At 37.8% G+C, this 288,358-nt stretch overlaps 2 protein-coding genes, 1 long non-coding RNA gene and 1 pseudogene across 11 annotated transcripts; 3 read left to right on the top strand and 1 right to left on the bottom strand.

The window, feature by feature from the left end:
• Window positions 1–99,170: 99,170 nt before the first annotated feature.
• Acvr2a (activin A receptor type 2A) lies at window positions 99,171–200,110 on the top strand. 4 transcript variants are annotated; one of them, XM_045147003.1, is made up of 13 exons: window positions 99,171–99,396; window positions 99,779–99,912; window positions 161,028–161,235; window positions 165,686–165,795; window positions 165,982–166,136; window positions 179,048–179,071; window positions 183,136–183,279; window positions 185,764–185,907; window positions 187,341–187,486; window positions 189,245–189,359; window positions 191,491–191,629; window positions 195,247–195,377; window positions 196,452–197,314. In XM_045147003.1, exons 2-13 carry the CDS (start codon window positions 99,858–99,860, stop codon window positions 196,644–196,646), a joined length of 1,566 nt encoding a protein of 521 aa, XP_045002938.1. In that variant the 5' UTR covers window positions 99,171–99,396; window positions 99,779–99,857; the 3' UTR covers window positions 196,647–197,314. The 4 variants fall into 4 exon arrangements, 3 of the variants coding, with proteins under 3 accessions (XP_045002938.1, XP_045002937.1, XP_004651878.1); XR_006636767.1 differs by lacking the exon at window positions 99,171–99,396 and adding an exon at window positions 199,389–200,110 and having other exon boundaries at window positions 99,411–99,912; window positions 196,452–197,049; XM_045147002.1 differs by lacking the exon at window positions 99,171–99,396 and having other exon boundaries at window positions 99,411–99,912.
• Window positions 200,111–203,895: 3,785 nt separating this feature from the next.
• Orc4 (origin recognition complex subunit 4) lies at window positions 203,896–263,656 on the bottom strand. Of its 6 annotated transcripts, XM_004651824.2 has the most exons (14): window positions 263,539–263,656; window positions 232,431–232,504; window positions 229,821–229,894; window positions 229,104–229,194; window positions 225,388–225,460; window positions 224,601–224,686; window positions 221,550–221,598; window positions 215,617–215,768; window positions 213,947–214,120; window positions 209,210–209,296; window positions 207,048–207,156; window positions 206,041–206,136; window positions 205,892–205,959; window positions 203,896–204,357 (listed from the first exon to the last, which is right to left on the bottom strand). In XM_004651824.2, exons 1-14 carry the CDS (start codon window positions 263,576–263,578, stop codon window positions 204,169–204,171), a joined length of 1,362 nt encoding a protein of 453 aa, XP_004651881.2. In that variant the 5' UTR covers window positions 263,579–263,656; the 3' UTR covers window positions 203,896–204,168. The 6 variants fall into 6 exon arrangements, with proteins under 6 accessions (XP_004651881.2, XP_045004004.1, XP_045004007.1 ...); XM_045148069.1 differs by having other exon boundaries at window positions 205,892–206,136; XM_045148072.1 differs by lacking the exon at window positions 206,041–206,136.
• Window positions 233,097–236,489, top strand: LOC101607608 (annotated as a pseudogene).
• A 344-nt stretch (window positions 263,657–264,000) lies between the features above and the next one.
• On the top strand, window positions 264,001–268,038 carry LOC123460183. The gene is made up of 2 exons (XR_006636837.1): window positions 264,001–264,551; window positions 267,856–268,038. It is a non-coding gene; the product is annotated as an uncharacterized LOC123460183 (long non-coding RNA).
• Window positions 268,039–288,358: the final 20,320 nt, after the last annotated feature.

Raw genomic sequence — 288,358 nt, 5'->3', positions numbered from 1 at the left:
AGTACCATGTTCAGGCCATTTGGACCCATTGTCCAGCTTATACTGCGGCCAGGCAGAATTGCAGAGAAAGACAAGATGTTGTCCAATAGTCATAGAGGCTTTAAGTCCTTAAGGAGACAGGGAAAGAGCAAAACAAGGGTGAGAGAAAGGAACCAGGGTTTAAGGTGAGTTTACACAAAACACCAATATGACACCCTGGCCCGTAAAGGTGAATGGGGCCTGCACCTCCCATGTAGGCAGAGGTTGTACATGTTGCAACTGTTGTCTTTTTAGCCTGTTAGTGGGCAAGGTGGGCTACTGTGCTCCTGATGGCAAAAGCAGCTGGCAGTGAAAAATAAGACCTCAAGAGGAAGAGGGAGGAGGAGAGTGTTCTGAGATGGTGCAACCAAACCAAAAGTTGACCCTTAGGGTACAATAGGTCAGAGAGCAAGAGACCTGAGGTGTTAAGAGTCCATCTTTCTTGAGACCTTGAGTTTGGGGCCCAAAAGTAGCCTAGAAGTGCAGCCTGACATGGAGACATGGCTTCCATGAAGAGTGATTAAACCCCAGAGCAGGCCAACCAGAGAGGGACACTTACTGAGAAGGAGGAAGGAGATGAGGAAGGGAAAAAGAGCAAATTGTGGTGGGTGTGAAAGCCAATATCAGGCAGAGTTGTTCCTAAGCCATCAGAGGGTCAAATGGCAGCTCAGTGGTCTGGTAAGGGGAAAGAAAATCTGGCCACCTAACAGGGCTGGAAGCCTCCTATCTGAGTCACAAGCACTAGATATAAAGGTCAGGGATGACCAACACCACACAAAACACTCTGAAGCAAAAATCAAAACTTTTATTCAGGAAAAACATGAGCTGCCAGGACTGAATCTCAAGAGCAGAGCACAGCCAACCTGAGATTCCAGATAGAGCACTTTATAGGGCTTCTTCAGTTGGGGGAAGGTGAAGAAGGGAAAAGAACTCCTTTGTTCTTTACATTAGCCATTTCAAATAGCTAGGATATGAGACCAGAACAGTGAAGAGGTGACTGTTAGGCAAAGAAGAGATAATGGCTGGGCAGTTTCTTGAGGAATGTGTATAACCTACTTCCTTACATCTCTGTCACCCTTCTGCTGACCTTGGTGACTATTTTGGGAGCCTGTCCTGACCTAACAAATATCATCTACACTATTATCACTGCTGTTGCTGGCAGCTCATGGTCTTTTTGAGAACAGAATTCTACCATTTTCCTCTTTATAATATCTTACACAGCAACCCTATGCAGGAAAAGTTCAACAAAATTTCAAAATGTAGGCAAAGGAGCTTTCTCCACTCTCCTTTTGAGTCAAAATTCCTTGGGTATCTAACAATACCAGAACTCACAGTATAGACAATCTAATATACTTAGTCCTACAATAGATTTTGAAACCAACTTCCTTAGTAAAGTTAAAAACAAAAAACCTGTAGTTGCTATAGAAAACAACCTCAAAACATCCATATAATTTTATTTCACATTCATAGATAAGTCTAAGCACATTGGATTGTCACGGGCTTGAAATGGAGATAAATAATTCCAAACACCTAAATTCACTCAGAATTAAATGTTTTGTATTTTTACCTATATAAATGACTTTTTCCAGTACCACTATGCTAGCACAGTGTCTTATCTTGTATAAGAATTCTGAACAGGGCTGGAGAGAAGGCTCAGCTCTTAAAAGTGCTTGCTTGAAAAGCCTGATGGCCCTGGTTCTATTCCCCAGTACCCACATAAGCCAAATGTAGAAAGTGGCACATGAAATTTTAGTTCATTTGTACTGGCAAGAGGCCCTGGCATGTCCATTCTCCCCCAACCCCTCTCTCTCTCCCTCTTTCTCTCTTACTCTCAATCAAATAAATAAACTAAATAAAATTTTTAAAAAGGAATTCAGAATATATTCATCAAATTGCACAAGTTAGGCTAGGATATAAAAGCCTTTATCCATAAATCTTGACTAAATTAGTTAACATTGTAAGAAAATTTCTAAAATCCAAACCATATTGAAAAGGTCTAATTTCTGGCATTTCTTTATTTGAAAAAATGCTCAAAAAAAAAAAGGAAACTTGCTCAACTAGCCTCATTTGCATATGACCAAGAGTAATCAGTATTCTTTTATAGAGAATGCTTAACTTTTCCTTAGTGAATACTCAATAAAGAGAGGTTTGGCTATAATAGTACTTAGTGAGGAGTCCTTTATGTTTACAGGCACCAAGCTAAGTGCTTTGAATGTATGGCTCATTTAAATGTTGGCTCAACAGGGCTGGAGAGATGGCTTAGCGGTTAAGCGCTTGCCTGTGAAGCCTAAGGACCCTGGTTCAAGGCTCGGTTCCCCAGGACCCACGTTGGCCAGATGCAAAAGGAGGCGCACACATCTGGAATTCGTTTGCAGTGGCTGGAAGCCCTGGCGTGCCCATTCTCTCTCTCTCTCTCTCTCTCTCTCTCTCTCTCTCTCTCTCTCTCTCTCTCTCTCCCTGCCTCTTTCTTTGTCCGTTGTTCTCAAATAAATAAAAATGAACAAAAAAAATATTTAAAAATAAATAAATAAATAAATGTTGGCTCAACAAACCCAATAGGAGAAGTCCTATTATTATAAAACAAGAATCTCTTATCTGGCTGTGCATAGTGGCACATGCCTGTAATCTCAGTTCTTGGGCACTCTGGAGATAGAGGCAGGAGCATTAGAAATTTAAAGTCATCCATAGTTACCCAGTGAAGTTGAAGCTACCCTGAGCTATATGAGACACTATCAAAAAGAAAAGAAAAGTGGAGGAAAGGAAGGAAGTAGAGAAGTAGAGGAGAGGGTGGAAGGAAAGGGAGAGGGGAAAAGAAGACAAAAGAGGATAGGAAGGAGAAAAAAGATTCCTTCATTGAAATGCTTGGGAACAAAAATGTTACATTTTCTTTCTTCGGATTTTGAAATATTTGCATATGCATAATGAGATATCTTGCAGATACTGTACTCAATATTAATCGTGAAATTCATCTTGTTGCATATACTCCTCACATACATAGCCTGAAGGCAACTTTATTACTTTTTAAGTACACCTAAATTTTGTCCAATGTCATCCCATGAGACCAAGTTTAACATTGTACTAGAACTCAAGAAATTTAGATTATTAAGAATTTGTATTAGCCGGGCATGGTGGTGCACGCCTTTAACCCCAGCACTCAGGAGGCAGAGGTAGGAGGATTGCAGTGAGTTCAAGGCCACCCTGAGACTACAGAGTTAATTCCAGGTCAGCCTGGGCTAGAGTGAGACCCTACCTCAAAAATAAAATAAAAAAAAACAATAAAAAAAAAGAATTTGTATTATGGATTTTCAGGATACAGATACTCAGCCTGTATTACCTTTTATAAGTGAAAGAACTGAGTCATGGAGGGGTTTAAACTTTCCCAGGGACTCATTGCTGGGGAATACACGGACAGGACACTAACTTCAGTTCAGAGCCCATGTTTTTAACCAGCTCCACTGTCTATGTGATAGGGTATAAAGTGGAAGGAAAATAACTTATTTTGGGTTTCTAATTACCGTCTTGGTTTTTACAAAATGCATAAGAAAATGTAGAAAGCTACATGGGTACGTTGTCATTAGAAACAATATAGACTCAATTATCTTTTTCTTTTTACTTTAAGAAAGCTACAGCTTTAGTATAGCCTGAATTGACAGCTTCTGAGGTATGAATTAGCTTGGGAGCTGCTTCCTTTGATGCCAAAAAGGCATTTGATTTGATGTGGCAAATAATACAATCCAGTTTTCAGGGTAACTTTTGAGCTGAACTCAAGATTTTCTTTTAAAAAAAAAAAAATCTGTAATCTTCAGTTACTAATGGCTGATTTCCAGATTCTATTTTGAAAGTGATAATTAGGTCTGGAAATTTTTTGCTAACTTTGTTATGTAAATCACACCTTTTGGGGGGATTGGACAAAATTACACAATAGCAATAGAAAGTTATTTTAGCCTATATGGTTTTGCTCATCTATTCAGCCAGATGAGATAACATGTTTAGCTTTTTTGCCACATTCAATGATTTCTGAAGCATTTGAAAATTAATCTCTAATTTAAGAATAATATCTCAGTTTAGTTATTCCAACTCAAGGTATAATCTAGAGTTCCTTAAGCTTTGAGTCTACATCGTTTGTATCATTAGAGTTATATTAGAAACTTGAAATCTAGAATCTTAATTGCTTTTCTCTTCAAATCTTATTCCCTACCTCACTCCACTTAAAACAACTGTTCTCTGGAGAGAATACAGATAAATCACTTGTTCATGTTGTTTTTTTTTTGTTCTAATTCCTATTTCTATACCTTTTTAAAACTGTGACACTAAATTATACAACTCCAGAAGATTTTTGTTATTCAAGACAAACCCAAATATAAAACTTGTAAACTACATTGCACAATGAATATTGAGAGGGCTTGTTGGGGCCAGATAAAAGTAAAAACTAAAAATCTAATCCTATCAGCTCTCTTGCTACAGTGTTGCTTAGAGTGGAAGACAGATGACAATGGTCCTGCCATATAGCACTGAGTCTTCTATTCTGGCTTCTTGAGAAGTAGTGTCTGGTCTTGATAGGAAAGTCCAATTCCAATGACAGACTCAAGACATCTGCAGAACTAAATATATCTCTAAATACAGCACAGATTGAAAAACAGACTAGATCTGGTTTCAAAACACTATGCTGTTAACCCTTTTCAAGCTATGGAACTCCTTGAAAAGATAACCCTCATAGTTAAAGAGAAAGAATTGTCATGGAAGACCATTTGGATCCAAACACTTGCTTATTTCTCAAAAAGTGACATTCCCATAGTGACTCTATCTTTCCAGAAAGTACTATTTAATATCTAGTGGCCTGCCTATTGCTGAATTTAGGGACAAAAGCAAAATGAATGTCATTTTCCTATTTATATGTTGAGGTCTGAATAGAGAGGCAGATTCATCATAGAATTTTTAGGGAGTCACAATCCTTTCTGCTATCTGTTTGTTCATTTATTAGGAGCTACTCCATTGCTGTCTTTCATTCTTGATCCAGGGCAGAAACATAAAGTCTAAGACCAAGAGAGTGGTGTTCTTAATGGTTCTTTTTTCACTTGGTATACCACTTGACAGAATGGGCAGTTGGCTTACACACCCAGTTGGATACAAATGTCTTTGTCATCTGCCTCACTGTGTCTTTTTGCTTAAATCATTTGCCAAAATGCTTTTGTCTCTTGTATGTTGAGAGGGAAGTTTCTCTGAGCACATATGTTCTTTATTGCTGGATGTGACATTAATCATAAGTGCAATTTAAGCTTTATATACATTTTTAACAACTTACCTACTTTGAGAAAGTCATTGTTTATTCATATTCTTCTCAATGGTAAATATCCCACATAAGTGACATTTTCTTTATCAAAATACAGGACCTGATGTATGTAGCTTTTTGAATAAATTAAATTAAAAATTAAATAAAGCCAGGCATGGTGGTGCATGCCTTTAATCCCAGCACTCGGGAGGCAGAGGTAGGAGGATCGCCATGAGTTCAAGGCCACTCTGAGACTCCATAGTGAATTCCAGGTCAGCCTGAGCTAGAGTGAGACCCTATCTCAAAAAACAAACAAACAAAAAATGCATTCAGTCCAATTTAGAAAGTCTCCATAGTCTTTAACAGTTCCATTTCTTGGGAAATGTAGGCAAACTCTTACCTGTGAGCTCCTATAAAATAAAAAATCAAGACACATACTTCCAACAAAGTAAATATTCCCAATCTGAAAAGGAAAAAATGAGGTACAGCAAGGAATGATCAAATCAAAGCAAAACTAAAACGAAGCAGGGCAAAGTCCAAATCTTCTTTCAGGGTTTCTTAAAAAAAATGCATTCTTCCTATTTTAAGCTTCAGTGGATTGGGTTTTGCCTTTACAGTATCCTTCCTATTGTCTCTGTGTAGAGAAACTGGCTTATCTTTCTTTAATGGTGGTAATCTACAATAACTACAACTGAAGGGGCTGCAGTCTCTGGACCATGGAATTTAAACTTGCTTACATTTCTTTGTGTGCCAAGCTTTATAGCTTTTATATCTTTCTACTCTTCATTTGTCTCATTATAGATAGTTTTGAGGGGGAAGTTCATCATGGCAGGGAAAGCATGGCAGGAACAGGAAGCCAGAATCACATTATCACATTATCACATCAGCAAGAAGGAATCATAGAGGACAGAGATAGAGAGAGAGAGAGAGAGAGAGAGAGAGAGAGAGACAGGGAGAGGCATACTCATAGAATCCTTTTAACTTGTAATTGAATTCATGGTTGGGTATCCCACAGATGTAGAGGGCAGATATTAAATATGTGCTCTAAGTAATACTGTTATGAGAAGGAAATTTGAATTATCGTTGTTAAATTAGGAATTTAAAAAAATTTATTTATTTAATTTTTATTTATTTTTATTTATTTATTTATTTAATTTTTTTTGGTTTTTTGAGGTAGGGTCTCACTCTAGCCCAGGCTGACCTGGAATTCACTATGGAGTCTCAGGGTGGCCTTGAACTCACGGCGATCCTCCTACCTCTGCCTCTCAAGTGCTGGGATTAAAGGCATGCGCCACCATGCCCGGCTGCATTTTTTTTTTTCATATTATGAAGTAGCCATGAAATTATAGGGACAAGGGGTGGGAAGTTATGGATTAAAAGTACTATGTCTATGTTTGGGCTGCAAGGTCACTGAGAAATCTTCTCAGAGCAGAGCTGAAAACTTCTTCCCTATAGACCAGCTGACAGAAAGCTGGAAAAAGCTACACTGAAAGGAGGTCTATGGGAGAAGGAGAAGTCATCAGTGCAGATAAACAACAGTGGACACTAAGAGGCTTAAGTTTGGTGAGCCAGGCCAAATGAGCCAGTGGGTACAATAGTGACATGTCTGTTATGGGGAAACAAACTACTCTCTAATTGGACCAGAGGCCCACTCCATGGGAGGGAATGCATGCCTGACACCGAAAACCTATGACTGGGGAGGTCATGAGCCCTTCAGGTGTAACACCTGATGGGATTTGGCTAAGTGAATATACTATACTCACCAAACTGCCCAGTTAGCACTTCTCTTAATGTTCATACCCATCCATTAGTCTTTTAGTTAGAGAAACTTATCTTTTCAGATGGTGGAAACCTCTAGGAAGACTTAAAAGTTACCATAGTGCTGAGAAAAAGTGACAGAGGAGTGCTCAACACTGAAACAAAAAGGTGTGAACCTTGTAAAATGTAGGCAAACTCTTACCTGTGAGCTCCTATAAAATAAAAAATCAAAATTCAAATCTCAGGGTCCATTGCTGAAGAGGTGGAGGGAAGAAGGTAAGAGCCAAAGGAAGTATAGGACTCCTTACAATGACTCTTTCAGACACAAAATGGTCTGTATATCCTTGAAGTCACAGTGCCTGGCACTACCTATACAAAACCCTCATAATAGGAGGAAAAGACAATGACAACAAAATAACGGAGGGGAGTAGATACGATGGAAAGTGGAGTTGCAAAAGGAAAAGTGAGGTAGGGAGAGAGTTATCATGGTTTATTGTCTATAATTATGGCAGTCATCAATAATTTTTTTAAGTACTATGTTTGAATATCAAGTTGACAAAAAACAGCCTTGTTATGGTTAATCTCTGCTTGTAACTTGGAAGGATGGCAGGATTTAAATCACCATGGAAATAAATCTCTGATTGCATCTGTGAGGGATTTTCTAGATTAGATGAGTTGAGGGAGGAGGTATGTAGCACCGCTGAGTCCTTGAACTATAAGGTGAAAAGCTGAGTTGTTCTTGTTTGTTTTTTGTTTGTTTGTTTGTTTTTGGCTTCTCAAGATAGGGTCTCACTCTAGCTCAGGCTGACCTGGAATTCACTATGTAGCCTCAAGATAGCCTCGAACTCACTCTGATACTCCTACCTCTGCCTCCCAAGTGCTGGAATTAAAGGCGTATGCCACCACGCCCAGGGAAAGTTGAGTATTTTGTATTCAGTTCCTTCTCTATTTAACTGATGATGTGACAATATAATGCTGACTTTCTACTCCTGCCATGCATTCCATACCATGATGGACTTCCCCTCAAAACTGTAAGCTGGGACAGGAGAGATGGCTTAGTAGTTAAGGTGCTTGCCTGAAAAACCAAAGGACTCAGGTTTGATTCCTCAGGACCCATGTAAGCCATGTGCACATGGTGGCTCATGCATCTGGCATTTGTTTGCAGTGGCTAGAGACCCTGGCATGTCCATTGTCTCTCTTTTATCTGCCTCTTTCTCTCATAAACAAATAAAATACATTAAATATAGAACTGTAAGCTGAAAATTAACCATTTCCTTCCTTAAAAAAACAAAAACCTCTGGGCTTGGAGATATGGCTTAGTAGTTAAGGAGCTTGTTTGCAAAGCCTGAGGGCCCATGTTTGACTCTCCAGGTCCTACGTAAGTCAGACACACAAGGTGACAAAAGTGTGCAAGGTCGCAAACATGCACTATGTGGTATACATATATGGAGTTCAATTACAGTAGTTGGAGACCCTAGCATGTCAGTGCTCTGTCTCTCTCTCTGTCTCTCTCTCTCTCTCTGTTCCTCCCTCCCACCCTCCCTTACAAGTGTGCTCCCATTCTTGTTCTCTTGCATAAAAAAGAAAGGCTAGCTGGGCATGGTGGTGCATGCCTTTAATCCCAGCACTCAGGAGGCAGAGGTAGGAGGATCAATCACTGTGAGTTTGAGGACACCCTGAAGTTACATAGTGAATTCTAGGTCAGCCTGGGCTAGAGTGAGACCCTACCTCAACTCCTCCCCCAAAAAAAGTCTAGTATGTTGGGCTTGTCTCAAAAATAAGAACTCTGGAAGAAAAATGCATGTATGTTGATAATGTATAGGCTTTTGTTGTCATTATTCTCTAAACAATGTAACATAACTATTCGTATAGCACTTACATTGTATTAGTACTATAAGTAATCTGGAGATAATTTAAAGCATTCATGAAAATGTTCATAAGCAATATATATAAGTGACATTTCATTTTATATGAGCTGCATGACTTGACCGTACACAGACTTTGGAATCTGCACAATATCTGGAGCCAATTTTCTATAGATATGAGAGATTACTTTATTGTGTCTGATTATTTTTAGTCTCAACTTGTCAATCAGCTAGTCTGTTGCATGTCAGAAATGGAAAATCTAGGCTGGGAAGATGGCTTAGCAGTTAAGTCACTTGCCTGCAAAGCCTAAGGACACATGCTTGACTCCCTAGATCCCATGGAAGCCAGATGCACAAAGTTGAGGCAAGTGCAATGTTTCACATACCCACTAGGTGGTTCAAGGGTCTGAAGTTCAATTGAGTGGCTGAGGCCCTGGTGCGCCAATTCTCTCCCTCTCTTTCTGTCTTTCTCTAGCTTGCTCTCTCAAAAATTAAAAAAAAAAAGAAAGGAAGAAAGGAAGGAAGGAAGGAAGGAAGGAAAGAAAGAAAAAGAACTGGAAAATCTATGCAGATCCTGACTCAGTAGACTTGAAGCCTATATAAGAATCCCTATTGTTTTTAAATTGCATTGTTTTCTTATTCTTATTCCTATTGCACTGTCAGTGTGAAATACACCAAGAGAGCTACAATATCTATGTGAGTGGAGAATACATAGGTCAGTACTTGAGAATGTTCATTAGCAACTTGTAGGAAAAAAGGAGATGTTAAAGTTGGGGTAGCCATGCAGAAAAGACTAAGTGTGCAGGTAGGAGGTATACTGGTAGGGGCTAAAGTGATTGATTGAGCTAATAAATGAGGATCATTAAATGCTAAGTTTTAAAAAATGTGGATTTAGGATTGGAGAGATGGTTTAGCAGTTAAGGCATTTGCCTGCAAAGCCAAAAGACCCAGGTTCAATTCCCCAGGAGCAATGTAATCCAGATGCACATGGTGGCACATGCATCTGGTGTTCATTTGCAGTGGCTGGAGGCCCTGGCATGCCCATTCTCCCCCCCTCCCCCCCCATGCCATCTCTCTCTCTCTCTCTCTCTCTCTCTTTCAAATAATAATAATAAATAAAAATAAAATACTTTTAAAATGTGGATTTATTTTGTAGATAATAAAATGCTACTATAATTTCTTAGATAGAGAGTGTCATGCCCAGCTACAAGGTGGCACATGTATCTGGAGTTCATTTGCAACAGCTGGAGGCCCTGGCCTTCCCAGCCTCGCTCTCTCTCTCTCTCTCTCTCTTTCAAATAAATAAATAAAAATTAAAGTAGTAAAAAAATATAACTCTGAAAAGATAGAATTGATCATAAAAATACTAGAATCAAATGAAACTAGTAATGGACTAGAGATTAGGTTTTGATTTATGAAAGACAGGGGAAAGGATTAGATTTGGGACAAGAAAGGATTGTCAGGGACATTATGAAAACAAAGGGTCAGATGGCAGAGGAGGCTGACAATGTCTCTCAAATGTCAAGCTGCATTAAAGGAAAGTTTGTGATCCCATTATCCAAAGATGGAGGCATCACTTTTGAGGGGAAAATGACAACTGTAGTAATGTATTTCTTACTTATACAGCAAATTAAACTTAATTATTGAATTATACATAGTAGTTTGGTCGAAATTTGGTTCTGGATTTCAAAAGAAAGGCCCAAACTGGAAAGGTATGTCTAGGGTTTAATTGGAGGTACCAATTAAAATGGTACACATGGACAATTCTCAGGAAATTAGAATATAAAGTGGAAGACTGATGCCAATTGTAACCTTAAATATGAGAGTGGGCATCTTCTGCCACTCCATTGAGGAAGACATGAGAAAGACTAAACAGAGGCAAAATAAAAAGAGCATCTACTGGTGTGTTTCTTGCTTATGTCACAGTTCAGTGAGGGTTGGTGGGGCAGAGAGAGCAAAGGATAAAAGTCAATGAAAGGCTTGATTTTCCTCCATGCTCATTTAGCAGCCTGTCTCCACTTTTCAACAGAACCTTTTGGAATCACCCAACCACATCATGGGAAAAGAGAAGCTATGGAAGATTTACAAGACATTTTAAAAGTGAGGCACAGAGAAGGTAGGCACCACTCACTATCAGCTGGTGCCCAGTTGGAAGAGAATGCAGATTTGTTAAGCACATGATACTGTTTTGGTATCTGTGCAGGCCACAAAAGAACAAAAGCAATATGACAATATTTGAAGATAAAATCTTCACAGAGGTTAATTTAATTGCAGAACCTTCAAGGTGAGCTTTATGCCTGTTGTCTCTATAAATGTAGGAATTTGGGGCTACAGATATGCACAGAATGGAAGAAGACACAGAGAGAAGTTACCTGCAATATGAGAGACTATGGAACACTTCTTCCCACACAACCCTCCTTAGGAAACAACACTGTGGTCCTCTGACTTGTAGTTCCAGAACTGTGTGACAATAGTTTCTTGTTTAATCCATTTAGTGTGGTGTACTTTGTTATAGCCATCCTAGCAATGCTCTTCTCTGATCACAGCTTCCTTTTGCATATGTCATCCAGCCAGACAAAGAGGAATGGGAGAATGGAGAATCTTCCAGACTTCAGATGCAATGCAAAGGATTTTAGAGGTATTGTATGTCTACTCTACAATGATAACTAGAACTCAGCCATGAATTTTCTCCTACCTGCAGGCAAAGTAAGGAAATGCTTAGCTGTCTACAAGGAATAAAGAGGAAATAGGCTTGGTATCCAATGAAATTGCCTATGCTCCAACCATCTCACATAAGTTGGGTGGCCTAAAATTATAACAGAAATGACTCTCTACTCAGACCAGAAATAAGTGTTATTTCAGCAGAGTTGGCAAGGAAGCAAAAGAAAAAGATCCTTCCCTCATTTATTTATAACTGTACTGTCTATACACATTTTTTTTTTCTGGTCATCACTCAATTCATTTGATCATAAACACAGCTCATTTAAGTTTCTATTGCACAAATATTTTCTGAATTCTGTTACAGACTCCATTTTTATGTGCCCTCCTACCCTACCCATCCAGTTCACATGTTGAAACTTCCAGTGGGATAGTATTAGGAACTAGAGCCTTTTAGAGATAGCTAAGGCTATGTGTACTTCTGAGGATGGGGTCCTTAGAATGAAACTAGAGCCATTGTAAGAAAAAAAAAATGATATCAGTGACTCTTCCTCTACTTGGCACACATAGCAAGAGGTACCCTGGTAAGGCAGGCAGAAGGCCATCAGATTTCCATTCCTGTGAGAAATGAATGGCTAGATTCTAAGCCATCTAGCCTATGGTATTTTGTTACAGCATCCTGAACTGACCACTACTGCATTATACATGCTAAGCACAAAGAAGAATCTCCCCTTAAGAATTTCCCTGTCAACTAGATGTATGGGTGAATAGGAAAGTGTATAGTTGCCTGTCATAGGCTATTACTATCCTTGTTTATATAAACAAATAGAGTTAGAGGTAGATTAACTAATATCAGCCATAAAGCTATAGCATCAGTAATATAAAAAATACAGGGCTGGAGAGATGACTTAGTGGTTAAGGTGCTTTCCTACCTAAGAACCCAGATTCATTTCTCCAGTACCCATATGAAGCCAGATACACAGGTGGTGCATGTATCTGGAGTTCGTTTGCAGTGGGTGGAGTCTCTGGCATGCCCCTTCTCTTTCTCTCTGCCTCTCTCTCTCTCTCCCTCTCTCAAATAAATAAGTAAAATATTAAAAAGATATGAGTCTCTACCATAACCATACCTGGCTGGTGTATGGCAAATACTCATCACCTAGCTCATCCACCTTCACCTTTACATCTGCAGCAGCATTCATAGGTCAAAGAGTCATTGCTGATACTAAAATTGCTAGGGAAAGTGAATTGTGGGAAGTATTATGATCTTCCATACCTCTGACTATACATGTATCTCCATAGCAAGTTTAGCTGAGTATCCAGGCCCTTCCCCATGAACCACCCAACTTCTGTACTCATCTTCCATCCTATGGGGGGGTGGGGGGAAAAAACCACTGTCTTTGCTTTGGCTTTTGTTTCTTTTTGGAGGGTCAAATTCTCTCCTCTCTGTTTATTATTTAAATCTCACTCCCTTATGTCCTGCTCAAAGAATTTCCCCTAATTAAATGTCCTAGCCTGACTTTACCCTCAATTACCCAAACTCACTTTTATCATCTCATCTTTGGTTATTATGCTAAGTTTATATAACTTTTTCTTTACCCAGACTTAGAGTAAGATGTATTTTCATATTTCTAAACTTCTGTGATTTCATAATTTACTTTACAGTAAGTTTTCATGAATTACCTATCCATTTGCTTCTTTCAAATCCATAAGCTAATAGGTCTTTTCATTTACTGTGATGTCTACATACAGCCTTCCCTGGTAAAATAGATAATCTTGTAGCCTTTCAAATCTTAATTTTCTCTGTATGTGTTTCCTTTTTGATTTAAAGTGAACTCTCTACCGTCTTCCTATAACTGCTAGGGTATTCAAGGTTACCTTAATCTGGCAGGTCTACTAGGTCAGCTATAGAACCACAGACACTTTTGTTGCTTTTCTTTCCTAACACATTGTAACCAGATGCCCAAACCTGATAAACAAATGTACAGTGGTTATAGATGCTGAATACAGCAGCAGCTTATGACTGCAACTTAAAGACATTTGTACTGTGAGGTAACACTGGGTGTGAAAATCTCTAGATATTCCCCAAATGATGAATCTGTATGTACACGGGGAAAAGTGTGGTGCAGTATCCAATCAAATATCATCAATGAAAGAACAAGGCTGTCCTCAAAATTGATTTAAATAATGAAAGTGAGTAATTTATGAAATATTTTACTGTTGAGGGTCTGGTATTCATACCATAGTTATTGCCAGGTGTAATATTACATAGAAGTGGGACAGCAGCTAAGTCTAAGTTTATTCTTTAAAAGGAACCATTTTCCTACTTGCAAACATTCAATCAGAGAGTTATAACAAATGATTAAAAGTCTTTCTGCTTAATAGTAAATTAGTCTAGGGGGAAAAATAGTGACGGCATTAAAAATAGAAACTGCCTGTCTTCTGTGCAAATAGCTAGCTTACAGGGCCACAGATGTGGTGGAACACATACTCCAGAAGCTCTTGCCAGGCTCTAACAACTCCAGAGTGAGAGTTGGGAATAGACCACTTGCATTTTTAGAATATAATCCTCATATACTTAGAGACTTTGTCTTCTTGAATGGCTAATACACTCTTGCACAATACCATGTGCATTTTTGATACTCAAAAGTCCTTCACTTCTAGTATCAGACACTTGTCCATCTTTGTTCATGAGCCCTGAGAACAAAAGAGAAATTTTTACCTGCATTCCAATGTTCTTATACCTTTTAAGGCCCAGCAGCTGAGAAGTCTTCTCTCCATCATAAAACATTTTATTATGCCAATTATGGGAAACCCAATCACTCAAATAATTCATAGTGAGATGGAACACAGCACCTGGAGAGCTATGGGGAGTAATCATAAAACTAGCCATGGATGTGAGCACAATGAAATAAACGCTTTCTAATGCCAGTGATTCCTGATTCCTGAAAATCACGGAAATTAATCATTCTTTACTCCCTTTTAACAAAAAGCCTAGATATAAATGCATTTAAGTAGATGAGTTAAACTGAACATCATAAGCACTGATTTGGGTTATGAATGAGATCAGTTCAAAGACAGAAGAAAAAGACAAAACCTAGCAGTATTCTCTCTCTGGATCTAATGGATAGATATATGGTAGAAGATAGATAATGACAGATAGATAGACAGACAGACAGACAGACAGATAGATAGATAGATAGATAGATTATTTGATATTAGCTTTATAAATAAAAATAATTTCAGTATGTTAATTATAAAACATCAAGATTAAAGAAACCGAATTAATCATTCTTTCACTTCCTTCTTCATGCTCAGGCATCTATAGATCTTTCTTTTTTTTTTTTTTTTTTTGGTTTTTCGAGGTAGGGTCTCACTCTGATCCAGGCTGACCTGGAATTAACTCTGTCATCTCAGGGTGGCCTTGAACTCATGGCAATCCTCCTACCTCTGCCTCCCGAGTGCTGGGATTAAAGGCGTGCGCCACCACGCCCGGCTATAGATCTTTCAAACACACATCAAAGGATAAATTTTAATTATGAAACATTGGTGGCATACTAAGTATCTATGAAGTTTCACAGCTATACTTCCCCCTATTACACAAAAGGGAGAAAATTACTATATTGGTTTGATTATCCTTTGTTTTCTATTTCAACAACTTTACCACCAACTGAATTAATGTTTGTGAAGCATACAAATAGACAAAACCCTATAGAGTGAAAAGTCTGCTTAATATCTTTTTTGCTGTCATAAAATCTTTATAACATACTGCTATCTGATAAAAAAGGAAACTTTAAATCTTATTCTAAATAACAAGCAAATATTTCTAAAAGGAAGAACTAGTTTCAATGCATTGTAAAATAATTTCTCATATACATCTTTGATAATACTTTTATCTCTTCATCATCAATTTCTCATCTGCTCTATATCTAAGCTCCCTTGCTTCAAATATGTAAAAGAACTATACAAAGCAACAAAGAATCATACCTTTATGTTTCAGAGAGAAGAATGAAGTTCTACAGCTCCATCTCTGAATAGGTGGTTAAGCAACCTTCTTTCTCTGTGCTCATCTTTGTCCTGGAATGTGTGCCCACAAATGGAGGTAGTACACAGAGGTAGGGATTTGTCATAGTTCCCAGCACCCCCAGTCATGTTTGAGTCAATAGACTCTCATTGTGACCCAAAACATGTGTAATGGCAGGAGAAAGGAGAAAATACAAAGAAGGGACTTCTCCAAACCTGGCCATTTGAGTTCTTAAAGATGCTATGCATTGAGCAGCAACAATTCTTTGATCTGATTATAGATCTGTATTTAAATGAAAACATTAAACTCTAAAGAGTAATGTTCCAAATGGCAAACCTGTAGCCTCAGACAGAGCACAAATTCCCATTTCTTTTTAAAATGTCTTAAGTTCTTGTAAATAAAAATACTATAAACCAAATACTATAAACTTTTATATATGTTATAAAAGAATGCTTTAAACTGGGTTCCGTTGTGTTACATAAATAAAGCATGAAGAGCTGAGCTTGGTGGTGCACGTCTTTAATCCGGGCATTCAGGAGGCAGAGGTAGGAGGATCGCTGTGAGTTCAAGGCCATCCTGAGACTACATAGTGAATTTCAGATCAGCCTGAGATAGAATGATACCCTACCTCAAAAAATAAATAAATAAAAATAAACAAATAAAGTGTGAAATTTATAAATTCATGTGAGTATAATGATGTAACTAAATCTCAGAAAACTCACACATTAACAAATTGATGCTGGGGTAGATACATTCCCAAAGATTGAGATTAATAATGCATCTATATAAAGTTGCCAGTAGTCTTGACAAAGAAAAAAAGTATTGCAACGTCTATAAAAAGCAAATGAAGAGGGGGCTAGGGAGATGGCTTAGCAGTTAAAGAGTTTGCCTGCAAAGCCAAATGACCTTAGTTCAATTCCCCAGGATCCACATAAACTAGATGCACAAGGTGGAGCATGCATCTGGAGTTCATTCGCAGTGCCTGGAGGCCCTGGAGTGCCCATTCTCTCTCTCTCTCTCTCTCTCTCTCTCTCTCTCCCTCTATCTCTCTCTCTCTCTGTCTCTGTCTCTTTCTCTGTCTCTCTTCCTCCCTCCCTCCCTCTCTCTGTCTCTCTCTCTCTCTCTTTCTCTGTCTCTCTCTTCCCCCCTCCCTCTCTCTCTCTGTCTCTCTCTTCCTCCCTCCCTTCCTCTCTCTGTCTCTCTCTCTCTCTTTCTCTGTCTCTCTCTCTTCATCCCTCCCTCCCTCTCTCTGTCTCTCTCTCTCTTTCTCTGTCTCTCTCTTCCTCCCTCCCTCTCTCGCTCTGTCTCTCTCTCTTCCTCCCTCCCTCTCTCTGTCTCTCTTTCTCTGTCTCTCTCTCTTCCTCCCTCTTCCTCCCTCTCTCTCTCTTCCTCCCTCCCTCCCTCTCTGTCTCTCTCTTCCTCCCTCTCTCTCTCTCTCTCTCACTCTCTCTCCTTCCCTCCCTCTTTCTTTCTTGCTCTCTCAAATAAATGAATAAATAAAATTTCTAAAAATACAAATGGAGACAAGTGCCAGTCATTCATATGTGGAATCTTGACATCTTGAATTTGAATTATCTCACTTTTCTCTTTCTAGATTGAGTCCAGAAAATCCTCTCTTGTTTTCCTATTTTTATTTTTCTACATTCATTCCCAAATTCTTTCTACTTTTTTTTTTTTTTTTTTTTTTGGTTTCTCAAGGTAGGGTCTCTCACACTAGTCCAGGCTGATCTTGGAATTCACTATGTAGTCTCAGGCTAGCCTTGAACTCACTGTGATACTCCTACCTCTGCCTCCCAAGTGCTGGGATTAAAGGCATATGCCACCACACAGGGCTCCCAAATTCTTTCTACTTTTAAAGTTGTATTCTGTTGTGCATAGGCCATTTGTGATGGTTTGGGTCTACAATGTTCCCCACAGGTTCCCCTACAGGCTCTATGGACAGCTGAAGGGCTTTGGGACAGTGAGTATATCATGAGTGCTCTGGCATCACCAGGGGACAGATCAACTGATCTGTTTGTAATTTGGTGGATTGTTGGACACTAATAAAAACTTACAAGGTGGGACCTAGTTGAAAAGAGTGTGTTCTTGGGGACATGATCTTAGGGACTGTGTCTTGTTCCCAGCCCTGACTCTCTTTTGGCTTGCTCACTACCATAAACACCACAAATTAACCAGCCTTCTCTACCACACATTCTAACCACCATGATATTCTGCTTCACCTTGGGCCCAAAGCAATGAAATAAGCCAACTATGGATAGATACCTTAAAAACTTAAGGCCAACATAAATCTATCCTTGAAGTTGCTTTTCTCAAGTATTGTGTTGCAGCAATGGAAAACTGACTAGCACTTGACCACAAATCCTTTCTGAACAATAGTTCAAACATATCCATTCACATCTTTATTCAACATCTCAAAAAGTACATGCTGCTTTATTCAGAGGTTTCATGTCCAAAGCTCACCTCCTGGGAAAATCGCCTGTGGCAGCTGCGCTCTTAGCTACACCTTGTAGGTGGTTGTGGTGGGTTGCCCTGCCATAGCTTTGTGTGTTTTGGATGCTTACTTCCCATCTGGTAGCAACTTTGGAGGTAGAGCTTTGTTGGAGGAGGTATGTTGCAGGGGGCAGACCTTAAGGTGATATAGCCCAGCTCTTGCTGAAGTTAGCTTACCCTGATTGCTACCTCCCAGCTTCTACAAAAAGGTATGACAACCAGCCCTCCTCTGCCATGCCATGATGAAACTTCCTTTCAATACTGTGAACCAAAATAAATTCTTTTTATTCCCTATAAGCTCCAGTGTTTTGTAATGAGAATATCTTGGCAGAGAAGAGTTGATGGGGTGAGGGGAGAAGTAAGTATATGTGGGTGTAAGCGTTAAATATCATCATGTGAAAAATTGGATTTGATTAAACCTACCTTAGCCCTGTCCCTTCTTTTAGACATACCCTGCCCCCAATACTATTAAACCCCTAAGTGACAAGACTGTACTTAAAGTCATTATTTCTTGCTTTCGTCTGCATTCTGGATTGCCTTAACCAATCTTATACATGCAATAGCTAATATTCATTAAATGCTATTTGCCAGTCACCGTGCTGTCTACTTCCCATGTGTCATGGCATTTGGTCACTCCAGCAACAGTATGAAATAGGTATAATTTTATCCCCATTTTACAGATGATAATGTTAACTTGCAAATGTACAAAGTCACACTTGTAAGTAGCAGGACGAGCACATTCTTGAGCACTAAGTCCCCCTTCTTCCCACTGCGCATGCCACAGAAGCTTAATCAATTTTGTCCATTTACTTGCTTTTCAATCTTTCATGTAAGAATGAGTGGTTTTTAGCAAAAAAAAACAATAATAGTAATAAGGCCATAAAAATAGACAAAAGCAGTTGACATACCAATGGTTCCAGTAAAAGGGCAGCTATTGCTGATAACTCAGAAGCTTTATCTTTTTTTCATATAGTCAGACAAGTGATGCCATCTCCTGAGCCAGGCTGCTTTGGACACTTCCCCAGCCTAAAAGATAGCTATAACTTCTCACCTGCCTCCCTGTCTAAATTCTATCCCCATTCTGACTCATGTCTACACATTACAAATTGATGGTCAGGCATGGTGGCACATGCCTTTAAGCCCAGCACTCAGGAGACAGAGGTAGGAGGATCACCTTGAGTTCAAGGCCATCTTGAGACTGCCCAGAAAAATCCCAGGTCAGCCTGGGCTACAGAGAGATCCTGCAAACATACAAAAAAAAAAAAAAAAAAAAAAGAAAGAAAGAAAGAAATGATGAAATGATGATATCAAGGGCTCAAGCGTAGATTAGGCCAATGTAGTTTAATAAAATGATTTGTCTTCTTTGTCTCAGGACTAAAGCTCACTGAGAGAGGGACTTTATGTTATATAGTCTATGTATATGGGGTTTTATTTGCTTACTGTGTTGCCTTTCAAAATCTAGGTTCTCATTTAGTTAATGGAAGACTTGTTATTTTTGACTACCCTTTAGTCCAAGAGTTGGGCCATCCTGATTAGCAGAATATTCTGAAAAGAGAGTAATGTAGATATATGAGAAATTGGGCATATAAATATTTGTACTTTTTCCTCTGATTCTGAACTGTAAGAAATGTGCTCATCCATATAAATAATAGAAAGCCACACTACCTGACTCAATCCCATAGAGACGACTTCTGCAACATAGTAAGATCAAGGGTAGTAGTGGCTGAAAATTGTTCATCTGTTGCAGTATGTACTGAAGTCCCAGGTGCTTTCTGCTCTTCTCACTCTACTCAGTGCATTAACTTTTCCTCTGTGTGATTGTCATCGTAAGTTTGAACAATGGCTCTGTGCAACCCCTCCACACCAGGAGAGGAAGAAAGGGAAAGAGGACCTGCAGCCATTTCTTTTATGAGGAGAGGAATACTTCACCAGAAGCTCCAAGTTACACCTCACACAAGCTTTTACTTACATAATTCAGTAAGTATTTGTCAAACTGTCAGCCATCCAAAAAGAAAGCTGGAGAAGAAAAATAGCTTTCCCAGGCTCTTTAGTGAAAAGAGACAAGGGTGAAGGAAATTAGCAATAGCTATAAGTTAGCCAACCGACAGTGCTTACCATAGGTTCTTCTGATCTTTGGCCCAGATGAGAGCACATTTCTATGGAACTACAGATGTGTGTTCTTTCCACCATCTCTTACCTGTTGATATATCAAAACTAGTTCCAAGGAAAGAATATGAAACTTATGCTGAGTTCTAAGTACGAATGAAACTCTAGTATCTCCATTAGTATCTCTTACCACTATTTGCATATTTAGTAGGACCATTCTTTGTTTTGCTTGACTGACCACTCCTTCGCAAATGGATTATGATAACCAAATGTCTCTCCTCAGATTTAGCAAGAAAAAGGCATACAGCTCACAAATAAAATGTTTGTTTGTTTGTTTGTTTTAAAAAAGCAAGATATTGTGTAACAAACAGAGTTTGGAAAGAATGTCAGAAAGTTTGGTGGTTCTGCAAGATCTTAGAACACCTGAGAAGTTAATGCCATCCAAAAAGGAGAAAAAAGAAAACCCTAAATAACTTTCCTTCAATGTCTGCTTTTAACTTTTAAGAAAGAAGAGATCATCCTTATATGACTGACATAACTTCACTCTACAATATATCAAAGACCACAAATGGAATTGGAACAGGATCAGTAAAGGTTTGTAATTCTATTTTGGAGAATGACCAAAGCAACACACACACACACACACACGTGCATGCTTTAAGATTTGTGAAACCATATTTTATCGCAACTCCATCCAACGTAGAGTTCATTCATTTACTGTACACAATTTTGGTTTTCTTTGCCAAGTGGAATTTACTTGTGTCTAGGAACTACAGAGTTAAACTTGGTGTTCTCTAGGGGTGCAGCTCTGATTAGCTCTCTGTTCATTCACATGTTCTGTTACTGAGGGGCTGTCAGGTGATGGAAAGAAGATTGCCTAGCTTGCAGTCAGTGCTGTGAGTAGAGATCATTTATCAGCTTGTCATCCTTGTACCTGCAAGCACATGAGGAGTGTGGTGTCACCAAGCAATGAGCATAGCATAATTATAAATATATTGTCCTCCAAAGAGCTCAAAGCCCACATTACCTTACAGGAATATTTATTTCCATGACTGCATTAAGTGGATAGGGGTTAAGTATGCTTATCTTCATGTCAGGGACAATGAAAATAAGAAGCACTGGTTTTAGGTGGCTTAGTCAAAGTCATATCATTTATCACTGGGTTAACTGAGCTGAGCCATCCAGTGAGAGTGTTTTGTTCTTATCTCTTAAAAGAATAAAATCTAATGACAGTTTTCCACAAAGTTGAAGAGCAAAAATTATAATAAAATACAATTCCTTTGTACAACATGCTTGATGTGTTCTTTCAGACTTGATCCTTTGTTATTAACAAAGAAGATTTAGCACTTATAAAACTCTTTTAATCCACAAAGCACTTCTCTCATGTTAACTAATTAAATCTCACAAGTACCCTGGGAATAAGAAAGAAAGTTATTATATTAAAAATTATATGCTTTCTGTAACATGTACATTAAATACTTTATTTTGAGTTCCTCAGAATATTTGTGACACAGATGAAAATTTCATTTTCACTAATTAGTTGTCTTCTTTACATAGTACAGTAGAAAGTGATAATGAATGTATTGATTAGATATTCTGAGTTTTTTCATTTCAATGAAATAATATAGGCTAGAGATTCTTAATCCCAATTTAGTATGACATATCATGATTTGAAGAGCATAAAAAACAGAATCATTAATTGTATTGCATTCAATCAGCCATTGAAAGAGGGTAAAGAATCATACACAATAATAAAAATGACTATCATTTATCAAGTTTACCCCATGTCAGACACAATTCTAAGTGGTTTACATTTAGTAGCTCATTTAATTCTGCACAATCCCTATAATAAAGCACATATTCCAATTTCACACATGAGGAAATGTGGGGAAAGAGGCTAAGTGTCTTAAGTGTGATTAGATACATGGTAGTTTAGGCTTCTAGGCACCAAAGTTCATGTTCTCAAACCCATAATATGCTGTTAAATTAAGCTCATGGACAGTTGCTAGGATACATCCTGTCCAGGTACCTCATAAGTCTTAAACATATTAACTGTTAATATAAAAAATGAGCTTATGTTCTGGCACCATTTCAGATATGAAAAAAACTGGTAGATTTCATACTTTCAAAATTATTTTAATGCTTGATAATTAGTTTAAATGCACATATATTAAAAGTATTCTGTAACACTAACCACTGTTAAATTTTTGAATTTTTAATTTGTCAATTTGCCTGTTAATAACTTCTAAAACAACTGTTAAACCTAATACTGAGTGGGGAAAATGCTACATGTAAAAAAAATTTTCATAGATATGTAAAACTAAAGTATGTGTGTGTATATATATTATGAGTTATATAACATAAGTTAAGAACAAGTAGAATTAAACTTTCATATCAGTAAGAAACCAATTCTAACTAACCTTGGTCAACATATATTGTTTCACATATTATGATAAGCACACAAACAATAATTATTAAACTTCTGCTATGAAGCTTTGACAAGAAATTTAAAAATATGTTTTAAAAATTAGTCTAACATCTTATCTGTACTTGACTATCTTATAATAAACATCTTTATAGAAACAGAAATATTCATTTATGATCATCTAATATACCAAGATATATAATTTAACATGCAGTTTGAATCAAAGTATAGTATTGTGGTGGTTTGAATAAGAGGTGCCCTCTACCCAGGGCCTGGGGGTATAGTTCAGTGGTAGAGTGAATAAGATATCCCCTATAAAGTCATGAGTTTTAAATGCTTAGTTCCCAGCTGGTGGAAATTTGGGAGGGGAAGCCTTGCTGGGAGAGGTATGTTGTTGGAGGCTAGCTTTGGGATATTATAGCTACTTCCCCTTGCCAGAGATTGGCTTACTCTCTTGCTGCTATTCCCTACCTGCTGTGGCAGAGGTGATGTTCAGCCTTTGCTCATGTCATGCTTTCCTGCGCCATCATGAAGCTTCCCTTCCAGACTGTCAGCCAAAATAAAAACTTTCCTCCCCTAAGCTGCTTTTGGCTAGGTGCTTTGTCCCAGCAACAAGAAGGTAAGTATGACAAACATACTGTTTTTTATGAATTATGTTTATACTAATATATAGTAATTTTATTTATACTAAAATATAATTTTGAAAATTAGATTTATATTAAAGTGACCTTGAATATTTCTTTCAATAAAATGAAATAAAGAAACCTAAATGAGATAGGTTATTTCTATCTTTGATGTAATGGCAGTGACACTTTATGTTACCAATATTTTAAGTCATCTTGGAGAAAGCTACAGAACTCTCACCTCCTTCTTGAATCAACCCAAAACAAATTCCCCAAGCTCTTTTCTACTTATTTCCTCTTCCTTCTCTTACTACAATGTTTTCCTCCACCCAAGCTCCCCCAAAGGTAAGAGGCATACATAGCCAAAGATATAAAGTGTCTGAAATTTAAGAAAATATTCTTTGTATTATATAGTTAGTGGAAAGACATTTATTAGTCTCTTTTGTTACACATATACAACAACCCATTAATACTTTCATCACTTTTGCTGTATCCCTTGGATGTTACTCTCATGGCAGTTTGCACAAAATAATTAGGCATAGAGTTTACAAATCAACCATGCCAATGATAAATGAAAAGTTCTTATTGCCTTAATGTCAGCCTGTTTAGCCCTTAACATTGAGTAATTTCCTTTGCGTTGTCACAAAGGCAAATAACCATTTTAGAAGTGTGTGTCAAGATAACATGATTCTATACATAAAGGACCCTAAAGACTCTACTAGAAAACTGTTAGAGCTGATCAAAACCTACAACCATGTAGCAGGATACAAAATAAATACACAGAAATCAGTAGCATTCATATATGCTAACGACAAACACACAGAGGATGAAATCAGAATCACTCCCATTCACAATTGCATCAAAATAAATAAATAAATAAATAAATAAATAAATAAATAAATAAATAAATAAAGTACCTTGGAATAAACCTAACCAAGGAAGTAAAGAATCTCTACAATGAGAACTTTAAAACACTCAAGTGAGAAATTGAGGAAGACACTAGAAAGTGGAGAAACATCCCTTGTTCCTGGATTGGAAGAATCAATATTGTGAAAATGGCAATCTTACCTAAAGCAATCTACACATTTAATGCAATCCCTATCAAAATTCCAAAAGCATTCTTCATGGAAATAGAAAAAACAATCCAAAAATTCATTTGGAATCACAAAAAACCTCGAATATCTAAAATAATACTGAGCAACAAAAATAAGGCTGGTGGTATCACCATACCTGATTTTAACCTATACTACAGAGCCATAGTAACAAAAACAGCATGGTACTGGCACAAAAACAGACATGTGGATCAGTGGAACAGAATAGAGGACCCAGATGTAAGCCCAAGTAGCTACACCCACCTGATATTCAATAAAAATGCCAAAAATACTCATTGGAGAAAAGACAGCCTCTCCAGCAAATGGTGTTGGGAAAGCTGGATATATATCTGCAGAAGGATGAAAATAGATTCTTCTCTCTCGCCATGCACAAGCATTAAGTCCAAATGGAATAAAGACCTTAACATCAGACCTGAAACTCTGAAACTGCTAGAAGAAAAAGTAGGGGAAACCCTTCAACATATTGGTCTTGGCAAAGACTTTCTGAATACAACCCCAATTGCTCAGGCAATAAAACCACAGATTAATCACTGGGACCTCATGAAATTACAAAGATTTTGCACTGCAAAGGACACAGTGAAAAAAGCAAAGAGGCAACTTACAGAATGGGAAAAAATCTTCACCAGCTATACATCTGATAGAGGACTAATATCTAGGATATACAAAGAACTCAAAAAGTTAAATAATAAGGAATCAAACAAGCCAATCAAAAAATGGGCTATGGAGCTAAATAGAGAATTCTCAAAGGAAGAAATATGAATGGCATATAAGCATCTAAAAAAATGTTCTACGTCACTAGTCATCAGGGAAATGCAGATTAAAACTACATTGAGATTCCATCTCACTCCTGTCAGATTGGCCACCATCATGAAAACAAATGATCATAAATGTTGGCAGGGATGTGGAAAAAGAGGAACCCTTCTACACTGCTGGTGGGAATGCAATCTGGTCCAGCCATTGTGGAAATCAGTGTGGAGGTTCCTAAAACAGCTAAAGATTGATCTACCATATGACCCAGCACTCCTAGGCATATATCCGAAGGACTCATCTCATTTCTTTAGAAGTACATGCTCAACCATGTTTATTGCTGCTCAATTTATAATAGCTGGGAAATGGAACCAGCCTAGATGTCCCTCAACTGATGAGTGGATAATGAAGATGTGTCACATTTATACAATGGAGTTCTACTCAGCGGTAAAGAAAAATGAAGTTATGAAATTTGCAGAAAAATGAATGGACCTGGAAAGGATTATACTAAGTGAGGTAACCCAGGCCCAGAAAGCCAAGCGCCACATGTTCTCTCTCATATGTGGATCCTAGCTACAGATGACTGGGCTTCTGCATGAGAATGAAAATACTTAGTAGCAGAGGCCAGTAAGTTAAAAAGGAGACATACTGGGCTGGAGAGATGGCTTGGCGGTTAAGCGCTTGCCTATGAAGCCTAAGGACCCAGGTTCGAGGCTCGGTTCCCCAGGTCCCAGGTTAGCCAGATGCACAAGGGGGCGCACGCGTCTGGAGTTCGTTTACAGAGGCTGGAAGCCCTGGCGCGCCCATTCTCTCTCTCTCTCCCTCTATGTGTCTTTCTCTCTGTGTCTGTTGCTCTCAAATAAATAAATAAAAATTAAAAAAAAATTTTAAAAAGGAGACATATAGGGAAGAGAAAGGAAGGAAGGAGGGTACTTAATAGGTTGATATTGTATATATGTAAGTACAACGATTGAGATGGGGAGGTAATATGATGGGGAATGGAATTTCAAAGGGGAAAATGTGGGGGGGAGGGAGGAAATTACCATGGGATATTTTTTTATAATCATGGAAAATGCTAATAAAAATTTAAAAAAATAAAGAAAATAAAAAATAAAAAAAGATAAGAACATACAATTTAGTAATGGTGAAGATATTGCACAAAAAAATAATTGAGACATTTTACACATAACTTCAAAAGTAGAAAGGTTTTCTTTTACTTTCACTTTGTTTCTTAAGTACAACTTTGGGAAATAGAAACTTTGTTCCTAAAACACAGACTATATAAGGCCAGTGGCGATAATGCTACTTACAAGCACTTATAAATCTTAGCAAAAATTCTCTAATTCATATTATTGAACCCAACCATCAAACAAATCTTCCAATTTAGGAGTCAATCATTTTGATAAGAGCACCAAATTTGGTGATGTTAAAAGAAAGTTACAATAAAAAAGGGAAATGTGACAAAACAGCAGGGCACACTATATTCTAACTTGTCTCACTGGGGAATTAATGTGCTGGGATGTTTGATCACAATGTAGTTTTTAAGTGAAATGATTGTGCAACAAATGAGCATAAAATAAATGTCACTAGGTTTGTGAAGTTTCGTGCCTAAAAAGGACAATGCATTATTTTTATAGTTTCATGGTAGGAAGGAATATGTTTAATAATGTATAATGTTTTGTTTTAAAAGCACTATTTCCTATTTGTGTTTATAGAGTTGTAGTATGGAATTATATATAGGTTATATATGTAAGCATATAGAATGTATATATGTGTACAGAATATATATGTGTATATATAATTTACTTGTCCAGCTTTTCTCTTCTTTGATCTTGCCACAATTTTCCTTAAAAAGGTCTTTGAACGTAGGGGATCCTCTCCTGCTACACAACCCATCAAAAAGAAGTAAAGTGGTAAAGTAATGGGTAACTACCTGAATATGCTACAGGGGTACAAGACTTTTATTTATCCCTCCCACAAAAATTCTTATCATCTTATTGACCTAGCCTAGCCATATAAGTAAGGCTGTGGCATGTAGGTACATTGGTCATTATGTTGCAGAAACAAAAACTGCCACTCAAAAGGCATTAAGCAATGAAAGAAACTTATCAGGTTTTAGAAAGCTAGATTTTACTGCTTCATTGGTTTTTACCAATTAGCCAACCTATTTCTGTTTCCCACATTTTACCTTTCCTATGCTGATTTTATTCTCCAGGTCCACCTAATGGCAGCATATGCAGGCTAGGCATCCCATCCAAGAAAAATAAAAATTCCATAAGCCAAAAATAAATTTTTGATTGAGGGCCCCCCTTGATCCAGGTAGGATGGCAAGCCTCTAAAACAATCACAGAGCCATGGGAATGGGATATTGATGAAAAATCAAGGCCCAGTCCAGGGCTCAAGACAGAATCAATCTTACCAGCCAATCTACTTAAGAATGGAGTGAGATAGGATAAATTAAAGCAAAATAAAATCATAAAATATTTCTCTATGCCATATTTTTCCACTTCAATTGGCTCAACCAGAATTTTGTTGAGCTACAATTTTCACAAAAGATGAGAAATGTGGAAATTTGTAGATGATTTATTAAGTTAACAGAGACAACTAAGTCTTTAGAGTCCTTAACCTAAGGAAGGTAATCTGAAACTGATCCAATGGGCTTCATGGGAATAATTTTAAGAAATATTATGGTCTGTCTTATTTCTCTCTTCCATAAGGATAAAGATATTTGTCTAGAGTCTTCTCCCTGCAATGAGATGTTCTTGCTATTGGGCCCTGTTCCATTACAGAACTAAGCTAGAATATGCCACTGCTGTGGTTTAGAGTGGCAAGATTAGACTGGCCTCTTGCCTAAGCATCTTGTCACTCATAAGCACAACAACCACAAGGGCCAACTTCCACTGACTGCTTACTATGAGCCAGACAGTGTGCTAAGAACTTTACATGTGTGCTTTCATTTAAGAACTCCACAGGGTGGTAGTTATTATTATCCTTGTCTTATTAATGAAGAAATGAAATTGAGTTTCTTCTCTCTCGGGTCAGAGCCTGTGAGTAGTGCAGGGGTCTTTCCCTATGTCCTGATGGAAAGCAGCACAGTATCCCTCTACAGAGCCAGCTACATAGCTTTTAGATGGATTACACATCCTTTTCATTAAAGCAGAGAATCATTTTTTTTTATTTATTTATTTATTTGAGAGCGACAGACACAGAGAGAAAGACAGATAGAGGAAGAGAGAGAGAATGGCGCGCCAGGGCTTCCAGCCTCTGCAAACGAACTCCAGACGCGTGTGCCCCCTTGTGCATCTGGCTAACGTGGGACCTGGGGAACCGAGCCTTGAACCGGGGTCCTTAGGCTTCACAGGCAAGCGCTTAACCGCTAAGCCATCTCTCCAGCCCCAGAGAATCATTTTTATTAAGGACATATTCATCAACTTTTTAAGAATATCTACTATGTTTTACATTCTTTGAATGTCCAATTCAAAGAACATAAGACATACCCAGAACTATGACCATACTTCAAAGTACTGTGTTAGTCAATGGATTGATCTGGCTAAAAATATTTTTAAACTACTACTCAAATATATGATCTCACCAATTTATAATACACATAAGACCTAGTTGAGTCTTAAAGTTTTACATGCTATGTGGCTATCAATTCTATCTTTACTATTAAGCCCTGAATCAGTTAGCTATGCTCCATAGCAATCCACCCAAGTAGTCAAATCAGAGAAAGATTAAGTATTGATTTGTTTTGTCGAATGTCTATAGACTAGAGAGTTTCCTCATTTCAGATTGAAGTTGGCCTGTCCTGCCTCACTGTTGAAGGGACAGCTGCTTCTTAATACTTTCATTTTGATGTAAGCAGAAGAGCAATAGAGAAAAGTCCTGCTGTGGATGCAAATGCCATGTTCCCTCACATCCTCTTACCCGCCATTCCATTGACCAAAGCAAGTCACATCATTAAAATCAACATCAGTGTCCCCAGTAGAGATTTTGAAGGAGGAGAGATACAGATTAGCTATAGTATAAATAAGAACTTATCACATATCTCCAAATAGAGTATGAGGAAAGATAGTAATGCCTATAAAGCATATATCAATTTACTCAGCAATTTTGGAACTATTATAGGGTAGGTTTAGTGTAAGGATTGTTGTGCTACATGTCATCCTGAGATGACAGCAATAAAAAAAGCCTAGTGGAAAAACCAGTGTTATTTCCTTGTGAATCCCAATAGAAATCCCATTAGGAGCTGGAGAAGGTGGTGTATGCCTTCAGTCCCAGCACTCGGGAGGCTGAAGTAGAAGGATCACTATGAGTTCAAGGCCAGCCTAATAATACATAGTGAATTCCAGGTCTGCCTGGAATAGAGTGAGACCATACCTTGAAAAGCAAACAAACAAAAAAAATCCCATTAGGATATATACTATTCCTTATTTTTCAGCTGAAGAAACTTAGGCATCAAGAGATTTAATAACTTAGTCAAAGCTACCCAGATAACAAGTAGCAAAGGTAGAAAGAAGCAGAATAGCAAAACCATTAGCTTGAGAATAGAGTCAAAATCCTTTCAACTTTAACAATTTTGTTTCTTAATAGTAGATTAGCTTCCATATAGCTTCAAAAATTCATAATGAGCCAGGCGTGGTGGCGCACGCCTTTAATCCCAGCACTTGGGAGGTAGAAGCAGGAGGATCGCCGTGAGTTCAAGGCCACCCTGAGACTACAGAGTTTATTCCAGGTCAGCCTGGACCAGAGTGAGACCCTACCTCGAAAAACCAAAAAAAAAATCATAATGAAAAATAGACTAAGCCAGACATGGTGACCCATGCCTGTAAATCTCAGGAGGTTGAGACAGGAGGACCTTGAGTTCAAAGCCAACCTGAGCTTTATAGTGAGTTCTCTGCTAGGTGGAACAAGACCTTATCTAAAAAAATAAAAATTCAAAAAAAACCTAGATAAGTAAAATTCATTATTATACAGGTTTACTCTTTTTCCAGTCATGGGTGTCTATTGACTCCATATCTAGTGTCAAGCCTAAGGTTTAGCATTTAGGAGGAGAAAAGGGATACAAAGTAGGGAAAAACAAAGACAAACTGGAAACTATCATGAAGCCTCAAAATGTCAACTAATCACTCACAATTTTCAGAGTCAACTCATCAATTTGTGGAGTGAGCCAATACCACAGAGTGATAAGTGCCACTCGCCCATGATTCTCAGAATCTGGAACAGTCACAAATAGAAGCCAAGAAGCCATGGACCCAGCACCTGCCTATGCCAATAGCAGACTTGGCATAATGTGCAAACTGTGAGCATAGTTGCTCCACTGTCCTGAACAAAGAATTCTCATGACCAAACCTAACATGGAATTCTATAGGAAGATAATTCTTGAAAATTATCTTGACATGATATAAAGTCATCATATGTTAGAATTCTTAATGAAAATTAATTATAAGTTAATTTCTGATTTTAAATAAGGAATCCTGAAATCAAGTTTTCACTAGAACTTTCAAATGCTATAGAGTGGAAAATATTAGAATGTATCAGAGGACTCATGTCCAGGAACTCCATCCCCTGTTCCTCTTCAGTGTCACATTTGGGGCTTACCCAAAGGAAGTATGGCAGAGCATGAACAGTTTTCATTTATTCAATACTGATATTTCATATCTAGGGAATTTTGAGATCACTTTTTCTCTGTATAATGTCACTTCAGTGTATACTGTTTCAGTTACAATGGATAGAAATCTAACATAATCTGCATAAGCAGAAAAGAGGGAATCTATTAATTCATACACCTAGAAATTCAAGAATGATCCTGCTTCAAACACAGCTCCTTTTGTATATCAGTTTGGGATAGCAAATGTATAATTAGGATAAACTCATCATCTCTTAACTCAGCTAATCTCTTCAGCTCTGTGTCATATTTTCCCACTGCAAATGGACTCTCTCCACATATAAGAAAACTTAAGTACCAAGGACAAAAATTCCTAAGTATCTCTTGGAATACACAGTAACCATAATAAACCCTTTAAACACACACACACACACATAAACAAACACACACACACACACACAGAAGTCCTTGGCAAGGGACTATAAGTTAACATGTTTATGTCATATTCCCACAGTCTGAATCAAAATAACAGGTAGAAAGATATACCATGGGGCTCAAGAGATGGCTTAGTAGTTAAGGTGTTTGCCTGCAAAGCCAAAGGGCCCTTCAATTCTCCAGGAGCCACATAAGCCAGATGCACAAGGTGGTGTATGCATCTGGAGTTTGTTTGCAGTTGCTGGAGGCCCTAGCACACCCATCCCCCCTCAAATAATTAAATAAATAAAATATTTTTATAAAAAGATAAACCATGATTGGATAGGCTTGGGTGGTCTGTTCACTCCTATAGACAAAGACTGGAAGTTTAGAAGGATTTAAATTTCACCAAAACCTTTGACAAGGGAGAGGAGCAACACTCCAAAGATCATAGACATTCTGATTAGATTGAAATGACTGGTGTCTAATGATGGATACCTTAAAAATCACAGCATTATAAAGCTTCCTTTGAGTGAGAAAGGATGTGGAAGCTTATGTGACTATTTTTTCCCTTTTGTCTAGAAAGCATGAAAGGGACAAAAAGAAGCACCTTTATTAGTTTTCTGATAACAGATGGAGTGTAGAGGGAAAACTAGCACATATTGGCAATAGAAACAAATGCAATTTTCTATAGATAGCACTGTCCTGCTACTGTCCCAGTTTAAAACACATTCATAAAACATTGTCACCAGATGAACTTTCAAGCCAGCTTTAGGTTTGAGGAAAATAAAATAATTCTAATGTCTGGTAGATAATTTAGAATGATTTGCTTCTGCTTGGGATTTTTTTTTTTTACTTATAATCATATATGCAACTGTTATTCACTGGTCATTTCCAGTTTGCGTTTTTATACCACTCCTAGAAGACATGCATGCAAGCATGCAGAGGCTTCCAAATAGTGAAGCATATTTGCTAATTATAATGGATTTTTACTTTCAGGTAAATTGATAAAAGATAATTTTTACAGCATGGCTAAAATTATTTTTCTTAATGGCCTTGTTCTAAGACAGATGTGAATCTGAAGTAATAACAATAACCATTTTCAACTGGTTCATGTTTAAAAGTACTAAAGACTTTATTTTATTTTACTCTCTTTAGCAGATCTAGTAGGTATCATGCACCAGTGATAGCAAAAGGAATCACAGACAACATTGCCTTGGACAGCTCACTGAAACAAGAAAATTTAAGAGCATAGGAACTATTATGATAACACTTAGCAACTCTGGATTTTTCCTAGCAATGTCATAGAAAGTCTTTTAGATAAAATTCTTGATGGAGACAGGAATTTTCTAATCAGAAACTTAGAAAAGAATATTCCAGGAAGAAAGATCAACATCCAATATTACAGAACTTTTTGAAATAACTTGACCACTGGCAGGACCAGGGCAGTAGACAGGAATTCTCAAGAAACCAACAACAGTGACAACAGAATAGAATGGAACTTATGTGTCATGCCAAAGGTTTTGGAAAGAGAACTATGGAAAACAGTTTATGGCACATGGGAAAGAAACTAGTGTGGTGAGATTGAAGAGAAGGTCGGCAAGGGGTCTACAGGAAGAAGTGGAAATCTATAGTCTTCTAGAAGTTAGGATGGAAATTAAGTATGGAAATGAAGGGAGGAGCTGAGAAGAGAAGAATCAAAATACCTCTCGTGTGTAGGAGACTAGTTGGATAGAGTTGCATGAGAGATATTGGGAAAGGAAAGAAGAAACAGACAAGATAGTAGGACAGGGATGCATTTGAAGAGAGAAGAGCTTTGACTGCCTATGTTACTAGGTGTTAATTTGGTGTTCTATCACAAATAGCTACATAAAATAAATAATTAGTTTTACCTGTAGTACATTATTCCTTGATTTTTTTGTTCATTTTTATTTATTTATTTGAAAGTGACAGAGAGAGAGGGAGAGAAAGAGCCAGATAGAGAGGGAATGGGTGTTCCAGGGCTTCCAGCCACTGCAAACGAACTCCAGACATGTGTGCCCCCTTGTGCGTCTGGCTAACTTGGGTCCTGGGGAAACGAGCCTCAAACTGGGGTCCTTAGGCTTCACAGGCAAGCACTTAACCGCTAAGCCATCTCTCCATCCCTCCTTGATATATTTTGATTAATATCACTTATAAGTATATTCACTGAATTAGTATATATGTTATTAAGTAGCAATATGGAGAAAACCATCTATTACTAATACTATATCACCAATATATATCCCCCATACTATATGCAGAGGATAATATTTTGAGTCGCAGCAATCTACCTCATGTTATATTCTATGTTCAACCTTTATGAGTAGTGTATTCAGTACAGATGTTTTTGGGAACAACTACTATCAATAAGGTATATGACTGAAAATATTTGGTGACATGTGTCTAATCTCAACTAATAGTTTCACAATTAAAGCTAAGAACTGATATTCCCTAGTGACCATTTTTCATGTAGAAGTATTTTTATCTATAGACATATAACAAATAAATGTTTTTAGGAACAGAGGATATGGCTCCACAGTTAAACACATTGCTTGCAAAGTTGCTGGCTTGGGTTTGTATCTCTAGTACCTATGTAAAGCCAGACACAAAAAGTGGTACAAAGCATCTGACATTCATTTTCAGTGGCAAGAAACTCTTGCACACCCATACATGCTTGTGTACACACACACACGCAAATAAATATTTTTATGAGTTATGGATATAGTGTGTATACAGCCATGATGGTACCATCAGCAGCCTTCTCCCTGTCATTACCCTATAAGGCTTATGGGTGTTGCATTGTGGAGGTGGCCTTCAGTTATGCGGGAAAGGCAATATCTGTGCATAATGACCCAACTTATGGCTCTGAGATAATTTAAAGGTATAGGCCCTCTTGTAGCCCACTATTGGTGGGAGCTTGATATTGGAGAGCAGGCTCATTTTTGGATATGTTCTGACTTGTTTCCTCCTTCCAGGTATGGGTTCCATTCCACTAAGTGGATCAGTTAGCCAAATCAAGAGCAGTTGGTAACTCACCATGGCTGTGTGCCACTATTGCACCTGTGTGAGCATCACATCAGGTTGACTGCTGCTGAGTAGTAGACCACAAGTTGCTTAGACAGATGTTGGCCATTTTCTCCCAGCCGCTCATGTAACACCTTCTGGCACTACACAGGCTAACTGTCTGGGGATTGACTCTCTTCCAGTTTCTAGCCAGGTCACTCCATGTTCCATACCAACAGCATATGATGTCTTCAGCAGTAGGTTCTTACCATTAATCTTTGGTGGGCCATCAACTTCTTTTGGGAAACCATGTAAGTTTCTCTGATCAAGAGCTCATTGTGGATGTTACCCACATGCTAGTAATAGGAGTTACAGGTTAGTGCCAAGGGATAAGAAGGAAAAAAAAAATATAGGTAATATAGAAGAGACAGAGAGAAGAGAGAGAGAAACAGGAGAAGATTGAGGATAGTCTTTATTATACCCTCCCTAGGCCCCTGGGAGTCAGGTATTCTCTCTAAGTACCTGATGAAGGTTCAACGTTTTAGTATGTCTTTCAGAATGTAAGATTTTATTGTACCATTTACATTTGGGTCCATTTTTGCCCCCCTCCCCTCCTTCCCGATTGTCCCTATTGTCCAGACCTCAAGATGTTTATTAGGTATGTCAGCATCACAGGCAGATTCAGGTTAGGATCTACAGATGAGTGAGACCATGTGACAATTATCTTTCTGTGATTGGGTGAGTTCACTGAGAATGATCTGTTCCAAGTTTGATCATTTTTCTTTGAATTTCATTTTGTCATTTTTCCTTACTGCTATGTAGAATTCCATTGTATAGATATACCACATCTTAGTTATCCATTCATCTAATGATGGACATCTGGGTTGATTCCAGCTCTTAGCTACTATGAATAAAGCAGCTATAAACATGGTCAAGCAAATATCTCTGAGCTGAGGTTTGGAGCTTTTAGGGTAAATGCCCAGTAAGGGAATAACTGGGTCTGTTGGTACCTCTATAGTCATCCTTTTTAGGAGTCTCCATATTGTTCTCCATAGTGGTTGTACCAGCTTACATTCCCACCAACAGTGAATGAGGGTCCCTATTTCTCTACAACCTTGCTAGCATTTGTTGTCATTAGATTTTCTTTAATGTTTGCTATCCTTACTGGAGTAAGGTGGAATCTCATAGTTGTTTTAATTTTTATTTCCATGATGATTAGGGATGTTGAACAGAGGAAGAAATACAAATGGCAAACACACAGTTAAGAAAATGTTCAAACCTCACTAGATGGAAAGAAAGCATTTAACAAAATCCAATATCCCTTCATGATGAAAGTCCTACAGAGACTGGGAATAGAAGGAACATATCTCAGTTTAATAAAGGCTATTTATGACAAGCCTACAGCCAACACATTACTAAAGGGGAAAAACTGGAAGATTTCCCACTAAAATCAGGAGCAAGACAAGGCTGTCCATCCCCACTTTTATTTAATATAGTACTGAAAGTCTTAGCCATAGCAATAAGGCAAGAGACACACATAAAATGGATACAAATTGGAAAGGAAGAGATCAAGTTATCATTATTTGCTGATGACATGCTTCTATACATAAAGGATCCTAAAGACTCTACCAGCAAACTGTTAGAGCTGATAAACACCTATAGCCATATAGCAGGATACAAAATAAATACACAGAAATCAGTAGCCTTCCTATATGCTAACAACAAACATATAGAGGATGAAATCAGAGAATCACTCCCATTCACAATTGCGCCAATAAAAAAAAAAGTACCTTGAAATAAACCTAACCAAGGAAGTGAAGGATCTCTACAATGAAAACTTTAAAACTCTCAAGCAAGAAATTGCAGAAGACACTAGGAAATGGAAAAACATCCCTTGTTCCTGGATTGGAAGAATCAATATTGTGAAAATGGCAATCTTACCAAAAGCAATCTACATATTTAGTGCAACCTCCATAAAAATTCCAATGGCGGGCTGGAGAGATGGCTTAGCGGTTAAGCGCTTGTCTGTGAAGCCTAAGGACCCCGGTTCAAGGCTTGGTTCCCCAGGTCCCACGTTAGCCAGATGCACAAGGGGGCGCACGCGTCTGGAGTTCGTTTGCAGAGGCTGGAAGCCCTGGCGCGCCCATTCTCTCTCTCTCCCTCTATCTGTCTTTCTCTCTCTGTCACTCTCAAATAAATAAATAAAAAATGAACAAAAAATATTAAAAAAAAAAAAAAAAATTCCAATGGCATTCTTCATGGAAACAGAAAAAAGAATCAAAAAATTCATTTGGAATCACAAAAAATCTCGAATATCTAAATCAATACTGAACAACAAAAATAAGGCTGGTGGTATCACCATACCTGATTTAACCTATACTACAGAGCCATAGTAAGAAAAGCAGCATGGTACTGGCACAAAAGCAGACATGTAGATAAATGGAACAGAATAGAGGACCAGATGTAAGTCAGGGTAGCCATAGCCACCTGATATTAAAAAACTTAAAACATGGGTAGTCATGAGCCCTAGGGGTGTAATGTCTGCTGATGTCTGGCTAAATGTATATACTATCTTATCAAACTTCCCAATAAGTACTTCTCTTACTTGTCATACCCTTATATTAATGCTACTCTCACTTTTGGTAGAAAATCTTCTTTTTTCAGATGGCAGTGACCTTGGGATGACTCAGAAGGCATCATGGTGCTGGAAAGAAGTGACCAGAGTACTCAGTACTACAATATCTCTATCACACCTTCCAAGGCTCAGGGTCTGTTGTGAAAGAGGTGGTGGAAAGAATGTAAGAGCCAAAGGAAGGGCTCCTTACAACGTGCTCCCCCCAGATACAAAACGTCCTGGATACCTGTGATCTCACAGTGCCCGACACTACCTACACAAGACGATCATAATAGAAGGAAAAGATCATGACATCAAATTAAAAGAGAGACTGATTGAGAATGGGAGAATGGAGTTTAAAAAGGGAAAGTAAGGGGAGGGAGGGTATTACCATGGGATATCTTTTATAATCATGGGAGTTGTTAATAAAAAAAAACTATGAATGTCAATGACAAAAAATAAAAATATTTTTATGAGAAAAAGAAAATGGGGCTGGAGATATGGCTTAGCGGTTAAGCGCTTGCCTGTGAAGACTAAGGACCCCGGTTCGAGGCTCGGTTCCCCAGGTCAAACGTTAGCCAGATGCACAAGGGGTGCACGCATCTGGAGTTCGTTTGCAGAGGCTGGAAGCCCTGGCTCGCCCATTCTCTCTCTCCCCCTCTATCTGTCTTTCTCTCTGTGTCTGTCACTCTCAAATAAATAAATAAATAAATGAACAAAAAATATTAAAAAAAAAAAAAGAAAATGTTCAACATCCCTAATCATCAGGGAAATGCAAGTAAATATTTTAAAGTCATTTTAAATATGTTAAACTTGAGGGCTAAAGATGCTGTTCCGTTAGGATTAAAGTGTTATTCACCAGAAACAATAATATCTTCTAGTAGTTAAATATGTCTAACATGTTTCAGTAATGTTACAAGAAACTTGCTTACTACCACAACTTTCCCTGTGAGCTTAGATAAAACATTAAGATGTATTATGAGAGAAAAGTGAGTTTTCTCTCTATAAACTGGGGGAGGAGGACATGAGTGTCTAGTCTTATTCTACACTAAGTCTTTTTCATTTTCTTTTCTTAATGCATTCAGAAGTTGTTAGAGTTTTTATATAAAGATATGATTGATTGTTACAGTGACAGTAATTGCATTTTAGTAAAAGTAACCATTATAGCAATTTTCTTCAGGAAAGAGAAAGCTAACTAACTAAAGTAGGTAGTTACTTCCTCACACATTAACTTTGAACATTTTAAACATGAAAATACTTGATAAGGAAAGTAGAGATTGAAGAACATAAAATGGTGTACAATATTTGTAAAAACCACTTTCATTAGGTGGCTCACAATTTTATGTGGCTGTTAATCACAAATTAAGTGAAGCAAAATAAAGGGAAAAGGTAAAATCTTACACCAGAGAATCAATTAAACAAAATCCTCAGTTGAAGCCTTTTAATAAGTCACAGATATATTTTCATTTCTAAACTACAGAAGGTAATGACTCTTTAAAATCAAGAAGATTTATGCATATCATGTCCTTAGAAGATTGAAGCAAATAAATATATGAAGATATTACTATTGCTAAGGAAAAAGGAAAAATACAATTATACCTGTGCATAGACAGAATAATGTTGCATATAGTAACAACTTATACATGTTAAATCACAGAAGAAATAGCATTAGCATTTAATTTCATGTATTCCACTGCATACCTGAATGCTAATTAGAAGCTAGAATAGGAAATGTGTGGTACTATATGTATTGATATAATCTTAGGACAGTATTCTTCAGACACTAGAAATTTAACATGAATTGCATACTGGGAAAACCTAGTTCATCATTTTTACAGTTTTTTCTAAAATTATTTTCCTTATTATTGAAAGAACATACTAATTTAAATATTGCTCAAAAGTAATTGAAATGTTAGCTAAATCTGGAAATTTTTAATTTTCTTGACAATTTCATACATTATTATGATCCTATTCACCCTCATTAACCTCTCTTATCCCCCTCCCACTCCTGCCAAACCCCCTTCTTTTTCCTAACTAGTCCCCTTCTAATTTTTTGTCTTTCTTTTGTGACCTGATGAGTTTAATTAGGGTTGTTTGCCTAAGCATAGATTGGAGGAGAGGTTATTTACTGGAGCATAAGCAATTTACCAGTGGCTGCACCAGTGAAGAAAATGACTCCTCCTCCCTCAACAATTATTAACTGACAATAGATTCATAGGAAAGAGTAGGATCACCTGATCCACATCCCCATCCATAATGGAGTGTTGATAGGCTCAATCTTGTGCAGGCCTTGGACAGGTAACATAACTGCTCTGTGTTCATGAGTACAAAAGCCATGTCATATCCAGAGAACAGCACTCCTCTCCATCTTGCCACTTCCTCTTATGCAGTGATTCCTGGATCTTGGATAGGGTGATTCAGAACTTCTCTTTAGGGCTGAGCACTCAGCAGTCAGTTGTTCTCAACATTTTAAAGAGTTATGAATCTCTTCACTAACCACTGCCCATTGCAAAGCAAACCTTTAAACCAAGGCTGAGAGCAGGCCTATCCTATGAGTACAAATAGAAATATTTAAAAGGCAACTTGACAACATGTGCATTTACCAAAACAAGAGTAGTAGGTTCCTTCCTGGGGCCAGGGACCTCCCCACCATGGGCTTTTGACCAGGTTTACAGAACTATGCATGAATTCTCTTCTGTGAAGTGAGTCTCAAATCCAATCAGAAAGCAGTTGGTTACCTCCTTTAAACCATCTTATCATTGTTGCACCAGTGGGTATGGCTTGCCTCATGGCTGCTATTGTAGCATGGAAGATTCTCAGCTGGGTAAAACCACTGATGACCTTTCTTCCCCAGCAGCCTGTATAGCACCTTCTAGTATTAAAAACACTAGCAGCAGAGAGGAAACACCTAGCTGAGTTCCAGGTTGATTCCTCAGTGTCCTGCAACCAAAGTATGTGGTTTCTTCAACAATCAAATCTTGTCATCTAGTTCTGGTGGGCAACCAAGAACAATGGGTATAGCTTGTATTGTTTTGTAAGGCCTCTGGGGTCTCCCTGGCCAACAACTCATAGGGAGGTAATGTGCACCTGGCACTGGGAGTTTAGTTTATTAACCTATAGCTTCTAGGAGCAGCATTATCCACCCATGGAAGGTATCTCCATTCAAACGTTTTTTAAAATAATTACATTTTGGGGCTGGAGAGATGGCTTAGTGGTTAAGCGCTTGCCTGTGAAGCCTAAGGACCCCAGCTCAAGGCTCGGTTCCCCAGGTCCCATGTTAGCCAGATGCACAAGGGGGCGCACACGTCTGGAGTTCGTTTAGCAAAGGCTGGAAGCCCTGGCGCGCCTGTTCTCTCTCTCTCCCTCTATCTGTCTTTCTCTCTGTGTCTGTTGCTCTCAAATAAATAAATTAATTAATTAAAAAAATTTTTAAAATTACATTTTTAGTTAAGGTGATTCAGGTGTCCCCCAATAAGGTGTTATGAATGCTAGGTTCCCAGCAGATGCAGATTTGGGAATTAACACCTCCTGGAGGTAGTGTATAATTGGGGGCAAGGTTATGCGTATTATACCCAATTTCCCCTTGCCAGTGTTTGGCACACTGTCCTACTGCTGTTGTCTACCTGATGTTGGCAAGGAGGTGATATCCACCCTCTGAACATCATTTTCCCTTGCCATCAAGAAGCTTCCCCTCAAGTCCATAAGCCAAAATAAACCTTTCTTTTTTCCCACATGCTGCTCTTGGTAGGTGTTTTCTGCCAGCAATGCAAAAATGACTACAAAGGTCAGCATAGTAGATTTCTATACAGCCTTTAGTTTTAATTACTGGTGCTTCCCCATTCCTTCTTTCCCCCATCTCCTCGCTCTCTCCATGTGGACACCTTGTATACCTTCCTCTACTTTCATATCACATGCTTTTTACTGTCCTTCCCCTTAAGGTCTCCTCCATCACACACACACACACACACACACACACACACACACACACACACACACATATACACACACACACACACACACACACCCTTAAACCCACCCTGGTTCCCTCATGGTTCCTGTCTTGCTTCCTGGTCTCTATAGACACTTGCTCCAACTTAAAGACAAAACTCTAAAAGTTCAATCAGCATATGAGAGAAAACATATGGTATTTGTCTTTCTGGGTCTGGGTTTCCTCACTCATAGAATTACTTTTTAAAATATTTTGGGTAGCGATGTTTATAGTCAGTAACCACTATGAGAAGTAGAAAACAGAAACTTTAACTCCAATATGCAAATATAAAAGCAGTCCTTCAAATTAACCTAAATCAATTGAGCCAACTCAATTTTTCAGTGTGAATGGAGCACACAGAAAATATTGGCACATTGTCTTTGCCTCTCCTTAACCTTGTTTTTGAAATTGCCCGTACATTCAAAAAACTATTTCGTAGGCTGAGAGACAGGGAAAATAGTTTAACTTCATGATCTGCCTCTGAGCACCTCTATTCTTCTCACTCCACCTCCATTCTTTGCTAGCCTCTGTATTTAAATTGGCCTTGTAATACCATTTGATTTACTTTTGGAGTTATTCTTATAGAAGAGAATTCCATTTATAAACCACATTTTTATTTACTTCCTTCCTTTATTTTTCTACAGTTCCCCCATAAATTATAAATCCTCTCTCATTTGTTTGCCCCATTCTTCTCATCCATTGTATCTGCAATGCAAGGTAGGTGTCATTGTTTCTGCTGAGAACTGCAGATGTGTGCACATGTGTGCAGCTACATGAATCCCAGCTTTTATTTTGTATTGCAAGCATTTAGCATAAAACTCACCCATAGTAATCTTGCAGCAGAATCTCATTTTCTCAAAACCTAGTTGGTGTCCCATATTAGAAGATAAAGATAATTACAAAATAATTTTACTAAAACACATAAAAATGTTTCAAAGAAAAGGATCTAAAACATATCTTCTAAGAAAATCACAGAGATGGAAACCATTAGGATGCCTCGAGTTATAAACAAACAAAAAGCCAACTCAAACTGGTATAAACAATGAAGATAAAATATGGTATAGAAGACAGGAGGGATACTACCATAAGTAATCAGAGTTCTAGGACCATTTGGCTATAACTATCTAAGTTCTATTTTTGATTGCTGGCTTTGCCCTTCAACTACTTTGTTTTCAGGTGGTAATGTCTCAACTAGCAACAACAGATCCTTCCTTGTTCTTTCTTATCCATAGTTCCCATAACCCAGCGAAAGAATACAATTCCAGAGCTTCATTTTCTTTACACTGGTTGGGGTTACTCCTGTGTGACTTTTTAGTATTTATTTAAGAGAGAGAGAGAGAGAAGGAGATGGACAGAGAAAGAGTAAGGATGGGCCATGACCTCCTACCACTATAAAGGAACTCAAAACATAACATAGTGTAGCTGGGAAATGTAGTTTTTATCTGAACAGCCATATGCCCAGTTAATTGGAAGAAGTTCTATTACTAAAGAAAGAAGGAAAGAGTCAGTATGTGGCATGGGACAACTAACAGTCCTTAAAAAAATCAACATATGCTGGCAAGAAAGTAATGGGGTTTTTTGCAAAATGGTTTCATAGTCAGAGGCAGACAATGTTCAAGGCAATTTTATAAAATTTTATTTTCTATATAATTGGCCTAAGTTACATAGGCAAATTTCTTGCTAGATATCTATAAAGGCTCTGGAATCAGGAGGGTGGTTGCTACTTAAGTCAGCAGGAAACTTTAATAGCATGTAGAAAAGAAAATGCAAAGGCTGAGAAGATGACTCAGCAAGTAAAAGTACTTGCTGCACAGGTATGAGGGCCTGAAAGGATCTGATTTACCTTGAGATTGATTCCCTGCTACCTATGTAAACAGCTGGGCATGGCCATACACATTTGTAAACTAAACTGTGGGGCTATAGAGACTAGAGAATCACTAGGGATTCCTGGTCATCTGACTGAAAATGGCAGTTCTTGGTTCAATGTGAGCTATCTCAAGGAAATGTGTAAATGGCGGGGGGTGAGAGGAAGATTCCCAATGTCTTCTCTGGCCTCCATGTACATGGTGATATTTTTAGCTATAGAAAATTGGGACTGAAGTATTGGCTTAGTGGTTAAGTCATTTGCCTGTGAAGCTAAAGAACCCAGGTTCGATTCCCCAGGACCCACATAAGCCAGAAGCACAAGGTGGTGCATGCATCTGGAGTGCATTGACAGTGACTGAAGTCACAGTTAAAACTCTTTAACAAAAACAAAGAGAGAGTGTTAAAAGCAGCAAGGGAGAAGCAATTCACAACATACAAAGTCAATCCCATTAGAATAATATCAGATTTCTCTGTGGAAACCCTGACATCCAGAAGGGCTTGCAATGGAACACTTCAAACCTGAAAAACTATGTCTTCCAACCCAAGCTACTTTACCCAGCAAAAGTATCCCTCATGGCAGATGGTGAAAGAAAAACTTTCCATGAAAAAAAGTCAATTCTATGATTATATGAACACAAAGCCAAACCTACAGAGAATACTTGAGCGAATATTCCGCACAACCAATCTCAAGCACCAACAAGAAAATCACAATAACCAAAATAAACCAGGCTCAAAACAGTACATAACACAAGAAAGCACCAAAACCCATAAAACACCTCATTGTGGCAGGGATTAAGTCAAGCCTCATAGTAATAACCTTAAATTTTAATGTTCTTAATTCACCAATCAAAAGACACAGGTTATCATAATGGATCAAAAAACTGGACCCTTCTATCTACTGTCTTCAAGAAACCCACCTCACCGCTAAAGATAGACACCTCCTCAGGGTAAAAGGTTGGAAAACGATATTCCAAGCAAATGGAAATAAAAAACAAGCAGGTGTTGCTATATTAGTATCTGATAAAATAGACTTCAAATCAAAAGTAATCAAAAAGGCCAAAGAAGGCCACTTCTTCCTCTTCAAGGGAATGATCCCACATGAGGACATCACAATCATAAATATATATGTACCAACACAAGGGCACCACAGTTGAATTTTTTAAAGAAAGAAAGAAACACCAACACCATCACAGTTGGAGACTTCAGTACTTTGCAATCAATAAACACATCATCCAAGCAGAAAACCAATAGGGAAATAATAGAGCTCAACAACATCATAGATTAACTAGACCTAACAGATACCTACAGAATTTTCTATACCTACTCTATAGAATATACATTCTTCTCAGCAGTGCACAGAGCCATCTCCAAAATTGACCATATATTAGGCCATAAAGCATGCCTTCATAAAGTCAGGAAAATTGAAGTAATTTCCTATATTATGTCAGATCACAATGCCTTAAAGCTAAAAATTAACAAGAGACATATCAAGAACTCCACCAGCTCCTGGAGACTAAACAACACACTTTTACAAAATGAATGGGTTGTAGAAGAAATCAAAAAAGAAATTGTGAAATTCCCAGAATAGACTGATAATGAAAACACAACCTGCCAAAAGAGACTCAATGAAGGCAGTCATAAGAGGAAAATTCATAGCCCTAAATGCCTTCATTACAAAGACAGAGATCACAAATCAATAACCTGACTGCATACCTAAGGGCACTTGAAAAACAAGAAGAATCCAACCCAAAGAGCTCCAGATGGAAAGAAATAATCAAGATTAGAACAGAAATTAATGAATTGGAAACTAAGAAAATTTTTTAAATTGATGAAACAAAGAGCTGCTTCTTTGAAAAAATAAATAAGATTGACAAAACCCTGGCCAAACTGCTCAAGCAAAAAAAAAGAAAAAAGAAAAAAAAAAAGGAAAGTCTAAATTAACAAAACCAGAAATGAAAAAGGAGAGATCACAACAGACATCAATGAAATTGGAAGAATCATCAGGACATACTTCCAAAACCTCTACTCAACAAAATTAAATAATCTGGAAGAAATGGATGAATTTCTAGATGCATGCCACCTACCAATACTAAACTTAGACCAGATTAATCTCCCAAACAAACCTATCACATCCACAGAGATTGAAAAGGTAATCAAAAACTTCCCCCAAAAGAAAAGTCCAGGACCAGATGGCCTCTCAGCTGAATTCTATTAAACCTTCATAGAAGAACTGAAACCAGTTTTTCTAAAACAGTTCTGCATAATTGGAGACCGGGGAATCCTCCTCAACTCCTTTTATGAAGCTAGCATCACCCTAATGCCAAAACCAAATAGAGATGCAACAAGGAAAGAAAATTATAGCCTTATATCCCTAATAAACTTAGATGCAAAGAATCCTGAACAAAATCCTTGTAAACTGAATTCAGCAACACATCAAAAGTATTATCCACCTTGACCAAGCAGGTTTCATCCCAGGGATACAGGGAAGGTTTAACATATGGAAATCAGTCAATGTAATGCACCACATAAATAAACTAAACCATGAGAATCACCTGATTATCTCAACTGATGCAGAGAAGGCCTTTGACAAAATACACCACTTCATGATCAAAACACTGCAAAGAATAGGCATGGAGGGTTTATATCTCAACATAATAAAGGCTCTAAATAAAGCTCCTAATGCCCAAATAATATTTAATGGGCAAAAACTCAGAGTTCCCCCTGTGATCAGGAACAAAACAGGGGTGACCATTCTCACCACTGTTGTTCAACATAGTACTAAAAGTACTAGCCCAAGCAACAAGATAGGAGAAAGAAATAAAAGGGATTCAAATTGGAAAGAAGAAGTCAAGTTATCCCTATTTGCAGATGACATGATCCTATATATAAGTGACCTGAAAGTCTCCATCCCCAAACTTCTAAAGGTGATAAATTTCTTCATCAAAGTGGCAGCATTAAAAATCAATGCACAAAAATCAGTAGCTTTTCTATATGCAAAGGATAAATATACAGAAAAAGAAATCAGTGACACTGTCCCATTTTCAACACCAATAAAACATTTCAATACCCTGGAATAACACTAGCAAAGGATGTGAAAGAATTATATAGTGAAACTATCTTTCCCAACTCCTAGCAATTCTACAAAAAGCAATATACAGATTTAACACAATACCAATAAAATTACCAGTATCGTTCTTCACAGAGATTGAAAAAAATTATCTCAAAATTCATATGGAATGGCAGAAGGCCTCGGATATCCAAATGTGTCCTCAGCAACAGAAACACCTCTGGTGGTATCGCCATACCTGATCTAAAGCTATATTACAAAGCCATAGTGGCAAAGGCAGCATGCTACTGGAATAAAAACAGAAACATAGACCAATGAAATACAGTTGAAGACCCAGACCTTAGGGCAAGCAACTACAACTCCTTGATCTTTGACAAAGGTGCCAATAATGTCGACTGGAGAAAAGACAGCATCTTTAACAAATAGTGTTGGATAAAGTGGATCACCATAGTAGAAAAATGAATATAGACCCATGCATTTTTCCATACACAAGAATCAAGTCCAAATGGATTAAAGATCTCAATATAAGACCTGAAACTCTTCTACTACTGGAAGAAAAAATAGAAGGCAGTCTCCACAATATAGGATTGGAGAAAGACCTGAACAAATCCCCAGTAGCCAAGGAAATTAAACAAGCACTCAACCAATGGGATCTCATGAAGCTAAAAAGCTTTTGCACAGCCAAACATACCATAAGCAGAGCTCATAGATTACCACTGAATGAGAGAAAATCTTTTCTATACCACTGACAGAGGCCTAATAACTAGAATCTACAAAGAACTCAAAAATAAATAAATAAATAAATAATAAAAAAATCAAACAACCCACTCTAAAAGTGGAGCAGAGAACTAAATAGGGAGTTCTCAGAGGAAGAATTACAAATGGCTAACACATACTTAAAATGTTCAACATCCCTAACCATTAGGGAAATGCAAACTAAAACAACTATGAGATTCTACCTTACCCCAGTAAGGATAGCAAACATTAAAAAATCAAGTGAAAACAAATGTTGGCAAGGCTCTGGAGAAGTAGGAACACTCATTCACTGTTGGTGGGAATGTCAGCTGGTACAACCACTTGGGAAATCAATTTGGAGACTCCTGAAAATGATGAATATAGAGTTACCAAGAGACCCTGTTATTCCCTTGCTGGGCATTTACCCTAAAAGCTCCATATCTCAATTCAGAAATATTCACTCAACCATGTTTATAGCTGATCAATTCCTGATCAATACCTAAAAACTGGAATCAACCCACATGCCCACCATTGGATGAATGGATAACCAAGATGTGCTATATCTACATGATGGAATTCCACTCAGCAGTAAGAAAAAAATAACACATTAAAATTTGTAGAAAAATGGTTGAACTTGGAACAGATCATTCTAAGTGAACTCACACAATCACAGAAAGAAAAGTATCACATGATCTCTCTCATCTGCAGTTCCTAACCTGGATCAGCCCAAGTTCCTGACATAAATGAATAGCATCTTGAGGCTTGGACGGTAGAGAGGGTAGGGCTTCCATGAAGGTAAAGGGTTGGGAGGGGACACAAAACTGAACCCAAATTGAACTGGTACCATAGAATCCTATATCCTGGAAGTCAGACTAAATGGTGAAGCCCTCAAGAGGACCTTAGAGGAAGCACCTGCATCAAAGGGCCTTGGAGAGAGTGAGACAAAAACCTAACCTCAAATTTTTCCTATTTCTCTTACTTTTCTGGCTTTTGGTTTTTTCTTTTCCCTTGGTGCTGGCCTGTAATTCCCTGTACCAGGATGTGGTCTATATCCACAATGAGCTGTTGATTAGAGAGACCTACTAGATCCCCCAAAACAAACAAGATAGACTTCTGTCAGAGCACTTGATTACCCACCAAAGGTTAATGGTAAAACTCTACTTCTGAAGACACCAAACACTATTGGCATGGACCATGGAGAGACCTGGTTGGAATCCAGAGGAGAGCCAGTCCCCAGACAACTATCCCATCTAGTGCTAGAAGGTGCTACATGAACTACCAGTGGAAAGTGGCCAACCTCTGTCCAAGCAACTCAAAGTCTAAGCGACTCAAAAGCAAACAATTTGATGTGATGCTCACAGAAGTGCAATAGTGACACACAACCATAGTGGGTAACCAACTGCTCTTGGATTGGCTAACAGATCCACGCAGTGGAAAGCAAACCATATCTAGAACTGGGAAACAAGTCAGAATCATATCCAGATAATGACTCTGCTTTCCATTGTCAAGGTCCCACTAACCTTGGACTATAAGAGTGTATAAACCCTTTTAATTTTCTCAGGAGGCAGAGGTAGGAGGATCACCGTGAGTTCGAGGCCACCCTGAGACTCCATAGTGAATTCCAGGTCAGCCTGGGCTAGAGTGAGACCTTACCTCGAAAAACCAAAAAAAAAAAAAAAAAACAGAAAAATAACATTCACTATGACCAACTTGACTTCATTCCAGAGATGTGGGGATAATTCAACATAAATAAATTCACTCATGTAATGTATTACAGCTCCTTATCCAGCATCTGGGACTTGTGGTGGAAACATCCAGGCTCTTAAGGCCTTGGGTAGCCCTGCTGACTGTGAATACATAGCTTCCCTATTGGGCTGGCTCCACTCTGAGCCTATAGCTTTCCTCAATAGATATCCCATGGTCCTGGTATCTCCAACATTCTGGACTCCCTGTCACAACTTTGACTTCATCTTCACAGATTCAAGAAATGACCTCTCAGGACTTACTTCCAGGGAATTCAACCCTACCTCACATTTCCCATTCTCAGTTGCCCTCTTAAACTGTGTATAAAGTTGTCATTGCCCCCTCAGTCTTTAATCTTTCATGCCTCCAAACCAATACCATGTGCATGATGCTACCAGCCTCTGCTGCCAGCTTGAAATGAAGTCAAAACCCCTTGGGCAAAGTGTATAATGGTGTCTGTGTCCCTTTGTGTGATGGTGTATATTATTAACTTGACTGATCTGGAATCACCTAAAGGAATTATCTAGATTAGGTTACTCTCTGGATATACATGTAAGGAGTTATCTTGTTGGGGTTAATTGAAGTGAGAAGACATACCTTAACTGTGAATGTCACAATTTAATGGGTCAGGTTCTGTAATTGTATAAAAACAAGATAGCTGAGCATTAGCAATCATTGCTGTCTGATTCCTCACTGTGGGCTGAATGTGAACAGCTCTGTTTCAAGGACCTGCAACCATGTTTTCCTTGCCATCATAGACTATAACCTCAAAGTGTACAGTGAACTAAACTCTTTTACCTTGAAACCGACTTATATTAGATATTTTGTCCCAGAAAAAGAAGATGATAATATACTTTTTTACCAAGCCTTTGAAAACACTGTCCTAAACAGTTGTTTTTGAGCAGGAAACCCCATTGTGACTTTCTCTGTTCTGTCTCTCTCCTTTCAAAAGAATTTACATTCTCACAAGTTAGAGCCTTCAGTGGGTGGAATCTTGACTTCAGGGCACATTTCTATTGGCCAGTGAAGAGCACAATGTTTCTCTTTAACAAATATAGCTGTTTTCACAGCACACTCCTTATAGAAATCTTTCAACTTTCTTACATTCCTTTCCTTGCTAAACTTGTCAAACATGTTTCCTGTCTTTCTGCTTCATTTATTGTACTATGCTACTGTCAATCTGATTAAGAACAGTCAGCAATAGTCATGCCACATCCTGAATACTGTCTTGTCTTAAAATTTCCTCCACCAAACAAATTCATCCATTACCTTTAATTTCAACTGCACTCAAGTTCTCAGGACATAGGTAGAATCCAGTCAGATTCTTTGTCAGACTATAATGTGAATGACTCCTAACCCAGTTCCCTACAAAGTTATTACCCTCTGAAACTTCATGAGCTAAGGCCTCTACTATCCACATTTTTCTCCACATTCTTGTCTTGCAAGTCCCACCAGAATGGCCCATTGTTTTGTTAACAGTATTCAAGGGCTTTTCTAGACAAAGTTCCAAACTCTTCCACATTCCTTCCATAAGTCAGTTCCAAAGCACTAAGGACCACATGTTCAGGTTTATCACTGAAATGGCCTTACTTCGAGGTACCAATATTTTGTATTAATTACCTTTCTCATTGCTGTGACAAATGGCCTGAAAACGCAACTTAAGCAAGAAGGGTTTATTTCAATGTACATTTCAAAGTTACAATCCATAATGGGAAAAATATAGTGCCATATCCATGTAAAGCTCAAGGAAATTTAATTTTAGTTATATAATATGGTTAAAAAGTCTAAACTGGGCTGGAGAGATGGCTTAGTGGTTAAACACTTGTCTGTGAAGACTGAGGACCCCGGTTGGAGGCTCCATTCTCCAGGACCCATGTTAGCCAGATGCACAAGGGGGCCCATGCGTCTAGAGCTCATTTGCACTGGCTGGAGGCCCTGGCGCGCCCATTCTTCCTCTGTCTCTCTCCCTCCCTCCCTCTCTCTCTCGGTCTCTCTCTCTTTCCCTCTCTGCCTATTTCTCTGTCAGTCACTTTCAAATAAATAATAACAGGAAAAAATTTTTTAAGTCAAAACTGTCAGGTGTGGTGGCACACACCTTTAATCTCAGGACTTGGGAGGCAGAGGAAGGAGGATCACCATGAGTTGGAGGTCACCCTGAGACTACATAGTGAATTACAGGTCAGCCTGGGCTAGAGTGAGACCCTACCTCAAAAAGCCAAAAAAAAAAAAAAAAAAAAAAGTTTAAACTGAGTATTCAAGTTTATAATCTCAGAACCTGTGATATCTTATCTTGGTTCTTAGATGGGCAGTAACTCAGGAGCTAGGGTCCCAGAAGCTCAATGGCCACACAAAGCTCTCACTGAATCATTGACCCAGATAATTGTCTTAAGAATTTTGACAGATGAAATCCACAGGTCACAGGGTAAGGTTTAGGACAATTTTATTATAGGGAGAGTTCAAAGTGTAGGGGAAGAAGAGTTTAGAGTTAAAAAGGGTGGAGAGGTGGAACTTGGTGGCACACACCTTTAATCCCAGCACTCAGGATGCAGAGGTAGGATAACTGTGAGTTTGAGGTCATCCTGAGACTACAAGGTGAGTTCCAGGTCAGCCTGGACTAGAGTGAGGCCTTACCTAGAAAAACAAAACAAAACAAAATAAAGGGTGGGGGTAAGGAAGAAAAAGCAGAGCTCCTCCCTAGCTGGGCCAGAGCAGAGTTGCTGGGAAACCCACCTAGAGCCTCAGGTTGGGGTTGTTTATAGAACTGGTTAGTCCAGACCCAATTGCAGGTTTCTAAGTTGGGCATCAGGTTTTCTGAGCAAAAGCATCTACCCAGGGATCTTCATCCTCCAGGAGGGCTGTAACTTTTGGGAAGGGAGTGGTGATCTCTCCTAGGAAAAGAGAACTCCTCTAAAGAAGGAGAGATAAGAGGCCAGACATCTAGCAAAGTGGACCCAGACTCTCTTCCTACAGACTCAAAGACATTCCTTGCTTCTACTATGCTGGGCTACATCAATAAAATTCTGTTTCAAAACAATGAAAAGCGGAAACAAAAGAATCCAATGTCTCATTAGTCTTATAGTAGGATTGTGTTACATAGCTTAAATTAACATCTTTGTGTTGACAGTGGACATGGCAAAACCTCCCTATTAAAGTTTTTAAGCCCTCTTCACCCAACAATGATGTCCTTTGTGGCTCTTAAAGGAATGGTGTCTCCTCTGTTTAGCTTGGCCTATTATTTGATTTTCATTGACTTTGCAGACAAGCCTGTTTCTTTGTTTGACATGTTAACTATAAACTGTAACCACTTTCAGACTGCCATCTAACTTTTTTTTACATAAAATAACCTATTTCAGATTTGACTAGAGGTTGTAATATTTCCTTGCAAATGTTCGAGTTTTGAGTAATATAGTATGTTCTTTTAGCAAAGTTGTTCAATTGTCCTTTGCTAGGAGACATATATTTCTGGATACTGAATTTCTGTCAGTATTTTTCCTATATTCAGTTTTCTACCACGAATTAGATGCAAACAACTGGTCTTCTTTCCATGCTTTCTAGTATATTAGCACATTTCTGTATGAGTTTCTGGCAGCTGAAACTCTCCTCCAACTCTTAATTCTGAGCTAGCCATGATCACATGGAACCTTTTCCTTTAAGGCACATCATAATTGTGCCATGTCTCTAACTGATAGAAAAAAAAAAATAGATACATCATATATTGAGCTGTTGTGTCAACTCACATAAAATAGAGAAGCCAAAATGGTGAATAGGCAAATTTGTACCTGGTGATTCTACCATGCTGATGTTGCTCTAGCAAATTTGACTTCATTGCCATGTTTTAGGTATGAATGAATTTCTATATTTTACCTCTCTTCTACAAAATTCTCTTAAGAAAGCAAATGCTTTAAAGGGCTGGAAAGATGGCTTACCGGTTAAGGTGCTTGCCTGCAAAGCCAAAGGACCTTGGTTCAACTCCCCAGGACCCACATAAGACAGATGCACAAGGGGGCGCACACGTCTAGAGTTCATTTGCACAGGCTGAAGGTCCTGGCTCGCCCATTCTCTCTCTCTTTCTCTTTCTCTTCCTCTCTCTCTGTCTCTCTTTCTGCCTCTTTCCCTCACTCAAATAAATAAATAAAAATATTTTAAAATGCTTTTAAAATCAATCTTTAAATAAATTTTAGTTTGCTCTGAGACATTACTTCCAAAAAAGAAGCAATTGAACAAGATCAAAGAGTTGGAATCTTAAGGGACTTATTCTCTATATGCTGTTGAAAAGATACTGGAGTACCTTCATGATTGGGACATTTCTGTTGGCTCAAAATGAGAATTATTTATATAAAGTTTCCTTTAAAATCTCTGTTTATGGACTAGACCATAGGGGATGTTAGAAAGGGTGTTGTCTTTTTTTTTTTTTTTTTTTTTTTTTTTGAGAGCGACAGACAAAGAGAGAAAGACAGATAGAGGGAGAGAGAGAGAATGGGCGCGCCAGGGCTTCCAGCCTCTGCAAACGAACTCCAGACGCGTGTGCCACCTTGTGCATCTGGCTAACATGGGACCTGGGGAACCAAGCCTTGAACCGGGGTCCTTAGGCTTCACAGGCAAGCGCTTAACTGCTAAGCCATCTCTCCAGCCCAATGTGTTGTCTTTTTTTTATAGGCATTCTTGTTTGCCAACATACTTAAAGTTTCAATATTAAAAGGTCATTCATGTAATCTCTTCTTTTATTAATGTGGTTTTCATTAGTTTCAGGTACCTACTTGCAAATGTTACCCAAGAACATTTCCTTGGGTCTCAGTTGCACTGACTTTTGCCCTGTTTTTTTGTACTTTTCTGACTATTTTAAGAAACATAGTGGTTTTCAAATAGAGTATAAAGGAAAGACATGGAGAACAGAAGTAGAACCCTACCCTGGCTTCTTTATATGGCCAGCATAAGGGCAAAGCCAAAAAAATCTTTAAGTCTGAGTTTTTGTTGTTGTTGTTGTTGTTGTTGTTGTTGTTGTTGTTGTTGTTTTAAGAGACGTTAGTGAAAAGCGTATTGATAATTTTATTCCTATGTCTCCTGAATTGATTTTTTTCTTATATTTTCCTTTTCCTTTCCAACTTGATGATATTTGACTTTAGAGTCAAGGATGTTTTTGTGATCTTTGACCAGTTATAGACTAGTGATAACCTTCTTGCTGGGGTAAATGCCCACATGGGTGGTTCTGTTCTGCCATTATCCTCTTCCTGTTGTATCCATCCAATGTGGATGACATCTTTTTTTTTAATAAACAATGACTAGTTTTCAAGCTTTCTGGCCTTTGTAGTGTTATCACGTGATTTATTCTTTTTAAAAATATTTTATTTGGGCTAGAGAGATGGCTTAGTGGTTAAGCACTTGCCTGCGAAGCCTGAGGACCCTGGTTCAAGGCTCGATTCTCCAGGACCCACATTAGCCAGATGCACAGGGGGTGCCACATCTGGAGTTCAGTTTGCAGTACCTGGAGGCCCTGGCACGCCCATTCTCTCTCTATATCTGCCTCTTTCTCTCTCTCTCTCTCTCTGTCGCTCTCAAATAAGAGTTTTTAAATATTTTATTTATTTATTTATCTATCTATCTATTTATTTGAGAGAGAGAGAGAGAAAGGGAGAGAGAGAATGGCACGCCAGGGCCTATAGCCACTGCAAACAAACTCTAGATATATGCACCACCTTGTGCATCTGGCTTATATGGGTACTGAGGAATCAAGCCTGGGTCCTTAGGCTTCATAGAAAAGCACCTTAACCACCAAGCCATCTCTCCAGCTCCACGTGATTTGTTACAAGCATACCTTGAATGGGCAAGGATTGAATAAAACATTTCTGGACTCAGCTCTGTATAAGCAAGATATCATCTCCTCATGAATGTGGAGAGGTACACTTGAAATGCCTTATGTTGTTCTTATCATGGTGAGAAGCCACAATGAAGATGGCTTTCATTTTGGTCTTTACTACTTCAGAAATGATTATGACAGGGCAGACAAGGTGGGATTCTCAGAGAGGTTCCTTTAACCATAGTCTCTTGGTCTACATTAGTGTGTAGCTCTGCCATTCTAGCCTGCACTCAGATTTTGCCTGGCTTTCTCAGTGTTTGTTCTAAAAGCCAAGATTCTTAAATCTCATATATTTGGATTCTTACTATGGCATTTAGCTGTAGGACTATTTTAAACAAATGCTTCATTTCCTCTTTTGTATTGTTGCTGGTGGTGATTTTTACTTACATTTCAAAAGGCATTTTGTTTTTGTTTTTCATTTTTTGAGGTAGGGTCTTACTCTAGCCATGGAATTCACTATATAGTTTCAGGGTGGCCTCTAACTCTCAGAGATCCTCCTACCACTGCCTCCCAAGTGCTGGGGTTAAAGGTGTTGTTCACCACGCCCAGCTCCAAGAGGCATGTTTTAATCGAGGTAGAAGGAAAATGAACTCTGAAGTCAGACATGTCAGAATTTGAGCCCATATTCTCCATGTACATCTTAAATTACTTATATAAGACTTCATCCATAAAGTTATAAAGCTGGGCATAGTAGAACATGCCTTTAATCCCAGCACTTGGGAGGCAAAGGTAGGAGGATCACCATGAGTTCAAGGCCACCTTGAGTCTACATAGTGAATTTCAGGTCAGCCTGGACTAGAGTGAGACCCTACTTAAAAAAAAAAAAAAAAAAAAAAACAGGGGCTAGAGAAATGGCTTTGTGGTAAAAGTGCTTTCTTCCTAAGCCTAAGGACCCAAGTTTGATTCCCCAGTACCCACATAAGCCAGATGCACAAGGTGGTGTATGCATAATGGAGTTCATTTGCAGTAGCTGTAGGCCCTGGCACACTGATTCTCATTCTCTTTCATTCTCTATCTGCCTCTCTCTCTCTCTCTCTCTAATAAGTAAATAAATAAAATATTTTTTAAAATAAGTTAAATAATAAGACCAACCACATCAGACCTAATATAAAAATTACTTAAGATCATGTTTGTAAAGTGCTAGCCCAAGCCCAGTGCATTGTTGACACTCCTTATATATCAGGTTTTTTTATTTATTTGAGGTATTTAAGTGCCTATTGATTTTGGCAAAAGAACTTATATTTTAACAGTTTTCTTCTAAAATATATTTTGATTCATTCATCAAATATTTCTTATATGCCTTCTTTATACCAGACATGACTTTAAAGACCTGGGAATAAGTAGTGAATATGTGAGCATATTCAACAAATATTGAAGATGAATGTATATTCCTAGAGAAAAGAAATGATGAAAAAATGTGAACTATCTAATGTCAAATGATGATAATGCTAAGGGAACAAGATGTACCAGGAACAGGTGATGCTTGAGTAGAGACTTAAAGTAGGTGAGACAGTGAGTGATTTGTAAGCCTGGGGGAGGAAGAAACAACAAATAGATTATCCTAAAGCAAAGAGGCTCCTTTGTCTGGAGCTGTAGCCAGACAACCAGTAGAGGCCAAGTCATGTGGAATGTTGGAGGCAATGTAAGACCTTTGGGTGTTACTCTCAGTGAAAGTGGCATCAAGTTGATGAAAGGACTGACATGATCTGACTATGGTGTTTTAACACAATGATCTGGCCAATCTGTGAAGAAAGGATATTTTGGAGGACCAGGGATCAGTGAGGAACTTAAGCAGTGATTCATAGAAGTGATGATAGGGGCCTGAGTAGAGTGGTTGGTAGCAAAGGCAGTGGTAAAAAGCAGATAGGATAATGATTGGCTTCTGCATATCAGGCTAAAGAGTTTGTGTAGGGTGTGGAATCAAAAGTAAGAGGCAAGTAAAGGACATTCCAGAACTGGGTGTGTTGACTCACTCTTTTAATCCCAGCATTTAGGATGCTGAGGTAGGAGAATCACTATGAGTTCGAAGCCAGCCTGGATGACAGAGTGAATTCCAGGTTGGCCTCAGCTCGAATGAGACCTGGCCTCAAAAATCAAAAGATTTAAAAAAAGAAAGACTCAAGAATTTTTTCCCTAAGGAACTTGAGTTTCTGGTAACTGAAAGAGGAAGACTAGAACATTAACATATTTGGAGTGGGAGTGAGGGGGAGATCAGAAGTTTGGATTTAGAAATGCTACGTTTGAGATTAAAATGCCCATTAGACATAGAAGTGGAAATACTCATTAGATTTTTAAACCATGAAAGAGGATGAGGACTACCAAGAGAAAAGGACTTAATAGGCAGGAGACCAAACCCTGGGGCCCAATATCATTCAGAAGAGCTGGAGACGAGGAAGAACTAGCTGCCTTACAGATACATTGTTTTCAGTGAAAGTGTGGTTTGGGGAATACATTTCCAGGGAATTTATTTGTATACCTACCACACTTTCCAATCAAGCCCTAAGACCATAAGGTATTTGTTTCCCTGAAATAAGTACTACATAACTACTCAGTTTAGAATCTTAAAGCTCTAGAAACATTCAGGGAATTATTACAGAAAGTAGATGAGGGGAAAAGTCATCCCTGTACTGGAGACACTAAAAGCCCTAGCAACAGCCTACGGCAAGCAGCAGTAAATTTAGAAATGGCTTATAAATGCATCAACAGTAAGAAAGTGGGGTACTGGACTGGGCTGGGAAGTGATGGTCAGTGTTTTTAGTATGTTGAGCCATGTGGCTTGTTTAGAAATGACTTATGAAAAAGATGAGCATCAATTCAAGTTTGTGAGGAAGAGAACATGGATGAGTGGAAGGGAAGAATTTCAAAATTGAGAATGGCCTATTAGCCACTGAACAAGTAAGACTAGTTTCTGGGTGAGTGACTCATTTCTTTCTTACAATATCACTCAGAATCTCTGCAGGAAACAGATGGCTCACTCAACAGAGGCAATTGAGGAGAATTGATGAAGGAATTATGTGTGAAGGTGTAGTAGCTAGGGTAAAACCACTGATACTGTCCTGTTGGCGATTCTCATTAATAGAATCCAGCAAGCAGCCATAGGACAAGCCAGCCTCCTGGTGCACAGAGTAGATAGAAAGCCAAGAGAAAGAGAAAGAAACAGAGTTTTTTTTTCAGTCTCTAATGTCCAGAAGCAAAACAAAACCACCTAATTAAGTTCTAAAAATAAAATCAAAAAATTGAGCCAGGTGTGGTGGTGCACACCTTTAATCCCAGCACTTGAGAAGCAGAGGTAGGAGGATCACTGAGAGTTCAAGGCCACCCTGAGAGTATATAGTTAATTCCAGGTCAGCCTGGGCCAGAGTGAGACCCTACCTTGAAAAATCAAAAAATTACAAAACTTTTATTACTACTAAGAACTTTTTAAATTATTTTATTACATATATTAAATGTATGTAGTGAGTTTCATTATGAGATTTTCATACATATATATAATGTATTTTGAACATTTTCATCTGCTATTTACCTTCTTAGGTCCCCTCTTACTCCTGCTAATTCCCTTACTCTTCTTCTTCCCAACTAGTTCCCCTTCTACTCATATGTCTTCTTAATGAGTTACATAAGGGTTGCTTACAGGAGCATAGGAAAGGGATTGTCCACAGGCACATATATACCTTACCAGTGGCTATACCACTGCCAAAAATGTCAATCCTGCTGGGCATGGTGGAGGGCATTTTTAATCCCAGCACTTGGGAGGCCAAGGTAAGAGGATTGTCCTGAGTTTGAGTCCATACTGTGACTACGGAGTAAATTCCAAGTCAGCCTGGACTAGAACAAGACCCTACCTCCTTGAAAAAAAAAAAAAAAAAGTCATTCCCTCTTCCATCAGCCATTAACTGAATGCATTTCATCAGGGAAGCGCAAGTTTTCTAAGCTCATCCTCACTCCAAGACAGGATATACATGGACCAATTCTTGTGCATATCTTATGCAGCTAATCACAGCTACTGTGAGTTCAAGAAAGGTCATGTCATGCCAGGAAGTTAGCATTTCACATCACTCCCTCTCTTCCTCTGGCTCTTGCATTCTTTCTACCTTCTTCTGGAATGTTTCCTGAGCTTAGGAAGGGCCTAGATACATGCTTTATTTATTGCTGAGTATAATCATCATTTATTCACATCACTTTGACCAGTCATGATTCTCTACAGAGATGGCTGCCCACTGCCAAAAGAAGCTTCTCTGACCAAAGCTGACAGCAGAACTAATCTATTAATTACATAAATGTAGGTATTAAGAAGGCAGTTTGGGGCTGGAGAGATGGCTTAGCAGTTAAGCGCTTGCCTGTGAAGCCTAAGGACCCCGGTTCGAGGCTCGGTTCCCCAGGTCCCACGTTAGCCAGATGCACAAGGGGGCGCACGCGTCTGGAGTTTGTTTGCAGAGGCTGGAAGCCCTGGCGCGCCCATTCTCTCTCTCTCTCTTCCTCTATCTGTCTTTCTCCCTGTGTCTGTCGCTCTCAAATAAATAAATAAATAATGAACAAAAAAAAAATATTTAAAAAAAAAAAAAAAGAAGGCAGTTTGATGGGCATAATGGATCCATTTAGCAAAACTTAGGGCTATGATCTACCCAGCCACCGACTTTTTTTTTTTAAACTGGGTTTACAGATCCAGAAATGGAATCCCTCCTGTGAAGCAGAGCTCAAATAAAATCAGGAAGTGGTTGGTTACCCCAAAACAGACTTACCACAGTTATACCTTTGGCCACATCTTGCTTGATCTGTCAGTAGAGTTGTATTGTTGCATGTAGACTCACAGTTGATTAAGAGTGTTGGTGCCACTTCTCCAACATTGGCTTTCATAGTACTTTCCTACACTATGAGGACACCAGTAGGAAGTTGGTTTCTCTATGCACTGCAGCCAGAGCATATAAAGTCTTCAGTAGTAGAATGTCACCATGTACTTACAGTTGGCAACCAACAACAGTGGCAATTGTCTGCATTGAGTGAGGAGAAGGGCGCTTAGGGGACCTCTCTGACCAAACTACAACTTGGGTTGCAGCTAACCCTGGCAGAGGTAATTTTGTTTAATTACTTATGGCTCCTGGGATAAGCTTTATCTAGCCACACAGGGTAGCATCATTCAATACATACATACATACATACACACACACACACACACACACACACACACACACACTAGTTTTTTTTCAAGGTTGGGTCTTACTTTAGCCCAAGCTACCCTAGAATTAATCTCAGGGTAACCCTAAACTCACAGCAATCCTCCTACCTCAGCCTCCCAAGTGCTTTGATTAAAGGTGTGAACCACCATGCCCCTGGCTCAAACAATCTTTAATTTTACTTTTAATTAGTTTAAAAAAATACCATATTTCCTTGTTTAGTATTTATTTGCAAGCAGAAAGAGAGAGAGAATGAGTACACTAGGGCCTCTTGCCACTGCGAACACACTCTAGATGCATGTGCCATTTTGTGCATGGGTACTGGGGAATCAAATCCAGGCCTCAGGCTTTGCAAGCAAGTGACTAACTATTCAGCCATATCTCTGCCCCCAAAATGTCAGATTTCTTTTTGGCTTTGTCATACTGTTGCAGTCAGGTTTACATTGTTTGCAGAAATCACCCAACCAAGAGCAGCTCATGGGAAAAAAAAGGTTTATTTTGGCTCACAGACTCTAGGGGAAACTCCATGATGGCAGGGGAAAATGATGGCATGAGCAGCAGTGAAGCTCACCTCCTGGCCAACATCAGATAGACAACATCAACAGGAGAATGCACCAAACACTGGCAAGGGGAAACTGGCTATAATATGCATAAGCTTGTCCCTAACAATACACTGCCTCCAGGAAGCTTTAATTTCCAAATCTCCATCAGCTGGCAACCTAGCATTCAGAACACCTAAGCTTATAGGGGACACCTGAATCAAAGCACTACATATACATGGTTAGTTTTTGTTGACTCTTCATCCCACTCCCTTCTTTTCCCCATATCATTCACCTCCCCAGTGAAACCTTTATATATCCAGTATTCTTCATATTACTTCCATATTACATGTGATCTACACCCCTCCACTCATACTCTTAAAGCTTCTTCTTTTTCTTGGCCCTTTTACTAGTTTCCTTGTCTCTACATTCACTCACTCAGACATGGGTGTGTATTTATAAAAATTAGAAGCTAGGATATACACTGTTTTGTGCTTGGGAAGGGCACATGCATGCCAGGACACACATGTGGAGGTAAGAGGACACATTTGAGAGTGGGTCCTCACCTTTCTTGAGGCAAGGTCTCTTTGTTGTTCAATGCTGTGTTCACTAGGCTAGCTGGGCCACAAGTTTCCATCTCTACTACCCTTCTTACCATTGTCACACTGGGATTATAGATTATAGATTATAATAGATTATAGAATCGGGCTTTTTATGTGGGTTCTGGGGATCTGAACATAGGTACTCACACTTACATGGCAAAGGCTTTATCCAATAAACCATCTGCCCAACCCCTCTTTCTAAGCCCTAGATATGATTTGATATGTTTTCAAGTACCATCCATCTTACTGAAAATTCATAATTATATTTTACACTTTATTTTATGACTGAATAAAATTCCATTGTGTATATGTACCACACCCTCATTATCCATTCTTCAGGTGATGGACATTTAGGATGATTCCATTATCCTGTCATTGTGGATAGAGCAGCAGTAAACATGATATGTAAATATCTCTGTGATAGGATATATTCCTTTGAGTATATGCCCAGTAGTGCTACACCTATGTCACATGGTAGTTTTATTTTTAGTTGAGAACCTCCACCATGACTTAATGTCCATAAGCCCATATAAATACAAGGGGTAAAAGACTATGACATAAAAAGTGATATGCTTGAGTGTTAAATTGAAAAGGGGTAGACTTGTAATGGTTAATCTTAATTCTAAACGCAACAGTATCTAGCACCACCATGGAAATAAATCTCTAGGCATGTCTGTAAGGGATATTCTAGATTTTGGTTGAGGTCAGAGGACACACTCTGACTGTGAGGGGCACTATTCCATCAACTGGAGTCCTGGACTACATTAAAAGAAGAAAGAAAACTGAGTACAAGCATTAATACCTCTATGCTTTCTGAGTGAAGATGCAATGCTCCTGCCTCCACACCTTCCATTCCATAATGGACTGGATTGTATCCCTTTAAGCTATAAGTAGAAATAACCTTTTTCTCCTTAAGTTGTTTTTGTCACATCAATTAAAAACAATAACTAATACAGTATGTATATGATTCAAGTTATAATAATCTTGATGAATTGTTCATTTAATCAGTGTGAAGTGAGCCTTTTCATCTTCTCTGATGGGTTTTGATTTAAAATTATTTCATTAGATATTATAATAATGATGTCTGCATGCTTCCTAATTTTATTTTCTTGGAACACCTTTTTTCTTTTAGTCGAAGGCAGTGTCTCTTTGATGGTGAGGTGTTTCTTGGAGGCAGTGAACAAATGCATCCTATTTTTCAATCCAGTCTGCTAGTGTGTATCTTTTGCTTGAGGAACTAAGATAATTAATATTCAATTATTACTCAAAGGTGTATATTAAATCCTGTCATTTTGTTGATTTCATAGTAGTTTCTATTTTACTACTCCTAACTTGTCTAACTACTATTATAGCATCATTTTCTCCCTGTAGCCTGCTGAATTTATCATTCTCCTTAGCCCAAAGATTTCCATCTTTTATATTCTGCAGAGCAGACTTAGTGGTCATAAACTTTTAGCCTGCTTTTATCATGGATCTCTTTTCTTTCTCCATCAATTATTACAAATAGTGTTGCTGGACATTATAGTCTGTGTTGGCAACTGTAGTCTTTCAGGACTTGAAATACAATGTTTCAAACCTTTCTGGTTTTTAAAGTTTCTATTAATGGCTCTCTGATTGGCTAAGAGATCTACTCAGTGAAAAGGAACACATAGCTGAAACTGGGAACCAAGTCAGAATCCTATGGAGACTAAGATTATATATTCCTATGAGAAACTTCCCCACTTCTTTGCCTCAAAGAAAAATCTCTCTAAATTAACAATACTTATCCCCTTTAACCTATTCTGATCTCATTCTCCATTGAAGAACCTTTTTTTTTTTTCCAGAAAGCAGCGAGAAACTAGGACAACCATAATCTATCAATAAGATGAACCATCCCTCACATAGCAGCTAGGGTCCAGGTGAAACCACAGAAGAACTGGCAAGATGAGCAAGCATGCTGCTTCCACACATTGAACCTAACAGCCTGTACCCAGGGTGATGGAGGCAGATGCTGAGGATACTCAAAATGTACCAAGGTAGAAATCCTGATGCTTCTGAGAGGTCAGCACTAAAGTAGACTTAAAGCACCCACCAAGGCTCGGGGAATTTTGTAGAAGAGGATAAAGAAAGAATGTAAGAGCCACAGGGTGGACGGGAATATCCAGAGACATTGCCACTCCCCTCCCCCCAACCCCACCCAATAAACTGACTGAAGGTCTCACAACTCATAACCTACAACTCCATGGTGAATACCAGCAGTCCTACTAATTAGAGCCCTCAGTGGAATGGAGGCAAGGAGGAGGAAATGATGGAACCAACATATGATCCATTCATATAAAGTTTCTTCTTTTTAAAAACAAAGGCTTGTCAGCCGGGGCACAGATTTTTGGACAGGAAAAAAAAAAAAAAACAGTTTTTCTGGTATCTGAAGTTCAGGAAAGAGGCTGACAAAGGGGTATGGGGATCAGAGTCATTTCCCTGTTGTCAACAGCATGGTCTGAGGACAGATGGTTTCTCCTTGACTTAACTCCCTGGTTCTGGATGCACTGATCTTCGGAGGAAGTGTCTGCACACAGCGCCTTCCATGTTCAAAACAAGGAATTACTGCAATTTCCCTGAAGATGCGCTAGCAACTTGTCCACACACACACACACACACACACACACACACACACACACACGTTATTTATATTTATTGTTCCCATAAGTTATGCACAATAAGAATACTGAAACAAGAGGTGTACTTTGGTTGCTCTTGTAATTAAAAAAAATAACACATTAAAAAAAAAAAAAGGCTTGAAAAGATGGTTTAGTTGTTAAGGTGCTTGCCTGTGAAGCCTAAGAGCCAAAGTTACAATCCCAAGTGCCCATGTATGCCAGATGCAAAAGGTGGTGTATGTATCTTGAGTTCATTACAGTGGCTAGGGGCCCTTTACATATCCATTTTCTCTCTATCTGCCTCTCTCTCTCTCTAATAATAAAATAATTTTTTCTAATTAGAAAAAAAAGTCAGGAGATAGTCTGATGGACTTGCCTTTATATGTGACTTGATGTTTCTTGTAACTTTCAATACACTGTATTATGTATGTGTACTATTTTAACTATAGTTTGATGTGAGTACTTTCTCTTATGTTCCTTTCTATTTGGTATTCTCTAGAATTGGAAGTTTTTCTGCTGTGAATATAGTTAAAATCTTTTCTGTGCCTTTGGCATAGAGTTTTTCTCCTTTTCTATGCCTATAATTCATACATGTGAGTCAGGCACGGGGGTGCATACCTTTCATCCCAGCACTTGGGAGGCAAAGGTAGGAGGATCATCATGAGTTCAAGGCCACCCTGAGACTACATAGTGAATTCCAGGTGAGCCTGAGCTAGAGTGAGACCCTGTCTTGAAACTGCTCCCCACCCCCCCACAAAGAAATTCATATACTTGGTCTTTTCATAGTATCCAAAATAAATTATATGTTCTATTCATAAATTTTTAAAAATTGTCATTGTCCTTAACTGAATGCTCCAGTTCCTTTATCTTGTCTTCAAGCCCTGATATTTTGCCTTTCTTATGATGATACTTCCCACTGAACTTACAAGAATTCCTTTGTGTTGAAGCCTTGCATTGTATTCATAACTTGCTATTTCACACCTCCTTTTGAGACTAAAATCAACTTATGAAGAGACAGGGCTTATAGTTTGAGAAGTTCCAGTCCATGATGTTTGGCCATGTTGCTCTGGGGACCATGGTGAGGCAGCATGTCATGGAGAGAATGTGAGATGGAGCAAAACTGCTCATATCATAGCTAGGAAGGGAAAAAGAAAAGGAAGGCATGGGGCCTCACTACCCCTGTGAGGGCTCACTGTCAATGACCTGAATGTCTCCCACTGAAGATCTTCAGTTCTATAAGGATCATCTCCTCCCAACAGTGTCACCCTGAGGACCAAGGCTATACCATGTGGACACAAGGCCAAAACCCTAAAACTGTTCTTATGGCATTGTGCACTAATTGAATCATCCCCAAAAGCAAAGTGGTGGACCAATCTGAAGCTGATGTTACCATAGGTGAAGTGACCTAGACTTTACATGTTAGTCCTCTGGCATCTGTGAATTCTTCACCATAAATAGATATCTCCAGACCTTAACCTGACTAGATTAAAACTGATCTAATAGCTGGCCAGAGATTTCATAAAAGTAGGAAAACTATGACAACTGTCATATGAAGAAAGAAAAGTAAAATAATCATCTAGAATTTCGGTCATCCATTGTTTCAAAAAAGAATTTAGAACACACTTTGTTTTTCAACTTGCTTTTGTGGCAAAGATAATATGATAATAATACTCTTGGGATTAAAAGAATCATTTTTCTTTATCTCTTTACTTTTCTTCCTAGTGTTTTAGATTGGTTTTCAGCCTAGATTTAGAATAAAAAGTAAACTGATCTTGGGGGATAATAATTCTTGAAAAAGCAACTTAAATACAACATAGTAACCAAAAGTACATCTTTTAAAACTAAACATAATTAGATTGTAACTATAGATGCTGGATGATAGATACCTGGACGCTCAATGTAGCACTCCTCTCTCTGCATTTGTGTGTAACATTTTCATAATAAAAATAAATAACATACATTCTCAGCTTCTTTTGCTGTAAGGCATATTATTAGGTACCTTCTGTGGGACTCTTGCTCTCATGCTGTGAAATAGATCTTAGGCCAGGTGTGGAGGTGCACACCTTTAATCCCAACACTGGGAAGGCAGAGGTGGGAGGATTTCCATGAGCTCCAAGCCAGCATGAGACTACAGAGTGAGTTCCAAGTCAGCCTGGGCTAGAGTGAGACCCTACCTTGAAAAATAAAAATAAAACAATCCTAATTCGAATTTAGAAATTAAACTATAATTGTTTTTATAAATACAATGGGGAAAGAAGAGACATAATAGCAAAGTGGTGCTTATCTCTGAATGCTAGAAGCTAGGGTGACTTAAGTAGTCTGTTGATACCTATACTTTTTTTCTTTCTTTTTTTTTTTTTTTTTTTTTTTTTTTGGTTTTTCGAGGTAGGGTCTCACTCTAGCCCCAGGCTGACCTGGAATTCACTATGGAGTCTCAGGGTGGCCTCGAACTCATGACAATCCTCCCACCTCTGCCTCCCAAGTGCTGGGATTAAAGGCATGCACCACCACACCCGGCATGATACCTATACTTTTTTTTTTAAATTTTTTTTTTTTATTTATTTATTTGAGAGTGACAGACACAGAAAGAAAGAGGGAGAGAGAGAGAATGGGCGCGCCAGGGCTTCCAGCCTCTGCAAATGAACTCCAGACGCGTGCGCTCCCTTGTGCATCTGGCTAACGTGGGACCTGGGGAACCGAGCCTCGAACTGGAGTCCTTAGGCTTCACCGGCAAGCGCTTAACCGCTAAGCCATCTCTCCAGCCCCGATACCTTTACTTTTTAAGAGGGGAAGTGGTAACATGGTATGGAGATATTCAAGGTTACTGTGAAAAAATAATGTTTTAGAGGAACTCAGGATACAGATAGCAAAAAACATGAGAAAAGAAGAGAAAGCACAAATTCAGAAAGGGTTGGTCATAAAAGTCTGGTCTCAGTAGACCTCTGCATATTTTGACATCCCAAATAAGGGAAAAAGGCTCATCATAGGGGACCTATAAGTTCAGTGCCAATGAATCAGGACAACCTGAACACTCCGATGACAATAAGAAGTATAGTTTTACCCTGAAGCTTAACAGACAGAAAAGATCCCTGTATCTTTAAAGTTTTCTTTTAAAAAAATAATTAGGCTTATCTGTCTTTGACTAAAGCATGGATATAGGATGAACTACAGAAATGCTATGATTTCAGGAGGAAGGCGTGGGTCCCCACCTGAGACAGCACAGAAGAGAGGGTGTCCAGCTGCCAGCCTATCCTGAGCTAATGAAGCCATATTCAATAGTCACTCATCTCTTCTATCTATAATTTGATCCTCAGATTGCCTAAGAGGACAGAGACATTAGTTGTGAGAATGACTAAATTGTATGTTCTGTGCATATAATGGGAAAAGTGTGCTCCACAGAGATAAAAGGATATCAAGTGATGGAGAAGTATTTGGAAGAGAGATTTAGTACCTCCCAGCCTTTGAATATTTATTTAAATAATTGAAAAGGTAAGTTTTTGCTTAAGATAAAGGACAGGAGAAATCCAGCCAAACTTACTCTCTATTTGGGCTCTGAAAGTCATGTTCCAGCAACCATTTGGAACTTAATTGCAAAATCATAAATAAAATTTCCAAGCCCTTTATTCCCTTTATAAATAGCACATTCTCACTTGTGTGCTATTCTTTATTTGCCTGAGAACCAAAGTAAGGCCTTGTCATAGTTAGCCACAAATGCATGACAACTTTGTACATTCGGATGTATTTATTATTCTCACCTGTGATTTCAGAATTTATGTTGAGATTGTACTTGTGCTAGCCAAAATAAAAATTATCTGCCACATCTATTAAGAAAGCATGGTTGTATTCAAACTCTTCATAAATCTGATGTCTGTTTTGTTTGTTTTCTGAGGTAGGGTCTTGCTCTAGCCCAGGCTGACCTGGAATTCACTATGTAGTCTGAGGCTGGTCTCAAACTCACAGAGATCCTCCTAACTCTGCCTCCTGAGTGCTGGGATTAAAGGTGTGCACCACCACATCTGACACAGAGACAGAGAGAACAGGACTGCCAGGGCCTCCAGCCGCTGCCAATGAACTCCAGATGTATGCACTACCTTATGCATCTCTCTGGTTCTATATGAGTACTGGGGAATCAGATTTGGGTAGTTAAACTTTGCAAACAGGCACCTTAACTGCTTATCCATCTCTCCAGCACAAATCTAGTGACTTTTAATGGGAAACACACCTGGAATCTCAGTTCTTGGAAGGTGAAGGCAGGAGGATCATGAGTTTGAGTTCAACTGGGGATACATAGGAACATAGGTAAGGCTACCCTGTCTTAAAAAGAACGTATAAATATATAAGAATAGTTTCAAGTACTCATGATATGTTATAACCAAGAAAGCAATCATCAGATATTTTCATTTCACAATATATACCTCATCTTGATCATAATCCTCTCCCATTGTCATCTTCTAACACCCACCATATGTACCTTTCACTGAAGTACTTCTTGTTCCCCACTAGCCCTCTTCTGCTTTGCTGTCTTTTTTTTTTTATTCCTTATGTGTGTGACCCATTACGTACAATTAGGTTTGCCTATATGAAGATGGATAGATTATCTACCAGAGCATATGCAACTCACCAGTGGCTACATCACTGAAGGAAATATCTCCCACTCCCCCACGAACCATCAACGGCCAAAAACTCCTCAGGGGGGAGAACTTTAATAATTAAGTAAATACTATGACTCATTTTGTGGATAGTAGTCAACCCCTTCCTTTTGTCACCTCCATCACTATCCAATGGGCCCATGAATGAAGTGGCCATGGTGGCAGGGATGAAGGTTATACATGATTTCAAAAACATGAACTCCACTTACTAAGGCCTGATCTGGCTCTGGCTACTGCTTAGTCCTAAATCTGACTATAGCAGACACAATACTGAGCCCTCAATATGGCACCATGCTCTAGATGACCAGCCAACAACTTGGTAGCATTGGGCCAATTCTATAATGGAAATGCAGTGCTTATTCCTTACTTGAAAATATACTTATCCTGGGTATGAGTAGGCCTTTTTTGTACATAATGCTTCTGTCAAAACTACCGTCTGTGGACTTTTAGCATGCCTTATCCTTTATTATGTCTTTTACACTTCATTGCTTCTGACAAAGGAATCCATTTCAGTTAAAGAAGTGGGTAAGCAAGCTCATGTTTCACTGGTCTGCATGTTCCTCACGATCCCAAATCATCAGGCTTGATAGAGTGGTGGAATGTCTTTTAAAAGATATAATTACAAAAAAAAAAAAAGATACACTTATAATATATGAAGCAGTAGCCTAGAGGGCTATACCAGGGTTCTCTAAAATGCTATATATACTTTAAATCAGCATCCAATATTTTTATACATTGTATAAATCATACAATGTATATATTTTATACCAGATGTATTAGGTACTGTGGTAATCAGGTACATGCTGCTGGGATGAATCTCCAGACCAGACCCAGTTAATGGGAGGAATGGGATATATTTCCGGCTTACAGACCCAAGGGAAGTTCCACTATGGTGAGAAAAGCTGGCTCCCCTTACCAAATCCATGCAGAGAGAAAAACCAGCACCAGCACTACAAGCAAGCAGCTCTTGGAACCCCATGCAGAGCTTAAGCATTCTGCATACCTTTAGGCTAGAATTCCATCCCTAGTGACCCCACACCCAGCAGGAGTCTACATGCTACTGCAAACTCAATTTTAATAACACTTGAGTCTATTAGGGGACATATATTCAAACTATCACAGGTACCTTTCTCATTACAACAAAATATCTGACAAAAATCAGCTTAAAGGAGGAAGAGTTTTTGTTGAGCATATAGTTTGAGATGACAGTACATCATAGGAAGGAGAATGATGCAATAGGAGCTTGTGGCAGCTGGCCATACTCAGTCCATAGTGAGAAAGCAGAGCAGTGCAATTAATGTTGGTGCTCAGCTAGTATTCTTCTCTTTATATAGTCCAAGAGCTCCTAGCCCTTGCAGTAGTCAGTCTATAGTTGGGTGGGTTCTCCCACCTCAATTAATCTAGTCTAGAAATCCTTCCTAGACATGCCGGGAGATTAGTTTCCATTGTGATTCTAATTCCTGTCAAATTGATAATATTAAATCAAGCACGGTTGCAGTCAGGCTCGCATTGCTGGCAGAAATCATCCAACCAAGAGCATTTTATGGAAAAAAAAGATGTTTATTTTGGCTTACAGACTCAAGGCAGAAGCTCTATGATTGCAGGGAAAATAAGGACAAGCAGAGGGTGGTCATCACCCCTTGGTCAGCATAAGGTGGGCCATAGCAACAGGAGAGTGTGCCAAACACTGGCTTGGGGGAAAATGGCTATAACACCCATAAGCCCGCCACCAACACTACACTGCGTCCAGGAGGCATTAATTCCCAAATCTCTATCAGCTGGGAATCTAGCATTCAGCACACCTAAATTTATGAGAGACACCTGAATCAAACCACCACATTGCACCCCCTGGTCCCCATAAACTGATAACCATCCATGATGTAAAATGCAATGCATTCAGTCCAACTTTAAAAATCCTTAATTTTTTTTATCAATCTCAATGACGTTCATACATCCCCATAATCCAAGGTCTTTTAACTGAGCCATAATACCAGAAAATAACCTCTAAAAAACCCATAATGGCACAGAATAAACATTCACACTGCAAAAGATGACATTGGGCTTAGCAAAGAAATTCAATCAATACAAGATTTAAAATAACCAGGGCAAACATCAACCTCTGTAGCTTCAAGTCCAACAACTATAGGCAGTGACAAATCTCCAAGTTCAATAATTCTAACCAGCAATAAGTCTCTGGCATTCCAATTCCACCCTTCTAGCTAGGCTACTCACAATCCTGGAAAACTTCATACAGGGCTGGTAGCTTTCCTTAGCAGTCATCTCATGGTCCCTGCATCTCCACTGGGTCTCCACTGCAATCCACAGTTCATCCTCATGGCCCCATGGGGTCTCCATGCAGGCAACCAGCAAACATGCTTAACACTGCCCATGGCCATTTCCAAAACACAAGACCATACTGCAAACTCAGTTACCCTCTCTTTCTTGCATTTCTCATACTCTACAGAACCAAGTAGGGTGCCAATTTGTTAATCCAGGGGGGAATAAAGCAGACTTTGAAGAACAGGACACTCCTTGAGCACTTAAGCCCCTTCTAACGAGTCTACATTCTTCCTGTTGCCCCATTGCAGGTCAGCTGTTCCAATCTCAAAGTTTGTTATCTTTCAGACAATTTACAGGTGAATGGGCAACAATTTAGGCCCGAAGATTTCACTTTTTTGGTGCTATATCCTTCTGGTCACACCAGTTTATTTCTATGCAAAGCAACCCTGAACAACTTCTCAGGACACAGGCATAACATCAAGCTTTTCACACAAATTGCCCAGTCCCAGCAAAGCTCTTTCTCATGATCATAAGCCAAACCTCGCGGTCCATAGTTCTTACTGCATTCAGGTCTTTTAAAATTTTTTGTTTTTGCTCATTTTTAATTCATTTATTTGAGAGCGACAGAGCGAGAGAAAGAGGCAGAGAATGAGAGAGAGAGAATGGGCGCTCCAGGGCCTCCAGCCACTGCAAATGAACTCCAGACATGTGTGCCCCTTGTGCATCTGGCTAACATGGGTCCTGGGGAATTGAGCCTCGAACCAGGGTCCTTAGGCTTCACAGGCAGGTGCTTTACCACTAAGCCATCTCTCCAGCCATCAGGTCTTTTAACTCTGACCAGAATAGTCTATCAAGTGATACTTACAGCACTGCAAGTCTTCTCTTAGGCCAAGATTTCAAATCCTTTCACATTCCTATTGAAAATCAGCTCCAAAAGACCAAAGCCACACAGTCAGGTGTCTAGCAGCAACCCAACTTCTTGATACCACTTTACTGTTGCAGTCAGGTTTGCATTGCTGGCAGAAATTGCCCAACTAAGAGCAGCTTGCGGGGGGGGGGGGGGAGGAAAAAAAAAAAGAAAACCACAAAGTTTATTTTGGCTTATAGGCTCAAGGGGGAAGCCCCACGATGGCAGGGAAAATGAGGACATGAGCAGAGGGTGGACATCACCCCCAGGCCAACATAAGGTGGACCATAGCAACAGGAGAGTGTGCCAAACACTGGCATGCGGAAACAGGCTATAACACCCATAAGCCCGCCCCAACAATACACTCCCTCCAGGGAGTGTTAATTCCCAAATCTCCATCAGCTGGTAATCTAGCATTCAGAACACCTAAGCTTATGGGGGACACCTGAATCAAACCACAACCATCATACAGTAGGATTCATGGGTCCACAAACCAAGGGGTAGAAATGGAAAAGTTATCACTTACCATCTCCTGTCCCCCAGTAACTCAGTAGCAAAACTTTTACTTACTATGCCCATAAACTTACATCGTTCTGGCCTGGAAGTTTTGATTCTAGAATGGGAGTGGGAAGTACTTCTTCCAGGAAGCACATAAACATGCCATTGGCCTTCTTGGGTTTGGATGGCTTTCAGTCAAAAGGCCAAGATCCTTTAGGATGCCTGTTGATGTTACTATATCCTTTGATTAATATAAATGGGAAACTACAGAAACCCAAAATATGATTTAGAACCTTCAGGAGTAAAAGCTTGGGTCACCTCTCCACGTAAAGAACCAAACCCTGCTGAGGTACTTCCTGAGGGGGAAGAAGCATAGAATGGGAAGAAGAAGAAGCTAGTTACAAATACCAGCTAAGATCACATGATAAGTTATAGAAATGAATATTATAATGTCCATAGGTGTTTTCATCTTATATGTTCAGCAGACATTTGTGTTCCCTTTCTTCTTCTTTCCTATGTAATATAATGTCAGTTGGCATAATATCAATGCTTAAGTGCTGGTAAAGCTATATTATTATATTTATGTGATAGGTTTCTATGTGAGTAGTCATTCCCTCAAGGGACTTTATCATCTTACATTTAGGAGGTAACAATAGTGATTTTCATTTTTATGTGGGAGAGTTACACCATGTTAGGCAAAAACATGTTGGGTCATGATATGCAGAGACATTTATCATACCAATAACTGTGGGTTAACTCCACAATGCACGACCCATATACCTCAGCAAGGAGGGGCCAATGGGGAGGGGGTAGGTCACAGACGAGCCTAATAATGGTACCAAACTGCCTGCATTTGCTGAATACAAAACTAATTAAAAAAATAAAAAGCAAAAAAAAAATTATGACATCTCTTTTGTTTGGAAGTTAAGAATGACATAAAGTGAGGTGGTAGAGGCCTAATTGACAAGGGGTAAACTTCTGATTATGAATTTCTATTTTCAGCTTGATTTAATGAGCAATTGAATAAATAAGTAAGAAATATGCCTCTTAGGAAGTCTGGGAAGGTGTTTCCAGGAAGAATTCTAGAATAATCAGCACCTTCCAGGGGTAGCCTACATATCAAGAGGTCCAAGGAAAAGCAGTCTCTTTTCCAGGCTACCTTTACTCATTGCTAATAAGTGCATCTACCTTGTTACTGCCATCCTTCACTGACATTGGAACCCAGCTTATTTGGTGACCTTCTAGTATGGACTGAAGACTAGCAGCTCTCTATGAACTGTCCAGGCCTTTAGCATCCAGCCTCATGGACTGAGTAACACTGGGTTCTCAGGCTCTCCAGCATGCAGACAGCCATGGCTGGACTACTCAGTTCATACCTTGTAAGACAATGCAATAAATTCCCTTTGTACTATATATTATTTCTATCAGTTATATCCCAATAAAATATGATTTTTTTAAATTCCATATTTTCCACTGAAAACTCAACATTAAGTCTCATGCTTACACATTTGAACATAATGTGTATTTTTCCATTATCTTTATGACTACTCCATAAATACTTGAACATAATTATCTGCGTATAGTTTTTGCTAAATTTAGGTACATGTAGTGTGTAAAGCTTTTTGAATTCATGACTTGCTTTATTTCATCAGCTTTGTAAAATTTGTTACCAGGGCTTTTTCAAAAATTACCTTTATTCAATTCATGTGCTCCTATCCTTCCAGGACTTCAATTGTTATTTGTTGTTGTTGTTGTTTTGTTTTTTTATTATTTTTTTAAATTTGATTTATTAGTTTTCTTTTCATCAAATACAGGCAGTTTGGTACCATTGTTTCGGCTCATCTATGATCTACCCCCTCCCATTAGGCCCTCCTTGTTGATGTAAATGGGTCGTGCACTGTGAGGTTAGTCCCCAGTTATTGGTATGCTAAATGTCTCTGCAAATCATGACCCAACATGTGACTCTGACATTCTTTCCGCCCCCTCTTCCGCAAAATTTCCCTGAGCCATGTTGGGTTCATTTTTGGTCTGCTTCAGTGCTGAGGTGTTGGGGGCATCTGAGGCTCTGGCTCTCTGATTTGGTAGGAGTTGATTTTTCTCTGCGTTGGTCTCCTTCCCCTTTGTGCTGGTATCCGGTTCACAGGAAAACATCACCCTTGCTTGTTTCACCAATTGTCCTTAGTCTCAGTTGGGCCCCTTTTGAGGTATGTTGGGGCAGCTCTCTCCATAGGATCTGCATCTATCTGAAAAAGAGAAGCAGATTCTCCAATGGAGAGTAAGTTAGCACCAAGAAAATTGAAACACTTACTTTTTTGATAGACAGATTGATAGGTGTAGGCCCTCTTATTCCCCATGATTGATGATAGCTTAATATTGTAGCGTGGGCTTGTGTTTGGGTATGGTTGTGACTTGTTTCCCAGCTCCAGCTATAGGTCTAGTACCACTGAGGGGATCAGTTAGCCAAATCAAGAGTAGGTGGTTCCTCACCATGGCTGTGTGCCACTATTGCACTTGTGTGGGCATCACGTCAGGTTATTTGTTGCTACTTAGATTAGACAATGAGTTCCTTGGACAGATATTGGTCGTTTCCCCCAGTTGCCCATGTAGCGCCTTCTGGCACTAGACACGCTGACTGTCTGGGGACTGACTCTCTCCTGGCTTCCAGCCATGCCCTTCGATTTTCCATATCAGCTGCATATGGAGTCTTCAGCAATAAGGTTTTACCACTGGCCTTTGGTGGGTCATCAAGTACTCTGACAGAAGTCTGTCATTGTTTTGTGAAACCTTGTAGGTTTTTTTTAAACTTTGTTCTAATTTTAATTTTTTACTCTTTATTCTGCTTTCTGTGTATCCATCTTTATTATTCATTATGTTAAAATCTCAATACTTTTTATGATCTCTCTTAATTCACTATCCTTTTGTTTATTGTACCTAACTTATTAAAAATGTATCTTTTAATTCATTTTGGTTCTTATAATTTTGCATTTTCATTTTTCTTATTTCTAAATGCTTGGCAATTTTTTCGAATTTTAGACAATATGAAAATTGTGAAGGCTGCATGAAACTCTTTCTCTAGAGATGGTTTAACTTACCCCAGCAGTCACACAGCTGAACTTGTCATCTGCCCCAGTCAGTGCTGGATTTCAGAGTTTTCAATGACCATCAAGGTCCAATTTGTTCAGATCTTAAAGTTTAATCTTTGTTTTGTGTTTTTGTTTTTCTTTTTAATTTTTTCAAGATAGAGTCTCGCTCTAGCCCAGGCTGACCTGGAATTCACACTGCAGTCTCAGGGTGGCCTTGAACTCACAGCCTCCCAAGTGCTGGAATTAAAGGCGTGCTCCACCACACCCAGCTCTTTGTTTTTTAATTCCAGCCTTTGAGGGCTCTTACCTGAAATCTTGAGGTGTTCACTTAGGCTCTCCCTCTTTGGTGGTCCCCCAATCACCAACTCCGTCTCCCAGGTTATCCAACAGTACCAAAATTTTGGCTCAGTCATTTAAATACTAAATTATTACTTTGCACTTAATTTTGTCTGCATTTTGCCCCCACACAACTAAGAAGTCAGTTCATGCCTTAAGTGGAAAGTGCACAGAATTTTGGACTCACCTCTCTGTGCTTTCCTCAGCTCCTAAATTTTAGTTCCTCAAGTAATCACATTAGAAGCTTCAAACCCCAAGATCCATCTATCTCCTTAATTTAGTGAAACAAGCCTAGGATGTCTCTTTTTTTCTTCTCTATCACACATGAACCAGCGCATACCAAAGTTAGATACATTAAACTTCTGCCACCTCTAAGGTCTTTGTCCCTTCAGTAGCAGATTCTTTAGTTCCTTCCTAATGGCTTCAAACAGGTGCTGCCTATACTATGTTCAAATGGCTGTTCTTCACAGGAGAGTCAATGTAACATAAGCTATTCTCTTATAGCTAGAAACGGAAACAGCACCATTTACTTTTTATTTCACCTCTACTTTCCACACAATCTTCTCATTCAAGGTATTAAAAGTACAGAGTAAAAAAAAAAAAAAAAATGTACCTAGATGACTTGAAATAAGCTAGGCAAAGCTGACCAATCACTTTTTTCAAAAATTAAGCAATATTTGTACCATTTATAGTTGTGTATGATTAGCATAGAATACAAAGGGTAAATGGATTCTTGGTTTAACTAGGTATTTATCTTATATAGCAAGTTTGCAATCCTGTGATTTTACATCTAAAGTTACTATTGAAAAACAGAATTAAAACAACCTCTTGGCTTTAGAAGTAGGACAGTCATTATCTTTTTGTACCATGTATACTTTTGAAATTTATAACATTTACTTCTTTATTAATAAGAAACAGTTTAATGACTCTGTGTGTAAATTTTACTCTCTTCCTTTCCTCCTCTATCTCTCTCTCTGAAAAAAGTAGGTCTCTTCCTATGTTGCATGGGTCTTCTGGATGGGACATGCTCTATTTAAAGCTCTGTTTCCTGCTTAGAGGGGCAATTAGCACACTTACTACTTGAGAAACAGCATGGCTCATTGGACTAAGCTTTGAGTCAGTAGTTTGGAGTTATAATCCTTCTTCTTCTACTGATTCAATTTGCGCCCCTGGGCAAGCCACTTAACCTTTGTATATGTTCACTGGAAAACTGAGAGAAAATGATCACTTACTTGCAAGAGTAGCTAGTAATAACTGATTTTCAATATAAAGAAACGCACAGTATATTTTGACTAGTTAGAATTACTATAAACACTCCTACAATTCAGTCTCCCTAGAACCTCAGTACTGCTTTAATTAAAATTCTTCTGATTTAAGTTAAAATGAAATACAATAAAGTGCAGTTAAGTGTTGTTATTTTTTAATTTGCATGCTTAAACAGGTGGTGGAATCCAGTGTAGTTAAGCCTGAGAAAATAAAAATTAAATAAAAAATGGAGATGAAAATAATCTTTCTTCCTACTACAGGCTTTTTTAAAACTGTAAAAAATAACGTATTAAAATACACACACACACACACACACACACACACACACACAACACATATATGCAAATCCTTTTCTAATACCAAAGCATAAGAGTTTTCATTTACACACAATAGTAAATTCATATTTGTTCCTTTCATGTTCTTGTTCATAATTCTTTAGAAATGAGATTTAAATAAAATAATTATTCCTATAATTTTATTTATTGCAGCACAGTATGTCCGCTCTGTACCACAAAAGAAGCAACTATTCAGATAGTTCCTTTGTCTGATACTTTGTCTTTCTTTGCATTTAAAATCTATTAAGATTAAAAATTTTTACCTGTAGAAAAATATAAAATTCATGTATATCTGCAAAAGTTGTCATTATAATGAAGACTTAAAATGATGTTTTAAAATATTTAATAAGTCAGCCTGTGATGGTTTATATTGAATGTGAACATGAAAACATCTAGACTCACCTGTGAAAGACTATGTAGATTAGGGCAGCTCCTGAGCATGCCTGTGAAGAATTCTCTTGATTCAGTTATGTGTCGTGAGAAGCCCACCTTAACTGTGGGTAGCACAATTCCATGGGCTAACATCCTGCACTGTATAAAAGGAAAGAGCCAGCTAATATCAGCATTTGTTTCTCTCTGTTTCTTCACTGTGTGCTGAATGTGACCAGCTGGACTTGAAGCTCCTACCACCATCATGCTTTCCCTGCATGATGGACTGTAGCCTGTAACTATAAACTTAAATAACCCTTCTGCCCTTAAACTGATCCTTGCCAAGTATTTTGTCCCAGACATGAGAAGGTAACTGATAAAGAAAATTGGTACTGAAGAGTAAATGGGCCAGTGCTGTGATAAACCTGACCATGAGGTTTATAGGCCTTTGAAACTGGATTTTGGAAGGAATGTGGAAAAGTTTGGAACTTTGGTCTAAAGATGCCCCTGAATACAGTAAGTAGAACTTAATGCTCACTTTGGGTGGATGCTTTGAAGATAAGAATGCTGAGAGAAATGCAGACAGTGGAGGTCTAACTCATGATGTATCAAATGGGAACAAAACCTATCAGGAACTGAGCTAGAGGCAAACCATGTTATATGCAGTCAAAGAAACTGGCTATATTCTACCTATAATCTAAGAACTTGAACACTGCTGAACCTTGGCATAATGGACTAATTTGTTTGTCAGAGAAAACCTCAACATATTCAATTCAGAGCTGAGAAAGCTGGTGTACCTGTTAAAGAGATCAGCATCATTGAAGTGAAACCTTCTGAGCAACACTTGGTCAATAGGGAAAGAATCTTAAGAGCAAAACCCCACCCATCAAAGGCTCTGTATTATGGGATTCCAAATTCACTTGAGGAAGAAAGCCTGAACTGGGGTGTTTCCTGCTTAGACACAAGCACACAGGGAAATGTTTTACCAAAGGCAGCCTGTAAGTCATCCTGATATCTCTATAGCTGTGGTTCAAGAGGTTCAGGTTTTACCCCAAGCTGGCCAACAGAACTTGGCAGTATCATCCACATGGTAATGATTTGAAGACATGAAAGATGCAAGATTATAGGGGTATTTCACCATGATTCCAGAGAGCTGTTGAGGCTGAACAATGTGTGGCAGGGTTAAAGGGTCTGTAAGGAGACCCTAGCAGGGCATTGCATAACATTATGAGGCTGGAAATGCCAGAACTATAGAATGTCTGACAAGGAAAGCTGCATATATGGAATGGAACTGTCCCAAGATGGGCACAGCTGAAGTGATGGTGCTACCAAAGCCCTTTGGAGCCCAGATGCTCCCATTAAAAGTCCCAGATGCTAGACAGGGAGCTGAAAGATTTGGTGCTTCCCTGATGGTTTTTGTTCTTGCTTTGGTCTGATTATTCCTTGACATGGACCCATTCTTTTGTTTTGGAGGGATGGTTTACTTTGTGCTTATGCATGTTGGAAGTATATAACTAATTTTTTTGGGTTGTTAGAGGAGCCCAAAGTTAAGAGCTTACCTGAGACTCTGAAAAGACTCTGAATTTACACTGTTAACAGTTTTGTAACTGCTGAAAGACTGTGAGGACTTCTTGAAGTTAGACTGAATCTATTTATTTTTATTTTTATTTATTTATTTTGCACTATGAGATGGCTGTAAATGTGTAGAGACAAGGGATAGAAACTTGAAAGGGAGACATTAGTGACCAGCTGAGCAGTTCCAGTATACCTCAAGACTCCCTGCCTCTTCCCATCCCCCAACCAGCAGAACCAGGAGCCTCCAGAGAACTATTCAGCCCCCTGAAGCAGAACATCCAGCACAGTTGATCAGAACACCATGGATTGAGGTGGGCAGTCAACATTGGTGAGATTGGAAGCCACCCCAAAAGGCAATGAGTCTGACTGACAAAAAAGCAAGTACATAGGCCTGCACTGGAAGTGCTAATCTCTCTATGTCAGGGAAGGTTATGGGTTACATATTCATGGTTGCATTTACCATTCTCAATTGAGCTGTATTTGGGGGTTGGTTATTTTTGTCTTTGATGCTTTCAGATTTGTGGGGGGGGGGCTTTGTCTTCTTCTTCTGCCATTATTGGGGGCAGTGTCTGATTCAGACCCAGGCTGACATGGAACCCATTTCAGAACAGAAATCCCAACCTTCCAGCTGATAGAATTAAGGGTTTAGAGCAACACACACCCTTAGAGATTTTGGCTTTATCAGGTTATCTGCTTGTTTCAATCCCTACATTTGCATACTCTGGGCTAGATTTTATTGGATGTGTATATATTGCTCAGTTGAATTTTAGAATTTTGCCAGCAAATTGCTCCACCCAGCCTACTAGAATGCTTGAATAGCAGATGAACTCAACACCTAGGATTACTTCTGCAGTTGGATTGGAGTGCAAGAGCTACACATTGCACCTTAAACTCCTACTCTGAAGGTACATAATGTTGGATTTCCAAGTCTAAGAGCACTGCAGATAATAAGAAAACCCAAGTATCAAATCAACTCAGGATGTATAAATTGCTACTTTAGGGCTGGAGAGATGGTTTAGCGGTTAAACACTTGCCTGTGAAACCTAAGGACCCCAGTTCAAGGCTCAACTCCCCAGGACCCACATTAGCCAGATGCATAAGGGGGCGCACGCATCTGGAGTTCATCTGCAGTGGCTGGAGGCCCTGGTGTGCCCATTCTCTCTCTCTCTCTCTCTCTCTCTCTCTCTCCGTGCCTCTTTCTCTGTCTGCCACTCTCAAATAAATAAATAAAAATAATAAACAAAATTTTTTAATTGCTACTTTATAATACAAGAAACACAAAGAATCAAGACAATACAATCCCACCAAAAATTATAAACCCATCATAAATGACCCCCAATGAGACTGCTTTAGAAATGAAATACCTGACAAAGTTTTTCCTAAAAAATGATTTCATCAATACTCAAAGAAATCAAAGGAATTAAAGAAGAAAAACCCCTGAAGAAATTCCAAGAGAACCAAGAAAACCAGCCTAATGAAATAAGGAGGTCATTACAAGACATGAGTAAGGAAATAAAAATACTGAGTAAAAACCAGGCAGAAATACTAGCACTGAAAAACACAGTAAGTCAAATAAAAAACTCTGTGGAAAGTCTCACCAGTAGACTGGGTAAAGGATAGAACAGAATATCTAAACTAGAAGACCAAGTGGCAGATATAATAGAGCCCAACAAAGAAAAAGACAAGATAGGCTGGGCGAGGTGGCACACGCCTTTAATCCCAGCACTTGGCGGGAGAGGTAGGAGGATCGCTGTGAGTTCAAGGCCACCCTGAGACTCCATAGTGAATTCCAGGTCAGCCTGGGCTAGAGGGAGACCCTACCTCGAAAAATAAAAAAAAGAAAAAAAAAAAAGAAAAGAAAAAGACAAGCTAATAGAAAGGTATTAAAGGGAATTTCAAGATATTTGCAATACCATGAAAATATTAAAAATAAGAATTCGTATTATATTATAGTTAGTATTGTAGTATGCTACTATAGTAGAAGGAGAAGAATTTCAATCCAATGGCAAAGTAGGCATTTTCAACAAAATCATAGAAGAAAAATTTCTTCAAATTGGGAAGGAAATGCCAATGCAGATATAGGAAGCTTCTAGAACATCAAACAGACGAAACCTGGAAAGAACCTCTCCTCATCATGTTATAATTAAACTACAAAACATACAAACCAAAGAAAATATATTGAAAGCAGTTAGAGGGGAAAAAGCAAGTCACCTATAAAGGCAAGCCCATCAAATAACTGCAGACTACTCAACACAAACTTCAAAAGCCAGAGGGCTTGGAATTCTGAAAGATAGCAATTGTCAAACAAAATTACTTTATCCTGTAAAGCTATCTATCCAAATTGAAGGAGAAACTAGGATATTCTGCAACATAAACAGGCTAGAGGAACTTATGACAACTAAGCAAGCTCTACAGAAAATACTTGTAGGAATCCTTCATGGTGAAGAGAAAGCAAGCATACACATGAGAAAACAGGAAAAAATAAACCATACTCAAATAACAGTTAAAACAAACAAGTAAAGGGAAAACAGGAAGCACTACAAAACAAGAAGAATGGCAAGAATAAACACATACCTTTCAATAATAACTCTTAGTATCAATGGCCTCAATGCCCCAACCAAGAGACACAGGCTTGCAGACTGAATTAAAAGGCAGGATCCTGCTGTTTATTGCCTCCAGGAAACTCATCTCTCAATAAAAGATAGATACTGTCTTAGGGTGAAAGGATGGAAAATGGCATTTAAAGCAAATAGGCATAGCAAAAATTAGGGGTTGCTATCCTAATATCTGTCAGGATAACTTCAAACAAACATTAATGAGGAAAGATAAAGAACATCACTTTATACTGATTAAAGGAACACTCCAACAGGAGCACATTATAATCCTAAACTGTGGTGGTTTGAATGGATGGCCCCCAATATATTCAGTTTTTTATTGTTTGTAGTTTGTATCTGCAGTCACATGGCTGGAGGCAGTGTCACTGGGTGGATCTTAAGGTGTGGTGGTGGCTTTCAGATTTCAATCTAAAGATATGTGAAGTGTGCCTAGCTGGAGTTCCTGAAGTGTGCTGTGTGGCTTTTGACCTTTAGGCTTGTACTTCTCTCTCTCTGCTTGGTCCTGTGAAGGCAGGCCAGCTTCTTCTGCCATTTATGGAACTTCCCCTGGATCTGTAGGCTTCAATAAATATCCCTTCCTCCATAATTGTGCCTGGTCTGGAAGTTCATCTCAGTAAACCTGAAGCTGTCTGCTGCATAAGTGTATATTCACCTAACACGAGGGCTCCCAATTTCATCAAACAAACACTATTAGACTTAAGGTCACAATAACCCCAAACACAATTGTAGTGAGTGACTTAAATACCAAACTCTCATCAATTGTCAGGTCATTCTGGCAAAAAAATAAACAGAAAAACATCTAGATTAAATGATGTCATGGAACAAATGGACCTAACAGATATCTACTGAACATTCCATCAAAATTCTGCAGAATATGCATTTTTATCATCAGTACATGGAACACTCTCCAAAATAGATCAAATATTAGGACATAAAGCAAATCTTAACAAATATAGGAAAATGGAAACAATCCCTTGTACTCCATCTGACCACAGTGGGATTAAACTATAAATCTGCAAGAAAAAGGACAGAGCATACAGAAATTCATGGAGACTAAACAGTGCAAAATTGAATGATGAATGAGTCATTGAAGAAATAAAAAAGGTAATCAATAGATTCATAGAATCAAATGATCTAAGCAGTTACAAAAAGCCTCCCAACTAAAAAAAGTCCAGGATCAAATGGATTCACTGGTGAATCTTACCAGACTTTCATCAAAGAACTAGCACCACTGGTTCATAAACCTTTCCATAAAATAGAAAAGAAAGGAATACTACCAAACTCCTTCTATAAATGCAGAATCATCCTGATACCAAATCCAGACAAAGATAGAACAAAAAAAGAAAGAAAAGAAAATAACAGACCCATTTCCCTCATGAACATACATGCAAAAATTCTGAACAAAATATTGGCAACCAGAATACAAGAATATATCTATCAGAAAGATTATTCACACCAGCTAAGTTGGCTTTATCCCAGGGATGCAGGGATGGTTCAACATATGCAAATCGATAAATGTAATACACTGTATAAGTGGTCTGTAGGACAAAAATCACATGATCACCTCAATAGATGCAGAAAAGGCATTTGATAAAATCCAACATCCCTTCATGGCAAAAGTCCTACAGAAACTGGAAATAGAAGGAACATATCATAACATTTAAAAGCTATTTATGACAAACCTACAGCCAATATAATACTAAATGGGAAAAACTTTTCCACTAAATTCAGGAACAAGACAAAAGTATCCTCTTCCCCATTTTTATTTAATATAATACTAGAAGTCTTAGCTATACCAATAAGTCAAGAGACACTCATAAAAGGGATACAAATTGGAAAGGAAGATATCAAATTGTCAATATTTGCAGATGATATGATTCTATACATAAAGGACCCTAAAGACTCTACCAGCAAACTGTTAGAGCTGATGAACACTTTAAGCAATGTAGCAGGATACAAAACAAACACACAGAAATAAGTAGCTTTCATATATATTAACAACAAACATGAAACATGAGGAGAATGAAACTAGGAAATGCCTCTCATTCATAATTGCCTCAAAAAAAAAGTACCTTGGAATAAATTTAACCAAGGAATTAAAGGACATCTACAAGGAGAACTTTAAAACACTCAAGCGAGAAATTGCAGAAAACACTAGGAAATGGAAAGACATCCCATGTTCTTTGGTTGGAAGAATAAATACTGTGAAAACATCAATCTTACCAAAAGTAATCTACACATTTAATGTGATCCCTATTAAAATTCCAATGGCATTCTTCACAGAAATAGAAAAAAACAATCCTAAAATTCATTTGGAAGCACAAAAAAAACTTGAGTATCCAAAACAATTTTGAGCAACAAAATAAGGCTGGTAGTATCACCATACCTGATTTTAAGCTATATTAAAAGCCATAGCAACAAAAACAGAATGGTACTGGCACAATGACAGACACATAGATTAATGGAACAGATTAGAAGACCCAGATGTTAATCCAGGCAGCTACAGCCATCTGAGTTTTGACAAAAATGCTCAAAATGCTCATTGGAGAAAAGACAACCTCTTCAACAAGTGGTACTGGGAAAACCGGGTATCTGTAGGTAGAAGGATGAAATAGATCCTTGTCTTTCTCAATGCACAATAATCAAGTCCAAATGGGTCAAGGACCTTAATATCAGACCTGAAACTCTGAAACTGAAAATGTAGAGGAAACCTTTCAACATATTGGCATAGACAATGACTTTCTGAATATAACCCCAATTATTCAGGAAATAAAACCACTAACCAACCACTGGGATCTCATGAAATTACACAGCTTTGTACAGCAAAGGACACTGTGAATAGCACAAAGAGACAACCTACAGAATGGGAGAAAATCTTTGCCAGCTATATATCTGACAGAAAATTAATATCCAGAATATACAAAGATCTCAAAAACAGAACAATAAGAAATCAAATAACCCAATTAAAAATGGACTATGGCACTAAATAGAGAGATCTCAAAATAAGAAATACAGATGACATATAAACATCTAAAAAAGTGTTCTACATCCTTAGCCATCAGGGCAATGCAACTTAAAACTGCTTTGAGATTCCCTCTCACTCCTGTCAGAATGGCCATCATTAAGAAAACAAATGACAATAAACGTTGGCAAGGATACAGAAAAGGGGGAGCCCTTCTACACTGATGGTAGGAATGTAGTCTGGTACAGCCATTGTGGAAATCAGTGTGGTGGTTCTTGAGACAGCTAAAAATAGGTTTACCATATGATCCAGCAATAGCTCTCCTAAGCATATATCCTAATGACTCTTCTCATTTCCTTACAGATGCTTACAGAACCATGTTTGTTGCTGCTCTATTCACAATAGCTAGGAAATGGAACAGCCTAAATGTCCCTTCATAGATGAATGGATAATAAAGATGTGGTACAATTACACAATGGAGTTCTATTCAGTGGTAAAGAAAAATGAAATTATAAAATTTGCAGGGAAATGGATACATCTGGAAAGGATTATACTAAGTGAGGTAACCCAGGCCCAGAAAGCCAAACATCTCAGGTTCTCTCTTATATGTAGATCCTAGCTACAAATATTTAGACTTGTGTGTGAGCTAGAACCAAAAATTGTTAGAAGATAGCAGTAAGGTAGGAAAAGGCTATAATGGAGAAAGAGAGGGAAGAACTTAAGGGAATGGTATTGCATATATGTAAGTAGATGAACAGATTATAGAGAATGGAATGGCCTAAGCCAGGCCTGGGGAAGAGGCTGCATAAAAGAAGTGGGGGGGGGAAGGTCAATCAAAATTCAAGTTATTCTGAATAAGACATATGAAAGTCTAGGTTTTGGATAATGACACATCCAGAAGCCATAGATTGTTGCTAGAAAATTTTAAGTGCCAGGAATGGGATACCTTCCCATGCGTTGTTGGACAGGGAGGTCCCTGTTGCCTCCAAAACTTTACAGGCTATTGCTAAGACCCTTGGTTTCCCATGAGAAACACATGATAAGACCCTATTGCTGAAGACTTCACATGCCTGGATGGCAAGGTCACTGAGAAATCAAGCTGGGGCTGAGTTGAAAACCTCCTTCCCGTAGAGCAGTTGACTGAAAGCTGGAAAAAGCTGCAATACATGTAGCACTATGGGAGACAAAATTCATCAGTGGTGAAAACAGTGGACACTGGAAGCCTCATGTTTGGCCAGACATGCCAAATAACCAAATGGGTGCAATAGTGGCAAGTCATCTTTGGGAGAAACTAATGGCTCTCTAATTGGACTGGAGGCCTGCTCTATGGGAGGTAATACATGCCTGGTACTGAAAATGTAATCAAAAGCTTATGGCAGAGGAAGTCATGAACCTTAGGGGTATAAAGTCTGCTCTTGTCTGGCTAAATGCATATATTATGCTCACCAAACTGCCCTGTAAGCACTACACTTAATGTTCATATTCATATATTAATGCTATTCTCTATTTTGGTTAGAGAAGCTTCACTTTTCCAATGACAGTAACCACTGGGATGACCCAAAAGGCAACATAGTAGTGAGAAGAAGTGATGGAGGAGTGTCCAGCACTGAAACATCTCTATCACACTCTCCAAGGTTTAGGGTCCATTGTGGATGAGGTGGCAGAAAGAATGTAAGAGCCAAAAGAAGGATACCATTCCTTATAATGGAATAGCCCAGACAGAAATTGTCCTTGGTATCCATGACCTCGCAGTGCCTACCAATACCTTCACAAGACCCTCATGATGGGAGCAAAAGACAATGACATCAAAATAAAAGACTAATGGAGAGAGGGAGGAGATATGATGGAGAGTGGAGATGTGAAGGGGAAAGTGGGGGTGGGAAGGGAATTATCATGGTTTATTATCTATAAGTATAGAAGTTGTCAATAAAAATTTATACATAAAAAAATTATTTTTGGCTGAAGAGATGGGTTAGTAGTTAAGGCACTTACCTGCAATGCCTAACAACCAGAGTTCAATTTCCCAGTACCCCTATAAATCCAGATGCACAAAATGGTTCATGCATATGGAGTTAGTTTGCAGTGGCTACAGATTCTGGTGCATCCATTCCCCCTCCTCTCTCTCCTTGAAAATAAACAAATAAAATATTTTTAAAAATATAAGTTATCTTGTTAAGAGACAACCAAGGAATGCTTCAGTCTAAGCACCTTCTAGTAACATCCTTCTATAACTGAAGTCTTAACATTTTACTCAGTCCAAATTTTGTCACCATTGTCATCCTTTTAAGTGACTGATCTACTCCTGGATGCTTTGAATTACCAGTATTTTTTACTTCCTTAGTACCCATGGCTATTTTCTTCCCTGTCACTACAATGGTAATTCCTCAGCCAAATCATTACCAGGTAACTGCAAACCTTTGTTCATTCTTATTCTTTGTTGTTTACTTGCTTTGTTATCTGCCAAGAAAGCAATGAAACATGGCTGCTATCACTCTTTCTACAACAGCTTTCTGGACTTTTCTTCCTATCAAAATCAAATTTTCTTATTTTCCAGTGACTCTCACATGATCCCCATAACTTCCTGATTCTTCTTTGTCAAAAATCACTTACTTAAGACCTAAAATGAGCCTAACATGGCTCAGGGAAATTCTCAGAAAAGGGAAGAGGGGGCGGAAAGCCCCTTTGTTAGAGCCACAAGTTGGGACATTAGGCACAGAGACATTGCCTCTTCTTCATAACTGATGGAGGCCCCCACAATGCATGACCCACAATCCCCATGGGGATAACCAGCATCCCCAATGAGGAGGGTCCCTTCGGAAGGGGGGAAAGGGATGAGGGTAAGGATGGTACCAATATGTGCTATTTACATACCAAGTATGTTCATAACTAATAAAAAAAGTCACTTAACACATGCAACACTAAGAACTCAATCATCTGCCTGTCAACACCTGTGTGTTAAAGGAAATAGCACACAGCTGATTAGAACAGTGAGGAAACACAGTAGCTGTGAGCTGTGGCCTCGAATACACACCCAACCTTGACAATTCTACAGCAGTCCCTCTTTCTTTAATCTCAAGACTATTTCACATCTTTTTATGGATCTTTAGTCACTTGAAGTGGAAGACCTTGGTACCTATTTTGAAGAGATGTGGAGTACTCAGCTGGAATTACCATATCCTCTGAAATCCAGTGCTACAAACTCTGATGCTTCTCATTGCCCTTCTTCCTTTCTTCTACCTTTGTACAGAAAGAGGAGAAAAACAAGAAGGATGAAGACAAAGATGAAGAGTAAATATTTCTCACAAAGTTCAGTCTACCCCTCTCATGTTCTTAAGCTTCTCCTTCCTCACCTTAACAAGCATTCTGCCCATCCACCTTTTTTTTTCTTTTTTCTCCTAATTTTCATTTGTACCACTATGACACCATTCCTTTCAGTTTGTATATATAATTTATCACCTCTCATCTGAAAACATCATCTCTCATCTGAAAACAGAAACAAAATAACTCTCTTCCCCCACCTCTCTTTTTCAGTCAGGGTCTTGCTATGTAGTCCAGACTGACCTCCAATTTGAGAGCTTCCTGCATCAGCCTTCTTAGGGCTGGGATTGCTGGTGTGTGTCACCATTCTTGGAGTTATTAAAATTCTCTCTTGATTGGGCATTTCCCATGAGTCACTGCCTTACCTGATTTTTATAGCCAAACACTTCGAAAGATGTAATATTTATGATGCTTTGAATTTTCATTTGCCATTAGCACTTCAGACCTTTCAGCTGGGCTTCTGCTGAAACTACTGTTAAGGATATTCACTCCAAGATGCAACATCCAATGGCATCTTATGATATTTTTTTCTTTAATTCATTATTGGTCTCTGTATAATTCAGCAATATTATTTCCTTTTATAAAAAATAATTTATTTTTTATTAACAACTTCCATGATTGTAAACAACATCCCATGGTAATTCCCTTCCTCCTCCCACTTTCCCTTTTGAAACTCTACTCTCCATAATATCCCCACCCCCTCTCAATCAGTTTCTCTTTTATTTTGATGTCATCATCTTTTCCTCCTATTATGATGGTCTTGTGTAGGTTGTGTCAGACACTGTGGGGCCATGGATACCCAGGCCATTTTTTGTTTGGAGGAGCCCATTGTAAGGAGTCCTACCTTTCCTTTGGCTCTTACATTCTTTCTGCCAGCTCTTTCTTAATGGAACATGAGCCTTGGAAGGTGTGATAGAGATATTGCAGTGCTGAGCACTCCTCTGTCACTTCCTCCTAGCACCATGATGAGTTCTGAGTTATTCCAAGGTGACTGCCATCTGAAAAGAGAAGGTTCTCTACCAAAAATGGGACTAGCATTAATATATTGGTATGAGCATCAAGAGAAGTCCTTACTGGGCAGTTTAATGAGTATAGTATATACATTTAGCCATACAGCAGCAGATGCTACACCCATAACTCATAACTACCCCTGTTGTAGGATTTTAGTATCAGGGATGTATTCCCTCCCATGGAGCTGGCCTCCAGTCGAATTAGAGAGCAGTTGGTTTCCACCATGACAGACATGCCACTACTACACCTATTGGCTCATTTGGCCTGGCTGGCCAAATATAAGGCTTGCAATGTCCACTGTTGAGTATCTTCACTGGTGATTTCTCTCTCTCCCATTGAACTGCATGCAGAATGGTTTCTTCCAGCTTTCTGTCAGCTGGTCTACATGGAGGAGGTTATCAGCTCAATTCTATCAGGATTTTTCAGTGGCCTTACAGCCCAAGTATGTGGAGTCTTGAGCAATAGGGTCTTACCATCTATTTCTGGTGGGAAACCAAAGGCCTTGACAATGGCCTGTAATATTTTGGGGGTATCAGGGACCTCCCTGGCTAACAACTCACTGGAAGTCATCCCATCCCTGGCACTGAAAGTTTTCTAGTAAGAATCGATGGCTCCTGAGTGTTTCATTGTCCAAAAAAGTAGGTTTCCATATGATTTATTCATATCTTCTTAAATTTTGATTACCCCTTCTTCCTCTTTTCCTTTATTCAATCTCTTCCCCTGACCTCACTTAGGCCTTTTCACCCCCATTAATCTATTCTCCTACTTACATATATACAAACCCATTCTATTAAGTACCCCCTCCCTTCCTTTCTATTTCCTTTATATCTCCTTTCAAGCTTACTGGCCTCTGCTACTGAGATTATTTTTCCTACTTACACAGAAGTCCAATAATCTATAACTAGGATCCTCATATAAGAGTGAACATGTGACATTTGGTTTTCTAGGCCTGGGTTACCTCACTTAGTATCATTCTTTCCAGATCCATCCATTTTCCTGCAAATTTTATAACTTCATTTTTCCTTACCACTGAGTAGAATGCCATTGTGTAAATGTGCTATCTCTTCATTATCCACAAACCAGTTGAGGGACATCTAGGCTGCCTCCATTTCCATTGAGCAAGTATCTCTAAGTTAGTGAGATGAGTCCTTAGGATATATGCCTAGGAGTGCTATAGCTGGGTCATATTGTAGATCTATTTTTATTTGTCTTAGGAACCTCCACACTAATTTCTACAATGGCTGGACCAGTTTGCATTTCCACAAACAGTCTAGAAGGGTTCTTACCTTTTTTCTAAAAAAATGTCCATATGTGAAATGTCCTTCTCTTGGAGTCTGTTTGATCTTTCTGGACACCACTTCTTTATCCCCTTTCCTGACTCTTAAATTTTTAAAAAATATTTTATTTATTAGAGACAGAGAGAGAGAGAGAGAGAGGGGGGGGGGGAGGGAGAATGGGTGTGCCAGGGCCTCTAGCTACTGCAAACAAACTCTAGACTCATGAGCCAGTGTGTGCATGTGGCTTATGTGGGACCTGGAGAATCAAACCTGGGTCCTTAGGCTTCGCAGGCAAGTGCCTTAACTGCTAAGCCATCTCTCTACCCTTAAAAAAGTAGCTTAAAAATATTTTTATTAGACCTTAACATCAGACCTGAAACTCTGAAACTGCTAGAGGAAAAAGTAGGGGAAACCCTTCAACATATTGGTCTTGGCAAAGACTTTCTAAATACAACCCCAATTGCTCAGGCAATAAAACCACAGATTAATCACTGGGACCTCATGAAATTACAAAGATTTTGCACTGCAAAGGACACAGTGAAAAAAGCAAAGAGGCAACCTACAGAATGGGAAAAATATCTTCACCAGCTATATATCTGATAGAGGATTAATATCTAGGATATACAAAGAACTCAAAAAGTTAAATAATAAGGAATCAAACAAGGCAATCAAAAAATGGGCTATGGAGCTAAATAGAGAATTCTCAAAGGAAGAAATACGAATGGCATATAAGCATCTAAAAAAATGTTCTACGTCACTAGTCATCAGGGAAATGCAGATTAAAACTACATTGAGATTCCATCTCACTCCTGTCAGATTGGCCACCATCATGAAAACAAATGATCATAAATGTTGGCGGGGATGTGGAAAAAAAGGAACCCTTTTGCACTGCTGGTGGGAATGCAATCTGGTCCAGCCATTGTGGAAAACAGTGTGGAGGTTCCTAAAACAGCTAGAGATTGATCTACCATATGACCCAGCTATAGCACTCCTAGGCATATATCCAAAGGACTCATCTCATTTCCTTAGAAGTACATGCTCAACCATGTTTATTGCTGCTCAATTTATAATAGCTGGGAAATGGAAGCAGCCTAGATGTCCCTCAACAGATGAGTGGATAATGAAGATGTGGCACATTTATACAATGGAGTTCTACTCAGCGGTAAAGAAAAATGAAGTTATGAAATTTGCAGAAAAATGGATGGACCTGGAAAGGATTATACTAAGTGAGGTAACCCAGGCCCAGAAAGCCAAGCGCCACATGTTTTCTCCCATATGTGGATCCTAGCTACAGATGATTGGGCTTCTGCGTGACAATGAAAATACTCAGTAGCAGAGGCCAGTAAGTTAAAAAGGAGACATAAAGGGTAGAGAAAGGAAGGGAGGAGGATACTTAATAGGTTGATATTGTATATATGTAATTACAATGATTGTAATGGGGAGGTAATATGATGGAGAATGGAATTTTAAATGGGAAAGTGTGGGGGTGGGGAGGGAGGGAATTACCATGGGATATATTTTATAATCATGGAAAATGTTAATAAAAAATTTTAAAAATATATATTTTTATTTATTAGCAAGCAGAGAGGGAGAGGGAAAAAAGATATGGATAGAAAGAATGGGTACACTTAGGGTCTCAAGCCACTGCAGATGAACTCCACATACATGTGACACTTTGTGCATCTGGGTTTACATGGGTACTGGGAAATTGAACCCAGAGCATTAGGCCTTGCAGGCAAGCACCTTAACCAGTGAGACATCACTCCAACCTCCCTTTCCATGCTTTAAAAATATTTTATTTATTTATTTGAGAGAGAGAGAGAGAGAGAATATAGTATGCCTGGGCCTCTAGTCATTGCAAATGAACTCCAACTGTGCATTTGGATTTATGTTGGGGAATCAAGGCCTTGTAGGCAAGTGTCTTAACTGCTAATCCATCTCTCCAGTCCCCCTTTCCTGGCTTTTAGTTTTCTACTTGACTGACAAATTTCTTTCCTCTTCACTCCCTACTTAGAAACTCTCATTCATTTCATGTCTTTAATACCACTCATTTGCTGACACCCTCCAAGTTTATATCTTAGCATTGTATGTTCTTACAAACTATACTCATGTACTCCTTGCTTACCTTACCTGTCCATTCAAGAGTCTAAAAGGCAGACTAAAAAAATAACGTTTTCCTATTCTTTTAATCCCTGTGATAAAACATGCCTCTCCTGCTAACTCTTCTGTACCTCAGTAATGATATTACCACCACTTAATTACTCCAGAAAAAAATAGGAGGTATCTACTCTGTTAGTCAATCGTGTTGGTTTCACTTCCAAAAATATCTTAAACCTGCTTACTTCTTTCCATATTAGTTCATAGTGCTATCGACTATTGCTGACTTACTGCAATACTCTTCTAATTAGTGATTATTGTCTTTTTAAATCATTTTTCAAAACTTTTTATTGACAACCTCCTTGCATATTGATAATACTATGATCCCGCTAACATCCCCTTTCTTCTTCCCAAATTCCCCCTCCATTGAATCCCTTTCTCTTTCCAAGAAGTCTCTCTTCTATTTAGATGTCACCATTTTTCCCCCTCCTCTTATGCAGGACTTGTGTAGGTAGCATTAGCCACTATGAAGTTATGAGTACCATAGATACTTTGTGCCTGGAAGACAGTATTGAGATAAGCACTTTACCCTCTTAGCCATTTCCTTAGCCCTCTGTAAAATAGTATTGCAAAGCACTCCTCCCCTTCCTTTGGCTTTTAAGTTCTTTCCACCACCTCTTAAGCAATGGCTCCTGAGCCTTAGCGTATGTGATAGAGATGGCCCACTTAGTGCTGAGTACTCACTGTCTTGTCTTCTCACCACTTTGATGAGTTTTGAATCTCCATAGCAGTCACCACCATCAGAAAAGAAAAGTTTCTCTAACCAAAAGTGAGAGTAGCATTAATGTATGATCACAAACATAGGTATTTAGTTGGTAGTTTGGTGGGCACAATATATCCATTTAACCAGAAAATAGCAGTAGTTCCCTGCCTCCTAGGGTTTATGTGCCTTTGTTGATCTCTTGCAGACTTTTTCTCCACATAACTGACAGTGATCTCATATAAATGAGACTATCTAACTCAAATTCCTAAAACCTTTCAATTTCCCAGTGTGGTGGTTCATATCTGTAATCCTAGCTCTTGAAAGGCTGAGGCAGAAGGGTTACCATGAGTTTAAGGCTAACCTCCCCCTTTTAAATGTTTGTGTGTGTGTGTGTGTGTGTGTGTGTGTGTGTGTGTTTATTTGTATTGAGTTTAAGGCCAACCTAGTATACAGAGTGAAAGCCTATAGTAAAACAAAACCAAATCAAGCCCTCCAATGGCTTTATGTTTCAGCTCGAATAAAATCTAAGGCCTTACTTTAGTCTATAACATCGTGTATTGTCTGGGTCCTGACTTTCTCTCTCTTTACTCATACCACTCTCTCAACTTGCCATGAACACCTTTGTTCACATTTCAAACACACCCTAGGCTTTGTACATATCATTCCTTCTTCACTAGCTTCTTTCTGGTCTTACAGGATGTATCACTCTAAGTAGTTTTCAGTGTTGTATTCTATTCCACCACTAGTGTTTGTTTTTTTCTGAGCATTCTCTTTGGTTTTTATAACCAATTTTTCTCATTTGGCAATTGCTTGTTTACGAGCTGTTTTTGTGTGTTCTTCATAATCCTACATGCTGGACAAGGGTAGAGGCTACATTTTTCATTTTATTCATCAATTGTGCATCCAATGCCTAGTACTAATCCTATATCTAATAATTAGCTGATGAGTAAGTGAATATATTACAGGTACAAGTGGACAGTTATATAAAAATGACTGACCCTATGTAGCCTCACTTTATGGAAAACTCCAGAACTGGAATAACAAAGGTTTATGTAAGATTTTTATCTTTTGTTAAAAAGCATCTAAGCAGGGTATTAAAGGAAGGACTGGGTATGTAAGCCTATTACCAAGTCTTATGCCTCTAAAATGTTTTTTGTGGTAGATTACAATATTGTAAAATGCAGCACAATTGGATTAGTAAAAACACACAAAAATAACAAACATGAACTCAATTATTTTACTATAGTTTCAACAGGCTTGGCATTGTTTTGTCAACTTTCTACAAACTTTTCTAAACAGTTCTTGTCACTGTCCCTTCTTGTCTCATTGGAGAGTTTGGGATCCGCATTGTTTGAGAAGTGCACTTTGAGTAGGGGGAGTATTAATTACATCACCCTTCCATTTGGGATTGACTCTTATCTCAAAGCTTACATTATTATTTGTTGTGACGAATCAATCAACCTTCTAAAGGGTATTCAGCATCCTCTTCCATGGGCACCAAAAGTAAGTGGCACTATCTTTACCACTTATTGTACAAATGAACACCTTATCCACTTCTTAACTCCATCCCCATATATGTATCTTGCTGTTGATGGGAAAGGGCAATAGTGCTGCTCCTCAAAGACATGGGCAGTAGGGGCCCTGCCAATTTTCCATTCTTAGTTATCACTGTGGTTATAAGTTGAGAAGGGCTTGAGGCAGTTGTCATAAATATTTAGGAGGATGAGGAAAAAGTATTTTCTTACGTTTGCTATCTTTTTATCTCCTTCTTGATTTTTTTCCTTGACCCATTCACCAATTAGTAGTGTATTGTTTATTTTCCATGCTTTTGTGTATGCTCTGTAGCTTTACTTGCTATTGATTTGTAGTTTAATCCCATTTGATCAGATAGAGTGCAAGGAATTATTTCAATTTTCCCGTATTTGTTAAGATTTGCTTTGTGTCCTAATAGATGGTCTATTTTAGAGAATGTTCCATGTGCTGCTGAAGAGAATGTGTATTCTGCAGCATTTGGATGAAATGTTCTGTAGATATCTGTTAGGTCCATTTGTTCTATGACATCATTTAATCCAGATGCATCTGCTTATTTTTTTGCCAGGATGACCTGTCAATTGATGAAAGTGGGGTGTTGAAGTCACCCACTACAACTGTGTTTGGTGTTATCTGTGACCTTAGTTCTAATAGTGTTTGTTTGATGACATTGGGAGCCCCCATGTTAGGTGTATATATATTTACGATTGTAATGTCCTCCTGTTGGAGTGTTCTTTTAATCAATAGAAGTGACCTTCCCTATCTTTCCTCACTAATGTTGGTCTGAAGTCTATCCTGTCAGATATTAGGATAGGAAACCCTAATTTTTTCCTATGCCTGTTTACTTTAAATACCATTTTCCATCCTTTCACTGTAAGACACTGTCTATCTTTTATTGAGCTGAGTTTCCTAGAAGCAACAAACAGCAGGATCCTGCCTTTTAATCCAGTCTGCAAGCCTGTGTTTCTTGGTTGGGACATTGAAGCCACTGACATTGTTATTATTGAAAGGTGTGTATTTATTTTTGCCCTTTTTCTTTTCTTTTTTTAAAAAATTTTTCAAGGTAGTGTCTCACTCTAGCTCAGGCTGACCTGGAATTCACTATGTAGTCTCAGGGTAGCCTTGAACTCATGGTGATCCTCTTCCTCTGACTCCTGAGTGCTGGGATTAAAGGCGTGTGCTAACACACCTGGCTTATTTTTGCCATTTTTGTTGTTTTGTAGTTCTTCTGGTTTCACCTTTGCTGTCTTGTATTAACTAATATTTTGAGTATGGTTTGTTTTTTTTTTCCAGGTTCCTTATGTGTGCACCTTTTTTTCTCTTCAACATAAAGGATCCTTTCAAGTAATTTCTGTAGAGCTGGCTTGGTCTTCGTATATTCCTTTAGCCTCCTTTTGTTGTAAGTTTACTATTTTTGTTTCCCACACAGTGACTAGGTTTTGAGGGGGAAAGAAGTGAAGTCAAATGTTTCTTCTGGGCCATTACAGAGAAAGGAACTGGTTGTCTCTAGTGGGGCTAGTATATCTTCTCCCCCTTTTAAAAGTGTGTGTGGGTATGTTTAGGTGTATGTATGTATGGAGATCTGGGGATAATTCTCAGGGTTTGTCTTCTCCTTCCACCTTCTTGTTTTGCTGCTACATGTGTCAGTGTAGCTGCGCCAAGGCTTCCACAATCTCCTGACTTCACGTTCCATTCCTATGGATGCACCACTTTGTGTCCTGCTCTATGTAAGTGCTGGGGAATTAACTCCTGCTGGCAGGCTTGCAAGTAAGACACCTTTAACCACTGAGCTGTCGCTCTGGCTTCTAGTATAGCCTTTTATCAAAGTGCTGGATATTTCCACCACAGCTACTTTAGCCTAACTCTTCTTCCTTTATTAATCTAAAATACTGTCTTGATGTGTTGTCTCTCCTTCATTTCCACATCCATGTTCGACTTAGTATGTGTCTTGTTGGCTCTTGTATTACAGTGGCATGCTGGCCAAAGGGAGGAATGAACAGCAGCAACATCATTTAGACATAGGGAGTTTTCTCCTCACCTTGGCCATGTGAGAGGAAGGATACTCACTGAGTATGTGTTGATCATGACTTGCCTACCCTTGGCTTACCAATTTATCAAGTTTATTTTCTGTGCATTGCACCTTAGATCTAGGTACATAAACTTGTTGGTGGTCCATGCCTTTAATATTAACACTGGGGAGGCTGAGGTAGGGCAACTACGAGTCAAAAATCTGTCAGAAAGAAAGAAAAGCCATTACTTGTGTGTACTTCAGTAATACCCATGTTATCTGGACATAGGTACAATTTTTTTTATAATAGTTAGAAAGCAGCAGATGTACTTCCAAATCTTCCACTGACAGAGAACTTAGCATTCTATGCAACACAAAGATTTTTCAGTTATTTTCCTAAAGATGAAGATATTTGACATGTCTTGCTTCTGTACGACTATAGGTGTGCCCATAGGTAACTGAATTTCTCCAAATATGAAATACCATCTGTTGCAGTCAGGTTTGCATTGCTGGCAGAAATCACCCGATTAAGAGCAGCTTGTGGTGGTGGGGGAGAGATTTATTTTGGCTTACAGGCTCAAGGAAAAGCTCCATGATGGCAGGGGAAAACGATGGCATGAGCAAAGTGTAGACATCACCTACTGGCCAACATCAGGTGGAAAACAACAACAGGAGTGTGCGCCGAACACTGGCAAAGGGAAACTGGCTATAATATCCATAAGCCTGCCCCCAACAATACACTGCCTCCAGGAGGTAATTCTCACACTCCCATCAGCTAGGAACCTAGCATTCAGGACACCTAAGTTTATAGGAGAGTCAAACCACCACACCATCCAATCTCAGAAGCAAGTTCTAGTGTAGGTCATGCCTACCCCTTCAGAGTTGAATATCTAAATTTAGTCATGTGAGTTTCTCACACAAAGTGGAATCACCTTCCATTGTGGAAGCAGTGCTGTATCAGTTGTATTTGCTTCTCAACCCAACAAACATAACTGAATCTCCATTGAGCAGGCTTCTCCAGATTCCTCCATCTGAAAATAAGTTGCTGTTCAAATTCCTTGGAGGGACTCTAGACTTGAAACTCTCCCATTGGAATGGCTACAACTTGGGATGGAGCCATGTTAGTTAAAAGGAGTTATTTGGTAATGGTGAATATTCTGTCAAGCTTTCATCTTATTTCCTATTTGTTCCCAAATTCAGGTTGTACAGCTAGCACTAGCTGGATCTGTGGACAAGTATTGATTCTAAAGCCTGGTTTGGGAACACCTGTAATCCCAGCTACTTTAAAGGAGAGGGAATGAAAGCCTGAAGCCAGCCTGGGCTATGTAGATCGTATCTCAAAAGTGATTCTACAAAATAGGTAAGAAAGGTCATCTGATTATCTGCAGCAACTTTTATCTTCTAAGCTTTGGAACTCCAGTGAAGAGTTAGTCATGCAACCATTCCTAATTTAAATTATTTAATTTTTTAAAACTTGCAAATTTAGGACAGAATGGATAGCTACTATTACTGGGATGCTAGTAAGTTCTCCTATGGATCATATTGTTAGAAAGACCAGTTAAGAATGACTTCCTATTCTTTCATATTGGCAAATTTCAGGGGTGAGATAAGGCATATATGTTCAAGTTTCACTTCTATTACTTGTTATTCCAGTTATTCCACTGGCTCTGGTTTCACCATACAAGAAATATTGAAATGATGCAGTGATAAGACAGTGGGGCCTGATCCATCAAATTTCCAGATGAAATGAAGGTGTTCTAAACTAAAATACCCACTTTCGTCTCACAATTGTTAGTGGCTACTCTTAATTCAACCAGGGAAGAATTTTATACATGTTTTTCCGTCTAGCTCAAAAAGTGTGGAGAACTACAAGATTATTAAGACATTTTGGAAGACCAACTTGGGACTTTGTTGCACAATATTAGTCAAATTTTGAGTCCAACTTGAGGAAATCTTGGAGAGAGTTTAAAGAGCCACCATGATTATTATTAACCCTGACAAGTTATAGAAATGGGCAGATAATTACAGGATGAACTTAATAGAAACAGACTAAGTTAGAGTAAGAGGGGGAAAAAAAAAACACAAACACAAGTGAGAAGGCTGGGCTTTGTGGAAAAATGTAGAAATCAAGAAATCCTAAGCATGCATTAGCCACGCCATACAGTTGCCTTATTTTTCTTTAAGAAACAAACAAAAATATATGGAGAGTACACATAAGGGCAAGGTAAGCCTTTACACATGTATTTATTTATGAAGCACTTTTATATTGTAGATACTTCTGGGTGCTGAGATAAAATAGGGGGAAAGCCAAGATCTCTAAAATTGTGGCAAATGACAGAGCAAGTAACTCACGTCTGGTTTGTACTCTACAGCTAACTTCAAGTGCTGCAAAAAAACCCGGAGCTTCTTGAGGTAAGGATATCATTTTTTCCATTTCACATTCCATTTTGTGTCTAGCCCGAGTATCTTGTAAACAGTTTAACATGGCTTAACGGATAAAAATAGGTCCTGAAAGAGCTAAGAAATGATCGGACACTTTTGTCTGACCGTCAACAGGCGTTGATAGAAACCTGCAGGTTTTTACTTCAAAGCCTAATAAATATTTGCGAACCTATTACGTGCAGAACAGTTCCCAGCACAGGGCTTTGTGTTTGGAAGGACTGGTGAAAAGGGATTGAAGGCGCACATGGTGATAGCTGGCGTGGGTGTGCAGACCCTGCAGACGGCCCTTGCACCCTGCCGTCCGCGTTGTTTTTTTTCCCTTTTCTTTTCTGGTGCGTCGCCCAGCGAGAAAGGGCTCGGGTCGAAGGCGGGCGCTGGGAGGCCCCGCGGCGGCGGGGAGCGCGCGGGCGCCGGCTCGAGAACCAAGCTCGCACGGGCAGCGCGGCGGGCGCGGCTCCATCCCCGCTCCCACCCACTCGCCGCCCGTCTCCGCGGACTAGGCGTCCCCCCAGAGGAAAGACGGGGCGCCGCACACGGCCGGCCTTGGGGGAGGGGAGGACAGGGGGGCGTTGCTTGCTTCGCCGGCGGGCGCTCGAGAAGAGCGAGCTGGTTCCCGGGCCCGGGCTCCTCGGCGGACCCAGCCGGCCAGCCCCCTTGCCCGGCCCGCAGCCCCGCGGACTTGGGAGGCGCCCGCGCGAGCTCTCGCAGCGCCGCGAACAGGCCGCCGGCCAGGCCGCGCGGTGGCGAGCCTCCGCCCCGCCCCCCCTCCCCCCCGCGCCCGCCTCGCTTCCCCGACAATCTCCTCGCGCTCCCGGCCCGGCACGCGCGCTGCGCCCGGCCGCCGCTCCCGCCGCCGCCGCCGCCGCCGAGCGTTCCTCCGCTGCGCCTGGCTTCCAGCTTCGGGACGGAACCGGAAGTCTAGGGGGCGGGGCCGACAGAGGCCAAGAGACCGAAAACGCGGCCGAGCTCGGAGCCCGGAGCCGGAGCCACAGCCTGGACCAGAACTTGGCCGCCGCCTGCACCGCCGTCGCCGTTGTCTCCCGCCGCTCTGTGCCCGCGCCGTTGCCGCCTCAGCCGCCACCGCCGCCAGCGCTCCTCGGACTTTGGGTGTCCGGGTTGAAGGTCGGTCCGGACGTCGGACCCAGCTCGGTTCCTGGACTGTCCGGGCGGCAGCGGACGCCGCCGCCGCCGCCTCCCCGTCGCCTCCGCCGGGCGTTTTGTTCCCGGAGCCCCGAGAGGCGAGCGGAGCTGACAGTGATTTTGACAGTGATTTCAACCCGCTTTTGTTGTTGTTGGCTTCTCGTTGTTCGGTTTTGTGTGTTGTGCGTGTGTGTGGCGGTTTTATTTTTTTAAACCCTGTGGTACATTTTTTTTTATTGTTGTGGTTTTTTTCCCCTCCTAATTTTTTTTAAGCCCCGTGAACGTGTTTTTTTTTTTCTTTTAATTTCTTCCCTTTCTGCTCGGGGCTTCCGAATATGTTTTATGACGGTTGATTTTACACCAGGAGGTTTGTCTCCCGGGAAGACCCAGGGAACTGGATATCTAGCGAGAACTTCCTGCGGATCCCCCGGCGCCTCGGGAAGATGGGAGCTGCTGCAAAGTTGGCGTTCGCCGTCTTTCTCATCTCCTGCTCGTCAGGTAGGTGCTGCGGGGCGGCGGGTGGGCTCCGGGCGCGCGCAGCCCTCCTCACCGGGGGAGCGGGCGCCCGGCTCCCCGGCCCGCCAGCCTCCCCCCTGCCCCATCCCCCCAGGTCTCTCGGCGCTCTGGAAACCTCCATGAACGTCCCTTGTTTTGGGTAGGTTTGGCGAACTGATCGAGTGAGTGCTGTGTTGTTGTGGAAGTGAGAAAGTCACGGTTTGTGGCCCTAACACGGGATGACAGCGCTGGTTGGGTTTCAGTGAAGCCGCAAATACCACAAGTGACAATTTATGCAAAGGTTGAGCCTCGAAAGGAGTCTTCTGAAATAACCATTTAGCGTGAGCCGCCTGCAAAACAAGGACAGGTTTTGGTTGTCTTCTAATTAGTACTTCACCGGGGACTATCGCAACATCAATCAAGTCAGTTGCTGCTTTCATTTTGACCGTGAGAAACAATGCATCCTATCAGCAATCCCATCTCTAGGTTCTTTGCTCACGTCGTCTTCAGCTTCATTGTCCAGCAGTGTTAAAAATAGTTGTAGTTGTTTGAGTATTAACTATACACCCCTGTGCAGAAGACGTATGCTGCCGGGTGTTGGCAATGTGCTGGCGCTCACCCACCATTTGTGTGCTCTTTTCACGCATGGATTTTGCTTACCTATGGAATACTTATTTTAAACGCTTTGTACTGAAGCATTGTTTTCAGTTTAGAACAGCACACGTGAAATTGTGCTTACTGTTAAGCAGGCTGTTCTCAGGGGGTGGGTTTTAGCTCGGGGTTGGAAGAAGAATCGGGCCATTTTATATTTGAAATTTTGATTTTTGTGAGAACGTTCTATGGTTGCAACCAGTGGTTGGAAAAACTAGTCTTTTGTATTTGAAATTCTGGAAATGCATATAGCATCTAGCTGAAAGGTGCAGATGTACATAGCAGGGGAGCTTAAAGTCTCGATGGATGTGTTTATCACAAATAATATTATTTGCTAGGTTGTGATACAGAATTATAGGTGGTGGTGGGGAACAAATTGACAGGTTTCCTGGCTGTGTCTTTATCTTATTTGCCACAAGGAAATTAGAGGGTGGTAGTCTTTTCTTTGTGTACCCCCCTCCCCCCCCGTGTGTGTGTGTGTGTGTGTGTGTGTGTGTGTGTGTCCTTGTCTACTCCCCCCCCATAATAGAATCTTTTGTAATGTATAGAATTTTGCTGAATGGTACATTTCCTTGTGGTTAATAAATGGATAAAGTCTAGTCTTATGTCTGTAGTGGTATTGATCAGTTCCGGGTGGGCTGAATGTGTTGTGAAATGGCGATCATTGCCAGAGATTAACCAAAAGAGTCATGTCTGTTTAAATGGAAGAAAGAACATGCTTAAGGCAGGCTGACAGTTCTTTTTGTGCATGCTTTGGAGAGGAAGCTAAACAATGGGTGTGTGTGTGTGTGTGTGTGTGTGTGTGTGTGTATGTAATGAATGGAGGCTTTGATAACATTAAATATCTTGCTTTTGTGAAATGACTTAACCATGTAGTTTTCTCTCTCCTGTAGTACCCGTTTGCCTGTCCCTGTATGTTCTGGCTTGTGAACTGTTCACATCCCTTTTTCTGATCCCTTGCCCTTGAGGAGGAGGGGCATCATGGCTACTGACCAAGGGACTGTAGACATTATTCCCTCCCAAGCCCACCTGGGTCATTGAGTTGGTGGAGGTTACTCTTGAGCAGTCCTAAGGTATTACTTAAGGAAACGCAGTCTGACACAGATCGCAGTTTCCTCTGGGAGTACAAAGACGTGAGCGTTAGTTTCTTGTGTGATTATTTTCACTGGGCTAGAAGGTTAATAGCAAAAATTTTGGAGCTGTAATCTTGCTCTAAGAGTATGTAGATATTCCATTCAGATTAAACTGCCATTAAGTATCATTGTATGGGATATTTAAAACACATATTCCTACTTGACCTGAAATATGTGATTGTATTGAAGATAATTGAAATAATCTTAAAAGCTTTAATCCATATTTATACATGAAGGTTTTTAGTACTTAAAATGATTTTTAAAAGGGTTTTGTTATGAATTAAATGCACTCTAAAAAGGATTATTGTGTTTTCCTCCTAATTGATTTTTCTGTGTAATGTGTAATCTGGCACACTGGAAGTTTGAGAGTGGCTATTTTTATGAGAATTAAGTAATTTACAAAGTTACCAGTTTGCTTCTCGATATTTGACTTCTTAAAAAATTATTTATTTTTTAAGGTAGGGTCTCTCTCACTCTGGCCCAGGCTGACCTGGAATTAACTATGTAGTCTCAGGGTGGCCTCGAACTCATTGCAATCCTCCTGCCTCTGCCTCCTGAGCGCTAGCATTAAAGGTGCCACTATGCCCGGCTCTGGATATTTGACTTTTTAAAACTCAAGTGGGAAAGCAGTAAGGAACAGTTCTATTTGAGGTGTTCAGGGTGGATGTTTTGCTATTTTCTTTAGTATTTGTGGACTTTGATTTTTTTCAGTTCTCATCTCATGGTATGTTATAGAGACTGATTATGCAGACTATTCCTGTAAAATATGGCCAAGTGTATAATTTCCTCCTTGCTTTCTTTCCAGGAGAAACATTTTGAGTTTTGCCCTTATCCTGGAATGCCTTCAGATTCTCTTTGATTTTGAATTTTTTCATCCCTCTTATCCTTCTTCAGATTCTGTTTCAAAACACAAATCTGCTTCTTAGTTGTTGCTTTTTCTTCTTGAAATATCATTAACTTGTGCATGTTTATGTTTGAGTTTGTTAACATTTGGGGATGGATCTAATAATTGCCCTCCTAACTAGGTTTATCCTAGGGAGGGTGATACAATTCCTGGGGAATTTGAACTGCTCTGAGGTTGAGGATTCCTTTGGATTCTGTGAGAGCTGGGGTAGGATGGTCTATATACTCATGAAAGAAGAAACAGATATAGTAATTATGTTACATTTTCATCACTTCTGCTAGGCAACAGTGGTTGGAGAGAGAGAGTTGGCAGTGCATATACCATCTTCTGGGACTCTGAACTTTGGCTAACAAGTGATAGATATTAAATGCTTTATTTTCTGCAAGGCAGAAGAAATCTCTTAAATAATGCCTATGATCAAATCCAAATATGTTGAAACACCCAGCCCAGAGGAAAAAACACAACTTCTTCAACCATTTCACTTTGAAAATCTTTCCTGTTTCTCCTTTAACTAATGGTTCTCAAGCCGGAGTGATTTTGCCCCTCCCCCACAGGAGATATTTGGAGGCATTAGACATTTTTGATTGCAGAAACTGAGGAGGGGGTTGCTACTGGCATCTAGTGGGTGGAGGGCAGGGATGCTGCTAACTATTCTATGCACTGTGTAGCCTAACCACTACAAAGAATTATCTGCCTTACCCTGTCAGTACTGCTGAGATTGAGAACTCCTGTTTGAAACTAAGCATTAATAGTGAAAGGGGTGGGCACCCCTGTCCCCCAAAGCCAGTCAGCTAAGTTTTACCAATACATGATATTGATGATCTCCAGGCAACTGTGTATTGCAGTTTTGCATTATCTTTTAACTTCAGAATATGGTTAAATTTGGTGTACTATTTTATCCTGTTATGATTGAATGCAAGTACTTTGTTGACTGTTATGAATAAACTCTCCAATGGCTTACTTTGATAGACTGTTTATAAAGACTTCATGTTAATAGACATAATGAATGGTTGGTCAGGGTATCAAGTTTTATTTTCTTTTGATACAGTATTCTCTTCCATAATAATCATCTTTAGGGATATTTCCTTTTATTCTTATTGAAGTCACTTGGCTGCATAACTTTGGTGTGTTATGAATGTATGTATATACATGTATATATGAAATCTCTTCTATAAAAGTCTTCATGTAAGTTGCACTGTACCATTGAGAAGAATATTCTGAAGTCACTCCCACAAGAAGTATGCAAATCAGCTCGACACTGTCTCTGTAGCACACCTTATTGTCACCTGGTACTACTGACATTTTCACCTCTTTGGACCATAAGACTTACTGTTCATAATACTTGAAGCAGCACTAAACCAAATGAAAATTTAAGTTTCAAAATTGTTTCTTTAGATTATAAGATTTAATTTTTTTCCATTTTTGCTCTTGTAAGTACTTTGATTTCTCATCTTTTATGTCATAAATCAGTGATTGAATTTGTTTTTTCATGCTTTTTTATGCTGCCGCTTGTCCTAGAGTCCTTCACTTTGCATTTAGTTAGGTAAGCTAGCAAAATTTGATGCTGAGGTCACTGGTATACCTTTAATCTTTTTAGTGTAAAAATCATCACTCCTTTTGTTGCCCTTTGTTATAGTTTCTTTCTCCTTTTCCTCCCCTTTGTTTAGTCTTACTAACCCCCTTACTTCTGTACTTTGTTTGCTGGTGAACCCAGTTGTTGCTAAGCATTAAGGTTACATTAATTTAGACTGCTTGAGAATTGACCAGAAAGTTTTTTCCACTTTACTGGTATCTTTATTTGCCAGTGTCTGGACTACCACACACACGTGGGAGTAGTCTTCTCTTGTTTTCCTTTTCAGGTTCTCCTTAACTCTTTGCTGCCTTTAAAAAGTTTCTCTCCAGTTACTTGACTCTTTTTAAATCAAAATTTGAGCAGTCCTCTGAGTATATTTATTGCCATCAATGGGATACACATTAGATTTTCTTTGTGTAGATTTAATTCTGTTAGGTTATAACAGTCACGTCTAGACAGCACATTGATTTCAAATTGACTATTGAAGATGAAAGTTCCAGGAGTAGTATATAGAGGAAGAAAGCCAGAAAACTATTGTAGATACCAATTGACTTTCTGTCATTCTCCAGCTAGTTTTCTGTTACTTTCATGTACCCAATGCATCTAGTGGTGAGACTTTGTTTAATAAAGGGACTTAAAGGAATTACATTATTTTCTGAGGCTGAATTTCATGAACTGCTTGAATGAGGTTTGGGAGAAAATTTGGGTGGTTTTTGTGGATAGTGAACTGAATTGTGTTGATTAGGCTTGGGTTCTAGTGCCAGCACTATTTGGCTTATTTGCCATTTTCTCTTACCTGAATTATCTTAGCCTTTTTTTTTTTTTTTAAGCTAAAGCTGTCTAGTTTCTAGTCACTAATTACACTTTTTTCCAGCCAGTCCACTGAGCTACTAACGGGACTTCTTTAAAAAATAAACCTGAACACAAGACCATCATCATCATAGGAGGAAAAGTTCATGATATCAAAATAAAAGGGAAGCCGGGCGTGGTGGCACACGCCTTTAATCCCAGCACTCGGGAGGCAGAGGTAGGAGGATCACCATGAGTTCAAGGCCACCCTGAGACTACAGAGTTAATTCCAGGTCAGCCTGGACCAGAGTGAGACCCTACCTCGAAAAACCAAAAAAAAATAAATAAATAAAATAAAATAAAAGGGAGACTGATTGAGAAGGGGAGGGGATATGAAGGAGAGTGGAGTTTCAAAGAGGAAAGGAGGGGGGAGTGAATTACTGTGGGATATTGTTTACAATCATGGAAATTGTCAATTAAAAAACAAAAAAAAAAAATAAAATAAGAGACATTCTTGAGATACTTGGGGGTATATGAAAAAAATGAATCTGAGGTTGGCTCTGGTGATCCCAGATTGATGCCAGTCTGAAGCCAGTCTAGTCTAAAATAGCCAGTTTCAGGCCAGCTAGACCTGATCAAGCCATAGTTTCATCCTATTTCAAAAGACCAAAAAGAGAAATAAATAGACAAATAAAAAATTTGAATATATTACTTTTGTTTCAAACCTTTTACTGACTACAAATCATCTTTACCACAGTGGCATACAGTGTCTTTCAAGTTGATTCTTGCCTATTTTTTATAATCATGGTTTAGTGGTTTAAATATTGGCTTTGCAACTTAACATTGGTCAAACCCATTTCATTTTCATGTGCCTCAGTTTTATTAACTTACAAAATGGAATTATTTATAGTTCCTCCCTTAGAAAGTAGTTGGAAGATTAACTGGCATGAAGTACTAGTATTTTGGTGTTGCTCTTCTTCAGTGTGAGTTCTATATTCTAGTCACACAAACTCAAATGTGGTTCCATAACCGCATCACTCTTTGTGGTATACCAGTGTGGTGTTCTTGGGCATGGTTCTTTATCTTTTACCTACCTCCCGCTGTTTGTAAGACAGAGAAGTAGCACCTGGACAAGTACTTTCTGTGATATTCTGTCCATGTTGAGTAATTTGCTTTGTGTTCTGACACTTTGTAAATCACCTTGACTTGAGTAATTGCTGTCAATGTTTACTTGCCAATTTCCACTTAGTGCAGATATTTACATTCTTGTTTTCACTCTTTGAAGACTTGTCCCTTTATCAACACATCCCATGTTCAGAACCTGGCACACATTAGATGCCCAGCAAATGTTTAGTGAGTGAGTGACATGAAACTCACTTTTCTGGACCACAGATTTTCTTGTATATTACCAAGTAGTGACCTTGGATTAGTTGATCTCTGAAATTTTTTCATATTCTAACACTTTTATGCTTCTAGGATTATTTTTATTTTTATTTGACAGAGAGAGAGAAAGAGAGAGAGCGAGAGAGGGAAATGAGCATGCCAGGGCCTGTAGCCACTGCACATGAACTCCAGATAGTTTGTGCATCTGGCTTTATATGGCTACTGGGGAATTGAATTCAGGTCATTAGGCTCTGCAGGCAGACACCTTAACTGCTGAGCCATCTCTCCAGCCCCCTGATTGTATAATTTTAAGATTAGATTTCAGTAGGGACATTAAGAATTAGGTATTTTGGGCTGGAGAGATGGCTTAGTGGTTAAGCGCTCGCCTATGAAGCCTACGGACCCTGGTTCGAGGCTCGGTTCCCCAGGTCCCACGTTAGCCAGATGCACAAGGGGGCGCACGCGTTTGGAGTTCGTTTGCAGTGGCTGGAAGCCCTGGTGCGCCCATTCTCTCTCTCTCCCTCTATCTATCTTTCTCTCTGTGTCTGTTGCTCTCAAATAAATAAATAAATAAAAATGAACAAAACTTAAAAAAAAAAGAATTAGGTATTTTTATTTTGCTGGTGGTGGTTTTGATATCATTAAATTATGCTCACTTACAAATATTTTGTCTCTAATTCTTAATTTTTATTAGAGTTGTGTTGATTTAGGGGGGACCTTAGATATCTTCAAGTTCAGTGACATTCAAAATTTTTAGACCATAATCAACATTAAAAATTATATGTTTTTTCATGGCTTAGTTCCCATGTAGTGTCTGTCTGTATGTGTGTATTGGAATAAAAGTTCATGAACTGTTTACTTTTACTGTCTATAAGGATACTTTTATTTTTATATTCTATTTCATTTTTAAATGCTGATTATGACCTATTAACTGACTGAAGGATTGTAAACTTATTTCTTTTCTATTTATTTATTTATTTGAGGAGGGTGAAAAGGAGAATCTATGGGTATGCCAGGACCTTCAGCCACTGGAGGTGAACTCCAGATGCATGTGCCACCTTGTGCATCAGGTGGGTACTGGGGAATCGAACCTAGGTCTTCTGGCTTTGCAGGCAAGTGCCTGAACTGCTAAGCCGTTTCTCCAGCCCAATGGATTGTAAACTTCTAAAATATCCCTATCTACATCAGTAAACACCTGTTTTCTCAGTTTTGTACCAGTTGGAGAAAGCAGTATGTACTAAAAAACCCATGTGCAGAAAAATATAGCCACTAGTTAATCCATAGGGGAGAATGTATCCTTTTGTTTGGAATATAGGAAAAACTGATCCCTAAGGAGAATTTGGACCTGCCTTGGCTGAGCTCATCTTCTTTGGACTGTTTGGATAAAGTAAACATACAGGAAGATGTTGAAACAGAATTAGATTGTAATTTGAAGAAGTTTGGGTTCTTTTCACCTGGGAAAGACTTACTGGAGGAGTTAAATCCTAACATTAGGAAAAAGATAGTGGTAGGTTAGAAAGGATATCAATCACAGTAGAAATGAAAAGTGACAAGTAGCATCAGGAACATAAATAGCACTTAAAAAATAAACTGGACCGTGTTTGGAAATCAAAGTGGCTGGAAGAGTTTTGACCTAATCCAAGGAAAAGATTTGTGCGATGAAGCAATATTTATAATTGCTTAAAGAAGTAAGGCAGTCTCAGTTGAGGGGGTAAATCCAAATGGAAGTAATGATAAAGATCTTTATGGATGTCCTAAATAATGAATATAGGACAGAAAAAACATCTTGAAGATTAAGGTAGATAGTAGCACTGCTAAACAAAATTACTAAAGAATAGCAGTCCAGAAGAAAATAGAAACATTTTTATGGATTTAGAGTGTAAGATGATTGAAAATAAACACATGGTCATGGAAAGATAAAAGAGCAAATAAAAAAAACATGATTGTGCAATGTTCTTTTACAGAGACAGACACTGTGTAATGGATATGCCTCCATTGTGAATTCTAGTTAAATAAATTTTGAGCATTAGTGGTCCAGTATGATGTTTGTGCTTGAAAATAGTTATTGCAGTACTTTCAGAATTACCCATCCTGGTCATCTAGATTATATTCTTCTAAGTATATGTGAGGCATTTTCCTTTCAGTAGATTCTACTGTTCTGCAGAAGCAGGCTGAGGTGCTTTGCTGTGGTTAGCATATGCTGTGTTAATACCTGGAGCCTAACCCTAGAAACAGTTTTTCTTTTTTAAAAAAGAAATTTATATATATTTATGTGTATATATGATGTGTATACTACTACTTATGTATGTGTAAGAGCAGGGCGGTGTTGGTGGGGAGAATGGGCGTTCCAGGGCCTCTTGCTGTTCGTTGCAAATGAATTCCAGACACATGTTCCACTTTGTGCATCTGGTTTTATGTGGGCACTGGGGAATTAAACCCTGGCCAACAAACTTTGCAAGCGAGCACCTTTAATCACTGAGCCATCTCTCTAGTCCCAGGCACAAGTTTTCTTTAGTTATCTGTTGTCAAACGGTACATTACATTATTAATGTTGCTGAAACAAGTAAATGTAAAGCAAGAAGATAGTTAATACTAGGTTATAGGGACTGACTTCATATGTGGGTAGGCATTGTTTTAGGTCAAGTCTTTTCATGTTGCAATAAAAGATTCCTATTATAAAGTTCCATTTCCACTTCAGATTACTGATTTTAAAGTTTATATTTGATAAGAATGATACCACTTCGTGTGGTAGCTTACACATGTAATCCCAGCACTTGGCTGAGGCAGAAGGAAGAGCCACATGAGTTTGAGGCCAGCCTGGGCTATATAATGAATTTTAGGATGACACAGGCAAAAGTATGAGACTCTGCCTTCCAATCCCTCACCCCCCTCCACCCTGGGGAAAAAATGCCATTATTAGGAAAAACCTCTGTTGCTCACATCTTTTACTGTAGTTGGTAAGTCACGCTTGTTGTAGCCATTTCAAAAGGCTTGGGTAAGTTAGAAGACAGTAATAAGTTTCTGAAACTTTGCAATAACTTTTATGTTTATAAAGCAAGATGTATTAAGTGAAATAGTATAGTACATAAAACACTAGTTGGTCCAGAGTTGCTCTCACATATTAATAATTTTTGAGTCTAACTTAGAAGGAAATAGTAAGGCGTTTGAAATATCTATTCAATTCTTGGGAGGTATTCTTAAATTAAAAAAAAATTATTTATTTGTGAGAGGCAGATAGAGAGGGTTGAGGGAGGGAGAGAATGGGTATGCCAGGGCCTCCAGTCATTGTAAATGAATTCTGGGCACATATGCCATCTTGTGCATCTGGCTTATGTAGGTACTGGTGAATTGAACCTGAGTCCTTAGGCTTCGCAGGCAAGCACCTCAACAGCTAAGCCATCTATTCAGCCCTGATATTTTTAAATTTTTAGACATATTAATCAGTAGCCAAGCATAGTGGCTCATACTTGTAAGCCCAGCATCCAGAAGGCTGAAGCAGGAGGATTGCAGTGATTTGAAGCCAACCTGGGCTACCTGGCAAAACCATGTCCAGTTCCCCCCTCAAAAAAACAAAAAAGAAAGGAAAAGCAGAATATTTTCACATAGCTCAGGTTGTCTTCAAGCTCAGGAGGCCCCGAGTACCTGATCTTCCTACCTTCTGAGTGCTGACATTATGAGCATGCCCTGCCAGTTGATTGAATTTTAAAAACCAGTAGTATGAGGGTTAGTGATATAGCTCAGATGGTCGAATTCTTGCTTAAAAGGACCTGATGTCCTACCTTGTAATTCTAGCACTTGGGAGCTACATAGTGATTTCCAGGCCACCCTGGGCTGCTTGGCGAGATCTTGTCTCAACAAACTAACACATACATCAGTATTTGAATGTGGTATAATGTTTTAGATGAAAACTTTGGAGTCTGATATTCAAATTTCCCCATTTTCTACTGATTATTTGGCCTTTCACAACTAGTAAGGCCTCATATTTCTTATTCCTAAATTAAAGTGGATAAAACAGATATTTAGTGTTGTGCTACATGTTGGACACTGCTAAGTGCTTAGATTTGTCAGTGAACAATACAGACATGATTATGTCCTTGTGGGGTTTATGGTAGTAAAGTAGGTAGTCAAATAAATCAAATAATTATGCATTGCCATATGTGCTGCCACAGAAATTAAGAGGGTGCTGAGAGGCTAACACTTATTTACCTCACATCACATATCATAATCTCCAATTATTTACCTTATTTGTCTCCCTGTTTATTATTTGTGCATTCAACAGAGTGCCAGCTATATGAGGGAGAAGTGTTTGACTCCATCACAGTACCGTTAATACACAGCACAGTTTCTGGCACAAAATAGAAGCTCAGTGGATAATTTACCTGGCTGCCTTAAATTCAGGAAGGAACTTGAGAGAGAGAGAGAGGGAGGGAGGGAGGGAGGGAAGGAAGGAGGGGGAGAGAGAGGGAGGGGGAGAGAGAGAGAGAGAGAGAGAGGGAGAGGGAGAGGGAGAGGGAGAGGGAGAGGGAGAGGGAGAGGGAGAGGGAGAGAGGGGTAAGATCAGTCAGGACTTTAAAAGGGCAGTGGAACCAAAAGAAGAAATTGTTAAACTGGGCATGGTGGCTCATGCCTTTAATCCCACTTGGGATGCAGAAGTAGGAGGATTGCTGTGAATTTGAGGCCACCCCGAGACTACATAGTGAATTCCAGGTCAGCGTGAGCTAGAGTGAGACCCTACCTCTAACCCCCCCCCCCCGCCATATATAATAAATAAATAAATAAAAAAGAGCAGTGGGAAGTAAGGAATTTTAAGGTGGAGCTAGATCTGATGGATTTGTAAGATCATTTTGGTACCTATTTGAAAAATATGCTAGAAAATACGTTTGAATTAGGAGGTAGACAGTTAATACCCTGTCTCATCATTATAAGCTAGAGAGACTGTTTTAAGATACCTTCTAGTTTTGTGTAGCATCTGGTTATATTTTAAAACTTGTCTACACTTACCAGTCTTCTGATATTGGTTTTAGTCACTTTGTTTCTTCCGGTTTATATTACTGAAAGCACAAACACAGTAGTCTTTGTATAAGGAGGCCTTTGGATACAGTATCTCAATAAACAAGTCCAGAGAAGAGTTGATAAAACCTAGGCACTGAATATTTGTGACAAATTCCCATGCTATTTTATATTCTGTCTTGTTTAATTTCCTTCTCTTTTCAAATGCCTGTACTTTTGGAAGATTGGCACTTCCTTATTATTTTCAATATTATATACTATTACTGATATGGTTGAAGATTCAGTATTAAAAGTGTAGTATAGTTTGTACCTTAATTCTTAGAAATTTATCTTTTCAGGTTACGAAGGACTTAAATAAAGGCTGAAAGGATAAATTGTTAATACTTTGGGATGATAGTTTCACTCAGAGCTACAGCCTCTAACTAGGTGGTAAGCTAGGGTATTTTTATCTGGAGAGATTTCCAACCTCTCTTGTTGGGAGTGTGCAGCCTGGCTCAGGGAAATCGGCTCTTTATTGTGTAGGTTGGCAGTGTCATCTTTTACTAGGAAAAACTTTCTCTACAACAGTGAAACCAGAAAAAGACATTTTATTTTGCTGAATTTCAGAAGTAGATTGGTAGCTGGTTCTTTTCTTGGTTCTATTTGCTTTCCTTCATTTTGAAAGCAGGCAAAACTATCTTTGATAAGTCCTGTCCTTTAAAGTAGTTTTCACCCTGTAAGCACTACAGGACAGTCTGTATTACTCCCTTTTGTAAAGTAGTTCTGGAAAAGAACTGGTTTTCAGGCTTTGTGGTTTAATAGAGTTTTGTACTACAGGATTAGTGAATCTTATTTGCTAATTTTTATTTAAGCTAAGTCATGAAAGAAATTTGTACAAGTATGATATGAAGAGAAATAAAAAGTCACAGAACTAAAATGGAATGATAATTAGCCAGTAAACATTGTTTCTAGAAAACTGCTTGTACATAGTGAGCCTGATAATAAAATTAATTTGGTTCACAGATACTCAGAAGTGGAATAAAACAGTTTTTCTAAATGACCAGAAGATATCAATAGAATAGGTACTATCATTTTATTCTATGTAAATATTATGCCAAAAATTTTTACTGGGTGACCTTTATTTTCCATTGTTCTTTGAAATATATGTAAACCTGATTTGGGTGTTGAATAAGGAAATTAATTGCTAGTTTATTTTTGTTAAAATGTAAATACAGATTGCTTATTAGATGAGTAGGCTAGAAATAATAGAGGCAATTAAATAGAAGGTTTCGAATGCTGACAGGACCAAATAAACTGTCAAGTACAATTTTTTTCTATGAGAATGATAAACTAATGAAAAATAAATTACCCAACCTGGTCCTTAGTTTTGAAGGGTGAGGTAAAGTCCAGGTTTGAGGATTGTAGGCAAGCTTTCTTGCTCGTCAGTGAAACTTAATTCTAATTTGTATCTACAGGCTTTTATTGCTGTAATCCAAGAATATACTCCTATCAAAAAATGTGCTGGTTAGTGTAGTAGCATATGTTTAGCAGGCTTGAGTTAAATAGCATTTTTATCTAGTATTTTGTACAAGGCTTTGTATCAGCTTATTAAACCAGAAAACAGAAGAATTGATAACCCTAGTGTGTTAGTTTATAGAATTTTCTGCTATTGGAACATATGGTATACCAATAAGGGTTAGTTCACAGAAATAAAAGCTAATATTGCTAGTATAAATGTAGCTTTTTGTAATCAAGAATGGCTTTAAAACAAATATCTATTAGAAGTTCTTTATCTCTAAACAAAGTAAAAGTAATAAATTAAACAGTTCTTGGACTAGTATACAAAAAAGCAAAGTTAAGTGTTGGGAGACCTTTCTGTACAATGGTGGGATATGTAGTGAACTTGAAGAAATTCTACAACCTTATTTTATTTTTTGTTTATTTTTATTTATTTATTTGAGAGTGACAGACAGACAAAGAGGCAGATAGAGAGAGAGAGAGAGAGAATGGGTGCGCCAGGGCCTCTAGCCACTGTAAACAAACTGCAGATGCATGTGCCACCTTGTGCATCTGGCTTACGTGGGGGCTGGGGAATTGTGCCTTGCACTGGGGGCCTTAGGCTTCACAGGCAAGCTCTTATCCGTTAAGCTATCTCTCCAGCCCTATAACCTTATTTTCTTCATCTGCAAAGTCAAATTTATAATGCCTACCTCACAAGATTATAATAAAGATCCAAGACTACATACACAAGCTCATTCATATTCACATATACATGAAACTTACACGTTTGTATTGTCATACCAGTTATTTTTTCAATGATTTAATGAGGTTTTTCAAGGAATGGAAATGCAAAAGGTCAAGTAAACTATGACAATACTTCTAATGCCTAACTTGTGTTCTTAATGAATAGACATATGTAGGCTACCAATGAATAAAGATGCTAGTTATATGAGCATCTTAATACCAAATATTAAAGGAATGTTTATTCTTTATAGTGACCTCAAAAGCCACTGCATGATTTAAATCCTGCCCAGCCTCATCTTTGTCATATTGGCTCACCTGTAGCTCATACAACGTACCTGTTGATTTTTACTCTCCAGAGATTGTCTTCCACTTATTTCCCATTCATTTTTATAAGAGGGATCATATCTGACTTACTCACTGTAGTGCTCCCAGAGCCTGGCAATAACAAATATTTATGAATTTGTGATCAGAGCTTTTAGGTGCTCACTCAGTGCAGGAAGATGTCTGTAAACCTTTTTGTAAGGGGCTTCATAGTAACTATTTTAGGCACTCTCTTGTAGTTACTTAGCTCTGCTAGTAACAGAAGCAGCTATAAACAATATATATGTAATGAATCATTGTAATTATGTTCTAATAAATCTATATTCCTAATACACTGAAATTTGAATTTTGGGTAATTTTCTTGTGTCACAGATAATGTTATTTTGACTTTTAAAAACCATTAAAAAATGTCAAAAAATTGTTTAAAGACTAAATATAACCTGGCCATAGACTGGATTTGACTGTGGGCTATAGATTGCCAATCTCTTGGCCATTTTGTGGGTGGCACCTCTCCCTCAATTTAGGAATAAATTGCCTGTTTTTTGTTTTTTTTTTTTTTAATCCCTTGGAACCTAGGATGTATTTTCTTAAAGAACTATGGTCATTTGTGTTGGCTAGGGCCCCAGAATCCTCCCCCAGCTTGTTTTACCTCTTGTGTCCTGTTCCAACAGTACTGTAAAACTTTACCTTCCAAAATAACACTATCTCTGAGGGACAGATGCATTTAGTGTTCTTTCTTGTATTAGTAAATTATGAGAATTTTCTTCTTTTCCTGACGTTTCTTCTGAGTTTTGCACCCCCCCCAAAAAAAACACACCCTGCTTCTGTAGACTCCTGTACAGTGGTATTGTGAGACTAAGGAAAGAGCTTTTGTATGGGACTAGGAGTGAGGGAATGTGGGAAGAGTATGGTAGTTTCACACTGTAGTTCACAACCCATTTGAGGGTCTTCAAATCCGTGTGATGAATCAACATTGTCAGAAAGAAAGGAAATTGAAAATATCAGATTGGGTCACGCATCGTAAAGGATAGTGTTGTTTCATGAAACTTCTGTGGTATTTCATTCTACTTTGTATGTTTTCTGTCACAATGTGAAATGTACCACTATTGTTTGTTTTCAGAAAGTTGCCTGTGTTCTTAAGAGTTTGAGATACTTAAGATTTTTTTTTTCATATTCTATGTAAGAGCCATATGAAGTGTATAAAGGAAATATCTCTATTGCTTACTGCTGTATATGTCTTATGGAGCTTCTTTGTGAGGTCATTACCTGTTTTATAGATGAGAAAACAGCATCATATAGCCAAGATGCAATAGATCTATAATTGAGATTCACAGAGATTCTCACTATATTTAGAACATGTGTTTCCTCATTAGTACTACAGGTGAATGAAGGAAGATATGTGTGACCTTTTGATATTCTAAGGGATAAAAATCATCTTATTTGTTGACAGCTTGCTAGATTTCTTGAGGCAAGGAATTGGCTTTCTGTAATAGGCTCACTTGTAAGATGTGAAGATAATAGTTAGGAACATATATGACACTATGTAACAGAAGAGAGATCTCATCTTTATTTTTTTCTCCCCTTAGTAGTTCTTTCTGTTTAATATAGTACCACCATTTGGGCCCTAACTCATTTTAGAAATAGCAGGGAATTGAAGATGAGGTTTGGTGAGGAAGAGTAATATGATCATGTCTTTAGCTGAAAGGGGAATTAGGGAAACCCAAGTAGAAGGCCACCTGGCCACACAGATGTGTTGGCTATTCCCAGGTGGCAATTTACAAGTGGGTGTAGATAAAACAAGTTCTGCTATTAAATTGTATTACAAGAAGAAGTCTTGGCTTTTGGTAGCTTTGATATGTTAATTGAATAGTTCTTTTTAGTTACATCAAGGAAGCAACACTTGGTTAGTTCAGAGTCTTTATGTTCCTCAATTTAAGTACTTAAAAATCAGAGTACATATTTTAAAAATATTTCTATCTCTTATATGTTGAATTAGCAACTATGAAGAAAATGAGTTTATGTTGTTCTAATCTATAACTTGATTTGAAATTCTTTTGGGAGGCTGAGTGAAATTCTTGTTTTTGCAATTGGAATTACTAATTCATCTGCAATGAGTTTCGATTAGTAGTTCCTGAAGACTCATTGTCTTTTAGTCCCATCACTTTATCTTTTAGTTTCATCATTCTCCCACCCCCATTATGTGTATTAGTTGCTTTTTTGTGTTCTAATTGCTTATTAATTTGATGCATTTGTCTATCAGTTTACCCTAAGATCTTTTTAGATCCATTCAGTGTAGATTAAGAGCAGTGGAGCCAGTTTGAGTGGTCTTTATCTGGGAAATGAAGATAATAATAGTTCCTGCTTTATATACACTTTTTGTGCGGTATTACTAAGTTGTTATAATGTGCTTTGAATGGTTGCTTGCATGTAATAGTCTAAGTAACCCAGTAAATATTAATTGTTGGTGGTGGTATTGTCTAGAAGTGTCTAAAGTGTTTATTAAATAAGCAAGTTAAAATGTAATGGATTTAAGCAAGTGCCTTTAACTGCTAGCCATCTCTCCAGCCCCAAATGCAATGAATTTCAAACAAGTCTTCCCACTATATTTGTTGAGAAACTGAGTTTTGGCAGTTGGCCATATGGTTTTTCAGGATGCAAGTAATGTTTTAAGATTATTAATAATAATCTTTAGTTCAATTCTACAACATCATTTGAATTTTAGAGAAGAATGTTAACATTTTCAGTTATGTGGGGCTGGGGAGATGGCTTGTTGATTCAGAGCATTTGCCTTGTAAACCTGAGGGCCTGAGAAAGCCAAGACCATCCATATTTCATTCCCCAGCATCTATGGAAGAAACTTCTGTAGCCTCAGTCCTATGATGGCAGAGGATAATTTAATTGCTGGGTTTTACTGAAGGAAAACTGGCAGCTCCAGGTTGAGTGAGAGACTCCATTCTCAGGAAATAGGTGGATGAGCACAAAAGAAGAGAACATCTGATGTTCTCTTTTGGCCTCCTCACACATGCTCAAAGGATGCATAGATGTGCACACATATGTGCATATGCCATACACACACCATACCACACACATTTACATACATTCCCCAAATTGCTTTTTGGGTTGGGAGATCTTTTCAGAAAGTTATAGATTGTAGTAGTATGTCAATTAGTATATATATTATGAATTGAGAGCCCCTCAAAATCTTTTTAAGATGAGGTAAAGGGAGTGGATACTTAAGGAGAAAAACTGACATTTTCAAAGGTATGACTTGTTTTAATTGTTCAGTCTCTGAATACCAACATTTCTGGGGAAGTAGCTTCTGTTTAGTTACATTTCTCTAAGTGATATCCTTTATTATTATCTACTAGATTCTATTTGAATTTAACCAAAGGAGGTTCTGTATTTTTGTTTGCTTAACTCACATTTGAGACAAGATAGTTTGCCTGTCATTACTAACCAGTAAGACTGGAACTGTAGAGCATGCTGATCAGCTTTTCAAGAGTTCTCCTTGGCTATCTCTCAGCCTTGGTGGGAGATATGTTTGCAGTAGTTTATATAGTGGCTGTTTTGCAGATAATTAGTGTTTCACACTTTGAGAAAACTATGTTTGTGGCCTGTGGAGCCAGTGATAGCAGTATTGCTCACCTAAGTGAGCTCTAATTTTAGGCAGATGTTCTGTACTTGTCTAGTTTGATTGCAACCATAAACCCATATGTGTTAGTTGCTTGAGGAAAACAGAAGTGCTTTTCTCAACCACTTTTGCTTTTTAATGAAGAATGTTTAAAGCAGTTTTCCTGATGTGCCACAATTAAGTTAATTTTATTGTTCATATACAAGAATTTTACATTATTATAACTTCTTTTTAGTCAAAAATTAGATTTGGCAAGTTATTTCACAGCTATACCATACTGTTATGTTTAACAATAACATCACTAATGATTAGCATCTGTTACAACTCATCAACACACCTATAATACGCTCTGGGCTAAGTGCTTTGAAGTGTTTGTCATAAGATACATGACTTGCCCTACAAAACAAATATTATCCCCATTTTATAGATGAGGAAACTGAGACTCAGTGACTTACCTGAGGTTACTGGACTATGTAGCAAAGCTTGGGTATCTAACCTAGGTCTTCCCAACTTGAATTTCTTCTTTCTATGGAATCAGATATTCAAATCATGTATTAAATGACAAGTTATCAATTCTTGGGCAGTGCAACTTTCTTTGAACCTGTTCTGCCTCAGCCCCTTCAGTCTGCTTCCACCCTAACAACAGCTGATGTTGCTGTCACCTCTTGGAACCTGTGATGGAGTAAGAAATGCCTAGTCAGCAAATTGTGGTACTGATGGTCTGTTATTGTTCCTGTGGCTGATACAGCACAGTTTTATCCACCTCCTAAAAGAAAGTCATGTGCACAGCTGTGTAAAGATGGAGACACAGAAATTGTTCTTTTGGTTTTACAATAAGCCATGGTTAGAAGCAGGTCAGAATTCATATGCTCTATCATCATTTGAGTAATTAGTGAATCAAATGTTCAAAGTAAATGCATCTTCTTGAGATGATATAATTTGATTCAGACAAGTTAACCTCATGTAGGAGAAAACAAGTCCATGTTCTTTTTGAGTCATATTTGGAAAAGAACATAATGGTAAGTGTTGATTAATTGTTCCCTTGGTACTGTTGACTCTTGCTGATTGCATGAGGAGGAACATGTATAGATCTGAGTGGTTTTGTCATTAGGATTTGGTTGCTTTTCTTCCTTCATAGTTAGTTATATTGATAAACAAAGATGCATCACATTTGTTTTCCAAATCTAAGGACCTAAAGATTTTAAAGTATTTAGCTCAAGAAAACTAAAATAAAGTGAAGAAAATAGAACCCTATATGTTTACTGTGTGTGTATGTGTATTGTATGAATGAATATGTGAGTAAGTGGAGGCCAGGTTTCATTCCTCAGGTGCCTTATATTCCTCTTATTTATTTATTACTTAATGAGAGAAAGAGAATAGGGCCTCTAGCCACCGCAAAGAAACTTCAGATGCATGTGCCACCTTGTGCATCTGGCTTCCGTGTGTACTGGGGAATTGAACCTGGGTACTTAGACTTTGCTGGCAAGTGGCTTAACAGCTAAGCTGTCTTTCCATTTCTTCCTTATACCCCTTTTGAGATAGCATCTGTCAAGCCTGTAGAGCTTACCAAGTAGTCTACACTGGCTGACCAGTGAAGCCCTAGGAATCTGCCTGCTCCCTGCCCCCTTCATTCTTTTTGGTATTTTGAGGTATGGTCTTGCTCGGGTCCAGGCCGACCTAGAATTCATGATGTAGTCTCAGGGTGGTCTTGAACTCACAGCAGTCCTCCTATCTCTGCCTCCTGAGTACTGGGATCAAAGGTGTGTGCCACCATGCCGAGCTAGTGAATCTGCCTTTTTAAAAAAATTAATATTTTATCCATTTATTTTAGAGAGAGCGAGAGAGAGAATATGAGAATGGGTGTACCAGTGTCTCTGGCCACTTGCAAATGAACTCCAGATGTATGTGCCACCTTGTGCATCTAGCTTTACATGGGTACTGGGGAATTGAACCCAGGTCCTTGGCTTTGTAGGCAAGTGCCTTAACCACTGAATCATTTCTCTAGCCTTCCACCACCCACCCAAGTAGGGTCTTACTTTAGTCCAGGCTGTCCTGAAATTCACTATGTAGTTCCAGGCTAGCCTCCAACTCACAGTAATCCTACTACCTCTATCTCTCAAGTGCTGGGATTAAAGGCGTGTGCCCCCATGCCCAGTGAATATGCCTGTTTTGGCCTACTCAACACTCTGATCACAAGTTCATGCTACCTTGCCCAGCCTTTTAAAGTGTGGATTCTGGGGATTGAACTTTGATCTTCATGCTTGTAAGGCAAGTACTTTTCTGACTGAGCTATCTTCCAGACCTTTTTGTCTATATTTTTTGAGTATGAGTAAAAGGTGACAAATGATTAGTGAAGACAAATAATAACTACTCAGGGATTTAATCTGAATTTAAGTGACTGAATTTATAGAAAAGCTAATATTCATAATTCACCCATTTGTAATTGGTATCAGCTGATAATTAAGGGATGCCTAGTGTAGGCTTCTCAGTTTTCCAGGAGCTTCTGAAAAGGGACAGGCCTACTCTAAGAAAGTAGAATTAAAGTAGTTCCCTTGGAATTTTTAAGTCTTATACTCTAAATGTAGTCATATTCTGAAGCTGGAAGTGTAGTATAAAATTTTTTGCCATATTGATTACTAAGATTAATGGCGACCAAATACCTTATTGTTTTGTTTTGATTAACTTTGAGGTCCTTACTAGGCATTGGCACATTTCAGATTCTCTTTGGTCTAGACTTGAGTCCTTCCATATTCCTTCTGAAATGTATTGCTGCTATAGTGAAAGCCCCAGAAGGATAGGGATTGTGGCCTTCATGTGTATTTTGCATTCCTAGTGCTCAGTAAATGTTTGTCGAGTAAGTTATTATGAAATAGTATTTTTTCTTACTGTCTAATTTCTTGAATTGGCTCTACATATAGACTTCATTCTATATCTGTCCTTTTGTTCTCTCTTCAACCTACTGTTAGCTTGAAATAATTCCTTCAAAGATACTGTAATTGCCTAAAGAGTGGTTATCTGTTCCTGGTTTTTATTTGGCTTTTCTGGAATCTTGATAATATAATCTGTCTTTACTCAGTTTTTTTAATTTTTTGATTCCTTAACTCCCCTTCCCCTTCTGACTATTGTCCCTTACCATCCTAATATTTATTCTTAACATGCATTTTGTGTTTATGGTTTCATTCAGTTTGGTTCTTATGTACTTTTTATTCTAGGTATGGAAGTAATATCATCTCTCATTTAGTTTTGACTAAGGTAGATGTTCAGAGTTACACCTCTTAGTATGGACAAGTTCCCCAAGTCCAGAGGACATGACTTTGGGTAGGGAATAAGAATTGTATGCCAGTGTCCTATCAACAAAATGACAATCAGGCATTAAATCTATAGGGAGAGTGTTTGATGTGAAAACAAAAGAGCTTAGCATTTTCTTTACTACTTATTCAAAATAGATGTATGATGGAATGATGTAGACTCAAGGTTTTGAATGTGGTGTGCACTGAATTTTCCCTTTGTGGTGGTGCCTGCTGTGTATGTTGCAGTAGTAGTTATGGTAGATTAAAGTATTATTTCTCAGGGATTGTGCTTCATAAAATGCGTTGCAAACACAAGAATCACCTGGGTATTTTGTTAAAATGAAGATTGTGATTTGGTATATTTGGAGTGAGAGGCTGCAAGTTCTGCATTTGTAATAATGGTGTCTGTTCAGGGACTTTAATCAGAAAGAGATTAAAGGAGCCAAGAATGGCCAGATTAAGTGTGGTGGTTTGATTCAAGTGTCCCCTAATTTGATTCAGGGCCTAAACTCCTGCCCATTCACCTGCAAATTGTTTAGAGATTATAGCCTTTGAGATTGGACCAGCTGACCTGCACTGGGGCAACAGGAAGAATGTAGACTCTTTTGAAGGGGCCTGAGTACTCAGGGAGTGTCCTGTTCTTCAAAGTCTGCTTTATTTCCCTCTGGATTAACAAATTAGCACCCTACCTGGCAATATAGTGTATAAGAAATGCAGGAAAGAGAGAGTCATTGAGTTTGCAACATGGTCTTGTGTTTGCCATGGGTAGTGTGAAGCAGGTTTGCTGGTTGCCTGCATGGAGACTCCATGGGGCCATGAGGATGAACTGTGGATTGCAGTGGAGACGCCAGGACCACGAGATGGCTGCTCAGGAAAGCTGCTGGCCCTGATGAAGTTTTCTAGGACTGTGAATAGCCTAGCTGGAGGGGCGGAATTGGAAGTCCAGAACTTGTTGCTGCTGGTTATTGGACTAGGAGATTTGTCAAACTGGAGTTGTTGGACTTGGAGCTACAGAGTTTGGTATTTGCCCTGTTTAAATCATGTATTGCTTGAGTATTTCTTTGGTATGCCCAGTGGCATCTTTGGCAGTGTGAATGTTTATTCTGTGCCATTATGGGCTTTTGGGGGAGTTTTTGGTAAAAAAAAAGACGTTGGTTTTTGGTAAAAAAGACCTTGGACTATGGAGATGTATGAATATCACTGGGATTGATAAAAACTATGGGGACTTTTAAAGTTGGACTGAATGCATTGTATTTTATATCATGTGTGGATATCAGTTTATGGAGGCCAGGGGCAGTATGTGGTGGTTTGATTCAGGTGTCCCCCATAAACTTAGGTGTTCTAAATGATAGGTTCCCAGCTGATGGAGATTTGGGAGTTAACTCCTCCTGGTGGGAGTGTATCATTGGGGGCCGGTTTATGGGTGTTTAAGCCAGTTTCTGTAAGCCAGTGTTTGGCATACTCTCCTGTTGCTATGGTCCACCTTATATTGGCCAGGTATTGATGTCTGTCCACCCTTTGCTCATGCCGTTATTTTCCCTGCCATCATGGAGCATCCCCTTGAACCTGTTAGCCAAATTAAACTTCTTTATTTCCCACAAGCTGCTCTTGGTTGGGTGATTTCTACCAGCAATGTGAACCTGACTGCATCAAACAATTTATATGGGTACGTAAATGATTTACATGCTTGAGGAACTGAAATTAGTTCAGGAAACTTAGTTCATAAGGCATATTGGGGGCATTAAGCAGTGATTAGAGGATGAGATTGGGTAAATGTCAGATTACTAAAAGCTCAATTTGTTAGGCATAGATAACTTCATGGTGAAGGCTGTAGAGGGACCATTTTGAGGAACAGCGCTGTCATTAGATTTGTATTTTAGAATAAAGAGATTCATTATTGCTTGTATCATTGTCATTATTATTATCTGTTAAAATATATTTTTAAATTTTTATTTATTTGACAGAAGTAGATAGATGGAGAGGGAGAGGGAGAGAATGGGTGCTCCAGGGCCTTCAGCTGCTGCAAATGAATTTCAGGTGCATGTACCATTTTTGTGCATGTGGCTTATGTGGGTCCTGGGGAATCAAATCTGGGTCCTATGGTTTTGCAGACATGTGCCTTACCCACTAAGCCATTTCTCTAGCCCTGTCATTATTATTTTGAAGTTGAGTTTAAAAGACCATGGCCAGCTGATAGTAATGTTAAATAAGTAGTAGATGTTGATCCAACCTAGAAAGAAATTCAGAAAGACATTAAGTATAATTTCAGAAATCTAGTTAGTGAATATTCAAACGTTAAGTAAGCCAGAGTCTGGAAGTACTGCCACTTTGTCAATTTAACTAGATGATTTGTCACTTTGTAGATTATTTGTAACTTCAGCAAGGTATGTTTCAGTGGAATGAAGACAAAAACTGCATTGTAGAGATGAATGAAATGTAAATGAGAAAATGGGTTCAATTATTACTTTTCAAGAAACATTGGCTGAGAAGAGATGGCTAAAAAAGCCAGAGTAGAAACATTTATTTGATTGAGGAATGACTGGTAGAGTACTCAAAGAAAGGGGAAAATTAAATTGGAATCAGAAATTTGGCTGCCATCATTAGTGTGTTCTATTTTTTAAAAATTTATTTATTTACTTGTGGAGGGAGGGAGGTGGAAAGGGTAGCGGGGGGAGAATGAATAAGTGAATGAATGAATGAGAGAATGAGAATGGAAATGAATTAGTGCACCAGAGCCCTTTGCATCAAACTCCAGTTGCAGGCACACCACTTTGTATGTTTTGCAAACAAGTGCCTTTAACTGCTGAACCAGTTCTCCAATCCCTTCAGTGTAGTCTTTTACTCTTCTAAATCTAAGCAGTAACTAAGTACTGCTAATTTGAACTTCTATTTGAATGTCTTCATGCTTTTCTATTTACATCACTGGTATGTATGTTCCACCCTTAATGGTCCCATATGTGAGGTTTTAAGTACACCTTTTCCTTCTCTACTTCACAAACAAAACCATGCACGCAAACAAATGAACAAAGGAAACCTGGGAAAAAGAAAGGTTGTCTTATATACACTGGTAGAAATCAAGGAATTTAGTGCTGGGCATGGTGGCACATGGCCTTTAATTCCAGCACTCCAGAGGCAGAGGTAGGAGGATCTTCTTGAGTTCAAGGCCACCTGAGACTACTTATTGAATTCCAGGTCAGCTTGGGCTACAGTGAGACTCTACCTCAAAAAAATTAAAAAAGAAAAATTAAAAAAAAAATCAAGGAATTTAGTAAGGTAAGGGTTTTATCATGATTGTACAAATCTGACAGTTCCTTAAAACTTTTCATTGACATGTTGTCATCTACCAGTGATGGTTAAGCCTTTTCATATGTCATGCAGTACCCCAGGGATTGTTTTCCATCATCAATTCCTACCAGTTGGTGCATCCCATTTTGATCTTTTATCACCACAAAATCTTTGTCATAGCCTTCCTCCTCTTATATAGTTTTTATTTACCTTCCTACTCCATTGCTATATATTTCTTGCAGTCTCCGCTCTGTTTTAACTGTACCTTAGCAACTTGATCGGTACTTCTTTCTGTGTTGCTGTAGTATCTTACTCATCTACTTGTATTTCTACATGATTGACATTTTATTTTTTATTTTTTTTAGTTTTTTCTTTTCACATTACATCTGTTAGAGTTATTACTGATTCATCTCTGTGTCCTTGGTGCCTGGCTCATTGCTGGTTTGAGCTCAGGCCATGTTCATTTAATTGTGGGGAAAAAAATAACAGAAGCTGTGGCATTTTACTGGACCTGGGAGGAATCTGGATTTCACCATAAGCTATTCTGTGTGGAATAGCCAGCATATGTAAGAGCTTTGAGGTAGTATGTGTGATAATATTTATATCATGCTGAATGTTCCATTTAGATATAGTATGCTGAATGTTCCAGTAAATAAGGTGAGATACACAGTTAGTGGGCGATAGGGTTACAGAAGTAAGTTCAGCAAAATGAAATGGGAATCTGCCGGCATGCTTCAAAGCTTTTTTTCTGTATCATCGGGTAACTTGTGTGGACTTACTCTGGAAAGGAGTGCTTGTTCTTGAATTTTGAGGTGGGAGTCTGTATCCTCTGGAAATATCCAAAATGTGGATAATCCTGTCTTTTTGTGCAGTTCTTTAGTAACTTATGGTTTTGTTTATATACGTTCTCTTCCAAAAAATTATATGACCTTTTTGAATATGTAAGTACTTTCTGTCACTGATTAGTATATCATGAAAAACATTCTGATGACATCTATGTTTTTTTCTCAGACATAATGGTTTATTTGGTGTTTCATATTATTTTCTTTTGGTATCTATAGGTTCCATGGCCTAATGGTGAGCTGTCTGGACTCTGGATCCAGATAATAGGCTGATATTCATATATTTTAATGCTCCTTAGAGAACTTTCTAAAATTGTTCTCCTTTGGCCTGGTAACTACTCAGAGTTGTGAAAATCTGTTAGTCTGTTTATTTTGCTCTACAAGAGTATTGTTAGGTTATTTATAAAAATGCCAAAGTTGAGTTTTGCATCATTCATGAGGGAGAATGACTATTAGTCCTTGCTTTTGCCATTTCCTTAAGCCAGTGTAAAGTTTATGATTGTACGATCACCTTAATTGCGTGTATGTGTGTGTATGAGAGAGAGAGAGGAGGAGAGAGAGAGGGAGAGGGAGAGGGAGATATTTTGAGGTTGTGGAAGGAAATCTAAGGATTGAATGTATTTGGAAAACTGTGGGACATGACTAGGGGGAAGGGAAATAGTGGGTACTATTAACAACCATTCAAAGGTCATGTGCTGCTCCCTGTGTTGCTTTAGGAAAAAAACCAATCTGTGGTCTATGCTTGTACAACAACATAGTTTATATTTAAATGTTATGTTATACAAGAAACCAGAGTAATACTAGTTGAGTAAGTAGGAACCTAGGACAGTGAAAAATCAAGAGGCAAAGTAGTCTGGAAAGCATTATGAAGAAAATGAGACCTCCGTGAACCTTGAAGATGAGTTAAAATTTAGATGGGTGGGAAAGTGATTGTGGGTCTGTGTGTGTGTGTGGGGGTGTGTGTGTGATGGTTTAAAGTAGTGGGATGAATTAAGACATGACAGTAAGAAAAACATATTTCTGTACTTACAGTGATGAGAATTGGTTTGGGGGACAAAGTTGAATGGTAAATTATTGTAGCATTATTTATATAGGGTTTGGGTAGATGGAGTTATGTGGAGATGTGAAGGTGTGTGGGATGTGCTGGAAGAAAGTGTATGAAGGGTTTAGGAACTTTGAATGCTTGAATTTGTCTAAAGCAAAAATATTTTAGTAGAATGAAAAGTCTAAAGTGTTAGAAGACTTACAACACTCAGAAATATGTATTAGTACTATGGTATTCTCATGTAGAATACCATCAAGTTAAGTATTGGGTAATTTCTTCCTTACTGTGATCATCTTTCTTGGGCTGCTCAATCTGAAGTTGGCACTAAATAATGGTGATTTATGCATTATCCTTTGCAACTTGAAGCCACTATACAGTGATGTATACTGTAGCTAGTTATCTATGAACCTTTTCATTGGAAGAACTATTTACCTTGACTTACTTCATTTTCCTTTTTAATCCAATGACTATATAACAAAGACCCTGTTTTCCCTTTTAATGAGTTTTTCTTATTCTAACTACAGTCTGCTTGCCACATATATGCTATTTTCCTTCAGTACCCTCTTCCTTTTTATATTTTCTAAATACAGCTAGAATCTTTTTCATATACTGCTTTTGTGAAGGCTCTTCTAATTAATCCTTTTCATCCCTTTTAGTTTTCACATTCCTCATGTACTTTGTCAGAAAGCACACAAATTATTTTAAATAATCTCTAAATTTTTTATATGTTTGCTCAGAATGGATTGCAGATTTCTCAAGGGCAGGAAAAGTCTTTTGTATTTATTTTGGTTTGTTTCCATAAATTTTGTGAAATCTGAGCATTTAGACATGGTTAGTATCTGAAGTTTAGTCTTCTCTTCCTAGAGCTCATATGCTTTGGTTAAAATATTGGCTGATTTTTATGAATTAAGCAGCTCCTTCCTCTCTCCCTACCTTTTTCCTTCCTTCCTTTTCCTTCTTCCCTTTGGATAAATGCCAGTGAGTCAGTATGTCAATACTAAATTTATTGTTAAATAAGCTTTACACTTACCTCTTGCCAATCATTTTCTTTAATACCCAACTTTTAAAATGTTGAAAGGGATATTAGGAAATAATTTAATTTGTTTGCATTTTAAGTCAGGGTTTCATTCAAATTACACAATACCCATATGCTTCTGCATTTATGTATAGATGATGTATTTAATTATACATTTTCATGGTGGATATACCAATATTTTATGAAAGGAAAAAGTTATTTTACCTAACAGACACAAAGTAGATCATGTACTTTCCCTTTCTTCCTCTGAATTAGTAGTGAAAACATGGAATCCATTGATACATACATACGTACATACATACGTGTATATATACACACACACATATACACATACATCAAAATACATATATATACATACATATGTAAGATTTTAATGAACAATTGGAATATTTTTATTGGATTAAATAATTGATACAACTTTGAGGAGTATATTGAATAGATAAGAGTAGATAGAAAGACAACCTCATATGGTATGTATTATCATGAGGGCACTGGGTCAGTTACACTTGGAATGTGGAGTGTTTAGACCAATGCTTTTATAAGAAATGTAACAACATAAGCAATAGTGGGAGCCACAAAATGAAATTTTTGAATTTTTAGTAGCCACATTAAGAAAAGCTTTAGTTGGTGTAGTGGTGTGTGCCTTTAATCCCAGTGCTCGGGAGACAGAGGTAGGGAGATTGCTGTGAGTTTGAGGCCAGTCAGGACTGCAGAGTGAGTTCCAGGTTGGCCTGGGCTAGAGTGAGACTCCCTGTGTGGGGGGAAGGGGGAAGTAAAATTAATTTTAAAAGTGTGTTATGTGAATTTTTATTCTGCTTTTAACATTTTCTTACATGTGTGAAATATATTTTGATTTTATTTCCCCCAATTACTCTCTCATCCTGTCCCTCTCCCATTAATACCCGTCTTCCTCCTTAACCTCATTCTTACCTTCATGCCTTTTTTTGTCAACGTTGTTGTTTTGTTTTTCAAGGTAGGATGTTGCTACAGACCAGGCTGACCTGGAATTCACTATGTAGTCTCAGGGTAGCCTCGAAGTCATGGGGATCTTTCTACCTCTGCATCCTAATTGTTGGGATAAAGCCATAAAGGTGTACATGCTATTTTTTTTTTTTTAATTTTTATTTATTTGTTAGAGAGAGAGACAGACAGACAAAATATGGTTACATCAGGGCCTCAAGCCACTGCAAACAAACTCCAGATGTATGCACCTCCTTGTGTATCTGGCTTACATGGGTCCTGGAGAATCAAACCTGGGTCCTTTAGCTTTGCAGGCAAGCACCTTAACTGCTAAGCCATCTCTCCAGTCCCCTTTTTAATTATTTATTTTTAAACCCATTACATTAACTTAGGGTTGTTTGTATGATCATGGGTGGAGGATTATTTGGCATGGATTGGGTAAATTACCAGTGGCAACACCACTGATGAATCTTGACTCCCTTCTCCCAGCAATCATTAAATGCTGTTAGTTACTCTGGGAAGTACGGGGTCAAATGTGGAGGTCATTGTTTGTTCTTTTTGAATTATTTTCCATCTTATTTATTAGTATTATATTGACAAATAACCCCTAACTGAACTTGGAGTTCACTGATTCAGTTAGACTAGCTAGTCAGCAATGCTCAGGGATTTTCCTCATCACCCCCCCAACCCCCCCACCCCAGTGCTGGCATGACAGGCATGTGCCACCACATTTGGCTTTTACATGTATACTGAGGGTCTGAACTCGGGTCCTCATGCTTTTGTGCAGGAAACCACAGTACTTTACTATCTGAGCTATACCTCCAGCTCCTCCTTGCAGAGTGTTTCCTACCAGCCTTTTCATTTCCTTTTTAATGTGATAGCAACTGAACACATGCTTTCTTTCCTCTGATACTTGAGTTATTACTGTTTCTGCAAATCCAGAATAGTTGTCATGGATGCACTTCTTAGCTCATACAGTTAAAGAATTATTTAGTTGACCTATTCCTTTAGCAGAAATGCTGCCAGATGACCATTGTAGTAGGAGCTTGAATCACCTACTTGGTTCCTGGTTATCTGGTTGAACACAGTTTATGGTATGTAATAAATGCATCCTTTATGAGAAATATGCCCCCCTTCATAACATGTTTTCTAGCTCCTGGTATTTTAAATGCATTCAATTTTGCATAGAAATAGTAATAGACAGTCTACCTGTCTTTCTATTTTTCTTAAGATTTTCCTTTATTTGAAGTAAGCATTCTCGGTGACTTCCGGTTAAGATGGCGCCGTAGGTACCATGCCAAAGCAGCCTGGCGGGGGGGGGGGCGCAGGGGAAGACCAAAAAAACTCAAAAATACAAACTTTTACTAAAAACTGAGGTGTATGGGAAATTGAAGCAGCAGTGGAGAAGTAGAAGAGATCCAGAGCTTCCAGAGCCCGCACAGGCCAGCAAAAGTGGCCCTGGCAGCTCCGCCAACCACCGCGGTGGCGGCACATCAGAAAGCCGCCAGGCTCGGCTCCAGCCTCAGGAAAAGCCAGGTGTGGGAGCTTCCCCTCACACCGCGCTCTCTGCAACTCAGGAAACGTGAAGGGAGAGCGGCAGTGAGCAACAGAGGAGCAGACCACGAGGTAGAAGAACATGTGGAGCAGCGAGCGAACCGGAGCAGCTGCAGCTCCTTCCCCTCCCCCACCGCCTGAGCCCAGCTCCAGTGAACAGAGCAGCGTCCCGGGACCCAGCCACGCCAACTTGGTCCAACAGCGGGACCCAAGCAGGAGCAGAGTCCGGCAGCAACATCATCACCTCCGGCACCGGTAACAGCAGACCCAGGAGCAGCAGCAGCAGCAGCAGCAGACCCAGCAGCAGCAGCTTCAGTGGCAGCAGCAGCTTCAGCAGCAGCAGTGGCTCCAGAAGTGGCAGCTACAGCAGCAGCAGCAGCAGAGGCAGCAGCAGTGGTGGGTCCAGCAGCAGAGCTTCAGCTGCTGACAGACCAAGCAGAGGCACCTTTAGCAGCAGCAGTTCCAGCAGCGAGGTTGCTGATCTGCAGGGCCACAGTTGCCAGGTTTGCCTTGCAGGAAAAGCCAGTGCCCAGCTCCAGAAATCAGAACAGCAGCCTGACGACCCAGGCAGCAACTTGACTGAGACCAAAATCATCCAAGGTAACTGGGATTGCACCAGGGAAGGGTCTCATTTGGTCACAAGCTGACTTGGATCCCTCAACAGACCAGAAGTCTTAACCTCTATGTTGATAGAGGATCTGGTTGTTATAATAACTACTCTGGCATACATACTTGGGGCTGTTTTTGATTGAATGGGTACAGTGTTTACTTAACTTTTAGAATCTATCTGTATTTTATTCCACTCAGCCTACTTGAATACTCCCATAGCAGGGAAACTCAACCCCTAGGAGCACCTTTGTAGATACTCTGAGAGTCTTAAGAACCACACCTAACACCTTCAGCTCCTACCTTGAAAATATATAACATCAAATCAATTGATACAGCTAAGAATACCCAGCTAGCTAGGAAATCCAAGCATTAACTTAAGCCAAGATGCAAAAATACATGCATTATAACACAAGAAACACTAAAAAGCAAGACGATAAAAATCCACCGAAAAGTATTAATGCATCAGAAATGACCTCCACTGAGAACGAGTTAGAGGAAATGCCTGAGAAAGATTTCAAAAGAATGATTGTCAATATGTTCAAAGAAGTCAGAGAACAAATCAAAGGAGTCAAAGAGGAACTTAAAGAGGAAATCAAAGGAATCAAAGAAGATGCAGGACACCAATTTCATGAAATAAAGAAGGCAATACAAGACATAAATAAGGAAATAGAAATAATAAAGAAAAACCAGTCAGAATTACTAGCAATGAAGAACACAGTTAATGAAATAAAAAACTCTGCAGAAAATCTCACCAGTAGGATGGATGAAGGAGAGGAGAGAATATCTAAGCTAGAAGACCAGGTGGCAGATCTAATACAGTCCAACAAAGAGAAAGACAAACTTATAGAAAAGTATACGTGGGAATTTCAAGATATTCGGGACACTATGAAAAGATCCAATATAAGAATTCAGGGCATAGTAGAAGGAGAAGAATTCCACTCCAAAGGCATAGTAGGCGTCTTCAACAAAATCATAGAAGAAAATTTTCCCCAAATTGGGAAAGAGGTGCCAATACAGATACAGGAAGCCTTTAGAACCCCAGCCAGACAAAACCTGGAAAGAAGCTCTCCTTGCCATATTATAATCAAACTTCCAAATACACACACCAAAGAAAAAATATTGAAAGCGGTTAGAGAGAAAAATCAAGTTACCTACAAAAGCAAGCCCATCAGGAGTACAGCAGATTACTCAACACAAACTTTTAAAGCCAGAAGAGCTTAGAGTGATATATTCCAAGTTCTGAAAGATAACAACTGTCAACCAAGGTTACTTTATCCTGCAAAGTTATCCATTCAAATAGATGGAGAAATAAAGTCATTCCATGACAAAAGCAGGTTAAAGGAGTATTTGAAGACAAAACCAGCTCTACAGAAAATACTTAATAGAATCCTCCATGCTGAAGAAAAGGAAAAGCACACATATAAGGAACCTAGAAAAAACAAGCAATACTCAAATACTAGTTAACACAAGAGAGCACAGGTAGAACTGGAACCACACCCAAAAAAAAAAAAAAAGGCAAACATAAATACACACCTTTCAATAATATCTCTTAATATCAACGGCCTCAATTCCCCAACGAAAAGACATAGGTTTGCAGACTGGGTTAAAATGCAGGATCCTACAATTTGTTGTCTCCAAGAAACTCACCTTTCTACAAAGGATAGACATTATCTTAGGGTGAAAGGTTGGAAGATGGTGTTACAAGCAAATGGGCCTAGAAAACAAGCAGGTGTTGCTATCCTAATATCTGACAAGGTATACTTGAGTCCAACGTTAGTCAGAAAGACAAGGAAGGTCACTTTATATTGATTAAGGGCACGCTCCAACAGGAGGACATTACAATCCTAAACATATATGCTCCCAACATGGGGGCTCCCAAATTCATCAAACACTATTAGAACTAAGGTCACAGATAACACCAAACACAGTGGTAGTGGGTCACTTTAACACCCCACTCTCATCAATTGACAGGTCAACCGGGAAAAAATAGGCAACTGGACTAAATGAGGTCATAGAAGGAATGGACCTAACAGATGTATACAGGACATTTCATCCAAAGGCTGCAGAATGTACATTCTTTGCAGCAGCACATGGAACATTATCTAAAATAGACCATATATTAGGACACAAAGTAAATCTTAACAAATTCAGGAAAATTGAAATAATTCCTTGCATTCTATCTGACCACAATGGAATTAAACTACAAATCATTAGCAAGAAAGGCTATAGAGCATACACAAAATCATGGAAACTAAACAATACACTACTAAATGATGAATGGGACAATGAAGAAATCAAGAAGGAAATCAAAAAAATTATAGAGTCAAACGATAATGAGAACACACATATCAAAATCTCTGGGACACAATGAAGGCAGTTCTAAGAGGTAAATTTATAGCCTTAAAGTGCCTATATTAAGAATTTAGAAAGGTCACAAGTAAACGACCTAATTCTTCACCTTAAAGCCTTGGAAAAAGAAGAACAAGGTAAACCAAAAATCAGTAGGTGGGAAGAAATAAAGATTAGGGCAGAAATTAATGAAATAGAAACAAACAAACAACAAAAAAAATCCAAAGAATTAATGAAACAAAGAGTTGGTTCTTTGAATGGATAAATAAGATTGATAAACCCTTAGCAAATCTGACCAAATGAAAGAGAGAAGAGACACAAATTAATAAAATCAGAGATGAACAAGGTAACATCACAACAGATTCCAGAGAATCTCAAAAAATCATAGGGGCATACTATAAAGGCATATACTCTACAAAGTATGAAATTCTGAAAGAAATGGATGATTTCCTTGATTTATATGACCTACTTAAATTAAATCAAAATGAGATTAATCACTTAAATAGACCTGTAACAAACATGGAGATCCGAACAGTTGTCAATAATCTCCTAACTTAAAAAAAGCCCAGGCCCAGATGGATTCACTGCTGAATTTTACCAGACCTTTAAGGAAGAGCTAACACCATTGCTTCTTAAGCTTTTCCAGGAATTAGAAAAAGAAGGAATTCTACCAAACTTCTTCTATGAGGCCAGCATCACCCTGATACCAAAACCAGGCAAAGATAGAACAAAAAAAGAAAATTACAGACCAATCTCCCTCATGAACATAGATGCAAAAATTCTTAACAAAATATTGGCAAACAGAATACAAGAGTATATCAAAAAGATCATTCACCCTTGAAGTAAGCATTCTCTCACCTTCTTGGAGGCACATTTTAAGTTCCAAGTAGACTACCTTCCAAGTATAGGATAGGACTACTTTATAGATTAGGTGGGATAGCTTGTGGACTGTTGGATAGCCCATTTGACACCTAATTTGTAATTCTGTTTTGGAGACATTCATTTCCAGATGTGTTCCTTCAAATGCGCCCCCCCCCCATTGACCTCTCATCCCCTTTCCCTCTTTCTCCTATTAACACCCTTATTCCTGGTCTTATGCCCCCCCCCTTTTTAATCTCATTGAGTTAAGTTAGTAAATTTCTCCCATGAACATGGTTGGAATGTGCAGAATACCAGTGGCTACCCTGGTGAAGCAGACTCCCCTCTCTCAGCTAACATTTGCTGCCATTAGTTCCTCTAGGAGGTATGGGGTCTCATGTAACCTTCCCCATTGATGGTGAAATATTAACAGGAAACCCCAACAGTTGTAAATTCATGAGCATAATAGCCAGGTCCTATTTACTCCAAGAGACTGTTTTACAGCCCTCCTTCCCATGCTGCTCCTACATTTGTTTTGCCTACTCTTCTGCAAGGTTTCTGAGACTTGGAGTGGTTGTTTAGATGACCTGTTTTAGGCTGGGCACATAGATTTTGCAAGCTGTTCATCTCACATAAACCACTACCCATTGTAGTAAGAAACTTCTGTGACTAAAGCTTCAAGCAGTACTAATCTCTGGGAACAAATAGAGATACTTAGAAGGCATTTTGACATGCGATTATCTGTTCAGCATAACCACAATAGTAGGTTCCCCCATAGGCATTTTGACAAGGTTTACAGTTCAAGGTGTGAAATGCTTCCTGTGCAGTGAGCCTCAAATTTAATCAGAAAGTGGTTGGTTGCATAATATTCATGCAACCGGTGGGCTTATCTGAGTAGTGGAATACACAAGGTCCACTGCTAGGTAGACTGTTAGTTACTTTTCTCCCCCAGCACCTTGCATAGCACCTTTTGGCATGATGAACGCTGACTGGCAGAGAGGAATCTTCTAGTGTAGTTTTTCTATATCTTGCAACTGAAATATATGGTGTCTTCAATGGTAGGGACGTACTATCTACTTTTGGTGGGCAACCAAGTCAGTGGCAATAGATTATATTGTTTTAGGGGTCTGTGTAACCTCCATGATTAACAACTCATTGGGAGGTCTATCATCCTTGGCACTAGAATTTGTGATTAATAACCTGTGGCTTCTGGGAACAGTTTTATCCACCCATGTAGAGGAAAACCATTCAGACCCTTTTAAAGAATTTATATATATATATATATATATATATATATATATATATATATATATATATATATTTAAGTTTTTATTTATTTGAGAGCGACAGACACAGAGAGAAAGACAGATAGAGGGAGAGAGAGAGAATGGGCGCGCCAGGGCCTCCAGCCACTGCAAATGAACTCCAGACGCTTGCACCCCCTTGTGCATCTGGCTGATGTGGGACCTGGGGAACTGAGCCTCGAACCGGGGTCCTTAGGCTTCACAGGCAAGCGCTTAACTGCTAAGCCATCTCTCCAGCCCAAGAATTTATATTTTAATGGGCTTACCAAGTAGTAGGTTTCCATGTGCCTTATTCACATATCCTTGGTTTTGATTCATCCTCTCATCACTGTCTTCTCTCATTGTCCTGCCCCATTTCTCCTGTGCCTCTCTAATTTCATGTCCCATCCATCCTACTATCCCCCCACAAAACATTGGCCCCTTTCTATCTTTTTGGCCTCTATAGACATTTATATTACAGCTAGTAAAACAGAATTTGAAGCTAGGATCCACTTAGAAGAGATGTGGTTTTTGTGCTTCTAGGATCCACATAGAAGAGATGTAGTTTTTGTGTTTCTGAGCCTGAGTTACCTTACCTTTTCCAGTTCCATTCATTTTCCTAAAAATTACATAATTTTATTTTTCTTTACAGGTGAATAAAACTTATGTACCACACCTTCATTATCCATTCACCAATTGATGCGCATCTAGGCAGCTTTCATTTCTTAGCTATTGTGAATAAAGCACAATGAATATGGCTGAGTATATGTCTCTGTAGTAAAATGTAGAGACTTTAGGGTATATGACTAGGAGTTGGGTATAGTTGGGTCATTGGCTACCTCTATTTTTAGCTTTTTGAGAAGTCTCCACACCACTTTCCATAATGGCTAAACCAGTTTGCATTCTCACCAACAGTGAATAGGGTCTCCTTTTCCCCATACCCCCACCAGCTTGCTTGCTCTGTCGCTCTGTTTCTTTTTAAATATTTATATGCAAGGAGAGAGAGAGAGTGAATATGAATGGGTGCACCAGGGCCTGTAGCTGTTGCAAACAAACTCCATACATAATGTGCCACTTTGTGCATCTGGCTTTATGTAGGAACTGGGGAATCAAACACCCAGTCCTTAGGCTTTGTAGGCAAATGTCTTAACCACTGAGCTTTCTCTCCAGTCTGCCTACTTTCTCCCTCTCCTCTCCTCTCCTCTCCTCTCCTCTCCTCTCCTCTCCTCTCCTCTCCTCTCCTCTCCTCTCCTCTCCTCTCCTCTCCTCTCCTCTCCTCCCCTCCCCTCCCCTCCCCTCCCCTCCCCTCCCCTCCCCTCCCCTCCCCTCCCCTCCCCTCCCCTCCCCTCCCCTCCCCTCCCCTCCCCTCCCCTCCCCTCCCCTCCCCTCCCCTCCCCTCCCCTCCCCTCCCCTCCCCTCCCCTCCCCTCCCCTCCCCTCCTTCCCTCTTTCTAAAAATATTTGTTGCCATTTTTATTTTGTGAAGTCTGTTTAGTCCCAATGCCCAGTGGTGCCCCCCCTTTTTTTGTTTTTATCGAGGTTGCTATCATACCTGGCTTCCTTTTTTTTTGGTTGGGTTATTTGTTTTCCTGTGTTTAGTTTTTTGGTTTCTTTCTTTGTTCCAGATACTAAACCTCTGTCAGTTGAATAGCTTGCAAAGATATTTTTCCCCATTCTGTAGGCTGCCTCTTCATTTACTTGACTATTTCCTGTACAATACAAAAGTGACTCATAAAATTCTTACATATGCCTATATATATCTTCTGGTATACTCCTTACTTTTTCCTTTAGCAGTTTTAGTGTTTCAGGTCTAACATTGGGGTCTTTGATCCATTTGGCATTACTAATGTTTTATTCAAAGCAGTAATATATGAAAACTAGTTCAGATTACAATCAGTATGAAAATTATTGATAAGATATTTTTGTATTGTTTGAAATGTGGGTCTGTGTTTTACCTGTCAATTCATAGCAAGACACATTTCTATTACTCAGTAACTAAATATGGTTAATGACCATGGTATTGGGTAATTCAGTTGTGGAGAGGCTAGTGATTTTGGACCATTGGCAAAGGTGTCTGAGGAACAAACATGAGTCTGACAAACCTGTGAAAAGAATGTTATAGGAGATGGTGTGTATATAGTTTTGGAATAGAGTCAGAAACTGTGTGAAACCAGTATTACCAGATACTTTTTCATTGGTGGGACAAAATACCCTACCAGAAGAAGTTTAAGGAAGGAAAGATAATTTTGGTATGATACCAATGGTTAGAGGCTATCATGGCAAAAAAGTATAGCAGGAAGTAGAAGCAGGGGTGGAGGGGGGAAAGACAGAGACAGTCAGTGTGGAGCAAGGGGAACAAGCAGGGCAATGCTGTAACACCTTAAGGCCCTTCCTCTATCTTAACAGTGACACATCTCCAGCAAAGCTTCACCTCCTAGAATGTTCCATAACCTTTCTGTGCCACCAATTGAGGATTCAAACACATGAGTCTGCTGAGGATGGATATAGTACATTTAAACAGCCACACAGTGTGTTAACTGTTTGGAAATTCAAAACATCAGAGGTTCAAAAAAAAAGTCAAGCCAGTCAAGTCAGTGGTGGTGCATACTTTTAATTCCAGCACTTGGGAGACAGAGGTAGGAGGATCACTGAGAGTTCAAGGCCACCCTGAGACTACATAGTTAATTCCAGGTCAGCTTGGACCAGAGTGAGACCCTACCTCAAAAAACAAAACAAACAAACAAACAAAAAAGTTAAGAAATGGGAAACAGCAAAAATAAAATAATTGGCAGTATTCTTTAAGAATACGTAATTGGTTAATCATATGAAGAAAACCATCACTTCACAACCTAGGGCTTTTGCAGTGTCATTACATATGGAGGAGAGAGATAGTCTTTTACAATGACATTCAAGAGAAACTATTGAGATCAGATAAAATTGATTGCAGAGGTAAAATGCAGGTAGCAGGGAGGCAGGGAAAATAATTTAGTATAGGAGAGGAAGAGTCTGAGGTAAATGATTGATTTTTATGAAGTAAAAAGTAGACAAAGTTCTTGGTGACCTAAGAGCAAGTGAAAGATCATGTGGAGTACTATATCAACATTTATTGCTTAGGCAGTGAATTAGAGGACATAGTGATAACAATATTGGCCACAGTGTGTAACTGTGGTAAAGAGCTGAGCTCTACCTTTAGTTCTATATAGAACATTTGACATTGAATTCCTTTGTAAGTTATAATCAGTGAAGCCTCATTTTTAATCCATAAAATGGGCAAATTTAATAGATGAATTAGATACAATTATACATGTAGTGACTTTAGTATGCCACAGTTCCTTTTAATTTCTCCTTAGTTTCTGATATTGGTGGTATCATGTTTTCTTAGAGTATATGTTTACACCACCATATACATACATACGAACATACATACATATAGTACAATTTTTTTATTGAGAGAGAGAGAGAGAGGGGGGGGGGAAGGGAGGGAGGGAGGGGAATTGCTGCGTCAGAGCCTCAGCTACTGCCATCAGACTCCAGATGCTTGTGCTACCTAGTGGGCATGTGCAACCTTGTGCTTGTATCACCTTTGTCTATCTGGCTTATGTGGTATCTGGAGAGTCAAACATGGGTCCTTAGGCTTCACAGGCAAGTGCCTTAACCACTAAGCCATCTCTCCAGCCCATACCACATTTTTAAAGCTGATACTCCTTAAAGTTTTTAAAGCTCAACTTGGTGAAACCTCTCTATTAGGAGTTAAGCAAAAATTTTATATAGCATTCCTGTTGGTAAAAAAAGAACTTTGTAAGTAACTTTTGTTTTAATAATGAAAGTAAGAATAGAAGGCTGGTATTGAGTCCCAGTTTGTCCACATAATCATCAAAACATCTTTTCTCTCTGAAACTCAGTTGGGCTTCTTTTCTTTCATCTTACCTCTGCAAATCATTGGAATTTAAAAAAATGTTTACTGACAACTTCCATAAATACAAACAATATACCATGATCATAGTTCTCTCCCACCAACCTTTTTTTTTTTTTTCCTTCTTCTAGGTAAGGCCTTACTCTACCCCAGGCTGACCTGGCACTTACTCTGTTGTCTTAGACTGGCCTCAAATTCACAGTGATCTTCCTACTTATGTTTCCAGAGTGCTGGGATTAAAGGTGTGCACCACCATACCCTGCCTAAAGTCAGGCATAATTTTGTTTTTTTCTTTTTGCAATACTGGGGCTTGAACCCATGGGCTTGTACATGGCAGGCAAGTACTCTACCACTGAGCTAGATAGATACTCAGCCTACCAACACCCTCCTTTTACAAACCCCTTCCATATCTCTCCTCCATTGAATCCTTTCTTCTTTCCAGCTAGTCTTCTATTTTGGTGTTATTTTTTCTTCAGTATTGTAAGCACTTATCCCCTGCCTTTGGCTCTTAGTAATTTTTCCCCTCCTTTTCCACATGGTTCCAGAGCTTTGGAGGGTTTGATGAGATGTCTCAGTGCTGACCATTCCAGTGTTCCTTCTGAGTACTTTTTGGTGACTTTTGAATCATCCCAGTGATCACTCCCATCTGAAAAGAGAAACGTCTCTAACAAAAAGTGAAGGTGGCATTAACATACATGCATAAACATAAGTTTCTAATCAAAGTCACAGGTTGGTGACTAAATATCTGTTTAGGCAAACAACACTAGTACTTTGCCTCCTAGGGCTTACTTATGACTTCCAGACGCCATAGGCTTTTCTTTAGTTTTCAGTGCTAGGTGGGAATTCCCTGCCATGGAGCAGGCCTTAAGTACAATCAGGTAGCACTTGGTTTCCTCCATAGTAGACATGCCATCATTATACCAGTTTTACATTTGGCTTGGCTGGCCAGCCATAAAGCTTGCAGGGTCCACTGCTGGTTAACACCATTGTTGACTTTCTTCCTCAACAGGCTGCATAAGTCTTTCTAGCATCTTAACAGTTACTCAATATGGAGAGGGTTTTCAGCTTAGCTCCAGCTTGTCAGCACCCTGCAGCCTAAACATGTGGAGTCCTCAGCAATAGGGTATTACCATCTAGTTCTGGTGGGCAACCAAGATCCTTGGCAATGCCTATAATATTTTAGGGATATACCTGGTTAGCATCTTGCTGGAAGGTACCTCCTGCATGGAAATTTTTCTAATAACAATCTCTGGCTTCTGGACAAACATTATATACCTTCACAAGATACTTCTGCCCAATCTCTCTCTCTCTCTCTCTTTTAACATATATATTATTAAATAGCAAAGAAGTAGGTTTCCATATGGCTTATTCATAAGTCTTAAATTTTGCTAATCCTCCTTCCATACCCTCTTTTCCCTAGTCCCTTCCCCTTAGGCCATTTCCTCTCCTCAACCAGTGTTCTGTTCTGCCGCCGAAGCCCTCCTCTCTTCCCTACCTCATAGCCCTTTTCTATCCTCATTAGCTTTTACTTTTATTAGTTGTACAGGAGTAAGTGGCATCATACACATTTAAGTCATTGGAATAGAGTTGGTCCTTCATATTCATGGATTTCATAAACTCTGTGGATTCAACCAACCCTAGATTGAAATTTTGTTTTCCCTTTTTCCCCTGTCATTAATCCTTAACCAACCCACTGTGTAGAAACTTTTTACATTACATTTGCATTGTACTTGATGTTAGTAATCTAGATGGTGATTTAAAATGTGTGCAGGGGGATGTGTGTATTTATGTGCAAACATCCATGGACTTTAGTGCCTTTATTGGGAGGGATGTCCTAGAAGCATTCCCCAGAGCTATCAAAGATGATTGCAAATAACTTAAAAAAAGATTATCTAATAATTTTTAAGTTTATAATTTACAATGCCTCAGTATGATAGTCCCTCTGTTCTGCACAGTCTTTGTTATGCTTAATTGTTTAGATTGTACTGTTTAAGGATTATCGTTATCTTCCTTTTTTCTATCAGTTAACCCTTTCTGCTCAACAAATAAAAACACTAACTCAAGGAGAAGAAGCCATCATACAATGAGTATACTTTCTAGGGAAAAAAACCATTCCCCATCTTTTGCATTTCCACAGATCATCTCCTTGCTATTGGTCAGTATTTCTCTCTAAAATTTTTCTTTAATTCCTATACATATGTGATTGAATGTCTTCATTTTCTTTTTTTTTTAATATATAAGAAACAGCTTACTAAATATGTGCCATTCCAGGTGAATAACTCACTTTTAGTGAATCTAGAATAGTTCTAGAAATCAGCATTTTGGTGATTTTTGTTAGAGGTCATGTCATCCAGGACCCATGCTTTGAAAATATTATTCTGTGTTTCTTATTGCCTTCAGCAACAAAGATTATACTCACTGATTATAATGTAAACCGAAAGTTGTATACTTCTAATTTGAAAATTGACATGTAAATGTTGAACATTACACCTTCATGTGTGTTTGTGTGTGTATTTCCATGGGAACTCAAGATGATGATAACACAGATGTTTAATGAAAAGATAGATCACAGCTGAGACAGAAAATACTTTTATAGACAGAAAAATGTTAAGGGATAGCTGACCCTCAAAGGAGTCTATTAGATTAATTTTAGGGATCAAGAAATTTACCACCCACCAGATTTAACTATTAAGATTCTTTGGTGAAATAGAGAAGTAGTAGAATAGACAAGCAGCATCTGGCATTTCTGCTAATAAAAATAGTTGTGTTTTATCATGTGCTTGATGCTGTGATGGCGAAATCATTGTCAATAATTAGTGTTAACCTTCTAGAAGGATTAAGTGATACTTGGCCTTGTTTTCATTCTCATGGACAATCCTGTTTTTGGTCCTTTTTACTGTTTCTCATTTAAAAAGTTTACTTGTTATTTCTGTATTTTTTTAGTTTGTCCTTTTATCTATTATTTTCAGTCATTTTGGTTTTAAACTATAACAACTCCCGGGTGAATACCAGCAATCCCACTAATGAGGGTCTTCAGCAGGGAGGAGGGAAATAATGGTATTAACACATGATATATCCATACAAAGTTTCTGCTTGGTAATAAAAAAAGAAAAGAATGAAGAAAAAAAGTGAATGAAATAGCTTAGAAAAAACAATTAAAATACCCAAGCACTAAAGCAAAAAATAGTTTGGTAATACCATTTTATTTATTTATATCAGTGCTTTCTCCTTATCCTTTAGTTATTTATTTTCTTAAGTCTCTATTGACGTGTTAGGTGTATACTATAATTTGCTTATCTTCATTTAAAAGTGCTAGTATTAAAGACTGAGCTCCTGCACTACTATATGGTACCCAGGGATATAGTTCTCATTAATTTATAACTGTCCTGTTCCTCAGGATTAATGAAGCTGTTAATACTTGAAGATAAGTAAGTTATTTCTAGTTTCCTACTTGTATTATAGTTCTTTCTAACTGATTTGTCTTTAACAAGCAAACCTGTTTTTCACTGAAAAATAGGGCAGATGGGTGCTTAAATGATAAATGGGAAGAAGGTGTGTGAATTCCACTAGGAATTGGGTTTTTAGATTTCATAGAAAGCCAGGGATTGGAATTGTTGACCCCTGACTCACCCACCAGCCAGCTGCTTACTGAGAATGACTGATGTGTGCAGTTGTTCTCCATGTCCTTTCAACTTCATTTTGACTCCATCTTTTTTCTCAGTGAGCTAATATATTGAGTATGAAAAAGGGCTATTATTGTTATTAAAACATCTGTCTTTTGATCCCAGATTTCCATGCTGACGGATAAACCTGGACCAAAAAATTGATCAGCTGTATCTCAGTTAGTTTCCAGCATTCTAAAAGTAGTTTTTAACTTGGAAGAAAGCATTTTATCCATTTGAATTCTTTCAATGTTATTACCTTTAAGTGGCTCACTAACAAGATTTTTTGGGCCTTATCTTTAAATGTTTCATAAACATTGGGGGGAGCAGCCCCAAGAATAATTAAGAAGATAGTAGATGTTAATTTGTGTAGGGGGTAGGAAGGAGGGGAGAGAGAGAGAACAGGCACATATATGCCACAAGCACCAAGGTCAGAGAATAAACTCTTTGTCTTCCACCTCATTTGAGCAGGGTCTTTTCTTGATTACTGTGAACTACAGGTTGGCTGTCTCTGCCTCCCACCTTGCTTTAGGAGGCCTGGGATTACAGAAGCTTGTTTTTTAAGTGGATTCTGGGGTCTGAACTCAGGTTGTTAGAAGCTTGCATAGCAAGCACTTCACCCATCAGGCCCTGGATGTAAAAATTACTGTGTGGGAGGATGTATATAGAAGACATGGTAGATGGCATTTAAGGTGGGTTAGCAAAAGTCCCAAGATTCTTTACAAAAATTTTCTTTAAAATATAGACAAAGCATTTGCGTGGACAGTTCTTGTATTAATACTGGACAGGTGTAGAAAAGATTAGCATGAACTCTGGGCATCAGTAGCAGGCATGCGTATTTGTGTGGAATGTGTAAGCAAATAGGTATCAATTTATTCATTCACTCTCACAATTGAATTTTATAGTAAATAGTTTTACTGTTGTTCAATCTGTAATTCATGGCATAGTCTTGAACTTAAAATGCCATCATTCTTAGCTTTAATAAACAGAGACTTTTCTGGCTTTATTTAACTTTTTTTATTTTTTTTATTTTTTTTTTTCATGGTAGGATCTCACTCTAAGCCAGGCAGACCTGAAATTCACTATGTAATCTCAGGGTGGCCTTGAACTCATGGTGATCTTCCTACTTCATCCTTCTGAATGCTGGAATTAAAGGTGTGTGCCACCACTCATGGCCTTCTTTTGACAATTTTACATATGCATACAATGCATTTTAATCATATCTCCTTCCCATTACCCTCCCTCCCCCATTCCTCAGAGGTAGGAGGATCATGTGAGTTCAAGGTTAGCCTGAGATTACATATTGAATTCCAGGTCAGCCTGGGCTACAGAGAGACCTACCTTGAAAACCAAAAAACAAATAAAGTGTGCCTTTATTCTTGTTACATCTTCTTTATAGTATCCTAGGAAAGGCCAGTATCTAAATTTTTTTGTTAATTTTTCAAAGATGTTAGAAGAATGTGTTTTCTTTAAAATGGGGAAACACAGCTTTTACAAACAGACCTTATAGTTTTATATTTATTTTTTTGGAGACAAAGAGAGAGAGAGAGAATTGGCATACCAGGACCTCAGCCACTGGAATTGAACTTCACATGCATGTGCATGTAGGCATGAGTGACCTTGCACTTGCCTCACCTTTGTGTGTAGGGCTTATATGGGATCTAGAGAATTGAACATAAGTCCTTAGGCTTTGCAGTTAAGCGCCTTAACTCCTAAGCCATCTGTCCAGCCCAGAACTTCTCTTTTTAGAAAATGTGAGACCAGAAAATAGGAACTACATTTGGATCTCAGTGTATTTAGAATGTTTATAGAAAAGTTTTTATTGATTTTCTTTAAGATTTGGGAAAAGGTGCATGTTTTCTGTGCTTTTTTTTGTTTGTTTCATTTTCTTTGTCCCCCCCCCCTCCTTTTTTTTTGAGGCACAGTCTTTCTCTAGCCTTTTGAAGTCTTTAAAGTCATTGCCATCCTCTACCTCAGCTTCCCAAGTGCTGGGATTATAGGTGTGATACATAATATGTATATCTGTGTGGTTTGATTTTGGAATTTCTTTTAGGAAATGATTATTAAATTTAAAGACTTTGCCTTGTTTTATAAATAAAGTAGCAAATTAGGTAGCTTGCTCACTCACATTTTTTTTTGACTGAGAGCTGATAGTTATAAAAATAAAGGAGTTTAACTGGTTGTGTTAGTTTTTTAAGAATTTAAGGGTAGTATTTTTATGGGGATGGCGATAATGTGTATATTTAAAAAATTTACTAATGTAATCAAATTGTATTCTCAGTAATTTAAGAATGATTTGCAAATTAGACATTTTGCCTTTTTCATTTTTCATTTTGTGAACTGTTAACTTTCAATTTTATTTGTCCATTTATGACTGCTAATACCTAGGTAAAGGCAATTTTTTTGTAGCTATAGGGGCTTGGAATTCCAAGATGAGGGTGCCAGCATCTCATACGGCCTTCTTTGAATATAGTCTTTTGAATATAGTCCCTTCTATAATAGCAAAAGTCTATGGTCTACACAAATTCCATTAGGACCCACTTCCTAATGTCTGACACTGACAATTAAATTCAAGCAGTTGTTGAAGGGACACTTAGACCGTAGCAAGTAAACTTCAAGTGTTTTCTTAGGATTTTACTTCACACCTAATACCCATTAAAACAGTGCTAGGAATGAGGAGAGAGTTAGTGGAAAGTATCACAGCCAGAGAGTATTTGATGTTTAAAGAGTATTCACTTGTCTGGTATGAGTTGTAGCTGAAGAAAGGTCTCACTAGATTTATTAAAAATCACGATTTTAAGGCCAAGGGCAGTGGGAGGCCATTGAATAGCTTTAAGTTGTAGGATTGCTTGATTTTGTTTGCTTCAAAGGTTTGCCTGACTTTTGGGTGAAGAAATTGGAAATCAGTTAAGAAGGCAGTGTGATGGCTTATAGTCCAGGGAAATAAGTTACTTGTAGTAATAACCTTCTTTCTACAATGACACTTCCTTCAAAACAAACACCCAAATAATCAAACTTTGATTTTTCTAATTCTATTGCTTATGACTTAAATGTCAGGTAACTTGATTTTGTTCCTCTTTTTGACTTCAATTATAGATTTTTATTCAACAAACTAGGTAAGACTTTATAGTTTTATTAAGTAAGACTGCTAGTATGAATGGGCAGTATTTTATGGCCATGGAAAAGAATTACTTAATTTCTGTAGTCTCCTTACTGCCTACCAATAAGGAGTTGATATGGTGGTGGTTGTCTGTTACTGAGCAATGATGGCTAGTAAGCAGTTTTCATGTGCTTTCATGTAGGATTTATCTCTCACTTTTTATGTCTGTCTTTTTGATTTTCTTTTAAAAATATTTATTTAAGAGAAAAGAGAGAGAATATGAATAGGCATGTCAGGGCCTCCTGCTGCTGCCAATAGACTCCAGGTCAAGATGCCAATTAGTGCACTAGGCTTTACATGGGTTGAGTCCTGAGGAATGGAAACTGGCTGGCAGGCTCTGAAGCAAGCACCTGTAACCACTGATCCATTTTTGCAGCTCCTCCTTTTGATTTTATAAATAGGGTTTTGGGGTGGTTTGAATGACATGTATTCCAGAACCTCATATGTTCTGAATGCTTGGTCTCCAGCTGGTAGCAATTTGGGAGGTGAAGCCTTGCTGGAGGAGGTGTGTTTTTGGTGGTAGGCTTAGGGGTGTTATGGCCAGCTCCCCCTTGCCAGAGCTCAGTTCATTCTCTTACTGCTTCTTGCCAACTGCTGTGACAAGATGTGATGTCCAAGCTCCTCTCCATTATCATTTCCCTGCCATGATAAAACTTCCCCTCAAAACTGTAAGCTGAAATAAACCCTTTTCTCCCATCAGCTGCTTTTGGTCAGGTGTTTTGCCCCAGCAGTGCAAAGCTATCTACAACAGTGTTCCAAGAAAAAGGTACTTGTTTTAGAAACATTTACACTATATTTTCATTAAGTGCATTGATAAGGACACATGTCTCAAGTTCCCTAGTCTTTATGATTGTCTCCTTGTTACTTTTGCCTTCTTACATGAAAAATTAGAAAGGGCTTCAATGGTGCTTTATATTTTTGACTTTCTTAATTTCTACTTTCTGTGTCTCATTTTCAAAACCAAGCATCTTGCTGTGTGTGCTGATGCATGCCTTTAGTCCCAGCACTCTGGAGGCAGAACTAGGAGGGTTGCCATGAGTTTGAGGCCACACTGAGACTATGTAGTGAAGTCCAGTCAGCCTGGGTCAGAGCAAGACACTAGCTCAAACAAACAAACAAACAAACAACAAAAAAATCCCAAAACTAAGCATCTTATTATTTTTCTTTTCCCAAGGCCAGAAGCTTTTCAAACTTTGAAAGTATTTCTTTTTAAATATTTCTGCTTACGACCTATGTAAGTTCCTGGCACATAGTGAGAGATAAATCCTACATGAAAGCACATAGTATACCAATTCTAAATCTGACATAGTGAATATAGTGTAACATAAAGTAGCCATAATGTTTCTTGTCAGTGGAAAGCCTAAAAGCATGGAATCATCTTTTTAAAAAATGGGGCTGGAGAGATGGCTTAGTGGTTAAGCACTTGCCTATGAAGCCTAAGGACCCCCGTTCAAGGCTCGGTTCCCCAGGTCCCACGTTAGCCAGATGCACAAGGGGGCGCACGCGTCTGGAGTTTGTTTGCATAGGCTGGAAGCCCTGGCACGCCCATTCTCTCTCTCTCTCCCTCTACCTGTCTTTCTCTCTCTGTCTGTCACTCTCAAATAAATAAATAAATAATTTAAAAAAAAAATGTGTGTGTAAGCCGGGCATGGTGGCACATGCCTTTAATCCCAGCACTCGGGAGGCAGAGGTAGGAGGATCTCCATGAGTTCAAGGCCACCCTGAGAGACTTCATCGTGAATTCCAGGTCAGCCTGGGCTACAGTGAGACCCTACCTTGAAAAACCAAAACCAAAACAAAACAAAAACAAAAAACAACCATAAAAAATGTGTGTGTGGACTGGAGAGATAGCTTAGCGGTTAATGTGTTTGCCTGCGAAGCCAAAGGAACCCAGTTTGATACTGCAGGACCCACGTAAGCCAGATGCACAAGGGGCTACACACATCTGGAGTTCATTTGCAGTGCCTGGAGGCCTTGGTGCTCCCATTCACTCTCTTCCTCTTCCCCCTTTCTCTCTTTCAAATAAATAATAAAATAAAATTTAAAAATATTTTTAAATAATGTGTGTATGCACATGTTCATGTGTGTGGTTGCACATATGTGTAGGGTTTGTAGGTGCTAGAGGACAGCCTCTGATGTTGTTTTTCAGGAATGCATTTTACTCTTGTTTTTGAGACAGGGTCCCTCATTGGCTGTTTGTGAATGAGGCCATATAAGCTGGCCAGTGAGCACCAAGAGCCCTTCTTTTTCCGTCTTCCCAGTACTGGGATTACAAGCACTTGCCACCACACTGGAATTTTTATGTGGGTCTGGGGATCTGACTTAGGTCCTCATGCTTGCAAGATAGCCCTTTACTGATTAATCTTTCTCCCCATTTCTAATCTCTTTATTTAATGGAGATGTCACCCTAACAATCTGGAAAGAAGCCTATTTAATTAAAGTGAGAAGAAAGCAGAGTGTTTCTTAGAGCTCTTACCTCCCCCCTCCTTTTTAATTATTAAAAAAGCTGGGGGAGTTTGAGATTTCAAAATTTATCATGTTTTCTTAGCTTATCCTAAAAAAGCAATCTCAAATGTGTATCCAGGTGTTATCTGGTTGGATGATAAATCTGTAGTTTTGTGATTTGCATTTTTCCTAGTTCCTGATACTCTATATATAGTTTTTGTATTCAGGAATGTGAAGTTCTTTGGTAGTGGATGATAACATCAATTCTTTTTTCTGACTATAAACTGAATAATACCACTTGAAGTATATTTCTGTTCAACTAGATGGCAAATCATTCCTTAAATGTGGGAATAGGACTGGAGGGATGGCTTAGCAGTTAAGGCATTTGCCTGAAAAGAAAAGCCAAAGGACTCAGGTTTGATTCCCCAGGACCCACATTAGCCAGGTACACGAGGGGGCACACACGTTTGGAGTTTGTTTGCAGTGGCTGGAGCCCCTGGAGCACCCATTCTCTCACTGTCTCTCCCCTTCTTTCTCTGCCAAATAAATAAAGAAATAAATAAAAATAAAATATTCAGCTGGGCGTAGTGGCACACACCTTTAATCCCAGCACTTGGGAGGCAGAGGTAGGTGGATCGCCGTGAGTTTGAGGCCACCCTGAGACTACATAGTTCCAGGTCAGCCTGGATTAGAGTGAGACCCTACCTCGAAAAACAAAAAAAATAAATAAATAAATAAATGAATAAATACAAAACATACCTTAAAAATGTGAGAGTAGTTACCTTCAAAGATGAAAAATCCCAATACTGATGCTTTTGATTTTACTACTTCTGTCTGTATGACATCTGGAAATACCTTTTGAATATTTTTTTCTTTTAGGTTTTTTTAGGAGCAAACATTTCAATGTATGTCTTTAATATCAAGCAGTGTACTAACTGAACACTAGTCAGTAGTTACTCTTTAGTTGATTACCTTTTGTATTAGTGTATATTATACAAAGGAGTGGGTTTTATGATGACATTTACACACTTGTACACACGTGTGCACACAAACACACACATTCTTGTAATATGTAATCATCCCTTAACATCTCCTCTTAAACAATCTTTATTTGGAATACCTTCAATAATTATAACTTAGAGAAGTGTTTAAATAATTAGGCCCTGCAAAATTTTCATCAAAACAAAAGCATATCTTTTTATATTGGTCTAGGTATACACTTAAGTGTAATTGAAAGCAAATTGTAAGGACTTGTGACTGCATATCTGTTTTGCAAAGTGAAAGTCTACCATTACACATATGCTGTTCTCTTTGGAGCTCTAAAACTACTATTACATTTTTAAAACAAGATTTGAGAAACTGATAGTTTTTCATACCTTGGTCTGTGTCAGAGTAGGCATATTTGAGTTTCCTGTATAGGAAAGAGAAATAGTCATTTATGTGCTATTGGGTGTGGACATTAGGAATCCTTAAATAATCAGTAGTTAAATGTTAACTTGTAAGTACTTCTGCTCCTTTTTACATCTGCATGTCCACACGTGGCATCTACTACCACTACATACACTGTTTATATTTTTAGTATAATCTGAATTCATTGTTTTAAACTTAGTATTTTAAATGTATTCCTTTGTGCTAGACAGATAGAATCTTGTAATATTTTGTCAAACTGATAGAAAGTGCTCAGTATGGGAAAAACAAGTAAAGCAAAAAAAAGTTCTGGGAAGAATGCCAGAAAATGTTTGTTTTCTTTTAGGAGCGATTGTTTGGTGGTAGGAAGGTACTTAATTAAAAAAAAATTAAATTGGCAGAGCATTAAAATGTTGCATTAATATGTAGAAATTTGATTTGAAGATATATCTTATCTATCAGAAATCCCTGGAGATATTTCTGGACAGTGCCGCCTCCTCCTCTGTTTTGTAATGGTTACAAGTAGACTAGAGTAGTCACATAGAGGAAGGTGACTACTGCCTCTGGGATACCAAAAGACCTATATGGTAAAAACAAATTAGTAAAAGGAGTTTCAAAGAAGGTAAGGAATCATATAAACACAAAAATAATAAGCAAAAGTTACAGGTTCTTTTTGTTGTTGTTTTTTGGTTTGTCACGGTTTGCTCTAGTCCAGGCTGACTTGGAACTATGTAGTCTCAGGGTGGCCTTGAACTCACAGCAATCCTCCTACCTCTGCCTCCTGAGTGCTGGGATTAAAGGCGGGTGCCACCACACACAGCCTGCTTTTTTGTTTTTGTTTTTTTTTCTTTTTGAGATAGAGTCTTATATATAATCCCGGCCAGCCTTGACTTTGCTGTGATCCTCTTAGTTTCCCTGCTGCTAGGATTACTGGTATATACTACTATGCTTGGCCTTCTTTCTTTTTTGATATTAGGAATTTAGCTTCTTGTAAATTAAAGCAGGATAGTTGCACAGATGAAAATATTTGTTGCTGATTTGTAAGTCAGGCTAGTTAACTGATTCTGTTGTATTCATTATTATCTAATGTCATTCTCCTCAAGTACCATTCCTTGACTTTCATAAAGCTATTTTAAGTTCGCTCTTCTAAACTGTCAGATACTGACTGCATTAAAGACAGTGTCCAATAACTTGTTGTCATTGTTTCTTTTGTCAATGCTGATTCCTCAGGTGGTATTTCATAGCTCCTCCATAGCAAGCAGAAGTGATTGATTTTGACTTTTGAGTTAGTGTGATGATTTACTAAAAAGAGGGCCCACATCTTCCCAGGGCATACAGTATTAAAAAAGGGTAATGTTAGTAGTATCTTTTGAGTTTGAGACTTGATGGTCATTTTTAGTAGGAGTTTTTGCTTCCTTCATCTTTGATTTTGAGACTTTACTTGTCACCCATTTTTCTAAATTTCTACCCAGTTTCAGTGTATACAAAAAATAGCTGGTGAATTCTGCATCAGCCTCAAAGATGACCATCTAGTATCAGAAATTTCTTTTGTAAAGTCTTGGTAAAACTTGATCTACTAGTACCACTTTTGATATAAATCATCTTTTGAATGAGTGCCAAAGAATTCTGTAGAACTATTTTATTGTTTGTTTATTTATTTGAGAGCAACAGAGAGAGAAAGTGGCAGAGAGAGAGATAGAGATAGAGAGAGAAAGAGAATAGGCACATCAGGGCCTCCAGCCACTGCAAAGGAACTCCAGATGCATGCGCCACCTTGTGCATCTGGCTTACGTGGGTCCTGGGGAATCAAGCCTCAAACTGGAATCCTTAGGTTTCACAGGCTAGTGCTTAACCGCTAAGCCATTTCTCCAGCCCTGTAGAACTATTTGAATCTTAAAACCTGGGCTTTATTGGTATAGTTTTCTCTTGTGACTTGTGTTTGAAGGTATCTAACCTATACTGGACAGTATTATGTATCTTTTATGACAGTTAAGACTAAGTACCAGGAAGAGAGTAACAGAGAAACAGGATAAGTAGGTTAGAAACAGACTTTGTCTTGTTAGAAGTTAAACGGCCAACCACCTAACCCAGTAAACCACTTATCTTTATCTCTTACGTTCTTACTCTCAGGGAGGCCAAATAAGGAACTATAGAGAGCAAAAGCTTGAAGGTGTGTATTCTTCACCTGCTACCATGTAGTTAGTGTGGATGGAAGACTGGTTTTTGTTGGTTTCTTTAGTGTGGCTCTTTGAGTCCTTTTCATTCCAACACTGTTTACTCACTGTTTGAATTATCTTTAAGATGCTACTTTTCATGCTTTTTATGTCTTCAACTTTGTCCTGCTCTTTATTATACCAAATATGGAAGAATGTGGACTGCTCTTATTCAGAGAGGGTGGTGGTGTCAAACACTGGTCATTCTCAGCACTGTTTACTTGGTGCTCATCTTTCTTGCCTATGTTTATCTTAGTTCTGTCTTGTCTTAGCAGCCCTGTGTTAGTTCCACGTCCCCCATAAAGTCTTTCATTCCTACTTCTAGACCTTGTGAATTGATTTAATACATATTTGTTAAGTCAGTTTTCTATGCCAGGTGCTACTAATATACAGAGGATGACAGAAACTTTGTCATCTAGTGGAGGTCCTATGTTACAATTATGTGAAATTTTCCATTTATGGTGTTACTTAAGTTTTGGACATTGGGAAATTTACAGTTTTTTTTTTTTTTTCCTGTTAACTTTAGATTTGATATGCCCAACCTGTAGTTAATTTTGTGAAGATCATTTGAGCCCTGTGGCATATGTGTATTTTCGCTTACACACTTTTGATTTATTGTTGGCACATTGTAAACCTCAACACTGGACAAATGAGGAGTGGTTTCTCTCACTTTATTCTTTAAAATATTATTACAGTAAACTTATATATGTCTACAAAAATGTTTGTTGAGATTTTGTGAATTACAGTAAACAGTGTATCATTTAGGGAGAATCCAAATCCTTAGTATTTTGAGCTTCCTGTCACAACCTCTCCTGTTTGGATCTTTGTTTTATTCTATTAGCACTTTATGATTTTCATCATATAGGTTAGGTTGACCTATTTTATTTTCTTCAGGGCAATTTTAGCTGGTATTGCATTTTAAACTTTGATTTGATTTTGTTTATTGCTAGTATATGGAGAAGTGCAGTTGATTTGTTTGTTAACTGTGACCTTATTGAGATTACTTATTAAAGTTATTAATTATAGAAGGTTATATTTTATATTTTTAGTTTCCTTAGCATTTTCTAGAGATAACTATATCACCTGCAAATACAGTTTTATTTTTCCTTTCCTAGCCTATATAACCTTAATTTGCCTTTCTTGCCTTATTACAGTAACTATATAATTCAGTATTATGGTAAAGAAAAAATGTGAGGGTGGGCATCATTGTTTTGTTTCTGATATTAGTGTGTAAACACAGTCTTTGACCATTAAGTATGATGTTAACAGTGGTAGATTGTCTTTATGATGTTGAGAAAGTTTTTTTTCTAGTGTGCTGACAATTCTTTTAGTCAAAGAGATGTTAAGGTGTTTTTTTATTTATTAGTTTTGTACTCAGTGAATACAGTCAAGTTTGTACCATTGTTAGCCTCCTCCCTGTCCTCCCCCCTCTGCAGTGACTCTCCTTGTTGGAGAATATGGGTCTTGCATTGTGGGGTTAGCCATCAGTTATGGGTAGGAGGCAATGTCTCTGTGTATCATGACCCAGCGTGTGGCTCTTAACAATCTTTCTGCCCCCTCTTATGCAAATTTCCCGGAGCCATGTTGATTTCATTTTAGGTCTTCTTGAAGTCTTGGGAGTCCCTTTGTCTTTGGATATCTGGTTTGGTAGGAGTTGATTGTTCTCTATGTGTATCACCATCATCCTTGTTCTGGTATCAGGTTCACCAAGAAAACAGCACTCTTGCTAACTTCCCCAGTTATTCTACACAGCAGTAAGGAAAAATGACACAATGAAATTTGAAGAAAAATGGTCAAACCTGGAATAGATCATTCCCAGTGAACTCACCCAGTCACAGAAAGATAATCACCACATAGTCTCACTCATCTACAGCTTCTAACCTGAATCTACCTGAGATGCCAACATGCCTAACAAGCATCTCCAGGACCAGACAATAGGGTGGGTGGGGAGGATAAGGGAGGGGGTGGGGTATGCAAAACTGGACCCAAATAGCAACGGTACCATAAAATTCTACATCCTAAAAGACCAAATGATTGAACCTTCACCAGGCCCTTAGAGGGAACTCCTGAATCACAAGTCCCTGGAGAGGGTACAATGAAGACTGACCTTAATCTTCTCCTGTTTCTGTTTCTCTCTCTCGCTCTCTCTCTCCCTACATCCCTCCTCTCTTTTCTCTATCTCTTATATTACTTATTTTTTTCTTCCTTCTGTTTTTGGGCACTGACCTGTAACTCCCAATACCAGCAGGTGGCCATCACCAATGAGCTCTTGATCAGAGAGACCTACAGGGTTTCCCTAAAGAAGACAGATTTCTGTCAGAGTACTTGATGACCCACCAAAGGTTAGTGGTAAGACCCTACTGCTGAAGACACCATATGCTATTGGTACTTAACATGGAATGACATGGCTGGAAGCTGGAAGAGAGTCAGTCCCCAGACAGTCAATGTGTCTAGTGCCAGAAGGTGCTACATGGGCTTCTGGGGGGAAATGACCAATATTTGTCCAAACAACTCATGATCTAAGCTACTCAGCAGCAAACAACCTGATGTGATGCTCATACAAGTGCAGTAGTCGTGCACAGCCATGGTGGGAAACCAACTGTTCTTGATTTGGCTAACCAATCTGCTCAGTGGAACAGAATCCATAGCTGGATCTGGGAAACAAGTCAGAACCATACCCCAAAATGAGGACCTACACCTATGAAATTCTCTCCAAGAAAACAATGGTTATCCCATTTATCTGGTGTTAACTTTACTCTCTGTTGGAGAATTTGCTAATCTTTTTCAGATAGATGCAGATCCTAAGGAGAGAACCACCCCATCACACCTCAGAAGGGCCCCATCTGAAACTAAGGATGTTAAATTTTTATCTGATACTTTTTCTTCATCAGTTGGTGTGGCCATGAAGTTTTTCACTTTTAGCTTCTTGATTTGCTAGACTGCATTGATAACTTTTTCTATGCTGAATTAGCCTTGTATACCTGAATAAACCTAGTTGTGGGGTAGTAGTTTCTGTGTTTAAAAAGTATATTGTTTGATTCCCTTTCCTAAAATTTTGTTGAGAACCTTTGTATCCAAATGAATGAAAAATGTTGTCTTGTGTTTTTGTTTTCATGCTGTGTATCAGCTACTTTCTCATTGGGAGACCAAATAAGTGAGCAGGAAAAAGTACTTAGGGAAGGAAGAGTTTATTTCAGTTTGCATTTTCAGGTTATATTTCTTTCTTTTCTTTTTTCTTTTTTTTTTTTTTTTTTTTTGATTTTCAAGGGAGGGTCTCACTCTAGTCCTGGCTGACCTGGAATTCACTAGGTGGTTTCAGGATGGCCTTGTACTCATGGCAATCCTCCTACCTCTGCCTCCCGAGTGCTGGGATTAAAGGTGTGTGATACCACACCTGGCTCCAGGTTATATTTCTTCCTGCCAAGGAAAACATGGGAACAGGTGCTTGAGGCTACTGATTACATTGTATCTTCACTTAGCAAGTGCAGATCTAAGAATGCTGGTGCTCAGCCAGCTTTCTCCTTTTTATATAGTCTAGGACTCCAGCAGATAGAATGGCAACACCCATAGTTAAGGTGTATCTGCCACCACAGTTGACCTGATGAAGACAACCCCTCATAGGCTTGCCCAGATGCTATCCTAATTTTGATCATTCCTTATAGGTGACTAAATCCTGTCATGCTGACCATCACCATAAAGTGTCACACACTGTTACTTTGTGTCTGTAGGATCCTGCTCCCATAGGATGAGTTGGGAAGTAACTCCCTGTTGTGTATTTGGAAGAGATTGTGCAAAATTGGTGTTGGTTACTTTGTGTTTTAAAGAAACAAAAACTAAGTTATAGGTGCTGGAGAGTTGGCTTAGCAGTTAAGGCATTTGCCTGTGTAGCCTAAGGACCCAGGTTCAATTCCCCCGTACCCATGTAAGCCAGATGTTCAAAGTGGTGTTCAAGTGGAGTTCCTTTGTAGTGGCTGGAGTTTCTGGCATGCCCACTCTTTTCTCCCTCTTTCTCTTAAAAAAAAATGAAATATTTGTGCTAGGCATGGTGGTGCATGCCTTTAATCCTAGCACTTGGGAGGATCATTGTGATTTCCAGGTTACCCTGAGGCTACATAGTGAATTCCAGGTCAGCCTGGGCTGGAGTGAGACCCTATCTTGAAAAACAAAACAGAAATATTTAGCTAGGCTTAGTGATGCACTCCTTTAAATCCCAGCACTCAGGAGGCAGAGGTAGGAGGATTGCCATGAGTTTGAGGTCACCCTGAAACTATATAGTGAATTCTAGGCCAGCCTGAGGTAGAGTGAGACCCTACCTTGAAAAACAGATTTAAAAAAAAATGTTATATATCTTTAAAAAAACAACAAAATTGTATTCATATATCTACATGAAATTACACTCCCCTATGGGAAAAATACTTTTAATTTGAACATGACTTCTTTATTTTTATTATTATTAGTTATGTACACAGTGTGTATACAGCCATGTTGTTACCGTCGTTACTCTCCTCCCTATCCTCTCCCCATTGTAGGGATGCTCCTCATTTGGGAATATGGGAGGTGCATGGTGGGGCTAGCCATCAGTTATGGGTAAGAGTCAATGTCTCTGTGCATAATGTCCCAACACATGGCTCTAACAATCTTTCTGCTACCTCTTCCACAAACTTCCCTGAGCCCTGTTGGGTTTATTTTAGGTCTTCTTCAGTGATGAGGTCTTGGGAGCCTCTGTGTCTTTGGATATCTGGTTTGATAGGACTTTAGTGTCCTCTGTGTCTATCTCCTTCACCCTTGTGCTGGTACCAGGTTCACCAATAAAGTAGCACTTTTGCTCATTTCATCAATTACTCTATAGTTTAAGCTGGGGTCCTGGTGAGGTGCAATGGGCTGATTCTTTCCTTAAGATCTATATCCATCTGTAAAAGAGAAGCAAATTCTCCAGTGGAGAGTGAAGTCAGCACTATATAAATGGGATAACCATTATTATTTTAGAGAGAATTTAATAGGTGTAGGCCTTCTTGTAGCTCACGATTGGTGGGAGCTTGATAATGGAGAGCGGACTCATTTTTGGGTATGATTCTGACTTGTTTCCAAGCTCCAGCTACGGGTTTCACTCCACTGAGCAGATCCATTACCCAAATCAAGAACAGTTGGTTTCTCACACCATGGCTGTGTGCCACTATTGCACTTGTGTGTGTATCACATCAGGTTGTTTGCTGTAGCTTAGACCATGAGTTGCTTGGACAGATGTTGGTCATTTCCCCCCAGTCGCTCATGTAGCACCTTTTGGCACTAGACGAGCTAACTGTTTGGGGACTGACTCTTTTCCAGATTCCAGCCAGGTCACTCCATTGAACATGACTTCTTGCTAAGAGTATTTTATTGTCCAGTAGTTTGCTAAATTTTAGGTCTCATGTATTGATCTTACAAAATTTTTTTCTAGTAGAAATAAAACAAAATGGGTAGTACTAATCACCAATCCAAATACTTTATGTATGGAAAGACTTTCTGAATACTATTATTAGTGCTAATTCATGAATCTGGAGAATAATTTGGAAATTGAATTAGCCTGCTTAATTTTGTATAAAAATACATGGTGTACATGTGTGTATTAATATGTACATATCCCACAAATACAGTTTCTAGCTACCTCTTTCTAGGACCTAGAAAGTGGCACTTACATATATATATGTGTGAAACTGAATTCTGGAATGCTCATTATTGGTTTAGAACCACTGTACTATCCTTGAATGAAAACTTCTTTGCCTATTTTTTGAAGATACCAATATTAAAGTTAGAGGCATTTAAAAATTGTGTATTTATTTTTATTTATTTGAGAGTGACAGAGAGAGAAAGAGGCAGATGGATAGAGAGAGAATGGGTGCACCAGGGCCTCTAGCCACTGTAAACGAACTCCAGATGCATGCTGTCCCTTGTGCATCTGGCTTACATAGGTCCTGGGGAATTGAGCCTCGAACTGGGGTCCTTAGGCTTTACAGGCAAGCACTTAACTGCTAAGCCATCTCTCTAGCCAAATTGGAGGCATTTTGATAGAATAAACTCATGGCTAGTGATTAAGAGCTGTAGAAAGCTTTAAAGTCCGAGATTCCATTAAGACAATAGAGGTACTTTATTTTGCCATCCTATTGTAACTACACTTTTTTATTTTTTTCTAGCTCAGGCTGACCTGCAATTCACTATATCATCTCAGGATGGCCTCAAACTCACAGCCATCCTGCTACCTCTGTCTCCTGAGTGCTGGGATTAAAGGTGTGCACCACCATGCCCAGCCCTGTAACTACACTTTTAAAGTCATGTGAGCTCAAGATCATAAAAATATAATTAGCTATTTGACAAATTTTTGTAAATAGGTAAGGTATAAGACAGAGGTTCAGCTTGTGGAATGTGGGAGATTGTCACAGGTTTCCCCATGAGCAATGTTCTGTAACTGAAATATCTGATATCTGAAAAATATCAAATGATAAATGCATTTTTGAGATGATTTTTCTAGATCTAGATTATCTTTAAAAAATAAATGAGAGAGTTCTTTTAAAGTAAATGCAGTGGCTATCAGTTTATCTATACCAGGCTCTACAAATATAAAACACTGATGCCTTTCTTCCATCTTTTTTGAAATTTGAAATTAATTATGTGTAGGGTTTTTCATGAATTAAATGGATGATAAGTCACTGGAACTTTCACTCCTAATAATAAAAGGCAGATTATGTAGAATGTTGGAGTTAGTGCAGGTATTGTTTTAAGATGAAGTTGCTAATCATACAACCTGTGGGCATCCTAGAGTCAAGCATGGCTTTTGCACTTAAATGGTTGAGAAAAATACAGAGTAATATTTAATGAGATGCAAAAATTACAAGAAATTTACTTTTTATTGTCCATAAATAGTTATTGGAGTACAAAGCATATGCATTCATTTATTGTCTATGGGTGCTCTGTGCTTCTTGAGGAGAGGTGAGTATGACAGATCATATGGCCTGCAAAGCCTAAAATACTCGACTGTCTTGACTTTTACAATAAAAATTTGCCATCCCTGTTTTAAGATAACACTGTGAGCAGTCAGTGCTTTTGGAATTTTGATACAGGAAGAAAATTAGTTTTGCTCATATTGTGTGTAAGTTTCTGAAAAGAATTAACTTAGAAAATGTACTGTTTGTATAAGTAGTGGTAGCAATCCTCTTTCAGAATATAGTTGACATAACATACCTTGCAATATGTCAGTTCATGTGATGACTGCTTTCCTAGTTGAGAATAACTCCATAGCACCATTACTTCTCACAGATAGTACAAGCTTATAGTTACATCTCTGTGGTGGTACATTGTAGATGTATTTAGATATATTGTTTTATGAGTTTTGGTTAGTAATACCACTATGGCTAAGGTGTGGAACATTTTCTTCATCCCACAAAGTGTCTTCATGCTTTTTTTGTTTTGTTTTGTGTAATTATTTTTCAACTTTTGGCACCTCTGATCTGATTTCTGTCCATATAATTTTTGCCTTTTACAGCATATATTTGGAACCATATTCTCTTTTTACTCTTAGCTCCCCTCCCTTTCCTGTCTCTTTTCCCTTCCCCTCCTATCATCTTGATAAAAGTACTTGATAGTATTCAGTTTTTTTTTTGTTTTTTTTTTTTTTTTCCAGACAGGATAGCAAGGTAAATGGTCTCGCTATGTAACCCTTGGCTGGCCTGGAAGTCACTGTGTGGACTAGGCTGGCTGGCCTCAAGCCCCCTGGGCTACCTCCCAGTACTGGGATTATAGACCCATGTCACCACCCTTGGCTTCTAATTGGCATTTCATTGTGGCTTAAGTTGGCATTTCTTTAATGAATGATGGTGTTGAGCTTTTCATGTAAACTTTTTCCATGGAGGGAGGGCTTCAGTCATTTCAGCATGCTGACTCTGATGGGTAGATTATTCAGAAATTTGAGGTAAACCCAGGAAAGAAGAGCAAAGCTAAAATTCAGAGCAAGAAACCATATCACAAATGAGGTGGGCAGGCAAGGACCAAGCTGACAGTTGTCTAATGACCTTGACCTGTGTACCCATAGTACATGAGTGCTCACAGTCACACACATAAAAGAGCAATGTGTATACACACACAAAAATGTGAAAAGTGTTTCCCATGTATTTTCTGCCACTCTTACCTTTTCATCCATTTAACTTTATTTATTTACAAGGGGGAAAGGGAGAATGTGTGCACTAGGGCCTGTTGCCACTGCAAAGGAACTCTAAAACCCATGCACCACTTTGTGTATCTGGTTATAAGTGGATACTGGGGTATTGAACCCAAACTGTCAGCTTTGCAAGAAAGCTTTAACCACTGAGCTGACTCTCTAGTCCTCTTTCAGAATATAGTTGACATAACATACCTTGCAATATGTCAGTTCATGTGACATTAACTTTAAAGAGTAGACTTTTTCATTTGAATAAAGTTTAAATTGATTAATATTCTGTTTTGTATTTCCTGTGTTCTTTATTCTAAGAAGTCTTTCATAATCCAAGATCAAAAAGATGTTCATATGCTTTCTTTCAGAAGGCTTAAGTTTTATTTTAGGCCCTGTGACACAGGAAAAACTTGTGAAAGTTAATGTGAGACCTATGTTGAAGATCTTGTGTCTTTTGGCTAAGAGATGTTCAGTTATTCCAGCATAAGTTATTAAAGAGGCTTCTTTATTTTTGAGGTGCTTTGACATCTTTGTTGTATAGCTGTTGACTAAGTATGGATAGGTTAGTTTATTTATTTATTTTCTTAATTGTACCATTGTGTCCTTTCACTAAGATCATCAGGTCTTGTTCCTGATGTGTGATGGTAAACATTAAAAAAAAAATTCTTTTGTGGTTCATTTTCAGAATTGTGTATTCTAGTTCCCCTGACATAATTTCTGAAAGTTTCTTGCAGTATGGAGTCTGACACTATTAACAAAGTTTTCTTTTTTCTTTTTGGTTTTCCGAGGTGGGGTCTTACTTCTAGCCTGGGCTGACCTGGAATTCACTATGGAGTCTCAGAGTGGCCTTGAACTCACTGGAATCCCCCTACCTCTGCCTCCAGAGTGCTGGGATTAAAGGCATGCGCCATCATGCCCAGCCTTAACAAAGTTTTTGACCCTTGTAACAGTGAGATCTGTTGATGTGCCATCCATATTGAATTACTTTTTTTTAAACCACACAATTCATTTAGAAAGTATTAATTTTCTTAATTGTATGGATCTTCTGAATATTGGCACATTTCATTATTTAAACTTACAGGACATATTTGTTAATAACACCACTGATCTCATCAGAAAAAAAAAATTGAGTATAGGGATGATGTTATCCTAATGGTGGTAGTTTTTCCTAAAAAGTCAAGAAGAGGGTTGAGACGTAATAAAATTAACAATTATTGATGTTTTTCATTAGGATGTTCTTAAATAAAAGTAAGCTGACATTGTCCAGAAAAATTGTGTCATATATATGGTCACTTATATTATTCTGGTTATTTCTATACATAAAATATGGGGATTACCCTAGAAACAGAAACCCTTGGGCAACAGTCTCTTATGGGCTAATATATTGTGGTGGTGTTTTATTATCTTATAGGAGCTATACTTGGTAGATCAGAAACCCAGGAGTGTCTCTTCTTTAATGCAAATTGGGAAAGAGACAGGACCAATCAAACTGGTGTTGAACCTTGTTATGGTGACAAAGATAAACGGCGGCATTGTTTTGCTACATGGAAGAACATTTCTGGTTCCATTGAAATAGTGAAACAAGGTTGTTGGCTGGATGACATCAATTGCTATGACAGGTAAGAGTATATTTTTTTATGATAGAATTGAGAAGTTTTTCTCTTCTCCATCTCTTTTGATAAAGTAAGGATCAGTGCATGGATTTGCACACAAATGTTTCTTAATGGTTTGAATTTTGAAGACCATTATAACATGAGTGAGTAACAAGATATGTCTTTTAAAAGTAATAAATATGGAATGCTTATATTTTATCCTTGATATATTTTGAAAAAAATTGTCTGGTAGTGAGAACTATTAGATAAAAATAATTTATTTCCCTGTGTTAGTATAAACTTGTGTGTCGATTTAAAAAGTGCTTTAAAAGAAAATATCTCTGTTGAAAATCTGTCCTCAAACAGAATAAAGCTTAATGATCCTATTTAATTTTATATATCTGGAAGAAATTGTTCATATTATATTTTTTCCTTCTTTTTGTTATGAAGTAGATGAACTTTTGTTCTTTAGCCCAGGAGACATTTTAACTTGACATCAGAATTTCATTAGATCTAAGTCCTTATAGAAAGATCTTGTTTAAATTGTTCTGTACTGGAAATGAAATACAGTGGTTATCTTATTGACTGCCTATGATCTTTCTATAAGAAATTCTATTGGTATAGGACTGAACATAATTCCTGGGTCACATGATTTCCATTAAAATGAATGGTGAAAAATGACAGAGGACTTCAGAGAGTCTTAGATAACCAGATGTTTTAGAGCTAAAAAGTGGTGCTATATATCCACTGAACCACTAGATCTGTTTTCAGGAGTCTCAAGTGATTACTTACAAACTGTGATTGAGCTGAGCGTGGTGGTGCACGCCTTTAATCCCAGCACTTGGGAGGCAGAGGTAGGAGGATCGCTGTGAGTTCGAGGCCACCTTGAGACTCCATAGTGAATTTCAGGTCAGCCTGAGCTAGAGTGAGACCCTACCTCGGAAAAAAAAAAAAAAGAAACTGTGATTGATTAGCCATATGTGATTTTCAACAAGCCCTGCTAATTAAATTAGCTGTACTTTTCATGGGATATTAAAGAACCGTTACTTAGATATATATTTATTTAACATTTATATTATACTTCTATGCCTGTGAATTTTCCAAGGATTATTTGTCTACAGTCATGTGCTTTTCCTGTATTTTTGAATTAGCCCACTAACAGAAGTGCTCACCAAAATAATATATGTTGTTATAAAAGGTAAACAAGGAACAAATTGGGGATGATCTTTGTTCAAAATTATTGGTATGGAAATCAGAAAGCTTTACTCTTTTTCTTTTCATTCTTTGCTTCTTCATTTGTAGTTAAAACTACTTCACTTGTCATGTAAAACCAGCATTTCACTTATGTGAGAACAGGTAGTGAGTCATTATTGGAGGTCTGCAGAGTGCCTTACTGAGCATCAATCTTATGCTTAGGGTGATGATTACTACATCAACTTTGTTTCTTGTCATTAAATGCTGAGATGCAAATATGCAAATCTGTTTTTTATGCAGAAGAAAACATGGTGTAAAAGAAGAAATTGGATATTGCAAAGTTATTTTCTTGAATTAGGCTTAGTATTTAATCATGTTATTTTTCTGTACTATGAGGCAGAATGCTAGATCGATCGATTGATCTATCTATCTATCTATCTATCTATCTATCTATCTATATGTATATTTCATTACTTTATTGAGAACTTTGATATGTGAACATACTGTAAATTGGTTGTATTCCCATAGGATTATACTTTTATGACCCCTCCCCTCTGCTCCCATTTCACTGAGCTCTCCTTCAAGGCTCAGAGAATTTTGGTGAACAGAGGCAGAAAGAATGTAAGCGCCACAGGGTTGGGAAGGTGTACTCTGAGGCATTATCATCCTCATAGAAACTGGTGCATGTATGACAATATAGTGATTACTGATGCTAAGTATTTTTAAGTTACATTATTTTTTATAAAAATTGTTAAAATTTAGCTTTTAGTTGTCTTTTTCTTTTGAGTTTAGTATAGAATTTGAGTTGTTTAAAACTACCAACTGTTATATTCCTTTAACTTTTTAAGTTTAACTCAAGTAAAAAGTTAAACAGGCATCACAAAAGCTCAGATTATTTATAAGATACATCTTTAAGTTCACTGATATTTACCTGCAGTATTTAAAAATTTGGTTAATTGGGAGAACTAAAATCCATAAACATGTCAAAAAAAAGATAGTTGACTCCCTGTCAAGAAGAGCCACCTCTTCTTGCACATCAGCCAGGGTCCAGGTAAAACAACAGAGGAATTAGAAAGTTAGGCATGAGTGCTGCTCTCAGTGGTGAACCTGATAACCTGTTCCAGGGAGATGGCAGTAGACATTGAGGACATCCAAAATGTATCACATGGCTGGAGAGATGGCTTAGCAGTTAAGGTGCTTGCCTGCAAAGCCAAAGAACCCAGGTTCAATTCCCCAGGATCTTTGTAAACTAGATGCACTAGGTGTGCATGCATCTGGAGTTCATTTTCAGTGGCTGGAGGCCCTGGGGTGCCCATTCTCTCTCTCTCTCTCTCTCTCTCTCTCTCTCTCTCTCTCACACACACACACACACACACACACACACAAATAAAAATTAAAAAAATATTTTTAAGTATATATATATATTTATTGACAACTTCTATACTTACAGACAACAAACCGTGGCATTTTCCTCCCCTCCCCTCCCGTTTTCTCCTTCATAACTCTGTTCTCTGTCATATCCCCTCCCTTTCTCCATTAGTCTCTCTCTTAATTTGATGTCATCATCTTTTTCTCCTATTATGATGATCTTGTTTAGGTATTGCTAGGCACTGCGAGGTTCAAAAAGTATCACAATAGAAATCCAGAAGTTGCTGTGAGCTTAATACTAAAATGGACAGCATATCCACCACAGTTCAGGGAACATTGTGGAAAGGACACCCAGAAGATTGTTAACAGCCATAGGTCAGAAGGAATATCCAAAGCTATTTTTCCAACCCCCTCCCAGTGGACAGCCCCTCTCATGACTCAACCCCACAGTGAATGCTTGTAATGCCATTAAGGAGGGTCCTTAGTGGAATGGGGGCAAGGAGGAGGGGAATGAGACCAACACATTATTAGTCCATATAACAGAGTTTCTAAATAATAAAAGTTAAAATTTAAAAAAGATGTTTGTTTGGGCTGGAGAGATGACTTAGTGGTTAAGGCGCTTGCCTGTGAAGCCTAAGGACCCAGGTTCAATTCTCCAGGTCCCATGTAAGCCAGATGCACAATGGTGGGCACATGCATCTGGAGTTTGTTTGCAGTGGCTAGAGGCTCTGGCGTGCCCATTCTCTCTTTCCTTCTCTCAGGCTGTAATAAAAAAAAAACCTTACAAAAATGTTAAGTTAAAAAATTGGTGCAATAGTTTCTTAGTGGTTGATTAGAATTTGTTTTGGAGAATTTGTTGTTAGGTCCTATATGAAAGACATTTTATTTTTGTTAGTTCAACTTCTAATCTGTTTGAGTTACTAGGACCTATGTGTTTGTTGAGGTACATTTGTTCTCTCCTTATTTTGTTTTTAAATCTTAACCATATCCATCATGTTCAGGAAACTTAAATCTACTACTATTTAACAAAAACGACAGTCTCAAGGCTGATTTGGGTGTCTGATTTTGAAATATGTTTCATTCATGGGATATAAGCTCACATCACTTAGTATGTCTGTATCTATTTAGTTTTATATATAGTTTTTAGTTTTTAATGTTCATAGTAGAATAAGCTATATTTGCCATGAGCAAATGCACTCCTAGACTAAATTACCTCATTGACTTTATGTTTCTCTTTAAAAAGTTTTTCTAATAATTAAAAAGCACAAGGTGGTCTGGAGAGATGGCTTAGCAGTTAAGGCCCCACGATCCACATAAGCCAGATGTACAAGGTGGCACATGCGTCTGGAGTTCGTTTGCAATGGCACCCCCATTCTCTCTCTCTCTCTTTTTCTAATCAATCAATAAATAAAGTTAATTTAAAAAAAAAACAGACACAAAGAGATAGTTACCTCAGGTTGCTCATTACAACCACATTAAAGCAGCAGTCTGTGGGAGTCAAAAACTGAAATCTGTCAGTCTGCTAGTGAGATTTAGTAACAAAAATCTAGAAGTGTTTTTTTCTGTTAAAAATTATTAAAGGGCTAGAGAGATGGCTTAACAGTTAAGGCATTTGCCTGCAAAGCAAAGGATCCAGGTTCAATTCCTCAGGACCCACATAAGCCAGATGCACAAGGTGCATATGTGTCTGGAGTTCGTTTACAGTGGCTAGAGGCCCTGGCACACCTATTCTTTCTCTGTCTCTCTTCTCTCTCTCTCTGCTTACAAATAAATAAATACAAAGTTAAAAATTAAAAAATGATTAAAGACTAATTAAAATCTTGACTTTGAATATAAATGGTTCACCTCAGAAAGGCCAGTAGAATAATACTGATAATAATTATTTCTCATTTCTCTTTTTTTTTTTCCCAAATAGGAGTGATTGTATAGAAAAAAAAGACAGCCCTGAAGTATATTTTTGTTGCTGTGAGGGCAATATGTGTAATGAAAAGTTTTCTTATTTTCCTGAGATGGAAGTCACACAGCGTAAGTTCCTAGTGAAAGTACATCTTTGTTCTTGTATGTCAGAAACAAAAGTATTTTGTATTGCTGAAATAACATATTCTACTTTCTTATATTCTCCTCCAACCCCAAATCTGATAATATGGTAAATATTCATTATAGAATTCTATAGACCATATCTCAGTTGTTTTTACCTTCTGTTTTCAACAGCCACTTCAAATCCAGTTACACCTAAGCCACCCTATTACAACATCCTGCTCTATTCCTTGGTGCCACTCATGTTAATTGCAGGGATTGTCATTTGTGCATTTTGGGTATACAGACATCACAAGATGGCCTACCCTCCTGTACTTGTTCCTACTCAAGTAAGTTGTTGTCCCAAGCTTTGTATTGTTACTGTATTAGAATTTATTAGCTTCTTGACAAATTATTTTTTGGAGTTCATTTGGGAGTGTTTATAGCATAGGAACTATAGATAATTTTGCAGATTTACTAGTTTTTCTTTATATCCTTAATTTTTTTCAAAGGTTGAGGTAGAGTAGAATGAAGGATATTCACATTCCTATTCTTCTTTGGCGAGTTTGGCTTTTATTCCAGTACTTTCAAGTATGGGATGCACTCTGGTTTGTTCCTTGAAGATTGACTAAGTAAGTTAGCCAAGAAGGTATCAAACAGACAGGTTTTATAAGGGCTTTATTGAGGAGTATATATATGTAAAAATCTTATAGAGAAAAGGAGCATACGAGTTACATTTTTTTAATCTGATTATTAGTAATTCAATTTTTTTTCTGTCACTGTTTATAGCATATGTAGTTTGTTTTGGAGACTAAAAAGTTTATGTTCTTGGTTCTTTTCCCAATGTAAATATTTTTGAAACCAGGTGTGGTAGGTAACCAGATTAACTTCACTAAATTTTACTCATTCTCCATCATGTAGACTATTGACACTGGCCCAGTGCTTTGTGAGGACTTCCCATTAAAGGAGTTAATACTTGTCAAGCACAGAAAAGCTGATAACTTTTGACATTTTTAAATTCTACTTTTTATTGTGTTTCTTTTAACTCTTAAAATCAGCTTACCATGGCCTTTTAGATTCCTAGGTTTAACTGTGCTTTTCTAATACCAGTAGGATTCATGGTTAAAACTTGATAGAAGGTAAAAAGTAAAATCCTTTAATCTAGTGAACAAAACTGTCCTTTTTCTCTAAGCTTTATTTACATAACAGACTTCTTTCTTAGTACGTGCAATAATCTATCAGCATTAGACCATTGAGCTCTGTAATCTCCAAAAGATATATTTGGGGAAAAAAAATGCCCATTGTTGTAAAACACCTTGTTTAGTAAGAGAGATTAAACACAACAAATTTTGTATGGTTTAAATATTTTAAGTTTAGCAACTAAATTTGGATAACTTAAAAATACTTTGTAGCCAGGTATGGTGGTATATGCCTTTAATCCCAGCACTTGGGAGACAGAGATAGGGGGATCTCTGTGAGTTCAAGGCCAGCCTGACACTACATAGTGAATTACAGGTCACCCTGGCCGGGAGTAAGACCCTACCTCAAAAATACTGTAAATAACTTTTAAGGTAAAGGTTGTTACTAACTGTTGTATGTGGTTTATTGGGAGTAGACTCCAAGTAGTTATAGGATACACCTTACCTTTTGTTGGTGTTAACTTTAAAATATTTGTTTTAACAGCCAGGTGTGGTGGTGCACACCTTTAATCCCAGCACTTGGAAGGCCAAGGTAGGAGGATCACCATGAGTTCAAGGCCAGCCTAGGACTACAGAGTTCCAGGTCAGCCTAAGCTCTAGTGAGACCCTACCTCAAAAACAAAAGCAACAAAAAATTTGTTTTAGGGCTAGGGAAATGGCTTAGTGTTTAAGGTATTTGCCTGTGAACTCTAAGGACCCTGGTTTGATTCCCTAGGACCCACGTAAGCTAGATGCACAAGGGGACACGTGTGGAGCTCCTTTGCAGTGGCGAGCCCATTCATATTCATTTTCTCTCAAATAAATAAGTAAAATATTTAAAAAAATTTTTCTGATGAGGCTTTCTGCTAGCAGACAACCAACCTAGGGAGGCTGTGGCAGTGACCTTATTGTTGTTGTTTTTTAAAACTGTTTTAGTATCTTAGTCTGGAAAAGAGAGTGCTCAATGCACTAATAATTTCATGAATTTACCTTAGGTTCATGATATGATAACAAAGTTGCAACCTACATTTATTCATTTTATTTAAGTTTTTGTGAAAGGAAGTTTTGCAGAGTATTATAACCTTATGGATACAACATTAATTTTTACCCAAGGTTGGTACAAAAGTATGGCTAAGGCATATTTTTATTTACTTGAGAGAAAGAGAGAAAGGCAGATAGAGAATCGGCATGCCAAGGCCTCCAGCCATCACATACAAACTCCAGACATATGCACCACCCTGTGCCTCTGGCTTATATGGGTCCTTGGGAATTGAACCTGGGTCCTTAGGCTTTACAGGCCAGTAAGTACCTTAACCATTAAGCCATTTCTCTTTCCACTTAAGGCATTTTATAATGGGCTTAATAGCCTATATAGTAGACAGCTTACTTTGAAAATACCAATTAATTCAAATGTTTCCTTTTTAGAAAGGAAAGATGCTATTTGTATTCATAAATAAGAGCCTGAGAGTGGTCATCTCGGGGCTGTAGATATTTGACATCTATATTCTTATGCAGATTTGTTTAGTACTTGTATTGCTTTCATGAATTGTGTAGACTGCTGAAAAATAAGGAATAAATTTTGAGATGGAGTAAGATGGCATGGACAAACTCTGTTTTACACAGTACAAAAAAGAGCTGAGCAGATGCTTGCCTTCAGTCCTAAACTATGTGTAAAAGGGACATTTTCATCAATGCTGAATATTACCTTTGTTACGCACACTGTCTCTGCAACAGTGTGCTTGCATATATTCAGTCTCATTTCTCATGAGAGTTTTATACACACAAAAAGTTCTACAAGACTTTTTTTTTGTTTTTCGAGGTAGGGTCTCACTCTAGCCCAGGCTGACCTGGAATTCACTATGGAGTCTCAGGGTGGCCTCGAACTCACAGCAATCCTCCTACCTGTGCCTTCTAAGTGCTGGGATTAAAGGCATGTGCCACCCCGCCTGGCAGCAAGACTTAAAAACAAAATCCTATTACAAAAGGTTGTTATTTTTTTACTTAAAATAATTATACAAAATAACAAATAATTTTAAATTATAATTTTAAATAATAAAAATAATAGTGGAGGGCTAGAGAGATGGCATAGTGGTTAAGACGCTTGACTGCAAAGCCAAAGGACTCAGGTTCAGTTCCCTAGCACCCATACACAAGGTGGCACAGGTGTCTGCAGTTCGTTTGCAGTGGCTAGAGGTCCTGGCATGCCACTTCTCTCTACCTGCCTTTCTTCCACTTCCTCTCACATACATACATACATACATACATACATACATACATACATACATACATACATAAAAATAATGAGTGGTAGGCTGGAATGATGGGTTAGTGGTTAAGGCACTTGCCCCAAAGCCTAATAACCCGAGTTCACATTTGCCAGTTGCACAAAGCTGTGCATGCATATGGAGTCTCTCTGTAGTGTTTGGAGCCCCTGATTCTCTTTGTTTCTTATCTCTCTATCTGTTTGCAAATAAATAAAATTATTTAACAACCACAAAAAAAATCAATGGTAATGACATTGAGCACTTACCCAACATTTAAATGCTTGTTCCAGGGTGTTATGTATAGATATATAAATTACATAAAAAGTATGTAAAAGCATAAACATATATATATATATATATATATGCCATTTTCTATTTTTAAAAATTATTTTGGATGACTTCCAAATTGTGATACTAGTATATAAATATTATCTTTGGGATTTGTTAAAAGTTACACATTCCTTGACCATATTCCTGAACGTATAGAATGGATCCTGTGAGATTTTTTTGTTATATTTTTATTAACTTATTTGAGAGAGAGAGATTGAGTATGGGTGCACCAGGGTCTCCTACCACTGCAAATGAACTCCAGATGCATGTGCCACTTTGTGTATCGGACTTTATGTAGGTACTAGAGAGTCAAACCCAAGCCATCAGGCCTTGCAAGCAAGTTAAACTGTTGAGCCATCTCTCCAGCCAGAGATTATGTTTTTAGTAAGGTTTGTGGGTCGTTTTGATGACCAGTTAGATGTGAAAATCACTGGTTATTTTTACCTCTCTGGACTTAGCATGTAGTATAATCCTAGTTATATAGATAAAATTAGACCCAGTAATAAAGCCGATAAATGTTAGAGTTAAGGGTCTGAACCAATGAGTCTTTGAAGCTTGACCCCTATTTTTTCATTCTGTCCCTCTTTTCAGAAAGCAAGTATGTCTGAATGATACATTGATAATTTCTCTGGTATCCAATTTATTTTTCTTTTAGGTATTGAATAGTTTGTATAAATACTAAGATGAGCAGTAACAGCCATCATCTCACATAACCTCTCATGAAGGAGATAAAGAAAGTGAACAAACAGGTTACACATACATAGAAAACATATATACTCAAGTATTTTCCTTTAAAAATTGTTTTACACTTTTTAGAATAGTAATTATTCACATATGACTAGGTTCTAGACAGAAATTTCTTGCTACAGATTTGGTTTTACCAATATCTACTAGTAGTTCCTTTTTTTGAAGGGTAGGAGTAGTGGGGAGGAGAGTAGTTAGTCTGGAGGTAACGTCTGTGTTTTGCTTCATATTTATACTTCAATATTACAATTTTAATGTAAAGACTAGTCAGGAAAAGTTCTCATATTCTTGCCAAGGTTTCCTGAAACATTTTCCTTCCACATTCTTTTGCTACTTTAGGACAGTAACAATTTATCACTCCCTTTCTGCGCAAAACTTCTTAAATCCTTGGCCAACATCTGATTTGTGAATAAATTGGTATTTGTAAAGCATTGACCTCATTTGGATTAATAAGCTGGTTAAGGCAATTAATTGATGAGAATATTTATCTTAAAAATCATTTGTTTGGAGTATTTTCTTGTTTCATTAGATTTTTATCTTAAAGAGGTGATTCAGGTACATATGTACTTTAAAATCTGCTTCTTTTAATTATGGTTCTTTATCACCAGCAAAAAAGTCATTCTAAAGTAATGTAGCACTATTAAGGAAAGATAAAGGTAGTTTGTTGTTTGCTTAAGAAGTGAAGTTATTTATGTTTCTTTATTACTCTTAACTAGTGTGTTCCTACCATTGTTTCATGGTATCACTACATTCCCAGTCATCCCGGATGGAAAGTGTTGGAGAAAACAACTTCCTTGCTTAACCAGGGCATCTACTCAATCCTATTCACTAATCTTGTCATCTGTACTGATCCTAGTATAGTTCAGAACAGCTTTACACTGGAAGCTATATTTGTTGTTGTTGTTGTTTTTTGAGGTAGGGTTTCATTCTAGCCCAGGCTGACCTGGAATTCACTGTGTAGTCTCAGGGCGGCCGCAAACTCATGGCGGTCCTCGTACCTCTGCCTCCCAAGTGCTGGGATTAAAGGCGTGCACCATCACACCTGGCTTTTTTATAATCTTACTGTTGGTCTTTCCTTCATTGTCTCCTTGTTTCTGTAAGACTGCTAGAATAGCACTTTTTGTTTATGTTATTCCTGTGCTTCTAAACAGTTGAGGTCCCAGTGGTACAGGGCAAGGAGTACAGCTTGGTGCATGATAGTTGGCCTTCAGTACACTGCCTTCTTCCTCTTTCTTTGCACTACAACCTAGATGCACAACACCCATCATGTGCATCTAGAATTGTATTATTTATATACTATCCTTGAAAGAATTGAGAAAATACTTGACACGTTTTCTGTCCTCTTGTGATTCAGATTAATAACTGCATTGAAGAAAATTTGTGTACATGTTCCATTATGCTAGTAGATTGTAACTTCCTTGAAGAGCAAGTATGTAGGGTAACAACTGTGGTACTTTTCGGTGTTTGTGTAATAACCTTTCTGTAGGTACTTAATTGGTGATTTTTTTTTAAATGTAACATTATACACAGATGTTAACATTATTCACAAGTTCTTTTAATAAACGTTTAGACATTTTAGGGCTTTGCCTTGAGATCAATCTTGATCATTTATTTTTGGAGAATATAAAATAAGTTAGAGTATTCCTAGTTTTTATAAGAGAATGACATTATTAGATTCTTCCTGCAATCACAAGTAGAAGAATCCAATCACTTTATATGAGATAGGTCACTTTTCTTTTGCCTATGCAGAAATTATCTTTCCTCATATATGAAAAAGCTCATACAATCCACAATGAATTGAATGCCAAATGGTTTTTCTGGTGTTAGTGAGTCATAAATATGAGGGACTTGGTGGACTCTATTATTAAGAAGTCTTATTGTGGTTAGAGTTAATGTGGTTTCAGTAAAACTGTTTGCATTGCTTTCATAACCATATGTGAACTTAGGTTTCCTGCTTATAAGGTTGATGATTGTGCTGATAAATCATACCACTTTGTTAGGAAAATGAATTTCAGGGCTAGAAATGATCTACCTTTAACAGGTAGCTTCTTGCTTATTTTTAAAGGTGGTATAAATAGTACTTTATTATCACATCATTGATTTTTTTTTTATGCAAGAGAGTGTAAATTGGTGTGCCACTGCCTCCAGCTACTGCAGTTGAACTCCAGATGTGTACACCCCCTTGTGTGCATGTGCGACCTTGCGTGCTTGCGTCACTCTGTGTCTGGCTTATGTGAGACCTGGAATGTTGAACATGAGTCCTTAGGCTTTACCAGCAAGTGCCTTAACTGCTAAGTCATTTCTCCAGCCCCATCATTCTTTTTTAAAATAACCATCCCTTTAGTCCTTAAATCAGGTTTGATAAGGACTCAGGGCTTTTGTATGCTTGGATTCTTTGAATTGGGCTTATAAAATAATCCTTTTGACCTTAATATTAAAGTAATAATAGGTTGTCATTTTATGCTGTATCAAATTACTACCCAGTGAGAAACCAAGTCACCTGTGAAAATACATTCATTTAAATAAGAAACTTAAAGGGTAGGATCACATTGTTCAAGTCAGGTTAGAAAATAATGTTTTTTATTTGAGAAATTTACTAAATTTTCCTGATAGTGTTTGTCATGCTAATATTAAATTATACTTAAAATATGATATTTATGGAAGTATATCTTTAAATAGGTTAACTACTACTTTATACTTACTTCATTTACTCTCTTCCTCTTTTAAAATTGTCTGGGTGTGTTGGCACATGCCTTTAATCCCAGCATTCTGGAGGCAGAGGTAGGAGGATTGCCATGAGTTTGAGGCTATCCTGAGACTACATAGTGAATTCCAGGTCACCCTGGGCTAGAGCAAGACCCTACCTCAAAAGGCAAAAAAAAAAAAAAAAAAAAAAAACCAAGCAAAAACAACAACAACAAAAAACTGTTAAGTTTAAACTATTATCAACCAATGTTTACTGTATAACTATAAATTATTTAGAAAGAGATGTGTCAAAATTGTTTTTTTTCCTTAGCACTTTTTAAAAATAATTTTAAAAGGCTCATGTGTATCCTTGGATACCTTTGTCTAACCTGATTTTTTTTTTTTTAGTATATGCTTTTTTCTGTTTCATGAAGTATTAACTATTACTGTCTTTTATGGACTATGAAGTATTCTACAATTGGCTTTCTGAAGCTTGAGAGAGGGAGGGAGTGAAGGAGAAGGGAAGGGGGAAAGGAGAGAGGAGAGAGAGATATGAATGAGAATATGGGTGGGCCAGGGGCCTCCTGCCAGTGCAAAGAAACTCCAGATGCATGCAATGCATTGTACATATGACTTTACGTAGGCATGGGGGATCAAACAAGCTTTGCATGTAAGCACCTTTATTTACTGAGCATTCTTTCCAGCCCTGGCATCTTTTAAATTACCAGTATAGAGGATAGTTCTTCAGCTCAATTTCTTTAATTTGTCTCTACTGTTGAATGATATACTTTTAATGAAACTTAGTGAAGTGTTACTCTGTTCAGTAAATGTTAAAATTTAATTTGGGTGGGGGGTTAAAAATTTATACATTTAAGATGTACAGTGTTTATCATTTTAGCTTGAAGTTTCTGATGAGACAGAATCTATATTTCAAAATTTTCAACTGTATTGTTTTAGCATGTATAAGGGGCTGGAGGGATGGCTCAGCATTGAAGGCATTTGCCTGCAAAGCCAAAGGACCTAGGTTTGGTTCCCCAGGACCCATGTTAGCCAGATGCACAAGGGGGCACATGTGTCTGAAGTTTGTGTGCAGCAGCTAGCTGTCCTGGCACGCCCAGTCTCTCCCTCTCTTAAAACAACAACAAAAGAACTTTAGGGGCTGGACGGATGGCTTAATGGTTAAGGCACTTGCCTGCAAAGCCAAAGGACCCAGGTTCGAATCCCCAGGACCCACGTAAGCCAGATGCACAAGGGGGTGCATGCATCAGGAGTTTGTTTGCAGTGGCTGGAGGCCCTGGTGTGCCCAGTCTCTCTCTCTCTCTCCCCTCCCCTAAAAAAAACTAAAATATGATGATGCAATATTGTTAACCTTAAGCATCTTTGTGTGTGTGTATAAGGTTGAGCACACATGCATGTATGCCCCCAAAGTGTTGCAGGGCTACGATATATGTTCTTCCTTCAGTGTCACATAATGTTATATGATTGCTATTGTATCATTGACCAAATTACTTCTTATAAAATAAACTTCTTAGCTAAGTGTTGGAAGAATTATAAATTATCCACATATGTACAGCTTGAAAAATCCTACTCCCACCAAGCATTTATAATATATTCTACCTAGAAATTCTTACCCAGCATGTTATAGTCAGGTTCACATTGCTGGTAGAAATCACTCAACCAAGAGCAGCTTGTGGGAGAAAGGTTTATTTTGGCTTACAGGCTTGAGGGGAAGCTCCATGATGGCAGGGGAAAACAATGGCATGAGCAGAGGGTGGACATCACCCCCTGGTCCACATAAGGTAGACCATAGCAACAGGAGAGTATGCCACACACTGGCAAGAGAAAACTGGCTAACACCCATAAGCCTGCCCCCAACAATACACTCCTCCAGGAGGCTTTAATTTCCAATTGCCATCAGCTGGGGAACCTATCCTTCAGAAGACCTTGGTTTATGGGGGCACCTGAAGTAAACCACCACATTCCGCCCCTGGTCCCCATAAACTGTTAGCCATTCATGATGTAAAATGCAATGCATTCAGTCTATCTTCAAAAAATCCCTATAGTTTTTATCAATCCTAACTAATGGTGTTCATACATCCCCATAATCCAGGGTCTCTTAACTGAGCCATAATACCCCCAAAATAACCTCAAAAAACCCATAATGACACAGAATAAACATTCACACTGCAAAACATGGCATTGGGCATAGCAAATAAATATTCAACCAATACAAGATTTAAAACAACCAGGCAAATATTAAACTCTGTAGCTTGAAGTCCAACAACTCTAGGCAGTAACATATCTCCAAGTCCCAGAATTCTAACCAGCAACAAACAAGTCTCTGGCATTCCAATTCTGCCCCTCCATTTAGGTTACTCACAGTCCTGGAAAGCTTTATCCGGTGCTGGCAGCTCTCCTTAGCAGCCATCTTGTGGTCCCGGTATCTCCACTGGGTCTCCACTGTAACCCACGGTTCATCCTCATGGCCCCATGGGGTCTCCATGCAGGTACCCAGCAAACCTGCTTCACACTGCCCATGGCCATTTCCAAAATACAAGATCATGTTGCAAACTCAATGACCCTCTTTCCAGCATTTTTTATACTCCACAATACCAGGTAGGGTGCCAATTTGTTAATCCAGGGGGGAATAAAGCAGACTTTGAAGAACAGGACACTCCTTGAGCACTCAGACCCTTTCAAAAGAGTCTACATTCTTCCTGTTGCCCCAGTGCAGGTCAGCTGGCCCTATCTCAAAGGCTGTAATCTCTCAAACAATTTACAAGTGAATGCGCTAGGAAGACTTAGGCTGCTGTGCATTGGAAAGTATGAATATCATTCAATCTATTAATGTCTTGTTTTTCCTACCTCAGAAATATTTGTCCTGGCACACACTGTCTTTCTGGAATTTATTTTGATTCTGCTTGTCAGTAGTCTTTATATATATCTGTAATACTCAGACACACACACTGTGTGTGTGTGTGTGTGTGTTTGGCTTTTTGAGGTTGGATCTTGCTGTAAGCCCAGGCTGACCTGGAATTCACTGTGTAGTCTCAGTGTGGCCTCTAACTCATAGCAGTCCTCCTACCTCTGACTCCTGAGTGCTGTGATTAAAGAAGGTTGTGCTTCCCCCCCCCCCATGTTTTTGTTTTTTTTTTTTAATTTAACTTACTTATTGGAGAGAAACAGAAAGGTGGACAGAGGGAGTTTGGCTGCACCAGCATCTCCTGCCATTGCAAACATATTCGAGACATGTGCATTACTTTGCACATCTGGCTGTACATGGGTACTGGGAAATCCAACTCAGGCTGTCAGGCTTTCCAAGCAAGTGCCTTCAACCCTTCTATCATCTCTACAGCCTGACAATAGTCTTTAAAAAGATAAACATTTGTGATGGCTTATTTTTTTTAAAGACTTTATGATAATTAAGTGACTAAGATTCAGAATTTGTCAGTTTTCACATACTGTAGACACTTGATAGTCCTAACAGGTTGTTGAATGTGTTGTCAAAACAAGGAAAATTATCTGTCCACATACACTTAATAAATAGAGATATAGGGCTGGAGGGATGGCTTTGTGGTTAAGGTGTTTGCCTGCAAAGGCAAAGAACCCAGGTTTGATTCCTCAGGACCCACGTTAACTAGATGCACAAGGGGACATACATGTCTGGAGTTTGTTTGCAATGGCTGGAGGCCCTGGTGTGCCTATTCTCTCTCTCCCTCTTTTTCTGTTAAATAACTAACTAACTAAATAAAAGAAATAGAGATATACCCTTTAATAAGTTAAATAGTAAAGAAGGTTTATAGTGCCTGCCACATACATATTTATAGTATATAAAGAAAAGTCCATATTTCTGGAAAGATGTCTGTATATTTCAGTTCTGCATAGATAACTTCCAGGTAGATAGTCACATGTAGATGTCTCCAAGCACTCCCCATTCAAGGATGATTGTCTCTCCCATTTCAGTAAATGCAACATGTGCAAGTACAAAATGTAGGATGTGTCCCAGTACTGTTTTTCACTTTATCAGTCTCCTTCTCCTACTTCCTTTCTTTAGGTCAGGCAGCTTTACAAGATGCTCATAGTATTAAATTCTTTTTTTCTCCCTGTCATTAGTTTATAATTATGCATTAATTAGTGTAAATCATTGTTTAGTTTTCTACTGTGAGCTTCATGAGAGCTTAAGTACTTAATGCTTCACAGAAACAATGCATTCAATAAACATTTTTTGAATAACAAATAAATGAATGGATGAAGTTCTCCACATTCTTTCCTGATGCTCAGCAGTAGTTTCATTCCTACTTGATAAGCAGCAGGTCTCTTTCTAATCTGAAAACCCAATTACTTGACATTAATGTGCTGATTGATCTCTTTGTCACTGTTACTTTCAGTTACAGCACATAATACTCATAGCTACCTTTTTCATTTTGTGTATCCAGACTGCTTTGGTTACCCTTTGCCTGTATATTTCAATGTATTATATATTTTGTTTTGATCCTGCAAATGTTATTCATTGAGGCTTGTTGGTGTGTCTTGTTTAGCTTGTATCATCTCCCTTATGCTAATGTTCCTTTGTTAAAAAGTATATCTGGCAAAGATACTTTTTAAAATAAAAAATATGCTTTGAGTGTTTTAGCAAATGTAGTTTTTTATTTCGTTCTTGATTCTTCTTATTTTATCATACTAAGGCTTGGCCTTGTCTTTATTTTGTTCTGGGTCATCGATAGCTTGTTAAGGAGCAGGATACTCTTTTAATAGTAAGGGTAGCTGGCCCAGTGTTACTGTAGTGTCATATTTATCTCTGAATGCACTTGTACTTAAACAAGATACAAGTGATTCCTGAGCCTTGAAAGCTTTATTCTAGTTAATTATTTGGCATCTATTTCTTTCAAGTGAATTCTGTCCTGGAATACTGATGGTTGTGATAGTAGGATTAAGATAGCTTTTATGATAGGTAATAAATATGCCTGAATCATTATCACAGGAGGAGGTGCTTAGCTACCTGGGATAACTGGAAAAATGAAAATCTTGTTTTGTGTTACTATCTGACTTTCCAGATTGTGAAAAATGTGTATGGAGACTCATTTCCAGGGCACCAGTGCTTATCCAATTATTATATAATTCTTAGCCGGGCGTGGTGCCGCATGCCATTAATCCCAGCACTCCAGAGGCAGAGGTAGGAGTTTGAGGCAACCCTGAGACTACATAGTGAATTCCAGGTCAGCCTGAGCTAGAGTGAGACCCTACCTCGATAAAACAAACAAACAAAAACAATTACTGTATAATTCTTAAGGTTAGTAATATATTAAGGTCATAGTTTGAACTGCTAAAAGTTCTTGAGGCATTAATTAAATCATCTAAATCCTATTTTATTAGTCTATATTTTGATTTACTCACTGTGATGTGTCTGGGCAAGTAGGTTAATAGTAGGCCTGGTCTGTCACTACATTTGGCTTAATTTTGATCGTTTCTCCCAGTTTATTTCCAGTTTATTTATATTGCACATTTTTTGTGTTTCATGATTATGATCCCACTGCCTTCCATGAAAGTTGGATGAATCACCTCAGAAGAAGTAGGAAATTCAGAAGCTATGGTCTGAGAGGTTTATCCTGGCTTTATTTAAATTTCTTCATTCTGGCTGGTGTTTGTTCAAGGCAATACTGCCCTCTGGTGTCCTGAAGCCTATTCCAGATCATGTCTTCCTCAGCTCAATTGTTTATTCACTCTAAATAAAATCTTTTCTAAAATATAGACTTTGTTAGGTTTACTTACTCTATTAAAGCCCATAGGATTAGGAAATTTGGGGTTATATTAGAGTAAACATTTGTTTGATGCCGCTCATCTGATAGGTGAAATAAAAGGTTTTTTTTTCCTTTTTAGATACAACTTTCCTCTAATTATAAGGAAAGTGTTCCCAACCAGTATTTTGAAAATATATACTGTCAACTTTAAAAAGCTAAACCATTCTCTCTCTCTCTCTCACTTTTGTAACTGATGTGTCATTTTTCATTTCATTCTGAATATGAATCGTAATTTCTTTTGCCTGTGTTTTTTCTTCACAAGCACGCCTTTCATATAATGATAGAGGTAAGATGCATTGATGTTTACTTTACGGTTATGGAGGTTTTGGTGGATGCATACTAAACATTTTGTCGTTAGAGTTTCATTGTAATTGTTGCTTCACTGTGTATTCTTATATGTATTTGTCACAAGTTTCCCCTTCAGTGATTTATTTGACATAGTAATTGTGTTCAGTTTTAAAGGACTGTTAATGGTATTTATATCTATCTAATGTACAATGTAGAGACAACTGTTGTAGCTGACCAGAAGATAACATCTAATGACACTATTAACTTTAGCATTTTGTATTGGTAATTTTATAGTATGTTAAACATTTAGATGTCAGCATGTACTCATTTAAAGAAAAGAAAACTTTCTGGTCTAGCCCATTATCTTTTAATGTGAAATCTGTATTTTAAACTAGTTTTACCTTTGATATTTTATAACAAATGAATTACCTGCAGAAGTATAGCTTTTGATGGTCTTTTGCCAACTAGATGATTAAGGTATATCATATAACTAGATTATAATTTATCCTTCAAATGGTAGACTCAGAAATAAGCAAAATATCACAGATGAGCTAGCATCTCTCCCTCTGAATAGTTTGGTCTAATATTATCTATAGTTAGGACAGTGGATGGGGCATTTGGAGGCTTTTTCCAATAAGTGTAATTTTAACACATTCTTCTCAGTGATGTCTTCTGATATCTTAAAAAAATGTAATCATAGCTACTTCTAATACATATCATTTTAGTTACACAAAATAGCTTGATTATTGAAAGAAAACTAGAAATCTAGGGGAAGTTCTCAGAAATTCTGAAGCCCTTGTAGTTGATTTCATAAAAGTGGTTTTTAGGTGTTATAGGTAGGGCAAAGCCATGTTTTAAGGATAACTTCAGAATGTTGCTGACATTTATTAAGTTTACATTTGCATTCATCTTCCTAGAAGTTCATGTGTCTTCATGATTATAAATCTTTATTACTAGAAATACTGAAATTTTTGAAGAAATTAGTATAATGATAGTAATAAAATATTTTGTAATATAGGATAAGTAAATCTTTGAAGATTTATTTAAAACTTCATTAAGAAAGTTTTCTTAAAAAGGCACAAGGTTAGAGTTACAGATTTTATACATAGTGTTTGCTATGAAGTTATTTATTTTTATTTAATCTTTTTAGTATTTATAAATATTAATTTACATTTAGGAACACAATTTTAAGAGTTTTGATACTTTCATAAGAGTATACCTTTGCAGATTCTTTTCTTACCTTTTTGAAAATTGGTCAGTTTTTTTTTTTTATTTACTTTAAAAATATTTTATTTATTTATTTGACAGAGAAAGAGGGAGGGGGGGAGAGAGAGAGAAAGAATGAATGGGTGCACCAGGGCCTCCAGCCACTGCAAATGAACTCTAGACGCATGCACCCCCTTGTGCATCTGGCTAATGTGGGTCCTGGGGAATAGAACCTGGGTCCTTTGGCTTTGCAGGTAAACACCTTAACCGCTAGGCCATTCCTCAGCCCTGATTTACTTTTCATAGTATTTTTAAGGCACTTTGGCAATCATCTGTTTTCTGGTTGCTATGAAATAATATATTTGTAATATTTAGGGTGATCTGAGATTTCTTTCTGAAATAATAAGAAATTTGGTCAGTTTTACAAAGCTGTAGGAACTTTGAAGTTTATCTGTGCATCTGGAAAATATTCAGCCATTTACCTTAACATAGACATTGAAAATTATTGTATAATAAATTTTCTAAGTTTAAAGTTACTGTTACTAATATTTTGAACTTTTGAAATATTTTTGTGATATGGAAGAAATGATTTAAATCCTATTCTACAGACTGAATCTATGTAGTTGGCACCCTTAGAATAAAGTAGAATGTGTGAGTTGTAGATACAGGTGGTATTGGTGAATTCATATCAAAGCTATTAAAGACCTTAGTGTTTTAATTTAGAATTACATATGCTTTATTTTCCTTCTTCAGCTTATTTGCAAACCTTTGTTTATTGGTATCACTGCTTTGAAAATCTTTTTCTTTTCTATTTAGTTAGATTGTTTCTTCATACAACTGTATAGTAATTTCCTTGACTTTTGAGGACTAGGTGGTTCTTTGCCTTTGGATATGTAGCATTTACCCTTTCTCCCCAGTTTCTACCTTCATACAGTCTACTCCTATCAGTAGAAACTCTTATAACAAGTAGAGATTATCAATTGGAGATTAATACAGGGAGGAATGTAGTTTCCTTTCAACTATCCAGAGATTGTTTCAGAAAAGTTGTGCTTATGAAGCTGTCCTTCCAATAGTTTTTATTTTGTTGTTTTTTTTTTTTCAAGGTAGGGTTTCACTTTTGCTGACCTGGAACATACTCTGTAGTTCAAGGCTGGCCTCAAACTTACGGCGTTCTTCCTACCTCTGTCTCCTGAGTGCTGAAATAAAGCTGTATGTCACCACGCCAGTCTTCCAATATGTTTTGTAGCTGACCTTCTCCACTCATCATGTTGCAAAATGAAAATGCTTTGGCTTTACTAACCTATCATATTCTGAATGTGGGAAGGAAAAGGAACTTTTGTAGGCATTTAAAATATGAGTTTGAAATTAGTCACAGGAAGTCTTTTACCTTACTGTTGTGAATCAGGAATTCTCTAGCCATTTTATGCAGATTATCTGCCTTAGAAGTTTATACTTTTCTCATTTAATACCTTACAGTATTTCTTTGCTCAGGGTGTTTCTAATATTTGATACAAACTTTTCAAACTCCCAGTGGACCAGTTGAGAGGGGCCTAAAGAGAGCATTAACAGTCTTTGAGATATTACAAATGAAATAAAAAGGACCTAGAAAGGCAGGGTGGGATGCATACTGATCTAGGGTGAAGTGCCATTTCCAAGAATCTGAGGTGTCACCCACTGCTATCACAAGTCTGTTCTTGACACAGACATTTTAGTTCCTCCTCCCAGCACTTGTTATGTAGCCCTTGAATCATTTCTGTTGCTTTCTTGGAAAGCTTTTCAAAAGGCTTCTTACAACTTGCTTTAGTTGTAGATAAGAAACTGATAGACTGCTTTCAGGGAAGGATTACCATTCTGTTTGTGTAGAGAACAATTCTTTGCTATGCTCCTATTTATATACTATATTTGCTGTGTTTTAAATATTAATTATAGTAGTATACTTTCATTCACCATGCTCTGTTATCCACTGTAATGACCACTTTTCTGTATTTTCATTTGTATGATTTTTTTTTTTTTCCAGTAATCTCCAGAACACATTTTTTTTTTTTTTTTTTTTTTTTTTTTTTGGAGGTAGGGTCTTACTATAGCCAAGGCTGACCTGGAACTCACTCTGTACTCCCAGGCTGGGCTCAAACTCATAGCAGTCCTCTTACCTCTGCCTCCCAACTGTGGGACTAAAGGTGTGTGTTACCAATGCTTGGCAGAACACAATTTTTATTTATGGTCAGTTTTGGAAATACAGGTATGAATTGCTAATATCTTGAAAAATAAAGACCAAACAAATATTTGGTTTTAAAAATTAGCATTTTTGTGCTTATGTATTTTATATGCCTATCCACAATTTGTTGAAAATGAATGGGTGTATATATGAAATCAGTGAAGAAAACTTTAAATAGCCATTGAAGAAAGTAGTAGATCTTGAGATTTTATTTGAGATATAGTTGTAGTTAGCTGATTTTGTACATTTTAAAATCTTAACCTCTAAGAAGATATAAACTAGATGAAGCCAATGTAATATTAGGAGTTTTCTAAAGTGCACAGAAAATCTTAGTGGGGAAAATGAGCAGGAATGGCTCAAAGAGCTGTTAGATTTTTTTTACATAGTATACATGAATAGCTATAGTGTTGAATGCTATTTTGGAAATTCTTAAAATGAATTTTTCTGCCTTGTGATGGTCATTTTGTGATGCTTAAAAACTCAGTTCTAGTGAGATTGAAGTTAATGTCAGATTAAATTTAATGGCATTTATATGTGTTTACTCTTTCTGTTAATTCTTAAGTACACTCAACTTTTTTTCTTATTTCAGAATTGTTGTTTCATGTTCTGCTAGTTTACAATGTTACATTGTTTTTCTATAGGACCCAGGACCACCTCCACCTTCTCCATTACTAGGTTTGAAACCACTGCAGTTATTAGAAGTGAAAGCAAGGGGAAGATTTGGTTGTGTCTGGAAAGCCCAATTGCTCAATGAATATGTGGCTGTCAAGATATTTCCAATGCAGGTATGTTTATTGAAATTTTCCAATCATGTATATCATTTATGTCTGTATCTGGCTAGTGTATCATAACTCAGACACAGCCTGAAAACACAAGCAAGATATATTTTTTTAATTAATTAATTTATTTATTTGAGAGCGACAGACACAGAGAGAAAGACAGATAGAGGGAGAGAGAGAATGGGCATGCCAGGGCTTCCAGCCTCTGCAAACGAACTCCAGACGTGTGCGCCCCCTTGTGCATCTGGCTAATGTGGGACCTGGGGAACCGAGCCTCGAACCGGGGTCCTTAGGATTCACAGGCAAGCGCTTAACCACTAAGCCATCTCTCCAGCCCACAAGCAAGATATTTTGAAGTAATTCTTTGTGATATTGGGAAAAGTAGTTTACCCTTCTGTGTCTGCTTCATATCTGAGAAATAGAATTACTAGTGTAATAATTGTTTGGAGTGATTAAAATATAATAAATGAATATATAGCTATCTTTTATCAGTTTTAATTTTATAGGAAAGGGAAGCAAAGGTTGGTGTTTCAGTTACAAAAATAATCACATTGTCTGAGCAATTACTTTATCTTCTTAACCTCAGAAAATGTAACAGATTATGTGCTTTATTTTAGAATAACTGCTTGGAGAGACATTACCAGTACATTATGTAACATAGAGTGTTTATATGTAGTTACTTCAGTTATTATTGTGGTTAATTTTCAGAGACAGGGAATTACGATTCCAAATAATTGGTTTACCTTTGACTTGTTTGCCTGCATGTTTCCCCCCTTTTATTTCAAGGTAGGGTCTCACTGTAGCCCAGGCTGACCTGGTGGTCTTGAACTCAGGATGATCCTCTTTCTCTGCCTCCTTAGTGCTGGGATTAAAGGCGTGCACCACCATGCCTGGCCTGTTTTTCTTTAAGAAGCAGTTGCACTTCTTATAAAACCTTGTCCTAATGTACTTCTGTCCTGCTCTTATTTTGTTATGTTCTGTAGATGACATAGTGTAGTGGTTTCATCTTCTCCTTTCTCTTGTTCATATACCCTTGTGGCTAAGGAAGGATATTTGTGATACAGAGGCCTTGGCTGGATTTGGTGATACAGACTCAACTCTTACACATTATTATTTAAGCATTATCCATTAACCATTTTCTTAACATGTAAATATATTTTAGCCTTCTCACCTCTTCTAAAGCTTGCTTGAAGCAGTTTATTACTTTTGTTTATTTATTTTAGTATCCATATAAGTCCTACTATTCTTTAAGAAAGAATCTATTCTGTTGTGCAAAAATTTAAAAGTAAGGTCAGGAAAGTGAAATCTGCAAAATTGGACAAGGCATTTGGATACTAAGCATAGCAACAACAGCAGTTACAAACATTTTATTAAATGCTTTTATTGAAAAGGTAATGCTTTACATATTAGGTACAAATACATATAACAACCCCAGAGATAGACAGTACAATTTCTATTTTACTTTCCTAGGAAACTGAGTGATGTGGAACTTGCTAATGGATAAAGAGCCAGATTTTATTTTATTTTTTGAGAGAGAGAGAGAGAGAGAGAGAGAGAGAGAAAGAATGAATGGGTACTTGAGGGCCTCTGGCCACTGCAAATGAACTTCCAGATGCATGTGCTACCTTGTACATCTGGTTTATGTGGGTCCTGGGGAATCGAATCTGGGTCCTTTAGCTTTGCAGGCAAGCACTTTAACAGCTAAGCCATCTCTGCAGCCCGAGATTTTTTTTAAAAAACTTGTTTTATTGACAACTTCCATAGTTACAGACAATAAACCATGATTATTCCCTCCCCATATCTTTCCCTTCACAAATCCTCTCTCCATCTATCCCCTGCCCCTCTAAATTATTCTGTCTTTTATTTTGATGTCATTTTTTTCCTGCTATTATGAGGGTCTTGCATAGGTACTACTAGACACTGCAAGGTCATGGATATGGAGATAAAGCCTGATTTTAAACAGTTTGGATGCGTTAGTTTCTTAGCCATTATGCCATGGTGTGTTTCACTTTCATTGTTCTTTCATCATTTAAAAAAACAAAACAAAACACCAAAAAGCTAAACTTAAATAGATGCAGAGTAGACCTTGATCACTTATAGGCATGAATGTTTTCTTTTTTTTAAAAAAAAAAAATTAGGTCTTAGGTAGCCTTGGGGCAGGTCCTTTGTTGTTTAGAAGCTCATTCTTTCAGAATTTCATCTTTCAGGGAGTATTATATATAGGAAAAAATGACTTCACAACTTGGAATAATAACTTATAAACAGAATGTGTTGCATTTAAGATTCAAGAAGTGTAGCATTTTCTATGAAATCTTGTTTGTAAACCTAGCAACAGAAAAATACCTTTTGAAGGAATGGACAAAAGACTGTTTATATGTATCTTTAATTTTTGTTGTTGTTTGTTTTGCTTTGGATTAGAACTTATTGAATAAGTAGAAATGGTTTACTTTCCTGTATTGGTTTGTTGGTATTTTTTCTTTTTAATTGTAGGACAAACAATCATGGCAGAATGAATATGAAGTCTATAGTTTACCTGGAATGAAGCATGAGAATATATTACAGTTCATTGGTGCAGAAAAACGAGGCACCAGTGTTGATGTAGATCTTTGGCTAATCACAGCATTTCATGAAAAGGTAAAACTACTTAGCAGTTAGGTTTAGTAAGGTTAGAATTGGCCTACCTACCTAATTTTGACTGTGTACATTGTGACTGTCATGTTTTGAGAGACAGTATTTTATTACAATTGATTAATATTTGACCTAGAGATATAAACCAGTTATAAATAAAAATGTTTTAATTTTTTTTCTTACTGTATTTTATATTATATTTTTTTATTCAAAGGGGAAAGTGGGAGGAGGGAGGGCATTACCATGGGATATTGTTTACAATCCTGGAAGTTGTTTTAAGTTTTTTAAACAAAAGAGCAAAGATAACTTCTTAAAACCTAACTAATCCTCTAATCATAAGGTCATCTTTTGTCCTTGATTTCTTGTAGTGTAATTACTACTTTCATGGGATACTTATCTTGGAAAAGACAATGTTCCTCATGACTTTTATGAACCAAGTTTTGAGCATGCATTATTTGTCTTACAACTTTTAACTCAATCTGACTTCGTGATAAATCCAGAGTCAGAAAATTCATATGATCTTTTATTAACTTGCAATATCACCAAAACACAGTTGATACTTTTTCTCAATTTTTCAATTTTTTTGAGTTTGAAAGTACCACTAATGAAGTAAGAAATGGTGGGTTTCTTTTCTTCTTGCCTCTCCCCTTTTAGTTCATGATCTTCCTGCCTAAGCAGCCTTCTAAATGCTGGGATTACAGGCATGTACCACTATGACTAGCAAGGAATTGTGTTTCTGATAATTACTTTCATCATTGTTAAGTATAAATGGCTCTATACTTTGCTTAGTACTTGACTATAAAGACAATAGAATCTCTAAACTCTAGAGTTTAGAGGAAGATCTAAAAGAAACTATCATCAATCGATCGATTTATCTTCTCATCTATTTCTTATTAATTTGAGAGAGAGAGCATGGGTATGGCAGGACCTCTTGCTATTGCAGTTGAACTATAGATGCATGTGCCACTTTGTGCATCTGGCTTTACTTAGTTACTGGGTAATTAAAGCTAGGCTGGTAGGCTTTACAAGCAGGTGCTGTAAACTGCCGGGCCATTTCCCTAGTCCCAAGGAAGACACTCTTTATATTGGTGATTATTTAAATTTAGTTACACTAGTCTTGTGGTGTCAGTATATTTTCACTTGAAAGTTTTTTTTTTTTTTTTTCCTCCTTAAATTTGAGTTAGTCTTGTTTTTAACCTTTTAAGCAAGTAGGGGGATTGACTGTTTCTGTAATGAGCCTGTAATAGTCAGTCCTTTGTTGTTGAATGTTTATTAATGTGACTTGGAGAGAAATTTGAGCCACTCTAGAGATTGCATTTTGGGTATTATTATATACTGAAAGAAGAGATATGTTGTCTTTTATAACCACCTATATTATAATGAAGTCTCAGTATACTTACACTTTTTAAGAGCTAATGTTTTCCCCTTTATTTCCTTAGGGTTCATTATCAGACTTTCTTAAGGCAAATGTGGTCTCTTGGAATGAACTATGTCATATTGCAGAAACCATGGCTAGAGGATTGGCATATTTACATGAGGACATACCTGGGTTAAAAGATGGCCACAAGCCGGCGATATCTCACAGGTAGAGCAAGATTTATATTTTTGTCCCAGATAATTCAACATACATTTATTTGAACTTTTAACCCCTTGGGTAAAATTTATTTTGCCCTAGCTATCTAATCATATTTGAAGACACAACATAATTTTCATATGGTTTCAAAATTAGTTTTGAGATTGGCTGGGAAGTATTTTGGGTAATGTTCATGTTACTCTCATCAGTAAAGTTTGCCATATTTAAAAAAAAAATGTTTATTTTGTATACACAGAGACAGGGAGAAATAAAACAGAGACAGAGAGAATGGGCATGCCAGGGCCTCTAGCCACTGCAAATGAACTGCAGACACATGTGCCACTTTCTGCATCTATCTTTACATGGGTACTGTAGAATTGAGCCCAAGTTGTTAGGCTTTGCAGGCAAGTGCCTTAACCGCTGAACTATCTCTCCAGCCATGTCTTATGTTTTGTCTCTGAAAGCATATTTGAAATGAAAGCAAATTTTTTTCTGGTACAGAGGAAAAATGATTTTAATTTACAACATGATTTACTTTATAGATAATTACAAATAGGTATGCAAGGGTATAGAATTAAAGAGAAATTTTGAATAATTTCTTTATATTTTGAATGACCATATATTTACTGATTTATTCCTTGAGCTAAGGTAGAAGGAGGCATCATTCAAAAAATTGTCCAGTGAAGAAGTAATACCCAGACTTAACAGTTATCATACCTTGGAAACAAAAAGTTTGTCCCTGGAGAATGGATTCAGTTACCCATGTATTTTGACTTGAACATGGGATTTAAGTCATCATTTTGCATTCAGTTTAAATTGTCTGTTTTATACTTTATGGTAGTAGTAGGGATTGAACCCAGAGTCTCTTGCGTGCTAGGCAAATAAATGCTCTGTTGCTGTGCTATCACATCTAGCCCTGTGTTAAAAAATAGGCATTAAGGGATTCATTTAGTGAATGCTTGGTTGAGTGCCACCAGGTTGTGTTTAAGGTTGCTCAGAGGCAGGCATTGTAGTCTAATTTGCAAACAGTAAATGACTTGCACTTGAGGAAGGGTCCCTCTTTCATCTTCCTTCTTAGAGTCTGCCTTCTAAAGTAACAAATGCTTCAGAACCTTTCAGGACTCTGAAAACCTTTTGAGACTGATCCCAGTTGGATTTTGAGACAGTTTAATCTACATGTCCTTTATTCCACTGCTGGTTTATGTGACTGTACCCATAAATGTGGCCATTGGTCATAACAAAGACATGTTTAGCAGGGTAGTCTCTAGGATAAACTAGTTGAGGCAGATATGTATAGAAGGATATTTTACTGCGTTATACTGATAAACATTAGAAAATCAAATTAAATTTATGGCAAAATTCTATACTCCCAGGGATACTTTTCTATAAAAAGCAGATAGAACAATTAAATAAATAGTAGGGGGCCATTCTAAAATGTAGGTCTGTACCTATAGCTTTGAAATATTCTCATTATCTTAACAAAGCAATAACTTTATAATTAGTCTGTGTGAGTAACATCCATAACATATTTTTTAGCAGATCTCTGTAATATTGCTCTGTGGAGAGGATTCCTTGTTGTTTTGGTTATGAATTGGAGTTTGTGACCATACCCCTTGTGCTTTAGGCTAAATTATGGGGACTCAAAAGCATCCTCTTCCTTTCCCTGTCATGGTTTTCATTCAGTAGCATATACATTCTCCTTTCCTTCCCTTCCCTCTTTCAATAAAAGTTTAAAAAATTGTTTAAAGTACTTTATCTTCCTATTTGAAGGGACATCAAAAGTAAAAATGTGCTGTTGAAAAACAACCTGACAGCTTGCATTGCTGACTTTGGGTTGGCATTAAAGTTTGAGGCTGGCAAGTCTGCAGGCGATACTCATGGACAGGTAAGGATGTTAACTAACATGTAAGGAAAAAATAAGCCTATCTCTTAGTTTTTTTTTTTTTTGTTTTTTTTAGAATAACATAGCAGGATTGAATTGATCTAAAATTGTTGTGATGGTGATTGAATCTGCATCTAATCAAGAATTATTAATGTTTTTGTTATTTAGATTTTTGTGAGATGTAGGGCCTATCCCAGGCTGACCTGGAATTCACTGTCTAGTTTCAGGGTGGCCTTGAACTCAGGGCAACCCTCCTACCTCTGCCTATGGAGTGCTGGGATTAAAGATATGTGTCACCACGCCTGGCTCCTAATCAACAATTCAACAATTCAACAATTGTATTTACATTTCTAAGGAGAATGGAAGATACTTGAGATTAGATTGGCATTTCCATAACTCTTAGATTTTAGAGATTAAAAAAAAAAACAAATCCCTGAAGAATAAGCTTTTAATAGGTCATATTCTTAGGGAGTTCTAGGTATTAACTTAGAAAAATTAGTTTGCTAATTTCCTCATCAACTTAAAAGGAGTGGAAGATTACTCTTCTCACCATAGTATATTAATGTCTTTCCATATTTCTTCACAACTGATTTCTTGCTTCTGCTTCTTTATTGCTTCATTAACTCGTTGATCAACTTGATTGCTTTTTTCTCCCTAAATTTTCTCTAGAGTCAGAGTTCCTGAAAACACACAGGTGAGACATCTAACTCTAGTCATGGTCTACACAAATAGATGTGACCCTTTATGAAGGAAGGTCAAAGGGAAGAAGAGTACCCATACATGAGGCTTGAAAAGGTGTCTCACCTTTGTGAAAGTCATCTTTTAGTCCAGAAAACCAGGTTGACTTGAAAGGGACGTTTCCTTCTAAGCCAAGTGATTCTTGCAGCTAGGTCTTACCATATCTTCATCTTTGGGCTCATGCTAATTATTTGGTTAGTTAATTCTCATTTTCCTTTCTCCAAGAATACAGTTGCAAGCAATCATGGCACACTGAATTTTGGCAATATCAGTTAAATCATTTATAACTTTAGTTCAAGACAATAGTCAGCAGTCATAGGGAAGGTGACATGTTTTTTTGGGGGGGGGTTGGGAGGCTGTTGTGGGGAGACTACAACTGAAAAGGAGATTGTGTAGAAATTTTGGGGACAGACTTCTGTGCTTGGAAAGACTTGGAATAAACTTTATGATTACTTATATGCATGGTTATCACAGGACAAAATTTGGGGAGCAGTTTCATCCTTTGGTATAATAACTGGTAACCTAAGATGGCATTAGTTTATCCTTAAGAGAAAATGAGACTAGTTATTTCGAGTGGCAAAAAGCTACCTTTTGTATTTTCATTAAATGAATTAAAAACTTGAACCCAGAAATTTAATGATCTGTCCTATTTTTTTAAAATAACTTGTTATATTTGCATGCAACTCTTCAACTTAGAGTTTAGCAATCACAGTCACTGAGGATGGAGACTTGAAAGCACCAGCTTCTAAGCTGCTCATAGATCTGCACAAGTACACTGTGGTCAACCTAGATAGCTCATAAAACTTTTAAAGCATTTATATTAAGACTATTGTCAAGCACCAGCCACAACAAGCTGCACTAGCTTGGTAACCATAGTTACAGTACTATGAAATACTAAATTGTGGGTAAAAGATATAGAGGACTCTAGACAGAAGAATTCATGAATAATAAGATTTGATACAGGTAGAATTTTATTTACTTATCATGGTTAATTCTTTTTATACCATCTTAAATGTCTGTTGGTGAAGCCCTCAAAAAAAGCTTGTTTGTAAAGGTATATGTCAAACAGTATCAAGGGTACAGTAAAAAGTATGCTACTTTCTCTATTCCTTTTCCCGGGAAAAAATACTGTTTAGGTTTTTTTTTTTTTTCTTTCTTTTTTTTTTTTTGGTTATATCCAGATAGGGGGAAAACCCTTTTCCAGTATGTTTGTTGATATAGCTTTTAAATGTGCCCAGGAATTATCTTACTATATATACCTATCTTATAGTATGGTAGTGTAATTTTCTTACCTTACCATGGACAAATAGACCATATTTGGTTTTTATTCTTTTTACAAAATGGTAAAATGAAATTTCATAAAATGAGTACTATTTACTTTCACGATCTTTTTCAGGTTGGTACCCGGAGGTATATGGCTCCAGAGGTATTAGAGGGTGCTATAAACTTCCAAAGGGATGCATTTTTGAGGATAGATATGTACGCCATGGGATTAGTCCTATGGGAACTGGCTTCTCGCTGTACTGCTGCAGATGGTAAGGGAAAACATATTTTTAAAAAGTACATATGCTATATTTATGGGAAAGGCTGATTACATTCAAAGGTAAAAATGTAGTTTCTTGGAGCTGGAGAGATGGCTTAGTGGATAAGGTGCTTGCCTGCAAAACCAAAGGACTTCAGTTCGATTTCCCAGGACCCATGTGAGCCAGATGCACAAGGTGGGGCATGCATCTGGAGTTCATTTGTAGTGGCTGGAAGCCCTGGTGCACCCATTCTCTCTCATTCTCTGTCTCTCTCTCTGCCTCTTTCCCTCTCTCAAATAAGTAATTTTTAAAAAAATTTAAAAAACCCAGGCTGGGGAGATGGCTTAGCAGCTAAGCGCTTGCCTGTGAAGCTTAAGGACCCTGGTTGGAGGCTTGATTCCCCAGGACTATCCAGATGCACAAGGGGGCACATGCATCTGGAGTTCATTTGCTGTGGCTTGAAGCCCTGGTGTGCTTATTCTCTCTCTCTGTGTCTTTCTCTCTCTCTCTGTGTGTCTTTTTCTCTCTCTCTCTCTGTCACACTCAAATAAATAAATAAATAAATGAAAATGAACAATAAACAAAAAAATTTAAAAAAATCAAAAACCCTACTTTGTTAAAAAAAATGGTAGTTTCTTTTTAATGGACTTCAAAAGGTAGTTTAGATGGTTCCAACACTTCATATACTTTTTAGCTTATTTCTTAAAACAGTTTCAGAAGTGGTTATCTGTGTTTTATAGATGAGGAAATTGAAACAGAAAGAAATGAAGTAGCTTACCTCAAGTTGGTAGATGATGAATTCCAGATGGAGAGGGCTGTTTTGGTTAGGCACATAGGTTCTGCACCTCATGTTATCAAGTCAGCTCTTTTGGTGAGAGCTGCAATTTTAAGACACTTCCAAAGTACTCAGGCTGAGGCTGCTCTGCACTGGGGTAATACTAGATTATACTTGAATCTAACTAGATTACAATTGAATTCTGACCCTTAGACAGAACTGTGAGCAGATGTTCGGATGAACCGCAGGTTAGATTCTGCCTCTTTAAAACTTTGAAGGTCTGACCTCATTTAGAAATTTTTGTGAACATTAGCCACTTCTCTAACACAGCACCTTGATTCTAAAGAGTTCCTTTCTTTGTTCTTTGTGTGTATATGTGTGTGTGTGTGTTGTTTTTGTTTTTTGGTTTTATGAGGTAGGGTCTCATTCTAGCCCAGGCTGTCCTGGAATTCACTATGGACTCTCAGGATGATCTCAAACTCAAAGTGACCTTCTTACCTCTGCATCCCAAGTGCTGGGATTAAAGGCATGTGCCACCACGCCTGACTCTTTGTTATTATTATTGAAGTTCTTGCTTAGGTCATATGCATACTTGCCCATTGGACTATAAGACTGCATACTGCATTTCTACATATGGGAAATTGCCATGTCATGCAGTTTTTAGTGATATTTATAAGTTATTTGTTCTTTTATAATTTGTTGTAGCATTTTTTATTTTGATAAGGTAGATCCTGGTTGGACTACATTCCCAAACAGATAGAAGCTTATCTTTTTTATTCCAATTTATAATTCTCAAAAACTCTGAGTGCACACTATTGATATTATGTTGAATATTTAAAAATATATAAGCAACTTTAACTTGTGTTTCTAAGAAGTATTTATTTTCTGAATACTGTAAAATGCTGTCAGTTAAAAGAATATCTCTGGAATATGCCGTTTGACTTAGGGTTCTAAACTTTTAAAGGGAACTTAGTAAGAATGTTTAGAAATGGACAACCATTTATTCTTCCATGATTGGAACCTAAGAAAGTTTGAAATAATTTGAGAATAATTTTAGCTTTGAAGTTTATGGATGATGGGTAAGTATGTGCAGTTATGGAAACAGAAGTAGGCAGTTAGTAGACACTATAGGAAAATATATTTCATAAGAACCTCATTATGAATTTCATAGCTCATTAGATTTAGGGGCTGTAAGACTCTGCCCTCAAGTAATACCTAGTTAGGGTCGTAAAACATATTCTGTTAAGTTTTTGAGTAAGATCACTGAAGTATGTATAATGAGGAATTGTAAGTGTAAGGCATTTGTAACTATATTTGGATAAATGTAATATCAGAAATGTAAGACAGTGATACTGGGGTTGGAAGTTGCTTTATGGGAAAAGGGTTTATTGGGATTATTTTTATTATGGAAGAAGAAAAGGATGCTGATATTTATTAAATGTTTATGTATGTGCTATGAAATACTTAGGCCAATGGTACGAACCTGAACCACTGTGCTAAAGTGGATGTTTTTAAAGTGGCCAGAATCTAATTGTTAATGGTTTAAAATTTAGCAATTCACAAACTCTTACGTGCATTCCAAACCCTTAGGAATTCTGCTAAAATTCAGGTTCTAACTAAGTTGAGACCCTAGTCAACTTTTTTTTTTCTTTTTTTTAACAAAGTACCTGTTGATGGTGCTACTTGAGGAGTACAAAAAGATTGAGTAAGACACCTGAGAACGTTAGTTCTAAGTCATTGGAGAGCACATGCAGACTGTCTAGCCATCTTAAACGTGTACTGGGTTGAGTTAATGATTCCTTTTTGATACATTATCTTCTATTCATGAGTATTTGGTGCATTTCAAAACCTTGTACACACACACTTTAGTCAATGAAACTACTCAATAGTGACCATTTTTGTAAGAGATATAGCCATTAAGCAGAGTCTCAGAGAAGTTGCCAGTTTTCAACTCTACTACTTAATAGCAGTGTGCTTTTATGCAAAAATTTGTAACTTTCTGGCCTATCTTATATACAAACCACAGGTAAAGCCACCTTTTCTCTGAAGGTAAAATGAAAGTAAATAACATTTAAAGGTTTTGGTTAGGATAAGTGCTTATTGAAGATTAGATATTTATTCCTAACAGCATTTTCCTATTTGAGTACATCTGAGATAGTATTTAATGTGCTGAAGAAATTTAAAATACGTCTGTGAAGATCTAACTTGATGGTAACCCTGTTTGGGGTATATTTCTGATTTAAATAAGCCAGCTTTTGGTACTTCTTGTGAGAGCAGAGATAACTGAAATGCATTAATTCCTCATGTGGGCCATGGAAGCTTAAGCATGTCAGAGATAAAATGCTTATAAAAGTTTGAGCCCCAAATCTCCAGAAATAGAAACATCAGTTACCATTCTGATCCAAATAGCTGGAACTTTAAAAAGGGATGCATCTTTGATCTGCAGTATTAACTGTTCTCTATACCATTCACACACACACACACACACACACACACACACACACACACTCTCCATAGTAGATAAGTTCTTAAACTGTGTGGCAAGGTTGATAGAAAGATCAAGGGTTCAGGGCCAGCCTAAGCTATTTATTAAGTCTCTTTTCAAAACAACCAACCAACCACTGAAAACTTCTGAACAATCCTTACTTGTGTTACATGCCATGTAAACCTTTTGATTTCTGATAAAAGTTTGGTCTCTCTGTGATTCAAGTACAAATGAGTGAGGGGTCAGTCCTGTAATGATACCATGTAGAGATAAAAGAAGGTGATACAGAATACACTTTAGAATACTTACATCTACCAGGAAGATTTTCATTAAAATTGCTTTCTTCTTCTTTTTTTTTTTAAATTTCAGGACCTGTAGATGAGTACATGTTGCCATTTGAGGAGGAAATTGGCCAGCACCCATCTCTTGAAGACATGCAGGAAGTTGTTGTACATAAAAAAAAGAGGCCTGTTTTAAGAGATTATTGGCAGAAACATGCAGTAAGTTATATAGTTCATTTTTAATTTGAAATTCCAATAAAACAGTTTTCACAGGAATGATTTATTTTCTGTATACCCTTTTCTGGGAAGGTGATTTTCATATAAGATGTTTTCTACTAATTTTAGAGGCTTACAATTAGGGCTTTGTATTTGTCACTGGTCATGAAGCCATGAGTCTTGTAAGGCTCTTAACCTCAGTGGTCTAGTGTAAATGAGTGTCTTCTATTGGGAAAGGAATGCCTGGTTCTGATCCTATGGAAGCTGGCTAGTTCTGTTGACCATCACCTTCCACCAGATGTCATTTAAAACTTAGTAGGCATCAAGTTTTCATGAAGTTTTGCTCTTTTGATTTGGGCTTAGAACTTTTAAGTTTTTATGAGTGCTTTCAAATTCAGAGTAGAGGAGGAAACAATAAATGATTACTTTAGGAGAGTGGTGCAAACAGAATCCATATAACTAGAAACTAAGTAGAGCATCTTCATGTATAGCTTTTTAATACTGTATTGAATTGCAAGATGGTGAGACCGATAATGACCTAAAAAATGTTAAAAATGAGTGCTCCCATTAAAGTTTGAGTTATTCTCAACTGTCCACACTGAAATGGTCTATTTCATAACCAACAGGCAGAGATTTTGCGACTTAAAAATTGTATCTTCCTGTTGTGAATCCTCAATGCTTGCAAAAATGTTTTTCTTCATTGTCTTGAACATAATGCTTACTTTAATCCCAGCACTTGGGAGGCAGAGGTAGGAAGATGAGACTAGAGTGTAATCCAGGTTAGCCTGGGCGCAAAACTGTACCTTGAAACCGAAAAAAAGGAAGTGAAAGTAAACCTTGAGCTAGGCATGGTAGCACATGGTTAGGTTGCTTATAATTCTATTGCTTACAAGACTTGAGGCAGAAGGATGATGTTAGAGGCTAGACTGGGCTACATAAACATAAGCCAATGTTGACAATATAAAAATGCTGATCTTGAAACTTTTACTTACAAAACAGCATTTAATGAAAATGTTAGTCTATTTCCTAACAGAAAATACAAATCACTGTTATGTGTGACTGTTTTTCTCCTCTTAGGGAATGGCAATGCTTTGTGAAACAATAGAAGAATGTTGGGATCATGATGCAGAAGCCAGATTATCAGCTGGATGTGTAGGTGAAAGAATTACACAGATGCAAAGACTAACAAATATCATTACCACAGAGGACATTGTAACAGTGGTCACGATGGTGACAAATGTTGACTTTCCTCCCAAAGAATCTAGTCTATGATGGTCGCACCATCTGTACACACTGAGAATTGAGACTCTGAACTGGAGCTGCTAAGCTAACAAAACAGTTTTCCGTGCGAAGAGTGGGATGCCTCCTGGAAATATAAGAAAACAGCCTTTTGTTGAAAAACATGGCTCTGGGAGATTTACTGCATTGCCTGTGGCACAGATGTGAAGGACTTGACATAAGAGGAAAGTTACGAACTCTGTAATGGAACTTTTAAAAAAAAGTATACATGAAGAATGTGGCCCTCTCCAAAACAAGGATCTTTTGGATCTGGCTAATCAAGTGTTTGAAAACTGACATCAGATTTCTTAATGTCTGTCAGAAGACACTAATTCCTTAAATGAACTACTGCTATTTTTTTTTAAATCAAAAATTTTCATTTCAGATTCTAAAAAGGGTAACTTGTTTTTATTGCATTTGCTGTTGTTGTTTCTATAAATGACTATTGTAATGCCAACATGACACAGCTTGTGAATGTTTAGTGTGCTGCTGTTCTGTGTACATAAACCAGTCATCAAAGTGGGGTTCAGTAAAGAGGCTTCCAAGCATTACTTTAACCTCCCTCAACAAGGTATACCTCAGCTCCACGGTTGCTAAATTATAAAATTGAAAACACTAACAAAATTTGAATAATAAATTGATCCATGTTTTATAACAAGGTATTACAAATTCACTGTGTTATTTAAGACAAATAAGGTAAGCTATGCTTAGTGCCAATAATACGTGGCCACTCGTAAAGCAGTGTTTGTTTTTTCTTGTGCTAGCTTGTAATTTAGGGAAAACAAAAGTGCTGCTTTTTTTTTTTTTTTTTGAAAGAAATGGTGTCATTTCTCCTTTCTTCCCTTTATCTGAAAGCTTCATCTTATATCCAGGTCCCAAAATATTGCATACTTAACTAGTATTTTTGTTTTTTAGGTGTGCTGTGTTTGGGAAATATCTGAAAATGTAAAGCATGATTTTTTTTTTTAAGTGAGCTGTGACACTGGAAAGCTCTTCATTTTATCTTTTAAAATAGATTTTTTTCTTATTTATATATGTAAAATTGTAGTGTATTTCTTTTCACCAAACAGTGTGTGGGACATTCTTTATCACTGTTTTAGGATCACCTCAGGAAATGTCATCCAGAATTCCTCACTCTGCTTTGAGATTTGTAACTTTATCACTATATTTCTGCTTGGTGCCATCTTGTCAGAGTAATATTTGATGTCTGTGATACAAAAAGAATTATCTTAACGATAGAGATATTAACCTTTAAGCACAGATTTCAGATGTTACTGCTTTAAAACAAATCAGGGATAACAAGTTGAACTTAGTAACTTACAATATGCAATGACATTTAGAGGTAACCAATGTTGATATAGGTGATGTAGCCTAGCCTCCACCCCCAAATTGCTTTCACTACTAACTCTAATACTAGTTTAGGATAGTTTTTGCCTTATCTTTGCTAAGAAGTGGAATTGATGGCAGGCAGGTGCCAAAAATGCTTTAAAAAACATTACATTGGAATATAATTGGATTCTTTCTGAAATTTTTACAGGCCCAAATAAAACAATTTCCTGAATTTTTAATTACCAACAAATAGCCAGTATTATGCTATGTGCATTTTTGTTGGATCATTTTAAAATGCTGTTTATTTTGTAATCAAACTTTTACACGTTACTATCAGGAGGTCACTGTGAATGCATTATCTTCAAATGGTTGTTTAACCACACCATACACTACATTTTATATATGATATGCACTAATCTCTGGGAAGCATAAGTTATTTATATAACGAATACATAGGTGAACAGACTCTAAGCAGGGAGGGGAGAGTAACAGCATTCTTGTGTGTACCAGACAGATACCATGGAGAATTGTGCTCTTCATGTATGTACTGAAGGCCTCACTGTATTCTTAAATTTCCCATTTCATTGTTTACTAGTTTTATTTCAAAAGTATTCAGCATCTCAAGTGTTTGATTTAGTTGGAAACAAATCAAGAGGATGTACGTAAGAGAAAATTGTTAATCTCTTAAAGATAATTTCTACCTGTTGTAAACATTGAACCCTCTTTTCAAAAGTCAAAAAAGTTGAAGCAAAAACAGGGGATATTATGACAAATGTTTGGCTTAGGAAAGCATTACATGTAAGTAATGAGACCTGTTAATTTACAATATAGTCTTTTCCTCATGTTAGGAAAATTTTTTAGAAATCTTGGGTATTGTACTTAACACTAGTTAATCAGTTTTAAAACGTGTATTCTCTTGAAGACTACATTAATATAATACTTTTTTTTTTTAAAAGCAGTAAAATAAGAATGTTCCAGTGACTACCTGTCCTACCTTGTCTTGTTAACTTTCTTTTGCAGGGCATCTTAGTGTTTGGTTTACAGTCAGTACACAGTGGGCAAGTTAGCAAAGAAGTTTGAGCCAGGGACACTATGAATAAAGATCAATAAAAAAATAGTGTTTTGTTTGGGGGACAAGTAAGACCCCAATAACTTCATGTGTATGGTGCTCCTGATTTGCTTTGTATGTGGCCTTTCTGATACCCATGGGAACTGCTGCTCTTACCCTCTTCTACCTTGCCCACATCTCCTGTGTGAGAAATGCTTTATGATCAACTGCCATAGGACTGACGATCAACCAGTGTTGACTTGATTTGAAGTCTATGCCCTGCACAGATCTTGTATGTACTTTAGATGCTAGCAAGTTTGTAGCATGTGACGTGATTCTTGTTTGAATGTTTATTACAGGTACCTTGTGAATTCCAGAACAGAAGAGACTGTGCCTCACAATTATTGGTCCTATGAACTTGCACTATCTTTTATGGTGACATTTTGGAAATACAATCAGGAAAAATATCCACCGCCACTGGAATTTAAAAATGGAATCATGTATCACAAAATAATGAAAACAGCATCTTTTCTGTACCTTTTCCTCACGGTTAAATAGCCACATTTGAGTAAAATGCAAGTGGTCAGATAGATGGTAGTTTAGTGGACTAATTTTTTTTTTATGAAAATGCTTCACCACAGATATTTACCAGTTTCTCTTTTTTACTTTTTTGAAAATTACTTTTTAGGGACATTTGGTATAATGTGCATAAAGCTATTTACAATTTATGGACAAAATGATACAAGTAGCATCTTAATTGAACATACTTTACCTCAGATATTCAACCAGCAGTACATTTTTTATGCAGTCTCAACCCATATCCTATTTGTTACCTCTTAAGATATTGGTAAGCAATTATTTTGAGTTTTACTTTGTATTTCTTGTCAGTGTTTTGGGCACAGGTTGTTGTACTACTGTCAAATTGTACTTGCTATTTTTTTCTGCAAGTATTTAACAGCTAAAAAAAAAGTCCCCATTAAATCCCACCTTGGATAAGTGATTGTTAAATATTGTACAAATAAAATGTATGCTATCCCCATTCCATCCCCAAGTTAAATAAAAAATGAGTATGGTATTTGCACATGCCGTTTTTCTTTAGCTTTATGTTCTTAGCAGCTTTGTAATTTGCTAGTGAGGTCTCTTGTCTTGAGATCTGCAAAAATGGGGATAGTGGTGAAAGCAGGGAGGTTTGTCAGTTGAAGCCATTTCCCTTAGTTGTCTAGGTAGACTGGATTCCCACTCAAACCTATGTTGGTCTGTTCTACAAAAGGAATCTGGAACCTTGTTAGCATTGTCTTAGTGCATGCCACTGGATTCTAGTTTTCCAAGAGGACGTAGATTCCAGCATTGCCTTCTAAACTAAAGCACCGTTAGCTGAATGCGTATGATGGTCACAGAAAACTGGAAGTTATTTACCACAGCACATCATGCAGTCTGATTTGTTAGGAAGTCAATAGATACTAAGTAAAAATACAAAGCATGATCCTACAGTGACAGACTGTAATTCCTCAGAGACATATATGTATATGAATGACGTCTTCTCAACAAGATTCTAGCTTGTGGAGGGAAGACTGCATTGAAACCACTGCTCGTTTATTCTTCAATCCATGACTCAGGAAATTTGAGTTTTTGTTTTCAGCATCTTTTTTCCATTAAGTATCTTTAAGCTGTGCTCTTACATTTACATTACTGTTTGTTTTTTGAGATACTTCAATCTAGCTTGGAAGTAGCATGATGGTTCTTGGCTCCACTTCCCAAGGTGCGCTGGGGTTACACGTGTGACCACCATGCCTGGCACATACATACAAGTTTTTAAACTAGGATTTTTCACATTTAGTGTCTATTTTACTAATACAGTTTTAGAAATTTAGGAGATGAAGTTAGTTCAAAAACTTGCCAATACATTTACTTTGTATTAGGTAATATAGAGTCAAGTCAGCCACTACTTCCTTACAAAAATGACTTTGGGATGTAGGCATATACTTGACTTATATGACCTTCAATATTTCTTACTTGAATTTTCCCATTTTTACTGTCATTACTAAAAACGAAAATTTCTCCTCATAATTAAATTTGTATGCCTGATTGTGGATCAATGTCTAGTGCTTATGTAGCCAAGGAACTCCCAAGAATTTGTAATGCTCACTTTGTGAGTATGTACATACATGTGTATGTGCACGTGGAAATTAGAGGTATTTTTCAAATTCTTTAAGACAAGATCTTGATTTAGCTAGACAAGCTAGCCCCAAAGACTTTTTCTCCATGTCCCTGGCACTGGAATTATAGCTGCACACCACCATGCCCATCCAGCATTTTAACAGACACTAGGATTCTGAATTCAGGTCCTCATGTACTTTATTGAGCCATCTCCCCAACTCTCAATAGGCTCTTAACCTTTAGGTAATTTTAGCTTCCTGACAGTTCAGAACTTTAAAATTTCTTTTTCCCATCCCATACTTTTTTGTCTCTCCATCCACTGAACTTGTTTTTCTTTGAGACAGTGTTAATGTGTAGCTCAAGTTGCCCTCCCACAAGCCTCCAGAATGGTAAGAATCCAGATGTGAACTGCTGTATCTGGCTGAAATAAATAAATTTTTCTTAGTAGTGAGCTATTGGTTAAGTATTTTAGAAAAACGGCCCCTAAAATGTGTAAACATGGTATCAAACTAGTCTGGCAAGCCTTAGCCTCGATGAAATACTTCTGAAAAGTAAACTGCTATTTGAAGCCAAAACATGGTATTTGTGTGTGTGTGTGTGTGTGTGTGTGTGTGTGTGTGTGTGTGTGTGTGTGTAAAAGTAATGACCATATAAAAAGAATGGGATATGCTGGAGAGATGGCACAGTGGTTAAAGGAATTGCTTGTAAAGCCTGACAGTCTGGGTTTGATTCCCAAGTACCTAAGTAAAAGCAGATGCAGAGCAGTGCATGTGTCTGAAGTCGGTTTGCAGTAGCCAGAGGCCCTGGTGTGCCCATTCTCTCTCTCTCTATCAAATTAAAAAATATTAAAAAAGAATAGGTACTAACTACAGTATGACACTTTAATGCATAGAAAATTTTTCTGCATTTGAGATTTAAAAAAAAAAATTATTCTGAGAGAGAATGGGTGTGCCAGGGTCTCTGGCTACTGCAAATGAACTTGAACTCCAGACACTTGCACCACCATGTGCATCTGGATTATATAGGTACTAGGGAATTGAACCTGGCTTCACAGGTGCCTTAACCACTAAGCCATCTCTCCAGCCCAATATATTCAGATTCCTTAAATGTTTCTTTGAGGGCTGGAGAGATGGCTTAGCGGTTAAGCGCTTGCCTGTGAAGCCTAAGGACCCTGGTTCGAGGCTCGGTTCCCCAGGTCCCACGTTAGCCAGATGCACAAGGGGGCGCACGCATCTGGAGTTCGTTTGCAGAGGCTGGAAGCCCTGGCGCGCCCATTCTCTCTCTCTCTCTCTATCTGTCTTTCTCTCTGTGTCTATCGCTCTCAAATAAATAAAAATTAAAAAAAATGTTTCTTTGAGCATACTGCAAAAACATAGGGTAAGGAACTATTGTTGAACTTTGGTTTTTAATAATGGTCTGTTTTGCCATCAAAGTAAGAGGAATTCTTATATCTACCTGTCGATCCTGTGTGATTCTGGACACTGACATTACTGTGCTCAACTTGCAAATAACAGTATTTAAGCCTCAGAGAACTGACAGTTACAAAATGGATAGACAAGATCTCTTGCAAACCTACTGTGATAAAATTTGCAATCAATTGTTCTTTAACACTTGAAGACATTGAGTGCTTATTAAATTTCATTTAAAAGATATGCATGTGTGTGTTCATGGATCCCTGAATATTACAATGAATGTTTTGACTGATAATCCGTACAATTTATGGAATTCGATTTGAAGTAAACAGGTAACACAGCCAAATACTTCTCAATATTTTTATACATAAAGCTACATCTGTTTCCTTTTTTTTTTTTTTAAGACAAATTTTGCCAGGCGGTGGTGGTGCATGCCTTTAATCGCGGCACTTGGGAGGCACAGGTGGGAGGATTGCAGAGAGTTTGAGGTCACCCTGAGACTACACAGTAAATTGCAGGTCCACCTGGGCTATTGTGAGACCTTATCTAGAGAAACTAAAAAGTAAAATAAATAAAAAGCAGATTTTGATCCCTCTGGACTAGAGTGGGCCCTAGAATTTTGTAGATTAAATTTTAACAGGGTCAGTCATGGTGGCATATGCTTGTAGGAAATTGCTGAAGCAAGAGGAAGATGATCAGGAGAGTTCAAGCCCAACCTAAGCTACATATCAAAACCAAAAATTCTGAGCTGGAGAAATGGCTTAGCACTTAAGGCATTTGCCTAAAGTCTAAGAACCCAGGTTCAGATTCCCCAGTCCCCATATAAAGCCAGAAACCAGGTATGGTGGTGCACACCTTTAATTCCAGCACTTGGGAGGGAGGTAGAGGAGGAACTGAGTTTGAGGCTGCCTTGAGACTACAGAGTGAATTCTAGGTCAGCCTGAGCTAGAGTGAAACCCTACCTCAAAAAAAATAAAAAAAATCCTAACATGAGTCTGCAGATGGCCTAGGTACCAACCACATTTGACAAATTCAGAAGAGACATCTACAAGTTCCTTGGCATTTTCCTTCCATGGGTATTATTTTCTAGCTAGGCTGATGAGTCTCCCTAACTAGAAGACCAGGGATCTATGACAGAATCCAAAATTTGTATGTATACTTGAAAACAGAAAATAGCCCCCAAAGGCAAACACTTCCTACAACAACCAAAAAGATTACTAAAAGTAACTTTAGTTCTTAGCATTGTATGTCCATGATTTGTTAAAAAACAAATCTGGAATTGAACTTTCCAAATGGATCACAAAAATAATTCACAGGTGTTTATTGAGTAATAATACAGCTCCATCCCTAACAGTCACATTTTGTTTATTTGAACTACCACTTACTGCACTCTAAATCACTGGAATGTATATCACATGACACATACTCATGATACAAGGTACAGCCAAGATACTACATGTACGTTCCCCATAAGCATAATCCTTCTTATAAAGGAATGCAATTAATATATCCTGTTAAGACAGCGGCTTTTTGTTTGTTTTTGTTTTTCAGAGAAGTGTGCCTATAAGGATCATAGCCAGCTCAGAGATGAAGTTGCCCACTGCCTAACGTCTGTAGGGCAGTTAGGGTATTTCTGCAAAGCATTCATAATTTGAGTGTTATCCAGAAGTAGCTTCATAAGTTGGTATTCTTTCTGTGAATTTACTGAAGTTCTTTCCATGGGTTTTATTAGTTCCAATTGTTGTAAGTGTTCAAAAGCCTGAAAGACAAAAGAAATAGCTTAGACTGAACAGCAGAAGAAAGTTAAATTTTAGCCCAAAGAATAGCTAGGGTTTTATCAGTTGTGGGATAGGGTGGCAGGGAAAAGAAACTCACTGGTAAAGCATTTGTTTACTATGTGCAAAGCCCTGGGTTTGAACACCAGTATGAAACAACCAACCAACCTAAGGCCTCCAGGTCTCATCAAAATTATTACTTGCCCTCATATTACTTAATGTAAATAAGACACACTGTAATTGGGTCTTGACAATATTATATTACTTCTTAGACTCATGCTATATCACAATTCCTCCTCTATTATTTTAATTCGGTTGTGAGCCCAGACCTCACAAAAGCTAAGGTCTAACACTCTCCCACTGAACTACAACTCCAGTTCTTTCTCTAGTACTATAATAAAAGGTTCTCTCCTCTACAAGAAACTAAGGATCTAAAAGGGCTTTTATATTTTGTTTCTATTTCTATAAAACTTGACTGTGTTTTGTCTTACCTAGCTATAACAAAGAGAGAGGCACAAAAGAACCCAGAGTATAATAAGACCAATTCAGCTGATCCTGCACATAAGTGATTCTATATGTAGGAGACAGGGTACAGGCTCCAAGATTTTTAGTGTGTAAAGGTTTTACAACCTGTTGACAGATTCCCTTCATTCTTGAATTTCCACAGTAATAGAACTCTTCACTGTTTGCTTCACCTTCTCTAACAAATACTTCCATTGAATATTAGTAAATTGAGATTTGTTGTAATCATGTGTAAAGATGTACCAAATTTCAGACACACAAAACGAAAGACAACATGGCTGGGAAGATGCCACTTGCTTGCAAAGCCTGTTAGTCCGGGATTCAAAAAGACCCCATGCAAAAAGTGGCACAAACATCTCGTTTGCTGTGGTTAAGAGCTCTGGGTGCACCCATACACATACCACACCCACCCACATGTGCAAATAAAAAGAAACAACACTGGAAAATACTCCATCAATTTATTTTCTTATATATTTTGAAATATTGGCCATTAAAAGTTATTATACTAAGGTTATTTTTAGGAAAAATTTCTGGGAATATGGTTCACAATGGTATTGTGAAATAAAACTCTCAAGTTTTAAACTTGGTACCTTCCTTTGAATGAAACTTTATAAATTAATGTTATTAACAGTTTTTAATCTGCCTTTTTGTTTCTTTTTACTACTGAGACAAATCTAATTTGTGAGGTGGAAAGGGACAGGGCTATTATAGTTGGCGTGATTGATAAGGCTAAAGTACATTCCACTGCAAAATGCAAATGCTAAGAATAGACAGCAGAGGGCAGTGTATTTCCACAAACTAAGACTGCATGCCTAAAAGCATTTTTCATTTTTGCATACTTTTGTACAAATACCTAAAATAAATAAATACCTAAATACATAAATAAAATACCTAAGCCTGAAAAAAATTTAATAATTTAAATTTTAAAATTTCACAATCAAATTTATCTAATATTAGATAAAATCTATATTAAATAATAGAATTATTAAATCTTACCTTCATGACAACAGGCTTCTCAAAATTATAAACTGAATGAGCTTTTCTTTGAACAAATTTCTGAAACTCTGGAGAGTAATCAATGAGGACATTAGTATTCTCAGGCATCAGGGAAGTCCCAGAAAGAAAGTACCTAATTCTTCTCTCACCATTATAGACCATTTGAAAATTGAAGGGCTCCTCTTCATAGATGTCATTTAAATGTTTCATTGCTATTATAAGGCAGATTTCTAAGACTGAGAGACCTACATAAAAGGGGGACAACTATGAGTTGTAGTTGAATGACCTATTCATGATACTGACATAACAGCAGAGTAAATATAGTGAAAGGGCATAGTTTTAAGGAGTGAAAGGGATCAAGACTACTACTATATATTCCAACATCTTTCAATCACTTGGGCTAATTTTTTTCTGTTTGTACCAAGATCTTTCTAAGCCAATAGCAATATACAAGGATTAACAATAACAAGCACTTACTACATGGCTAACCAAAAATCATCAACAGAAACTGCAATTATGTGATTTCAAATCACATAAATCCTTGGGCAGGATTTGCCCAGAGAAGCTTTAGAAATTATATGCAAAACTGTGCATTTTTTCCACTCGAGAGAAAATACTTATTTGATTTTTCACAAGGGACAGTGAGCACACATGACTATATATATGCCAATGACTGTTCTTCAGTAGTACATGGTGCAATGAGAATATCAGAAACAGTATTACCTGGATTTTCAAAGTGGCATGGCATGAGAGGCAGTGGCAAATATCTTTCTCATTAGATGAATGAGAATACCTTATAAAGGAATTATTAAATGCTACATAGATTACAAAGTATTCTCTGTTCAAAGTTCCAAACTTTATGTTGGTTTTTTAAAAAATACTTTTATTATTTGAGAGGGAGAAATAAGTGGGCGGGGGGGAGGTGAGGGAGAGAATGGGCATCCCAGGGCCTCCAGCCACTGTAAACGAACTCCACATGTACGCGGCCCTCCCTTGTGCTTCTAGCTTACGTGGGTCCTAGAGTATCAAACTGGGATCCTCTGGCTTTGCAGGCAAATGCCTTAACCACTAAGCCATCTCTCCAGCCCACTTTATGTTAATTTTGAAAAGGTTTCTAAACTCAAACTTTGAAAAACCAAAATAAAAAGTTTCTCACCATGTACAATATTTGCTTTAGAATCCATGCTACATAACTGGTGTGCCTCCATCAGATCTGCTGAGGTCAGATATGGGCGCGATACAGTTATTCGGCTTAAAGCAACCATCTAGGGAAATGTGAATTAGAAAAAAAAAATGGGTTACTTGAGAATTTTGGAGATATTATGGAACAAAAGTTAACTTGTATACTTTGTTTTTATAGGGGAGTAAATATTAATGATTTGGCAAAGAAAATCTCATATTTAGCTGTATTAAAGTCCAAAATCTCATCTGAGATTACAGGCCATCTTTTGAACATGAGCCATTTAAAATCAAAACATGGGCTGGAGAGATGGCTTAACGGTTAAGAGCTTGCCTGTGAAGCCTAAGGACCCCGGTTTGAGGCTCAAATCCCCAGGACCCACGTTAGCTAGATGCACAAGGGGCGCACGTGTCTGGAGTTCATTAGCAGTGGCTGGAAGCACTGGCGCGCCCATTCTCTCTCTCTCTCTCTATCTGCCTGTTTCTCTGTCACTCTCAAATAAATAAATAAAATAAACAAAAAAATTAAAATCAGAACACAAGTCCCACACATCCAACATATAATGGCACAGAATAAACATTCTTATTCTAAAAAGAAAGAATGGGGCATAGCAAGGAAAGACTGAACCAATCCAAGATTGAAACCCAGCAGGCAAACATCAGATCTTTCAGCTTCATGTTCAGTATCAGTAGCTCCTGATAAAATCACCTCAACAGGATTGGTTTACTTGACCCCTTCATCTCTCCTGTCTATAGCAGAATCCTCCCCAAGTCCACAGTTCTGCTTGGCAGATGTCCCATCCATCTCCAATATCCCAGGGTCTCCATTATACAGTGGCCTCATAGGACCTATTTGCAGGGACACTGTCACTCTGCCCTCCCACTGCGTAGCCTCAGTGGCATCCTGGTGTAGTCCCTGCCTCTTTCTTGCATTTTCACGCTTCTCAAATCAGAACCACATGGGATACATTGCCAAGTTTTTCTGCCAGGTGAGGATAAAGTGTGGCCTTGAGCAACAGGGAACTCATTTGGCATTCTTCAAGCCTTTTTTGTTTTCTTTTCAGTGGAATTTTAATTCTTACTGGGTTGGGTCTTGCCTTCAGAGAATCACTCCTATTATCCCAGTACAGAGCAGCTGCCTTATCCTTAATGGTTGTAATCTCCTAACAATTATAGCCAAAGCTGTTGTGATCTCTAGGTTTGGAACCTTCAATTCGCTTACATTTCTTTCTATGCCAAACTTCACATTCTTCTTATCTTTCTGCTCGGTAATTTGCTGTTTTCCATTGTAGATCTGAAGCAGAGCCACAAGGAGATACCAAACTAGACTCAAGGCTTTTCTGTTTTAAAATGCCCTCTGCCAAACTCCTTTGCCCACATCTTTTAGATTTAATGTTGCTTAAGTTGTCAGGACATTGGCAAAATGCAGCCAACTTCTTTGACACAATTTTACATCAACTGCCCCTAGCCTTTTTCCTGATAGAATCTATATTTTCCTCTGATACCTCATGAGGGGCACCTATCACAGATAGTTTTCTAGAAATATTAAATTAATGCTAAATATTATATTTTCAGGACAATCATTTCTTGATTGACATTATTTAAGCTTAGGATGTAATGACTCTGTTAAAACCGATGACAAAATGGCATCTATTTCTAGCATACTTGGGTTGAGATTCAAAAAAATCAGCATGTAAGCCAAAGTGCAAAAAGCTAAAGAAAATTTATATGATCTTATCATCTTATCCAGCATTCATAACCCATTCAAGACTTAGTAATAACAAACTATCAATACACTAGGGCCAGAGAGGAATTAGATCATCACCATATCTAAATTGGAAAAAAAGCTAAAATTCTATGTCATACTAAAGGATTGAATGTTTTCCTACTGAGGCTGGAAATAAGGAAAGAGGTTTACTTTCACCACCTTTGGTCAACATAGTATTTGAAATTCTAGCAATTACAAAAAGGTAAGGAAAAAAAAAATAAGGCAAAGATTAAATAGGAAAAAGAAACTGTAAGTTTAACTTGATTTAAATATTATACAAGTATATAATGTCTCAAAATATCAAAGACTCCATTAAAGTGTGCAATTTTTGTTTTCATTTGTCAGTTAAAAATAATTTAAAAAATACAAACCAATAGCATATGTAATGACCGCAGGTTTTTATTGACATTAAAATGCTTCTGTAGAACTTCATGCACACTTCTGTCTTCTGAGAGACACTAGTAAATAAATAAATAAAAATGAATAATACATAATCTTGTTCTTCATTAGTTTGTATAACATATTAAATCTATCTAGTGTTTATTATCGGTCTATCTGTAGAACAGTTAAATGACAATCAAATTTTTCAGTCTACTCATTTTCTTATCCCTTTAGGTTAACTCAATAAGAAAGAGTAAGACAATTCTTGCTATACCAAATTATGTTCTATCTCCATTAGTGAGAAAAAAAATATGCATCACAGAACACAGGTATGAGAGCTACTGTGCTTGGGAGAAAAGGAAAGTGTTGCAAGAATGCAGGAACAGAGACAGAGCAAATTAGTAGCCCTAAAATCCTAAGTTTCAATTACTTGCAAAAATATAGAATGGAAAAAAAATAGAATGGAAAGACAAAGGGAGAAATATATAATGGGAACAAAGTGCAATTATATAAAAAACATTAAGACATTTACCAAAGAACTATTTGGTGGAGAACCAATTGGTAAGAAAAGATTGAAAGGATGCAAAGTAAAAGGCAAAGTATGCATAAGTCAGAGGCAGAAGTGCCTGTGAGAATGAGGTAGCCAAGAACTGAGCTTGGGGTTGGCACTGTTTAAGCAGGAGACAGAAAAAAAGAGCAAGTAAAGCCAGAGAGGAGTACAGGGAAGGAAGATGAGAGTCTAGATGACAACCAATAATCAGGCAAGTCAGTTTTCATATCCTCTGTCTTCACCCAGCTCTCCCCCTCTACTTTTATCTGTAAATGACACACAATACCATTTTAAACAATCCTGCATGGTCCCAATTCTATGCTTGCCTCTTTTTCCTTCCTCTTTTTTTCCCCCATTCCCAAAGTACACCTGGAATCCTGGTTTGCAAGGTCTCTGTGCCTCAGCTTCCTGAAATGAGCCTGTTCTGTGAGCTAACAGCAGATCTTTACCTCCACTCTTCAATGTGTCTTTATTCCCTTATTCCCCCTCCCAGTTGTTTTTGCTCCTACAATTCACCCTACCTGTGTTCCCTTCCTTCCTCTACATTTTATTATCCCAATACTCATCAGTACTATTTCTCTTATTTTCTTTTTTTTTTTTCTACTCACATCCACAAAAGCTTGGTACACAACAGTATTATCAATGTTCCTCTCCTCCCTAAAACAATCAGCACTTAAGGGGTTGTGGTGGCTTGAATGTCCCCTATAGTCTCATGTGTTTGTGATTAAGTTCTATACTTGATCACTAGCTGGTAGAGCCTCTGGAGGTAGGCTTATTGGTCCAGCCCCACTGGATGTTCATTCACTCACTCTTGTAACTGCTGATAATAGGTAAAAAAAATTTATAGACTTGCATCAAACAACTCAAAGTAGATGCAGTAAAATTAGAATATTTAGAAAAACAGAAGAAAATCTGGAACAAAAACAAGAAATTTTCTCTGTAAAAACTTAATTATTGTTTTTTTTAATTATTTGCTTCTTTTGTTGTTGTTTGGTTTATCTAGTTAGGGTATTGCTCTAACCCAGGCTGAACAAGAATTCACTAGTAGTCTTAGGGTAGCCTCGAACTCATGGTGATCCTCCTACTTCTGCCTCCCAAGTGCTGGGATTAAAGGCTTGTTCCACCACACCTGGCTATCTGTCTCTTTTGATATGATGTTTCAAAGGGTGAGTCTGTAATCTGCATTCCCAATTTACCTGTATTTTCTAGTGGTCTGATTTCAACTACTCTTCATTTAGAAATTTATTTATTTATCAGTTTCTTGTTTACATATTGCTTATTCTGCTTTTAGGAAAAGTCAACATCTTATACATGTGAGCCATTAAAAAGAACCCAACCTGTTTGTGTGTTTTTGCATATTTGTGTGTATGTGTATTAATGTGTGTGTACATATATATAATTCCATTTCTTTTCAAAGATTAAGCACTATTTAAAGATAAGACTATTATCAAAAAACCACTAGACCAGCTATTTGGGAATCTTCTTTGATGAGAATTAGCTGTAATTTTTTTCCCAGGGATTTCTCATACTGCTATACTGAGATGGGGTTGACTCCGGTTGCTGACTGTCCCATTTAGTCATGGCTAAATCAAGCCTTCAGTCTGTAATCCTCCCTCCCCCACAGGGGATTCTTCATTGGCTCATTTGTTTAAACTAAAACAAAACTTCAAATTAAGCAAGGTGCCCAGGATCAACCCAATGCTGATGGTATTTTCTGGATGAGATTACATGGATAACCTCTCTATCAGGGCTTAACCTCTATCAGCTTAACCTTGCCATTAAAGGAGAAAAACAAACAAACAAACAGCCCAAACCTGCTGGATATTCTGCACTAACAGCAAGGTTAGTTACCTTAATTTAACTTTGGCCTTCTGAGAACCACCACCTAGTAAGGGGGGGCCCTGGCCATGGTGCTGATAGACTTTTCTAGAGAAACTCAGAATACTGAAGGGAGGCAGCAGAAGACTGGCATAAGAAATGAAGAAACACAAACCCTAGTAGTGCTACCTGTACTTTATAAAACTAAAGCTGCAAGACTGTCACAAGGTAAGACATCTGTATGTACTATGCGTCCCTTAAGTTTGGGACATACAGGGTCTGCAACAAAAGGACCAGAAAATTCAAGCCAGGCAGGCAGATAGATACATACGTGAGGTAACTGAGGGAAATTGATGATCTATCTTGGTAGTGGTGTCTCCTGACTAGTCAGAGAATTAGACATGAGTAATGTTGCAGATGAGTCTTAATGGGTGTGTCTCCATAAGGTAAAATACCTTCTGGTTAAGTATCACTGAAGCTACAGTTACAAATTCTTCCCAATGTATCAGAAAAGCAAGTGCCAGGGAACTTTCTCACTTGCTATATAGCCACACTGATCATGGCCTGAATCTTCAAAGACCATAGCAACCCTATGATATCAATGCCTGTGCTTTTGACCCCCCACACAAGTACGTGTGTGTGTGTGTGTGTGTGTGTGTGTATGTATGTATGTATGCATGCACGCGAGCGTGCGTACACACACACACACACATATATATATATAAAGTTTCAGAGAATCATAGGAAGACAACTCCAAAAAGGGACATCTGGTCCTCCATGACTTGAGAAGGGAAAAGGGTCACCCTTATGAATATACTGCCCACATCATATTTATAAGTATTTAATAATTACACAACATAGAACCCCATATATTACAAACTTCACTTGCTGTTTGAATTAGCTTGTTGCAATGTCTCTCTGGAGTATACTATCCTTTGCTTTGCTAAATAAATCCTATTTATATTACATGTGTGTCTGGCTGAATTCTTTCCTTCAATTAGACAAGACAGAGTAGAAAACTTCACATGGTAAAAAAACTGCATCATATGGTGAGCATTTCTTAAGACATCCAGAGTAGCACTTCACTCATCATCCTCTATTCATATTCAGTCCTCTTTTGGGTTAAGGATACTCCACAAACAAGCAAAATAGGGAGATATTAAAGTTCCTTATATAACTGGGTACAACATCTTATATACATCAAATCAATCACATATACTGTTAACATAACGTAAAAGCTATGCTTAGAGTCATTACACTAAATTTGGGTCTCAAAAATTAAAAAAACAAAACAAAAAACCCCCCTAAAAACCAAACTGTTAGAAAGACTACCAACTTACTGATTGTATAAGGTAACTGTGCGGCACTGAGAACTGGATCTAACAGGCCAAAGATCCAGAAGTTTAGTTAATCCTAGACTGAGATAAAACTGACAATGGGGCTTACCAACACCAAAAAATGTGCTCGTATAGAATGAAATCCTACAATTAGAAAAACTACTAAAGAAAACTTGCCTACTTAACTTTAGGGAGAGATTTGAACCCAAAGTAAGATTAATCTGGTGGAGGGAAGACCCATATTTAATTACATCAAAGCACCACATCTTGATTTTACATATATTAATGTATACTTGCATTAAGAAAACAGTAGGGAATTATGAATCATTATAAAGATTAAAAAAAGAAAGTACTTATGAGGTTTGAACCTTTACAGAAAATCAAATTTAGTCTTCTAAGTAAGGTCTGCAGTGTTATAGTGGTGGTTTGAATGTAAATGTATGTGCCTCACAGCCTTAGGGATTTTCTGATTAAGATTAACACTGAAGTCTCCAGCAGCCTACTGTAAAAGGTGTCACTGGGGACAGATCTTTTAGTCCAGCTCTATGGTAGAAAGAGAGTCAGGCTAAGCTCTGGCTATTCTTGTTTGCTGGCTTTTTGGTGGTATCTTTCTGCTATGATCTATACAAGTGAGTGAGCCAGCCTCTTACGCCATTGATGGTGTTTCTCTGAATTATGTAAGCTGAAATAAGCCCTTTCATCCCACAAACTGTTTCTGGTCTGGTGTTTGTACCAGCAATGAGAAAGTCACCACAACAGGTAGGGAGGTAGTAGAATGGTACAGAAGAAGACCAGTATGGACAAGATTTGGAAATAAAAACCTGTGTTCAGGCAAAGTATGACACATCAGTACACTATTGTTCAACTTCATACAGGATATAAAAGACAAAAATTTAACTATGCAAATCAGTTTTAAAAAATTGCCTAAAACTTAAATCAGATAAATATAAAACAAAAATAGCAATGAGAAAATAATACATGAGGACATAAATTACTTTGATACTGTTGTGCTTTCATGATACCTGTACATTCTCATTCCATTTCTCAGCAAAAACTTTATCTGGAAATTCTGCAGGTAAAGATAATTGTTCTTTAAATATTTTAATGAACTGTGGAAAGCCAAATGAATTCATTAAATGTATCTGCCGGTGAGAAAATCGTGACTTCACTCTTTTTTCTAAGAGTTCCAAAATATCCTAAAAACAAAACCACATGTAAGATGCATGTTTACAAAATACATCAAAGTTAGGGTATAGCATTTTTCTGCTTATAGTTACTAATGCTTATTGCATAATACACATTTAAGCTTTTTTTTTTTAAAAAAAAAAAACTACCCAATTCCTTCCTGACATTAAAAGATTTGGTGATGGCCCACTTATATCCTACCATGGTATCCAGAGCTAACATCTAACATTCCAGTACCAACAATGACTGCTTAAAACAAGTGTGGCTATTACTTAATACTTCTATGTTACAGTAACATTATGCACATGAATAAGCAAGTATGTACATTCTATGAAAATTCAAATGGAAATTTGAGATAATATGCAGTAAGACCTGGTACTATTCACAAAAATTTAAACTTGTTCACAATTGTGTGTACTATTCCTTGAATCTTATTTCAAGTCATGAAGACCAATGAAATCTGAAAAACTAAAAACAGATGTACAGTATACTGTTCAACTACACTATTGCTGTGTGTATGTCCAAAGAAAATGAAATCATCATACCAAAAAGAAATAGGTACCTGCATATCTTACCTAATGAGAACTATTTACAAGAACTAATATATGGAACAAAGCTGCTATGACAAGGCAGACATAATATGAATGACCTAATGAGAGGCAGAGGTGGAGAACCACAAGTTCAAAGTAGGCCAGTTTGAGCAACTTATTAGTGAGACGCTTGCTCCTGTGACAGGCTCTAGCTTTAATATTTAACACTGAGACAATTTATATACAGAAAGACCTGTGTAACTGGCCAAAGGTTAAAAAAAAAAGTTCTGAATATATGGCCTTCATGAAGAAAGAAACTAGATAGTGATATAGTTAAAATCATTCAAAAATCTCCAAGGAACAAAATATCCATTATACCACTGCTTGAATTTCTAATATTTCTGGAGATATGTCCTAAATAAGTTGGGATAGTTTCACTTGAAGTTGTTTCTAAATTATGAAAAGCTTGTATGTGGAAACTATTACAATTTTTTATGAAGTATCAGTGACATTGTCTAACCACCACATTACTTGGTAATATAGAAATCATATTTATTAGTGTTTCTGGTTTTTTTTTAACCTGTTAAAAGTTTTATTTATTTATTTATTTGTTTGTTTGTTTGTTTATTTATTTGTTTATTTATTTATTTATTTCTGGCTTATGTGGGTCCTGGGTGTTTGGACCTGGGTCCTTTGGTTTTATAGGCAAACACCTTAACCACTAAGCCATTCCTCCAGCCTCAGTGCTTCTGTTTTTAATTAGCAGAATACATTGTGTGGACTAGGGTATAGTTTCGATGTAAGTGTAGCAACTATTTTCTTGTTTTTCTCAATTTATGAAAAGCAGGATTAATGCAACAGGAAATGGCAAAACAATTTTTAAAACAAATAACCAACATAAGTGAAAAGACTATGCTAGCAATTAAGTGTAAGCATCATTTTCTAAACATCAACAGTTATTTTTCAAGAAGACTTACCAATCTACATGTAAGGCCAATAACTGCTAATGGAGTCTGAGCAGACTGAGAAATGTCAAAAAGATTATAGAGCAGTGTTTGGTTTTTATGATGAGCAAAAAGATCAAATTCATCTAACACGAAGATCACTGGGCAACTGTGAGTCCGGTCACCTAAAATAATTCAAATTAAAAAGCAATTACATCAACTTTTCTTAAAATTTAAAACTACTATATACTTTAGTTTTTACTTTTAAAATTCAGTTCAGCAAGCCTGTATTTATAACACTGCAGGCTAATTCTTAGAAAAATAATTAATAAGAAAAGAGAGCCTTTATTATTCTCATATGGTTTATAGTCTAATTGCAAAATTCTACCATTTATTAATGAAAAATGGAAAAGTCACTTGAATTGTAGGTGGCTACTCTTTTACAGTATAATTTTAATTGTTCTGTAAAATAACTGTTCTTTAAAAGGCTTTCAGTATCTACAGAGCTCAGATATTTTTGGATTAAAATGCAAAGGTAGTCAGTCAGTCATTACTTAACAGAACTTGCTTCAAAATTTGTAGCAGACAGTCGAAATACACAATATATACATAAAGGACCCTAAAGACTCTACTAGCAAGCTGTTAGAGCTGATCAAAACCTACAGCAATGTAGCAGGATACAAAATAAATACACAGAAATCAGTAGCCTTCATATATGCTAACAACAAACACACAGAGGATGAAATCAGAGAATCACTCCCATTCACAATTGCATCAAAAAAAAAAAAATACCTTGGAATAAACCTAACCAAGGAAGTAAAGAATCTCTACAATGAGAACTTTAAAACACTCAAGCGAGAAATTGCAGAAGACACTAGAAAGTGGAGAAACATCCCTTGTTCCTGGATTGGAAGAATCAACATCGTGAAAATAGCAATCTTACCTAAAGCAATCTACACATTTAATGCAATCCCTATCAAAATTCCAAAGGCTTTCTTCATGGAAATAGAAAAAACAATCCAAAAATTCATTTGGAATCACAAAAAACCTCGAATATCTAAAATAATACTGAGCAACAAAAAAGAGGCTGGTGGTATCACCATACCTGATTTTAACCTATACTACAGAGCCATAGTAACAAAAACAGCATGGTACTGGCACAAAAACAGACATGTAGATCAGTGGAACAGAATAGAGGACGCAGATGTAAGCCCAAGTAGCTATAGCCACCTGATATTCGATAAAAGTGCCAAAAATACTCATTGGAGAAGAGACAGCCTCTTCAGCAAATGGTGTTTTGAAAACTGGATAAATATCTGCAGAAGGATGAAAATAGATTCTTCTCTCTCGCCATGCACAAGAATTAAGTCCAAATGGATTAAAGACCTTAACATCAGACCGGAAACTTTAAAACTGCTAGAGGAAAAATTAGGGGAAACCCTTCAACATATTGGTCTTGGCAAAGACTTTCTGAATACAACCCCAATTGCACAGGCAATAAAACCACAGATTAACCACTGGGACCTAATGAAATTACAAAGATTTTGCACCGCAAAGGACACAGTGAAAAAAGCAAAGAGGCAACCTACAGAATGGGAAAAAATCTTCGCCAGCTATATATCTGATAGAGGATTAATATCTAGGATATACAAAGAAATCAAAAAGTTCAATAATAAGGAATCAAACAAGCCAATCAAAAAATGGGCTATGGAGCTAAATAGAGAGTTCTCAAAGGAAGAAATACGAATGGCATATAAGCATCTAAAAAAAAGCTCTACGTCACTAGTCATCAGGGAAATGCAGATTAAAACTACATTGAGATTCCATCTCACTCCTGTCAGATTGGCCACCATCATGAAAACAAATGATCATAAATGTTGGCGGGGATGCGGAAAAAAAGGAACCCTTCTGCACTGCTGGTGGGAATGTAATCTGGTCCAGCCATTGTGGAAAACAGTGTGGAGGTTCCTAAAACAGCTAGAGATTGGTCTACCATATGACCCAGCTATAGCACTCCTAGGCATATATCCAAAGGACTCATCTCATTTCCTTAGAAGTACATGCTCAACCATGTTTATTGCTGCTCAATTTATAATAGCTGGGAAATGGAATCAGCCTAGATGTTCCTCAACAGATGAGTGGATAATGAAGATGTGGTACATTTATACAATGGAGTTCTACTCAGCGGTAAAGAAAAATGAAGTTATGAAATTTGCAGAAAAATGGATGGACCTGGAAAGTATTATACTAAGTCAGGTAACCCAAGCCCAGAAAGCCAAGCGCCACATGTTCTCTCTCATATGTGGATCCTAGCTACAGATGACTGGGCTTCTGTGTGAGAATGAAAATACTTAGTAGCAGAGGCCAGTAAGTTGAAAAGGAGACATAAAGGGTGGAGAAAGGAAGGGAGGAGGATACTTAAAAGGTTGATATTTTATATATGTAATTACAATGATTGTAATGGGGAGGCAATATGATGGAGAATGGAATTTTAAATGGGAAAGTGTGGGGGTGGGGAGGGAGGGAATTACCATGGGATATATTTTATAATCATGGAAAATGTTAATAAAAATTAAAAAAAGAAAATAAAAATAAAAAATAAAAAAAAAAAAAAAGAAAGAAAGAGGGCATTGCCAATACCTAGAAACATCTCACATTGGAGAGATGGCTCAGTAGGTAACTGTGCTTATCTGTAAAGTCTGGGTTCAATTCCCCAGTACCCGCATAGAGACAGATGCATCTAGACATTATTCACAGTAGAAAGAGGCCCTGACACAATCACTTGCTCTCTCTCTCTCTCTCTCCCCCTCTCCTCAAAAAAAAAAAAAAAAAAAAAGAAAGAAATACACAATATATCTTCTGATAAGCACTGGTTAAACTGTATGTGCAACCAAAACCACTAAAACTCCTTTAACCATGACTTTTAACATTTCAACAATGAAAACAAGTTCAGCATGGCTCTGGATACATTTTTCTATCTATAACAATGAAAGGTACCTTACTAGAAATCACTAAAACATTAAATGGAAACACTGTTTTGATAATTTGAAAGAGAAAACTCTAAATATGAGTAAAAATGTAAAACATTTAATCTTTCTATTTAGCTAAAAAGCCCCAACAAAATCTAAGACAATAAAAGAAAAACTCAAGAACTCCCCAAAATAAATATGAGATGAACAAAATAAGGTAATGAAGCAGGAGGAAATATATAAACAAAGTATGCAACGGAAAAAGAAAGTGGATTGTTTTCTAATAATAGCCAAAGATAAAAATTAGTATTGGTTTTGTTATTGGTAAAGATAAGTACTCATAAATATGTGTAATGGTTTGATTCAGGTGTTCCCCATAAACTTAGGTGTTCTGAAAGCTAGGTTCCCAGCTGATGGGAGATTTTGGAATCAATGCCTCTTGGAGGCAGTGTATTGTTGGGGCCGGGCTTGTGGATATTATAGCCAGCTTCCCCTTGCCAGTGTCTGGCACAGTCTCCTGTTCCTGTTATCCACCTATGTTGGCCAGAGGGTGATGTCCACCCTCTGTTCATGCCATCATTTCCCCTTGCCATCGTGGAGCTTGCCTCAAGTCTATAAGCCAAAATAAATCCCTTTTTTCTCCAGAAGCTGCTCTTTGTGAGGTGATTTCTGCCAGCAATGTGAAGCTGACTACAACAGTAGAGCTGGTACCAAGGAGTGGTGTCATTTGCTGCCAGACACCTGACTGCGTTGTGTGGCTTTGGTGTTCTGGAGCTGATTTTCAAAAGGAACATGGAAAGATTTAAAACCTTGGCCTAAGAGATGCCTTGCAGTGCTGAAAGCGCAGCATGATGGGCTGTTCTTGTCAGACTTGAAAGGCCAGAATGCAGTAAGAACTATGGACTGTGAGGTTTTGGCTTATGAGGGTGAGAATGAGGTTTGCTTGGATTGGGCTTTACATAGTTTGTGTGAGAGGCGTGCTAGGCCCCGTCCTGATAATTTGTGCAGGGTTGCACTGTGTAGAAATGGACTCCTGTGAGCAGAGGGATATGGCACAGAAATAAAATCTTTGGGCTGAAACTTCTGCCTGTTCAGCTGCAATTATATGAGAGATTATAACCTTTGAGATTGGACCAGCTGACGTGCACTGGGGCAACAGGAAGAATGTAGACTATTTTGAAGGGGCCTGAGTGTTCAAGGAGTGTCCTGTTTTTCAAAGTCTGCTGGTTTAACAAATTGGCATCCTACCCGGCAGTGTAGAGTATAAGAAATGCAGGAAAGAGAAGGTCATTGAGTTTGCAAGGCAGTCTTTTGTTTTGGAAATTGCCATCCATGGGCAGTGTGAAGCAGGTTTGCTGGATCCCTGCATGGAGACCTGATGGAGGCATGAGGATGAACCATAGGCTACAGTGGAGATCCTGTGGAGATGTCAGGACCATGAGTTGGCTGCTAAGGAAAAGCTGTAGTCCCCAGATCAAGTTTCCAGGATAATGAGTAGCCTAGCTGGAGGGGTGGAATTGGAACTATAGTTGTTACAGATGTTTGCTCTGGTTGTTTTAAATCTTGTGTTGGTTGAATATTTCTTTGCTATGCCCAATGCCATCTTTTGAAGTGTGTTTATTCTGTGCCATTATGGTTTGGGGGAGGGGATTTTTTGGTATTATAACTCATTTAAAAGTCATTGACTATGTGAGTGTTTGAACATCATTAGAATTGATAAAACTTATGAGGACTTTTAAAGATAAACTGAATGTATTGCATTTTACATCAGTTTATAAGGAACAGGGACAGAATGTGGTTTGATTCAGGTGTTCTAAATGCTAGGTTCCCAGCTGATGGAGATTTGGGAATTAACACCTCCTGAAGGCAGTGTATTGTTGGGGGTAGGCTTCTGGGTATTATAGCCAGTTTCCCCTTGCCAGCGTCTGGCACACTCTTCTGTTCCTGTTGTCCAACTGATGTTGGCCAGGAGGTGATGTCCACCCTCTGCTCATGCCATTGTTTTCCCCTGCCATCGTGGAGCTTCCACCCAAAATAATCCATTTCTTCCCAGAAGCTGCTCTTGGTCAGGTGATTTCTACCAGCTATGTGAACATGACTACAATATGTTTAAAAAGCAATTAAGTAGTTAGGACTTTTCAACATCTTTTTTTTTTTTTAAATCACCGGTTTCTCCCCAAAACAAGAATGTGGAAAATCATTTAACCATTTCTTTACAATTAGTAAAAAGTCTGTGACAGGTACCTAATAAACTATAGCACCTTTATAAAAACAGCATTAACAGAGGACCATGAAATGATATAAAAATTACTAGTTATAATAGGCTAAATGATTTTATTCTTTTGTTTGAGAAACAGTCTTAGTATTTGTCCATGAACTAATGATCCTCTTTCTTCCCTCCATCTCCCAGAGTGCTGGGATTTTATTTATGTGCTAGTATGTCTAGCTTCAATTTATTCCTGAGAAAATTTTTCATTTAACCCATATCAATGATATACAGAATGTGGCAGATGGATAAGAAATAAGAAACAAGGGCTGGAGAGATGGCTTAGAAGTGCTTGCCTGTGAAGCCTAAGGACCGGGGTTCAAGGCTCGATTCCCCAGCACCCACGTTAGCCAGATGCACAAGGGGACACATGCGTCTGGAGTTCGATTTGCAGTGGCTGGAGGCCCTGGCATGCCCATTCTCTCTATCTCCCTCTTCTCTCTCTGTCTGTTGCTCTCAAATAAAAATAAATAAATAAAGAAAGAAAGAAATAAGAAACAAAATACAAGTTATAATAATCACTATTGTAATGTCAGGAATACAGTGATCATTATGTCATTCTTTTTTAAATTTCTGTATTTTATGTTTTTGTAAAAACATTACTTCAGAATAAGGGAATAATGAAGTTCAAAACAAGATTCTTGCATAAGCATTTATACATTTCTTATTAATTATAGACAAGTCAAAATACTTTTAAGTATCAAATATTTATAAATACTTAAAATATATACCTTTTTTTAAAGCTTCCAGAAGAAACGAAAGGTTTTCAGCAAAGCTTCCCTAAATAGCAAAGATAATAAAAAGACAAAAAGAGGGCTGAATATTAAAGTTTCTATGAATATCATGTATTTTTACAATAAAGTCATTCATCAGATTCTTAGCTGAGTGTGTCTATGTAACTATCCACAATATAAATTGAATATAAATGCAAAGATGCATTGCAATGAAAATATTTGAAATTTTTTATTTTCTGGAAATTTGGAAAATTAATTTTTAAGAATAATATTTGAAAAGTTATAGCTGGAGGCCTAGAAATATATTCTACTTTAAGCATAGTTTCCTATAAATTTCAATAACCTGTAGCACCCAAAAACTTAACATGGGGTCTGGAGAGACAGCTTGGTAGTTAAGCCTGAGTTTGATTCCCCAGTATCCACATAAAGACAAATGCACAAAGTGGCACATGCATTTGGAGTTTGTTTGCCATGGTAGGAGACCTTAAGTATGCCCACTGTCTCTCTCTGCCTCTTTCTCTCTCAAATAAATAAAAACAAAAACTTGATATGACTTTACATGAAATCCAAAAGGAAAAGGGAGAACAAATTTTTGAAATATGAATTACTACAATGCTTGTTTAATAAAGAACATATTTAATAATTTGTATTTATAATCCAATGTGACTATTTATTTGGAACCAAAATTGTGGATATAATAAATTCTAGAAAAAATTTTCTATACTAATAGGTAAATTATACAGATATTCTAGATTCTATGTAGAACTACATTGAAACACTTTCTATTACAGTTGATGAGTTTTATTAAGATATTTTAAAGAAGCCAACTTTGAAAAATTCAAGGATCTGTATAATTAAACTCATTTTGTTTATAACACAATTTAAAGATTTAATATAAACTAGTATAAGTGATTTTTAATAAGTTTCTCATATAATATAGATCACATGCTGTATGTCAGCACTACCAACAAGGCATGGGCAGCAGGTAGTATTCATAATTGACCATAACATAGCAGTAGCTCATAGAGATAATCTGGAAATCAGTAGTCAAAATTACTCAAAGATACCTCTTCTGCCTTTATTGTTTAAAAGACCATTATATTTAATTAACATATACTTATATATATATATGTGTGTGTACACATTTGTAATATACTTACATAAATATGTATGTATATATATATCATGTACTTATACATATGTATGCTATGAGTATATGAACATGGAAAAATTCTGGGTGAAGTAATTATTATTCTTGGTATCTAGTTTTTAACATTTCGTAATCTTAGGCCAACCTAATTTGAGCCTCAGACAATTTATCAATATGATGGACGAGGTAAATAATCCCCAGATGGTCATCCTTTGTTATCCTGGATGGCTTGTTCTTGCCCTACTCTCCTCAGGGACACTAAAATACATATATGCTAAAGGTTTTCTTTTCTATAAAATGGCACAATGTTTAGTAAGCTATCCACCTCTATACTTTAAACCATCTTTAGTGTTGAAGTACCTAATATAATATAATGTCATACAAAGAGTGTAACTATACTGATTAGGAGATAACAAAGTGGAAAGGCTGTACAGGTTCAGTATAAATACCCTTCTGGAATGTTTTCGTTTGTAGTTGGTTGCATAAACAGAGTCAGGACCTACAAATCCAAAGTGCTAATGTCATGCTGACATTAAAAGTCATTAGAACATGCCAGGCGTGGCGGCGCACGCCTTCAATCCCAGCACCCGGGAGGCAGAGGTAGGAGGATAGCCGTGAGTTCAAGGCCACCCTGAGACCACAGAGTTAATTCCAGGTCAGCCTGTACCAGAATGAGACCCTACCTCGAAAAAAAAAAAAAAAGTCATTAGAACAGGATAATAAACTGCATCTTCCATTACTTCACATAGGAATGGCACTAAAATGTCTATTAAGGAATGACAGACTTATCCAGATCATCTGGAAACCAAGTCAAACTGAGTCTACTGAAATAGAACTTCTTTTGACCAAGTCATAGGTTCCAAGATTAGAAATTAGATTATGCACAGAAAATAGAACATTGTATTTATAAAAGGGACATTGTAAGCTTGCATTTCTAGAATCTGCAGAATAGGGGAGCATATGGTTGGTTCCAATTTTCATAAATAATTATTAAATAATTAAATCCCAAAATGCCAGGAGGCTACGGTTGTGTCACTGCAGCCAAGAGTACATAGTTATTACAGTGAGAGTTCTGTATGAATGGTAGTAGCTAAAACTTCAACTTGGAATACTTCTATCTCACTTCAATTGCATATGCAGGATGAGAATAGGTAATTTCTCCTTGAAAATTAGAATATAAATTAAATTAATCATGGTTCTTTAGTCCTATAAATTTGGTGTCAGGTAAAAAGTTTAATAAAATTTCAAAGGACATGGCTAGGTTTACCTGGAAAGAATGAGAACCTGAGTTCAATACTCAAAACCCACCTAACAATGTTTGACATGGTGGTACATGCCCGTAATCCTGGTGCTGGGAAGGCAGAGAAGGAAGGCTTTTTAGGGCTTGCTCATCACCAACTCTAGCCTAATTAATCAACTCCAGGCTAATGAGAGACCTTCTCTCAAAAAGAGATGTGAAGCAAATCTGAGGAATAACACTTAAGGTTGTCCCCTAGTCTTCAAATGCATGTGAAAATGCATCCACACACATTTTTCCTCAAATTTCTTTGTGTTGTTTTTTCTTACTGCTGTATAGAATTCCATTGTGTAGATACACAAACAAAAGTACACTCAAACCACACACACACATGTCCAAGAGGACTTATTTTATAAAGGAACAAACTAAGAAAAGATCTATATAAACTCAGAGTTCTAATCTACTGTATAACTACTATAAATTGCAAATAAGAAAAATTTCAAACATAAAAGCTTCAAACTAAATGTATCGTAATATATTAAATATTTTAATGAGTTTTCCACATTTCAATTCAGAATATTTGAATCTTTCTCCTTATTTTCAAGAAATATATTTTTGCTAGTTTACTTTAAGGCTTATTTAAGAACTAAGTTGCACTTACAAAAACTTTATCTCCAACCACATTTTCCAGATATAACTGCCTTGTGATCTCCTTTAGAGCAATTTTATCATTGATATGAAGCAATCCTGAAATACAGTTCATTTAAAAGGATTTAACTAAAATATGCATTTGACACAGATTACCAGTACATTACAACAAGCCAGGTGTGGTGGAACACACCTTTAATCCCAGCACTTGGGAGGCAAAGTAGGAGGATGGCTGTGAGTTTGAGGCCACCCTGAGACTACAAAGTGAATTCCAGGTCAGCCTGAACTACAGTGAGACTCTACCTCAAAAAAAAAAAAAGCCCCCAACAATATAGACATTTGGTAATCAATGTCTAGATTGAGAGTAAGAACAGACTTCTTTTGGTTCATCAGTCTTTTTTTTTAATGTGTGCGCACATGTGCACACACTAACAAGGGGAATCTTTGGTGGTGGTGTTTATCTTTTTTTCTTCCTATTTTTGGTGACATGGTTCTTTTATAGGCTTGAAACTCACCAAGTAGCCTATACTAGCTGCCCAGCAAGCCCCAGCGATCCACTTGTCTTTGCTTCCCCAGTGCCAGGATTATAAGCACATGCCATCATACTGGGCAATTCTATGTGGATACGTATTGGGGATCAAAAATCACACTGTACATACTGAACTCTCTTAAGGGTAGGTAGTTACTATTCAGGGGAAAAAAAGAAGAAAAAGTCCTTTTGGCTTTATTTAAATAAAAGTGAATTTATTTTAACAATACGAAAGGCTATGTACTTTCTACTATTTCAATGATATACTTACCATTTAGGTGAACTTGTAATACATTTTCACTCACTTCTATTTCCATGAGTTCTTTCAAAGCATGATTTATTAACTGAATAAATTAAAAAAAATGTTTAAAAAGGACAAAAAGAAGCCCATATAAGCAAAGTGCCCTTTTTCACTAATATATTTTTAAATACTTCATAGCTGAAAAGTATAACTAAATAAAACTGATTCTCTGAATTATAAGATACCAGAGCCATAACTAATATCACATTTTCTCAATAATATACTTAAATATACTTAATATACTTTGGAAACAACCCTAAAATGTTAAAAGAAACATTTGTCTTCATGTTGCTTTAAATTACTGTTTTTTATAATTTTCAAGTCTCATTACATTTATTATATATAACATTTTTTGTGCTACGTATCATTACAATCAGTTAAAACCTACAGAAACAATAGGTCTGAATATTGCTAAATGATTATAAAATCTATTCTTTCTGGGATAGGGAGATTGCTTAGTGGGTCAGTTATCTTCTTCACAAACCCAAGGACCTGAATTCAACAACCATACCCACATAAAAAATGCTGAACATGGCATCTAGGATGGCGTTTCTGAAGCTACATGTACACACACACACACATGGTAAAAACTGAATAAAGCATTAAACATCAAAGTCTATTACCAGTACATCAATTCCTATGGCATACCATAAAATACTTTGCATGCTATCATATGAAAATGAGAAAAAAATTCAACTAAAAAAGAATTCTCGGTTAATGGCTAAGTACAGAGAATGACCTTATTACAAAAAGTTATCAAGATATGATGGTGCATGTCTGTAATTCTACCACTTAGGAGGTGGAGAAAGAAGGATCAGTTAAGGTTTAGACACATACTAAGTTTGAGGACATACTGGCTTTTTATAAAATACATTCTTAAAGAATCAAAATTAGGGCCTGGCGATATGGCTCAGCAGATAAAGGCCCTTGCCTGTAGGGCCTGACAACCTGGGTATGATTCACCAGTGTCCAAATTAGCTAGATGCACAGGGTGGCCCATCCATCTGGATTTTGTTAGCGGTGGCAAGAGGTTCTGGTGCACCCATACTCTCACCAGCTCTCTCTCTCTATCTTTTCTTGCAAATAAGTAAATAAATATTTATAAAGAAAAAGTCCAAATTAAAAAAGGTTAAATGTTGCAATAAAGAATAATATAGTGGTAATGATAATTGCTACAAGAATATTTACCCTTGGAAAGTACTAACTGGGCAATTATAAAATTTCATATTTTCATAAAGGTTTCAGATCTCATTCTTCATTCTTATATTACAATCCCATTTATATTACCTAAAATTGCCACTATATAAATTCCTGGAACGTGAAAATGAATAGGGTTAGGAAAAATGAAAAAGTTTTAGAAAGAATAATGGTGAAGGACCATTCCTAACTAGAAGAGTATTCGTAAATTAAATGGTACAGGAAAATCAGGTGATGATATAAATAAATAAGAATTTATGGAATCCAAATTAAATGAGGACAAAACAAAAAAGAAACTGTCCAACAAAAGTACCAGGACAACTGGCAAACTATTTTAAGACATTTGTAATAGGCTAGAGCTTTTTGATACAACACTCTTCTGCAAAAGGAAACAGCAAATAATAACCACATTTAAATTATGAACTTTCTCACATGAATATCAAACATAACAATTATTTCTGGCATATCTATATGGTTTTAATAGGTCAGAAAATTCTACTTTAGATCACAGGTAATCTAGTGCCCCTTACAAGTAAACCATCTTGGGTTGGAAAAGTTGGTTTAGTGGATAAAGCACGTGGCTGCTTAAGCTTGAGTATCTGAATTTGCTCAAGGGCTGTATGTCTTGGTGGGCTTCTCTAGTCCTAGGATGTTGACAGCAAGATGAGAAGCAGGGATAGGAGAATTTCCCCAAACTTCACAGTGAGCACCACAAAGAATAACACTAGAGCAAAATCAAGACAAAAACCTTGCCTTCCTCAAATGAGATGGAAAGGAGGGGACCAAACTAAAAGTTGTACTCTGACCTCCACACATACCTACATGTCCAGTACCATGCGCACTTACACTCACATGCACAAAAGTGATCAATCTCAAATTACAACCCCTATACTAGTAGTGGTGTCCCTGCTGAGTAGTGACAGTAAAGAATTGAGGTAAGATGGAACTTCTCTGTCATTGGGTTCCTTATCCCTATCTAAACTTATTTATACCTTCAAAATATTGCTGTTAACATTTTTAAATATGTCATTGTGTGTTTCTTCTTCATTATTTTTGTATTTGCCTTACATTTATGTTTCTGATGTTTCAAAATAAACTATTTGAAGAGAATTACTGAAAACCAATTCACATTTTATATATGTATGCATCTAAAGTTACAGCACTCTTCCAATGAACTTATCTAAACACAAACTTATTATTTCTGTAGATCTGCCTACTCCTGTTATTATGGATTTGTGTATAATTAGCACAAGCTAAGAACAACTTCTGATTTGTTAAGCCACTGAGATTTGAGATGTTTATGACTGACAATCTATAAATGTAAACAGAAAAGTCTGTCCTTAGAATTTTCCCACAAAACAAAATTGAGCAAAACTTACATAATTCAAAGGAGGAAAAAAATCATGACCTAAGAATGCAACTCCATGGCATTGTGGAAGTGATATAAATACTGAAAATCTAATAATAATGAAAATTCTTGAAATCACAACAATCGCTAAATTATAAACTTATATACTTTAATCAGTAATAGCAATGGGTAATCAAATTAAAATTCTAATTGCTTGAAAAATAAATGCAATTTTAAATCATTTACTCATACTTTATATATATCCATTTAAAATTAAAATTCACTGAGAATAAATTAGTAGTTATGTATAAAATACAAGAAAACATGTATTATTTAGCAATAGTAGTGCCAGCATAATTTGTTTGATATTCTGTATGAAAGAAGGAATGGGGAAGGACAACTTTCATTCTGCATAACTAAGCAATTAAGGAGGGAAAGATGTTTAGATGTGAAAAACCTGTGAAGTTTAATAACCAATCAAAAGGAAAAACATGGGGGAAGGATAATATGAAAATGTCTTAATCTATTTAAAAAATGGATAAAATCTACCTTGCAGGCTTGAAGTAAAGTATATATATGAATGCAGATTTTAAAAGGTACCAAATATGGGCTTAGTAAGTGCTAGTTTCTTGGTCAGATGTCAGTCTACTGCTTAAAAGACAAAACACCAAGAAGGAATAAATATTAAGAGAAAACTTGCCACTGAGGAAAGGCAGGATTAAAAATCTTATGTTTAACCCTTACTTTTAAGGGCTTTAAAAAATGCCTATTGTGGGCTGAAGAGATGGCTTAGCGGTTAAGCGCTTGCCTGTGAAGCCTAAGGACCCTGGTTCGAGGCTTGGTTCCCCAGGTCCCACGTTAGCCAGATGCACAAGGGGGCGCACGTGTCTGGAGTTCGTTTGCAGAGGCTGGAAGCCCTGGCGCGCCCATTCTCTCTCTCTCCCTCTCTCTTTCTCTCTGTGTCTGTCGCTCTCAAAAAAATAAACAAAATTAAAAAAAAAATGCCTGTTGTGATTTAAATGGGAAAGAAAAGCAAAACGGTTACTAAGTAATAAGATGAAAAGCATTTCGAGTGTTATCTGAAGTACAAAACTTCAAATGTCTACCTAAGCAAAGAAATACCACAAATTATATCTTTTACCATGGTCTTTCCTGATCCTCTGGGTCCAATAATAAGTACAGAGTTACTTTCTCCATGGATAGCAGTTCTTTTTAGCAGCTCAATTAAGTGCCTATAAGAATATAAATAAGCTAAAAATTAAAAAAAAATAGCCAGGAAAGTTTACTCATACTTTTTAAAAACTAAATTTGAATATGCATATAATTTTCTCTCTTCTCTCCCTTTGGGCTCTAGACTTAAAAGTGTCTAATAGTCCAATAGCAAGATATACATATAGGATAAAGGGTAACAGGATAATGTAGACTTTCTGGGAAACCAAAGAAGAAATCAGTAAATTTGAAATACATTGGATTTTATGATGGCAGAAAATAAGACAACGGTGGCAGTTCTTAGATCTCCTAGGTTTGGAGATAAATTACTTTAACAACTGGGTTTTCTCCTCCTGGGCTAGCTGCTTTTAAGTACTAAGTAGTAAGGACGAGGTCAGAATTCTTTCAGTATTATCAGATAATAGAAACAAAGCAAGTTTTATTGTTAATGGGCTTTCTCATGTTATAAATATTTGTATATGCTCTTGCTATATGAATTTTGTGGTTTTATATTTAACACACAAATTTTACATTTCTGAAATATACTTTCTACTTATTTAGATAAAATCTGCATACTGTTAACTTTTTACAAATTCCGAAGAGCATCTGTAAATAAGATTGTAACACAGGAAGAAATAGCTAGACTTACTTGTATTGTACTTGCACTCCAAATAGTTCACCATGAGTACTATGGCAAAATCTTTCACGTAAAATTCTTTGTACCTGACAAAAATAGGGGGAATAATTAGGAATATATGAATATACTATCACATATGCAATTGCAAATGAATGCATATATAGCTGTCAGAATTAGGTGTTAATGAATCAGTTCAATGATTCACAATACTTGTCCCAAATTTTATTTACTTGATAGAAAAAGGTGGGGGGGGGAGAGAGAACGGGCACACCAGGGCCTCTAGCCACTGCAAACAAACTCCAGATGCGTGTGCATCTGGCCAACATGGGTCCTGAGGAATCAAACCTGGGTCCTTTGGCTTTGCAGGGAAATGCCTTAACCACTAAGCCATCCTTCCAGTCCCCTCTAGAACCATTTTTGTGAGCTATGAAATTAATGATTCTTTTATTTATCAAGTCTCAGAGAAATGATAAGAATTTAGTTGTGAAAGTTTAAGTGTGAGAATTACTTTAACTACATAACTTGAAGGCGATTTTTAAAAAAATATTTTTATTTACTTGCAAGCAAAGAGAAATAGAGGAGAAAGAGATAGAGAAAGAGACAGAGAGAGGGAGAAAAAAAGGGAATCGGCAAACCAGGGCCTTAACGGCTACAAACATACTCCAGGTACATGAACCACTTTGTGCATCCAGCCTTATGTGGGTACTGGGGAATCAAACCCGGGTTTCTAAGCTTTGCAGGCAAGCTCCTAAAAAAGTGAGCCATCTCTCCAGCCCTTGAAGGCTATTCTAATGTATATGAATGAATAAATATTTCACTTTAGATAGTATGTTAGCCAAGGAACAAATACAGGAAGAAATATAATAATGTAAAGTAATGGGCCACATACTCAGTGGTCTCACTAGAGGCCACAAATCTAAAAATAGCTCAGCTTAATCTGTCATAAAAGGATTAAAAAAAAAAAGATTCTAAAGAAAACTATGAAACTTTAAAGTTCATAAAGTTTTGAGTGCCTATTAGAGTTTAAGCATAGAGATCTGACAATGGGCTGGTAAGATGGCTTACTGGTTAAAGGCATTTGTTTGCAAAGCTTGCTGATCTGAGTTCAATTCCCCAGTACCCATGTAAAATGAGATGCACAAAGTGGTGCATATATATGGAATTTGTTTATAGCAGAAAGAAGTCTCAGCATATTCATATTTATATTCTCTTTCTCTCAAATAAAAAACTATTTCTAAAAATTCCAGAATTGTATAATCTGTGCCTAAAAACATTGTAAACAAATGGAAGATTTACAAAACAAACTTCAAAACAGTAGTAGTTCAACATGTAAGCCAATGTTTACATATGTGAGAGAAATGCTATTTAGCTGGTCTATAAAATAGATGAGTTCAGATCTTGGGATCCATCTGCATAATGGGAAAAGAAAATACAAGTAAACAACAATTGCAACAAAGTAAAAAGCAAATTCTTATCTATATTTTTGAGGTTACCTTGGAACTAGGTCTTAGACTTAGTTATGAAAATTCATGTCATAGAGTCAAATAGTCTTTATTTATTTATTTGACAGAGAAAGAGGGAGGGAGGTAGAAAGGGAAAGGGGGAGGGAGAGGGGGAGAGAAGAAACAGAATGGTTGTGCCAGGTCCTCCAGCCACTGCAAACAAACTCCAGACAAATGCACCACCATGTGCATCTGGCTTATGTAGATTCTGAAGAATTGAAGCTGGGTCCTTAGACTTAGCAGGCAAGCACTTTAACCTGACTGCAACAGTATGCTTTTAAGTTAATACTAAGAATTAAAATAGTCACTAAAGAAGGAATATACAGGGATTTCCTCAAACTGATAAAAGGCATCCACAAAAGGAATCATGGTACGAGACCATACTGCTCAGTGGTAGAGAACTTACTAGTATGCTTGAAGCTCTGGGCTCTAGGCCAGTAATGCACCCTCCCTCCTATGTAAAAAAGAATGGGGATTCTCACTACTCCTAGTCAACACTCTACAGTTGTTTTTAGACTATAGTAACTAGGCAAGAAAAAAATCAAAGACATTCAGATTGAAAATGAAATAGCAAAACTATTACTATTTGCAGATACTGAATACAGAACACTCTCATAAATACAGCTAGAAAAAACCTATAACAAATGGGTTGAGCAAGATTGCAAGTTAAAACAGCAATTTTATAAACAAGCAAAGATAACAGTAAGAAAATAATTTAACATAACAATATACTTCAGAATAAATTTAACAGAAGTACAAATCTTGAATCTAAACACTGTAAATAAGTTGAAATCACACATTTTTAAAAAGATGTGAGTAAAGGTAGGAGCCAATTATTTTAAACACAAAAAATGAAATTAAGAAACAGCACCAGACATTAATATAAGACTAACGATACTAACTAAAATTAAAATTTGAAAACAACTGTTAGCAGTAACAACAATCACAATTTGGAATAATCTGCTTTCATATGATTGCACTTATGAACTTGTAAAGATATCTCCCTAAGAAGAGAGTCCTCTTAAGTGTGAAGAAAGTAAAATTTAATTAAAAAGAAGACTATTTCTCTGTTCATCTTAGCAAGGTAAGGAGCTTGAGATGACAGAAAATGCATACTAACCTGTGAAAGGGACTCTGCACGTACTAAGATGTTACTCTTTGTTTTGCGATTACTCATTTCAACAAATTTGATTCCTTAAAAAAATAGGATTAAAGAGTATTTAAAACTTATATTCATAGTATCAAAATAAACACAAGCTTTTAAATGTGGAAATGTTTAAAACTTTTAAATACTGAAATAATCCCCAATGAGTCCCTTTCCCTTGGCCTAAAATATAGGTTCTCTGACACACAAGTAGTTCTTACAATGACTCTTCTCTTTTCCCTTAAATGTTCTATTCCCCTACTCTTTCCCTTTTTTTCCCACTATGCAGCATCCAACAGAATCATCCTTCAAGGAAACCTTCCATTGCTTACTCTACTCAACAAACCTTACACAATCTATGTTAAATGACTCTTTTGTAAATTATTCTATGAGCATGGTCATTTCTCTTTATCCATAATTAAATTACACTAAAGAAAACTGCCTAATTGACAGCAACCTCTAATTGAGAACACTTTTAGATTTCAAGTATAATATAATGCCACCCAAAGTTGACAATAAAGCAATGGACAAAACGAAAGAAAACAAATATTATCATGATGTGACATTAATAGTAGCAAGATAGAAGGGAGGGTTGTCTACTGGCTTATATCCTCAAATAGGAACAATAATTTCACATCTTCCATGGTCTTTGGGCAACAAACCTTGGGATTCAGGTAGGTATTTATAAAATGTCAGTGATGCCAACAGGCCCACAAAAGGTGTTTTGAGAAGGCATATACTTATCCAGGAGACAAACATGCTGAATGGGGTCTAGTTTCCAGACTCGGGAGGGTTTAACTATAGCCTCATATGTTCTTTGTCCTGTAACCAGTCATCCATCAAGGAATCCAAGAACAATTTTATACAGTACTACCACACAAGACAGTCACCAGGAACTCCACACTAGCAGAGGTCAAGGAGGGTGGGGACCACACCTCACCATAACATCAATCCCAAGATAGAACAATCATCTTATGGCAACCAACTTCTCCCTTCAAGCAACAATTTATTCAAAATATACTACTGCACAGAAACAAAATTGACATCATGATTAAGCCACACACTAACCAAGACTGCTTAAGCACATCTTTTGTCTCCTGCCTCAATTCTTCTTTCCAGTGCACTGAAGACAGACTTAGGGTCAATGAATTCCTTGATTTGAATTTATAACATGTCATGTTGATTACAGCTAGAATTCTATGCCTTTTGTCATCAGTAGGCTTTCTATTTGACTTATGTGGACAGGTGGCTAAGGTCTGCTTATGGTGAATCCTGGTTACACAGCATTTTCCCCTGAAACATCACTGAGAAACTGATGAGCTAAACCAGAAGAAAATACACCCTTTTTGGGGTTGCCACTTGCAGCCAGTCAAGCCAAAAGAAGAAATGGAGGGTTCAGTGCAGGTGTCCACATCACATTTACTTTGGTCTCTTTCCATTTCAGAACAGCATTGGCTGCTGTATGTATGGACCTCTATGGGCCCGAATCCAGACCATTGGTAAATTCTTCCCAATCAGTATACTTTGGACCTTGCCATTCCTTTTTGTCTTGTCACTTTGGGGAATCTTTTGAGCCATTTGTGCTCCTTTGAGTTAATTTGAGTTTTTGCCATTTGTTTGACAGGAAATTTTAGATTCCTTGTCCTTTGGGGCTCTTTTAAGCCATTTGGGCTCTCTTTTTTTTTTTTAAATTGTTTATTTTATTTATTTGAGAGCGACAGACAGAGAAAGAGGCATAGAGAGGGAGAATGGGCGCACCAGGGCCTCCAGCCACTGCAGAAGAACTCCAGACATGTGTGCCCCCTTGTGCATCTGGCTAACGTGGGTCCTGGGGAATCAAGCCTTGAACTGGGGTTCTTAGGCTTCACAGGTAACCGCTAAGCCATCTCTCCAGCCCCCGTTTGGGCTCTTTTGAATTAAGTTAGTTAAGAAGTTTTAATTCTGGAATTTTTTGTTGGTAACTACAAAGGATGGTACATAAATGCCCTAATTCTCTTGATGCTTGCTTCCTGAAGCATTCTAGCTGATTAGCCTATTTGTATTTATAAACATATATCTAAAACAGTAACACAAAAGAATAATTTATCAGAGGTATCTATTCCCTTCACCTCTGAATTAAAGCACTTTCTTGTATCATTTCATGTGTGTTAGTCTATCAATATGAGCCTATAATCTGGGTTGCAGCCAACAGTCTCATTAGATTTTATCACCAAAAGCATCCCTGGACTCCCAAAGAGTAGAGGTAAATGCCTCCATTGTTTCATGCAGATGAATTTAGGTGACTCAGTCTGAACAGAGGGTTTGAGTCTCTGACCCCATAACATGTAGTAGTCTCACATTAAAAGAACATAGCCCATTTCACTCAGCAACTCAAGTGGGAGGTATGGACCTTCCAGATACATATGAAGGCATGGTCAGTTCTGCACCTTAAGTTATTCCTGTAGCCTGTAGAGCTGGGGTTGAAACATATAAAACAAGGTGGCTACCTGGGAAGCAATCGCCACTAAGCAGAACATCTTAGTGATCCAAAATACCACTAGCATTAACTCCCACTTCAGACTTGCCATAAAAATCTATAGCAAGATGAGTCCTAAACAACACTGGACAAAATACTACCCGAACATGGAATTCCTGCAAAGTGTAATTGCATTTTTTTGAAATTGCCTTTATGTAACTTAAGTTTCTATTCTTGGTGTGCCTAACCTCATGTGTGTGTGTGTGCACACGCATGCATGCGTGCGAGCATTTTTAGACTTTTTTGTTGCAGTTAACAATTGATGAATGGGGGCTGGAGAGATGGCTTAGCGGTTAAGCACTTGCCTGTGAAGCCTATGGACCCTGGTTAGAAGCTCTATTTTCCAGGACCCATGTTTGCCACATGCAGAAGGGGGTGCATGCGTCTGGAGTTCGTTTGCAGTGGCCAGAAGCCCTGGCGTGCCCATTCTCTCTCTCTCTCTCTGTCACTCTTGAATAAATAAATAAAAATGAACCAAAAAAATTAAAAAAAAGAATTGATGAATGGGGTGTGGGACTTCCAGGTCCCTGGACCCATGCTTGGGATGTGTGGGAAAAGAATGTGGATGAGCATAGGGCATGCACTGGAGAGCAGAGGGTTATGCGTGGTGGATCAGCAGAGTGAGCACTGGGCAGCAGAAGAGAGCATGGGGGGAAGACAAGGTATAAGACATGGACAGCAGAAGAAATGCCAAAAGTCTTTTTATAATTTTTTGTTTTGTTTTTCGAAGTAGGGTCTCATGCTAACCTTGAACTCATGGTGATCCTCCCACCTCTGCTTCCTGAGCGCTGGGATTAAAGGCATTGCCCAGCTTGCAAAAAGTCTTTTGTCTTCATCTCTGTCTACAAAGACAAAACTGCTACAGCAAACAGGGGTGTCAATATATTCTACTTCTAATGGCTTCAATGAGGAAGAGGTGAAAAAGGCACTTCAGTGGTTTCTAGGATTTTGGGTGGATCTACTAACCTTCAGAAAAAGTACAATGGCATTGGTACTCTTACTCTGAACAATCCAAACAAAATTAATGCTTTCTCAGACATTATGATGCTACAACTTTTGGAAAGAGTGACTGAACTGGAAAACTGGACAGAAGGGAAAGGTCTCATTGACCATGGGGCACACAGTATTGTTTTGTTCAGGATTTGATTTAAATGCTGTGAAAGCACTAGCAACTCAAGAGGATGAAATGGCCTTATCTATGTTCATGCAAAACACATTAACAAAATTCGAGACTGCCTTTGATAAGTGTTGTGCTGGTTCAAGGCTGAGCACTGTGTAGAGGAGAACTTATTACACCTTGCAATTTCAGGTTAATGACTCCAGAGAATATCAGATTTGTCCACAAAGAAATGGGAATAGTTCCAAGCTTGGGTGGTGCCAGCTGGCTAGTTGAAATTATTGGCAGCAGACAAGCTTTCAAAGTGTTAAGTGGATCTCTCAAACTGGATTCCAATAAAGTGTTAAACATAGGTACAGCTGATGAGGTGTTACAGTCTTCAGATGATACTCTATATAGATAAGACTACATAGATAAGTTTGGAGTTCATTTGCAGTAGCTGGAGGCCCTAGCATGCCTATTCCCTCTCTCCCTCTTTCTCTTAAAAAAAAATTGAGAAAAAATGTATAGGAGGGCTGCAGAGATGACTTAGTGGTTAAGCGCTTGCCTGTGAAGCCTAAGGACTCTGGTTTGAGGCTAGGTTCTACAGGTCCCACGTTAGCCAGATGCACAAGGGGGCGCACACATCTAGAATTCGTTTGCAGTGGCTGGAGGCCCTGGCGCATCCATTCTCTCTCTTCTCTCCCTATCTGCCTCTTTCTCTCTCTGTCACTATCAAATATATATATATAAATAAACAAAAAAATGTATAGGAACTAGGTTCCAATCCTAACCCCACTCAATAAATGGTAAAAGATCTTCAATGTAGTCACTGTAATTGTTATTTGTTAACATCGTAATTCACATGAGAGTCATAATAAAGATAACTATAAATGCTTTATCAACATGCTCTCACTGTTTCAAGACAATATGGTAAGACATAAATTATTTTTTTCAGAATATTCTAATTCCATGTTTACCTAACACTTCCTACCTTACCAAGAAATGAAAAACTGCCCAATTAAAAAAAAAAAAAAAAAGATTTGACAAATGGCTGCTTTTTGTTTTTTTTTCTTTTCCTGCTGCTTCTCCTAAAAAAAAAAAAATCCAGCTATTTACAAGATGCTTTAGTTCAGTCAGGTATACTTAAATGCAACAACTTTCAAGCCCAACAGGATTACAGATTATTCAACACAAACTTTAAAAGCCAGAAGGGCCTGGAGTGATATATTCCAAGTTCTGAAAGATAACAACTGTCAACCAAGGTTACTTTATCCTGCAAAGATATCCATTCAAATAGATGGAGAAATAAGGACATTCCATGACAAAAGCAGGTTAAAGGAGTATTTGAAGACAAAACCAGCTCTACAGAAAATACTTGATAGAATCCTCCATGCTGAAGAAAAGGAAAAGCACACATATAAGGAACCTAGAAAAAACAAGCAATACTCAAATACTAGTTAACACAAGAGAGCACAGTTAGAACCGGAACCACACACACACACACAAATGGCAAACATAAATACACACCTTTCAATAATATCTCTTAATATCAATGGCCTCAATGCCCCAACCAAAAGACATAGGTTTGCAGACTGGGTTAAAAAGCAGGATCCTACAATTTGTTGTCTCCAAGAAACTCACCTTTCTACAAAGGATAGATATTATCTTAGGGTGAAAGGTTGGAAACGGTGTTTCAAGCAAATGGGCCTAGAAAACAAGAAGGGGTTGCTATCCTAATATCTGACAAGGTAGACTTCAGTCCTACATTAGCCAAGAAAGATAAGGAAGGTCACTTTATATTGATTAAGGGCACACTCCAACAGGAGGACATTACAATCCTAAACATATATGCTCCCAACATGGGGGCTCCCAAATTCATCAAACAAACACTATTAGAACTAAGGTCACAGACAACACCAAACACAGTGGTGGTGGGTGACTTTAACACCCCACTCTCATCAATTGACAGGTCATCCTGGGAAAAAATAAACAGAGAGGCATCTGGACTAAATGAGGTCATAGAAGGAATGGACTTAACAGATATATACAGGACATTTCATCCAAAGGCTGCAGAATATACATTCTTTTCAGCAGCACATGGAACATTCTCTAAAATAGACCATATATTAGGACACAAAGGAAATCTTAACAAATTGAGGAAAACTGAAATAATTCCTTGCATTCTCTCTGACCACAATGGAATTAAACTACAAATCAGTAGCAAGAAAGGCTATAGAGCATACACAAAATCAAGGAAACTAAATAGTCAGCCCGGGCTAGAGTAAAGCCCTGCCTCGAAAATCCAAACAAAACAAAACAACACAACAACAAAAAATAATCTCTTCTGATCATAACAGTATGCAATAAGATACAATAGGACGAAATTCAAGTATGTGGGAATTAATGATTTGTGCTACTAATAAACAGTGGGTAGAAAAATACAAGAAAAAAATAAAAGTACTATGAGACAAAAAATAATTGCAAACCTTGAGATATACAAAAAAAGCAATTCCAAGAGGAATTTTGTAGCATTCAATGCTTACATTTAAAAAGAAGACATGGGCTGGAGAAATGGCTTAGTGGTTAAGCACTTGCCTGTGAAGCCTAAGGACCCCGGTTCAAGGCTCAATTTCCCAGGATCCACATTAGCCAGATGCACAAGGGGATACATGCATCTGGAGTTCGTTTGCAGTGGCTGGAGCCGTGGCGTGCCCATTCTTTCTTTCTCTCTCTTAATCTCTCTCTCTCTCTCTGTGTCACTCTCAAATAAATAAAAATGAACAAAAAAAATTTTAAAAAGAAGACATCTAAAAGAAACAATTCAGTACTACATTTAAGGAACTACCAAAAAAAAAAAAAAAAAAAAAAAGAGAGAACACATTAAGTAGAAAGATCAAAAAATTAACAGGATTTTTAGAAGATAAAATAACAAACTTTTAGCTAGAATGAGCAAAAGAATAAAAAATGAAATGTAAGGGGAGGGAGCATTACAGACATAAATACAAAGGACAATAAAATAGCAACAGGAGAGCGTGTCAAACACTGGCAAGGGGAAAGCTGACTATAACACCCATAAGGTTCTCCTGCAGAGAAGTAGGAGAGACTCAGCTCTTCCAGAAAGGAGGAAGCCAGCCACAATCCCATTAAGGCACCAGAGACCCCCGGTCTATGTGCCCCACCACATGAAGGGTGCAACGCTGCAAAACCAGGACAGGGGACTTACCACTCACATCAGCCTCCTTGCAAAGTCAAGAAACCTGAAGGGGAAGACAGCAGGGACCAGCTGAGCAGCTGCTGAAGAACACAAAATGGGAACAGCTGAGCTGCTCCAGTACATCTCCAGGCATCTTGCACAGCCTCCCTTCCCATAACCATCAGTGCTGTGAACCTCCACAGAACTCATTCACCGCAGGCCACATAGCATCCTGCACAGCCAATAAGAACACTAGATCCACATCACAACAGAAAGGGATCCAGGTGGACACTCAGCACTGGTGAGATTGGGAGCCATCCCAAAAGATAACAGGGCCTACTTATACAAAGGCAGGTACATAGGCCTGCACTGGAAGTGCTAATCTCTCTTTCCATGTCAGGGAAGGTTATGTGTTACATATTCATGTTTTTTGGTGTTGACTATTGTTGCCTTTGATAGGGTCTTTTGTCTTTTTCTTCTATCTTATTGTGGGTAGGGGCTGAGAGAGCCTCTAGCTGACATGGAAACCATTTCAGACCAGAAATATCAACTACTTAGTTGACAGGATTAAGGGTATGGGGAAACACAAAGCCTTAGAGACTTTGGCATTATCACATTATTTGTTTATTTTAAACCCCACTACTGCATAAATACTGTGGGCCAGTTTTGATTGAATGTGTATACTGCTCAGTTCAACTTTAGAATTTGCTTGTAAATTGCTCCACTCAGTACACCAGAATACTTGAATAGCAGGCAAACACAAGACCTGGGGTCACTTCTGTTTTCGTGGAGTACAAGAGCTACACTTGCCACCTTAAACTCTTACTGTGAAGATATATAAAGCTGGATTGACATGGCTGAGAACACAGCAGATAATTAGAAAATCCAAGAATCAAATTAACTCAATATGCAAAAATCTCGGCATTATAATATCAGAAACGTAAAATAATCAAGAAAATACAATCCCACCAAAACGTTAAATCCATCAGAAATGAAACCCGGTGAGACTGTTTTAAATGAAATGCCTGACAAAGATTTCAAAAAAAAAAAAAAAAAAAAGGACTGTATCTATACTCAGACATCACAGATCACAGAACAAATCAAGGAACTCAAAGAAAACCAACTTCTGAAAGAGAACACAGGTGTTATGCCCGGTTCTTGGCACCCCCAGTGACCACCAAGGAGAACCAAGCACGTATGCAAGGGCTCTTCACCAACGCAGTGGTTCCGTACAAGAGCGTCAAACAGCATGAGGGTAGAGTTTTTTTTTTTTTTTAAATTTTTATTTATTTATTTATTTGAGAGCAACAGACACAGAGAGAAAGACAGATAGAGGGAGAGAGAGAATGCGCACGCCAGGGCTTCCAGCCTCTGCAAACGAACTCCAGACGCGTGCGCCCCCTTGTGCATCTGGCTAACGTGGGACCTGGGGAACCGAGCCTCGAACCGGGGTCCTTAGGCTTCACAGGCGAGCGCTTAACCACTAAGCCATCTCTCCAGCCCTTTTTTTTTTTTTTAAATAGGGATTTGAACAAAGAAGAAGGGGATGGGTACATGACTGATTGATTTAAACAGTAACTGCACCTGTACTCTTCTGATTGGCTTAGGATACTGGCGGGCAAAGCTGGTGGGCAGGGACTAGAGGAATTAAACTTATCTATGAGTACAGGAATGTATGGTATAAGCAAGCAGTTTGTGGTTTTTCCAGTAACTGCTAAACCCAACCTTACCAGTAAATAAAAACTTAAGACCTTGCTGGGAAACAGAAACTGAGGCCTACTGAGGACTCTGAAGCCTGTCATGGTGTCCATCTGGTTCCTGAGTCCTTCACAGGAAATCAACTTAATTAAATAAGTATGGTAATATATGAGTAAGAAAATAGAAATAACGAAAATATGCAAATCAGAAATATTAGAAAAACAGAGTAAATGAAGTAGAAAAACTGCAGAAAGTCTCACCAGTAGAATATATCAAGGAGAGGACAGAATATCTAAATTAGAACACCAGTTGGCAGATCTAATACAGTCTAACAAAGAGAAAGACAAACTAATAGGGGGGGCACAAATGGGAATTCCAAGATATCATGGACACTATAAAGAGATCAAAGACAAGAATTCAATGGCATAGTAGAAGAAGAAATTCATCCCAAAGACACAGCAAGTATTTTCAACAAAATAAAAGAAAACTTCCCCTGAATAGGAAAAGTGATCCCCATGCAGATACAGGAAGCTGCTAGGATGCCAAACAGACAAAATCAGGAAAGAACCTCTCTGCATCTTATTATAATTAAACTACAAATTATACAAACCAAAGAAAATATGCTGAAAGCAGTTACAAAAATCAAGCCACATATAAAGAAAAGCCCATCAGGATAACGGATTACTCAACAAAAACTTTACAAGCCAGAAAGGCTTAGAATGATTTATTCCAAGTTCTGAAAGATAATAATTGTCAACCAAGATTACTTTATCCTGCAAGGCTATCTATCCAAATAGAAGAAGAAATAAGGACATTCCATAACAAAAACAGCCTAAAAGAATATATGAACACTAAGCCAACTGTACAAAAAATACTTGAAGATCCTCCATGTGGAAAAGGAAAAAAAAAATAAAGAACCAGAAAAAAATAAACCATAATCAAGTAAAAGTTAATATAAGAGAGCAAAGGTAAAACTGGAAGAACTACAAAACAAGAAGAATGAGAACAATAAATACAAACCTTTTCATAAAAACTCTTAATATTGGGAGGGGATATGACAGAGAGTGGAGTTAAGAGAAAAATGCTGGAGGGGAGGGAAATATCATGGTTCATTATAAGTATAGAAGTTGTCAATAAAAAAATTAAAAATCAGAACTACCAGTTAAGATGGCCTCTGGCTAACCACACAACTCCCAGGGAAGGAGAGGCAAGACATTAAGGGGTCACTGGGTCTTTCAGGGGAGAGCAAGCTCTAGTAGATAGCCAGTGGGAGGGTGTGGAGGGGCAAAAAAGGTAATTGGCTGATTCCCACACTCTGGGGTAACCCACCAGTAGTCCCCCAATCCCCCCAAGCATCCCTGCTAGCCATAGTTCCAGCCTCAGGATACTCCCACACTAACTGCAGGAAAGAGGGCTAGGCCTATGTAATGGGCACGGGTGATCACCTGGATCCCCATGCCCACACCTGCATGTCATCAGGCCCTCTACTTTCCCTTCCACCCCTGGAGACTATGGATCCTCTCTTTTCCACCTCCCCCCCCCCCCGCAAACTTGGACCCTGTCCTTTCCATCCTGACCCCAATTCACTCTCTGGCCTGCCTCACCACAGTTCCTGCCCCATGTGAAATGGCACCAAATCTCTTGCCCATCACAACCAGAGTACCATTCTCCCTGCCCCCGCACTCTGATGGGCAGACCACAGCACAAAAGGGATAACATAAAAAAAATCAAATGAAAGTCAATTCAATAAGATCACCCAGTCTTACAATGGATATCTTTAATCAAAACACAGAATAGACACTAGGATTGGAACCCCAAAGTGAAGTTATGAGCAATGCAATCCTGACCAAGCTACTGGTAGAAAGTGAAGAAAAGCAACAAAGGACTGATAATCCTGTGGATGTTGCCATCGCTACACTAGACCTAATAGATAAAAAAAATGGAGCTGGGCGTGGTGGTGCACGCCTTTAATCTCAGCACTTGGGAGAGAGAGGTAGGAGGACCGCTGAGAGTTCGAGGCCACCCTGAGACTATATAGTTAATTCCAAGTCAGCCTGGACCACAGTGTGACACTACCTTGAAAAAACAAACAAGACAACAACAACAACAAAAAAAAAAAAAAGAAAGAAAGAAAAGAAAATGATGGAAGGTGTCTGAAGGCAGTTAAAGGATATGAAGGAAAGCAAGGGTGGGGGGTGGGGGAAGAGGACCTAAAAAAACAGCTGTATATGCTAAATGAAGACAAAAAGAAATGATGAATTCCAAGAAGCAGCAAGAAAATCAGAAAATGTTGTGAAAAGGGAACTTGACAGAGGGATGGAAACCATACATAGAAAAGTAACTGAATGAAGCCCAAAACTCTTTAGAAGCTCTCAAGAATAGAGTCAGCCATGTGGAGAATAGAAACTCAGACCTGGAAGTCAAAACAGAAGAAACAGTTCGAGAATTGTGAACAGACATGAGGGAATTGTGGGATACACTTAAACATCCTAATATTTGGATCATGGGAATACCAGAAGGGGAAGAAATTCAGACCAAAGGCATGGAGAACTTATTTAACGTTCCCACTCTTTCTAAAGAAAGACCCATCAAGATAAAGAAGCTAACAGAACTCCAAACAGATTGAACCAAAGGAGAAATTCTCCAAGACATACTGGCATTAAGACTCTAAACACTGAGACTAAAGAGAAAATCCTAAAGGCAGCTAGGGAAAAACAGCATCCCATGAGAATTAGTTTAGACTTCTCAATGGAAACCATGAAAGCCAGAAGAGCCTGGAATGGAACACTGCAAACTCTTAAGAACCTGTGGCTTCCAACTCAAACAACTCTACCCAGCAAAAGTACCCCTCATAACAGATGGTAAAAGAAAAACTTTCCATGACAAAACACAGCTTTACAACCATATGAACACAAAATCAAACCTACGGAAAATATTTCAGGAAATTCTCCACACAGAAGAATCAAATAATCAACCTCAAGTGCCTACAAGAAACAGATCACAATAAACAAACACAGAGAAGGGACATAAAACTTCAAAGTCCATGAAAACACCAAACCACATAAACCAACACAATATGGCAGGGATCAAATGAAACCTCATAGTCATTACCCTAAATATCAATGGCCTTAATTCACCCATCAAGAGACATAAGCTAATAGGGTGGATCAGAAAATTAGACTCCTCAATCTGTTGTCTTCAAGAAACCTACCTCACCACTAAAAATAGACAACTCAGAGTGAAAGGGTGGAAAATGACATTCCAAGCAAATGGGAGTAAGAAACAAGCAGGTGTAACTATACTAATATCAGGTAAAATAGACTTTCAACCAAATAAAACCAAAAAAGGCAAAGAAAGCCATTTCCTACTTATCAACGGAACAACCCATCAAGAGGATATCACAATCACCAACCTTTATGTACCAAACACAGGTATACCACAATTCATAAAACAAAACCTACTTGATAATAAAACAGAAAAAACCACCAACATCATCACCGTTGGGGACTTCATTACACCATTATTCGTAATAGACATATCATCCAAACAGAAACTCAACAGGGAAGTGAGAGGGCCCATCAAAAGCATCAAACAGTTAGACCTAACAGACATCTACAGAACATTCCATCCCAAATACCTGGACTACATATTCTTCTCAGCAGCCCATGGAACCTTCTCTAAAATAGATCATATACTGGGTCACAAAGCCTGCCTCCATATATTTATGAAGACTGACATAACCCCCTGCATGATATCAGATCACAATGCCATATTGCTAGAAATTAACAACAAAAGAACCACCAAGAACCCCATCCTCCAGGAAACTGAGTAGCACACTTTTAAACAATAAATGGGTAGTGGATGAAATAAAAAATGAAATTGCGAAATTTCTAGAAATGAATGATGATGAGAACACATCAATCATACCAAAACTTATGAGGCACAATGAAGGTGGTCTTCAGGGGAAAATTAATAGCACTAAATGCCTTCATAACAAAGACAGACAGATCCTAAATCAATAACCTAACAGAAAACAACTGGAAAAGCAAGAAGAATCCAACTGAAAACGCTCCAGACAGAAAGAAATAATTAAGATCAGAGCAGAAATTAGTGAATTGGAAACTAAGAAAAAAATTAAGAAAATTGATGAAACAAAAAGTTGGTTCTTTGAAAAAATAAACAAGATTGACAAATCTCTGGACAATTTGATCAAGCAAAAAAAAAGATGCTTCAAATTAACAAAATCAGAAATGAAAAAGGAGAGATAACAACAGACATAAGTGAAATTGGGATAATCATCAGGTCTTCCTTCAAAAGCGTCTACTACACAATATCGGAAAATGTGGAGGAAATGAATAAATTTCTATACACATACCATCTAACAAAAGTAAACTCAGAGCAAATTAATATTCTAAACAAATCTATCACACCCATCGAGATTGAAAGGGTAGTAAAGAAGAGTCCAGGACCAGATGTCTTTTCAGCTGAATTCTATCAAACCTTCATGGAGGAACTGAAACCAACCTTTCTCAAATTGTGTCACACAAATGGAGAACAGGGAAAGCTCCCCAACTACTTCTATGAAGCTACTATTACCATAATACCAAAATGAGGCAGAGACACCATAAGAAAACTACATTCCTATTTCCCTGATGAACTTAAGACACAAAGATCCTGAACAATATCCTCGCAATCCAAATCCAACAACACATCAAATCCATTATCCACCTTGATCAAGTGGGCTTCATCCCAGGAACGCAGGGGTGGGTCAACATACAGAAATCTGTCAATGTAATACACCACATAAACAAAGTTAAACACAAAAACTACATGATCATTTCAACAGATGCAGAAAAGACCTTTGACAAAATACAACATCACTTCATGATCAAAAAAACATTGGAGAGAATAGGCATGAATGGTTTATATCTTAACACAATAAAGGCTATATATAAAGCTCCTAAAGCCCAAATAATACTTAATGGAGAAATACTGAAGTAATGCGCATTGAGATCAGGAACAACAGGAGCAAGGGGTGTCCACTCTCACCTCTGCTCTTCAATATAATACTGGAAGTCCTAGCTCAAACAATAAAAGACAGGAGAAAAAAATAAAAAGAATACAATTTGGAAAGGAAGAAGTTAAGTTAGCTCTATTTGCAGATGACATGATTCTATACATAAGAGACCAGAGAGCCTCCATCCCAAAACTCTTAATAAACTTGATAAACTCAATTAGCAAAATAGCACAATACAAATTCAATGCACAAAAATCAGTAGCCTTTCTATATGCAAATGACAAAGACACAGAGAGAAAGAAATGAGTGACACTGTCCCATTTTCAATAGCAACAACAAAAAGTACCTTGAAATAACATTAACCAAGGAAGTCAAAGAGCTATACAATGAAAACATAAAAACACTCAAAAAAGAAATTGAGCACATGAGAAAATGTAAAGACCTCCCATGCGCCTGGATAGGCAGAATCAACATTGTGAAAATGGTAATCCCACCAAAGGCAATATACAGATTTAATACAATTCCAATCAAAATCCCAACATCATTCTTCACAGAGATAGAAAAATGTCAAAATTCATAAGGAAAAGCACAAGGCCTCGGATATCCAAGCATATCCTCAGCAAAAGAACCCCGTCTGGAGGCATCATCACACCTGATTTAAAGCTATATTACAAAGCCATAGTAATCAAAGCCATAGTAATAAAAACAGCATAGTACTGGCATAAAAAAAAACAAAACAAAACAGGAGTATACACCAATGGAACATTTTTGGGTCAAGTAACTACAGCTACTTGTTATTTGACAAAGGCCCTAACAATGTAGGCTGGAAAAACGACAGCATCTTCAACAAATGGTGCTGGACAAACTGGATAACCATCTGCAGGAAATTGAAATTTGATCCACACATCTTACCACCTACAACAATCATAAAGGCATACTCCAACAGGAGGACATTACAATCCTAAACACCTAACATGGGGGCTCCCAATTTCATCAAACAAACACTATTAGAATTAAGGTTACAGATAATAACAGAGTTGCAGTGGGTAACTTTAACACCCCATTCTCATTAATTGACAGGTCATCCTGAAAAGAAACAAACAGATGCATCTGGATTAAATGAGGTCAAAGAACAAATGAACCTCATGCAAATCTGTAAAATATTTCATCCAAATTCTGCAGAACACACATTCTTTTCAAGTGCACTTGAAACATTCTCTAAAATAGACTATATATTAAGACACAAAGCAAATCTTAACAAATACAGTAAAATTGAAATTATCCCTTGCACTCTATCTGATTACAGTGGGAATAAACTAAAAATCCACAACAAGAAAAAATATACTACATACACACAATTGTGGAAAGGAAATACACTACTAAATGATGAATGGGTCAATGAAGAAATCAAGAAGGAAATCAAAAAATTCATAGAATAAATTGATAATGAGAAGACAAGATACCAAAACCTTTGAGACACAATGAAGGCAGTCCTAAGAGAGAAATGTATAACTTTAAGTCACTATATTAGGAAATTAGAAAGGTTGCAAGTAAACAACTTAATATCTCACCTTACAGCATTGGAGAAAGAACAAGGCAAACTGAAAATCAGTAGAAGGGAATAATAAAGATTAGGGAAGAAATTAATGTAATAGAAACAAAAAAAATGCGTGAAACAGAGTTGGTTCTTTGAAAGGATAAATAAGATTGATAAACCCTTAGCAAATATGACCAAAAAGACAAAAAAAATTAAAAATTAGAGAGGAAAAAGGGACTACTTCAACAAATAACAAATTCAGAAAATCATATGGATATGTTAAGAATATACACTCCACCAAGTTTGAAAATCTCAAAGAAATGGATGATTTCCTTGACTTACCTGATGTAACAAAATTAAATCAAGATGAGGATAACCACTTAAATAGACCTATAAGAAGTACAGAGATCTGGCCCGGCATGGTGGCACACACCTTTAATGCCAGTACTTGGGAGGCAGAGGTAGGAGAATTACCTCAAGTTGAAGGCTACCCTGAGACTCCATAGTGAATTCCAGGTCAGCCTGAGCTAAAATGAAACTCTACCCTGAAACCTCATTAACCTCCCCCCACAAAAAAAAGAGGTACAACGATCCAAGCAATTATTAAAAAAAAAAAAAAAAAAACTCTGAACAAAAAAAAGTCAGGCCTAGTTGGAGTCATAGGTGAATTTTACCAGAACTTCACAAAAGAACTAACACCAATGCTTTTAAAACTGTTCCATAAAATAGAAGAGGAAGGAATTCTACCAAATTCTTTCTGTGAAACCTTAAAATAAATAAATAAACAAATAAAGTACCTTGGAATAAACCTAACCAAGGAAACGAAGATCTCCATAATGAAAACTTTAAAACACTCACGACAGAAATTGCAAGACACTAGGAAATGGACCCATGTTTTTGGATTGGAAGAATCAATATTGTGAAGATGTCAATCTTAACAAAAGCAAATCTCAATTAAAATTCCAATGGCATTCTTCACAGAAATAGAATAATCCTAAAATTCATTTTAGAAGCACAAAACCCCTCGAATAGCCACAATAATTTTGAGGCTGGTGGTGCCATCATACTTGATTTTAACCTGTATTACACAGCCATAGTAACAAAACCAGTATGGTATAGGCACAAAAACAGGCATGCAGATCAATGGAAGGGAATAGAGGACCCAGATGTACGTATGCACTGCTATAGACACCTGATCTTTGATGAAAATGGCAAAAATACTGGAGAAAAGACAGCCTCTTCAACAAATGGTGTTGGGTAAACTGGGTATGTAGAAGGATGAGTATAGATCCTCATCTCTCCCTATATACCAAAATCAAGTCCAAGTGGATCAAAGACTTCAGTATCAAACCCCAAACTGAAAATGCTAGAGGAAAAAGTTGGGGAAACCCTTCAACTTATTGCTATAGACAATGACTTTCTGAATATAATCCCCATTGCTCAGGAAATAAAACCACTAACCAACCAACCAACCACTTGGGACCTCATGAAATTGTGGAGTATAAGAAATGCAGGAAAGAGAGGGTCATTGAGTTTGCAAGGTGGTCTTTTGTTTTGGAAACTGCCATGGGCAGTGTGAAGCAGGCTTGCTGGATCTCTGCATAGAGACCTGATAGAGCCATAACGATGAACCATAGGTTGCAGTGGAGACCCCATGGAGATGTCAGGACCACAAGATGGCTGCTAAGGAAAAGCTGCAGTCCCCAGATCAAGTTTCCAGGACAATGAGTAGCCTAGCTGGAGGGGCGAAATTGGAACTCTAGGGACATGTTTGTTACTGGCTAGAGTTGTTGGTCTTGCAACTACAGAGTTCTTTAGCAGTGTGTTTATTCTGTGCCATCATGGTTTTTTGGGGGTGGATTTTTTGGTATTATGGCTGAGTTGAAAGACCTGGACTATGTGAATGTTTGAACATCACTAGAATTGATAAAAACTATAGGGACTTTTCTTTGTTATTAATTTTAGAGGGACAGACAGACAGAGATAGAGGGAGAGGGAGAGGGAGGGGGAGGGAGAGAGGGAGGGAGAGAGAGGGAGAGGGAGAGAGAGAGGGAGAGGGAGAGAGAGAGGGAGAGGGAGAGAGAGAGAGAGAGAGAATGGGTACACCAGGGGCTTCAGTCACTGCAAACAAACCCCAGATGCATCTGGCTTATGTGGGTCCTGGGGAATCAAGCCTTGAATCAAAGTCCTTAGGCGTCACAAGCAAGCACTTAACCGCCATCTCTCTAGCCCAAACTATGGGGACTTTTAAAGATAAATTTGAATGTATTGCATTTTATATCATGGATGGCTATCAGTTTCTGGGGGCTAGGGGTAGAATTTGGTGGTTTGATACAGGTGTTCCCCACAACTTAGTTGTTCTGAATGCTAGGAACCCAGCTGATAGAAATTTGGGAACTAAAGCCTCCTCCTGAGAGAGGCAGTGCATTGTTGGGGGTGAGCTTATGGGTATTACAGCCAGTTCCCCCTTGCCAGTGTTTGGCACACTTTCCTGTTGCTATTGTCCACCTGATGTTGCCAGGGGGTGATGTCTACCCTCTGCTCATGCCACGTTTTTCCCCTGCCATGGTGAAGCTTCCCCTAGACCCTGTAAGCCAAAATAAATCCTTTTTCCCCCCAAAAGCTGCTCTTGGTTTGGTGATTTCTGCCAGCAATGTGAACCTGACTGCAACACCATGAATAAATTCCAAGGTAACAGCAGAGCAATATATTGGTAATACTTCTTTTTAAAAATTTTTTTTTGTTTATTTATTTGAGAGTGAAAGAGGGAGAGAGAGAGAGAGAGAGAGAGAGAGAGAGAGAGAGAGAGGGAGAGAGAATGGATGCGCCAGGGCCTCCAGCCACTGCAAAGGAACTCCAGATGCGTGCATCTCCTTGTGCATCTGGCTAACGTGGGTCCTGGGGAATCAAGCCTCAAACCTGGGTCCTTAGGCTTCACAGGCAAGCACTTAACCGTTAAGCCATCTCTCCAGCCCTTAGTAATACTTCTTAAAGGGATGAATTAAAGGTATTATCTATCTACATAAATATGCAACTTTGTATTTCAAGTAAAGGCAGTTATTATTATTTATTTATTTATTTATTTATTTATTTATTTATTTTTATTTTATTTGAGAGCGACAGACATAGAGAGAGACAGATAGAGGGAGAGAAGAGAGAATGGGCGCGCCAGGGCTTCCAGCCTCTGCAAACGAACTCCAGACGCGTGCGCCCCCTTCTGCATCTGGCTAACGTGGGACCTGGGGAACCGAGCCTCGAACTGGGGTCCTTAGGCTTCACAGGCAAGTGCTTAACCGCTAAGCCATCTCTCCAGCCCGGCAGTTTTTATTTTTGAGAAAGGATCCTGCTATATAGCCTCCAGAACTTGATGTGATCCTTCTTGCTCTGCCATCCACACCTGGGTTTACTGGCATATACCATTGCACCCAGATAATGAAACCTTTTAGTGACTATTTCTTTACTGATGTTAAAATGAAAGATAGTTTAAGACTATCTAAATTACTAACTGGTTCAACTGATTAAATAATTCAAACTGAAAGGCTTGGTAAATAACTCTGTAGAAAAGCCATGTCGTAACTATCTCTTAAGTTTTCACTACCATTTAACACTATGCCTGGAATCACATATGTATGTAACACATGTATGTGCTATACATATAGGTATGTAATTCAGGAGGCAAAGGCAGGAAGATTCATGCTAGCTCAAGGCTAACTTGGGCTACATGTGAGATCCTATCTTAACTTACCTAACAACAACAACAAAATAAAAATAAAATATACCTAATTCTGGATTATACAGACTGATGAAAGAAGCAACATGATTTGCAACCAACCTAGAAATCTTTTAAACTTTTGAAACCCATTATATAATTTTAAGCATTTAGGAAGTTTTAAACTATTACAACTTCATCTGCAATAGTATATTGGTAAGGCTACATTCTGTGAGCACATGGAATTTGACTGCTTTAAAATAAAGTACTGCATGTCTTAAAACAATTTTAAACTATAACATTGTAAAGGAAACAATTTATCCTTTTAAAATTACTACAAAATAATCACATCTCAAAAATCCCAATTCTGCTTTACTTTTACAATACTAGAGAAAATGTATGCATTTTTTTGGACAATAAGAATTTTAATCAAGAAATAAACTACACTTATTCACAGAAATAGTCATAAAGCTCCTGAAAATCTTTATGAAGAACTTTTTGTTCACTGATTCCACTTATTGTTCTTTTAAGTTCTATTTCTGCCCTAATATTTATAATTTCTTGCCATCTTCTGGATTTGAGATTGGCTTCTTTTCTAGAGCCTTATGATGCACATCTTTAGGTTGTGGTTTCTATGAATGTTTTACAACTTTTTGTGTTTTTTTTTAATATTTTTTTAATATTTTTTTTAATTTTTATTTATTTGAGAGCAACAGACATAGAAAGAAAGACAGATAGAGGGAGAGAGAGAGAATGGGCGCGCCAGGGCTTCCAGCCTCTGCAAACGAACTCCAGACGCGTGCACCCCCTTGTGCATCTGGCTAACGTGGGACCTGGAGAACCGAGCCTTGAACCGGGGTCCTTAGGCTTCACAGGCAAGCGCTTAACCGCTAAGCCATCTCTCCAGCCCTTTTTTTGCTTTTTTTGAGGTAGGGTCTCACTCTAGCCCAGGCTGACCTGGAATTCACTATGGAGTCTCAGGGTGGCCTTGAACTCATGGCAATCCTCCTACCTCTGCCTCCCAAGTGCTGGGATTTAAATAACCCACTAAAAATTGGGCTGGAGAGATGGCTTAGTGGTTAAGCGCTTGCCTGTGAAGCCTAAGGACCCCAGTTCGAGGCTCGGTTCTCCAGGTCCCACGTTAGCCAGATGCACAAGGGGGCGCACGCGTCTGGAGTTCGTTTGCAGAGGCTGGAGGCCCTGGCGTGCCCATTCTCTCTCTCTCCCTCTATCTGTCTTTCTCTCTGTGTCTGTCACTCTCAAATAAATAAATAAATAAATAATATATTTTTTAAAAAAAAACCTAAAAATAACTTTATTTATTTGCAGGGGGTAGGGGGAGAGAGAGAGACAGTTATGCACTATGGACAAACTAGGCCTTCATGCCACTGAAAACGAACTTCAGATGCATGCCTTACTTTGTGCATCTAGCTTTATGTGGGTACTGGGGAACTGAACCAGGTCCAGCAGGATTTGCAAGTAAGTACCTTTAAATGCTGAGCCATCTCTCCAGGCCTCTCTGATGTTTTGTTTTTTAAATTAAGAACATACTTTGTAACATCATGTGTTGGTACCACCTTTTCTCTAGTTCCTGCCCCCATTCTGCTGAGGGTCCTCCTCTGGGGTGTTGCTGGTATTCCCCATGGGGTTGTGAGTTATGTGTAGTCTGAGCAGCAGTTCTTAGTGGTGGCAGTGGGGGCGGGGGCATAATGCCTCTAGGTATGACATTCCGACTTGTAGTTTTTACAATCTTGCAACCCACTCTTCCACAAAATTCTCTGAGCCTTGGTGTGTGTGTTGTAAGTCTATTTCTGTGAAAAACTCTCAGGAGCTTCTGGAATCTGCTTTGGTATGCATTTAGTATCTTCAGTGTCTGTCTCCTTTTACCCTGGTGAATATTGTCAGGCTAACCATGGGAGCAGCACTCTTGCTCATTTTCCCAATTCCTCTGTGGTGAATTTTTAATGTTAGCACTTGGTATAAAAATTTCCCTTAGGATTGTCTTGGTTGTATCGCAAAACACTTGGTAGGCTGTGCTATCATTTTCAATTATTTCTAGGTAGTTATTAATTCTTCCTCCCCAATTTCTTCAATGGTCCACTGTTCATTCAAGACTGCATTGTTCAGTTTCCAGCTATCTGTGAAGTTTCTGAAGCCTTTCTTGTTGATTTCCACTTTTTTTCCACTGTACTACAATAGGTTACAAGAAATTAAGTTAATGATTTTTGTATTTCTTTAACGTTTTGTGACATGATGTATTCAATTTTGGAGGAGGATTCATTTGTCAAAGAGAAATGTGTATTTCTTATCTGTTGGATGGAATATTCTGCAGATATCTGTTAAACCCAGTCATCTACAATATAATTTAGATGTTTTTTTCTGCTGACTCCTAGTTTCTGAAGACCTCCAAGGACTATATCCTACTCCAGAGATACCCGCATATACATATTTACTGTTGCACTATTTACAGTATTAAGAAAATAGGAGACAAGCTAGATGTTCAACAAATGAATGGATATCGAAAATATGGCATATGTGCATTATATACAATGGAATATTATTCAGCTGCAAATAAAAATGAAATGCAGTTTACAGAAAAATAGCTGGATCTAGAAACTATTATATTGAGGTGACCCAGACTCAGAAAGAAAAATAGTACATAAATAGTGCATAGAGTTCTCTCTCATGAGGATTCTAGTTTTTTTTTTTTTTTTTTTTTTTTTTGGTGAGAGTTGGGGGGAGAGAGAGAATGGGTGTGTCAGGGCCTTCAACTGCTACAATCGAACTCCAGATGCATGTACCACCTTGTGCAACTCGTTTACATGGGTCCTGGGTAATCAAACCTGGGTTCTTCAGCTTTGCGGGCAAGTGTCTTAACTGCTATGCCATCTCTCCAGCCCATCTAGTCTATTTTATTTTTAAAGATTTATTTATTTATTACAGGCAGAGTGAGAGGGGGAGGGAGGAAGGTGGGGAGGGAGAGAGAGACGGAGTGGGGGGTAAGAAAGAGAGAATGGGCATGACAGGGTTTCTAGCCACTGCAAACGAACTCCAGATGCAGACGCCACTATGTGCATCTGGCTTATGTGGTACTTGGAGAATCAAACCTGGGTCCTTAGGCTTTGCAGGCATGCACCTTAACCACTCAGCCATCTCTACAGCGCCCCCATCTAGTTTTTTGAAATGTGTGCGTATATGTTCTTCTGTGTGCATGTGCAAGTATATGTATGAGGGTGCATACAATTTTGTGTGAAAATACTGCAATTTAAAGTTAATACATTGTATGCTAATTGAGATAAATTTGTTAAAACATAAATTCCAATACTAAGGCACATCACAGTAAACTGATTAAAATAAGTAATAAGGAAATTTCAAAAGAGCAGGGATCACTAAGATGGGAGTGTTCAATACACAGCAACAAAAGGAAGAATAACAGGTTTCTCATCAAGAATAATTAAATGAAGAAAAGAACAGGCAATATCTTTCATGGTATCAAAGAAGGAAAATAACCCATTAAACCAAAACTATAGATCTTCCAAGAACAGAGGCTCAGTGAATAAAGAAAAGACTTACAGCAAAAGTGCAAGTATTCAAGTGATTCCCAGAACCCACATTAAAAAAAATACATAGTGATGCTGGAGCTGGTGTATAAACCCAGCATGCCTACTGTGAGAAAGGAGATGCAGACAGTATTCTCTCAGAAGCTTCCAGGCTAGCTAGCCTGGTGAATGGGGTGGTGAACAATGAGAGCGCTTCCATGAGGTGGAAGGTGAAGACCAACACTGAAAAATTGTCCACTGACCTCCAAGTATGTGCCACAGTATGCATGTGCCTACAATCACACAACAAAAATAAATTTAAAAAAAGATTTCAAATTTGACAGCTGAAGCTAAATTTAAGAAATGTTCAAGAATGCTCTGTAGGCAATGAAAATTATACCAGATTTAAATCTGATTTTAAGCAAAAGGAGTAAAAAGTATGGAAATGACAATTACATAAATAAATGTATGCTTTATTCCTCATTATTTAAATCTCTCTAAAAGAAATGTCAACTTACATGAAAGTAAGAGCGTGTTCTTTTGTCTTTAAAACATGTATTAGTGAAAAATGCTTTTGATGGGTTCAACACTACAGACATGATCCAGGAAAAAAATCAGAGTCTGAAGTAAAGTAACTCCAAATTACAATAAATGATTATAAAAAAGGGAATAAACAGATGGAAAAGAATATTTGAGAACATTGAGAATTATAAAAAGGACAATGTGTAATGAAGCATTGAAACATTAAATAATTGAGTGATTCTTCCCCCAAATCATCAAACCACATATCCAGAAATTTCTCAGAAAAAACCCCAAGAAGAATACCAAAACATCTACACCATGGTATGTCATTTTCTAACTGCAGCTCATCAAGGTCAAATAGGGAATTTATAAAGAAGCCAGAAAAAACCCAAAACAATAAAAGTAAAGGAGTAATGAGAATTTATGTTAGGTCTCTTTTCAGAAATCTGGTAAACAGGTCCAGAAGGTGCACTTGCGAAAATCTGTTCTTTTTCAGAAGGGAGACCAGAGGGGATAAACTACCCCTAGCACTTCAGCCCAGCCACAGCTGAAACCAAAGAGGAACTGGTGAGATAAGCAAGAGTGCTGTTTCAATGGTGAACCAGACAATTAGTGCCAGGGTGAAGGAGACAGACACTAAGGATACTCAATACTTACCAAAGCAGATATCCAAAGGCTCCTAAGAGCTCATCAATGAAGGAGACTCAAACTCACCCAGCATGGCTCATGGAATTTTGTGGGAAAGGTGGTAAGATTGTAAGAGCCACAGGTTGAGACATCATGCCCAGAGGCTTTCCATTCCCTACCCCCCACAAAAACCTAATGCTGCTCCCACAACTCAAACCACAACCGCATGGGGAATACGTGCAACCCCTACTGAGGAGGGTCCCCAGCAGAATGGGGGCAGAGAGGAGGGAAAAGAGAATACCAACACATGATATATCCACACAAAATACATTGTTAATAATAAAAAAATCAGGGGGCTGGAGAGATGGCTTAGCTGTTAAGGCACTTGCTTGCAAAGCCAAAGGACCCAGGTTCGACTCCACAGAAACCAAATAAGCACAAGAGTACGCACACATCTGGAGTTCATCTTCAGTGGCTGGAGGCCCTAGCATGCTCATTCTCTCTCTCTCTCTCTCTCTCTCCCTGTTTCTGTATCTCTCTCATATATATATATATATATATATATATATATATGTATGTATGTATGTATGTATGTATGTATGTATGTATATGGGGGGTAGGGAGAAGGGGGGAAGGGAGGGAGGGGAAGAGAAAGCAGGAAAAGAAAGTAATAGAATGAGATTTTTTTAAAGGCAAAATTAAAACCAGAGAAAGAGGAGTACGAAAAAAATTAAAAACAAAGACAATGAATAAGCAATGAATGCTACATACATTGATCTAGTTTTATCATTCAGTGTAAGCTAGGGATGTAGCTCAGTTTCTAGAGTGATTATCTAGCATGCATGAAGCCCTAGGTTTGATCCCCAACACTACATAGCTGGGTATGATAATATAAACAGTCAGTCCTAGTACTCAAGATAAGGTTCAGAGAGGGGTGAGCAGGGCATGGTGGCACATGCCTTTAATCCCAGCACTTGGGAGGCAGAGGTAGGAAGACTGCCCTGAGTTCAAGACTACCCTGAGACTATATAGTGAATTCCAGGTCAGCCTGGACTAGGGCAAGACCTTACCTGGGGGTGGGGGGAGATGAGAGGTTTCAAGGTCATCCTCAGCTACATGAGTTCAGCTGGAGACTGACATGAGACCCTGCCTCAAAAATAAAGGATCAGAGAGGTATGTAAAGTGCTTCGTGCATATGCATAAGGACCCGAGTTCAGATGCTCAAAATCCATGTAAAATGCACGGAATCATGATGCACACTTGTAATCTCACCACTGGGAGGGCAGAGACAGGATATTCTTGGGGCTCATTAGCTAGCTAGTTTAAATGTGATGTCTAGATTCAGTAAGAGACCCAGTCACAAAAAAAATGGAAGTAGGGATCAATTAAGGAAGATACCTTATACCTACCTCTTTTTTCCACATATGTGCATGGGTACCTGCACCCACATATATGACTGCACACAAAAACAAGCATACAAACTACAAAGACATAAATATGTATGCACACAGACACACAGACACACACACACATATCACCTACACACAAAAAATAAATACATGAACTTGGACTAGAGGGAAACCCAGAAAAAACTAAATACATACACAAAAACTTTAAATGAATATATTGATTAAATAAAGCCCGTAAGACTACTAAAATAACAAGATCCTACTATATGTTGTAAAAAAATCATTTTAAACATAACGATACAGATTAAATGTTAAGAAAAAGAAAATTACGCTATATGGACACACACAAAAAGAACAGGGAAAAACTGAGGGTACATATAATAAAATAAAGACAATTCCCCAGTGAGACCTACTAATTATTAACATGAGAGCTCATAGCAAGGCTTCAAACTCAAGCACTCCAGTCCCACAAAAATCTATAACAAATCCCCTTCTCAAATGTAAGCAGACAAATCCACTATGATACTTTCAGAGTCTGATTTAAGGCAAAAATTAAAATACAGTAAAAATGAGGGTTGGAGAGATGGCTTAGTGGTTAAGCACTTGCCTGTGAAGCCTAAGGACTCCAGTTCGAGTCTCGATTCCCCACTATCCATGTAAGCCAGATGCACAAGCTGGCGCATGCATCTGGAGTTTGTTTGCAGTGGCTGGAAGCTCTGGTGCGCCAATTCTCTCTCTTCCTCTTTTCTCTCTGACTGCCTGTCTCTCTCAAATAAATAAAAATAAACAAAAAATAATTTAAAAAAAAAAGTCAAAATGAGTGACAGAAATATAGTTGGAACAAACCTAAATATGTTAAGATTAAACAACACACCTGTAAATAACACAAGGCCAAGAATCTCAAGGGAAATAAAATCTCATTGTAAACAAAATGAAAACAGAACTTAGTTTTAGAGGATAGAACAGAAGTAGACCACAAAGAACAGACAGCATGGAATATACATCTTGTAACATTGGAAAGACCTAAAATCAATAATATGTTGGGCATGGCAATGTATGTCTATAATTCTAGTACACAGGAGGCTGAAGCAGGATTGCTGTAAACACAAGGCCAGATTGGTTCACATAGTTCAGGGACAACATGATACATACAGAAATACTGTCTACAGAAACAAACAAAAAATGAAAACCACCAAACCAAATAAACATAAAAATACAGACAGAAAAAAACACACTAATAAAGAATAAAACAGTAATTTAGGTTTCCACCTTAGGAGACTATAAAGTACATATAGAAACCAAGGGAAGGATAAAAAAAATTCAAGCAGAAATCAATGAAGGTGAACACAGTAGATAAATAAAATCAACAAAATGAAAAATCACTCCTTTGAAAAGGCCAGTAAGTGATAAGCCTCTAGTCAGTTTAAGACAAGAAAACAAAGATATACTACTACAATAAAAAATGAATAAAGGGCTGTACAACCACTGATCTACTAGGCATTACAACAACTTCATATGATCAACTGTATGCCCACAAATATGACAACCTAGATAATATGGAATAATACTTTGAAGATAAAAATCTACCAAAATTTACATTTAGATACTCTGAATAGGCATATTCTATTAAAGAAAATGATTCAATTCCCAACCTTTCAAAACCAAAATCATCTCAGACTCATGAGTTCACTGGTAGCATCTACCAAACATGTAAGGAATTTATTATATCAAGCCAATGCAATCTTTTCCAGAAAATACAACTCAAATGAACACTTTCTATCTCATTCTCTGCTAGGATTTACACTAATAGCAAAGCCAGATAAAGATATTACAATTATATCATAATATGTAAAAATATATATAAAATTATGAATACAGATATAAACAAAGTCAAAATATCAATAAATTAGATCTAACAATGTAAAAAATTATACATCCAGCTTAAGTGAGTTATTTATAGTAAACATGCAAAGCTGGTTCAAACACTTGTAAAGCGATGAATGTAATCCGTAATATTCAAGAAAAAAAATTCATGATTTTACCGATAAATGCTGAAAAAGCTTTTAACAAAATGTAACAAATTCTTGACTTAAAAAGAAAATCTTGTAAACCAGGAACAATTTCCTCATCTTTGTAAATAATAAGGATGTTCTCATGACTTCTATTCAAAATGGTGCTTGAAACTTCATATAATGCGACAAGAAAAACAAAACACATACAGGGAAAAAATGTATTTTAGACTCCAGGACTATGTATGTGGAAAAAGCTTAACTATCCATAGAACAAATGAAACTAATAAGCTATTATAGTAAGTTTACAAGAGCTATAGAAGTAATATACAAATGTTCATTGCTTTCCTATATACTACTGAAAATGCAAATTAAAACAATACCATTCACATAAGCAAATAAGCACACACATCCACAAACACCCTGAGCTTAAGTGTAACAAGCTATGTACAAGACAAATTAGAAAACTACATAATTCTAAGAAATTAAAGTAAGCATCGGTTAAAGGAGAGATACGTACATGTCAGCATATTACTCAATATTAGCTATTTCAACCTTGATTGAGAGATTCAATGTAATCCAAAATCAGAAAGCATATAAGTTACTAGTGGATATTAGAAATTAATCTTAAAACTGTGTATTTTAACTCTCACAATTTTTTTTAAAAATCAAACTTGCTTCTATAGTACAAGAAGCCAGATAATGAAGCAGTTTTGTATTTTCTCTAAGGCAACACTTTCAAAGGTTAAAAAAATAAAAAAGTCCTCCACCAAGGCTGGGCATGGTGGCAAACTCCTTTAATCTCAGCACTTGGGAGGCAGAAGCACTGTGAGTTGTAGGCCACCCTGAGACTACAGAGTGAATTCCAGGTCAGCTTGGGCTACAGCAAAACCCTACCTCGAAAAACCAACATAAATAAAATAAATAAAATAAAAATTAGTACTCCTGACAGGATGTGGTAGCCCTAGATGTCATTTTAGCACTCAGAGTCAAGAGCACCATGGCAAATTTAAAACCAACCTGGGCAATATAGGGCGTTCTAAGATAGCCAGAGGCTACAGAAAGAAATCTTGGCTAATATTACTATCATTCCTAATTACTATTATAATGTAGATTTAACCTTTTGTCAAATATCCTAGCCATTTACATGCCTTATTGTACTTGTTATATATAGACATTATACTGCATTGAAAATACATGAACTAAAACTACATGTACTAACAAAGTTAAATCTTGGCAACATGAGGAAAAAGATGAAATGATACATAATGCTTAATCTATTTACATATAATAAAAAGACAAACTAATTTTCTCTTGTTTTGTTGGTATAGACGGTTTAAAAAATTCTAAAAGAAAAAATAGTGAAGAATTACCCTCATCTCATGAACAGCTTATTTTGGTACTTGTTCAGTGTTTGTATTTTTTTTAAAAGATTTTTATTTATTTATTAGAGACAGAGAGAGGGACAGAGAGAGAGAGGGAGGGAGGGCAGGCCTCTAGGCACTGCAGAGGAACCCCAGATGCATGTGCCACCTTGTGCATCTGGCTTAAGTGGGCCCTGGAAAATCGAACTTGGGTCCTTAGGCTTCACAGGCATGCACCTTAACCACTAAGCCATCTTTCAAGTCCTAATTTTTTTTTAAGATTTATTTTTATTTACTTATTAGAGACGGGGGGGGGGGGGGGAGTTGAGAATGGGTGTGCCAGGGCCTCTAGCCCTGCAACCAAAACTCCAGACACATCCACCACCATGTGCACCTGGCTTATGTGAGACTTGCAGAATCAAACCTGTGTTCTTAGGGTTTGCAGACAAGGGCCTTAACCGCTAAAACACCTCTCCAGCTCAGTGTTTGTATAATTTCTAAATACTATTTGTTCAGTCCTAACCCATATGCTGGTTGTCAAGATAGCTTCTCCATACATCCGGAAGACTCAATTTCTTTTATCAGCTCAATATCAAAACAATCAAACAAAGACAGTATATGAGATTAATATTTTTTAAAATCTTTATTTGCAAGCAGAGAGATTGACAAGGAATGAATGAATGAGTACACCAGTGCATCTAGCTGCTACAAATAACTCCAGATGCATGCACCACTTTGTACACCTGGCATTATGTGAATACTGGGGAATCAAACCCTGGTCATTAGACATTGCAGGAATGTGCCTTAACTGCTGAATCATCTTTCCAGCCTTAGATTAGTATTTATAGCAATGACAGACTTAACCAATCATCCTGCTGAGACAAGTGCCTGTGCACACGTGTGCACAAACAAAAAGAAACCGTTGGAGCCAGGTGTGGTGGCGCACGCCTTTAATCCCAGCACTCGGGAGGCAGAGGTAAGAGGATGGCCGAGAGTTCAAGGCCACCCTGAGACTACATAGTGAATTCCAGGTCAGCCTGAGCCAGAGTGAGACCCTACCTCGAAAAACCAAAAAAAAAACAAACAAACAAAAAAAAACCCTTTACAATTGAAGAAATAAGATGCTGTGAAGTTAAACATCAAAATCTAGGAGGAGGTAAACTAAAAAATAAACCCGATTCCTAGTTACTTCAGATCTGAGGACATCTGTCTACATAGAAGATAAAACAAACAAAAAAGGATGAGCCATTGGAGGAGGCTAGATTATGGAAAAACATTAAAGTTCAAGGCTCACTCCAAAGGTAGGGACTCCGACAACACTATCCAATTTAAGCTGAAAAACAGTAAGATAAAACTACATTCAACAGGGTGGCAAAATAGGAACATAAATGTTAGTGAGATTGCAGAAATAAAGATCGATCATACACTTATGGAGGAGTAGAAAGTAGATAGACACTACAGGCGAGCTTGACATAATCTACAAAAAGGCATGGCTATATGTGTAAAAATGCATGTGCATGCATATTTACAATGAGGCTGTTCATAATTTTCAAAACCTGAACACAAGCCGTCACTATTACACTAACTCAGTTGTGGTGTACTTCTAAAGATTTACTATATTTAAGACATTACAACACAAAGAAGATATTTAAATTCCAGCAAATACATATTAACAGAGTCAAGTGTCAGCAGGAAAATAACACACAAAATGATAATGATATGCAATCTTTGTAAACATAGAAGAAAAAACGGGCAAAATTAACACTGTGTAGGAAAGTGGTTAAAAGCCACTAGCATATAAAGCGGTAAATAAACACTACAAAAAGAAAATCAAGACAGTGTTAAAAGTCAAAGACAGAATGGTCAGGAATGGATAGTGAAGTGCACTTCTCAGTGGCACCAATGAGTAAAGAGTTCACAACTGCTAAAACTGTGAGTTTTCTATACAAAAAAAATTTAGGGTAGTTTTGTTTAGATTCCATCTTATGGTTACTAAGTAAAAGTGGTAAACACTAGGAAAGATGCATAAATAGGGTTCACTGTCCAAATTTTCACGGAAAGAACCTACCAACAGAATCAAAAGATACCCTAAACATGATGATCGTTGGCGTCTTTAGTTAAAAACAAACATTTTAACTGATGTTACTTCAAAGTACTTTTTAAAAAGACAACGGATGATTGTAGTGATTACAATTGTTCAAAGTGAATATGAAAAATCCTTCCACTATGAAAAAAGAAACACTTGGAAAAATGTGTCATCTACTCTACAGTCAAGGAAAACTTGAGTGATGCCTATTTCCAGTTTATCAGTCGCAAGCATCAACATTAAGCCGAACACAATCCCTTCCCAGGATAGCAACGTTAGAAGCGATAGCGGCTTCCAGTCAAGCATCCCTACCTAACCCGTTCTTTGCCCAAAACCTCTCCTTATGATTCCAAGGGAGGTCGCCAAGGAAAGAAGGAATGAAGGACACAATACTCAACACAAGCAATGCCACCCGCAGCTCACCACAATGCACACGTGCAGGCTTCGCCCTCCCGGCGGGGCCGCCTGCTCTGGGGCGAGCAAGAGGAAGTCTCTCGTGTCACCTGCGGGGCTGCGCGGACGCCTTGTCTGAGCACCCCCGGCCCCGCGCAGCCTCACGAAGGGCCTCAGCAGCACTCACTGGCCCGGTCGGGGATCCATGAATGCCAGCCTCCGCAGGACGCCAGACAGCCAGGAAGAGCCCGCCCGGCTCCGGCCTAGCCGAGCCCAACCCCTTCCCACACGCCCCGTCTCAGGCTTTTGACTCTCCCTGGTCCCCTGACACCCTGACGTGGCTGGCAAGCCCGGCTACGCGCATTACCTCCAGAAGGTTCCCGCCTTTGCCTGGGCAAAGCCGGCATGCAGCAGCCACCGCAAGAGGCTCTCCCACAGCGTCCTCACCTGCCGCTGCCAACAGCACACCCGCACTCCCGGCATGCTCCGCGCGCGCCACTCGCCCGCCCCGCCCGCCCCGGCACGTGACCTTCTCAGCGCCCGTCCACGCCTACTTCCGCTTCTCCACTTTCCCTCTTAAGAGGGAGGAGACAGCTGGGGGTGTTAGGCGAGCAGCCACTTCCCCCTCTCCCCCGCCCCCGCCCCGCTACCTCCTGCTACAACGTCTTCCGGGTCAAGAGCGGCTCGGAGCCTTCTGGGAAAACAGCTCATTTCCTCCCCTCCCCCTCCTCCTGCCTTCAACCAACCAGCCTCCCGTCAGAAAGGGACATGCGCAGTGAGTGCCTCCCGTCTCTTCTACCCGAACCCCCCCCTCCCCCCCCAAAGCAGAGAGACCCCAGCAGCAGCAGCAGCAGCTGATGATGAAGAGAGAGGCAGTGGCAGAGGGGGGGCACCTTTTATTTCTATTTTTAAAGGGACAGGACACTAATTTTACCCCACTTCAACCTTGAATTGGGGGGGGTGGGGGGAAGGCGGCTGAGTTCCTTCCCCCACCCTCCAGCTCCGAGCCCTGAGAGAGGGATTGAGCCTGAGAGAGGAGGAGAAGGAGTTTCTTCTTCTTCGAAAACCCCCATCCACGACTCCTACCCCCTCAGCCCTGCACTCGCCTGCCTTCCGAGCCCCCTCCACCCTCCTTCCCTTTGGCCGTGAGCGGAGGAGAAAAAGCGAGCAGAACCTCTTAGCAACACAGACCCTAGCTGCTGCCGAGGCTGCCGCTGCCGCCTGGCCCTGGCTGGAGACATCTCCCTACACCCAGGAGCAGCCACTTCCCCAGCTCGCCTCCTCCTTCGCCTCCTCCTCCTCCACTCCCCCCCCTTTATTACCCTTTGTGTCATCCTCCACAGCTCCAGGGAAGGCACTCAAAAGTGGGGGGCAGGAAAGGTAAGTGTGTCTGTGGGGGCTCCATTGCCTTCCTCTGGCTCTGACTTTCACTCCGGGGCAACAGCAGCACCAAACCTCATACGCAGTGGAGCTCCGGGGTGAGGAGGGGGTGGTGCTGGGGAGTGGGGGGGTGCTGAGTGAAGGAGGGGTTGGAGTGGGGAGGGATGTGTGAGGTGGGGTGTCCATCCTGTCAGCGGAGGAAGGACACTTTATTTTTATTTGCTGTTGTCAAAAGTGCTTTCTGTCCACCAGCTTCTCATTTGATTGTGTCTTGCTGGGGGGGGGGGGCATACAAAAACAATCCCCTCTTTCCTTCAGTGAAGCGCCGGGGAAAAGAGACTGGAAGAGGCACACTTTCTAGATGTCACTTAAGAATTACATTTAGAAAGCTTTTCTCCCCTTTCCCAGGAAAAGCTCTATGGCATTTGTTTCTGAGTGGGAAAATGTCGGGGTCTGGATTGTATTGGATGGAAGTGCTCGTACAATTGTAGACCTGACTGTTTTCCTCTTTCCTACTGTGTGTGGTTCGGATGTTGACTTTCAGATTGGAAGACTTGTCTGGTTCCTTGTTTTAGAGGTTAATTTTCTCTGTTTTTGTTTTTTTCTGAATTGCATATGGAATTTGAAAATTTTAGTTGATAGAGGCCTTCGCTTAGGTTTTTTTTTACTTGTATTGTTGCTGATTTTGTAAAATATTTGTTTCATTTATGAGTTCAAAGCTTAAAATATTTAAAGTTTAAATGCGACTGGCTCCCATATAGGTTCCTGGTGTTTGTTTTCCATAAGATAATATTAGCTTTCTTCACTAACTTGATATTTTTCTCATCTTTGTAACTTGTCTGAACAAGTAATCCCCATTGAAAACTTCATGTTCTAGCTGCATTGGAGGGCAAACCTCTCCATCAATAGTTTGTTGGATTGGTACCACTTTCAGTTTTAAATGAATTATTTATTTACTGTTGTAAAATGAGATGTGTTTTTCATCTCTTGGAGTACTGAAGCAAATTGGTCACTATATGTGAAAGGAGACAATTTCTAAAACATACTTTTTTAAGTTAATGAGATCATTGAGTTGTTGTTAATGTCTTTTAGTTAGCTTCAAATTGGAAAAGCAGTTTGGAGTTAGGTTTGTAGAATGGTAATTTTGATAAAAATAACTATTCTCCATTTTACATGGTGTACTTTTAATGAATATCTTTCAGTTGGTTCTGTATTTTATTTCACAAATGCTAAAAGTGTATTCTAATCTTGGCCTGCTTTTACTTAAGGCTTATATTGAGAAATGGTATTTTTGTTTCATATATATTTTTCTTCATTCCTTCCTTGAAGATAGATGCAGTCGTTCATATTCTCTCTCACACATTTCCATCATCTGTCTCTAACACTTTTTTTCAAACTACACTGGTGCCTCTGATCCTATAATTTATGTCACCAACATGAAAACAGCAATTTGATCAAGTAGAAAGGATTGAAGGAATATATATCTGTAAGGCTGTTTTACATAAATATTTAACAACATAATGCTTTTAATTTTTGTTTTCTTCATGGTAACACCAAGACATGATATACTCATATTTTAATGGTGGAAACGCATTGCATATATAGAAACTTGTTCTGAAAAGTTTTAATCATGGTGTGCAAAAGTGGACATTTACACATGAGGAATAAGACCTTATAGCAGTAAACAATATAGTATTTAACTCTTTTTATATTATAAATTTGGAAAGTTTTTTTTAAAAACCTTTTTGTGAGTTGTCATTGCTGCACTCAGGCAGATATCTTTAAGTATGCTTTTATCCAATTAGCAATACTAATCCAGGTAACCCTTATATTTTCTCTTTACATTAAAACCTCATAGTCTTAACATAAGAGGGAAAATACAACATAATGAAGAAATTAATTTTAAGTAAACCAATTGTATAGCAGTTGGTGTAGTAGCTGCCCAGTAGGCAGCTGGGTAAAATAATACCTAGCTTGTACTTTCCTTTTAGACATAGTCATGATAAGTATCTGAGGCTGGCCTTGAACTCATTCATGGTCCTTCTGCCTCAGCCCCTTGAGTGCTGGGATTACAGACACATGCCACCACACCCAGCTGTTTGTATTTTCCTCTGAAAGCATTCCTTATTTTCCTACTCATGGGTTAACTATCTCCACCCATGGTTGGAGGACTCTAGATTTTCTGTAAATGGAATGATGACTTACACTTTGAAAAACTTTTATTCTATTTGTATTATGGCTTATTTTTAAGCATTAAGAACTACTGATGTTTCAGAATGGTAGTTTTTGAACTAGATCAAGCCTTGGAGATCACTTTATTTAACTCTTCATTTTCCATGTTATTGAAGTAAGTTCAGAGAGTTTGAAGAACTTGCTCAGAGTTCCAGGGCTTATAAGTCGGCAGCTCAATGACCAGATAACTCTGGTCTCTGGATGCTTTTGTATGCTATATAACCTTGGTTTTTGTAGAAAATGAAACTCATGTACAGTTTTATGTGAGGGCACATTTTCTAAAATATTAACATATATAGCTTTAGAGCTATTACTTGCCCATATATAAGTCAAAAATTTGTTGTTGACCTTTTACGGAAACACTGATATCACTTGTTGTGGATTATTACTAGTTTGAGAATCATTTTAGCTTTCTCTAATGCTTATTTTTCCCCGAACTTACAATTACTCAGCAAATATATTTCTTATTCTTAAATACCCATATTTAGGAAAAGAAATAGAATTCATGTTGCATTATGTTTGCCTGTGAGTCCTGCCTTAGTGAACTACTTTAAGAACAACAGTTTTTGTCATATTAAAACTTATGTCCCTCATTCTTAGCTTAATGCCTGGTACACAGTTGGGCCAACTAGATTTCATAATCCTTATTAGGTTTAGAATTAGTCATATTTGAATTCTTTTTACTCAGTGAATGAGATTACTTTCTTCTTTTTCCCTTTTCCCTTCTTCCATGCTATAGTTTTGTAAACAAGAATTTTTTTCTTTGTCTATGCTATGGCTCTTACTTTTACTAATTAATAGGCAGATTAAATCTGTTCACAGCATAGTACTCATAAGAAGTAAAAATAGACTTCTAAACACTATACATGAAACTTGATGGAAGTGAAATACTTTCTATAACTAATTAAACATTCCACTTAAAAACATTCTTATTTAGAATTCACTTAAATTTCATCTCATTGAGTGAATGGTACAGTAGGTTGTTGAAATGATTAGGCCCCTTTTGCCATATGACACAATTGTTGCTTAGGTGACATGTTTCAGTGACTTTGTTTTTTTGGTCCTTACCCAGACAATTATCAGCTTTCCAGTTTTCTATGGATATGAAGATTTACACCTAGTCATCAGTGGGACCCCATGAAGTCAGCCAGAAAGCCTATATCCAACTTATGTATCTCTGTAAACTCATCTGTATTTTGAATGTATGTGAAAAATAGATTGTACTTAGGTGTTCATTAAATATCCATGGAGCTTCTTCTGTGTGTCAGGTACTCTGCTAGGCAATACGACAAATAAGGTTGGTTGCTGCAAGTAATGTAAAGAGATTTCTTAATTGTATTCTACAAGGGAATTGGTTATATCTTCAGTTTACCTAAATAAATTTAATAGTAACTAAATGGATATGATTAGGTGGAAAAATGCATGTTTAAGAATATTGACATATTTTATTGAAACAGACAAATAAAAAGAAAATGTCCATTGAATATTTTATTGTAGAATTTTCTAATCTATGGCTGCCATTACTGGACTTTTATTACTAACCAGAAGTTTATTTGAAGATGTCCAACACTATTAATTAATTTTTTAAATACATTCTCTGCAAGCCTAATGTTTTTTTTTCTCAGTAATCCCCCCCATACACCATTTACAACCCACACAACAGGTTATATTTTATATTAATTGAAAGATGTGGGCCGGGGAGATGGCTTAGCGGTTAAGGCATTTGCCAGCAAAGCCAACAGACCCAGGTTCAATTCCCCAGGACCTACATAAGTTAGATGCACAAGGTGGTACATGTGTCTGGAGTTCGTTTGCAGTGGTTACTCCTTTTTCTTTCTCTCCCTCTCTTTCTCAAATAAAAAAAGTAAAAAAAAAAAAATTTTTTAAAGAAAGATGTTATACATTTTCATTTTGAGTTTTTAGATACTTTTTTTTTTACTGTATTTGAAGTACAACTAATAGCATAATTTAATTGTCCAATAGTTAGTATGCATACTTTTTAAGAGTTTCAGAATTATGTGTACTAGATAAATCAATTCAAGATTTTCATAAGAAACTTTCCTATTTTAGTTATAAAAGAGTTTAATGGTTTAATCCTAATTATGTGATGCTGCTTTGAAAGCTTGAGTAAAATGAGTTGGAAGTTTCTTAATAGATAAAGCCTTAAAAAGAGTCCTAGGGCTGGTGAGATGCCTTAATGGTTCAGGCTCTCAGTTGAGAAGCCTAAGGACCCAGGGTCAACTCCCCAGCACCCATGTAAACCAGATGCACATGTGGCATATGTGTTCGGAGTTCTTTTTGCAGTGGCTGGAGGCCCTGGTACACCCCCATTCATCTTCCTCTCTCTCTCTCAAGTAAAACTAAAATAAAAAAAGAGTCCTATATTAGTTTCTGACACAGTTTAATATGTAATTGAAAAGTAGATTGAAGAGAAAAAGCACTTTTTAAGCTTCTCATCATTTACCCTGTATGTTTTAGAATAATGTTGATTCACAGTTTAAAAAGAAATGATAACTTTGCTGGCTAGTTTAATATATGGACGATACATAAACTGTTTACTGGTAATTTATGACTTCTTAGGATCTGAGTTTGAATTTTAACAATCCAGATTAAAAAGGTAGGCCTGAGGGTATAGGCTTGTGTTGGGAAGTCAGAAACAGGTTCATCCCTGGGGTTCACTGTCCAGCCAGTTTAGACTAATTTGGCAGGTTATAAGCAAGTGAGCAATCTTGTCATACCCTGTTTCAAAAAGAGTGCACAAAAGCTGGATAGCTGTCTCATTAGGTAAGAACACTTGCTTTACAAGTTAGAGGACCTAAGTGTGATTCCCAACATCCACTTAAAAGGCATGCATGGCTGCTGCTTGCCTTTAACCCCAACATTGTAGAGCATGGAGATAGCATGGCCAATGGGTCTTTCTGGTTAGCCAGCCTAACTAAAAATCGCAAGCTCCAGGTACAGTGAGAGGAACTTTGTCTCAGGTAACGAAGGCTAAAGAGCAATATTGGAGGACACCTGGCATCTTTCTCAAGTCTCTGCAAGCATACATGCAGGAGATGTGCATCTTTGCACACATGTCCATACACCCCCCCACACACACACGCACAACCACGCGCACGTGGGAAAAATGGGTGGATGATACAGCTAGGGATTTAACTCAGTTGGTAAAGAGCTTGCCACACAAGCATGAGGGCCTGAGTTCAGATCCCCACTGCCCTCAAAGCTAGATGTGAAGGTGTGTGCCTCTTATCCCACTACTGGGGAGATGCAGACAGAGGACTCTAAGTGCTTACTGGCTTGCTTGTCTGAATTGGCGAGATCAAGGTGTGACACCCTGTGCCTCAAATAGAATATAAGATGGAGAGTGAAGATGACACCTGACATAAGCATTGATATGCACCCCCACACTCACAAATGCATACCATATACCCATAGATTTTGCCTGAGGGATGCCCAAATTTTTCTTTTGCCCTCCACATGAATACACATATGCACCCACACGTACATGTGCACAAGAACACATATATGTATAAAATCCGTCTTCCCTTCATATAGGAAAAATAATTTCGCCTCCTTTATATATAACTTCCTTGATTTTCCATGGATTTACATTTAGTACTTTGTTATATGAAGGTGGGGGTTCCAACAATACATTGGAAAACTTGCTATGAAAAAGTTTTATACCATGGTTTTAAAGTAGAATGTCACTAAACAGTGCAACATTTGAAATCTATCCAGAATTAAAATACTTAAAATTTTGATTTGACACATTATTTCAGTTGACCTATATAACCTTTTCTTAGAGGACTTATAATTAAATTCTGTCGTTGCATAGATTGTTAGACTGTATTGTCTTAAAAGAGTGAAGTGAGTTATGTACATCATTCATCAACCTTGCTATGATGAAAATTTTGTCTGTTAGTGCTTTACTGAACTCTTTTGCAAGGAAACAAGTTTCAGCAGTGGAAGACTTTTTTAGCTTGGACCTCTTGTTCAATTCACTCCTGTGCTGCCTTCCTTGTTCTTCTTAATTGAATGTCTGTCACAGAAGTTAAACATCAACATAAATATGTTTCCTAAGATTCAACCTTAAATTATATTTATGTTTATTGTTATAGTTGTAGCTACTGTCTTTTATTCACTGTGAATCCAGAAATGTGTACTAGTCTGTTGACCACTGATTACATACTTAATATTAAGACCTAAAAAATACTGATTTAGGTTATATTACTCACTGATGTTGAGGAAGGAAAGTATTCCACATTCAATATAAGAAGATACTGTTTTTAAATAGTTACCTTATTCAGTATATACTGATCTGTAAAACATTTTCTATGGTAAGGGAAAAAAGGACTTTTATTTGAGAAATTAATTATAAAGCTTATTATTAATAAATATTGAATGGCATTAGAATATTTGAAAGTGAAATGCATGTTCCTATCGTGGAAGAAATTTAGAAGCTTTTTAAAAGGATTATTCCAAAATCACTTTCCTCCTTCCATATTTATCACACCAGAGTTTTTGCTGAAGGATTTCTTGGCCATTGTAGAGACTGTAATCTAGTTAAAAGGTTTGTTTATGCTTCCCATCTCTGTTCTGCTGATGGCATTAGAATGTAGGCCAGAGCCAGACATCTCACTGTTTATAGCATTCAAACTTCAATTAAAGCTACAGTGTTCAGTTTACTATACATCAGCAAGTCCATATCAGTTAGAAAAATCACTGGTAATGTTACAATGATTTTGTGTAGTCATAGACTTTCCTCAATATTACCGCTGCTAAGAATATATATATATTTTTTAATTGGTGGATGTTAGCATCATCTCTTTCATAGAAGTGTAAAATGAAACTGATTTTCTATTAGAAGTAATTTAATATTTTCATTTAAAAATTTTATATAATCTTGTAGTCTGTTTTTATTATTGTATATTTAAATGGCCCAGCTTTAAAAAAATATATATAATAAGTATTACTTTGCTAGTCAGTTGAGTCCTTGTTCTAGCTTGAAGAATACCACAACAACTTATTGCTTGTTAACAAAATAAAACTAGCAGTTCTAGTATTCCATTTTTGTGTGTGTGTGTGTAAGGAGTCTAGTACTACATAACAGATTTTCATTTAATTTTATATGCTTTTCTGGTCTTATACTTTGCTCTTTGAGGTTTTTCCATTTTAAGTCTGTTGATAAACTTTTAAGTTTCTCTTTTTTGTTCCCAGAAGTTTTAAGAATTCTTTAGTATTTCTTCAGCTGCTTCTCTGTTTTTGTATTGCTTTCCCAGGCCAGCAAAAAATAAAAAATAAAAATAAAAAAATACTTGAATTGTATGTATTTTTTAGTTTTTCTATATAATAATCACATTTGCTAAATACATTGCTTTCTTTGTAAAACATTATAGTAGAAAAATCTATGTAAAAAGATCTTCCTTGGACAATAATAGAAATTATTTATTCAAATGTAAGATATAAAAATATGAAATACAACCAGTGATATCTAAAGATAAGAACTAAAAGCAACTATGCAAAATTTAAGTTTGTGCATTAAATAAGTGGATAGATTCCTATGGTAAGTGAGGTCAGAAAAGTCAAATCACATGCATTGTATGGTCCATGTATCATTAATGTAAAAAAATATACAGAATATTGTTATATTTAAGAATGTAAGTTTGTACAAATTTACATATTTCATACTTTGTATATGAATGCATAAGCTATATGTCATATGCATGTAAATATATAAAGATTTATGAAAAATTTAGAAATAATTATAAAAGGTAAATATATATATGAGATGTATGCCAAATACCTTCTGGGTATAAAAAGTCTACATCTGGAATGCTGATAGGTTGAAGTTCTCATGGTGTTATATTTGCTTTAGCATTGCTTTGATTTGTATTCAATAATAAGCTTATATTCGTATAGTAATTTTACAAGAAAACACTTTCTATATGTGTATGTAAGGAGTAAGAAAAATGCTAGGAAGATTACAGACCTGGGCTGGAAAGATGGCTTAGTGGTTAAGGAGCTTGCCTTGGAAGCCTAAGGACCCATGTTCAACTCTCTGGTCTCATGTAAGCCAGATGCATAAGCGCACAAGGACACATGTGCACAAGGGGGCATACATGTCTGGAGTTTGATTGCATTGGCTGGAGGCCCTTGCCTGCCAATTCTCTTTCATTAAAATAAATTGTGTGTGTGTGTGTGTGTGTGTGTGTATGTATGTATGTGTGTGTGTGTATATATCTATATATCTATATATATATATAGATATCATATATATTTATATACCTGACAAGATAGTTTCATGAATGTATCCCTAGAGTACCTTAAAGAAAGTTTAGTATTGCTGAGACTCACTATAGCTCAATAGAAAATAAAGTCTGTCAGACAGATCTAATCTCATCTAAGGGAATGAAAATCCTGGTCTGTGAGGAAAGAACGCTTAATATAATGTGGCTGGATTTTAAAATATTTTTCTTTTTACTGAAAATTCAACTTGCATATACTGGGCTAGTAGTGATGGTGAAGGATATCAGCTATAACATCACTGTTTCAGTTTAAGGTAAGAAAGATTATATAGCCCTAAGATGAAAGAGTCACTCAAAGTATGGACAGTATAGTCCTCTAACATTTCTGTGAAGCTTTCTGTGTTCACACACTGGTTTGAGTAGAGGTCAAAAAGTTTTTAAAAAGTTTGTAGAATAAGTACTTTTTCTTTAATCAGGTAAACTTAAAATGTCCTTAAAAAATAGCTTAGGAACTTTTGTAAAATAACATCAAACTAAATGTGTAAACATCTTTTTTTTTTAAAAGATATTTATTTATTTATTTGAGAGCGACAGACACAGAGAGAAAGACAGGTAGAGGGAGAGAGAGAGAATGGGCGCGCCAGGGCTTCCAGCCTCTGCAAACGAACTCCAGACGCGTGCGCCCCCTTGTGCATCTAGCTAACGTGGGACCTGGGGAACCAAGCCTCAAACCGGGGTCCTTAGTCTTCACAGGCAAGCGCTTAACCGCTACACCATCTCTCCAGCCCTGTAAACATCTTAATAAAGAAGCTATCAGAACTCTGTTAGTCTCCTTCTAAGTAGGAGATAAAGGACAAATAGTAAGTAAACAGTTACCAATGGGATGAGGATAGACAAGCTTCTTTGTATAGATTGAAAACTACTTAGTAAATTAAGTGGTTACAAGTCTTATACCTTTAAATTTATGTTTAAAATTTTTATTTCCCAAAACACATGTCAGAAAACAAAGAAGCAGAAAAATGGAAGAAAGCTGGGTTAAAAAAAATCAAGAAAAGAGAGCCAGGCATGGTGGCACACACCTTTAATCCCAGCCTTGGGAGGCAGAGGGAGGAGGATTGCCATGAGTTCGAGGCCATCCTGAGACTAGAGAATTCCAGGTCAGCCTGAGCTAGCATGAGACCCTACCTCAAAAAACAAAACAAAAAATTTAAATAACTCTGCAGTTGTGACTAGAATGTTCATTAGATTCTGAAATTATTATATATAGATGGTAGTTGAGAATGAATATAGTTATGTCAGCAAAACGTTTTACAAGAATATCGTTGCAATTTTTCTTTTTTTATTTTAAATAATTTTTGAGAGAGAGAGAGAAAGTGGCAGATAGAGATAGAGAATGGGCATGCCAAGGCCTTTAGCCACTGCAAATGAACTCTAGATGCATGCTCCTCCTTGTGCATCTGGCTTACATGGGTCCTGGGGAATTGAACTGGGATCCTTAGGCTTCACAGGCAAATACCTTAATCACTAAGCCATTCCCCCAGCCCTTTCTTTCTTTCATTTTTTTAAAAAAATATGTATTTCTTTATTAGAGAAAGAGATACACCAGGGCCTCTAACCACTGCAAATGAACTCTAGATGCATGCACCACCTTGTGCCTCTGGCTTATGTGGGTCCTAGGGTATTGAACCTAGGTCCTTTGGCTTTGCAGGGAAATAGCTTAACTGCTAAGCCACCTCTCCAGCCCTTTTTTTCTTTATTAATTGTTAAAATTCTTACCCAGATTGGTACTTGGAGCATTTATGAATATTTCACAAAACTATTCCTTCCTTTCTTGTTTCTTTTTTTTTTCTGTCATCCATCTATATATGTATGTATCTATCATCTATCCACCTATTTCTCTAATCTAATCTAGCTAGCTAGCTAGACTACATTATATACAAACGCTGAAAGTAGTAAAAAAATGCAGTGTATGTTTTCTGTGTTTAGTACATAAATTTTGTTTGAGTCTCAGTTATTTCCAAAAGTCTTATCATTTAAATTGCCATAGAATCTTATCCTTATCACCAGGAGTGGAACATTTTTTTTCTTATGAAATTCTACTTATTTAAATTGTTCTATCAAATAAGACTCTATTTTTTTAGCCAAAAAGAAATGTGAGTTTTTATTTTGTTCTCATTGATTAAATGTATATTATCTGCTACTTTACCAAATGCTTTGTCATTGTTTTTCTTCACCACATACATTTGATATCTATCATGGGCTCACTGGGATAGTGAGCAAAAATTGTTACAGGTTTTGACCTTCTGGAATTTATACCCTAGATATAGAGAAGGACATTAATCAATCATGCAAACTAGTAAGGAATAATTATTATTTAGGGAATTTAGAAATGAAATATAGCCAATCAGTGCATCAAGAGATAGCTCGTAAGAGGAAATGTTTGTTTAGTGTAATCTTTTTGAGTAAGAGTTCACTTGAATAGGAATGAGAAAAGGGGCTGGAGGGATGGCTTAGTGGTTAAGACACTTGCCTGCAAAGACAAAGGACCTCAGTTCAATTCCCCAGGACCCACATAAGCCAGATGCACAAGGGGTCACATGTATCTGGAGTTCGTTTGCAGTGTCTGGAAGCCCTGGCACACCCATTCTCTCTCTGTCTCTCTCTTTCTCTTTCTCTCTCTTTCTGCCTCGTTCCCTCTCTCAAGTAAATAAAAAATAAAAATATTTTAAAAAATTATTTTAAAAGAGTGAGAAAAGAGCACTGTATATAAAATTCCCAAGGGAGGGCTAGGTGGAGGATACATGATAAAAATGCTGCTAGGGACTAGCTAAGGACTAAACTACATGACATTTTAGTTAAAGTTGTTCCTTATCCTTAGATTTACTAGTTAAATTGAAGACTAATATTATTTATTTTCAGCGATAAAAGCTTACTCTTAGTTGTACAATGTTTTACATGGGATTTTTTTTTGTTAAGTTAACATACACAATGCTTTTTCCATAGAATCATGGTTATAGTGCCAGGTCTCATAAAACCTTTCTAATACAGATACAGTGGAACTTCATGAACATAACATAATATCCTAGATAGAGCCAGACAGACATTAGAAAAAAAAAAGGGAGTTAAAATGATGTCTTTTTTGTTCCAAGGAGAACATGATGGATTTATTTGTCTATGCTATGAATCATGAAGAAAAACTAATACTTTTAAGTATCCTAGGCTGGAGAAGGATAGATTGTAACTCATTGGTAAGGCTCGTAGTTGTTAGACAACTAGTGAAAATACTCAACTGGCACCTAGATATAGGACCATATATTATATGGATTAAATTAAGGAAGAAGAATAGAGGATATATGATTCACAGACCTACATATTTTCATAGTTATTAGAATATAAATATTTTATAAATTCTTATAAAATGTATTGGTATGAAAAGTAGGGCTACCAAATGATAAACAAAAGTCAACTGTGTTTGGTTATGTTTAGATTAACTTATACAGCCAGAATGCTTATAAATTACTATGTTACATTAACTATTTCAGGACATGATGTCAGTCTTGCCTATATTATTGTATCAGCTAGCAATCCAGTAACTAAAGTCTTAAGAAATATCCAGAGTATTAAGAACAGTATAAATATTAATGGATTAGGTACCTTGCTTATTAACAACATATCACAGAGACGAATTAAATTCTAAGAAACGAAATATGTCCAATATTAATTTAGTTGGCAGGGTGCTGTAAATTGCTGTTGGGATGAATTCTTGCTGTGCATCAATTTGAAAAGTGAACATGCTTCATAAAGTTATCTTGATCTTAACTTTATGGCATTCTCAGGCATGGTAGACTGATTTTAAAAACATTTTAGCATCTAAAAGAAAAAGGTAAAGAATTAAGTGCAATACTTATTTATATCTTCATGTACCTATTAATAGAATATTCTAAATGAGAAAATGTCATTGATTCATTTTTCTTGCAGTATTGGGAAGAGTACTGAGTTTTTAAGCCACACTGAGTTGTAGGTGTTCTCCTAAATAGATGCAGATTGGCTTGCACATTAGTTACATATTGTAGTATTCAACTGGTTTATAGCTTCTTACTTTCTTTCTAATGAAATATATTCCTGGATACTCAAGTTCCATGATAAATGTATAGGACTGTCTCCCATAATGTTCTTTTATTAAATCAAGTTAATCATCATAATTGAAGAATGGTGGATATCATCATTCAAGGATTATCATTAGTAATTCCAAATATCTAATACTGAGTACTTCACAGTGTGTCATGCACTGTGCTAAACATTTTATAGATATTATATATATTTCTTTTTTATTGTATTTAACTCTTTAACAGTCAGACGAAAAAACATATCGATTGTGGTTTAGGAACTACTTTGTTATTTCACTGTTTAGAATACATGCGCAAGAATTTGGCCACAGAATGTAAAAATAGGATAAATACCACTTTCTCTTGTTGCATCTTTATAACATTGGGAAAGAAAGATTATGGAGTTTATCCATGGAGCCAAATGCTCAACTCAGCAATATCTTTTCTTCATTCTTCTAACCACAGTATTCACAGAAGATCAACATAATCATTATAACTTTTTAATTTCTAGTCAGCAACATTTACAGCTTTTAAAGACATTCCTTGACTTGAATGCTAGATCCATTTACTGCCTATTGTAGAATACCATTTTGTGGGAACTTCTACAAAACTGAACTTTATTTGTTATTTGAAAATTAGTTTACTTATGTCTTTCTAAAAGATGCTTGATTGTTAAATGTTAAAATGTACATAAAATTTCTATAACTTATGGGTACTTGCTAAATATAGTTTCCTTTTTCTTCACCTGCCATGTTTTACAATATTTAAAAATTTATGTTCTGTAATACAAAATTTCTACTTACCCTATTTTAAAGACAAAAAAAAAATGTTTTAAAGCTATTTTAAAGTTTTCCTGAAGTACTACTGAGGACCTGAACTCATAAATTTTGTTATACTATGCTAAATTAATCTCCCCCCCCAAAAAAAACATTTTATGAAAGTTGTGGGGATCAGATTGGAGAGAAATTTAGGTAGGATAAATGGTTAATGTGTATAGTTTGTTTTGAAGTCACAACATTGCTTTGGATGGTTATTGTCATTGAGTGAACAAATAAATTTGTTTTCTTTCTTTGTCTTAATTTCCTTGAATTGTTAATATTGCCAAAAAAAATGTTAAGAGTATGGATTCTGACCTTGGATTCAAGCTCCCACTACACCACATATTTGGTATCCATTGCCTCAGCCTTATTAATAAAATACATGCAATAATTGTGCCTTCTTCATGATTATTTAATGTGAGCAAATGGTGGGGGAATGATTAAAATTCTTGCCATATGTTAAGTGGCATAAGTGTTAATGATTATGGATATTAGTTACATATATTGTATAGTCTGCAGTTCCTCCCTATATTATTTGCAATATAGATAGAATTTAGTGAACAGTATGTTTTGGTAAGTCTAAGTTGATTTTTTGTTTGTTTCTAAAATATTTATTTATTTGTTTGTTTGCAATCAGAGAGAGAAGAGAGACAGACAGAATGGCACCTCAGAGCCTCCAGACCCTTCAAATGAACTCCAGACGCGTGCACCACTTTGTGCATCTTGCTTTATGTGGATACTGGGAAATCAAACGTGGGTCCTTAGGCTCTGAAAGCAAGCACCTTAACCACTGAACTATCTCTCCAGCCCCTAACTTGATTTTCATCTCATAGAATAAGTCAAATTCAATTTAATTTAAAGCTCTTTAAAAAGCATGCTAACTTTACATAGCATTTTATATTTTCTAAATTCTTTATATCATTTCTATTTAATGTATTGTTGAGGGAGATATTGGAGAAAACCCTACCCATTGTTTTCCATAGAGAAAACAAGGCATATAGAAAGCCTAGGACTTTTTAATGTACATGACAGTAGGAGATTATGTAGAAAGATTAAAATTAGATCTAAATTATTTCATTAACCCAGCTACCTTATTCATTTTTGAGAATTCAGATAAGCCTATTAGGAAAATAAATAAATGTTCTTCAAAAATGCCTTTGTATTTTTATATGTGTCCTGTTACTTAAGACTAATGCACTCAAAGATTGTATGAGAAAATCATTTTAAATAGGATTAGTCTAATTAAAGTTAAGTGTTGGCCTAGCTATCCCTTAGGATATTTAAGAGTTGAGTATCTTTTCTTAGCTATGAGATAACTTTTTTCTCTTTGGTGAACTAGATCAAAATTCCTTATTTTTCATATTATCAGTACTCAAGTTATAGTACTACATACGATGGATTGGATGTGTTTGTGAACTATCCTAGATATTGTCATCAGTTCTCTCAACAGTAATACTCAGTTTCAAAGAATGAGGATTCTGTGAGTTTTTTCCTTTTTCAAAACATTAAGCTTATAAATAAGATCAGCACTCTTTTTATTAAGATCTTAAAGAACATTTTAAATAGGTGTTTATTTTTTCTTCCATACAGTATACTTCATCAATTTAAGAAAGTGATAAACTATTTGGTGCCCATGAAAAATTAATGAAAATCAAAAGACTCAGAACCATTTCTAAGAATGAATTATGGTTGGCTTAGACAAAAAGGCAATACGAGAGTGCACAGTTTCAAAATTGCAGGTAATATTCATAGCTGTTTCAGAGTTGATTTATTTATATGTACATATATTTGTATATATAGAGTTAATTATCTTTTTAAAAGTAACAAGTAAGGGCTTGGGCATATATTTCAATCACAAAGTACTTGCCCACAAATATAGGCTATATGTCCTAGTTTCAGCCCTACTATGTGGGCGTGGCAGGTTATCAAAACATACAGTTTAGTATTTGAACTTCATTGTCATCATTTATGGAGTCTTCTACATAAAGGCTACTTTTTCAGAATGATAAAGTCCCTTCTAATTTCCACATGAATTAAAGGTTGTGAATAAGTTCTATAAGGCTTTTTCTGTAATTTTCAGTATTTTGCTGAATTGGTAAAACAACTTGAAAACCTAGTTCACCCAGTGTCATAATTTGAAAACTCAGATTATTTTATAAATCTTCATGTTGTTTTATACTTTCTCTCCAAATAAAGTTGTGCTTAAATATTTGGATAGTTATAACTTCTGTTAAGGAATAATTTCTTCAAATGAGATACTTATGTACATTGTAGACTATCTTAAGGGTAATGCCAGTTTATAAGAGCCATTAGGTGCTAAATGTAACACTAAAAATTTCATAAGAAAGTGTCTCAAAGGGAAAATCTTGGCTTTTGGCATACATACATACCTGTTCACAGGTGTATTATTCCTATACATACACTACATACTCTAACACCAATAAAATGGTATTTGTATGAGTGAAATATGTTACAAATAAACAGTACTTTCAGCTAATTCACACATAGAAATATAAAACATGATTTCTAAGTCAGTCATTTCTAGTATGAGTTATATCTGGGACCAAAGTCACCTGTCTCCTTGTCTATTACTGTCTAACATGCAAATTAAAAAAGAAAATGCAAGAGGGCTGGAGAGATGGCTTAGCAGTTAAGGCTCTTGCCTACAAAGCCTGAAGACCCAGGTTCAGTTCCCCAGGACCCATGTAAGCCAGAGGCATGCATCTGGAGTATGCAGTGGCTAGTCTCTGGCATGCTAATTCTTTCCCTCTCCCCCACCAAGTAAATAAAAATGCAGGAATATGAGAGGAATGCCAAATAAGAGGCCTAGAAAGTTAGACAGCCACTTTGAAAATACAAAATAAATAAGGGCTCATTTTATAAGCTTTTTATGTTCTTAATTTTATTTGAATATTTAAAAAATCTTGTTTTCTTTATGCAGGATTTTGCTAAGTATGTATCTCTCTAAATTGTTAACCTTTGCAAGGCCAGTCACATGGTACTAGAGATCTAGTTCTAAGTCACATCTCTACAAAAACTTTTCAGGGCTACATGGCTTATTTTTTTCCTCAATAAAGAATGTTATTTTCCTTAGTAATCTTGAATTTGCTAAGTCAACCTCTTGATGGTAAGAAGCAAAACTAAGTATGTTGGAAAATTGGCATAAGTTTTTCTTAGTTTTATTCTTATTCTTTATGCTTAAAATTCTGTTACTTGGGCTGGAGAGATGGCTTAGCGGTTAAGCGCTTGCCTGTGAAGCCTAAGGACCCCGGTTCGAGGCTCGGTTCCCCAGGTCCCACGTTAGCCAGATGCACAAGGGGGCGCACGCGTCTGGAGTTCGTTTGCAGTGGCTGGAAGCCCTGGCGCGCCCATTCTCTCCCTCTCCCTCTACCTGTCTTTCTCTCTGTGTCTGTCGCTCTCAAATAAATAAATAAATAAATACATAATTTAAAAAAATAATTCTGTTACTATGAGCCATTCCTGATGTGTCTGATGAAAAAGAGTTCATAATAAATTGGATGTCATATTTACCATCGGCTAAATTAAGATATACAGATTTGTAAGAAATCATTTTTTCCTAGCGTCCATAACGTTTTTTCTTTACGTTTTTTTTCTTTTTTTCTTTCTTTTTTGGTTTTTTGAGGTAGGGTCTCACTCTAGCTCAGGCTGACCTGGAATTCACTATGTAGTCTCAGGGTGGCCTTGAACTCATGGTGATCCTCCTACCTCTGCCTCCCGAGTGCTGGGCTTCCATGAAGTTTTTATTTAGGTCCTTAAAAAAATTTTATGTGTGCAATTGTATGTGTGCATGTGTACATGAGTGCAAGCTAATTTGTGCATATGTGTACATGACACAGCTTCTGTGAAGAAGTCAGGAGACAGCCTGGCCAGCCTTGCTTTCCACTTTGAGGCAGGGACTGTAATTTCCCACTGTGAATAACTGGCTATGTGATCTTTGAATTGCTGTGGATTCTCCCGTGTCTGCCTCCCATCCTGCTGTAGGCACATTAGAAATACCTTCCATTGGGATTTGCATTTGTTCTAGGCCTAATGCACAGTAAATGCTTTAACCACTACCTCCTCAGCCTTCACTTAGTTTTTTTTTTTTTAATTTTTTAAAATTAGTTTTCTATTTAGCAAATACAGGCAGTTTGGTACCATTATTAGGCTCATCCATGACCTACCCCCTCCCCACTGGCCCCTCCTTGTTGATGCATTGTGGAGTTAGCCCACAGTTATTGGTACAATAAATGTCTCTGTATATCATGACCCAACATGTGGCTCTAACATTCTTTCCGCCCCCTCTTCTGCAAAATTTCCCTGAGCTGTGTTGAGTTCATTTTTGGTCTGCTTCAGTGATGAGGTGTTGGGGGCCTTTGAGGCTCTGGTTCTCTCATTTGGTAGGAGTTGATTTTTCTCTGTGTTGGTCTCCTTTCCCCTTGTTCTGGTATCCAGGTCATCAGGAAAATATCACCCTTGCTTGTTTTGCCAATTTTCCTTAGTTTCTGTCAGGGCCTTTTTGAGGTATGATGGGGTGGCTCTCTCCTTAGTATCTGCATCTATCTGAAAAAGAGAAGCAGAATCTCCAACGGAGAGCTTCACTTAGTTTTTATCGTTACTATTTAACACTCAGTTAATGACTTATTTGGGGGCTGGAGAGAGAGGTTAGCAGTTAAAGCATTTGCCTATGAAGCCTAAGGACCCAGGTTCGATACCCCAGGACACATGTAAGCCAGATACGCAAGGTGGCACATGTATCTGAAGTTCGTTTGCAGTGGCTTGGTGCACCCATTCTCTCTCTTTCACCTTCCTTTTCTCTCTCACAAAATAAATAAAAAGGGCTAGAGAGATAGATGGCTTAGCAGTTAAGTGCTTGCCTGTGAAGTGTAAGGACCCTGATCAATTCCCCAGGACCCACATAAGTCAGATGCACAAGGTGGTGCATATGTCTCGAGTTTGTTTACAGTGCCTGGAGTCCCTGGTTTGCCCATTCTCTCCCCCTTTCTCTCTCTCTTTGTCCGTTGCTCTCAAGTAAATTAAAAATAAACAAAAATAAATAATTTTTTTAAAAAGGGCCTATTCCCCTCCCCCCCCAAATACATTAAATAGGGAAATTAGATATGCATTTAGTTCCTTCCTTTGACTTAGGGTAGTTACAGGCATACCTTTTCAGAAGTAAATAAACTGAAAGCCATGTTTGCACAGCTAGACATAGTAACCACAGGAAACATCCCATCTACAATTCATATGGTGAAGGAGAAAGAAAGTGCTGCAGACTGAATGATAGCTGGAAGTTACATCAAGTATTCTGTTTTACAGTTGTACATCTGTCTTCTGAAAAACACATAGGCCTTCTACCAGATACTAAAGTAATGTGAACAGGTTTTAATTCATAAGAAAAATATTTTCTTTCAGTAATCTACTTCATATTTTATGTAGTTTATAGTTAAGTTACTATTTGCTCTGTATGCTTTAAAGTTTATTATTTTTCTGTTGATTGTATTCATTTTCTTAAGAAGAAAATGTTATTTTTTTCTATAATCTTGGACTAAAATTTAAAGATATTGCTATGCAATAAATTGAACAAAGTCATAAATATTGAAAAAGTTTCAAGGGAAGTTTCTTTAAAAACAGAGCTCCTGCCAGGTATGGTGGCAAATGCCTTTCATCCCAGCCCTTGGGAGGCAGAGGTAGGAGGATTGCTGTGAGTTCAAGGCCACCCTGAGAGTACATAGTGAGTTCCAGGTTAGCATGGGCTACAATGAGACCCTACTTTGAAAAACCAAACCAAAATAAATACATAAACTAATAAATGGAGCTCTTCTTTGTGTGTGTAGTTTGTGTATGTACATGTTCATGCATGTGAGTGCCAAGGACAGCTTCAGGTATAGGTCTTCATTGTTCGCTGCTACATTTGCCAAGCTTGCTGGCCCACCAGCTTACATGTGATTGTCTTACCTGTCTTCCTTCAAGCCTTAGGTGTGTTGGGATTACAAAGGTTGACTACAGTATCAGCTTTATGTGGGAATTTAGGAACCATCTCATCACCAGCCGTATACAGAGCTTTTGTGATGTACTTAAGAGTTTGTACAACTTCCTACACTGAGCTAAAAGACGCAAAGAAAATGCTAAAATATCAGAAGTCACTGCAACAAAATAGTTATTAGAAATGAGACTAAAGCTCTGATCAGAAACAAATAAGAGTGATTTACACATAGACTCTCCATTTGCATCTAATTTCTGAAAACAGTTTACTAAGTGAGTTGTGGTTGATTTTTATCTTTCAGATAAACCTACAGAGTATGTGAAGATAGTACGCATGTGCACTAGTGTAATGTTAGTTCCCTTTTAGAATGTCTTTTACTTTGAGTAAGAGTGACTTTAAGCACATGTCCTCATCACTTAGTAAAGGGAATGTACTGGTGTTTAACACTGTTCTGTTGTCTAGTATGATATTTAATATTAAAAGTACCCTGTGATAAGTAATACTTCTTAATCTTTTAATATTGTAGTTGAGTCCATATCTGATGACTCTGTACATATGTAATATTTGGACATTGGAAAGTCTCACCTATTGATCCTCTAATTTATTTCTGTGAGTTAGTTAAGTAAAACTGACAGTTATTTTGCTCTGTATATTATTTCATGTATATTTATGTTACAATTGTTGAAATATATGATAGGTGTATATAAGTAGGTACTATGATAACATTAATTTTTTTTTTTAAAGTTCAGCTAGCATTTGACATAACAAAGAAACATTCAACCAATATAAGATTTAAACAGGGCAAACACCAAAGTCAAAGTAGCTCAAATTGCAACAACTCTTGTCAGTGACAAATCTCCAATCCCAGTAATTCTAACCAAAACAAGTCTCTGGAATTCCAATTCTGCCCCTGGAGCAAGGCTACTCACAGTCCTGACAACTTCATCCAGGGCTGGTAGCTCTCCTTAGCTACCATCTTGTGGTACCCTCATCTCCACTGGGTGTCCATTACAATTTATGGTTCATCTTCAAGACTCCATCTAATCTCCATGCAGGCAGTCCAGCAAACATTTTACATCCTGCCCATGGCTATTTCCATAACGCAGGACTGTGTTGCAAATTCAGTGACCCTCTCTTTCCTGCATTTGTTATACTCCATAATACCAGATGGGGTGCAAATTTGTTATTCCAGGGGGGCATAAAGCAGACATTCAAGAACAGGAAATTCTTTTAGCATTCAGGCCCCTTCAAAAGACTGAATTCTTCTTGTTGTCCCAACATGGTCAGCTGGCTCAATCTCAATGGTTGTAACCTCCCAAACAATTGCAGCTGAATGGGCAGAAGTTTTGGCCCCAAAATTTTATTTCTGTACCATATCCCTCTGTTCACACAGTCTATTTCTATGCAATGCAACCCTGTACAAATTCTCTAAACAAGGCTATAAGAGCAAGCCTCTAACACAAACTGCTTCTACCCCAGTCCAGACAAAGAGGTTTTCACCCTCATAAGCCAAACCTTACAGAGTTCTTCCTGCACTCAGGTCTTTAAACTCTGACCAGAATAGTCCATCAAGCAGTACTTACAGCACTGCAAGGCATCTCTTGGGCCAGGGTTTCAAATCTTTCGACTTTTCTTTTGAAAATTAGCTCCAAAAGGCCAAATCCACACAGTCAGGTTTCAAGGACAACAAGCCTACTCCCCTGGTAGCACAAAGCTGCTGATTAAGCCCATACAAACCATACCACTGTTGGACCAATGGACACATCTTGCATGGATGGCTGGTTGTGTATATTTCAGGGTCTACTGCTGATTAGGACTATTGATGACTTTTTCCCTCAGCAGCCTATTCAACATGTTCCAGTACTGTAACAGGCAGCAGAGAGGGGACTTCCAGCCCAGTTCCAGCTATATTTTTTAGTGTCTTGCAACTGAAGCATAAGATTGTCTTTGACAGTTGGGTCTTACCATCTAATTCAGTGGGCAGCCAAAAGCTTTAAAAATACCATGTTTCGTTTTGGAACCTACAGGGGCCTCCATGATCAACACTTCACTGGGAGGGAGGTGTTCTACTCTAGACACTGGGATTTCCTTATAACAACTTGTGGCTTTTGAGAGTGACATTATCTACTTTGCTCAAACTGTCTCTCCTTTTTTTTTTTTTAATGTGCGAGAGCAAGCCTCTAGCCACTGTAATTGAACTCCAGGTGTGTATACCCATTGTGTACATTTGTGACCTTTTGCACTTGTGTCACTGTGCATCTTGCGTACATGGGACCTGGAGGTCTGAACATGAGTCTTTCGGCTTCACAAGCAAGTGCCTTAACTGCTAAGCCATCTCTCCAGCCCCAAACCCTCTTTTTAAATTTTATTTTTGTTTTTTATTTTTATTTATTTATTTGAGAGCAACAGAGAGAGAGAGAGAGAGAGAGAATGGGCACGCCAGGGCCTCCAGCCTTTGCAAACAAACTCCAGACGCTTGCGCCCCCTTGTGCATCTGGCTAACGTGGGTCCTGGGGAATCAAGCCTCAAGCCGGGGTCCTTAGACTTCACGGGCAAGTGCTTAACCACTAAGCCATCTCTCCAATCCTTAAATTTTATTTTTAAATTAACAAGAAGTGGGGCTTTGTTTGGCTTTTTCATGTCTTTAGTTTTGAATTTTCTTTTTTTTGGTTTATTTTTATTTTTTTATTTGAGAGCGACAGACGGGGGGGGGGGAGAATGGGCGTGCCAGGGCTTCCAGCCACTGCAAATGAACTCCGGACACGTGCGCCCCCTTGTGCATCTGGCTAACGTGGGTCCTGGGGAATCGAGCCTTGAACCGGGGTCCTTAGGCTTCACAGGCAAGTGCTTAACTGCTAAGCCATCTATCTCTCCATCCCTCTTGTCTTTGGTTTTGGATATCCCTTCTTGCACCCCTAACCCACTTAAACTTTTTTTATTTTTTTTCTGAAAGGTTCTTAGGTAGCCAAGGCTGACTTCAAACTCACTGTGTAGCTGAGGCTGGCTTTGAGCTCTTGATCCTTTTCCCTCTACCTCCCAGCTGTTGGGATTATAAATTTGTAACATTGGTACAGATTTTCCAAAAATTCCTAGAACAAGAACTGTCATGTAGTACAATTTCCTTAGTATCACTTAGTAATGTTAATACCACATGGTACCCTGCATGAGGAGGAAGAAATGTGACTGATAGTGCAAAAAAGTTGATCATTGTGGTAGCTGGTGCTATCTTTTTTCTTTTTTATAATCTGAGCTTTATGATCTCCTAAGGTAAGGTAGCAGTTGCACATTTCTTAAGTCTTGGCTGTTTTGTTTGTTTTGAAAAATCAGATGAAATCAGACTCTTGGGTTTAGGTCTCAGTATGAAATGCTACATAGTTTTGTTTGTATATTTTAGGGGTTTTGTGAATTTTAGAACAGCTTTCTGGATATTTTGGTTGCCTTGATATCACAGAACAAAGCGCCATACCCCAAACTTGTTAGATGTAGTAATGATCCATGCTCAAGAATGTTCATTTTAACATACATTTTGTTCGTTCTGTGGTTCCCTCTATAATGTGATAATTGTTACTCAAGAGTTGAACATACACATTTTTCCTCTGCACTAGGAGTGACTTTTTTCTAATTCTCAGATGACTGATGTGTGACTGACTATTCATGACCTACCAACTTTTTGCCTGCCTACAAAATAATCAGATGTCATTCATGTTGAACATTAGTTTAGAAAGAAATTTGGTGGGCTGGAGCGATGACTTAGTGGTTAAGGCACATGCCTGGAAAACCAAAGGACCAGGTTCAATTCCCCAGGACCCTCTTAGGCCAGATGCACAAGGTAGCTGTGTGTGGTGGTGTATGCCTTTGATCCCAGAACTTGGGATGCAGAGGTAGGAGGATCACAATGAGTTCAAGGACACCCTGGGACTCCATAGTGAATTCCAGGTCAGCCTTGGCTAGAGTGAGACCCTACCTCAAAAAGAAAGCCAGATGCACAAGGTGGTACATGTGTCTGGAGTTCGTTTGCTGTGGCTGGAGATCCTGGCACACCCATTCTCTCTCTTTCTGCCTCTTTCAATCTATCTCTCAAATAAATAAAATACTAAAAAGAAAGAAATTTGGTTATAAGTGCTGGGTTTATCATTTTAATTAAAAGAAATTTTATGAAAAATACATTAAATCCAACTCTCTTATACTATATGTGGATTAAGTTAAATTTTTCTAGTGTTATGTAAATATATATATTTGGTCTCAGTACATCTGTACTTAGTCAAACATTTAATAAATATCAATTTGGATAACTACTTGAAAGTTCTATTAACTGATTAATAACAGTTGGGTCCAGTGTTAATTTTGGAGAATCAAGAGTTAAAGAATTGTTTTAAAATGTCTCTACAGGGCTGGAGAGTTGGCTTAGCAGTTAAAGCAT

Source organism: Jaculus jaculus, chromosome 4 (assembly GCF_020740685.1).
Source record: "Jaculus jaculus isolate mJacJac1 chromosome 4, mJacJac1.mat.Y.cur, whole genome shotgun sequence".
In the NCBI taxonomy this organism is placed as follows: Eukaryota; Metazoa; Chordata; class Mammalia; order Rodentia; family Dipodidae; genus Jaculus; species Jaculus jaculus.
Note: the sequence above shows the minus strand (reverse complement) of the source record. Positions and strands in the feature narration are given on the sequence as shown.

What these genes read in the sequence shown, in the direction of transcription:
- Orc4 (XM_045148069.1), bottom strand. Translation starts at nt 263,578, where the DNA reads ATGCCGGCTTTGCCCAGGCAAAGGCGGGAACCTTCTGGAG. An exon ending in ATTACAAGTTCACCTAAATG is followed by an intron (nt 224,687 to 225,387) that starts GTAAGTATATCA and finishes ACTGTATTTCAG; the next exon opens with GATTGCTTCATATCAATGAT. An exon ending in TTGGCCTTACATGTAGATTG is followed by an intron (nt 214,121 to 215,616) that starts GTAAGTCTTCTT and finishes TTTTGTTTTTAG; the next exon opens with GATATTTTGGAACTCTTAGA.
- Acvr2a (XM_045147003.1), top strand. Translation starts at nt 99,858, where the DNA reads ATGGGAGCTGCTGCAAAGTTGGCGTTCGCCGTCTTTCTCATCTCCTGC. An exon ending in TGAGATGGAAGTCACACAGC is followed by an intron (nt 165,796 to 165,981) that starts GTAAGTTCCTAG and finishes TGTTTTCAACAG; the next exon opens with CCACTTCAAATCCAGTTACA. An exon ending in CTGTACTTGTTCCTACTCAA is followed by an intron (nt 166,137 to 179,047) that starts GTAAGTTGTTGT and finishes TTTCTTCACAAG; the next exon opens with CACGCCTTTCATATAATGAT.